We start from the raw sequence: 244,376 nt of genomic DNA, 5'->3' as shown, positions 1-244,376 counted from the left end.
ACACGCTTTGGGCTTTCACCCCAAGCCACCCTTAGTACCAGGAGTTAGTCTCTGGGACAAGCTCGAAACTTACTAAATATGGAATGACTTTAGATTGTGAATTTGGACACGGGACGAACACCATTGTGTTCAGGCTGACCTCTACATTTCGTAGACATGCCAAATGAGCAAACCTAGACACTTTTCATAAATAACATTTGGGACCGAAATGAGACTAAGCGTGATAGCGAGGGTGTTTGGCAGACACGGTAAGCTATCATCCAGCGATATTGAGGGACTAGTTTCAATACGCGAGGGTTTTTCCAAGCCAGTGCAAAACAGAGCAAAAGAGAACTAAAAAGCCGGGCCAAGTATGTCTGGCCAAATAGACACTTAGGAATTCCGTCCTTATGCTCATCTGGCCAAATGCAGATGCTAAGTCCAGTTTACTAACACTTGGACAAGAGGGGCCAATAAAGGGAACTAGCAGTACCGACCTCCTGCCGTCATGGCAGTAAAGAAAGAGTGTCCGTAAGGACTGGTTGACAAGTATCTTTCGATACCCGAAGTCACATTCGTGACAATTTCGATATTGCATTGCAAGATATGAGTGATTGTAAATTCCAAACCTTTGCATTTAATCCACTGCTCTTTGTATGTTTAGCACTACTCTGCACTCTTTTACCTATGATCTTCTTCAGATCAATCCCATGTTTCCGGATAAGATATTTTCAATCAAGGTAAGCAAGATTAGTTTACTCATAAGCTGACTCATGTCTTAAATCAGGTCCAACAAATGTGTTGTCAGTTTGTGCACACTTTCTTCAAGAAATCTCCTCAATTCATTGCTCTTTTGAAGGTAAGCCTTTCTTATCCATTTGAAGTTGTTATCCCAAAAGAAGTAAAAACATTGCAGATGCCCATCACCAGTCAACCTCAAACAAGTGACAGTAAAGTAAGATGGATTTCACAATGTTTGAGTGTTAAACTTCTATTACATTTACCAGACTGAGCTTCCTTTGGAACTATGCTGAGTGGTTGCAGACCATGGGGGTGGTGGTACTTGTTTCAAGGATGGTGTAAGAGAGCTCTTTGAAACTCTGGAGTTGGTTCTCTACAAAAACCTCTTCTTATGGTAATCGAAGTTTCTCACTGTTTATGTTGTGTCTAATCTTAACAAACATCCAGGCATAAAGCTTCTGCCATCCCGGGCCAGTCCCGGCTGCTATTTTTTGTCATAACCACCATAGCAAAGCTTGCAACGTGCCATCGAGAGCTCTTGCCTAGAGCTCGAGTGCTAAGGTTTGTTTTTTTTTTTGGTCTTCTCTAAGGAACTTTCTTGAGTTTAAGTTGCTGTTCTTGATGAAGGTGGCACAATCACATCAACTACTCAAAAAGACTGCCTGGAGAAGAATTGAAGATCACCATGGCTGCCTATGACTGAGTCCCTGGAGTGGAGAAGCTGGTAATGAATGCAAAGATGGACCTTGTCTTGCAGCTTATACAGCATGAGAAGCCCGAGAGCTTGCTACATTACTACAAGGCCATAGAGCTGTCCACAAAGTTCGATTTGTTTCGCACATATCCAAGAAGATTTGGCCCCCCATCGATCACAACATGGTCAGATGCTACCAGCATTTTGGACAAATATTCACAGGTTATACTTCCCACCAAAGGATCAACTACAAGGAAATAAGTTCAAGAAAAACAAAGAGAAAAATCACAAGGATCTGGGTCACCCAGCAATGTACAAATCGCAACAAAACTTTGGAAATTGTAAGAGCTGGACTTTAATTCTCCTTGAGAGTTTTCAAGAATGTCCACTAGGATGAATGTTGCAGTGATAGATTCACGTTTTAAACACCACCTACATTTTCCAACGAGAGATAAGATCTTTGAATTCTTCCTCCTTTCCACATTATCTTGAGAGGCTTTAATGGATAATTGCTGGGGAGGTTAATGTTGACCTTATAAAGGGATCCTATGAGATCAAGAAGAATTTTTTCAAAAGTTGAGAATTGAGCTAAGAAATTCCATACATGCAAGTAAACCCAAAAGAAAGAGAATGGTCAAGATGGCTTGTGAGCCAAGGAAATGGCAATCTCCCTAACCAAGGTTTAACCAAGTTTACATTGCCGAGTTCACACCCCATTGATCAAAGAAGTATATGTATGAATTTGTATATGATAAATGTATCTATAGTTGATTCCCCAGATAAATCCCTGCACCACGACCCAGTGATCATACAAAGATAGAAGCTGGCCAACTGTATATGCCTTTAGAGTTGGTAGCAGCATGCTCAAGGCTGGATGGTTGCTGGTAAATTCTTGCAGACTTTCACCTAGCATGCTAGGTAACTGTAGAGCAGCAAGGAAAGAACATTCAGGAACCTACTTTGTGAGGAGTCAAATAATCCGGAACACCTTCCACTTGAAGTTCCTCGAGGATCTGAAGAAAGAAACATTTAGACCATGAAAGAATAGAAGAGATTCCTTACTGACCCTGCCATCTTGCAAGTTATACATAAAAGATTTTGATTAGAATCCTTTCTATAATTTTAAATTTCTGTAATAACTTCCTATACAGTGATAATAATTGCAACAATATGGGATATGAGAGACCATCTGCTTATATTACTTTTGTTACCAATAAAAGAAAGGGTATATACAAAGACAATGTTCCATTGTCATAAAAAGTATTTGTGGATATTGATGATCTCCAAGGTATAACTATCAATCTCTACACTAAAATGACATTATGAATTTCAGACAAACGATTTGAAAAATATACATCATCACTACTGGATGATGAAAAAAAACAACTAATTCTTTAGGATTCATGTCACCTATGTAACAGATGTCCTATATATTCCAGCAGAGCTGGATTCCTTGCTAGTTATGGTTGTAAATCCAAGAAAAAAAACACTATAATTTACCGTCAGCATCCACAATGTCATTGGGGAGAAGGATGAGGCTCATTCAGTTGCCACAATGCCAAGAGTCGCTTTGGTACTTCACTCCAAACATAAGCAGCGCCAAACTCAAGAACTTCACGGGATTTTCTCACGTAAGGTCATGTAGCATCCACGTGAGAAGCAAGGAGAGCGCGAAGAGGCTGCAATACGCAATTCTTGCCGAACGGTGAGAGATGCTGCTCTCTAATCCCTCACAAGCCTGGCAAGCGCAGGCCGTGCAGCTGGACGCTAGACAAGATGTCGCCCACATCGCTGGGTGATAGTGGATCAAGAAGCAAAACATATTTGATTACACTGTCCCTCGCTTTAGTTATTATCAGTGTCTTCTCGCTTCTGGCGCTGAAGGAATGTAGCAGCACGCGGATCTCCAGCAAGAAAGGATCATCTATGGCAATGCGATCCAATCCAATGCCAGGTCTTCGACGCCATTTCCAGCCGGAATCTCACCTCCTGGAGCGCTCTCATCCTGGGATACGTGCAGAATGGGGAATCCGAGCTTGTGCTGGGACTGTTCCAGCAGCTCCAGCACTGCACCAGTTTGCTGGATCGGTCGACTATCCTCATGGTGCTTACGGCCTACAGGAATCTGGCAGGATTGTGAGAGCTTGAGAAAGAGCTGCTTAGAGAAGGGGACAGAAATCCATTACCTGGCTGCGAAGAATGGATTGGAAGAAGACATCTTCGTGGCAAGTTAGCTTGGTGGATATGTATGTCAAGTGTGGGAGCTTGGTGAATGCTTGTGGAGTCTTTGACAGGATTCCATGTTACAATGTGGTGTCTATGGCAATCATCCTAGAAGACGTCCAGGTCAAGAAACCAATGGTAGCTTTGGAACTCTTTGTGTTGATGCAGCAAGAAGGTTGTTTGGAGACTATTGCGGCCAAACTGGCTTGAAGTTGGCAAGGTAGGAGGGGACTAAGCTGATAGGATGTCCACGAACACAATCGTTGTCCAACTGCCTGTCCTATAGTTGCCTGTCTGGGACTCCTCGGCTCTTATGCTTGCAGCTGGAGGTGGCACTGGGGTTGGTTCCGAGGAATCCAGTGACTCTTCCAGACCTCCAACTTTGTCACAAAGCTTCTCTAGCAGGATTTTCTCGCAGGAGAACGAGGCCTTGACATACTCTGTCGAAGCCGACGAGTCTGCTATCTCGAGCAAAAAACGGAGCAAGAGGCTTCCACACAAGTTTGAAATCAAGCCACTCTTTTTGTATTGGGCGTATTGGGCGTATTGGGCGTAATTTATATTGGGGTATATCATTACTAAGATATAAATAGCTACAAAGCTTAATTCATAATGCATAGGTGGGACTGGTTCACTTAGGGAGATGCTGATTACTGTTATTTTAATTTTTTTCTGAATTTAGCAACACACAGACTTTTCAAAGAAATAAACAGTTAATTTCAATTGCACATGAATACTGAACATATTATATCCATTGTCTCACATATTGGACTGGAAAACTTGTAGATGCTACTGCTGCTTTTCAACATCCCTGCATTGGAGAAGACAACAACTTTTGCTAGCTCATATTAGCTAAATTTCAGAAGACAAAGAGAAAAAGACATTCTTGGCCTCAGTGTTGAGTTCTCCGTTTTGCTTGTACTAAGCTCCCTTAAGCATCAACCTGGTAGACTTTGGTGGACACAATGAAGGTTCTTTTTTAAATTCGGTTGCAACCTATGTAGTTTTCTCATTTCGAAAGTTTTTATTTCTATCACCTTGTGTTTCATATATAAAATCTGGAAAGCCATGGGTGGCCTTATCCTTGAAATCCATTACATCCATTAAATCCATTACATGTTGCTTTGTACTCCATCATGAGAAATAGTAGTTATGTGACTGGCAAATTTGCGTTCTCACTTTATGGCTAGCCTCTTAAAGTTTCTAATCAAATATCAAAGCTAGCTTCGATTAGCAATGCTGTTACTGTATTCTTCTCAGGCGGTTCTTGAGGTCATATAGACTGATGCATGACCTGTTGATGTGTCCTGGTTTGAGCCTTTAGTGTCCTATACAGTTTGCGAGGCATGATTCTTCACGTGACTGAAAGTGGCTGATAACACTTAATGTGAGTGCTCCACTAGCTCACACAAGGAGATAAAGTCATTTGACTATGCTGTTCTTCTTCTTTTTCAATTGTGGCATGTTACATGCAAATTGAGATCCCCAAGTAGAGAACTTGTTCAGCAGAGGCTCTGCTATAAACTTTGAATAGGCAAATAGTAAGCAGGCACCACTGTGATTCGAGTTTGTTATCCCGTTTTTAAGCAAATTGAAGTTTGTATATCAGCCCGTGAGAACTTGGAGCTTACTTAACGTTTTCCTTGCAGGTGACCATGCCACAATTGACAGAGGAAGAAAACCTATGAATGGCGTAGTCAAATGAGTGCAACTGCGGTCATCGCCTTCTGGAGCTCTGACGATAGTGGGCACATCACATTAAGTGTTATCAACGCATACAAAGGACTTGATGCAATCGAAGCTGTTATTACACATGCTGGCGTGGTAATGGTGCATGAGAATAGTTGTGTTCTTGCTATTTTAAAGTTTCTGAGCACAAGCATGGATATGCTAAATTAAATCACTTAAACATTTTAATCGAAAGCCAGATGCTTCATAAATCTCAAAGGAGATGGTGTGCATAGACAAGCAAATGTATGACACTAATTAAATCGACCTTTCCTTATTACATTATATCGTCTAGTTGATAAGCGATGTGATGGGATAAGGATCTTAATTCAATAATGTAAAAAATTATAATTTATGGACAATTGCTGTCCCCACTGATTCATATGGTTTTCACGTGAAAATATCTTCAAGTCTAATGATATGCATTTATGGGGACACCTTTTGTGCAGCTCATAAGCAGATAAGAATCAATGTTTGAGAAATTGTGGACATATATTGATTCGTCTTCTTAGAAGAAAAAAAAGAGAGATTGAGAAGAGGTTAAATCTTTTCGAAAATTTAAGTTATCAGTTTTCCCCAGCACGTTATGCTTCATTCAACATGAAGCTTTCATGGGCGACCAATAGTCACTCCTGAATGCCGCAGGCTAAGTCAACGACGAAGCTCCGAGGGAAGGCTGCCCCGAGGCACGAGAAATCAAAGATGGATACACAACTAGAAGAGGCTTATGCAACGTTTGTTATATGGCATGTACGAACTGCGCTATCTGGCAGTCAGGTCGGTCATATGCATCCAGAGTTCAATCTTTTTCATACGTGATAGGTTTCTCCAATCAGCTACTTACTACCTTACCGTGTTCTTGTTGGAGCAAATTTTATTAGCAACCATGCCATTTTGATCAACTTGAATGTCACATTTGGCACTGCACCAGAACGACGGAGATGTCAAGCCAAAGACGGTGCTCATTTTTGCCTTGAGCTCCATCTCAATCATGAATGTGAGTGCTTTGCGAAGTATATCCCTCTTAATGCTATAATTAGATGTCAGCGGCACCTGCAATCCATCGTCTGTGACAGTAATAAACACAAGCCTGCTGCTACTTCTGAGCTGCACAAAAGGTGGCGAATTTCCAGCCCCAAGTAGAAATCCAAAGTAGAATGGCTTAATCTCAAGCGATTGAATATAAAGATCCACTCTCTTGTTGGGATTGGACAAATAGAGAGTGTAGATGATGCTATAGTTATATACTGCCGCAAAGTACATGCCTTTACCTTCAGCCTGCTGTGCTATAATCTCGGAAGCGTCTACATCATTCATGTTAATATACGAAAATTTGGCGGTAACAACGTCTAGACGAGGGAAGCTGGGCTTGAGGTAGCAGTAAATGCCCATCATTACTAGACCCAAAACAAGAAAGAACAAGAGAAGTCCTACGAGAATCGATCCGAAGTGCCTGCTTCTCGACCATCTGACCCTGTCTCTTGCTTCTTTGGCCTCCATTCTAGCAAGATATTCTTCATCAAAGAATCTGCTGATATCTGTCCTGTTTAGTTCCCGGTTCCTCGGAACCAAACTCCTCACTCTCTCAGCAACAGCACTGATTGCTGCCATCAATGTAAAGAGCGACAGTGCCGGATTCAACATGAAATCCAGCATCGGTAAATGCCATTGCCACTGCTCAAGGAGCCATGCCTCCTCAAATGCGACCCCATGATTATCAAACTCGTTGCTTCGTGACAGCATATCGTCTGTGTCCCCGGCCATCTTGATCTCCAAGTCTGACAGTCTTTGTGCCGCTCTGCGTCCACCCCTACATGACGACGTGGCCACAGTAGATTTCTCAAACAGGCGGTTAAGTAGGCAAGTGGTTTAAAGCAGAAAGACTTCTCTCAAACACATGTGGTAGCTGGAATTGAGCCAGAGGCCCTAATGAAAGTGCATCAGCACGAGCAGCCCTCGTGGAACGCATTGTTTCGCCTCTTGACATGTCCTCCTCTTCCAAATTTCATGAGTCCTTCCCAGGGGCCTCACCATGCCACCGTTTCAGCGACATCAAAGTTCTTCCAACCCTTCCAGGAGCTCCAGGTTTCCATCGGCTTTCCTCTGAAAGGTCAGCAGCTTCTCTTCAGCAGCTTCCGTCAAATACACGCCCAGATCAGGCAGTTAAAATTTATAACGACCGGTGAGAATGTTCCGGACGTGGAGGACTTTCACCCGTCGGCTTTAGTTATAGCCAAGATTTTTGATGAATCTTATTTGACATCAAAGACTAGAGAGATCACTAGAGACTACAGGCGGAGAAAGGTCCTAATGTGGGGTGCCTGTCTTTGATTTTTTGTGGCGTACTTGCACCTTTGGCCGAAAAGTCCTACTTTCGAAGTGACGGCCGCACGCTCTGACTACTTAACGATGACGCCTGTTACTCCAGCACAGATAGCGTGGCAGCAGGCTGCAGGCGAAGGTAACTACTACGCTGCGTATTTCCAGTTTGGGACTACATACGAGGTGCAATATGACAACAGCAACAACAACAGGAAAGTGGATACATTCAACAATTCAACGAGTACTGCCCTACTACAATGGATTCAAACTGGGAACCGCGAGAACAGCCCCTTCGTGCAGGCCAGGCGTGGCTCAAGACTTATATTGTACGAATTCGTGAAAACAATCTGCCACTTCCCCTAGACGTGTACTATACGATTGTCAACGACATGAAGCTAGGCAAAGCAACTTATGTTCTCATGCTGACTGTAAAGGCCCGAATGTGGGTTGCATAAAGTCACCTAACTTCTTTCTGATGGTCAAGTGTCAGGTGACTGTGGTAGGAGACTTTGTTATTCCTCACAGGCTATGCACGTTTCAAAATTAACCGTTGGATGATATCCACGGCAGCTTCTGCGCGCGTTAAATTTCAAACGTAACCGCTTGTGATCCAAGGAAGGATGCGGTATCCGCGAGTGTGTGTCTGTGCGTGGACATGAAATGCCACGAGGAGTACGCTTTGGCGGTGATGCTGAAGGTGATGAAGAAGCTGGGAAAGTGGCCCAAGCTGGAGGCAAGTTTACCAGGATCAGTCTTGTCGTGGATGAAGACGAGGGAATCCCAAACTCGCAAAATCTCAGCAGGATTTTTAACAAAAGTCATTTTGATGCTGCCGAGAGAGAACTGCAGCGGGAGCAACAGCTCAAGGCACTTGGAGAAGAGCTCTTTGGTGGTCTGGTAGCCTTCTCTTGCGTAATTTTTATTCTGTGCCTGATCATGCTCGCAATGTACATACATCTCCAGCCAGTAGCACCGGATTTTGAAGTCACGGGAGCAGGATTTGTTTCCCTTGCCATTACCGCTCTCACCCCTGCACAGATTGCGGAACAAACAAGTTCAGGCTCCGGAAACTATTTTGCTGCTTATTTCACCTTTAATGCCTCGTACACAATTCTCTTTACCAATTCCAACAAGAAAGTGGACATGTTCGTAGAGAGCATTGAACTCACTGTCTTCTACAATGGCTTCAGGTTTGGAGCCACAAAAAGCATGCCCTTTACACAACCCAGAAGCAGCTCTCAGTCGTTCAAGCTGTTTGTCTCGCAGAAACTGCTACCCATTCCACTCAACGTGTACTACACCATGTTAAGCAGTTCCGGAAAACGGACCTTTTTTGGTGCAGACCTTGTTATGAAAGGCACTATGTCAACAATTGGGACGCTAAAATCTCCTCCGTTTAACTTCAGGGTTAGGTGCAACCTCGTTCTAAAAAATTACATTATCATTGAAAAGTACTGCAAGAGGCTCAACTGAGTTTAATAGACGTCCCTATAGTTGTTTCACTGTTCGTTAGCGTCCAATCAAGTGAAAAAATTTCCTGCTTCTGGAATCGCAGAGGACACATTTCGGATTCCATTCTCCAGCTTTTGGTTGCTTAAGGACTCCATTTGCTGATTGTTAGGCACGTTTTCACGAGATTCCCGAGAATGTCCTTCGTCAAATGTAGACAATTGCTCAAACTTCGTTTTCAGAATGTTGTATTGGTGCTCTAAGGAGCCCATTATCTGTACCATCTCTTCAGAATGCTTCTTGGTTTTTTCTATATCCTTGATCAACATGAAATTCTCGAATGCACCATCTATAGCAGACGACTGCACAGAAAAATATGGTAAATCACGCAGGCAACACACAGAGAGGGAGAGGGAGAGAGAGAGACCGTCTTTTGCATCTCATTCTCTGGCCACGATGCCCGATGTTGTACCTTTCTTATTGCTGAGGTGGATGTGGCATCCCGCTAGCAATAGCTCATTCACGTCAACAGCCATAATAACAAAAGAAACACTTACAAGCTTTTTCGTCACAGATAGATGCTCACTGAGAAAAGGCAGTAACTCGGTGCTAAACCTCGCAAAATGTGTTAGTGCACTCTCCATTCGATTGAGGATGTCAAGGAGTTCAGAATTGAGCTCAAATCCAGAGTCTAGTACTTCCAGATGTAATCGCTTGTCTCCAGCGCATTGTTTGAAAAGAGTGTTTTTCCGGTCCTCATCTAACAGTGCTTCTTTTGTGACCTTTACAAACGATTGGAACTTCTCTGACGTTGAGATTAGAAATGAAAGAATGTGTTCAAGCTGCGTGTATTAAACATCGTCATTACGAAATCTAGAAACTGACGCCAGTCGGTACCTGTGTGTTTTTCACTGCGCAGCAAGAAGTAATACTGTCGGAGAGTGACCGCTGTGGTTGTTGTTCTGAACGCTTAACTTCTTTCTCTCTAAGAGTTTCTGCCGCCTGTTCCACGTTACCCAGCTTCTTGTCTAGATTCTCAAGGCCATCTTCAATTTGCTGAAAGCCCAGCGCTGATACAAGCTTGGCAAGCTCAGTCTCCAGCAACTTAAGCCATGGATTACAAGCGGTTCTCGACTGGTGCATTTGAAACAGCGTCAAGTACTCCAGTGGACTTGATATGCCATTAGCCAACACGGCAGGCGAAGCATAAACATCACACCATCCTTGTTCCGACAGCCACACAGGCGCCTCTTCGGAAGGAATGGGCTTCCTCCCGGAGCGTGACGGCTCAGCACGATTTTTCGACAGTTCGTGGTTAGGATCTGCATGCGCACCAATTTCATCAACAGTGCAACCACTTACATCAAACGAGCCATGCGAAGGGGATTTCTCTTGTAGACTTGCCACAGAGGTGGACATTAGAGAAATCCCTGTAGAGTTGTCATTCTGGTTATTAAAAAGGTTCTGAATTCGTTCCAGTGCTTGCAACTCTTTCTGCTTCCTGAGAATCTCCTCTGGCACAAACTTTCGCGGATATTGTCTTACGCATGCCTTCACGAGTTCACGTAGCCTGTCTCTAGCCGCCTGAGGGTCGAGCACTGGTTAGTTGGTCAGTACGTTGAGAGCAGCTACAAAGCTTGCCTCGGCAGCCTGGAAACGTTCATTGAGTGTATGTTTCTTGTGCTGTTGTGAAGTATGAGGAGCATTTGGTTGCGTTTGGCAAAAGGTTTCTTTGGTGTCTGTCTGAAATCCCCTTGCAATCAGTGTTCCAAGGTCAGAGAGCTTCTTAATTCTCTCCTGCGCTGCTGCTTCGAGGCAGCGGACTTTAGACTTGGTGGTTGCGCATAAGTTAGCCTTGTCTACTCCCTGCGATGACTTGTTCCCAGGGAAGAGCCTCTTCAGCTTGTGAGGCCGCACTTGTTTAGTTGCAGTGCCCTTGTTATTGGCTTGAGCTCCTTCTGCAGGAGTCTGTTGCTCAAGCGTGGGAGACGTGATGTTAACTTTGCCGTAGCATGGCTTGTTTTTAGCCCATAGCATATCCAGGAGAGTGGTGTTGGCAAGCTCTTCGTACTCCTTCCGGGACGCGTCGTGCATTCGGGGGTTTTGGTCCACGTAGACGTGGTGGTGGTGGTGAACGTGCAGCTCCACGGAGTTTTGCTGGAGGGTTCCCTGAGCAGGCGTGAGGCGTCACGTGTATAGTTAGAGAGGCGGAGCGCTACTAGTACCTTGGCGAGCGCGTCCACGGGATCAACACCCAAGTGGGAGAGAACTGCTGCTCGAACGTGAGTGATAAGACTGGGGGAGCAGCAAGGTTGCCTGCAATACGAGACGTATGCATGTGCATATAAAGTGTCGTGACTCACCCCAGGACTTGACCTTGCACAGAGCTGGCCATGCCGACGACCTTGTCCCTAGTACTGGAGTCAGTTATGGGCCGCAAACAATAAACCGCGCCTGTTTCGGAGGGTAGTCGTTACTTACGTGTCGAGGAGGATCATAGTGGTGCCGGGCTCCATCTTCATCACTCCCCTGCGGCTCATGAGCCGTCTCAATGCCGTTGCTTCCTCCGTCCGGCCTGCCTCGGTGTAGACGCTGAGGAGTAGCACGTATGGCAGCGCACTGGCGGGGTCGAGGTCGAGGAGTTGTGCTGCGGCGGTGTCGGCCCGCTGCACATCGCCCTGGACACGACATGCAGACAGCATGGCCGTCCAGGTGACAGCGGTGGGAGGGACGGGCATGGCGGCGATGAGCTCCTCGGCGGCAGCCAGCTGCTTAGCACGGGCCAGCATGTCGACGCAGCACGAGTAGTGCTGCTCGTCCGCAACGGTGACACCGGCGGCGGCCAAGCATGCAGCGCCTTGCTCCAGCAACCCCGCCTGTGCACACGCGTGGAGAAGGACAGTGTAAGTGACGTAGTTGGGTTCCAGCCCGTCCAATGCCATGCCCCACGACTGCGCCACCGCACGGGCGCAGTCCCCGTGCGTGGCATACGCCGAGATGATGGCGGTCCACGCCGCAACGTCCCTGTGCTGCATGGCGGCAAACGCGCGGCCCGCGGCGTCCATGCCACCCAGGCTCCTGCCATAGGCCGCCACCATGAGCGTGCACGAGATCACGTCCCAAGCAGGCATCCGCCGCCAGAAGAGCTCGTCGGCGACCGGCAGCTCGCAGCTGGCGAGCATCGAGTTCCACGACGCGCTGTCGCGCTGGGGCATGGCATCGAAGCCGAGCTTGGTGGCGCCGGGTGTGTGGCAGCAGTAATGCAGCCAGCAGTTGGCGGACACAAGGTCCCGCTGCGGCATCAGCTCCAGCAGTCGGCGGGCGTGGCGGGGGCGGCCCAGCCGCGCGTAGCCCGCCGCCGCCGTGTTCCAGCTCACCACGTCCCTGCCAGGCATGGCCCAGAAGGTGGCCGCCCCCTCGTCCGCGTGAAGGCTGCTGCCCAAGCACGCCTGGATCCGCGCGTTGCACGACACCACGTCCCACCGCGGCATCCGATGCCACAGCCGCTGGTGCTGCTGCCAGCAGCTGGCGGCGGTGAGCATCGAGTTCCACGACACAAGGTCGCGATTGGGCATGGCAGAGAAGAGCAGCGCCGCGGCGTGCAGTGCGCCGGCAGACGCGTAGCCCTTGATCATAGTGTTGACGGAGATTGAGTTGCGAGCGGGCATGAGGTCGAGGACAAGGCGGGCGTCCCGCAGCTGGCGCTGGAAGGCGTAGGCGGAGACGAGGGTGTTCCACGACAGGACGCTGCGCTGGGGCATGGCGTCGAACGTCTGCCGCGCGTCGCGGCAGTGGCCACTGGCCGCGAACATATGCTCCACCGTGTTCCAGCTCACCGTGTCGTGCTGCGGCATCCAGTGGAAGAGCTGCCGCGCCTCATCTGGGCGGCCGCGGCGGGAGCAGGCGGACAGCAGCACATTCCACGAGACGACGTTGGGTGCGGGCATGCAGGCCAAGACGCGGCGCGCCTGCCACAGGTGCCCATTCTGGGCATATGCGGCCAGCAGCAGGTTCCACGAGTAGAGGTTGGGGGCGGGAATGGTGTCAAAGGCGCGCTGCGCATCAGCCACGCTGCCCCGCCTCGACGCCGCCTCGATCAACAGGTTGCCTGGAAGCTTCTTCATTCATTCAAGGGCGAAGCTAGGGTTTGGGGCCAGGGTGCGGCGCCATGACGGTCCTCTCGGATGTGGAGCTCTCGGATCTGTTTGTGGGCGTGGACGATGATTCATGGGGGAGGTTTGTGGACGAGGTGCTGTTGAGCTGCTCGGATCCGGATGACGAGCAGCAGCAGCAGCAGCAGCAGCAGCGGCAGCACGACGAGGAAGAGGTGAAGCGGCAGTCGAGGTAAGCACACACACACACACACACTGCTCACACTTTGGACGCCCTCCCTACAGGCTCCAACGCAACCGGCAGTCGGCCTGGCAGTCCCGGCAGAGAAAAAAGTGGTACGTGACAGGTCTCGAGGCAAAGTGCCGCCTTTTGGAGGGCCGCTGCACCCAATTGGAGCAGTCGGTGCGCTTTGTTTCTACGGAGAATGTGGTGCTTCGGCAGGAGGTGTCGAGGTTGAACAAGGCCGCCAAGAGTGGCGTGGCAGAGCCTGCCGTGCTCGTCAAGGGTAAGGTTTATCGTTCTGCTTGGCTCGTGACTGTGCGCTTCGTGGCTTCAGGTTCCCTGCCGTTGGAATTCCTGTCACGCGACTTGAGTTGCCTTGTCAACCTTGTGACGCTGCTGATACTGGTGTGGTGCCAAATCCCGATCACACTAGTAGGAAGAGATCAACACACGCCGCTGCATCATCCTCACCACAAGATGAAAGCAGCAACAACGAGACGAAGAAGAAGAGGCAGAAGCAGAAGAAGAAGCAGGCGGCTCATTGCTAATGGGTGTGGTCACCTGGACTGGATTCCTCCTTGATTTCATGGATTTTTAATCTTGTGTGTATAAAGAAGAACCGGTATTGTCACCTAGTTGTTAAGCTGGACACTACGATGGAACGCACAACGTGGTGGTTATTTCATCCCGTGTCGTAGAAGTGTGCCATGAACGACGTCAGCTGCGCTAGGCATCGCAGTGTAAACGCCGGGCCACACGAAAAGCTACCTGGGCAGCATATATCTACATGAATCATCGACTTCACTAGCACTCGCTCAATTCACAAAACACACGTCCACTACCCCCTGCGTTGGCATGCACAATAGGCACCACCATCAATAGGCTGTTGAGGCTATGGTGACCAAGAAAACAAATTTACTCGCCCGACCGCCTTTACAGGGGCATCGCTCATTGGCCTCTGCCAGGGCTGTAGTGGACGGGTAAGTAGGGGATTCTGTTATTGATTGGCGGTTTTCTGTGAACGGGAGTGTAGTCCATACTCATCAGCTCGTCCGAGTCGCTTGGAATGTGGCTTTTGCTAGTGAAAGAGGACGAGTATCCCAGTGGCCCCTGCGCAGGAGGAGGCGCTTGTTCGAAGTCGAGCGCTTTTAAAACTCTTCTTGCTTGGCCTCTCGCTCCTTCTGGACACGAGTCACGATCAGCATGCCAGCAATCTAGACCTTACCTGTCAACATTCGCCGCGAGGCTTGTTTCCTTGCTCCTACAGGAGGCCGTAGAGAATGCGGCTCTGTGTTAGAGGACCATTGCCGTCATAATCAGATAGCAAATTCTGCAAACCTTACCCGCTGTTGCCCGGGAGGCATCCGCGGAACATAAAAGACATGCGGCCGCCAAGAGGCAACAGCAACATCCAAGAGCAAGGGCTGTTGAAGCGGCATTAACCATCCTTCTCAGTCGCAGCTTAGATACTTCACAGTAATTCACTGAGGGAACTTAAAGACCGGCAGCTACAAGACAGTTGAAGCTGAGAAGCAGATGAATGCCAAAAGGCTGTGTGGGGAGGGGCTTGAGCGCAGACGGAGAAGATCTCAAGAACAGACTGCTGCTGCCTGCTCAGGACTCACAAGCCAATAAGTAGAGAGGGAGGTCCTTATACATGTTCATGCGCGCGCTGTATATACACAATATACCAACCGAGCTGTATATTACCCTGCTGCAGGGACTGCAGGCCAGGATGTCATGTTTGCTTGTGCAGCACTGGTAGCTGCTTGATTCTTCCGGAGGCGGTGGGGGTGGGCTTTACTCGTCCTCACTCTTGACATGTCATATGGTGTTTTGGAGCCTATACGATGGAATGGAAAAATGTATACATGGGCCGGGCCATGCAGGATGCGACGGACGGGTGGACAGGGCGCAGGATTGAATGCAATCTAACATATAAGGCACACACCATCGCATCGTGTACGGGGGCGACGTCAATCCCAAGAAAGACTTTGGTAGAGAAGTGTCGTAGAAAATCCGATACAAAAGAAAAAGGAAAAGACACTCGACTGTCAAGCAGCTGCTTGCAGCTTGACAGATGCCTTTTAATCTCGGAACAAAACGTCCACTCAGCCCCGTCGTCCAGCTTATAGGCTTGTCCGCTCGTAACACCTACGGAACGATGCTGGCCGTACCTCCTCGCCCTTGTTTCTCTTGCTCCGGATTTGCGTGTGCTGGCACGGCCATTGGCTGGCAATGCGCTCGAGTCCAACTGGTGCTCGTGCCCTCAACTACTAAAGTCGAACCAAGTAGTGGGGCGAGAGCCAGAGTGTGCTATGCTGCAGATAATATAAACAAACCACCGACTAGAGACCCGCGAGTCAAGCCAAAGGCTTGGATTTGCATTGTGTTTGCTTGGAGGTTGGGGCACATTTAAGCAAAGAGCAAACCACTTGTTCACATGCCCTTTGGCAAGCAGAGTGAGAGAGCACACGTGCACCGTTCCTGACACGGCTCCTGGAGGCCTTTCAAGGAATCTGACGTTTCATGGCATGGCATTCACACTCGCTCAAATCCCAATCTCTGAGCCGATGGCCGATCCTGGCGTTAGACAAGCAGGGTATTTGCGGGAAACAAGGGAGTCGGCGTCAGGCACGGCACCTCAGCTTGCTCTGACCTCTGCCACCGCTCGGAGATAACATGTCCCCTCCCTCCCTCCCTCCTCCTTTTTCTTTTATATCACCGAAAGGCCGGGCGCTCTACAGCTTGCAGCCTGAGGAGAGACGCCCTTGGAAGCCACGACGGTCTCCTTCCTACACTCGCGTATTCGTAAGCTGCGGGCACTGACGGCTTGGGAACACTAGCTGTAGCTCCAGCTGACGAAGGCGGTGGACGCCTGGGCCCCGTGCCCCGGGGCTTGTAGCCCACCCCCGTCTCCGGTCTCTTTGGAGGCTTGCTCCTATACCCCCTCTTTGTTACCACAATCTTGGCTTTCACCGCTGTGCCCGGGTCACCTTTTATGTAGCCATTCATTTGTCCCGAAGCGGCCTGTATAAAACCTGGACCCATCCAAGTGGAAGCACCATGAGCTGCACAGAATTTGTTTTGCGGGCACACAAGATTTTACTACCTATGAACAGAGGAGACGGTTTCCCAGGTCGAGATTTGAATTCTGGATGGAACTGAACTCCCACGTAAAACGGATGGCTTGGCAGCTCCATGATCTGCTACAATAGAGAGAGATACATTATACAAGGCCACAACGTAGAGCACCTCCATCCGTCTTCCAGTCTCATCCCTAGCAACGAAACACAATCCAGCGCCTTCCAACGCTTCAACCATTTGCGGATTCACCTGGAAGCCTGCCATCGTTTAGTGCTCATTGCACATAAAAACACCTCATATCTGTGCCTGTGCCGTTCGTAAATATGCGTCTCCTTCTGGTATCTGCACCCACGTCATTCGCACACGTCTTTATGGATAGATGGAGGCAGCTTACAGCTTTGCGGTTATGCAGTGTGGTGTCTGAATTAGAGTGGCGCGGGATCCTAGCCTCATCGTCCCACCCTTGTGCGTATCAGAAACCTATCGAAACAAAGAACGAGTGAAGCTCGCGTAACCACACGTGTTACCTCGGGCATAAAAACAACACAGGGATACGGCGTGGCCGGGTCAAACTCGGTACTATTTGCGTTCTCCAAATTGAGGACCTGCGTTTTGCGATGTATGCCACGGGAACCGGAACCATAAAGCACAAGCTTACCGATCGAGAAAACTCAATGACCGCGACTTGCATGCCAAGACAGAGGCCCAAAAAGGGAACATTGTTTTCACGAGCATATTTTGCAGCTAATATCATTCCTTGAACACCCCGAGCACCAAAGCCCCCGGGAATTAAAATACCGTCAGCATCCTGACACACACAACACAAGAGAAAGAGAAATACAAACACTAGTGCAGCACCACAATTACCAGTACCTTTAGCATACTCCAAGCTGATTCATATTCCTCAGCCATCTGCAAGACAACTTCCATTTACAAGCTAGCAAATGGAAGTGTAAGCATACATCGTGACGCTTAGCATCTTCTAAAGAGGATGATGCAACCCAGTCAACAAGTAGCCGTCTCGAGCATGCAATACACGCATGCTGTAAACCCTGCATTCCCAGAGGAAATATTACAGCCTAGCCACCAAAACGCTTACCTTTAAAACGGAGAGGTACGAATCTGCAAGACCAGTGTATTTTCCAACAACTGCTATCCGAACCTGGAACAGAACTAAATGGGGACAAGAAAACCAATTACGTAACACTAACCGGAACGGTTAAGTTCTCGCAAGACCGTGCCATGGCCGACCATTTCTCGACACAAGGTTCGGCAGGACTGTAGACAGCGCATTAGGTAGGAACAAACAGAAGCACAATACAGATCTACCTCAGGTTCAAACGGCTTAAGACTGCATAGTGCGCTTCTTGATCCTAAGTGAGAACCTGTTAAAACAGATTACATGATATAGGAGCTAGAGTACCCTCAATATCAAGGGCACGTGCCAAATATTTGAGACATCGTAAATGTTCAAAATGTCGGAAGTCTGAATGCAAGGAGAAATGGTCTTTGACACTGAAGCCCCAAAAACACATGCATACCAAGACATCGCAATACTGGGACAACTTCTCTTTGGTGTAGTCCTCGAGTTTCTAACAGGTAAGAGGTGAAAACCAAGGCAATAACAGCTTAGTCGCTTACTTGAGCGCTCCTGCAAACCAGTAAGTGCGGTACCAAACCGAAGGCGCGAACTTCACGAATGCTTTGCTGAGCAGGCTTTGTCTTCTGTAGTAAGAAGAGTGAGCTCAACCGCTACATGTGACAGAAAAACAATGCATACTAGCCTGTTCACCGACAACACCAAGAACTGGGACAAGGCTGACGTGAATGTGGCAAAAGTTTTCAGCACCTAATCCATATACACCACTTCCACTCTTGTTACATACATAGGTTAACTGGGCGCATAAAACTCACCAACGTAAAACTGGAGCTGTCGTAAAGCCTCAATAAATGGCATGGATTCAATGTCCCCTGAGGAGGAGGAGAACCCAAGGTGAGAAGAGCTTGAAATAAAGAATGCGAAAGAGTACCAACAACTCCTCCAAGCTCGATAACGCATACGTCTGGAGGGTTAGGAGTTCCGTCCACTGGAACCTTGGCCACCGATTGGATTCGATCTTGGATGACATCAGTCAAATGGGGAACAATCTGCGAGGGAAGACGTAAGAAAGGGAGGGCAATCCAAGCAATTCGAGAGTTGAACCTGCACAGTCTTTCCCAGATAGTCCCCTCTCCGCTCATTCTCCAGAACAGCCTGCGGGGACGAAGAATGAGACGAGAGACTTGGAGCAACGGGAGAAGGGATGGCACCTGGTATATTTTCCCAGACGTGATGTTATTCTCCCTTGTGAGAGTGACGTCCAGGAACCGCTCATAGTTGCCAAGATCCAGATCTACCTAGCCATAAAACGCTCCCAGCAGTGGTTAGCATGCATGCAGCGCGCGGCAGACGCTTACCTCCCCTCCGTCGTCAAGAACAAACACCTCCCCGTGCTCGAAGGGTGACATGGTTCCCGCGTCCATGTTGAGGTAGGGATCTGGAAAATGCGGGGCCGGGCCATTCCAGCACACGAGTAAGTAGCACGCACGTACCGATCTTGATGGAGGTGACGCGAAGGCCACATGACTTGAGCAGCAGGCCAATGCTGCTAGCTGTTACCCCCTTACCGAGGCCGCTCACCACGCCACCGGTAACGACAACATACTTCATCTCCGCCATCCTAGGGTGGTGCGACATCAAGGCCACGAAATGGAGGCGAGACACGAAGAGCTACTGTGGGCGAGCCGTCGGATAACGCGGCGATCCTGTGGCGCCCAGCTGGCTCCCATCAGTCAGCGCGGACAGCAACGCCACGAGCGTGTTCAACATGTGCAGCTGCTCCTCGTCGTGCTTGAGCCTCCTCTCCTCGACACAAATCCGGCGGGACTCGTTGGCCAGCCGCTGCCGCTCGTTGTCTGCCCTCACCACCTCCAGCTCAAGCCGCTGCTCTTGCAGCTGGACCTCCTTGTCCAGCAGGCGCAGCTTTGCGGCCCTGTACTCGTCCTCCTCGCGCGATTGCTGACAAGCCTCGCTCCGCCGCCTCTTGGCAGCGTGGTGGCGACGATCGCTGGCGTCGTCAGCATCGCTGCTCAGGAGCATGCGGGAGAAATCTTGCAGGGTGTGGCCTCCGTCAAAGAGAGCCTGGAATTCAGCCTCGGCCACAGGAACGCCGGCAAAGTAGTGGCGCATGTCATCCAAGAACTTAAACCGGTCGCAGTGCGCGGAGGCCACAGCTGCGTGGTAGTCCGCCTTGAGTGCCTTGAACTTGGTCTTGCATTGGACGCCATCCAAGGGGTGGCCGCGGAGCTGCAGCGCTCGAGCGACGCGCTTCCACACCTGTGTGCTCTTGCCGCCGCCGCCGCCGTCGTCTTGTGGATCGTCTTGGAGGGAGCGGGAGTACCTGAGGATGCGCATCACTAGCACCAGCATTCGCACCGCTGCGTCGCTCCACACCGCCACGTCCAGCCGCCGCCGCCGCCGCCTCGGCCACCCCTCCTCCTCCATCTCCATCGCGGTGGGCTAACCCTAAGCTGAATTGGACAATTCATTCATCTGGCCATGGAGGAGACGATGCGGGGGTGGCCGCTTGGATTGCAACCCGTCAACGTGCGGGTGCATCTGGCGGAGTCGTGGCTGGAGCACGCCGCCGCCAGCTCTGCCGCCGCCGCAGCCTCGTCCTTGTCACCCAGCTTGAGCTTCTCCTCGTCCTTGTCTTCGGATCTGGACACCCAGGTATGTTTTGTCACGCCAAGAGCGCACTGCAATGTGCATTGCTGTGCAGTCCACTGTGTCGCTTCTCCCGGAGACGGGAGTGGCGGGCATGACGCTGGGGAGCCTGATTGGAATCCGGTCGGCGGGGCGGAGGAGGGAGCAGGCACGCCACGGCAGGGGGGGCATGGTGTGGGCGCTGCTAGGCTGCCGCAGCAACGGCAACAGCAGCGACGAGACGGGGAGTAACGCGACGCTGCTGGCGGACAGTGTTGCTCCACCTTCCTTGGGTGAGATCCTGGCCTTGGAGAGATCGTCCCGAAGTGGAGGAGGCGGAGGAGAGGAGCGGCAAGTGTGCGTCAATGTCATGTACGAGGAACACGGGCAGGAACAGCAGCAGCAGCAGCAACAACAGGAGGGGGAAGGTGTGAAGGTGGACGCCTGTTTATACCAGCCGACAAGCAGCGCGCTCTCCACCATGTGTGGATGCCTCGTCGTCGTCACTGGGGAGTGACCATAGCTAGCTACCTCTTAGTGTGGGTGGGGGGCACAAATAAACACTCCATCAGCGTGTGGCCAGCGCCTCGATCTCCTTGACCAGCAGCTCCTTTTCTTCCTCAAACTGCTCGTCCTCTGGAGGTGAACATGCACACGTCCACATGCACGTATGGTGGAGCAGCAGCAAAGGTTTGTGAGAATATACGTACCCTTGTCAAGGTGGAACTTGTCCAGAAAGCGCAGCAGTCTGTCTCTGTTCTTTGCCAAGACGTGCACGATGGGGGCTGGCTTCTTCGGGTTTGCAACAAATACCTGCACAAGGACAAGAGAGCTCGCCATTTGCTGATCGACGAGGCGCACCTTGAATATATGGAACGCAGACGACTGGATGCTCTTGCTTGGGTCCTGGGCCAGAATAAGCTTTTACTTACATTGGCATACGTAGAAGCAAGCAACGGACCTTGAGAAGCGTCATGACTATCAGCAAATTGCGCTTGTCCGAAATGTACCGTAGCATGACTTGCGTGTTAGATCTGTCCAGGAGAAAATCCCCGAGCAACTGGAGAATAAAGAGGGAGAAGAGTATTAAAAAAAAAAAAAAAAAGGGCACACACGACGATATACACACACACACAGACACCCACCTTGAGAGATTGCCGTTTTGTGACATAGTTGCTGGAGCTTAGCAGCCTCTCGTACAGCTCAAAAAACTGATCACGACACCCAAGTGAAACATTTGAGCTGTGGCGACGCTTACCTGGTCATAGTGCGAGTTAAGGTAGTTATTTACAACGCTCCCATGCCTGGTGAGAAGCTCCTGCGCCAAACGTAAACGTAACAGAGAAAACAGCGCAGAGGGCTACCTTAAACGTGGTGAAGGCATCCGAGGCAATATCGAAGTTGGGAAGCTCCACGAGTTTGAAAAACAGCTCGAAGCTGGCCGACTCGAGCATGTATCTGGAAAGCGGGCGACAGCTAGTAATGCAACGAATGCGTTGCATGGGCGATTTCACTCACGCTGCTAGGCTTGCAAAGCGGGAGCACTCCCTTAGCATGACGCCACAGTTGAGAGCAGTGTCCTTGTTCTGATAGCTGCACCCTCAGCCAGGCTTTCATAATAGCGCGACAGCCCGTTGTTTGCCTACTTACCACGAGATGAGGAAATCTAGAAGCTCGGGGTGATTTTCCAGGCAGTGTACCGCGAGGCCACCCTTTTGGCGCAGAAGAATGCACCATACCTGGACTGTATCCTTCCTTGCCTGCCGATCAATCAATGAGCTGGCGAAATGCACACACACACGCTCGTTACCTCCCAGCCTAGATTAGGGAGCTTGTGGATGAGAATTTCCAGAAAGTCATCCTTGCACACCTCGGCTACAAGCTGCACAACCAGATCTGGGCTGGGCTCTGCCTCGCCATCGCCGAGGATCATGTGTTTCATGGCCAAGAGGTTCTTGTCCACTTCCTCGAGCGCCTGGAGGGGAGAGAGTGAGAGTGGCATGAGAACAGCTCTTTTTTGTTTACCTTGTCCAGCAGCCGCACATCCGCCACGGTCTTGTCATCCAGGGCAGCGAGCGCGTCCCGCGTCGACTTGACGAGCTCAGCTGCGCTCTTAGGTCTGAATGGCTTGAAAAAAATGAAGGACATAGCTCCCTAGGATCAGGTCAGGGTTTTGATTCATACTTATTTCTCAACAGGGGGAAACAAATGTACACAACATCACATAAGACCCCAGCCCACAAGCTTTGCATGGCAGACTGGACAGTGGCCCCGTGCCCGGACGCACGACGAACAAAACGATGCGTGGCCGCAATCCTGTCAAAACACACACATTTAAATCACTCGAGAGGGGGCGTGAGTTTGCTTACCGTGAGACGAGTAGCGCCACCACGCGCACGCGGCCTCTCAACACACAGCATGCAGAGCTCGTCTCCAAAGAGGTTGTGCTCTCCCCCCTGCTGCTGCTGCGGCAGCGCAGGCAAAATCTCCCGGAAGAAATCGTACTTTGGAAAGTCAAAAGGCGTGGTGGACACGTCCAGGGAGGAGGTCTTGAGGGAGGGAGCGCTTTCCTGCGCTATTGACAGTGGCAGTGGCAATCCCCCGTTGCCAAAGACACTAAACAAGCTGGATTCCACCTGAAGTGAATGCTGGCTGGCGTGGCTGGCGACTTGCTTCGCTCTGCCATGGCCATCAGGCTGTGCCTCCCTTCCATCCCTCGACGACGCTCCGGCAGCCTGGAGGTGACGGAGCCAGGCATGGTGCGGGGGAAAGGGGACGTCAGCCCGGCTGCCGCTGTTGCAGTTGCTGGTGCTGGTGGCCGCGGCAGCCACAGAAGCCGGTGAAGGGGAGGAGGAGGAAGACGGAGTCCTGGACGACGCGAGTTGGTCAGAGAATGCCTTTCGAGGTGGTGGCTGATAGTAAAACTCAACCCCGTTGATGACATGTTCACGCTGAACAAATTCACCCCTTCTCTTGCACTCGCACAGTTCCCTGTACTTGGCCACAGCCTGCTCTACCAGGGCCACCGCTGCCTGGACTACAGCCTTCTTGCCCTGAATCCTGAAGAGTCTCATTGGCACCCCCGTGGCGCTGTTGCTGTGCCGGCATGCAGACGATTCCGTCCACGACTGGATGATGGCACCTGTCACCTGACCGATGAGCCTCGCGGAGATGCCCCGAGCGCCAATGACAAAACCCGCTGCTAAAAGTGTGACCCGCATCAGAGCTTGCGTTCCCGCTGCTTGGTACTCTGTGCTCACAACCCGGTGATCTTCCAGCGCCAAGTCGGAGCTCTTAGAAGCAGCAAAGTTGGTTACTTGCGTCAATGCCAAGCCCACAGTCCCGTTTCCCGAGCGAGGGCCCCTCGCCAGTTTTCTCCGGTTGTCCACAAGAGCTCTCGCCTGTTGCACTTGCTGAGAGGTGGCTGGCTGCTCTGCTGCATCTTGTGCTGTAGCTTGTTGGTGGTCCTTATAAACAACGGGCCAAGAAGGCACTGCAGAGCTCGACGAGGACGACGACGACCTGCTCTCCCCTGTTCCACTCTGCTGTTGCTGCTGCCGCGCATCGCTGCTCCTCGTCTGCTGCGCGCCTCCCTGCGAGCAGCAGCTGTTGCTCAAACCCAGCCCTGATGCCTCTCGAGCGAGCTTCTCAGCGTCTTCTTTGCGACGGTGTCGTTCAAGGCGCTGCACCCTCTGTTGCTCCACCAGTGCATCAATCTCCTGCTCTCAGCACAAGCACCAGCATTTATTCTCACAAAACGGGAACTCAACAGGCACAAGAGAAGTGTACCAGGCGCTGCAAGCGTTCCTGTTCCTCGGCCCGAAGTTTGAGCGATCTAGCCTGCGCCTTGCGCCGCTGGGCCGCCTCCCGCTTAAGCTTTCTACTTGTTGTTGCTGCTCCCGCTGCAGTCGACTCCATGGCGCTCGCCACATATCTGCACATCCCCCTGTCCTGGAATCAGAATATTATGCCCCGTCCCGGCATTTGGCACGACCCTAAAAACGCCGTAACTAACTGCCTGTAAGAGATTCCACGAACAGCCATTTGAGCTCGTCCATGTCCTTCACGCTGTAATGCGCATTGAAATGGTTTCCTGGGCGAAGAACTGGCTCGGGAGATATCTGCTGGAAATCTGTGAGTTTCTTCCGGAACAATCTTGCGATTTCCTCAAGATTTCCCTCGGCAGCAGCAACATTTTTGGCGTCGGTCACGCGGCACTGGAAGATTCCGGCAGGATTCACGAGTTTTGCGATTAGATCCTATGAAACAGTGAATTTTGTAAACTCTAGCAGCGAAATGAGATGAAAATGCTTACCACCATGACTTGATTCGCAGGAAGACTCCACTTTGAGCAGAGAGAGAGGTCACCGCGTCCTCACTGCAACAAAGTTTTTTCATCGTTTTCTATCATCAAACCAAAAAAATCTAGTCCATCTTCGGTGTTCTTGACGCCTTGGTCGTTGCTCCAGGCTCTCGTGGCTCCAAATAATGGAAACCACAGCTGCTAAAAACCAAAAGAGCTCTTACTCGAGGCGAAGAAAAGAGAACAAAAAATTCTTGCCGAGAAATCGAAGATCGAACTCTTCACTCGTGATTTCTCACCTGCAAGTATCCCAGTAATGGCATCGCACAGCTTCAAACTTGTTGTCGGAAGATCTCGCTGGCACGGCAAAATTCTCATCGCCAGCTTCCACGCCAAATCGTCCCTGCTGCTCCCTTAACCCGCTGCTCCACTCCCTTACCCCAATCCCGATCCCGGGCGCTGCCACGGTCCCCGCCACTTCCGAGGTGCTCGATCTCGCGCTCACAGACGCGGACGAGCTGCAATCTTTGCCGCCGCCACCGGCCACGATCGATTTACCGGACGATGCCGGCTGGAGGAACGCTCGACTTTTGTCGGATCGCCATTTTGCCCTAGCATTGCACGCCTAATTAGCCCTAATCTTCCCACGTGGCGTTTACATTGTAACGATTAATAATGGACCGTAGACTCCTCAATCCAAGAATCTAACTTCAAGCCTTAGATCGAGTGTGAACACCCCGTGTGCGCAGAGCCCCTTAAGCCTGCCTCCACTCTATTCATCACGTCCCGCGCTCATCAAGAACCCCCTCCGGACGTCATCCCCATCCCGTTTAATCTAACCGGTCAAGTCCCGGGCCACCGTAATGTTTATTCCACGTCACGTGCTCTTGGCGCCAGGTCAGGGGGAGCTCGCAGCTATGGCGGAGAGGCGGCGCCAGCATCGACGTGATCCCGGACAGCATCGTCTCCTCCATTCTCGTCGAGGCGCGGCGCAATGCCCAGGCGGCAACCGTGTGCCGGCGGTGGCGCTACTCCACCACGCCGACTTCTTCGACGATTTCGAATGAGCAGGGCCTGTCAGGGTTTTCTTCCTGGGAGCGAGCGAGCGAGCAATGGAGTCCGATCGCCGCCAAGAATTGACGGAGAGCGCCGTAATCGCGGCTGTGTGGCGAGGTCCGCAGCGATTTCGGAGGAGCTTGGATTGGCGGCTCGCGCAGCTCAAGAGCATCGTGGGTTTGATCCAAAAGCACGAGGAGGACATCGCCCTCGGAGTGCCTCACCAGTGAGGTGAGAGGCGATGCTATGGCACCTTTTCTTTTGATTGCTTGCTTCCTCCCGGATCTTTTTTGGTTCTTGGATCGAAATCCCGCTGATTCTGTGTGGATCTTTTCCTCGCAGATCTTTCCCGTCAAGAGTGTGTGCCAGCTTGCCATCGAAAACCTCGCTCTCTCTGCTCATTTTCTTGGAAATCTTCTTTTCCAGCTTCCAGCTCTGCTTCGACGCTCCCGGCGTCGGCCGCCATGAAGCCCGAGCCTTTCGCTGTCGTGCTGATAATCTCCGCCTGGAATTTACCATTTCGTAAGTCTGTTGGTTCTAGCGCTCGTTCTTTTTTCGTGACGAGGTTCTCTCCTTGTGGTTCTTTAATGCAGTCCTTTCCCTGGACCCGATGGTTGGAGCCATTGCCGCGGGCAATGCCGTGGTGTTGAAGCCGTCGAGATGGCACCAGCGACATCGGCGTTGATCACACGGCTGCTCCCTTTGTACTTGGATAAATCTGCGATTCGCGTGGTCGAGGGAGGAATTTCGGAAACCACTGCTCTTCTCCATCAAAAGTGGGATAAGATTTTCTACACGGCAGTGTACGTTATCGATGAAACCTTCAGGTAATAAACGAGGCGGCCAAATTGTCATGGCTGAGGCCGCAAAGAATCTGACGCCAGTCACTCTGGAACTCGGTGCAGTTATTGTGGATTCCTCAAGGTAATGTTCTCAAAGTTAAGGTTTTGCTTGTGGATTTTGGCTGATGTTGGAAAATGGGGAAACAACAATGGTCAAAGTGAGATTATGTGTTTGTTGACTCTTTTTGCAATTTATATCTTGACTGCCAGCATTTTTTAGTCGTTTGTAATAGATTGAAGGCATGAAAAATACATTTAATAGCTTCTACAAAGAGAATCTTATAGACATTTTGTGGGTGGTTAACATCAATTATTTCAATTTATTGTTAAGCATGTTTGGCACTAAATATTGTGTCAAAGATTGAATCTAATGGTGAAAAAGAGGTGTCGAAAATTGAATATAGTGGTGAAAAAAAAAGTGAAAAGATAAGTATGTTTAAAGCTTTTAATTTTCGAAACCTTAAAGATTTCTAACTAAAACCCATTATTTATTGCCAGCTCCTCTCTGGATCGGGGCCTACTGCCCTCCAGATAGGCAATGTACCTATCTGGAAATCCATCTGTGGGGCGAAAATACTCTTAATTATTATTAAGAGTAGATAATAAAATTTATTAAAATTTTAATGGCTATTCATAGTTAATTTTATTTTTCATTTTCCTCACAACTACCTTTGGTAAGTTTCTTTATTAAAATTTTTAGTCATGTGAGTTTGAACTCGGTGAAATTTACAATATGGAATATGTTAATTGGAATTATACAACTTATAGTGAATATACAACTATTTTAGAATCATATTTTAATCATAAAAAAAAACATTAAAAGCATTGTGTGGAAAGGGAATATAAAAAATGTGCATATCAATTAGCCTAAAAACCTAGCTTATATACAAGAGCAAGTGGTCCGAATTGAAACCAATCTGACGACTACTAAAATTCTACTACACTAATATTAGTATATAGTATTGTAGCCATACATTTGGCCCTCACATCATCCCCTCCTCTTGGAATAATAAAAGACCATTAGGGTTCTTTTGTAAATGGGCCGGGATCTGAAGGAATGTTAGGAGAAGGCATTGGCGGATCTATAGGTGGTATTAATTGCTTTTGATCCTTTTGTATGAAGCATTTCAACCACTGCACATACACAATCTCTGGAGGATTAGCTTGTTGAATGTCATGCCAAACCTCATAAACTCATAAACTTGTGGTCCAACTTGCCGTAACACCTGATACGGTCCTTTCCACTGCGGAAGAAACCCCTTAGATAAACCATATACTGTAAGATGGGGAAAACGGACTAATACCAAATCATCCACTTTGTACTCCGCAGGTGAACGATGATGGGAGTTGTAGCGCCATTGTTGTCCCATTTGTATGTGACTTAAATGTTTTGCAAATTCTACTTAGACAAGTGGAAGAATGCTCATCAAATACTTATCCCATGACCTAGCATTAGCAGCTTGTGGCAATTGCGAAGGTAAACCTAGCTCTGTTAGTAATATTGGATTATGATCATATAGAAATTTATATAATGAAGCACTAATAAAACTCTGCACTTCTGTGACATATACATACCGACAAGATGGCAAATAACCATTTCAATCCGAATGCTGAAAGTTCACATACTTCGTAATCATCCCTTTGAATGTCTGAATGAGCCGTTCCACCAAAACGTCTGATTATGGATGATAAGCATTCATAAAAGTGTGGCGTATCCCCAACCGAGACATCAAAACATGAAATGCCTCAGCCATAAATGTGGGGCCATTATTCGAAAGAATCCGCTTTGGACAAGAATGCTGGAACACCACTTGATTAAGGAGGAAGTATCCAACAACAATTGCAGAGGTGTTAACAAAAGCACCAACTTCCACCCAACAAATCAAGTAGTCAGAAGGAATAATAACATACTCATTGCCAGCAGTCGACCGTGGAAAAGGTCCCATAAGATCAAACACCACCAACTCAAATGGACGGGAAACTATAATTGACTCCAACTGTCCTTCCGTGGTATGAAGGAGAGTATTATGAGCTTGGCACCAAACATAGCTATGCACAGATCAAATAACATCATGTCACATCTTTGGCCAATAGAAAGACCAGTGTAGCTTCTCAGTTACATGATGATGTCCCATATACCCACCTAAAACAAAAGAATCATGGTAGGTATGGAAAAACCGTAGAATAAAGACAGAAGGCACTATCAACCATAAATGATTATTAAGATTTGTCCCCACAAAATAAAGAAAGCCGTCTTCAAGGCGATATTGAAAATATAAATGCCGGAAAGGCAAGTCATCAGCAAGTGATGCAAGATTCTCAAACCCTTCTCGAAGCCTTTGAATCTACGGCTCAAGCTTATGAGCCTCGTAAACCTCATCAAGAGAAGGTAGATCTTACTCTGCGCCTTGTGGACATTAAACATCAAGTATAGCAACTGCCAATGGCAGAAAATTCTCATTTAGAAAATCCATAAAGGCTGGAACAATAGGCTCATCAGAAACATGAGAAGAGAGTGGAGAAGGAAGAGGAGCTCAAGAAAGGGAATTAGCATAAGCCATAGAACTTAGTGATGCCATTTGGTTTGAACAATGCTTCAACAACTTTCCAATGGATGATGGACGAAGTTCTTTGTGATATACCAGAGGTGACTATTGACTTCATTGATGATGTCTTGATCCACTCGAAGGGGACATGGGAGGAGTACGTTCGTGATGTTTGTAAAGTGTTGGATCGGCTACGCAACGTTGGTTTAAAGCTAAAGCGGTCGCAATGCGTGTTTAGGTCCAAAGACACAATTTATCTTAGGTACCATATTTCTCGTGGGGGTTTGCAAGTTGATCCTAACAAATTTGTGGCTATTCTAAAGTTCCTTACTTTAAAGTGTGTGAATGATGTGCAGCGCTTCCTTGGCAATGTGCAATATCTCGTTTGTTTTGTGGATCATCTTTCTGATCGCACTGCACCATTGTGAGTGTTGCTGAAGTCATCAATGTGATCTTTTATCTAGTCTAAAATTAAAAATTAAACTAAAAAAAATAGAAAACAAAAATTAAATAAAAAATATAATGTTTATGGGAGGGCCAAGTGTACGGCTACAATGCTGTATACTAATATTAGCATAGTGGGATTTTGGTAGGCATTAGATTGGTTTCAATCCGGACCACTCGCTTCTGTATATAAGCTAAGGTTTTTGGGCTAATTGATATGCACATTTTCTATATTCCCTTTCCATATTCTAAGCACTCACATTGGTGGAGGTGAGGGGCATTTTTTATTTTTCCTGAGGAGTGTTTGAATTTGGGATTTTGGTTTAGATCTAGCTTTTGCATTGTCTAAATTTAGCTTTTTCCATTCCCTTTCTTTTGTTCTTCCCTTTCAGGATTTTGGTTTACATTTAACTTTCTTGCATTGTTTAGATCTCCCATTTCCTTTTCGCTTTTTGTTGTTTCTCTTCTTTTGCTCTTTCTTTGTCTGTCTTCATGGCAGATAAACAATCTCCTCCTTTGACTCTGGAGCAGCAGTTGGTACAATTGCTTGATACTATGCGCTTGCAATTGAACAACCAAACTCAGTTGATGGTGGCATTCGTAGCACGTGGCACAACTCCTCCTGCTCTTGGTGCTAATCCTCGCGTTCGGCCGGAGTTCTTTTGCGGGAATCCTTTGGATGATATGTACCATTGGTTCGATCACTTCACGGTGATTGCCACATATCATTCTTAGGATGATGCTCGACGTTTGCGTGAGTTTCCCACATGTCTCCAAGGGACGCCATTGCAATGGTACAATGGTCTGAGCACAGCCACTCGTGGGGATTGGAGTATTCTCCCGGACATCTTCAAACGCGCCTTTGAACATGCCGACGATTATGATGATGCTTTTTAACAATTACATCGTCTTCGCCAAGGGCCATCTGAGTCAGTGATGCAATTTGGTGTTTGTTGTCGAAGCTTTTTGCTTCGTGCGGAGCCAAATATGTCCGAGCGGTCAAGCTAGGAATGTTGTGGCCAGCACTTCGTCAAGATCTTGTCGGACTTGTGCATGCACTTGCTCCTGCCACCCTTGATGATGCTCTTTGCTTGACACAACGTTATGAGACGTCGCCTCTTCCACTTCTTGCTACTCATCCTTTAGCTCCCCTTCCTATGGGTGATGGTCTGTAAGTGACTAATTTTTCCATTTTACTTTAGTCACTTAACCACACCTCCGACCACTTGAAGGAGTCTCATTCACAATCTCCATAAGTCCCATTCAAAACTTGGGGCTTGCTAGCACGGAGAATGGCATCCATGCCACTCAACCTTTGCACTTGGTCCAAGTGCTCCACGTGTCCAATCCCATGACCAACACCCCAAGGTACCACCAACATATGAGTCCGTTACGATAGGCCACGCTCATTCACCTTGGTCACATCGTTAGTTTAACACCACCTGCATTGCAATCTCATCTCTCCAAGACTGGGCCATTCGTCCATGAGTGGTCATCCTAAATCCACTCCTTAGCATCCTTAGGATGCCCACAAACATGGGGAATAGCCTTCCCCAATATCTCCGTTCTAGTCCCCACCAAATCCCTTTTTGTCCTTGGCTGTGTTTGCCAACACCGCCATTGGATAGAGGCCCACAGGCCCAACCACTAAGTCCTATTGTCCTCTAGGACTTCTTCACTGTGTGACTGTGTCTTTGGTCACCACACCAGAGGGCTACTCCCCTTCCTTTCCATAGTCTGGGACTTTTGGGACAACATTTTGAAATACCGTGGCCCTACGCAGGCCTCATGGGTACTCTCCCCGCCTTCCGCCTTTAGGTGCTCTAGCCAGAGGCTTAGAGCGAGGTTCCATTGAGCCACGCCAGGTATCCAAGTAGGTAGTGCCATCCACACTTGGACTAGGAGCATTGGCCAGTCGATCTCCCAAGGGAACTAGAGCCGGCTTTTGAACACTTCACTAAGCTACCCCACTTGTCAATCCGTGTTCACTCTAGTCTTGGACTTCCTAGTGGGAAGCTCATCACCCAACACTGGGTACAGCTTTCCTAGGCCAAACTAGCCTTTCTTGGCCAAACTGGCTCCATTGCAATCCTCCCCCTCACTATACTTTTGGAGCTCACCAAACCCCCAAGGGTTTAGGAGACGAATGCTTTGGGCTTTCACCCTCTCAGACTCAAACTCGGACTCGGACTCGGACTCGGACTCGGACTCGGACTCGGACTTGGACTCGGCCTCGGGCTCGGTCTCGGCCTCGGCCTCAGTCTCGGTCTCGGTCCCGGTCCTGGTCTCGGTCTCGGTCCCGGTCTTGGTCTTGACCTCGGACTCCATCTCGGGTCCTTCTCGGACTCCATCTCGGATTCCATCTCGGACTCCATCTCGGGTCCATCTCGGACTCCATCTCGGATTCCATCTCGGACTCCATCTCGGGTCCATCTCGGACTCCATATTGGGTCCACCTCAGACTCTAACTCGGATCCATCTCGGACTCCATCTTGGACTCCACCTCGGACTCCAACTTGGGTCCATCTCGGACTCCATCTCGGACTCCAACTCGGGTCCATCTCGGACTCCATCTCAGACTCCAACTCGGGTCCATCTTGGACTCCAACTTAGACTCCAACTCGGGTCCATCTCAGACTCCATCTCGGACTCCAACTCAGTTCCATCTCGGACTCCAGCTCGGGTCCATCTCGGACTCCATCTCGGACTCCACCTCAGGTCCATCTCAGACTCCATCTCGGACTCCATCTCAGACACTTCCACATGTCATGTGTTGGTCCTTTTGGGTCCCTTTTTGGAGCCTCACTTATCATTCACTTCGTGCTCATTCCTTGAGCACTTTGTTGGGAGTTCCACTCCCGGTCTTGACTTTTCAAGTTGGAGCTTTTAGTCCAAACGTGTTATACTCATTTAGCTTTTGTTTTGGCCACTACCACGTGGCACCCTTTCGGCTCCACTTTGGGGCCTAGGGATTTTGTGTCTCACAACTCCACCACCCATATGCGAAGTTCGATGTCCTCATTGAACAGTAAACCCTTTTTATAAAGTAACACCCACATGAGTTACCATTTCCATCCTTGGCACCTAGCCAATATTTGTCTATAGTTTGGCACTAAAGGCTCACCATGCCTTGTCCATCTTCTAAGGAGCATAGTCTCTCCAACATAGAGACTCATTCAGCCACCTAGGGTGGTTTGCTCCCTTTTATTAGTTCAGTTCTTGCTAAACTTGTTAGAGACACCTTCTCTAACTCAATTCCACTACTCATTCTCGAGAAGTCTCAGATTCCATTAACATAACCTTTGCACTTTGGAACTTTTAATTTTGACTTCTCAGAGTCAATTTTCTAGATGTCTCCGACACCTTACGTTGCACATGGTGCAACTCCACTTCCCCATCCTAGGAAGTTCTTTACTTGAAGGCACTATCATCCTCTCTTCGATATCGTGCCATCTTTGGCACTAGGTTTCAGTTATCATAATTTGTGCTAGGGCTGCCCACGGCCCTATTATTTGGCTACTTTACTGCTCCCCCCCTTGGAGTTTCCACTTTTGCCAAATCGGAGAGGTTGGGACTCCATCCTTGGGAAAACATTGTCTTTCCCATAATCCGTTAGCACCCAATACATTAATGTTCTCGGCTTAATTTTGCCATTTGGATTCTTTCCCCTGATTCCCATGGCTCTTTCTTAGCCATTAGTCTTTTGCTCCTATCCTTGATTGTTGCACCTAGCAATATAGGATCGCTACCTCCATTCTTGAGGTATCCTTTTAGTTCTATAGCAAACACTTTGCTTTGCCAAGTCCAAAGGGTGTTCACCTCTAGTACGTCTCTTTAACATTTTTTGTTGTAGGCTTTATCCACGGCTTAATTTTGAGACCTTCCCATAGATCTGTTATAGAGACTACTTTCCTTGGACTTACTATGCTATTGCATTGGCATAGCTCATTTCCCTTAGGTGTTCTTCCCACTTGGTCACCTTGACCAAGCCACATGATTATCAATTGTTCAAATTAACACTTTGAACTATAATTTGAACTAAGAACCTTATTTCTTACCTAAATAAGGACCTTATCCCTATTTAGCCACAAGATCACCGAGTGATCTCATTTTGGCACCTTGATAGGTTTGCCAATAGGTACTAAGTCTTCTCAACCTTTAAATTGTTCACCATGACCCCGGGGGCATCCCCCACACTTGGCGGTGCACCCAAGCTAACCCTTTTAGCTAAGGGCCTATAGCAATTGAGATTGGGTGTCCCCATTTCATTCACCACATCTTTGGTGCCACTCGCACCAAGCGTTCAAGTTAGATATGCCGAGCCACACTAAGCAATCTAACTGTGCATCATGACTCCGAGGCATCCCTTGCTTGGTGGTGTGCCTAAACTAATCTCCTCACTGAGAGTCCATGACCACCGAAAATTGAGTGTCCTCATTTTCCAAACTATTATCACGCCCTAGTGATTTAGGATTCAAACCCAAGCACTAAAGGGTCGGGACTCGAACCCAACCTCCGTATATGTATCTACGGATGGCACCGCACAAGATGCTTGGCGTGACTTCCCACGCCGGTGCACCAACATGTATTTAAAGCGCGTTACAAATCACAGCTTAGGAACCTAGTTCCTCCGCACTACCAAGTCCTCTCCCTTGACATGTCTGTGATCATGCATGGACTCCTTCATGCTCGGCCTCATGAGCCACCCCTTTGGAGTTGGCTCCTTCAACTAGGGTATTCGTTCCCCCGACTTGCTAATCTTACTTAGCAAGTCATCCGGCCACCGTCATGTATAAGCGTGAAAGTCCTTAACCATCGACTTTCTTTCAAAGCCCTCTTCTTTGAACACTCGGGAATTACTTTCCCAACCTTAATAACTTCACCTCATGGCAAGCTTCAAGGCCACACTTTTGCTACGCCATTCTGATTTCTCGCATTCTATGAACCATTTACATTTGGCTAACTAGGTACTTATCTACCTAGGAAAACTTTCAAGAAACTTTGTTCCTTAGCTTACTAAGGTTTCTCCTTTGGCAAGCTTTCCAATTACCATATAGTCTAACATGGATAATCCCATGCTTTAGACTCTCCATGGCATCCCGGTCGCCCCATTTGATTCTCCACTCCCAACTTGCATAACCACCTTTGGTCATGCCTGTCAATTTCTATGGTTTGGTTCTATCCCTTTACTACTTGCCTTTTGGCCTCATACATGTCCTTCGGTTATTCTCCTCCAAATTAGGAAAATAGCTTTGCACTTTTTACGATGCCTTAGCAAATATTCATAAGGATGAACCTACATGACAGTTTAGGGAGTGGTTCCTCAATCCGGGTTTGCTCACCTTGTAATCCCACACACTAGGATTACTATTGCTACTTATGGGCCTTCATATACCCATCACTAGCCTTGCCAAAATCCCCTTTTTGGCTTTGTCTGATTTAGGTAGACGGACTTTTCCCATCTCCGCAACTTTGGATATTTGGATAACACCTTCTATTTATCATTCGTTAAGGACTTTGTCCCTTGGGCATTATTCATTACCCTCATGACACCAAACACCACCTTTTGGTGTTCTAGAGTGTTTGGGTGTCGCAATGATGACCTTTTTGACAATGAGCATTCCCTTTTCGACATTGACTTACTATGTCGCAACATAAGCAATTTATCCCCCATAAGGGTATATCTAACTTCCTTATCCCAATAACAAGTCTTAGGTAGTTGCCTCCTACTAATTTAACGAATTATTATGCACCTTTTGCTTTAGTTGTCTCATAATTGTCAAGTCCTACAACTCATTGCTGGTGATTCCACACCTCCATCATTATCTGGGTCACCACACTCTAACTGCATGCCTTTTAACTTAGGTTATGCCATTCCCATTTCTATTGGGATTCCTTTGGAAGGGGTTCTCACGAACCCACCAACTTGACCTCAAGGTAGCATGCCTTGGCACATTCGGTGTCTCCACACCATTGGCTCCATGAACCTACCTTTATGACACTTTTTACTTGTGTCTAAGTCTTTTTGCCAAGACCAATATGGTTGTCTCTTATGCCAATTATCCATTAGCACTACACCATAGAGTTCACGCACAACTTTGCGTCAAAGTTGTTTTCTTCTGGGAAACTCTTTCCCACGACTTTAGCATGGCACCTTCTGCCATTAATGAGATACACACTGTTCTCATGCTTGGATCTCAAGATCCTCCCCATCCTTCGTGGGGTACCACACACCTTAATCCAAATTCTTCCATCAATCCCTTAGGATTATTTCTTGACTCTATTAGAGTCATCAGACTTTTTCGACTTTGTTAATCCGACGACCTATGAGGTCCTACTTTTGAGGTGCTAGCTCACTAGAATATAACTCCTTGTATTCATGTCCTACTCACAAGGACCATCTTTGCAAGTGTTACTCCAACACTCGATTTGTTCTCTAGGGGCAACCTTTTGCCCCTTATGGCCACTTGTCTGTGTGATGAGAATACACCCTCATCCTCTAAGTACACCCCCAACTCCTTGGGTTGTTCTAGCATTTATTAAAGGTAGCCTTGGTTACTATTTCAAGGACTTGTGTCCTTTTCCGTATTTGACCTCCCATGGTCATAAATTTTGGTCTCAAATTCATGAGCACTAGCCTCAACTATATGAGGGTAATCTTGTGACTCCTTTATCACTTTAGAGTCTCTATTTTTCCCGTGATCCCAACTATAGTTGTTTACCACGATCAAATGCTCATTTGAATCACATCCTCAACTCTATGAGGAAACCCTTATACTGTTCCCAAGATCCCAAAGTTGTTCCCTTATTGGCCCTTTTCTATCCACCACATCACGCCTAAGTTCACGCATGAATTTGATGTGAGACACAAAATCCCTAGGCCCCAAAGTGGAGCCGGAAGGGCGCCACATGGTAGTGGCCAAAGTGAGAGCCAAACGAGCGTAACACGTTTGGACCAAAAGCTCCGACTTGAAAAGTCAAGAGCGGGAGTGGAACTCCCAACGAAGTGCTCGAGGAACGAGCACGAAGCGAGCACAAGGTGAGGCTCCAAAAAGGGACCCAAAAGGACCAACACATGACACGTGGGAGTGTCCGAGATGGACTCGAGTTGGAGTCCGAAGTGGAGTCCGAGATGGACCCGAGATGGAGTCCGAGATGGAGTCCGAAGTGGAGTCCGAGGTGGACCCGAGATGGACCCGAGTTGGAGTCCGAAGTGGAGTCTAAGATGGACCCGAGATGGAGTCCGAGATGGAGTCCAAGATGGAGTCTGAGGTGGACCCGAGATGGACCCGAAATGGAGTCCGAGATGGAGTCCGAGATGGACCCGAGATGGAGTCCGAGATGGAGTCCGAGATGGACCCGAGATGGACCCGAGATGGAGTCCGAGATGGAGTCCGAGATGGAGTCCGAGATGGAGTTCGAGGTGGACCCGAGATGGACCCAAAATGGAGTCCGAGATGGAGTCCGAGATGGACCCGAGATGGAGTCCGAGATGGAGTCCGAGATGGACCCGAGATGGACCCGAGATGGAGTCCGAGATGGAGTCCGAGATGGAGTCCGAGATTGTAGCGCATGTGGTTTTGACCTTTTATCCTATGGTGATTTACCATAGGATAACACCACGAAGCGGAACCTAAACCCTCTTTGTGCCACGTGACAGATGCCACGTGTCACATGCCACGTGTCCATGCCACGTGTCCACAGGACCCGAGGTTCAAGGCCTTGGGCCACTGAACGAAGGAACGGTGCCAAACTCCCAAGCATGGAGCCGAGGAGTGACAGAACCGAACCACGGAGCAACTCCCGAGCATGAAGCCCAAGGAGCGAAGGGACAGGAGCCCGGAGCGACTTGGAACAGTCCTAGAGTAACCAGCATCCCAATGCCAGGACCAGCACGCAAAACGGAGCCAAACGGAGTCTGGCGCTATTTCAGCATACCGGTGGCCTAACGCGAGGATATGGGTACTCCACCAACTAGCATGGAATGGAACTTGGGCTTAGACCCAAGCCGGACGCAGAACAAGGACAGGCACGCAAGCGGGAGCTAGACTATGCCTCAGGTTGGTCGGCCATGCCCGACCTACCCACTATCCCTACTATACATTTGGAACCCCCCACAGCCCCCCCCCCCTTGAGGAACACACGCTTTGGGCTTTCACCCCAAGCCTCCCTTAGTATTAGGAGTTAGTCTCTGGGACAAGCTCGAAACTTACTAAATATGGAATGTCCTTAGATTGCGAATTTGGACATGGGACGAACACCATTGTGTTCAGGACGATCTCTACATTCCGTAGATATGCCAAATGAGCAAATCTGGACACTTTCCATAAATAGCATTTGGGACCGAAATGAGACTAACACAAAGGGCATGATAGCGAGGGTGTTTGGCAGACACGGTAAGCTATCATCTTGCGATATTGAGGGACCAAGCTCAATATCACGGGGGTTCCCAACACTAGCAAGTGCAAGTCAAACGAATGAGTTTCTCTAACCAGGTCAAGTATGCTTGACTAAATAGACACTTAGGAATTCCTTCCTTATGCTCATCTGGTCAAGTGCACACGCGAAGACCAGTTTCTCAACTAGCTTAGGCGGAGACTGATAACGGGTCCAGCAATACCGACCTCCTGCCATCGTGGCAGTAAGGTAAGAGTGTCCGTAAGGACAGGTCGACAGGTAACTTTCGATACCCGAAGTCACATGCGCGACACTCTCCCCCCCTTGGGAAGATCGACGTCCTCGTCGATGCATACTCGAGTCTAGAATACCGCCAAGGAAACAACTCCAGAAAAAGTTCACGGTACTCACACTATGTGAGAAATGCACCAACTTAAATGAGTTAGGGGGCAACCTCTTTGTCTAACGCGGATGCGCTACCAGCTCAGACACCTTCCGGCCGTCGCCGACAAGGAAATAACCAACGGAGTCAGCCACCCCTGCTGCTCTGGGAGTCACCCAGCTTACAAAAGTGTGATATGCCCTGCCCGCAGAGACATAGAGAGAGAAGCTAGAGGCCCCAACCCTCCTGAGCAAAGAAACCAAACCCGTCGGTAAGGTTTAGATAGACTACTGTAAACAGGCAGTTAGAGTTGTTTACACGGTCACGCCCTTTCAACGAAATAAGGAACATCGACAGAGAGGCGGGTTATGTGACCAGTCGACAGTAGCTACCCCATGACTAGAGATTTCAACATGCACACGAAGTGCCGAAGCCAGTCTGCCTATTACTGGCCCAAACTCAAAGATCAATAGATGGACAATATCAAAGTCATAGACAATGATATCTAAACCCAATGATAGAGTAGAACACAAAAGTATTCTAAGCAAGTTATCATCCGATAAACTAGTATTATAGTGCAGGAACCACCAAGATCATCATAATTGGTAAACATAGGATTCACCATCAAACAAAGGTCAATAGCAAGGATATCATCAAATAAACTCAATGATAAAGTTTAACTATTAAAGATTGTAGACAGAATGCCAAACAACTTACGAAAGATAACTCAAAGAACACAAAGTATCATTGACTGACAAGCAAAATGCTCGCGAATGTATCACCCAAAGGAAATAACATCCGAATCTATCAAAACTAACTCGAGCAACAATCAACAGAAGAGAATGAATGTGGTAAGACCAACAAACACTCATTCTTGCTAATTATCACAAAAGCCAATCTGAATAGATCCCAACCAACAATACCAAGGAACTCAAGTTGCCTAAACAAGTGTCAGCAACATCCTACTGATGTCTCAAACCCAAGAGACCAATTCAGAGCAAACCACAAAGAATATGTGGTATTGCGAAAAGCCAAAAGCCATCAAAGAGAACAACTAACCATCATAAAAGATCATCAATCATCCTATCAATAAAGAAATGCATAATCATCATTGAAGAAAGAATCTACCATCCCGAAGAATAGCAAATCATTCTATACCAACAATAATCAAGCAAAACCCTTGACAAGGATAATCAACTATCTTAGATGATAGTCAATCATCGCCAATGATTGCTAGACGCAAATACTAACATCAATATCGAAGCTAACAAGCCAAAATGTCTTCCCCAACAACTTCTAACAAATGGAACAATGAGCATAAAACTCAAAGAACCAAAAGCTCGAAGAAGTCTATAGCCAAGTCTTGCCTAATAATGATCACGAGTCTCGCATGGACTAACGTCAATGCTAAAGAAGAAATCATGGTACAACCCACAATATCCTCCTCAACACATCTATAAGCTAAACTTCATAATGCAAAGCTAATGAAGAGCATGTCTGCATCAATCCAAAAGCTAAACATAACGAAGCTATGCTTGACAAGTGATCATCAAGCGATCCTCCATGAATCCATCTATAGCAAGACGTAACTCACATCATAACAAGCACAAGAAGAATCATCAATGATCGATATATTCCAACTCAAATCCAATAAGGATTCAAATATTCCAATATCAATCACTAACTCTTCATCTCGTAAAGTTAGTGTTATCCACAACTAAATCACTTTTCAAGGAAAAGCCAAAGCTCAACCCCTACTAAATAATCTCGTCTAGAACACAACTAACTCAAACTTGCCACTCAGCTTGTTTGAATGCTAACATAGTTGCTAACTAGCAAATGTACGAATGCCAATAACACAAAGCCATAGCCAAATCATCAACACTATCTTCATTGAGACTAATGACACTCAATATCAATCCTATGGAGAGATATCTCATTTCACTTGAATATCAACTTCAACAATGTCAATGAAAAGGCATCGCTTCAATGCCATCAACACTAGAACAAAGCTAAAAGAAAGCACAAGTGTATCACCACTCAAAACTCTCTAACAACCAAGCTAACCAAGGTCGAAGATACTTTACTCAGTATCCGAGACCAATCTCTCAACAATACTCAGTCACAGATAACACTTCCTCAAGGAGTGAATCACCACATCCAAGACTCCATGAAATCCAACACCACGAACTAAACGCAACCAAATGATATTAACAGAGGTAGAGTCGACATGCTAACATGGAAAACCCATGTAAGTTTAATGACACGATCCTCCGCAACACCATCCGGCAAAGCAAGCCCGTCACTACTAAATCATCATCGAGTGAAGCAAGTGTCATAGTCTTTCGACAAAGTTTACAAGTAATCACTAGTCACAAAGCAACTAACAATCACCCCTCAACTTGCCTTCACAAGACTCAAACACTAAACTCATGCCATTGAGTCATATACTTGTCCAACATGAACGTGATACCCCAGGTTGAGATAAATGTTCATGGACAAGCACAAACTAAATGACCACTCGAATCCAACTCAACTGCGATAAGCTCACCAATGCATTTAGCCACTAGCTCTGAGTATGCCTTGAAGAGGCTAGCTATGCATGATCAACACTCAGTCGAAACTAAAGTGAAGACCATGAGATGGATCATTTCGGTACACAACCTCCTCATAGACAAAGCTACAGTACGGGTGCCAACATTTCAACTTGCAAACAACTAAGTTGGACATCACCATCCTCAGCCAAAGCGCAAAGCCACCAAGACCAAATCAAGATCAGTGAGAGCTCACTACTCTCATAGAGTCTAACGAAATGCAAAGTGCAACCTGCTACCAAGCATAACGCTACAAAAGAAAGGCACAAGAGTCACCTTTCTAGAAAAGTGCAACGGCCACTTTTCTACACTAACTCCAGACTCTATCCAACTCAATTGCCTTAGCCCCAAAAGTTAGCATCCCTTTCGGGCCGCATCATACAAACTATCTACTAAGGTTTAAGCTAACCGAAGTCAACTCCAACCCCTTCACTAGTTTGTATTGGCTTACGAAAACGGAATGGTTTTCGGATAAAGTGATAACAGATCAGCCATTGGAAAAGTCTAAGAAAAAATTTTCCATCCTAGAGAAAGAATGACTCTCAGTCCAGGAATTCAAACTTTCAAGACTCAACCAACTTCCTCCTACCAACAACTTCACATAGGTTCACCTTAACACAAATTCTCATGACCCATAGTATGCTTAAGCCTCGAACATCTTTCTGCCCATTTTTCCAATATCCAACACCGACATCCGTAAAATGCAAAGTGAACATCCAAGGCTTGATCACGAAGACCACATCTTCGGATATCCACATTGCACTAACACTCTTCTTCAACCACCTTCAAGATCCAATGTGAAGCTAAAACACTAACAAGAAAAATGACATAGAAAATCAAGCTCTAAGGAAAATCCTTATCACTTGAAATAACAATGCCACTTCCACTAACACAAGTGTTAGCGATGTCAATGCCTCAACTACACACCTTCTCCATCCAACAATCTACTCCAAGTGTTAACGAATCAACTTATGAGCTATAGCAAATGAATGCTACAACCCTTTTCCAACACCTTATGGGCCAACTCTCAAAGGAACAACATACCAACTTAAGCTTAGCATAATGGACCACTATCGAGAATCCCGTCAAAGCTACTACAATGCTACTTCGTGCAAGTAGACCAGCTTCACTATCAACCACTTTGGGGTTGATCATCATTTAACCAAGCAACTTCATAAACACATTGCTCATTATCACATGGATATGATATAGAAATTACAATGACTTGATCATCAATTGAGCAACACCACTAGCAATGCCAATGTCATTACTTCAAAGGTTTATGTGAATATCAAGTGCCAACTCAATTCGACAAAATGCAACATAAATGCCACACTCCACCGATAAAGACTTATAACACTCAACATCACTAACTTTTGTTCACAACATGGACAAACTCATGCCACTCTCTTTCCGACCAAACTCAAAACTAATTTAACACCAAGCTACTCAAGGAGCAATAGCAAGGTTCTCCGGAAAAGAATTGAGCATTGCAATTCAAGTCTTCCAATAGCAAGCCTAGACAAAATGGTATAGCGCTTCACTGCTATCCATCCCATAACTGACCATTTGTAAGACCATCATCTCCAAGATGCATCAAGGTAGGGACTCTTGATTGCATGATGTGAACACGAGCAATGAGTCACCCCTCGTTGCAAATCATCCCTCCAAGAAGAGAAGATGATTTACGTGTTTGATCCTTCGTCCCCGACGACTCTCTTTCCGGTCTCATCTTTGACTAAACCTCAAGCTTGCTTTCGCACTGCTTTCAGTCTAATCCAAGAGAAGTTTATGAGAGAGCACGGCAATGATTATTTGAACCAATAGACTAATCCCTACAGTCTTGACTGATCCACTTGTAACCATGCCTAGGAAGGATCCACTAGTGCCGTGCTAAACAGCTACGGACCAGCCTATTTGCCACTCATAGCAAACTCAGGGAAGGTTTACTTTCACTCACGGTACATGGAACAACTCATGGAACCACCGATAGGGTAACATTAATCCTGCCAACTCAAAGTTTAATCTCGAGTTGCTAATGTGCCTCACTCACGAGCCCAAGCGTAAACTCGTGCTAACGGAGCATCTCAAATCCATCCTATGAGCCCAAGAGCAAGCTCACATCATAAGGTACAACAAGGTAACAAAAACCATACCCAAGGAACGAACGTGAACCCTTTGCACCAAACGTGTACCCACTCGGATCATCGTTTTCATCTCTGCGTATGCAACGAGACTAGTTGCCCAATCTCATTGTACAGTACTCGCTGAGACTCATCCTCTGATACCAAATGTAGCGCACGTGGTTTTGACCTTTTATCCTATGGTGATTTACCATAGGATAACACCACGAAGCGGAACCTAAACCCTCTTTGTGCCACGTGACAGATGCCACGTGTCACATGCCACGTGTCCATGCCACGTGTCCACAGGACCCGAGGTTCAAGGCCTTGGGCCACTGAACGAAGGAACGGTGCCAAACTCCCAAGCATGGAGCCGAGGAGTGACAGAACCGAACCACGGAGCAACTCCCGAGCATGAAGCCCAAGGACCGAGGGGACAGGAGCCCGGAGCGACTTGGAACAGTCCTAGAGTAACCAGCATCCCAATGCCAGGACCAGCACGCAAAACGGAGCCAAACGGAGTCTGGCGCTATTTCAGCATACCGGTGGCCTAACGCGAGGATATGGGTACTCCACCAACTAGCATGGAATGGAACTTGGGCTTAGACCCAAGCCGGACGCAGAACAAGGACAGGCACGCAAGCGGGAGCTAGACTATGCCTCAGGTTGGTCGGCCATGCCCGACCTACCCACTATCCCTACTATACATTTGGAACCCCCCACAGCCCCCCCCCCTTGAGGAACACACGCTTTGGGCTTTCACCCCAAGCCTCCCTTAGTATTAGGAGTTAGTCTCTGGGACAAGCTCGAAACTTACTAAATATGGAATGTCCTTAGATTGCGAATTTGGACATGGGACGAACACCATTGTGTTCAGGACGATCTCTACATTCCGTAGATATGCCAAATGAGCAAATCTGGACACTTTCCATAAATAGCATTTGGGACCGAAATGAGACTAACACAAAGGGCATGATAGCGAGGGTGTTTGGCAGACACGGTAAGCTATCATCTTGCGATATTGAGGGACCAAGCTCAATATCACGGGGGTTCCCAACACTAGCAAGTGCAAGTCAAACGAATGAGTTTCTCTAACCAGGTCAAGTATGCTTGACTAAATAGACACTTAGGAATTCCTTCCTTATGCTCATCTGGTCAAGTGCACATGCGAAGACCAGTTTCTCAACTAGCTTAGGCGGAGACTGATAACGGGTCCAGCAATACCGACCTCCTGCCATCGTGGCAGTAAGGTAAGAGTGTCCGTAAGGACAGGTCGACAGGTAACTTTCGATACCCGAAGTCACATGCGCGACAGAGATGGAGTCCGAAGTTGAGACCGAGACTGGGACCGAGACCGAGACCGAGACCGAGACCGAGACCGAGATCAGAACCGAGACCGAGACCGAGGCCGAGGCCAAGACCGAGCCCGAGCCCGAGTCCGAGTCCGAGTCCGAATCCGAGTCCGAGTCCGAGTCCGAGTCCGAGTCCGAGTCCGAGTCCGAGTCCGAGTCTGGAGCCTGAGAGGGTGAAAGCCCAAAGCGTTCGTCTCCCAGACCCTGGGGGGTTTGGTGAGCTCCAAAAGTATAGTAGGGGGAGGACTGTAGTGGAGCCAGTTTGGCCAGGAAAGGCCAGTTTGGCCCAGGAAGGCCGGACCCAGTGTTGGGTGATGAGCTGCCCACTGGGAAGTCCAAGACTAGAGTGAACACAGACCGACAAGCGGGGTAGCTTGGTGAAGTGTATAAGAGCCGGCTCTAGTTCCCCCGGGAGATCGACTGGCCGATGCTCCCAGTCCAAGTGTGGGTGGCACTAACTACTTGGATACCTGGTGTGGCTCAACGGAACCTGCTCTAAGCCCATGGCTAGAGCACCCAAGGGCAGAAGGCGAGGAGAGTACCCAGGTGGCTCGCGTAAGGCCACGGTGTTCCGAAATGTTGTCCCAAAGGCCCAGATTGTGGAAAGGAAGAGGAGCAGTCCTCTGGGGTAGTGACCAAGGACACAGTCGTATGGTGAGGAAGTTCCAGAGGACCGTGGGACTTAGTGATCGGGCCTGTGGGTCTCGATCTAGTGGCAGTGTTGGCAAACACGGCCAGGGGCAGAAAGGGACTTAGTGGGGACTGACAGAGGGATATTGGGGAAGGCTATTCCCCTTGTCGGTGGGCATCCTAAGGATGCTAAGGAGTGGATCTGAGATGACCACTCACGGATGGTTTGCCTAGTCTTGGAGAGCCAAGACGGTGATGCAAGTGGTATTGGACTACCAGTGTGGCAAAGGTGATTGGGCATGGCCTTAGCGTAACGGGCTGCTATGTCGGTGGTACCTTTGAGTGTCGGTCATGGGATCGGACACGTGGAGCACTTGGACCAAGTGCAAATGTTGAGTGGCATGGATGCCATTCTCGGGGTTAGCAAGTCCCAAGTCCTGGATTGGACTTATGGAGGTTGTGAATAAGACTCCTCCAAGTGGTCAGAGGTGTGGTTAAGTGACTAAAGTAGAATGGAAAATTTAGTCGCTTACATTTGAGTGGAGAGCCATGTCCTCTCGACATGGTACTCCTCAAGGATAGGTCCACTCCTAGGACTTTTCGATGCCAATATTAATGGTGATATACTTGAGCACCAATAAAAGTTGGACTAAGGAACAGCTCCAATATCAAGTTGTAAGCGACTAATTTTTCCATTCTACTTTAGTCACTTAACCACAACTCTAACCACTTGGAGGAGTCTCATTCACAACCTCCATAAGTCCCATTCAGGACTTGGGGCTTGCTAGCTCAGAGAATGGCATCCATGCCACTCAACCTGGTCCAAGTGCTCCACGTGTCCAATCCCATGACCAACACCCCAAGGTATCACCGACATATGAGCCCGTTACGCTAGGCCACGCTCATTTACCTTGGTTACATCAGTGGTTTAACACCACTTGCATTGCAATCCCGTCTCTCCAAGACTGGGCCATTCATCCATGAGTGGTCATCCTAAATCCACTCCTTAGCATCCTTAGGATGCCCACAGACATGGGGAATACCCTTCCCCAATATCTCCGTTCCGGTCCCCACCAAATCCCTTTTTGTCCTTGGCCGTGTTTGCCAACACCGCCATTGGATCAAGGCCCACGGGCCCGACCACTAAGTCCCATTGTCCTCTAAGACTTCTTCACTGTGTGATTGTGTCCTTGGTCACCACACCAGAGGGCTATTCCCCTTCCTTTCCACATTCTAGGACTTTTGGGACAACATTTCGAAATACCGTGGCCCTATACGGGCCTCATGGGTACTCTCCCTGCCTTCCGCCTTTAGGTGCTCTAGCCAGGGGCTTAGAGTGAGGTTCCATTGAACCATGCCAAGTATCCAAGTAGGTAGTGCCATCCACACTTGGACTGGGAGCATCAGCCAGTCGATCTCTTGGGGGAACTAGAGCCAGCTCTTGAACACTTCACCAAATTACCCCACTTGTCGGTCTGTGTTCACTCTAGTCTTGGACTTCCCAGTGGGCAGCTCATCACCCAACAGTGGGTACAGCCTTCCTGGGCCAAACTGGCCTTTCCTGGCCAAACTGGCTCCACTGCAATCCTCCCCCTCATTATACTTTTGGAGCTCACCAAACCCCGTAGGGTCTAGGAGACGAACACTTTGGGCTTTCACCCTCTCAGATTTGAACTCGGACTCGGATTCAGACTCGGACTCGGACTTGGACTCAGATTCGGGCTCAGGCTCGGGCTCGGTCTCGGCCTCGGCCTCGGCCTCGGTTTTGGTCCCGATCTCGGTCTCGGTCCCGGTTTCAGTCTCGGTTCCGGTCTCGGTCTCGACCTTGGACTCCATCTCGGCTCCTTCTTGGACTCCATCTCAGATTCCATTTCGGACTCCATCTCGAGTCCATCTCGGACTCCATCTCGGGTCCATCTCGGACTCCATCTCGGGTCCACCTCGGACTCCAACCCGGGTCCACCTCGGACTCCAACTCGGGTCCATCTCGGACTCCAACTCGGACTCCAACTCGGGTCCATCTCAGACTCCATTTCGGACTCCAACTCAGGTCCATCTCGGACTCTAGCTCGGGTCCATCTCAAACTCCAACTCGAGTCCATCTCAGACTCCATCTCGGAAACTTCCACATGTCATGTGTTGGTCCTTTTGGGTCCTTTTTTGGAGCCTTGCTTATCACTCGCTTCATGCTCGTTCCTTGAGCACTTTGTTAGGAGTTCCACTCTCGCTCTTGACTTTTCAAGTTGGAGCTTTTAGTCCAAACGTGTTATGCTTGTTTGGCTTTCGTTTTGGCCACTACCACATGGCACCCTTTCGGCTCCACTTTGGATCCTAGGGATTTTGTGTCTCACATGGTCCTGTTCCAATGGAGGTTGATGCTACTGCTACTGCTCAAGTCCAAGGACAAGGGCGAAGACGTGGTCGTGGCCGTGATGTTCGCTGTTGGGCATGTGATGAAGTTGGTCATACTTATCGGCGGTATCGGCATTTTCCGGATTGGCGACCTGCATTTTCTGAGTGGAGACCTTCGCATCAGCAACGTCCTGTTGGTGCTGCCGTAGTGGAAGGTTTAGACACTGAGATGCATCTGGGAAACGAGGAGTCGCACGAGTAACGAAGGGACCTTGCGCGAATAAGTCAGTGACGCCTCCATCTTTCTTTCGGGAGTATCATCAAGGGGTTCACTCAGCACTGGTTCATCTAGTGTTTACTTTCCAAGTTCGTTTTTATAACAAGAGGTCTCCTATTATTTTCTCCATGTTGGTTATACAGGTTCGAGTTTATCTTCTATTGCTTGACCTATTGCCACATGTTGTTGTTTACACTTGTGTCGTGCGGTGGAATCTGTTTTCATTCTTTATGGCAATGGCCGTACACATGCATGTGCACGGGATGAGGCGGACCTGGTTGTGCGTGTGGGCAATCTCGAGCTTGAGTTGCAGTCATTGCGGGTGGTGCCGAGTCAAGCTTTTGACCTCATTCTTTGTATGGATTAGTTGTAGCGCAATCATGCTAAGTGTGACTTTAAAGCTTTTCCCCCTTTTCTCATACTTTCTTATGTTTCATCCATTCCTCTCACTTCTGTATCTTTTCGTCCCTCTATTTTTACCTCTGCTTTCATTACTTTTGTTCCCCCACTATTTCCTCCTATGTTTCTATCTTGTTCTTCTCTTCCCTTTTCCAATCCCTCTGACAGTCTTTGTGTTGTAGCGGTTGACTGGCTCATGAAGGAGTATTCTGATCTCTTTGAATTTGAGTTATCGTTTGGGGCCAAGATTGCGACACATCATCTGATTCCAACCAGGGATGCTCGTCCAATCAAGGTTCCTGTTCATCGCTGGTCACCCAAGGAGATCAAGATTTTACGTGCAAAAGTCAAAGAGATGTTGAAGAAGGGTGCTATTCGGAAGTCGCGGAGTCCTTGGGCATGTGAACCTCATCTTGTGATGAAGCCTGATGGGAGTATTCGTTTTTGCATTGACTATCGTCCGTTAAACGATGTGACAATCCCAGATGTGTACCTTCTTTCTCACATTGCTAATCTCTTGGATCGTCTGGGGCGAAGTCGTTAATTCACCAAGCTAGATCTTGCTTCTGGGTATTGGCAAGTACCAATGGCTGAAGAAAATATTCCTAAAACAACTTTTCATACACCATTTGGTTTATACAAGTTTTTGGTGATGCCATTTGGTTTGAACAATGCTCCAGCAACATTCCAGCGAATGATGGACAAGGTTCTTTGTGATATGCCAGAGGTGACTGCTGACTTCATTGATGATGTCTTGATTCACTCGGAGGGGATGTGGGAGGAGCACATTCGTGATGTGTGTAAAGTGTTGGATCGGCTACGGGACGTTAGTTTAAAGCTGAAGCGGTTAAAATGCATGTTTGGGTCTAAGGACACAACTTATCTTGGGTACTGTATTTCTCGTGAGGGCTTGCAAGTTGATCCTAATAAACTTGTGACTATTCTAAAGTTCCCTACTCCGAAATGTGTGAATGATGTGTAGCGCTTCCTGGGCAAGGTGCAGTATCTCGGTCGTTTTATGGATCATCTTTCTGATCACACTACATTGTTGCAAGCATTGCTGAAGTCATCAACATCATCTTTTATTTGGTCTTCAGATTGTGAGTGGGCATTTGTAGATCTCAAAGAGTTGTTGATGACTCCTCCGGTTTTGGCATATCCTGACTACACTCAACCTTTTATTTTGCGCGTAGATGCTTTTGATATCAGTCTTGGAGGTGTGTTGATGCAAGAAAGCCTGAGTGTGCATGGTCAACATCATCCTATTGCATATATAAGCCATACATTACAACCAGCAGAGATGAACTACTCCACAACATAGAAGAAGTGTTTAGCATCAGTTTGGGATTTCGAGAACCTTCATGCATATCTACATGGTTCTTGGATGTTACTTGAAGGTGACCATGCTATCGTTACTTCATTATTGAAACAGAAGAACCTGGTTGGTCCTATTGCTTAGTGGGTTTTGAAGCTTTAGATATATGATTTTGATGTTGTTCATCGCCCAGGGAGTTCTATGGCTGATGCTAATTCCCTTTCTCGAGCTCCTCTTCCTTCTCCACTCTCTTCTCATGTTTCTGACGAGCTTGTTGTTCCAGCCTCTATGGATTTTCTAGACAAAGATTCTGTGCCATCGGCGGTTGCTGTACTTGATGTTTAGTGTCCACAAGGTGCAGAGCAAGATCTACCTTCTCTTGATGAAGTTCGTGAGGCTCAAAAGATTGAGCCGTGGATTCGAAGGCTTCGAGATAGGTTTGAGAATCCTACATCATTTGCTGATGACTTGCCTTTCTAGCATTTACATTCTCAATTTTGCCTTGAAGATGGCCTTCTTTATTTTGTGGGGATGGATTTTGATGATCATTTATGGCTGGTGGTGCCTTCTATCTTTATTCCGCGGTTTCTCCATGCCTACCATGATTCTCTTGTTTTAGGTGGGCATATGGGACATTGCGTGTAACCGAGAAGCTACGTAGGTCTTTTTATTGGCTGAAGATGCGATGTGATATTATCCGGTATGTATGTAGCTGCATTTGATGCTAAGCTCGTAATACTCCCCCTCGGGCTGTGGAAGGACGGTTGGAGTCAATTTTAGTTTCCCATCCATTTGAGTTGTGGTGTTTGATCTTATGGGACCTTTTCCACAGTTGACTGTTGGCAAAGAGTATGTTATTATTGCTTGTGACTACTTGATTCATTGGGTAGAAGTTGGTGCTCTTGCTAGCGCCTCTGCAATTGCTGTTGGATACTTCCTCCTCAATCAAGTGGTGTTCCCGCATTCTTGTCTAGAGCGGATTCTTTCAGATAATGGTCCCACATTTATGGCCGAGGCATTTCATGTTTTGACATCTCGGTTGGGGATACGCCACACTTTCATGAGTGTTTATCATTCACAATCAGACGGTCTAGTGGAACAGCTTGTTCAGACATTCAAAGGGATGATTGCAAAGTATGTGAACTTTCAGCATTCGGATTGGGATGGTTATTTGCCGTCTTTTCGGTATGCATATGTCACAGGGGTGCAAAGTTCTATTGGTGCTTCACCATATAAACTCCTATATAGTCATGATCCAATATTACCAACGGAGCTGAGTTTACCTTTGCAATTGCCACGAGCTGCGGATGCTAGGTCATGGGATCAGTATTTGACGAGCATTCTTCCACTTGTGCAAACGGAGTCTGCCGAACACTTAGGCCGGGTACAAGTGGGACGACAACGGCGGTACAACTCCCATCATCGTCCACTTGCGGAGTACAAAGTGGATGATTTGGTGTTAGTCAGTTTTCCCATCTTACGGTGCATGGTTTATCTAAGGGGCTCCTTGTGCAGTGGAAAGGACCGTATCGGGTGTTGCAGCAAGTTGGACCACAAGTTTATGAGGTTTGGCATGACATTTAGCAGACCGATCCTCCAGAGATTGTGCATGTGTAACGATTGAAATGCTTTATACAAAGGGATCAAGAGCAGTTAATACCACCTACAGATCTGCCAATGCCTCCTCCTGACATTCCTCTCGATCCTGGCCCATCTACAAGAGAACCCTGATGGTCTTCCATTATTCCGAGAGGAGGGGATGATGTGAGAGCCAAGTGTACAGCTATGATGCCGTATACTAATATTAGCGTAGTGAGATTTTGGTAACTATCAGATTAGTTTCAATCTGGACCACTCGCTCTTGTATATAAGTTAGGGTTTTTAGGCTAATTGATATGCTAATTGATATTTTTTGTATTCCCCTTCTATATTCCAAGCACTCACAATATATATACATAGATATATATATATATACACACACACACACACACACACATATATATATATATATATATATATATATATATATATATACACACACACACACACGGAACAGAAATAAATAAAAAATTAAATAAAAAAATTTAAATTTTTTTTGTTGAAGTGTACATCACCAAGAACCCTACTTTAAAAGTACCACCAAAGCGAGTTATTAAGTTGTGTAATCAGCATTGATCTTCACATAGTCGTAACTCAAGTCGCAGCCCCACGCAGTGGACCGTCCTGTTCCGCCACCTGAAACATGGCACCACCTCCGTTGGTCACTTGTCACACAACAGCATCCAGACCGATTGAGATTGTGATGGCAACGACGCCGTGAACTTCTCCAGCCGCACGTAAGTAGTCTTTCGCTGCTGCGCTGCATTGCGTCCCTCGGATCAGGTCTGGATAGATACATACAACTGATGACTCACCGGTCAAACTCCAATGGCTGCCCCTTCTGCATCAGCACAAAACTCCCGAGCCGGATTTCCAGCTCCTGAGGGTCGAAGTCAACGCCCGAGTAACCTGCTGCGCATGCTACACGCCCCCAATTCGGATCCCTTCCATAGACAGCAGCCTAGTTCACACCAACGCTCAAGTGAAAGATAAAAAGAGAAAGTAACACGCAACCTTGACCAGGGACGATCGAGCAACTGAACGAGCGACAACAGCTGCAGCATCGTCGGAGTGAGCGCCTGTGACTTCCACCTACATCAAAGCAGACTGTGAGAAAGGTGCATGCAGCGGAGCCTACAAACCTCGACAAGACATGTAGCACCTTCCCCATCGGATGCAATAGACATTGCCAGGCCTTGGAACACCTGTATAGCCAAGATACAATGAATAGCTTGTCAACACGAACACAAGGCAGTAACATGCTCACTGCATCCAGTGCGGCTTGGAGTTGCTGTGCATCACGGTCTTGCATATTGTCGAGCAGACGTCCACGAGAGGCACCGCTGGCTAGTGCTAGGACGGTATCGTTGGTGCTCGTGTCTCCATCCACCTGAGAGTTTACCCTCCTTATCTCACTGTTGAAAAGAATGGCATACCGTGATCTGGTTGAAGCTCCGGCCAACAGCGGTTTTGACCAGATCTTGCCACACATCCGATGAAACGTGAGCATCGCATGTTACAACCTGCGAATAAACTCAAGATTTGGAGACATTCTTGATAATCAAATAAGGATTACACTAAGCATCGTCGCCATGTTTGGATGGATCATCCCAGATCCTTTCGCCATGCCACCGATCTTAACGGTCGTTCCTCCCACCTACAGCACTAGCTTTTGTAAGGCACTCATGCATCTGAAGCCTCACCTCAGTCTCGATGGCAACACTCTTGGTAACAAGATCGGTGGTGGTGATCGCAGTTGCAGCAGCATCACCACTTCCATGGTCCGATGAGAAAAGAAAACAAAAGAGAAAAACGTGCACACCTGTCAGCAGTGTAAGAAAGTGCTCCCACCAGCCGAGGAAGAGACGCTAATAGAGCATCCTAGAAATAATCGGTTAATGATTATGAATTTCCAAAGCAGACAATGCGGCCTTACCTTCTTGATGCGTTTGCCAATTACACCGGTGGACTGGAGAAGAACACGTTCCGGTTGAGTGCCGAGGAGCTACAGAAACAAATAACTGAAGTCCCGCGCAGGAGCAAGCGACGTCTACCTTTGCAACAGCAGTTGCGCAGTCGAGGGCGTCTTGGTAACCTGCATCACCCTGATCAAAGCCGTCAGTGACGCGTGCATGCATGGAGAAACGTGCTCACAGTTGCAGCATTCGCTTGACCCGCATTGATAAGAACTGCACGCGCCTGGATACACACCAAAACTTTACCAGTAACAAAGCGGAGAATCGTGCCAACCTTGGTAGAGGCCGCGAGAATGCGCTTGCAGTACAAGACGGGCGCAGCAGCCACGACGTTTGTTGTGAAGGTTCCTGCGTGTGCCATGTAAGAAGAAGACACACAGGGCAAGGAGGAAAAGAAGCGACCCACCGGCACAGACGGCGTCCACATCCGAGACAACCAGGGCGAGGTCTGGTTTGGTGCCAAGTGCTCTCAGTCCGCCATACAAGCCAGCAGCCCGAAAGCCGCAAGGTCCAGCGACACCGCCTGGAATCTAGAGACTCCCAAGTGCGAGTAAGCAGTGATGTGAAGGTAAACAAGAATAACTTACCTGCGTCCAAGGGCCTCGGGGGAGCCGAATGTGAGCTGCAGGAAGCGCGATCGTCTCCCCGCTGGTAACAACCTCGTTGTGTAACGACGACGCCTTGGCACCCATTGTCAGCATTGCTCCCCCCGCCATTGCTGGCGCTCTGGGATCAGGACGGGGACAAGCACCCTAATCGACAATAGGGAGAACAAGTAAATTATGTAGCTTGAAAATTTCCTTGTTACAACATGCATGAAGGGGTGGTCTTTCGCGCGCGACTTCGGAGCTCCTCAAATGCTTGCATGGTCTTGTCGTCGAAACCACCGGCGAACTGTATGGGCAAGAAGATGATATGCTCAAATAAGACGAAAGAAGTACCTGGTGAACACGAAACGCAAAGCGTACTCCTTGCAGCAGCAGAAACTCCTCCACAAGCTCATCGCTGCCTGCGCCATCTAGCCCGAGTACCACTCGCTTCATAAACTTCTCCGCCAGCTTTACCGATGACTCCTTCATCTGATCGAAACATTCATGGACTTGAGGTGCAGCAAAGCGCTTTACCTTTCCAACGAGTCCACCATCCAGCATCCAGTTCGTAGGAATGCCAGACTCTTTGTAGCGAATAGCAGCTTTGTCTCGCGTACGTAGAAAACAATAGATGCTGTGCTCTGTCCTGCCAAGTCAGAGAGAGGGCTTACTTCAGACTCTTCCTCGCCTTGAAATGTACCTCTCCATCACGGTTTGCATTCGGTTTAAAGCGGGATCGCGTTTCATCCCGTAGTCATCCTCAAAGGAAGCCAGGTCGCGCTCCAGCTTCCTCAAGTCTCGGTACTGAAATGCAGATTCGCGCAGAGCATCCGCTTTCGCTTCTGGCCAGTTAAAGTGCTTGAGAACGGCACGCTCGTCCACCTGCACAATGAAGCTTATAATAGCCAGCATGCATGGCTCCTGGCTAGCAACCACGTACCAGCAAAGCGAGCTCTCCATCCAACCAGGTCACAAATGCAAGCACGTCTTCCATCTCAGTGTAGTCTGCGGCACGGACTTCCGCCGCCAGGGACACGACAAGTTCACGCTGGTTCTCTACGTCCGCTTTAATCTGTTCGCCATGATATAAGTTTCCCAGTAGTTAAATTACGTACCGCCAGCAGATGAGACGACCTGTTTTCGATTTCCCCGATAATGCTGCTCCGTGCTTCATCGACACTGACTCGTGCTGCTGCGGTCGCAGTTGATGGTACATCTTTCTTGATGTCACGCTTCGTCATTGCATGGTAGAGCTCAATCACCTGTGGCGCTCTCTGGAACCGGAGCTTGTTATCACTTGAGCTTGCCAGAGGGGACGACGACGACACAACAGCTGGACGAGGCGTTGGTAGTGGCGGTGGAGGAGGCGGAGGACGCGCTGAAAGACTTGCTGTTGCTGCCGCCGCCACCGCCGACGATGAGGACGAGGACGCATCAGGTGCACTGTCCACAGCCAGCTTGTGCCTGTCCTTGAAAGCTGGATACTTGTCTGCCACCATGGAGCGGGACATAATCTGGAAAGACTCTGCTATGCTGGTGCTGTTGTACGTATCGCGCCTATCGTCGGCTGGCGGTCTGGCAACATATCCGAAGGAGTTGTTTCTTTTCCTCGACCACGTCCGGCTCAGCTTCCTGATGAAGCTCGGCTTGTTGCCATTCTGTCGCTGTTCAAGCGCCGGGAAGCCACAGCTAGACTCTGATGACTTGGAGGTTGTGTCGCCATCGCCGTCGTCGTTGCTATCAGTGCGAGACGTAGCAAGCTCGGCCCCCGCATATTCGAGCACAAGTCGCTTGGCTCTCTGGCCAGAGTTTGGGCTCAAGACCTTGCTGAGCTGCATGGCCTGGCAGTTGACGGTGCTGTCCATCATGATATTGCGTAGCTCGTAGCGCAGGCAAGCATTGACCCAGCGCAGGTAGACCAACTCCTCCACCTCGCTGAAGCGCTGGTTCTGCAGCCCCTCTACCTGCCTGCGCAATTCTTGGTTTGCTGGCCTCAGTAACGCTGCTTCCGCCTCCGCCATGTCCTTCTAAGGCAGCCAAAGCCATGACCGGTGTTAAGTACGTACATACATGTATACCTTGGCGAGGAGGGTGGAAATGTGGGCTTGGGCCGCCGCCAACTTGACGTTAAGGTCACGCTTTTGAAGCTGCAGCTCCTTGTTGGTCCGGCGTAGCTCTAGAGCGTCACCCTGTAGCCTCTTCACCTGCTGCAATATGGCTGTGTTGCAGTAGTCAGCGAGGGGGATCTTGGAGTAGTCCTCGTCATGGTTTGTGGTTTCTGTCAGGGGAAGGGTGACCCGTTCTTCACCACTGCCCTTGCACCCGTGGCTCCGGCAGCGCCAATTATCGTTTTCTTGGTCTTCCAAGAAGTCCAAGATTTCCATCGCCTGCGAAAGCTACGCTAGACGAAGCAAAAAGAATGGCGAGCATTTACTTACCACCAGTTGGAGGCTGCGCTGCTGCTGCTGCTGGTGGCGTCGGGGTTGTTTTCCAGCTAGTAGGGCAAGGGGATGGAGGAGGGAAATTTGGATGGACACATGGCTTGACGGGTTACAAAACTGTGCAAGATTTTCAAAAAGCAAAGCACTACAAGACGGCTTTCTTCTTGGGGACAAGTATCGGCGGCTCGATATCTATGCCCATGTTGGCAGCGGTCCCCGCAATGATTCGCATAGCCGAGTCGATGGACGTGCAGTTGAGGTCGGGGAGCTTTTCCTTGGCTATGTCTCTCACTTGATCCGCCGTCACCTTGCCCACTTTGACCCGCTTGGGCTCGTTGGAACCCTTCTCGGCGCCTGGAGCGAATTGTCACACATAATAAGCATATGGCCGCGCAGGGGAAGAGGGATGACCAAACCTGCGGCTTTAAGGAGTAGCACTGACGCCGGAGGTGTCTTGAGGATGAAGGTGAAGCTCTTATCCTGCATTTGGCGACATTTCAGTCACTCGACTAGGAGGAGAGAGGTAGCTCACGTCGAAGACTGTAATCTCCACGGGGATAATGTAGCCGGCCTTGTCGGCCGTCCTGGCGTTGTATTCCTTGCAGAAGGCCATGATGTTAACGCCCTTGGAACCCAGAGCAGGGCCGACCGGAGGAGCCGGCGTCGCCTTGCCCGCTTGCAATGCCAGCTTCACCATGCCCGTCACTGCACTAGCTAGTTATAACGCACATCACTCGTTCAAGCTGCCATACCCTTTTTGGCCTTGCCGGATGGCTTGGGAGGCGCCATGGCAAACACCTGGACTCCAACCCCGCCGCCCAGCCGTCCCCGGCCGCCGCCACCATGGGCCCTGCTCGGCGCCCTCCACGGTGCCAAGCACCTGTCACTCCCGGTGCCTCTCAGGAATGTGGAAGCTGCTGCGCCTCCCCACACAGCCGCCATGGCCGGACCAAAGTGCAGTGTATATTTACACGCCGTCGGATAAAACAATGTTTAGGTCCAACAATCTTAACGTAAGAGTGTTGGCTGGCTGACTAGAGGAGCTGCACGGCGGCGATCATGGGGATCTTCTCCCGCAGCTTCTGCGTCACGGCCACACGAACAGTCATGACCCCGGCTGCAGGACCCTCGATGCGTATCTTCACCACCGGCCCATCGATCTTGACAAGCGTCAGCTCCCCTCCGCCAGTTCCCACCAAGTAAGGCCGTATCTCCGACAGTATCTGCGCACGAGGGTGTGTGACACCAAAGCATGGAGAGCCCCCGGAAGCTTACCTTGTCAACGTTTTCCTCTGTCAGCTCAAGCCCCGTCTCCGTGTCTTGCACCTGCTCCACGCCGATTATCTCCGGGATCTTCTCCTTGAGCCGGGCTTCGATCCCCATCTTCATGGTCATGAGCGAGCTGGGACAGGATCCGCACGCCCCTTGCAGCTTCAACTTGACCACCAACCCGTCAATCTCCTCCAGCGCCACGTTTCCCCCGTCGGACATCAAGTACGGCCGGACTTCGTCCAGCACCATCTCCACATTCTCCTCCGTCAGTGCCAGGCCATCGTCCGTGGCCGCCGTCTCTTGCGTTGCCACAGCAGCTCGCACCTCTGCCAAGATAGATACATGTATATGTATATGACACGGGCCGCTCATTCGTCAATTACCTGATCTTGTCCGACCGCCTCTTTGAGCGAACGCGGTTGCTACTGCTGTAATGGTGACGGGATGATGAAATTTACTTACACGAGAATTGGACCGTCTGGGCAGGCGTCCGCTGGCTTGCAAACCCGCGCGGCACAAGGAGGAGGAGGAGGAGGAGGAGGGGGGAGAGGAGGAGGAGGAGGCGGAGGAGGAGGGAAAGGAGGGGCGGAGCGGTGCGCAATTGTGATGAGGATGATAGCGCACCTGAAACTGGGCGGCTGCGGCAGCCATGAAATCGAAATTGGATGCTCTGCAACAACCCTAGGTAGGGCACCTAAATAAAAAGACCACGTGGCAGCCGCAAATAGAGCAAGGGTTTTGTTGTTTTCTCGTGTCAAGCCACAAGCAACGCAGCGCTTCTAAGCTAGATCGACTCCATGACGACACTGGTTGGAGCTCCCAAGCCGCTCAAGGAAGCAAACAGCTTGGAGGCTGAAGAGCACGCCAAGTTTGCTGTGGAGGAGCACAATCGCCAGGTACTTTTTTTTGTGTCCGGTTGGGGGATAATCTCATTCATTGTGTGGCTTTGCAGAACCCAGAGGCGAATCTGTGCTTCAAGAGGGTGGTGTCTGCTCAGACACAAGTGGTGTCTGGGACCATGTTCCACTTGAGCATCGAAGCTCACTCTGAGCAGCATGGTACCGGCGTCTACGACGCCAAGGTGTGGACAAAACCATGGGAGAGCTTCAAGAAGCTCGAGGAGTTCAAGCCTTCCAAACAAGGTTCGGACTTGTTCTTCCTTGCGTGTGTGTGTCGAGCTGCTTCTCTTGTTGCTCTCCAGAGACTGCCGGTGCTGCCATTGCCCTCGATGATCCCGTGGTGATCAACGAGGCAGCCGAGCATGCTTTGAAGGGTCTTCAGCAGAGATCCAACTCTCTCATCCCCTACGAGCTTGACCATGTCGTCAAAGCTCAGGCGGAGGAGGTTGAAATTGACACACACCGACCATCCGATAAGGTTCTAATGTGCTTTCACTGTTTCTCTCGCCGCTGCAGGGAACGAATGCTCTGGATCTCGTGCTTAAGGTGAAGCGAGGTTCTCGGGAGGAGCACGTCAACGCGAAACTCCACCGTGGCGACACCGGTTGGACCCTTACAAGCGCTCATGTTTTATAATTACCTTTGTTTATACCCACCACTACCACCACCCTCTCTACACTACAGAATTTACAAATAAAGACGTGTGCTTCCTCTTTTTCCTCCCAGCGTAGTCGCGTCGCATGTCGATGCACGATCACTTCCACCCGACGATTTAAGTAGCCGTCTCCCGAAGGCACTGAGAGCAAGATCTCTTTGCAACATGAAGGCGCTAGTATGTTCTCTTGTTCTTGCCCTCCTTGTGCAGCAGCTGGGAGCACAGCAGCAGCAGGCATCCCAGCCCCTCTACATAAGCTACGCATCTCTGGTGGCCGACAGTGTCCCCTGCCCGCCACAGAGCGGCCTTTCCTACTACAACAACAACTGCAGCAGCATCAGCATCAACAGCAGCAACCAGACGGCTGTGGTACCTTCGGCCCGGGGCTGCTCCGTCATCACCAGGTGCGCCAGGGACACAAGTTGATCACGCCACTAGTGTGTAATATACGATGAATAAATTGTAGAGCGAGTGAATTCCCAGGCAAGCACCCAAGTCTCCAGTCTTTGCATACACGGTTCCCAGAATGCAGCCGAAAACAAACAGCACTAGCGTCTCTTCAGGTGCCTTGAAGTGAACCAGAGAGAAAATCAACGAGCTGGTGATAATGGCCCACGGAGGAGATGCATACGCAGCCAGAGACGTGAGGACAAATCCCCGGTATACGAATTCCTCGAGCAAAGGGGTGATGCCACAACAGACAGCGACGGTGGCACATAGAGAGACGCCACCACTGGCCAGAAGCTCCTTCAGTGCCGGATCGTAGTGGTTATTTTCGAGATATACCTGCTCCATGATTCCATGGTGTGTGTGAGAAGGAAATCAATCACATGCTAGACTCACCGACGTGCCAGGCTTAGCTAGAGCCGAAAGGATGACGCTAGAGAGAGCAATCACGGCTGCAAGGAGACAGCCTCTACGTCCGCTTAGCATCTGATCAAAGCTCATACACGTCAGTCTAGTATCAAACTGCCTGATGCTCGACTCAATAAGCCAGACCGCCCCGCACAATTCAGCACTCTGCAACACGACCAAGGAAATTGCCTGTACAAAACAAAACAGAAGAGAGCACGCGCTATGAAAGTTGGAAACACAGCAGTTCATGTTTACCTTCACCTGGGGATCAAGCCCACAGTCGCTGCTTAGCATAGTTGAGACGATAGAAAGGCCACTGTAGCTGAGCGGAACGTGTAATCCACCCAAGTAGATTATCATCGTGCTACCCACCACGCCACAACTCCATGGAGCAGCCCGCAGTTTCACCTACATCTCAAAAACTTCTTATCAGCCCAATTGCAGAGGTTCAGCCAGTTACCTTGGCATCCCTGTTTGCCGCTCCGTTAGAGCAGCAGTAAAGCTTGCGCCTTGCCGCCAACACTGAGCGCCATGAGCTATGGCTTAAAGTCAGCGCCTGAATCATCCCTACTCAGTTCTATATGATACAGAAAAACCTGAACTCTGTCCATTGATCGAGGCAGTAACAAATATATTGTAAGAAAACCGTGCGAAAAAAAATTAACAACCTGCGATCAAAAGCGAGCGTGATACCAATTTCGCTCGAAACTCATTGGCTATGCTTACCGCACTGGGGTGAAGTCGGCAGCTTACACTTTGCCCGGTGTTCGAGCTGCACCATCAAAGTTTATTGCGACGGCTATTTTACACGATGCAGCAGCTTCTCTTGTTCCGGCTGTGTCATACAGATGTTGCAATCACGTCATTTGGTCAGTACATAAAAACTGCTCCATTGTTGTTTTTACGCGATCCTGGATTGGAAAAACTCAAAGTCAGCCGAGAAAGGAAAACAAAAAAAAAAAAAAAAACGATTACCTTCACATCTGTGCATGGATCGTCAAACATTTTCTGCAGTTGCAGCTGAATGCCAGCATCCCGAAGCCTTGCCACTCGAGTGCCAACCCCAGGACTCTCGGGGAAGCTCAAGTTTGATATACACCAGACTGCGGCAACACGAAGTTGCGGGTTGCTCATGTCCAGCAAAAATTTGATAAGGATCGATACACTGCGGTCGCCAGTCAAAGCTGGAGCAACAAAGTCCATAACAGCATCCTTGTGGTATTCGTTGCCTGCAGCAACGTTACTCAGGACATATAGTGCCTGTCAACACCCATGGAAATCTTAGCACAGAGAAGTCAAGCAAGTATGAACAGGACCTGTGTGCATATTTCGGGTCGAGTTGCAACACAAAGCTGTCTCTCCACGGCATGCAATATAGCAGCGTCAGCCGCAAATATCTGTTGCACGGAGGCGACACTGCCATACACTAAGTTCCGAACGAAGGCCAGTGCTTGCTCTTGTACCATCTCCTCGGAATCTGTAAGCAGAAAAGGCAAGTAATCAGTATGACAGCTTCAATACGGGTACGACGGCGTGTGGAGTACCACAAACCAGGTCGACTAGTGTTGACACGGTCAATTCCCTCATTACTTTCTCCTTGACGCTCATGTCTGCCAAGTAAAGAAGGTTCCTCAGAGCCCAAACTGCATTCAGCCTGAGCATCGGCTCCATGGATAACGCTAGCTGGATAAGTTGGCTAACACCACCGCATTGAAAAAACACTGCTTTATGTGGTGTGAAGTCGAGCACAACGTTGCTCACGGCACTTAGAGCAGATGCCTGGACTGCCGGGGACGGATCATTGAGCAGCCTGAAGAGAGGCCACACCAATCGCTCATCGGTCAAAGTTGTACGTAAATTCTGCGAGTGAATTTAGTTCAGTACAATTACCATAAACAAGAGAGCAAAAAGGAGAGGAAAGGATGAGTACCTTGACAGACCGAGAGATGCTCTTGATGCAAGCGCAGGCAGCTATTCGAACTCCTTCTGATTCATGTCCCAAAGCCATTGCAATGGAGCACTGTGCCTGCCAGGAAAGGTAAGTTAGATACATTGTTCACTGGAAAGTAAAAAACAGCATGCCTGGAGCTCGAGGAGCTTTCTCCGACTATCCTCCAGCCGAGAGCACAACTCGGCGAGTGCCATGAGAACTCCTTCCAGCTGTTTCTCTGGAACACAGCTTCTTTGAAGAACCTCGGCAAGTCTTTCGATGATGTTAAAATCGAAGGCTGTCTTCTGAAGCTCCTCGTTGTTCGCAACCAAATCTGCCAAAACTCCCGGTGCTTCTTCACCTACTTGGCCGTTCTCGTCAATAAGTTTGCCAACCGTCGAGAGAATACTCTTTCGAATGTCCCACTCTTGCTGATAGTTGTTATGGCAAGCTCTGCCGATATTCGAAAGACACATGCAGGCTAGCAGGCGTGCCCTGGGTGACTTGTCCTTCATCGTCCTGATGATGGTGGAGACGGCACCAGTGGCGGCCAATGCAGCAGAAGTGTCCGGGTTACCTCTTGTAAGTGCTGCCAATGCATCCAGAGCGGCCTCTTTTCTCTTGGGACTCCCGGACAAAAGGAAAACCAGGCTCTGCAGGCAGCCGGCGTCGGCCAGTGCTTTCTGGTGCTCGCTGGTCTCGCAGCATCGGGCTAACACACTGGCAGCAACCTCGGACACGTTCTCGTTGCCACTGTTCAAGAGTGCTAGAATGAGGTCGATCCTCCGGCCTTGGAACATGTCATTTTTGGGGGCGAGCGTGGATTGGAATATCATCTTGAGAGACCGGGCGCTGGCCTCGACGACCTGGAACGTAAGCAAAGAGAAAGAGAGTTAGTTTTAGAGGACAGTGGCAGGCGACGGTGGAGTGGCACTGCTACCTTGTTGTTGCCATTGGAGAGCATCCTGAGCAAGTGGGGGAGTACTCCACTGTCGAGCACAGCCTTGACGCCAGCGTCAGTTCCACATGCGAAGCTCCCAACCGCGGCAGCCGACTGGACCAGGAGTGGAATGTCGGTGTCACTGGCAAGGATCTCCACAACTCTTGGAACAGCTCCCAGCTTTATGTAGGACAGCTTCTTGGTCTTGTTGCCAATTATCTGGTTCTTCACGTCCCGGAGCGCCTTGAGCCGCGCGCTGGTGTCGAGCGAGCTGAGGCTCTCCACCAGATCTTCGGGCTTGGTGCACACCGCGGACGCCGGCATTTTGGTCTTGGAGGGGAGAGAATCAGGCGGAGGCTTCATCTAGCATGAGAGGGCAGCAGCAGTGTCACTATTGCTTTGCCCCAACAATTGACCATTCCCAGCTGACATTCCATCATTCCTGCTCGACTCATTGACGAACTAGCTACCACAATCTTACCCGCGCACGCTGCTGCTCTACAGAGCTTCTACTGACTTATTAGCTAGCCCACGCACAAGCACTTGATTCCTACAGTCATGTTGTCGCCAGTCGCCATGGGGATGGATCCAACCCAATTCCGAGAAGCGAGTCGCGAGAGAAGAAAGGAAAGAATGGCGCGGGCGCGGCCCTTGAGCGCTCAAGGGACAGACGCGACGCTCTCCTCCGTGTGCCCTAATTTTATAATTTTATGGAGAAATTAAGAAGAAAAAAGAATGGTGGCCATGGGACTCATGGCCGATATTCACAAGTGGCCACACCACTCTATCCACTACTTCGCGTACGGTTCTAGGGTTTATCGCAAAAGCCCGCAGTGGTTGCTTTGTGGTGGAGGAATGGCGAACGCTGCGGATGGCGATGGCCTCGTGGATCTGGAGCTCATCATGGACGCCAATCTCTCCTCCAGCTCCATTGCTCATGCCACATTGGGTGCCGCGCCCCCACCGGAGGAGCTGGAGGTGGAGCTGCACAGCGAGGTAGTAGACAGGCCGGCGCAGCGGCATTTCATTCCTTGCGGCAACCTAGCCTCGCTGTCCCTGGCGCTCAACACGCTGATGCCGCTCTCCTCCAAAGTTGGGGTTTTACCTCGCAAGCTGCTCGCTAAGCCTCCTGCCAATCTCCCTTCGCAGAAGAAGGCCAACTCGCCAATTCCCGTGGTGCCATCTTCGAAGCTCAAGTTTGGGTTGGATGTGGAGCCGCAGCAGCAGCAGCAGAGCAGCGCCAGCAAGATTTGCAGCTCCGCCACCGCGTTTCCGGATTACCAGATGCTGCCGAGGTCGGGCAGGAGGTATGGCAACCCGGCAGCTGGTGCCGGCATGAGACGTGCGTCCATTGTGTGGTTTAGGAACGACCTTCGCGTCCACGACAATGAAGCTCTGGCCGCCGCAAACAAGGAGTCACTGTCTGTCATCCCCGTCTACTGCTTCGACCCCAAGGACTATGGCAAGTCCGCGTCCGGTTTCGATAAGACGGGGCCATACAGGGCCAAGTTTCTCGTCGAGTGCGTTGCCAACTTGCGGGACAACCTGAGGGAGCGGGGCTCGGAACTGGTGGTGAGGATTGGCAACCCGGTGGAGGTCTTGTCCACCATCGCCAAAGCTGTGGGAGCCGACGGGCTGTACGCACATCAGGAGGTGTCGAGCGAGGAGCTGGGCATGGAAGACAAAGTTACGTCTGCACTCAAGGACCAGAATGTAGACGTCAAGTTCTTCTGGGGAAGCACGCTCTTTCACGTCGATGACCTGCCCTTCAAGGTGGAGGACATGCCTTCCAACTATGGAGGCTTCCGCGACAAGGTCAAGGACGTCCAGGTTCGAGCGGCGACTGAGGCTCCCAAGCAGCTCAAGGGACTTCCATCGCAGGGTGACGTGAAAGCAGGAGACATTCCCAGCCTGCAAGAGCTTGGGCTCAGCCCCGTTTCTGCTGCAGGGCAGGTATGACACCGTGTTTGATTGATTGTGTGCCAAAACTTTGTGGTGAAAGCAGGAGAAGCACAAGCGAAATCGAATGATCGGCGGTGAGGTGGAGGCACTCAAGAGATTAAAGAGTTTCTCCTTGGTTTCACCGCCACCATCCAAGGGCGGTAAGGAGAACAGCATTTACGGGGCCAACTTCTCCTCTAAGATATCGCCATGGTTGGCAATGGGCTGCCTCTCCCCCCGGAAGATGTTTGAGGACTTGAAAAAGACAACTAGCAGGTTCGTCCTTGATAGCCTGGTTGCAAGTAGTGCGAGCGACTTATCACTTGGAAATGTGCAGATTGGTACCAAAGCCAACACCAACATCTATAGCGCCATCTTCAGCAGCTAGCGGTGACTCCGGAATGCAGTGGCTTGTCTTTGAATTGCTCTGGAGGGATTTCTTCAGGTAAGCCTGTTCCTTTTTGAGTCGCGAGTAGTCTAGACTGTCATTAATCTGCTTGTGTTTCAGGTTTGTCACCAAGAAACACGGCGCTGCCAAGAAGACTCAAACGGAAGCTGTGCCAGCTATGGCGTGCGCCTAGAAAATTTCCATTTTGATGGCAATTTTTCTTTTTTTTTTTTTCCTTCTTATTTTATTCCGCTGTTTTTTACAGTCCCGGTTTCGTTTCAGAGTGTTCTAGCTTTGATCCCTACTCGACGAACTTCCAACTTGAAGGGCCTCTCCTCCTCACTCCATGGCAATTCCCGTGGGAACTCGAGGGCCGCCGCCACGCGCATCTTCGTGAATCTGCCCAGCTCTATGACGTTGTCCTCGAACAAGAGACCTTGGCAAAGTTCAGAGGAAACAGGGAAGCAAACAGGTTGGTCGAGCAGGAAATGGAGAGGCATGTCGTAAACGTACCCCCTGGAGTGAAGTGAATGCCAGTGCCGCCGATGTTGTAGACGTTCACCATGAGGCGAGGGCCGGAGGCCGGGTCCAGCATTTTGTCGGGGCTAGCGAGGGGTATTCTGCGCTCCAGAGGGGAGTTAGATGTGCATGCGATGCGACAACACACACCTGCAGCGAACATCGATCCCGAGGTGTGTGTAGGAGGAGGGTGGCAGAGGCCATTTGCGGCGCAGCTCAATCGCGGGCAGCGGGAGGAGGTGTAGCGATGCATGCTTGGCTCGCAGCCTGAGCTTGGGCTTCACCTCTCCCTTGTCCACCTCAAACTCCCCGCCGATCCCCAGGTTGAGCCGCCAGGGATCCGGAGTCTCTTTACGCGTGCTCAGCTCCCACACCTGGTGAATCCACGACCGCAGTAAAACAAAATGTGGTGGCATCTTCATCCAAATCCTACCTGCATCACCTTGAGACGAGCTTGAGCCCTGGTTGCCTCCACCCCGTCAGCCCATCCGCCGCTGCTCTCTGCGTCTCGTTCGTTGACGAGGTAGCCATGCCCGGACGACACCAGGCGGCGGTGAGACGGTGGCGGCGACGAGCTCCTGCTTCGTGTTACTTGGCGGCGGCGCCTCCTGAGGAGAGGGGGGCCGTCGTAGGTGATGGAGGCCCTCCTGAGATCCACGGTAAGCACCGTGTAGGACGACGTCCACAGCCGCCTCGCAAAGCCTGCCATGGTGTCCACCAGCCGCATCCCCAGCGTCTCGTCGCCGCCATAGTCACCACCGGCATAGTAGGCAGGAGGAGGTGATGGTTCCTCCATTTCCATTTGTTTAGGGCAATGTTGTGGGCGATCTTGTCACTGCTGCTGCTGGTGGCGGCGGAGCACGACGAGGGGCGGCTGTGCCGGCGGGGAGCAGTGGTGGAGCTGGACGGATCCAACTTCGATGCAGCCATCTCCGAGTGCCGCAACATCCTCGTCGATTTCTACGCACCCTGGTGCTCGCATTGCAATGCACTCTCTCCCCAGGTACCCCTGCCTTGCTCCTTTTGCCTCTCACACAATGCTACCATCAGCTGGACGAGGCGGCCTCGCAGCTGGCGAGTGAGCCCGAGGAGCTGACGCTCGCCAAGATCAACGTCGACAAGTTCACGGCCATCGCATCCAGATACAAGATCAAGTAATTGTGCGAGCGAGCTTCCTTCTTCTACTTACTAGGAGTGTGTGGTGGACGCAGTGAGTATCCAACTCTGAAGCTCTTCGTGGATGGAATTCACACGGACTACCGAGGCCCACACAAAGCCGAGCTCATGGTGGCGCACCTGAGAAGGATGCTGGCACCTCCTCTCTCGACTCTACAGTCTCCATCAGCTGTCAAGCAGTTTTTGGAGCGGGCGGGCGATAAGCTCCCTGTCTTCGTCGGCTTTGGAGTGGAGGTTCCTACACTGGCTGAGCTAGCACAAGAACACAGACTGAGAGCATGGTTTGCTACAGTTGATCAAGAAAGCTCGGCATCAGAGTTGGATTTGCTTTCAAGTGACTACGGGCTGACGGTGCTTCCAGCTTTGCTTGTTCAGCACGCCTCCATGAACGAACAAGCTGTGTTCCACGGGCCTTTCCAAGGTACGAGCCTTCTGTTTCTGCGACCTTTGACCCTCCCTGGACGCTCTTTTCTAGCAGGGGAGGGCTTGGCCTCGTTCGTGAGGCATAACCTCTTGCCTCCGGTGACAACCTTGACGTATGACAACTTGGAGCTTGTTAAGGCGGATGGGAGGCCAGTTGTCTTGGCCATTGTTACAGGTGCTGGAGTTTTCAACCACATGAAAGAACTGGCTCGGGAGCACCCCGAGATGCTTTTTGCACTGCTCAACTCTTCCTCTCCTCTCGCTGACATCTTTTACGCATCAAAAGTGCTTGTTTGGGACGGCAAGACGTATTTCTACACGGTATGTTATTTGCGTACGCTGTTTCAAAAACTTAGCCAATGTCCTTTAAGCAGCGCTTGCATGCGGAGGTATCGGAGAATGAAGTGGAAATGGGTGGGCAGATATCGGCTTTGGTGGAGGATTTCAAAAACAACAAAGTCAAGAGAAGTATCATTAAACAGCCTTCATTCATGGAACAACTGATGGGCTTCATTGGACAGAACGTCTTGTACATTGTCTTGTTCTTTGTAACCATTGTGGTGTTTCTACAGAGCATGGACTGGGCTCAACCTGGAGCTGCCCGTCATTGATAGCTATGCAGTGTGTTTTGATTGGGACTACTCTACTCTATATATGAAGTGTTGAAATGGGAAGCCAGGACCTTTCCGTGCATTTGATTTTTTCCAAACTTCGTGTTGACTTGAGCGAAGTAGAACAGAAAGTGCTGAACTTTGTCCGGCTGGCAAGGCGTGTTCTTGAGGTGAGCTACTTTCCTCATTATATCCATCAACTTGGGAGCGCTCAGAGATACAACAATGCTGTCTCTGCAGGAGGTTCAAAAAAGAAACTGGCTCGAGGCTCAGAATGTTCAATTCAGCCTCGATCTGGTTTCCGAGGCTGAGTATCACTTAGGATTCGTAGCCAAGGTACACTCCAATCCTTGGCTATTCAGTACACAGATTCTGAGGCGAGCAATCGAAAGGTAGACTTCCTTCATCTCTTGTCTAGCTACCTTTCTGTCTGTACAGGTACGAGTATTGTTGGCTTCCATTGGCAAATTCTTCGTCAGAGCTGATCCCGCCTCTCGATTGTGCGTTAATCTGGCATTGCCATCGACTGAAACCTGTAAGCATCATCCCTGTCACCAGCTTGTTGTTTTTAAAAGTTTCTAGTGAACAGGTTCAGTATGCTAGCGACTGCAGAAAGCTGTTTGGAAAAGTTATCGATGCACGTCTTAAACGTAAAAACTCTATGGAGCACTATCGTAAAAGCAGGGATGCTTGGACATCATTATATCCGGATGAACCTTATAATTTTCGTGAACTCATGTCCACAGGCAGCTCAAGCTACTCATCCGGGAAATCAATGATTTCGTACAACCTTGTGGATGCAGTTAAAAGACAGAAATCATTTATTTACCAGGTTTTGATGTTTTATCACTTTTTCTATCCAGGCAAACACCTTTCTTCGTTTCAGGTCTCTGCACCACATTATCAGGACAGAGGATTCTTGCGCGACGCAGAGAAGCGTTATAAAGGGTTTCTGCATCTGAAAAGAACTCAGGGAGAGGATAAGTTTTTCGTTCCTACTTATGACATCGACTTGATGTGGCACACGCATCAACTTTGTTCCGTCAAGTATGAGTGCGACATGGTGAGAGTGCTGGGAAGAGATTTGGAACACGACGATTCTGTCAACAACAGAGAAGTTGGAGGAAAGCTCGACGTGGGATATACACAAACTCGTTCTCTGTGGGAAGAGACGTATGGACTTACGTATGAGAAAGCAGGTTGCATGTACAGAGGTGAACCACCGTTACCCCTAACGCTCATAAGTACCACCTCCGTCCGTGTCTTAGGATCAAGCCTTGCCGAGTGCTCGAGGTCCTGGGCTCATCTTCAAGCAACGCTGGCCAAGAGAAAGATTTTTCAGGTGACATTTCTCTTCTCTTTTTCTTCCTCTGGTAAAATGTATATTGACTGCAGGTGCACATGTCTGTCCGGGAAGTTGAGAGTTACGCAGAACCCAGAGAGTTCAACCATTTGCTTGCCATTTCACCACTAAATTCTCTATTAGCATCATCGTTCAAATTTCACGATTTCAACTCTTCAAAGAAAATCTGGGACTTTGAAACTGATTTATCAACCCAAGGTGTTATCCTGGAGCTCAAGCCTTACAGCGGCTCCTATACGGTGCTGGGACATCTGAGAATAACTTGGCAACAGGTTATGATGTCGGAGATGCACTCGATCAGTGGTTGGTTTCCTCTACAAAACACAAGGAAGCCAACATCTCTGCAACTCGTGGCTTCTATGACTCCCCCTGTGACTGGCCAATTTTTCCTGAGAAGTGTGAAAACCAGAGATACCAAAGATGACAGAGGAGACATATGGTTGACAAAGTGTATCCTTGATCATACAAACTGTGAGTCGTATGTTGTCCGCTACAAGTAAGGATTTTTTAAATGAAGTTGCGTCCCTGATCCTGACCAGTTTGCTGCTCGTGTCCCAGGCACGGTCAAGCGTCGTCTCTGATAAAGAGAAAACCACCCAGAGCACAGAGGTTTGTTCACGTTCATCATGGTGTCCGGAAGTTTGTGCACGTCCATGATCGAAACAGTCTTTATGTTCCAGACGTTTCTGGTAAGAAGCAACTTACAGCTGCAAGCTTTCATGTTGTATGCTGTCAATCGTAAGGTGAGGTCATCGGATCAGCGTTTCCGCTTGAGAAAACAGCAAACTCCAGGAGCTGGTCTCTGCTAGATGGTGCAGTAACTCTGACCATCTCCAGATATCGAAAGGAATCGAAGTGGTGGCCGCAGTTTGATGTGAGGACAAGATTAGATTGTCCGGTAAGTGAGTGTACCAAACAGAGTCTGATTCGAGTGGAAGAGTGTCTTGTCGCGAACAGGACTTTGTTCTAGTACCAGGTCGTAAGCCTCAACTTGGTTTTTTGTATGATCCGGGCTTTATGACGATGGTGAGATATACACGAGACGAGCCCGAAGGCATTGCAACCGCTCTTTTCGACTTGGACGTGGGTCACATGCAGGCGAGTGCTTATTATGCAACCTGACTTATCGATCTCAGTATTTGGGTTGTTGCATGGTGCAGATTGATCGTACGAGAATGTGCTCCTGGTGTTGCTTCTGTCGACGACTGTATCCATCTCACTCAAAGAGCTAGGACTCAAGTTGAAGCACAAGACCACATATTATGACAATGGTACACATGATCGATCTAAGGCAGAGCAACTAATGCATGATTTTTTTTGCCAGGCTTCCAGCGTACTCGGGCCTCAAACGTGCACTACACAGGCTTAGGAGTGTGGGATACGTCTAGCAGCTATGGTGACGGGGATGGTGGGGGTGGTGGTGATGGTGGCGATGGAGGGGGTTGCGGTGGCTGCGGTGGCTGTGGCGGCTGTGGTGGCTAGTTAAATTCTACAAATAAGCTTGAGGTTCGAGCCACGAAAATAAAAATAAAAATATCGTGTAAGATAGGTTGTGCTGGGAGGCCATGCCGCTAGTGTTTAGAATTTACGGGAATGAGAGCTCCTGCATTCCCATTTTCAATCCCGTTCGGACCATGCCAAACAGGAGCAGCGTCACGTGGCGGCGGCGATGGAGGTCAGTTGATGAAACTCGCAGGAGGGTGTGGTGCATGGCAAAGAAATCCAAGCGAAGTAGCAGCAGCGGCACAAAGGGCAATGACGCCAAATCGTCACCACAGTCGCCATCCTCGTCTGCGTATGCCAAAGAGACGCGACGAGTGGTTTTCAGCCTCCAGAACGTGGGCAAGGTACGCTTGCTTTCTCTTATTTGTTCTTGCCAAATGGTATGTTGAATCCGTCCAGGTGACGCCAATGGGAAAACAAATACTGAAAAACATCAACCTGGGAATGTACATGGGTGCTAAGATTGGTATCCTGGGCTCCAATGGCTCAGGCAAGAGCTCGCTACTCAAGCTCTTAGCGGGAGTCGATAAAAATTACGACGGTGATGTCTCTGTCGATCGCAACCTCAAACTCGGCTACTTGCCTCAGGTGCGCGCACACTCATTTTCTGTTTTCCCAGTTGTCTCCTCTTGCATGTGATGAGCGCAGGAACCATTGCTAGACGATGGAGCAACAGTGATGGAAAACATAGAGGTTCGCTGTCTTTTCTCTGCGACTTTGCGTGAACTTCGTCTTGATGTTTTTTATTTTCTAGCCTGCTCTCTCCGAAACTAGGAAACTACTTTCGGACTTCGAGCAGGTAAAATCCGTGGTGTCTTCGAAGCTTTCTTGTTTTTACCATCATACTGAATGCCAGGTGAGTGCAGATATGGCAACCGGCACTGGTGGTATGGAAAAGCTCATGTCAAGGATGGAAAAACTGCAAGATGCACTGGATGCATGCAACGGATGGGAACTCGATCGTCGGCTGGAGGTACTGGTCTGTTTTTGCAGCTCTTTTGGTGACAAATGTGGTTTGGTTTCTCGCAGCGGGCACTTAGTGCTCTCAAGTGTCCGCCTCCAGATGCTTTTGTCGCCAACTTGAGCGGTGGAGAGCTACGTCGTGTGGCTTTATGTCGTCTCCTTCTCCAGGTAGAAGTATGGTGTTTGATATCATATCACAAACTCAAAAAAGGCTATGTTCTTCTCTAGAGTCCGGATATTTTACTTCTGGACGAACCAACAAACCATCTCGACGCAGAGGCAGTTGCTTGGCTTGAACAATATCTTGCAGACTTTAAAGGGACGGTTGTTGCAGTCACACATGATCGATACTTCCTGGATAATGTCTCTTTTCTTCTCTCGTCTTCCAATGAACAGATTTTAATGTAATGTATTGGCACAGGTTGCTGGCTGGATACTAGAGCTGGACAGGGGACAAGGCATTCCCTTCGAAGGTAATTACTCGGCATGGCTAGAAGCAAAGGTAAATACAATCTAATCTTTCATCCGAGCCTGTTGTGATTGCTATTGTATTGTTAAGGAAAAACGTATGTCGGTGGAAGAGAAAGAGCAAACCGCACTCAAGCGTACTATAGCTCGGGAACTTGAGTGGATCAGACAGAAGGCCAAAGGACAACAGAAGAAGGGACGGGTGAGTGAGTTCAGCAGCACTTTGCTTTATTTGAAATCTCCTGACGGGCATTTCTTTCCCTGGCAACAGGCACGCGAGCGCTCCTATGAGGAACTCCTGCAGAAGGCGAAAGAACATGAAAAAGCCGAAAAGCTGCAGTCAATATATTTACCTCCGGGGCCTCGCCTGGGAAATCTGGTGGTGGAAGCAGAGAATCTACGTAAAGATCTTGGAGGCCGCACTTTGATTGAAAATCTCACTTTCTCGCTCCCCCCTGCAGGTGAGAACTTCTCCTTCTCAGAGTTTGCCGACGAACAAGGTTTGTGTTCCATTCAGGTGTGGTTGGGGTTATAGGGGCAAATGGAACTGGCAAATCCACCTTGTTCCGTATGTTGATTGGTCAGGTAACTTGATAACATAACCGTCCGTCATGTGTATTTACTGCATCCTGTGCTTGGTAGGAGTCCCCGGACAGTGGCCGCCTGAGGATTGGGGAGACGGTTGTCCCTCTGTACGTAGACCAGTCGCGAGAAAGCCTGACTCCGGGAAGGACGGTGTTTCAGGAGATCAGTGATGGAGATGACGAGGTTACTCTCGGTAAGAGGACGCACACGTCTTTTCCTCCACTGCGCCTTCCTTGTTTTTGCACCAGGGGAGAGGAAAGTGAGTGCTCGAGCCTACTTATCGTGGTTCAACTTCAAAGGCGCGGACCAGCAGAAACTTGTTGGAAGTTTGTCAGGCGGGGAAAGGAACAGGTGCACTTTGCGTTTTTCGTGTTCATCACTGCTTCATCTTTTTTACGCAGACTCCATCTGGCCAAGGTGCTCAAATGTGGTGGTAACTTCCTCTTGCTGGACGAGCCTACCAACGACCTGGACGTGGATACTCTCCGAACTCTCGAGGAGGCCATCCACAACTTCGCTGGTGAGCTTGCTTGGTAGACACATTGCCTCTGGGTGTCTGACACCAACGCTGGCAGGCTCCGTCATCGTTATATCCCACGACCGCTGGTTTCTGGACCGCATTGCAACGCACATCCTAGCATTTGAAGGAGGCTCCACAGTAAGATTTTGCCTCTTGGCACCATGGTCGGTTTGCATAACAGCCGGTACGAACACAGGTTACGTATTTTCAAGGCTCCTACACGGAATACGAGGCGGATAACAAGAAGCGCGAGGTTGGAAACACGAAGATCAAGTACCATGCAGTTGTATAGTCGCCGAGCGCATGCATGGAAAGTGACAACTTTGAGTGTTACCTTAACCAGGCAAGGGAATGACGACGCAAGGGGAGTTCGCAAGCTCGGTTTGTGTGGGGATTTTAGGAGGACTAGTGATTGCCAGCCTTCACGCACTGCTAGAGCATGCATGGTTCTATCTTCTCAAGACGCTGGAATCAAAGGCGCTGGATCACACCATACGGACCCGGCCCCGTGATGCTAACCTTCACATCCTCTTCACCTGGACTGTCATGGTTCTTCACGACGCACACTGTTGGCTGGTGCACACGCTCCTCCACCGCTCCAAGAGCGCATACCGGAGGATCCACAGGCGGCACCACGACAACAGTGGCGAACTCACCGCTTTGGCACCACCTACGGCGACGCCCTGGACATCGCATGCTGCATCACCACCTTCTACTCCCTCGTCACCCTCTGGCTCTACCGCTCGCCACAGTGGAATCCCCTCGCAATATTGTTCCTCATGTGATCCATGAACAATGTAGACCTGATGGGACACTGTGGCTACCGCTTGCCTGCCTGGGTCTACGTCCCCGCGTCCCTGGGTGTGCTACTCACGCCTCTGACTCAGCGGCCACGGCACCACCACCTCGACCCCCGCTTCAATCGCTTCCTCTACTTCACCTGGTAGGACAGAATGTCCGCCACCTTTCGGGACCAGCACCCCAAAGCTCACTTGCTACTAGTATGCGACCTGGCTCACGAGAGTTATGCGCTCTATAGGCGTCCTGCAGAAGGGGCAGCCTGGCGGCGGAGAGAATGGTATGGCGGGGTTGGGCTTGTTGTGGCAGCAGAGCGTGAGGATGCAACTCGCGCACATTTGGTGGCCACACTTGTGAAGCTCGATGTTGCACCGGTGCTCGAAACAGATGCAGCAGCAGCTGTCTGTGCTGCCCTTCTTGTCCTAAGATAATGGAAATGGATGAGTCTTCTTATAGCTATGGACGGCCACTAGAGTTACTCACTTGCTCCAATTGTTGGTCGTCATCAGTCATGATGGCATTGACGATCTCACTCTCAGTAGCACTCTTTCTGTGAGCCCGCCCCCTCGCCTGGTTGGCCTGCTCCAGCACCTTTTCGAGTAAGCTCCGGGTGTTGGTATCCAAAGCATTCATGAACTTGCACGGCGATGGCCACACCAAAGGCTCTGCAACGCTCGGATCCAAGAGCGCTGCGCAGGACGCGTTGTTGTGCTTTCTGGCAATCCCGTAAGCAGTGTATCTGCAAAAGAGAAACATGTCACAAGGCAGTGAAGCGGAAACCCACAACATACCCGGTAACATCTCTCTGGCTGCGATCGGCTCCCCAGGCGAGTAGCTCTTGCACAGTCTCTAGAGAGCCCCCACGAGCAGCAAAATGCAGCGGAGTGCTTCCGTGGCCGGACCTGAGCAATTCAAGTTATGTTGGCCAGTTCGTGAGTTGCGATGATAATTCAAAGGATAGTTCACCCATTGCCAGTGTTGCTGGTGGTGGCAGAAACCAGAGCTCCACTGTCGAGCAGCAGCTGAAGCGCCCTCACAGAGCCTCCTCTGGCGGCCAGGTGTAGTGCCGTGACACCTTTGGAGTCCCTCGTGTTCACAAACCTGACGAATTTCCTGCATCCATGTCAATCAAGATTCTATTCTCTAGCTGCGGACAAGACAGACCACGACTCGGCAACTGGAGCACATTTCGCTGCCAACAGAATCCTGTGGATGCAGTCGACGTGACCGGCTTTAGCAGCGTAGTGAAGGCAGGTTCTGGAATGAGATGTGTCAAACAAGAGCACCTGAAGATGAAGCAAGTCAGGGAGACGGGCACTGAAGGAAAGAAACGAGGAAGACGCTTGTTACATACATTCGCGCCATGCTGTATGAGATAATCGACGCAGTCGTGCTTTCCCGACTTGGAGGCGAGCATGAGTGGAGTCTGCAAGCAGGCAAGGCAAAGCATATTGGTTTTCCTGGTAAGAGAGAGCGTCAGAGACACAAAGTACCTGTCCTCCATTGCAGCTGCTACAGTTGACGCTGGCTCCCTTGTGGATGAGCAGTGCAGCTACGTCGACTTGGCCCGCCATGGCCGCGACGTGCAGCGGAGTGAGGCGGCTGTGAAAGAAGAGCGCCTTGGTCACAAGCTTTGGCGACATGCTTGCGCTCTGCTCCACGGCCACGCAGTCGCCTTCCACGATGGCCGTGTACAGACGCCACCTCTGCCCATTGTCCTTGAGCATTGCGCATAGCTGCCAACTTGAGAGCCCACACCCGTGGCTCTGGCCCATACTTGGTGACACACACACAGACACACACAAAACACACACACTCACTCACTCAAGCGCCGGTGGTGAGGCCATGGTTTCCCCTTCACATGAACACATGAACACATGAGCAATCTAGTTTTAACTAAACCAACTGTCTGGAACGAGTGACAGTTACGATACCCTCCGGCATTCATTCCCTGTAGCCGCACACACTGCCTGCCTATCTGTATGGAGGACGACGCTACCTATAAAAGATGCTGGATAGAGGTGCATCCAGTACAAGGCGAGGAGGATGAGTTCCAGGTCCAGGTAACTTCTCGTGCTCTAACGTTCTATCCTCCTTGCATCTCCTCCATTCTAACTAGATATACAGCACTCCTATACCACGACAAGCTTCAAACCAAGCAGCCACGCACGCACCTGCATTTAGATGATTTTTAGTCGTCACTACGAGCAGCTGAAAAGAAAAGCCCTGCACAAAAGCAAAGAGGTTATAAGCCTGGAAACAATCGCATTTGCTTACCTGCGTGATGGAGCTACTCCGCGCGCTGCTGCTCGTCCCCGCCAACGCTGCCTTGCTCCGCTGCTGCCGAAGTTGAAGCCGATGCCGGAGACGCCTCCGCGATCTCGTGGAGAGGCAGCGCCGGCGTGTGGCCCTGGAACAAGCTGATATGCCCCAGCAGCTTGTCCTTCCGGGAGAAGGTGGTGCCACACGAGCACTGCCACTTATCCCGGCCGCAGTGCTTCTCGTGCGTCTTAAGGTCCGCCACCACCGAGAACTTTTTGCTCTTGCACTTGCTGCAGGTGAGAGACTTTGGACAGTGGCTCCGCCGGTAGTGATTCTTGACGCACAGCACCGTCTTGAGCGGCTGGAACTTGCGGTGCTTCTTGTTCCTCTTGCATCCGGCGTACGGGCACGAGTAGCGCCTGGGCCGGAGCAGCGATGGATCCGTGGCAACCTTATCCGGCCTCGCCAGAGCAGCGGGCGACTTGTACTGCTCGCCGTGCCCGCGCATGTGCATTCTCAGGTTGGCGTCCCGCTTGAAACCTTTGCCACACTTGTCACAAAAGTGCGTGTGCTCCGCGAGGATCTCCACTGCGTTCATTTCCACGAGATCGTAGGAGCCAGGCACAAGGTCCTCCGCGTCGTCGCCGTCGTCGTCGTCCCTGGACCCCGCCCCTGAGTCGCCGCAATCTTCCATCGCCGCCGGCGGGGGTGGTGGAGGTGGAGGTGGTGCTGCGGCTGCTGGGGGCGCCGCTGCCTCACTTTCTCTCTCCGCCACCACCACGGCCTTGCTCGCAAGTGGTGGCTGATGGATGGCTTCCAGGTTGAAAGCGTGGGGCTGACAGGGCGAATCTTGTTGCTGCGGCGCCTGGGGCTGCTGCGGTTGCGGCTGCTGCTGGCGATGCTCCACCACCGGAAGTGGATTCCGGACGGCCGCGGCGGGAGTGGGAGCGGCCAGGGTGTTGAAGCCGAGTGGAGCACCCAATTGCATGTCGGGCAGCAGGCACGGCGAGGGCTGCGCGTTGGGAAGGACCCCAATGACGGCGAGAGCAAGCTGCGATATGTTGGAAGCGATCCGCGCGGCAGTCATGGCTGCATGGGCCTGGACGACGCCGCCGTTGTGCTGGCTGGCCTGCGATAGCGAGTGAACCAGCGCCTGGAGCTGATCGGTCTTTTGCTCCAGCAGGGAGACGAGGGTGTAGTGCTGCTGCTGCTGCTGCTGCTGCTGGGGGTGGATGCCGCCACCACCACGGCCTTCTATTGGCGGGCTCCCGGGGGGACTGAGCTTGATCAGGTCTTCCATGAGGCCCTGGAGGACCTGCTGAGGGGCGGCGAGCTGGAGATTGTAGCCCTGCTGGCCGGCGGTGAGAAGGAAGCCCTGGTGGAGGAGATTCTGGAAGGCGTTTTGGGGAGCGGGCATCTGGTGGTGGAAATGCGGTTGATGCTGCGGCAGCGGCGGGGGCGGAGGCTGCTGGTGGTGGTGGTGGTGGTGATGGTGAGCCGGCGGCGGAGGGGCCTGGGGTTCTAGAGCTCCCAGAATGGAGAATCCATGGCAGGTTGCCGCCGCCGCGGGGGATGCGTAGTGGCCAACAAGGGAGAGCTTTGGTGTCATACCTCCTCCTCCTCCTCTCGGGCTTTGCTGCTGCTGCTGCTGCTGATGGACATCGCTCGGCGGCGGCTGGTGGCTGGATTGCATCATCCCTTGCGCGCGATCGCCTCTGCCAAATCCCTTGCAACCCTAATGGAATGGCATTCCCCCTCTCGCCAAGCTACAGTAGCGGGGGAAAGTGTATCTATCAGGTGAAGTGAAAAGAAATTAAAAGCAGATGGGGCCTGGCCGAGCAACACCAGCGCACGGGGCAGGCCGTACGGGGGAGGGGTGGTAGTGGTACCAGTTGGGCAGGCAGGCAACACTTGTATCTCACTACTGGTGTGTATGGCGCCATTGCATTTACCAGCACCACCAGTGTCCAGGCTCTAGCTAGGTACTCCCCCATTTCGTACTACCTCCGGGCATATTCCGCATCTTTCGGGAATAATTATGCTAAAGTCCAAGCTGAGCACCTTTTAGCATTGACCGCCGTTAGGGCATCCGCGGACGGCGGCATGACGGAGCTTGACGGCGCCGGCAGGGATCTGGGCCGTTGCAGTGCCGATCGGACGGGCGCTGCCCGCATGCTCTCTCTGCTCTTGTTGTTATTGTGTTTGTCGCTCGCCCACGGAAGAGGCGGAGAGGCGAGAGGAGGAAGAAAAGAGAGGCGCGACATGGCCGCCGTGTGGAGAATTGGTTCCACATTTCTTGGGTGGTTCTTCCTTGGATAGATAGGCGCTACTAGAGCTAGGCCGTGGCCGCGCGAGCTAGCTAGCAAGGCAAAGGGGAAAACTGGACAGAGATATGGCGACGGAGAGCCCTGTCAGGGTGCTGGCAGGGGGGCTGGGCGGGGACGGCGGCGGCATTAGGGCTCCATCCTCGAGTAGCAGCCGCGAGTGCGAGGAGCTCAATCTGCTGCTCCGGGAGCGATCGTCGGCGTCGCGGCTGGGGAATGCGCGGGGCGAGGTCCAGCTCCACCGCAGCGAGAGCGCCCCGCCCACCGTGGAGGGATCGCTGGGCGGCCTGCTGAGCCAATTGGGTCGGCTGGAGCTCCACGCTCACGCCCAGGATGGCGATCAGCTGCTGGATGTGGTGGAGACGGAGCAGGAGCTCAGGTCAGACCCTGCTTATCTTGCTTACTATCACTCGCATGTCAATCTGAATCCCCGTCTCCCACCGCCAGTAAAGTCGTGGGAGAATTGGCGCCTCGCCCAGCGCCTCAACCTTCGAAGCAAGCTTGTGTTTGACGACTCGAGCAGCTCCTCGCTCTTCTCCGCCAATCCGCACCCGCTGCATTCTTCGCTCCCCACGCACAGGGAAGACGACGATCTGCTGGACGAGGGAGAGGTCTCCTCGTCCTCCTTGGGACAGCAACACCACCATGTCATCCGCCACCTCCCCGCCACCACCACCGCCGCAGCCGCCACCTTCACCGATGCCGATGGACTCCCGGGCTTTGACATGGGACTTGGGCGGCCCAAGAGCCTCGTCGATCTCATCCAGGTATTTGGGGGCCACCTTCTAGTTTGCAAAGCTGACGGACTTGCTGATCACGCAGGAGGACTTCCCGAGGACGCCCTCTCCTGTTTACAACTTGTCCCGACCCTCGAGCCGGGCAGCAAACGATGACGCGGGGGATACCTCCCTGGACCTGCAACTCTTACGTGAGCTTGGCTCTGGCATCGGCTCCCGCTCCGCCACCCCAATGCAGGTGCCCGTTCACGACGTTTATGCTTCTCCCTCCACCACCACCCTCAACCGGACACCTCCACCGGATGCAAGCGTGACAGTGGGAGAGGCAGCCGAGTCTAGTACCTCGTCGGAGCTTGCAGCTGCTCTTGCGGGATGCGTAACCATGAAATCCGACAACGCGGACGTTGTCGAGGAGGAGCAGCATCTGGAATTTCCCGAGCAGCAATTACGTGTGAAGCAGCAGCACCAGCAGCCGCAAGCGCAGCATCATGGATCGCAGGCTTATTCGCAGCAACAGCACCACCAAGCATACGGCAACGTCAAGTTTGGTGCCATTCCTCCTGGTGTCAATCAGCAGCAACAGCCAGGAGGAGGAGCTGCTGCAACGTCCAACATGTATGCGGCGGCCGCCGCTGCCGCCGCCATGTCCTACATCGCCGCGGGGAATCCATACTATCACAACCTTCACTCGGCATCAGTCTATGCACCATACTACGGCCTCGGTGGCTACCCGCTCAACGGTGCTATGTTGCCACCTCCATTGCTACCGGGATATCCCGCCCCTCCGGTGGCGTTTGAGTCCGCAGTGGCCGCCGCCCGAGGAGGTGTCCCCGACTTACACCAGTTTTACAAGCTTGCGGCGGCGGGACAGGCTCCCTCATCGACCACTGCGCTTCACGACGCTCTCTATCTACAATACCTCCGTGCGTCCGAGGACGCTCGCGCCGCAGCGGCACTGTCAGCGGACATGCGGAGCTATGCTGCTCACTCGGACGCACTCGTGGACCAGCTGAGCGGGCTGGGTGGTTTATCCAAGCCTCAGTTCTCGAGGGCCATGTCCATTCCGAACAAGAGTGTTCCGCCGGCCACTTCTTTTTACGGCAGTCCTCCTGGGCTGGGATTCGGCGTGCCATTTCCCAACTCTCCATTGGCAAGTCCTGGACTTCCCAGCTCGCCGGTTGGCGCAACTTCTCGGATCGTCAACGATCGAAACTTGCGCTTGTCTCCGAGCACCGGAAGAGCTGCTACCGCTTATACTGCTGCGGGTTGGCCATCGGCGGGAGGCAGCGACCCCGCTGACGAGTCACGTGGGTCTTTCCTGCTCGAGGAGTTCAAAAACAGCAAAAACAGAAGATTTGAGCTCTCTGACATTGCTGGTCACGTGGTGGAGTTCAGGTACAAGCTCTGGTCTTTAGCTTCTTTACATTTGGAAAATGTGTGTCCATTGCAGTGCTGACCAGCATGGAAGCCGCTTTATCCAGCAGAAGCTAGAGACTGCCACCGCCGAGGACAAAGCTATGGTTTTTCAGGAGGTCTTCCCCCAAGCCGTGGCGCTAATGACGGATGTCTTTGGAAACTACGTTATTCAGAAGGTATCGGTGAAGGCTTGGCACGCATTTTGTTTGTACGTCGTGTCGTAACTTCGTAGAGCCTGGCAGTTTTTTGAGCATGGAACGGCACAGCAAAGAAAGGAGCTTGCCCAGCAGTTACCCAGCCGTGTACTGACGTTGAGCTTGCAAATGTACGGCTGCCGTGTCATTCAGAAGGTATCTTTCATTTTTATTTTGGTCAAACGCTGAAGAAACTCGCAGGCACTCGAAGTTGTGGACGTGGATCAGCAAACACAACTGGTTTCCGAGCTGGATGGTCACGTGATGCGGTGCGTCCGTGATCAAAATGGAAACCACGTCATTCAAAAGTGTATAGAATGTGTTCCTGCCGATCGCATCCAATTTATAATCTGTGCGTTTTATGGTCAAGTATTGGCTCTCTCAACACATCCGTATGGATGCCGGGTTATACAGGTGAGGCATGTTTTGAGTCGTTTCAAGTTACTTGAGACGATTGTTTTGTTTTTTTTTTTTTGGTTTTTGTTTTACGTTTTCTTCCCAGAGAGTTCTTGAGCATTGTACAGACGAACAGAAGCAGCAAGGAATAATGCAAGAGATACTGCGGTCAACTTGCAGTCTTGCTCAGGACCAGTATGGGAACTATGTTGTGCAGGTTGGTTGTGTTTCTTTTTCTTTTCTTCCTTTTTAATTTCCTTTCTTTCTCTGGTGTGCTGTAAGCTAAGTCTTTCTTTGTGTCTCTTTAGCATGTGTTGGAGCATGGAACCCAGCCGGAGAGAAGCGAAATCATCACTAAGCTAGCAGGACAAATTGTACAAATGAGCCAGCATAAATTTGCATCAAATGTTATCGAGAAGTGTCTTCAGTTTGGGGGCCCGGCAGAAAGACAAATTCTGATCAACGAGATGCTGGGATCAACGGACGAGAACGAGGCCTTGCAGGTAGGAAAGAAAGATTTGTGACCCCCTCCATTCATATACATCCTTTTTTCAGGCTATGATGAAGGACCAATTTGCCAACTACGTGGTGCAGAAAGTACTGGAGATTTGTGACGACCGCCAGAGGGAAATTCTTTTGACTCGTATCAAAGTTCATTTACACGCGCTTAAGAAGTATACGTATGGGAAGCACATTGTGGCGAGAGTAGAGAAGCTCGTGGCCGCGGGAGGTACGTCCGTCTATCATTTCTCGTTGTTGGTCGATCAATTCCTGATTCATATCACTGCAGAGAGGCGGAGTGCCGCAGCCGCTCATATGTCGCCCCCTATGTAAACGGCTGCAGCCACAACTAAGCACAAGTAAGTATAAGGTGTACATTTGCAAAGAAGAGACTGGTAAATATTTAGTATTTCCAAGTGTACAAAGTTTTTAAAATCCAAGCAGGGTTGGATTTTGTTTGACAAGCATAAAATCACCTATTATATGATTCCTGCAATCTGTACCTCGATGTCGTCCTTTTTACATGATGAGGAGATCAACTTGGGAGAACGTAACTGGATTCTATCTCGCACCCGAGAGCTCAATCGCTTCCAAGTTGGAGGAATCTCCCTGAATCATCATCCACTCGTCCAGCTGCTTGTGGCCAACATCCACCTCTTCTCTTCTCAGCACCTGAACCTTTTGCCACTCTTCCCACCTCTCGGCGAGGCCGTCCCCTTCCAGCATCGACACGACCTCCACCATCTTTGGACGGTCGCTGGGAGACGCTTGGGTGCAGAGCAGAGCAATCTGGGTGAGTTTCTCAACTTCGTTTGGCTGGTACGAGTGCCTCAGCTTGGGATCCACGAGCTCACTCAGTCTACCTTCCTGCTGGAATCTCTTCACCTGCAAGCACCAAAGCGAAAGTTTGGTCCGAGGCCAAGCACCATAAATCTTACCCAGTCGAGAAGCATCACGTCGTCATCGTCAAACAGCCTGGCTAGATCGAAAGCCCGCTTCCCCGTTATAAGCTCCAGCATCAAAACTCCATATCCAAACACGTCCGTCTTCTCCGACGACTTGCCTGTGGACAGATACTCCGGAGCAATGTGGCCGGGAGTCCCTCGGACGTTGGTGGTGATGTGTGTGTTCTTGGTGTCAATGAGCTTTGCAAGACCGAAATCGCCCACCACCGCCAGGAAATCTTTGTCCAGTAGAACGTTCGCAGCTTTCACGTCACGGTGAATGATCCGGGGGCTGCAGTGTACGTGAAGGTAACGGAGACCGTGAGCAGCACCCAGAGCGATTTGCTTCCTCGTTTCCCAGTCCAACGTTTTGCTCCCCGTGGTGTCATCTGTGGACGCAAAGATTAGCTTCTGCACAGATGGTTGATTTTTAGCTTACGCAAGCGGGAAGCAACGCTCCCGTTGGGCATAAACGGGTAGACTAAGATCCGCTCCGAAGGAGTGATGCAAAATCCGTCAAGGCGAAGTAGGTTGCGGTGGACTGCCAAGCCAATGATCTCAACTTCAGTCTGAAATGCGTGTTCTCCTCCAGCTGAAATATTCTGGTCTGTTCTTAGGCGCTTAACGGCAACGAGTTTGCCGTTTTCCAAGCTGCCTTTGTACACTTTCCCAAATCCTCCCTGTCCCAGGACGTTCTTGTCGCTGAAATTGTCTGTTGCAATTTGGAGTTCCCTGAGAGTAAACTTCCTAAGTTGTCCAAAGGTGGCATGAGGATCATTTTCCGCTGCACAAAAGATAGCCGCGCATCAGATAGCTTACAAAAAAGCAAACAGGCGCACCAGCAACGTCAAAAAACACCTCTTTTGGCCCACGGTGCTTTCTCCACACAATGACAGCCAGCAAGGGACAGAGCAGTAAAAACAGAGCCCCCGCAGCAATGCCACCAATGACAGCTCCAATGTTAAGCCCTGCAACGCGTCCAGGTATTGAAATAGGCAGAAGTTATCCCAAGAACAGACTTGCTTACCACGTCTTCTAGAGCTCGGAAGAATCGACTCCGGGCAAGGCGTTCCTACCTTAGCACCACAGAGATCTGGATTCCCTAGCAAGCTGTTGAAAGACATTAGCCGTCATGGAATGACTTCAGAAACGGCATACATCAGACAGGCAAGCATTGTTTGCTCACTTGAACTCACTGATCGTCCCTTTGGGTGGGAGTGGTCCACTCAAGTTGTTATACGAGACGTCTCTGCATGAATTCGAATGATCAGGATAACGAACACGAGAAAATGACATACAGAAACTGCAAGCTGGATATGAGAGTGAGCGTAGAAGGGATGCTTCCGGTCAGGCTGTTGTTGTTCAGAAGCCTGCAAAGCCAAGTTGCTGTGATTAACAGGAAAAAGAAGAAGAAGAAAGTTCCCAAGGCTTACAAGGTTCTTAAGCTCGTAAGATTGGTGAGCGTTGACGGAATGCTTCCAGTGAAGTTGTTCGCAGACAAGTCAAGATTCAGTAAACCTTGCAGTGTTCCCAGTTGTGGCGGAAGAGAACCCGAGATCAAATTCCCTTTCATCCTTCTGAGGAAAAGAGAGCCATTAAAAACAAAACCATGTGATCCAAAAGCCAAGTACAGGTTTTGCAGATTGGGCAAATCCGCAAGTGCTGGCGAGAGAGTCCCCGAGAGGCCTTGCTTCTCCAACATTCTGGACAGGCAAGAAAAAAAGATTATCATCAAAGTCAAAGACACGAGCTAGCACCCACACATAGAAAGAAAAAAGAAGAGTTAAAAAGAGGCACACACACACACACACACACACACACACACACACACGACAATGTTCTATTCTACCAAGAAACCAAGGATAGAGAGAATGTCTCCAGCGAGCGACGAGCAACCAATGCAAATCTCATACACTGTGATGACACGCTGCTGGCTATCGCAGTCGACATAGAGCCAGCTGCAAGGATTGACGAGGTTTGCATCCCAAGATCTCAACGCATTCTTGGGATCCCACAGCTTGCTCTTGAGCTCCGCGAGCGCATTTCCTGACAAAACGTTTAGCCTGATTGCTCCCCAAGGAAGAGAAATCGCGGGGCCACGCAAGCGTACCTTCGGCATTGGAGGCCAGAGCTTGGTGGATCCAGAGGAGAGGCAGCGGCAGCAGCAGTGGCAGTAGATGCTCCAATCCAAAGCGCATGGCGCACAGAAGCCCCGCTACGAGCAACAAAATAAAACCATGTTACGTCTAGTTTTATCTTTAGGGCACGCGGGTCGTCAAGTAGAGCGCCATGGCGGCGGCGATCTATCGCCTTCTTCCTCTAGTCGGGATCCTGCTCGTTCTTCCAATGCTGATCGAAGCTATCCATCACAAATGCGCCGCTTGCAAAGCCGTCGCGGTAAGATTTTACCAGATCTACGCGTGGTTTTGCGTGATTGATGCTCTCTCGTTCCCGCAGGTGGAGCTGGAGCTGGCTCTTGCAAACGTTAGTGAGTAAAAATTTTCCGTATGATCTTGCGATTGCTGACAGAACTTCTCCAGGAAAGGCCGAGGAACGATATCGACTTGCGGCACAGACTGGATTCGAAGGGGCAGCGACAGGGACGAGTAATCCAATACAAGTAAGAGTGTTATGAAACGAAGCATTGCTTGCTCTGTCTCGGCCTTGTATGTGATGATATCTGGATGAATTCTCTCAGGCTTAGCGAGCTTAGAGTGTTGGAGCTCCTGGAAGGCGTTTGCTCTAGAGTGAAAGACTACACCCTTGACAAGGTGGGCTTAGCTTACACAAGAGCTGGATTCGTCTTTGGGCTGAATTTTCGATGCAATGCAGGCGACTGGCGAGTGGATCAAACTTAGCAACAGTGGCAACAGGAACGAGGATGGTATGCGTGAAGTTCTGCTTGAGAAAGTGATGCTCACTCTGTTCATTCTCTAGAAAAGCGAGAAGCTGAAGTACACTCCAAGGAGATTGCGGTTTATTGTGGCAGGTAAGGTCCATACATATCGTGACTACGTCGCTCTCAGGACTAAAGAAGTCGTTCGTGTGAAAAAACAGGCTGCTTGAAAAGCATGAAGACGAGGTTTGGAGCTACGCTTTCCTGCTCATCCACACTTACACTTTTCTTTCGTTTTGCAGCTAGCCTCGACGATAAGGAGTGGCGAAATGGTGGCGGGTTCTGTTAACACAGTTTTGTGCAACAACATCTCCAGAGATTGCAAGTAAGCTAACCAGTTTCCGTGTTTGTTTCTTATACTTTTTGCTACTGAAGCACGGAACGAGAAGAGCTCTAACATCTTCATAAAAGAATTGCAACATTGTAGACAATTGCTGACTGCTGAGAATAACAGAAGGAAAAACCGATGCTTACACTAGTTTACAATAAGAGTGTCTCCTTGGTGCAGGCTGCTGCAGCAATCAGCTTCTCCAGAAAGTGCAAGCACTCAAAAAAACGGGGCCCGTTGCCAAAGTCGTTCGTTCATGATGAAGGCAGCAAAGACACCAGGCGAAGCTTGAAAAGCTCTCCCAGCGCTTTTCTCACATCCATCTAAAGGATAGTATCATGAGTAAGGTAGACTGCCACTTAAAAAATAAGACTTACTTGATTACTGCAGATAAGCTTTGTGAAGTATGGGTAGAACTCCGAGAGATGTCTCTTGAACATTTCGCCTTCCATCTCGGACAACGAGTTGAGCACCTGTAAGATTTTGACGAAACGTTTAGTATGCGACTAGCGTTGCGATCCTGCGAACCTTGACGACCACTGAAGAGCGCAAGCTGAGAGAGTAGTGAGCCTCAGCTTGGATAGGCTCCCCGGGAGCCGGGATCAAAGCCACCGCTTCTTTCAGTATATGGGAATAAAAGGTTACGAGACGCCGCTCTGCCTCCTCTTTAAGATTTCCATCCGCTGGAGACAACACAGCTTGGTTGAGCAGCGTCAGGTATATCCGTGTTCCTTCAACTTCCTGTCGGAGAAGCGTTGGAGGCGGCCTGTAATCAACCCAAGTTTCCACGTCAAGCCTTTCATGATAAGATGAAGGCTTACATTTCGCCGGAAAACTGCTGGATACGAATGCGAAGGTTAGCATCTGAGTTGTAAGTCGCCGCAAAGTCCACCACTGACAACAATGTATCCATAATCTGGATTTTGTTCGACGTGCTTAGTAGACTCCAGTGCTTTGCCTGTGTTAGATAGATACTTGGTTTACACGGGGCCAAAAACTCCCAAGATGAAGCTTACCTGCATGCTTTCAAGAGCTCTCAGCAATAGCAACTGCGTCAAGCACTTGCTTCTAACGATCGGAAGCTGTAGCGCCGCGTCCTCGATACTAGCGAGACTAGTTTCCTCCGCGTCACTCGGCTGCAACGAGAAAGTAGAGTCACACCACAAACGGGATAACCACATACCTGGACACGAGGAGGACTTGGACTATCAGTCGATCGGGATCTGCCTTTGAAAGTTAAGTTCTTCTTCAAAAATGCGTCCACCATATTGCCAACCAGTCTTCGGCCTAACGTATGGCCCCCGAAGAGGCCTCCTTTTCCTTCCTCAGAAGCTGGCGGCGTAGGAGTAAATCCTGCAATAATACCGCAGATTAGTTCAGCACGCGCATTGTACGCAGGTTCCACCTTCCGCCTCTGCATGAGACGGTGTTTCATGAGGATCACCGTCAGCTCTGCTATCGAAACTCGACCTTCCACTTTGTTTCACTGGCTCACCATTGCTATCACCAGAGACCTGACCACTCTGGTGGCTATCCTGGCTTTCTACGTCCCACTCAGCTGGAGCTCCCAGGGGCAAGTTGTCTGTCCTCTGACCTGTCAAACTCCCCGACCTTCGAACATCAAGACCGTCTGGACTCAGGAGCTCCACCGGCTGAGTAGTATAGCACGCGTCTCTACACAAACCGACATATAAACCGATGGTATATGGAATAGCTGACCTACCTTATACTGTCTAGAAGAGTTGCCCAGTCTTTTTCAGCGAATTGATGACCTCCAATCTCCGTGAGACGGACTAGAGCACCAACAGCAATGCCGGCAAGAGCTTGATCTGGCCGTGTGACGCAATCCAGAAGCAATGCCAACAACGACGGCAAAAGAAACGAGACTTCCTGCAAGACCAGCAGTCAATATAATTCTCTCGAGCAGATAGAAGCCTATAGCTATACCTTGTAGAAGCTACTGAATAGATCGCAAAGGAGCTGGAGAGAATGGATGCATGTCTCTCGAAGCCACTGCTCTGCTGATGCCTGCCGGTCGCCGTCTTTTCCAGCATGACGCACATAATCAAATATTGGAAACAGCACACGGTGAAATACGCTGTCCCAGAACGACGTTGAAAACTGATGTCCACGTTCCTTTAAAAGATCGAACAGGACTTCTAAAGCGCAGTTTCTGACTTCAATCCGTGGGTCGGAAGTGAGGTCGGAAAGCCCAGCTAGCATAGGAAACCAATAGTATTCAGAGACGTCCACATCGGCTCCCTTGCCAACTGTTTCAACAGCCTTCGAATTGATTCCTGGTAGCCGTCCCTGTAGATCAAGCACATTAGTCACAACATCCAGGAAGGTCAGAAAGTTTACCTCGGCAAGGCGATCTTCGCATATACGTAAAAGTGCTATTGCTTTCAAGCTTATTCGAGAGCTAGTTTTGTTGTTCGCAAAAGCCATAAGACAGTTGACGCAATCCATAAAGCAGTCTCCTGCGACTTGATCAAAATTCTCAAGCACAACTGCGGAACAAACCGGCTAGAGGTGGTGAGAAAATGTGAAGAACCCGCCTACCTTGCTCGACATTCTCAAATGCTAAATCAGCGATTGCTTCCGTATCGTCATATGCAGCTGTTGTGAATACCATAAACACGCTTTTCCAGCCGGACTTTATGCTTCCAACTTTAGATTTGATTATCTGGAAGAGCATGAAGCTAGATGTAAACCGATCTCCAGTGAGAAAGAAACATTACCTGCACAATGCAGTCCACAATAAGACCCCGCACCACGGTACTTTTGTTAGTGCGCATAAGAACGACAAATGGCTTCAATATGTCGTTCTGAAAGGAAAAGTTGGCCAGCTCTTTCCGTTCAAAGTATTTCATTCCCAACTGACGTAGTGAATCAATCGCATACATGGCGATTTTTTCATCGTGGTGACTGCCAGCAGCTACAAAATGCTGTGATAATACGGACCATATTTTGGCCCAAACCTGAGAGACGGTCATGAGCTTCTGATAAAGATAAAAGTTCAACTTACCATTCTGATACGGGCCATATTGTAGTAGCTGATTTCCACAAGCTTTTGAAGGCTGTAAACCCGGGGAGGTACCTGCTTCATTTCTTCGACGGAAACTCCGCATAAGGCTGTGAAAAATTCCACAACCACGTCGCTGGGGAGCTTCACGCTGTTAACAAAGACCTGCTCAGTCGGTTTTCCAGTAAGGTCTATGAGCGCCTGAGCGAGAGCGTCTTTCGAGATCTGGTTTGCCCCGTGCATCAGGGTCGGCAAGATTGAAGGCGACGACGTTATGTGCTCGAGCCTCGACACACATTCTAAAACGGCGTTCCATGTATCTTGTAGACAATTCGGTTCGGTCTCAGCTATTCCAAGCAACGTCTTCAATGCCTCCACATTTTTCATTCGCATATCTTTTGGAGCATGAAGAAACGTAAAGCTGCATGGAAAACAATTAGTAAACACCCTCGAAGCTCATAAGCGTACCGTATTAAAGATGTTAGGAAAGCGTATCTGAGAGTGTCCATCCCAAGAAGCTTCGTCAGATGAATACCAGAACGGAATCCTTCCATGCAAGGTTGGACCCGAGGCTTATTCTCGTTATCTTCCATCGTGACCGAGAAAGCTGCAAGTAGAGGCCATCCGACAGCTTCAAGCATAGGCCGGGCAAGCTCCCCGTGAGTTGCCTTGTGAAATGTTCCCTTCTTCGTGTCAGCCCGCTTAAACAATGCCTGAGTTCTTCGAATAATTTCCTCACTTTCACGCTTGGCTTCTGCAGCAGTTTTCTTTTTCGAAACTCCAAGGTTCAAGACACTAACAAGACGCCCTTTTTCTTCCGCGTTGTCTTTCTTCGTTGGATCGGCATCTTTCATTTTGATCTCCTCTTTCACAATAGAATCGTATAGCTCCTGGAGAAGGTCGACAGGTGGGTGCTCCTCGGCATCACTCTCTGTGTTGAGGCGAACAAAATCGTCTTTGGACATTTTTGGCCAGACCATAGGATTATGGGCATCCGTGTTGAGCATAATAACTGCGTATGCCAGAACATAAGCTGTGTCGGCAGATTTGAAGAGCCCCGGGTTGCAACGGCAGTACCTGGAACACTCTAGTTTGAAGCATGCACACGGGCATTGACAAATCGTACCTTTCGGCAAATTTCTCCATTATACGATCAATCTTTTGAGCTTCGCCAGGCAATCGAAAACTCCTCAAAAACTCCCGAATGGCTTGGTCAAACTTCATGTTCTGTAGTTGTGTGCTATCAACATACGCATGCATGACAGACACCTGGAATTCCTCGTGCTGACCCAAATAATCGCCAATCATAGTCTGAAAGAAACGAGTTGAGACATGCCAGATTAGTTTCAAAATGTACCTTGTCTAGACCCGACATCGTTTTTAAAAACTGTGCGATTGCACCTGGATCGCGTTGAACAAGCTTGTTTGTGACAAGGTACTCAATGCCTTTGGCCGCATTACGATTAAACTGTAAATAAAAAGCGTAAAGTTCATTCCATGATCGAACAACCAACCTCTGCTATGGCAGCTTCCATTGTCGATTTTTGAGCCTTAGCCTTTTTAATATCAGCCGCTTGTGTTGATGCGTGCAATCCTTCTTTTCCAGACTGATGATCAGATAGATATCTTTTCTTGGCATCATCATGCGATTTAGTCCAATTCACTAATGACTTAACCACATTGACCAAGCACTGCAAAATGCGACAATATATCAGCTTTGATGAGTGGAAACTATAGAAATTACCTGTAGCGATGATCCTTTCAAAGCTGTATTTTGCGCAAGGGCAGGATCTGCACTAACTGTACCTTGTGCCATTTTTGAAAGCGAGCTCACCTAAGGAACAATTACGATAGGGGAGAAAACATCAAATGAGGCTTACCATGCGTTCAAAAAGATTTGTGGCTTCTAGATCGCAATCGTAATTAACAAATGTATCGGCTAGCATTTGTGAATCGGTACACACCTTCTCCAACATTCTACACACCAGCATCAGTTAGGCTGAACAGAGGTATGACCCGCCTTACTTCAAAACGGACAATCTTTGTTGAAGTGGCGTGTCAACGCTGTCTAGAGGCCGCAACACTATTAACGAGAAAAACACCCCGACTTCCGCCTGTCATACGATGTAAATACCCGCTTGATATTACCACCAGTCTTTTACCTTCAGGCTTTCTCTAAAACGCAAAAGCAAGACCATAAAGATCCCGCAAGAATTCTGCAGCCGAGCGAATGTTGGCAGGCATCTATTTAAATAAAGAATGCTCACCTGAAAAATTGTTGTGTTGGAGGAGACACAAGCTCGAAGAAGTGCATAGGACAGGTAAGCCTTGATAGAATCTATAAAGGCAAAATTCACTGTGAATGAAGGGCTAACGCTCTCCAGGAGGCCCTGCTCAATTAAGTAAGAAGTTATTCGTTCTCATTTGAAAAAGCACCTGTATTAATTCGAGAGACAATATCTTCGTTCTTGTCACCATGTCATCTGCCCCGTCTTTCATTGACATCTATAAAAAAAAACTTCAAATTAAAAAAAAAAGTGCTTATCAGACTGCCTACCTTGCAAAGAGTTCTGAAAACCATAAGGGCCTCCCGTTGGCCTACATTTAGGCTATTCAAATCGATACCCCTGGCAAAACAAATTTTAAGTACCAGATAAAGATAATGCGACACATACTCATTGGAAACCGCTCCACCTTCAGACAGAATTGCCTTGTCTAGCGCCGCTTCAAGGCCCTAAGCATCATATAAAAATCTTATATGAGAGAAAAGAGAGAAAATACGGAACAAAAAAAAAAACCTTTATATCGGCATCCCCAGCCAAGTGCTGAAGTTCCTCCACACTCACAGAAGCCTGTGAGCTTGTAGGACTTGAATTTTCAGCCTCGTGTCTGCGATAGTGCTCAGTAGCCTGTCTGACATCAGGAATGTTTTTCTGTTGAGATAAAACATGTTCCGCCGGCTGCTTATAATGTGTGTGTAAGTCAAGAACATAAACAAGAACACGAACCCCATTCTCTAATTCCATTCTCTTAAAGACAATGTTGATCATTTGCGTCAGCGTGGCCTTGGCTGTAGCCTGGTTCACGGAGCTTTTACTGAACATATTTCAGACAAGAGTAAGTTAGGTGAAAATTAGCTAAAACAGATACCTGTTCAGCACGATAGAGTAGCACGTCCGGATAGAGCTCAGCAGGCACTCTCCGTGAACTGCATAAAAGGAACCTTTTCAGGTAACGCAAGAAAATTAAAAGAATCTTACCTTGAAATTTCGACGAGGCAACAGCTGTTAACAGTACTTTTATCACTTGCAAAACGGTGCTAGTGTAGAAGCAAAAGTCAGGTACACTCACTTGGCAGCACAAAAGAGAAATGGTCACCTATCCGTCGCTGAATTGTCGATGCATGAACAGACTTTGTTCAAGACTTCCGTCAGCATAGCACCATTTTTGCCACCCTCGGTTCCAGCCTCACCTTCGAGATGCCCAAAGGAGATAAGTTTCTGCGCAAAACATGAGACTTAGTAGAAAGACAGGAAGATCTCACACTGCGGCACGTACATGAAGGCAATCCAAGGCCGTTTCCACCAGCTTGGGCTGCTTGGTTTCGATTGCCAGGCGCAGAGGGAGTAGAATGAGGTCGGCCTCGGAAACTTCCAACGTACCGCCAGCCTCCGCCATGGTTGCCGCGGCCACCTGACTGCTGGTTCGTCTTTTAGGAGAAGTAACACTGCTAGCAGCAGTAGGACTCTCCGTGGACTTGGGTGTGCCAGGCTCACTCTCGGCATCCTGCTGAGGAGGAGGACTATCCAACGCAAATGCGGGAAGAGTTTCCTAGGAGATGAAAGAAATGGAAGGCTTACGCTTTTGGTCCATCTGTGGATCCTGAGAACTGGCCTCTATCTGAAAGCACCAGAAACTCGCTGTTGGATCGAAATTCATGCAATGCTGACTGACCTAGATATTCTTTGAGGGCATTCTGGAGCGCTGTATACTTTTTGCCTTGAGATTCCTTCGCCAAGCGCTCGAATGCGCGTGTCACAAACGCCCCAGCTGCATCTGCCATGGCTAAGCTCCAACTCGCCAATCACAAGATCGATCAATTGCTGGAGGGAGATCACCATCGCCTGCTTCAGATCGCGTGAGCGCGCCCCGGTGCCAGATCTAGACAACCTAATCACTTACACGCCAGGCGCCAGGGATGAATCGCTCGCACAGATCTCCATCCAGGCCAGGCGGATCGCTGCGCGTGGTAGCTGAGCCTCCTACCGGAAGAAAACCCAGGTACGGAAGTGGCCCTTATATTTATATATGTATATGGCCGTAAAGTACACATTGGGACCACATTTTTCCCCTGTGAGCCAAAATGCGGCTTTGGTCTACCTAGGCGGCCCAGAGAAGCTCTCTCCTCCTTCATTTTCTATAACGTCGCTCTAGGTTTAGGTGCCGGCATTGCGAGGAGGCGATGGTATCTGGAGCAAGATCCTTGTAGCGTCCCAGCATTGGCGATGGAGCAAGCGATGCGGCCGTGGCTCTTGTTGTTCGTCGCCGCTGGGATCTTCGTCTCGTCAGCCACGGGCAACTCGGAGGGTAAGCAAGGCTCCCCAGCTCCAGATTATCGGTCAGCGTGGTGTCAGGCTCTGTCTGGATTGTCAGATGGAACTCGAATCGCATGTCATTGCAATCGTGAGAGCGCGGGCACTGACTTGTGTGGTGTTTTGGCTGGCTAGGCGATGCCCTTCATGTATTTCGGCAGGCGCTGGATGATCCTAGCAACGTCTTGCAAAGCTGGGATCCCACACTGGTCAATCCTTGTACCTGGTTTCACGTAACTTGCAACACCCAAGACAACGTTATAAGAGTGTAAGCCGCTCGCTTTCCTTCTTTGTATGCTTCTTCTTTACCTCTACACTCCTTTGGCAGAGACTTGGGAAATGCATTTCTCTCAGGGCGTTTGGTAGCAGCTCTTGGCAATCTCGAAAATTTACAGTACTTGTAAGTAAATCTAATTCCTCCTATTCTCTATGGTGGAGCTAACTAGGACCCCCCCTTTTCCATTGTTTCCTTTAACAGGGAGTTGTACAGCAACAACATCACTGGGCCAATCCCAAAGGAGCTGGGCAACTTGACTGAGCTCGTCAGCCTTGATTTGTACCAAAACAGCTTCACTGGCGATATACCTGACTCACTCGGTAAACTTCATAATCTGAGGTTCCTGTAAGTAATCTATCGTTTCCCTTCGTTTCGCTTCAACCCTTCTTTACCTCTTTCCAGCCGACTAAATAATAATACGCTCGACGGCAAGATCCCCAACTCACTCACCACAATCCCGGGGCTTCAAGTGCTGTAAGTTGTTCTCTGAGTTGTCTGGGGGGAGGTGTGTCACTTCTCCCTCTTGTCCTTGCAGGGATCTCTCGAATAACAATTTGTCAGGTCCAGTTCCAACTAATGGCTCCTTTTCGCTGTTCACGCCGATAAGGTACTTTTGGCGGACATTCTTTTTGGCTGTCTCTCCTCATAACTCGTTATCGTACAGTTTTGGAGGTAATCCGGCATTGTGTGGTGCTGTTGTCAGCCGTCAATGTCCAGGAGGGCCCCCATTGCCACCTCCGACTCCCTACCAGCCACCCTCACCTTTTGTTGGCAATCAAAATGGTAAGGTGTTAATTGGCTGGAGAGTCGGGTGTTTCAAACAGTCTGAATGGCTTCAGGAAATAATGGGGGATCCTCGAGCACCGGTGCCATTGCTGGAGGTGTGGCTGCCAGCGCTGCCTTGCTTTTTGCAACTCCAGCTATCGCTTTTGCGTGGTGGAAACGTCGCAGACCGCACGAGGCCTACTTCGATGTCCCAGGTAAGAGCTGGCCATACTCGTGCTGAACCTGCTAACGACTTCTGTGACAGCTGAAGAGGATCCCGAAGTTCACCTTGGTCAGTTGAAGAGATTCTCACTCCGAGAACTTCAGGTCGCGACAGATAACTTCAACAACCGGAACATCCTTGGTCGGGGTGGGTTTGGAAAAGTGTACAAAGGCAGGCTGGCAGATGGATCTCTGGTAGCTGTTAAAAGATTGAAGGAAGAACGAAGTCCAGGTGGTGAGTTGCAGTTCCAGACTGAAGTCGAGATGATAAGTATGGCTGTACACAGAAATCTTCTCCGTTTGCGTGGTTTTTGCATGACACCAACGGAAAGACTTCTTGTTTATCCATACATGCCCAACGGAAGCGTTGCTTCCCGGTTACGAGGTATGCAAATGGTGGTCATTCTTGTGTCATGGACTATAACGCTGAAAGCGTTGCAGAGAGACTTCCGGGAGATACACCACTGGACTGGCCAACGAGAAAATGCATAGCTCTAGGTGCGGCGCGTGGTTTGTCATATCTTCACGACCACTGTGATCCCAAAATTATCCATCGCGACGTCAAAGCAGCAAACATCTTGCTGGATGAGGAATACGAAGCTGTGGTGGGGGACTTTGGCCTGGCCAAGCTCATGGACTACAAAGACACGCACGTCACAACAGCAGTCCGAGGCACGATCGGCCATATCGCTCCCGAGTACTTATCCACGGGGAAGTCGTCAGAGAAAACGGACGTGTTTGGTTTCGGGATCATGTTACTGGAACTCATCACTGGACAACGAGCGTTTGATCTCGCTCGCCTCGCCAACGATGACGACGTGATGCTTCTCGACTGGGTACGTATCTCACCAGTGTGTCTTTCTTGCGATTAAGTCATGCTTTGGTCTCAACTCGCTTCAGGTGAAAGGACTGCTAAGAGAGCGAAAGGTGGACCTTTTAGTGGATCCCGACTTGAAAAACGAGTACGATCCCATGGAAGTCGAGCAGCTCATTCAGGTGGCACTTCTATGCACACAAGGCTCTCCAATGGACAGGCCCAAGATGGCCGAGGTCGTAAGAATGCTCGAAGGCGACGGCCTGGCGGAGAGATGGGAAGAATGGCAAAAGGTGGAAGTTGTCCGAAGCCAGGAAGTCGAGCTCGTGTCGCATGGAAACTCCGAGTGGATTGTCGACTCCACGGATAATCTACACGCGGTGGAACTCTCGGGTCCAAGATAGTAGAGTAGCTAAGGCTATTAATTAGTTGTAATTGTGGCTTTAATCTCCCGCCCCCCGCAACAACTGTTTTTATTTTGCGAAACTGGGGGCGTGTGCGAAAGCCGTCTCGTTTGCTAGCTGTCAGACGAAAGCAAGGAAACGCTTAACGGAGAAGAGCACAAACAGGGTTACCATGTAACAGAGCGCCATCGCGCACTCTCGCGGCGATGTCACCAGGCACTGGCGGATCTGGTAAGCAATGCGGCTCGCGCGATCGCGCGGGCTTCCACGGCTTTTGAAATCTTTCCGAAAATCTGGCAGCAAAAGCGAAGAACATCGAGGTTTTCGTCCGGGTCCGGCCGCCGTCCAAAGCTGAGGATGGGAGGAGGGATAAGATTGTCGCTGAGGTCGTGGAGGATAGACAGATCAGAGTAGGATCGAATGAAACGTTTTGTACTTGGTGTCTCATACTCCTACTCAACATAGGTTGTGGATCAAGGCTATGGCAACACGACGACAATAAGAACCTTCCAGGCAAGAACTATTCTCGTTGTTTTGTGCCCCGCCTCAAGAATCCTCTTTGTCTATTAGTTCGATGGCTGCCTTGGGCCCGAGGTGTTGCAAGACCAAGTTATGGAGCGTTGTGGACTGCAAAGAATGCTCGAGTCCGTCATGGAAGGCTACACGTCCACTGTCATGGCTTGCGGCCAAACCGGATCCGGCAAGACGTACACAATGTGCGGTCGACAAGAGGTCAGGAAACCACCACCTTGACATTGAGTTTGATCACTTTGCAGCGAGGTAAGAGCTCTCGTCTCTTCTTGTTGCGTATTTTATACGTGCACAGGGTGGAGTAGAAGTAGGCTGCGATGATGGCTTGATTGCCCGATCAGTCAAGTATCTCTTCAGTGCGATCAAGCTGGAGGCCGACCGGGATGCTTCCAAGTCGTATACGATGCGCGCTTCTTACTACGAGATTTACAACGAGCAGGTTCTTTGCTTAAACACGCATGTCGCTGAGGCATTCTCTTGTTGAGCCACAGGTGAATGATCTGCTTCGACTTGAATCAGCACCGCGAGAGATCAAGTGGAACGTAAAAAGTGGATACTACGTAGAGAGCTTGCTGCTTGTCGAGTGTGAATCCGTGGACGACGTGTTTTCGGTGCTTAACGAAGGAGCCAAGAACCGAAAGGTGGCTTTCCAGTTTCTTTGTTTCTTTCAACTGTCTAACGTTAGATTGCTGTTTGCAGATGGGAACGCACAATCTAAACAAGGACAGCAGCAGAAGTCACTGTATCATGACGCTTCATGTCGATTCTCTGTGCCATATGGACGATGGCCCGCCTGTTACGAAACTGGGGAGGATATTGTTTGTGGATTTGGCCGGGAACGAACGCCTGAAAAAGAGCAAGAGCTCTGGAGAGATGCTCAAGGAAACCGGGAGCATAAACAGGTCTCTTTTCACTCTGGGGAAGGTAAACGATATCTATCCCCACATTCGTTCAAACTCCTGAACAACATTGCCAGGTGATTTCTTGCTTGGCGGAGGGTAAGAAAGGCGATGTCGTTCCTTACAGGTCTCTCCTCGCGTTTTCCAGCAGTGTGTGCTTGTTGTCAAAGTTAAGAGACTGACATGACAATGCTCGTTGTGCTCGCCAGGGAGAGCATGCTGACCAAGCTGCTCATGGAGAGCTTGGGAGGCAACAGCTTAGCTCTCATGATCGCTTGCATCTCTCCGGCAGTGACTGCGGTCGACGAGACGCTAAGCACGCTACATTACGCAACGTGCACGAAGAAGATCATCAACATACCCACTGTGAATATGGACGAGAAAGACAAGGTACCGAGCTTTAGCCAGGCCCAGAAAACAAATGGATCATTCATTCTTCTTTTCCAGGTGATATTGCAACTTCAAAAGGATATATCCAGCCTCAAGCAAGAGAACAAGCTCCTGCGGACAATTTTGGGTGTTTCCGCCGAGGAGGAGGTGCCCGCGGACGTGCTAGCCTCTCTCAAGTCGGACGAGGCAATGCTCCTCAACCAAATGGTGCTAGCCAAGGCCGGGCTGGCGCATCAAGGCGACCTCCAAAAGATACGATTGCCGCCAATCAAATCCATCAACGCGCAGAGTGACATGCTGCTGCCCACCGACGTCCTCGGCAAATAAAACAGACTTTCGGCGCCCCAGAAAACAAGTTACTCTCGTCCCGCGCCCAGCACAAGCTGTTGCTGACTTTTTGTAAATTAAACATCCCATACGCAAAACCCAATGTGACACGATCTGCCAGGCAAAAAAAGAATGATAACTCTTGCGGGCCTTGGGGAACGCCTCCAAACAGGGAGCAAGGCCACGAGTCAACGGCCAAAGCGAGACCCAAAGACGAAAGCGGGGCCGTTGACCAGCTGCTTCAAACTGGCAAGGGTCGTGTTTTACACCCCAAAGTCAACAGTCTCGACTCCACTCCCTTGTGAAGAGGCGAGGGGGCGGAGATACGGACTACCCCTTGTCCGCTGCCAAGCGGGCTGGAGCAGAGAGAGGGACAGGAGATCTTTTCCAAATCGTGGCAGCTTTATAAGGCCTAGATTCTCAGTAATCTGGCAGCAGGGGATTAGCGTCCGAGTTCCAAGTTCCAATCAAGCGCAGAAGAAAGAAGTTCTTCCAAAAGGGAGGAGCAGCAGGAGAGGAGCCATGGCGGAGCAGAGCACGTCGGGGATTGGCGTGGACGCAGCCGGCGATCCGGGCGTGTCGATGCACGGGGTGACGGGCAAGGAGCAGGCCTTCGCCTTCTCGGTGGAGGCGCCATCGCCGATAGCCGACCCCGCCGCCAAGAAATTCGCGCTGCCCGTCGACTCGGAGCACAAATCCAAGGTGTTCAACATCTTCTCGCTGGCCAACCCACACATGAGAACCTTCCACCTCTCGTGGATCGCCTTCTTCACTTGCTTCACCTCCACCTTCGCGGCGCCGCCGCTCCTCCCGATCATCCGCGACAACCTGGGGCTCACCAAGCTGGACGTGGGCAGGGCCGGAATCGCGTCCGTGACGGGCGCCATCGTCTCCAGGTTCGCCATGGGGCCGGTGTGCGATCTCGTCGGCCCGCGTTATGGCTGCGCCTTCGTGATTATGATGACCGCCCCCGCCGTCTTCTCCATGAGCCTCGTCTCGTCGGCCACCGGATTCATCCTCGCGCGCTTCTTCATCGGCTTCGGCCTCGCCACCTTCGTGTCGTGCCAGTTTTGGATGAGCTCCATGTTCAACAGCAAGATCGTGGGATCCGCAAACGGCACCGCTGCCGGGTGGGGCAATCTGGGCGGCGGAGCCACGCAGCTCATCATGCCGCTCGTCTTCAGGGCCATCCAATCCATGGGGTCGGACAAGTTCATCGCCTGGAGGATCGCCTTCTTCGTCCCGGGCTTCTTCCACATCTTCATGGGCCTGATGGTGCTCACCCTCGGCCAGGACCTCCCGGATGGCAACTACGCGCTGCTCAAGGAGACGGGCAAGAAGAACAAGGATGCATTCTCCAAGGTATGGAGTTGGATCTTCTCTGATCGATCGGCTTGGAAGCTCACTTGAGTGTATCAACCTATCCAGGTGTTTGTCAACGCGATCAGGAACTACCGGACGTGGATCTTCGCGCTGCTCTACGGCTACAGCTTCGGCGTGGAGCTGACGGTGGACAACATCATCGCCGAGTACTTCTACGATCGCTTCGGCCTCGACCTCCACACCGCGGGCATTGTCGCCTCCACCTTCGGCATGGCCAACCTCTTCGCGCGGCCGCTGGGCGGGATCCTGTCCGACGTCGTCGCCCGCCGCTTTGGAATGCGGGGGAGGCTGTGGGCGCTGTGGTTGATGCAATCCACGGGAGCAGTGCTGTGCATCGTCCTCGGCCTGGTTGGAAGCCTAGGCCCCTCAATCGGCGTCATGATCCTCTTCTCGCTCTTCCTCCAGGGTGCCTGTGGCTGCACCTTCGGCATCATCCCTTTCGTGTCGCACCGATCGCTGGGCGTCATCTCCGGCCTCACCGGCGCCGGCGGCAACGTTGGCGCGGTGCTCACGCAGCTCATCTTCTTCACCAGCAACCAGTACTCCACGCAAAAGGGGATCTCGCTCATGGGTGTGATGAGCTTGGCGTGCACGATGCCAGTGCTGCTCGTCTACTTCCCGCAGTGGGGCGGCGCGCTCTTCCCGGCATCCGGCGAGGTCACCGAAGAGCACTACTACACATCCGAGTGGACCAAAGCCGAGAAGGAGCAGGGCATGCACAATGCGAGCGTCAAATTCGCGGAGAATGCTCGATCCGAGCGCGGGCGCCGGGTCGCGTCGGCTCCCACGCCCCCGCATCCCTCTTCCATGGCTTGAGAACCCTAAAAAGTTTCAACTGCTTTGTTGAATACTTTTTTATACATAGAAATGAAAGGCACCCATTTTTATACGCGTACCATACGGCCGGGAAAAAGGGACCCGTTGCCGCGCTTGGCAAATTTTGAAAGCGCCGCACAGTAGAGGGTGCGGGGAATATGCCAGGCGTCTAGGGTATCGCGGGGAGAGGAAGGGGAAGAAGCGCGGGCGCCATGGGCGAGCAGTCGACAAGCCCCCGCGCCATCCGATGGCGCAAGGGCGAGCTCATCGGCGTCGGCGCCTACGGCCGCGTCTACATGGGGATGAACCTCGACTCCGGCGAGCTCATCGCGGTCAAGCAGGTGCGTTTCCCTCGCAGGTTTTGAGCTGCATTTCGAGCTCCCGATGCATTGCCTTGTCTAGGTCTTGATCGCGGCCAGCAACTTCGCCAAGGGCAAGGCCCAGCTCAGTGCTCACATCCGGGAGCTGGAAGAGGAGGTGAAGCTGCTCCAAAACTTGTCACACCCCAACATAGTTGTAAGTGTCTCCGGTGGCGGTTGAATTTGATGATCAAGATGTGTGGCAGAGGTACTTAGGAACCGCCAGGGAGGAGGAGGCGCTCAACATCTTTCTTGAATTTGTTCCCGGTGGATCTATTTCGTCGCTTCTTGGGAAGTTTGGTTCCTTCACAGAACCCGTGATTCGTATGTATACTAGGCAGTTGCTCTTGGGGCTTGAATACCTTCATCAGAATAAAATAATGCACCGAGATATCAAGGTAAAGTGAGTGATTTAGATGAAGGGTATTTTTCTTACTTTCATTCATGCAGGGAGCAAATATATTGGTAGACAACCAGGGCCACATAAAGGTAGCAGATTTTGGAGCATCGAAAAAAGTTCTTGAGCTGGTAGGCGTTGAATACCTTTTTGATTTGGCCCTTTCATGATTACGTTTCGACGCAGGCAACCATTTCGGAAGCAAAGTCCATGAAAGGGACCCCGTACTGGATGGCCCCCGAAGTTGTCAGGCAGACTGGTCACAATTGGTAGGCCTCTGCTTTTTCTCGTCTGGGCTTTTCAAGTTTTTTTCGTATGTATCGTCTTATCAGGCAAGCAGACATATGGAGTGTGGGTTGCACTGTCATTGAGATGGCAACAGGCAAGCCGCCGTGGAGTGATCAGTTTCAAGAGGTATGCTCTCGTCATTTGTTTCAAAGAGAGAACTCGTCTATCTGGATTTTATATTAGGTGGCTGCCTTGTTCCACATCGGTACAACCAAGTCGCATCCTCCTATTCCAGAACATCTATCCCCTGATGCAAAAAGTTTTCTTTTAAAATGTCTTCAAAGGTACTACCCATCTGAAAATGCATGCTCATTGCTGTTCTTTTTGGTGCAGGGAGCCACGACTGAGACCAACAGCTGCAGAGCTTCTTAAGGTGTGTGTGCTTTGATTATGCCATGTTCTCATATGTTCTTGCCAGCACCCTTTTGTTTCAGAAACGTACGACAGTAATGCCATGGCGCCCAAATTTATACCAACGGTTGATGATTGTCAGTTAAGAAAATCATTCGTAGATGATCTCAATTGTTCAGTGAGGCTAGACTCTCCCTGTGCGAGCTTATCAAACGACGAGGTTTGCCACGACGTAGAATGTTTCGTTAATGACTTTGTGTTTCGACTTGAAGATATGTCCAAGCTTCAACCCGGTGTCGGAGCCTTCATACGTGGAAGGCGCCTGTTGGACACTTGGTCGCAGCAATTCTGCGGATCCAGTCGGTCCTTCGAGCCATACTGACGACGATGACGTTACAGAGTCAAAAATCAAAGCTTTTTTGGAGGCGAAGGTAGAGCAAAAGGTTGATTCCATGTTCTGAAGGCTTTCTTGGCGCAGGCATCGGAACTGGCAAAGTTGCAAACTCCACTCTACGAAGAATACAGCCTCTACAAAGGTAGCAGTGAGGAGCCAAACTCGAGTTTCGTTGCACCGTTGAGTCCCGCAAGGCTGAGGCCACCTACAGCTAGTAGGTCCCCAAGCAAAGGGAGCAGTTTCAGTGAGAGGTCTACGTACGTGAGAAACAGTTGTGAAAGTGATGCAAGTGTCAGCTCAGACAGTGCTGCTCCCGCACCTGGTCCCGCGGCGAATTTCAATCCACTGCTCGAGGTCAGACTAAACGGACAGGATTTTCCACCATCCATTCGCAACTCCAGGTACGTTTCACCCCTTCGTTTTTAGTATGTTTGACCCTGACACTGAAATACCCTTGCAGTAGCTTCTGCGACAGGCAAAGGCAGTGGAAGGAGGAGCTCCAGCAAGAGCTCGAAATGAAGAGGGGTAATATGACACGTGTTTAAAGTCATTGGCATTAAGTGTTGATTTGTGTCTGCAGAAGAGAAGCGCAAGCTTGCGCGGCATGCAAGTGGAGCAACATCTCCGTTGTTTCAGCGGCAAAGCAGTCGGCTGGGCTTCTCTCCCGTCAGATAAGACTGTGAATTTCCTATTCCTGTAACTTTTTTACTCCAATAAATTGCCTATGTACGAGTTGACCTGCTAGGTTAGGGTCACAGAGATCGGTATTTGGATGAGGGACACAGATGGGTGACAGGCAGCATGGCACTATCCAGCGAATTGCAGTGCGAAGCTGTTGTCAATCAGGTGGTCGGCCGTGTCAGAGCCTCGGGATACAGTGATGGAGTTTGCAACGAGCTCAGGGAGCACTTTGCGCGTCTTCCATCACGGTAAATCACCAGCTTGTTGCCAAATCGAATGTGACTTTGGTGTGTTTTCTTGTTGCAGATACACGCTCAACATTGATGTGGAGCGGCATGAGGATGTCCTGCTTCATATGAAGCTCATCCAGCAAGCACGGGATGAAGAAATCAGCTCTCGAGTTAATTCCGTGGAAGCACCTTCTCTTCCGGTCGTAAATGCTCGCAAAGTTCAGCTGGGGGGCGGCTTGGACACCGATGCTGCTTGCAATCATGTGGGTTCTAGCTACAGTTGGCTTGCTGCCATGTCGAAGTTACCCAAGCCAGCGTTTGGTTCCAGCACTAATCTTGCGGGGATTATCGCTGGAAGCCCGGCTAAAGTTCATCCGTCGTTTGGAATCGGCAGTACACCTCCGGCGGCGATTCCTCGTCCCATGTTTGCTTCTTTGGAAACAGAAGAGCGGAGTGGTGGCTGCAGGTCGTGCTATGGATACGAACTGACTCTGGCTTCTTCGGACAGGCATGGATTGCTGAAGTTCTTCACGTCAGCTTTGAGTAACTCCTCGCTCGAGCTGAATATCAAGGTTGGCTGTTCATCTTTCAAATGCGTAAAACTGTCTCGTAAGACTGTCTCGTTTCCAGGAAGCACATGTTTTCAGCACGACTGATGGAATGGCACTCGAAGTTTTTGTTGTTGACGGCTGGATAGGGGATGATGTGAGTTTTGTTTTGTGCCTTTCCTATATCTCTTGTTGTTTTGTGTGTGGCAGCCAGAAGAACTAAAGCAAGCCGTTTTGACGGCATTGAGCTCCAACTTCACTGAAAGGGCACGACTTAGAGAAGTTGTCGAAAGCTTAGCTTATGAGGACTGGGCTGTGGACTACAACAATGTGAGGTTCAGTAGATTGTTTTTGCTCATAACATCTATCTTGATTATCCGTTCGCAATGTTTAGCTGCATATTGGCGCTAGGCTAGGAGGTGGCTCTTCTGGAAGACTATATCGTGGGAAGTACCGTGGCCAAGACGTGGCCATCAAAGTGATCATGCTCGACGAAGCGGATGGTCATTCGGACTCTGGCACACTGCGTGGTGCTCCAGCTGCCGAGCTTCTTCAAGTTTTTAAGCAAGAGGTTTCAATAATGAGGTACTTGATGGTCGTGTAATGGTTAACGTAATGCCTCTAGATTCCCCACAGAATGGTTCGGCACAAGAATCTTGTTCAGTTTATTGGAGCCTGTGCGAACTGGCCAAGACTGTGCATTGTGACTGAGCTAATGGCCGGTGGCAGGTGAGGAGCTTTCTTTGGCCTCAGAGGTTAATCACGATTCTTTAGTGTGCGAGATGTTCTTGAAAGTCGGGAGGGCGGCCTTGAGGTTCCTGCCGCACTTAAGGTGCTTCGAGATGCGGCAAAGGGAATGGATTTCTTGCATAGGTTTGTCTTTTCTATCACTGCGCTCAAATGACACTTGTTCATGCAGAAGAGGAATCGTGCATCGGGATTTGAAGTCTGCAAACTTGCTTATTGACGAGCACGATGTAAGCCAGTTGATTTGTTTGAGTCTTGGTCCTGATTTGATTTATTTATGTAGGTGGTCAAAGTTTGCGATTTTGGTGTTGCCCGACTGAAGCCTTCGAATGTAAATCGTTCTGGCTCTGGGAACTGGCCTGCCGAAATGACTGCTGAAACTGGCACATATCGCTGGATGTCACCTGAGGTCCGTTCGCTCGCAGTTTTCGATTGCTTAAAATCAGTTACAGGTGCTGGAACACAAAGCGTACGATCACAAGACCGATGTCTACTCTTTCGGCATCATGATCTGGTAACAAGGCACTTTGTACAGAACACTGCGCAAACATCTGTTTTTCAGGGAACTTCTTACAGGTGATATACCTTATTCCGATTTAACACCACTTCAAGCGGCTATAGGCGTGGTGCAAAGGTGGCCGGATTTTCTATGATTGAGATTCGGCAACCCATGCTTTTTCGTTTCAGGGAGCTGCGGCCATCAATGCCTGCGTTCGTCCCTGATAAGCTCGTTAATCTCGCTGAGAGGTGTTGGAATCAAGATCCACAGCTACGACCCGAGTTTAGTGAAGTACGATGTTTCAGTTCTCGTTGTCATGTTGAAACTGCTTTTGTATATTCAGGTGTTGACCATCATTGAGGAGCTGCAGAAACCACCGGCTAACAACTGGAGGAAAAGTTTCTTTAGAAAAAAGAAGCCGTAGCTTGTTGGGAAAAACATATTCGAGACGGGAGTGCTTGTAGAGGTTTGATATCAAACACGTCTGATTTGAGCCATCCTTGTGGCAGCCAGCATGCCAATGGTGCTAGTAGGTGACAAAGAGCGTGATGTGTTTCTTGGCGCCAAGCAGCCGGCAAACTCGTTGGAAAAGAAAGGGTCATCTTGGAGCTTGACACTTTCAAAACCGGTGTTTTGTAAGTGATTTCATTTCTAGAAGGGAAGCCGCCTAGGTGTGAGACACTTTGTTTTACTAATTGGATTAGAAAAAACCAATGCAGATGGTATGCTTGCAGGGGTAATATATAAAGGTGTAACCAACCGAGCAATGGGAACGAAGCTCGCTGCTGCCTGGCCATGGTATCTCTCAGGCTTGCTATCGTAGCTTTGGTTCTTCTTGCTGCGCACAATGCACTCGGAGTTGCAAATCCTAGAGGCCTGGGGGTTTGCACCAGTTTCGTCTTGCCAGAGGCTTACCAGTGCACCGAGTACATCGTAAGGAACTCTCCACGCTTTTGCGCGTACTTACCTTGGAATGCAGGTTGAAACTGCCGATGGCTATAAGCTGGCGCTCGAGAGAGTCGCGAAGAACTGTACCACGCCGACGCTGGGTCCTGTGTTCCTCTACCACGGGATTATGGAGGTTCTTGTATCCTTGGTCTCCACGCATTCGTTAATTCGTCCATTTCTTGCAGGGTGGCGACATCTGGGTGCTCAACCCGCCTGATGAATCGCTAGCTTTTATCATGGCGGACGCGGGCTACGATGTTTTCATTGGCAATGGACGTGCCTCCATGTTCAGCTCTCACAACTTGTTCTCGCGAGCGGATACGGTAGAACTCGTGCTTAGATAATGATATCACGATGACGATCGATTGTATGCGTGCAGAGGTTCTGGGATTGGAGCATGGACGAACTCGTCGTCCACGACTTACCAGCGTTGCTAACTTACGTGAACACTCTGACCGACAAAAGGATCTTCTTTGTTGGCTACTCACAGGGGACACAAGTCGCATTCGCCGCCTTGTCTCAGTCTGGGAACAAAGCAGCGAGCCTTATCGAAAGGGCCGCAATGCTAGCTCCCATTGCGTACCTCAACCATGTCCGAGCACCGATGATCGGAGAGGCTGCTCGACGCCGATTGGATCAAGTGAGTCTTGAGTTTAGAGTTTTGTTTGGACAAAGAAGTTCTTGTTTCGCAGGTATTGCTTCGATCGGGGATCAGCGAATTCAGCCTGTCAAAGTAAGCGTTGGGCTTCTAATGTGAGCTGACTTATTTTGTTTTTCTCCTTGCCTAGTGCTGCTGGACGACAAGTTCTTAACATCATCTGTAGACAATCAAACCTTGATTGCATCGACGATCTGCTTACTCTTTTCACAGGTACTTTGGCTCTTCGCATAAACTTTCGATTGTTCTCCTGGTTTTCAAGGTCCAAACTGCTGCGTCAACGTGAGTAGAATGAGCTACTACAACATGTACGAGATGCAGTCAACCTCCATGAGAAACCTCGCACACCTTGCTCAGCGTAAGCTTTCGTGCTTCCCAATTCAATCCTAAACATCTATCCGTCTTTCCACCAGTTGTTCGATCGGGACGGTTCGCGAAGTTCGACTTCCAGGTCCCGGGAAACATCGACCACTACGGGGTGCTCATACCTCCCTCGTACTCTCTGTCGACGATCCCAGTGAGCATTCCCATGCTCCTTGTCTATGGCGGGCGAGACGAGCTAGCGGACCAAGCCGACGTGCAGCACCTCATCCGCGACCTCCACAGGACCAGCGTCGAAGTTCTCTTCCTCCCGCGCTACGCACACGCCGACTTTGTCCTCGGCATCAATGCCAACGTCGACGTCTATCCCCACGTCCTGGAATTTTTCCAGTCCACCATCGGGAACAACTCGAGCATGGCCCCTCCTCGCGGCTAAACTCTCTTTACTTATATAACTATCTTAATGACTGGTAATCTGTGTCGGGTCAGATCGACGGTCAGATTTTGCCCACTTGTTCTGTTAAAAATCTCTAGGGTTTCTAGAATGTTCCACGTAAGTCGGCTAAGGGTTTAGGGTTTTAAACCATTTAGGGTCTTCTCTCCGGCGGGTTTTCTAGGGTATAGGCGCTTGCAAGGCTATGTCGATGTTGGCGAGAATTGCCAAGCGAGCCGTGCAGGCCTCGGGCTCCAGCCAGGTATTCTATTCGGTGCTTGGATCATCGGCCGCGATTCTTGTTTCTTGACTCCATTTTTCCTATTTTTTTCTTTGCATAGGCGGCTCACAGGCTCACAACGTCTCCACTGCTTTCGAGATGGTCTAGAAACTACAGGTGAGGCTCTCGAATTGATCTTGTCTTGCTTTTTGGTTTGGGCTAAAATCGAGAATGGCTGCTTGGTGTTGTTGTAGCAAAGCTGCTGGAGGGGATGTCATCGGTATCGATTTGGGCACAACGAATTCTTGCGTTTCTGTGATGGAGGGCAAGGTAACTATCACATTTCTCTTTTTTCGTGCTTGTTATGACGATTTTTTTTCTCTTCACTTCTAGACTCCTCGGGTGATAGAAAATTCTGAGGGCGCTCGAACTACACCCTCGGTTGTGGCCTTCACGCCCAAAGGCGAGCGTCTGGTCGGCACTCCTGCGAAGCGTCAAGCGGTCACCAACCCGACAAATACCATCTTCGGTTCGAAGAGGCTCATCGGTCGCCAGTTTGATGACCCTCAAACTCAGAAGGAGATGAAAATGGTTCCTTACAAGATCGTAAAGGCTCCAAACGGCGATGCCTGGGTGGAAGCTGGCGGACAGAAGTACTCGCCCAGTCAGATTGGTGCTTTCGTGTTGATGAAGATGAAGGAAACTGCTGAGGCCTTCCTTGGTCGCCCCGTGACCAAGGCTGTCATCACTGTGCCAGCTTATTTCAATGACGCCCAAAGGCAGGCAACTAAGGATGCTGGAAGGATTGCTGGCTTGGAGGTTGCCAGGATTATCAACGAGCCTACAGCAGCTTCTCTGTCTTACGGCATGGACAAGAAGGAGGGCCTCATCGCGGTCTTCGACCTTGGTGGTGGAACTTTCGACATTTCGATCCTTGAGATCTCTGGCGGTGTGTTCGAGGTAAAACTTTCTTTCTCTTTGTTTTCTCCGTGTATGACGACGCTCTTTCAGGTTAAAGCTACAAACGGGGACACCTTCTTGGGAGGGGAGGACTTCGACAACACTCTCGTGGAGCACTTACTGGCTGAGTTCAAGAAGGACCAGGGGATTGATCTCTCCAGTGACAGGTTAGCCCTTCAACGGCTTCGCGAGGCAGCAGAGAAGGCGAAAGTGGAGCTTTCTTCTACGACACAGACAGAGATCAACCTGCCTTTCATCACAGCCGATGCTTCGGGCGCTAAGCATTTGAACCTCACCTTGACTCGCTCTAAGTTCGAGGCGCTCGTGAGCAACCTGATCGAGAAGACGAAGCAGCCGTGCAAGGACTGCCTGAAGGATGCCGGTATCACTGCCAAGCAGGTGGACGAGGTTTTGCTCGTGGGAGGCATGACCCGGATGCCCAAGGTTCAGGAAGTTGTGCTCAACATCTTCGGCAAGGATCCGTGCAAGGGCGTCAACCCCGACGAGGTGGTGGCAATGGGAGCCGCCATTCAGGGTGGAGTTTTGCGAGGCGATGTGAAGGACATCCTTCTCCTGGATGTTACGCCACTGTCCCTGGGTATCGAGACTTTGGGAGGAGTGTTCACGAGGCTCATTCCGAGGAACACCACCATTCCAACCAAGAAGAGCCAGGTTTTCTCGACAGCAGCCGATGGTCAGACGCAGGTCGGTGTCAAGGTTCTCCAGGGAGAACGGGAGATGGCAACGGACAACAAGATGCTGGGGCAGTTTGACCTCGTTGGTATTCCTCCGGCACCGCGTGGGGTGCCTCAGATCGAAGTCACCTTTGACATTGACGCCAACGGCATTGTGAACGTATCAGCGAGGGATAAGTCTACCGGCAAGGAGCAGGCAATCACCATTCAGTCGTCTGGAGGCCTGACCGAGTCCGACATCGAGAAGATGGTGAAGGAGGCGGAGATCTACTCGCAGAAAGACAAGGAGCGGAAGGAGCTCATCGACGCCAAGAACGATGCCGACTCTGCGATCTACTCGACCGAGAAGAGCCTCAACGAGCACAAAGACAAGCTGCCTTCGGACGTTGTGACCGCCATCCAGAGCGCTGTGGCGGATCTCAAAAAGGCTGTGGAGAGCGAAAAGGTGGACCAGATCAGGCAAAAGATCAGTGCTACCCAGACTGCTGCGATGAAGATCGGCGAGACGCTGTCAAAGCAAGCACCGCCGAGCGGAGGTGGATCAGCGCCAGGTGGGGAGACTGCCGAGGCCGAGTACGACGATGTGAAGCAAGGTAAGTAAAGAGCAGAGACGAAGCAAGAGAAACGCCTGACATTTTTCTTAGCGAAGAACTGTATCTTGTTAGCTAGATGGTATTTTTTTCCCTTTTTTCTTTTTGGTTTCTTTCTACGTAGGAGACCAAGAGCCATCAGATCGAGAGTTTGTAGTAGTAATAAGGGAGCAAGCAAGCTTTGGACTCTCTCTCTCTCTCTCTTCGTGATTTGTGTGGTACCCAACATGGGTATATGTTCTTCCTTCGCAAAAGGAAGAATTTGCCCGTTCTTGGCAAATGATGCTTACATCCATTCTATTTCCTAGCTTTGTACATTTCGTGTCGAATCGCGATTCGATCAGTAGTAGGATGCAGTGGTGTACCGTGCTGGCGAGGCGCCAGCGGATCGAGGGACGTGCGCTCGCCAGTCGTGCTGATCCAGGTCTGTGCTCATCCGCGGCGGCGGCGGCGTCATATCTCTCCTCCGGGCAGCTTGGTGGTGGCTGAAAGTGGCGCTCCGCCCCAAGAACTGCTGGTGCTGGTGCACGGGATTTGCAGCCGAGGAAGGTGAGCCGGACGAAGAAGTGGACGAGGCCGTCCGCGCGGTCATCTTGCTCGACTGCTGCATATCCCGCATGGTGATGAGCGACTGGAGGAGCGACACGGCCTGCGGCATCCGGGGCCGGAGGCGGGGATCGTCGTGGAGGCAGCTGAGCGCGAAGTTGGCGAGATCTCTGGCCGCCGACAGTGGATTGCAATGCAGCAGCCTGGGATCCAGGATGCTGCCCAGCTTGCTGCTGTCATTCACCACGCCCCTCGCCCACTTGACGAACAGGCCCTGCTGGGATCCGCCACGCCCGCCGCCCAGGATGAGCCTCGCCATGTTGGTCTTGCCGCTCACAAGCTCCAGGAGCAAGATCCCGTAGGCGGTCACGTTGCCGGCCTTGGAGGCGTCGCAGCTCTCCTCGCTGAGTAGGAGCTGGAGCTTGACCTCGTGCTTGTTCTTGCCGATCTTGTCCACCAGGACATTCGAGGGGCCAAATCGCGACGCCTGAGCAAGAGATAAGAAGAAAGCTCTTAGATCTGTGTGTCTGGTCGGCGTCTGGACGAAATCCAGATCGAGAGAGAGAGAGAGAGAGAGAGAGAGATCATGACTACCACTAACCTGGAAGGGGGAGGATTGATGGAGAAACGCCAGGCCCTGCGCGGCTGCCAGGGCGATCTTGAGCCTGGCGTCCCAATTGAAATCCATCCTCTGGACGCGCCCTCCTCGATTGTGATCCGACGCTGATGGTAGCAGCAGCAGCTCGTCCAAGCCCGCGCTCGTCTCGGACGCCTCGAACACCACCAGCCGCCGCGAATTGGCCAGCGAGAAGCCGATGATCCGGCACACATTGCGATGCTCCAGCTGGGCCACGCGATGCAGCTGCTCGATCCATTCCTCCTGCGATACCCGGCGGCGGCGCGATCAGAAACCCTCTCCCCAAGACTTGGAAATCGGAGCTTACCTCGCTCGACCCGCAGGAATGGAGAACAAGAACGTCCACCGCTATCTCTTCCTGCTCGAGGAAGCACCGGTGCACGGATTCCCGCAGCTGGGATCGAGGCGCGAAGTGATTGCACAGCCGAGCCAGGCGCTCGAACTCGAATCGGCGGAGCCGGCTGTCGCGCGCGCTCCAAGAGCTGGAGATCGATGGCACCGGCGGCAATGGCTGGGGAGGCGAGCGGCCACGGGCGGAGAAATCCGTCGGCGCTGGCAATGGGTGCGGCCGCCGGACGCTGCTGCTGCGACGGGCATGATTCGGGGATCGATCTGGTGGTGGAGCCGCCGCTGGCATTGGCCACACGCTCGCATCTTCGTCGCCTCGCTTGATCTTCTTGTTCTTCCTGTTCTTGGCGCTGCCTCTGGAGAATCCCAGGCAGCCCATTGCTTTTGCTGCGCTGCGTGCCCTGGAATGGCGCGGTGGACCGTGCGCCGTGGTTGCGCGGTCTAACTTGGAGCCAAGGGTTATAAAGTCAACAATTGCATTGCATTACCCATGCATGGACATTGGTAATGTTTGAAGCCTCCAATTATGGACTTGGACGATTCAATTCAAATCCATCCATTCAACCATCAACTCCGAGGAACCAAACAAAAGAAAGAAGCTCTCCTGCAAACTCGGGGCTGACCTAGAACGTGAGATCCTGGCCTCTTGGTCATCTCCAGACGCCGTGCTTGATCCGGTGGGTGAGGCTGCACAGGGTCAATCGTACTTCCGCCTTCCAAATTACGCGTTGGTTTGGATCTAGACTAGAGATTTTCTCCAACTCTTGTCAAAACCCTAGGAATGTGGGTAGTAGGGTAGCGGGGGAATGAAGGCGCTCTCGCTGCTGGCGCTGGCCCTGGCGCTGGCGTCGCTTCTCCAGATCCGCCCAGCTGCCGTCGCCAATCTGTGCGATGCCCTCGACGATCGCCAACTCCGGATCACGGGTAATGTGTCGAGCGAGCTGATTGTCAGGTTCCGGGAGTACAGGCATGCGTCGATCCACAAGCGAGCGCTGCTGGAGGCGCTCCACGGCGTGTCCGGATGGGAATGGATCGATCGGAACAACCCCGCGGCCGCATTCCCCACGGATTTCGGTCTTGTTCGGGTCGAGGATGGGTTTGCTCCCGGATTGGAGCAGCATCTCCGGCGAGTGAGCTTCGTCTTGGATGTCTCTCCTCAGATGCGTTTCACGCGCTCTCCTCTGGCCGAAGGGAAGCCTCCTGGACGACTTCGCACTGGTTTCAGCCACGATGAGCAAGAAGAGGAACCACTTCTTGGTAATGTGACGCTCAGCAAGCGTCACCTTCTCATCCAGGTAGGGGAGTTCTCCATCTCTCTTTTCTGCCGGTCGCTCATTTGGATTTTGATGGGGCAGAGGTCTCAAATAACATCCATGTTTGGAGCTGAGAAGCTCTGGGCGAAGGGATTTACCGGAGCCAAAGTCAAGATGGCAGTTTTTGATACCGGTGTGAGGTCGGATCATCCACATTTTCGAGACATTAAGGTACGCATCTCTTTTTGTTTTACACCTGTTTATATAGCGTACAACAGGAAAGAACAAACTGGACAAACGAGGACACTCTGAATGACAATCTCGGCCATGGAACGTTTGTTGCCGGTGTCATCTCCAGCCAAGATCCGCAATGCCTCGGCTTTGCACCCGATGCTGAAATATACGCTTTTCGTGTCTTCACTGACGCGCAGGTTGGATTTTCCTCTAAAACTTCAAAGGTGACGCAGTGCCCGCAGTGTGCTTCCAGGTCTCTTACACCTCATGGTTCTTGGATGCCTTCAACTACGCCATTGCTACAAGGATGAATATTCTCAACCTCAGTATTGGTGGCCCCGACTATCTGGATCGTCCATTCGTTGAAAAGGTCTTCGAGAAACTTTAGAAATATCTTCTGCTTGTTTACTGACACTGTCAACAGGTATGGGAACTCACAGCCAACAACATTATTATGGTATCAGCCATTGGAAACGATGGGCCCCTCTACGGAACTCTGAACAATCCTGCTGATCAAAACGACGTGATTGGTGTTGGAGGGATCGATCACAACGACCATATTTCGTCCTTCTCATCTCGCGGAATGAGCACCTGGGAAATTCCTCATGGGTATGTGGTCACTAATCCATATGAACAATATAACTTCAAGTTTTTCGGTTCCAGGTACGGGCGCATCAAGCCCGATATCGTGGCCTACGGACGCGATGTTTTTGGATCCAAAATAACTAGCGGCTGTAAGAGCCTGTCCGGAACAAGTGTCGCGAGTCCCGTTGTTGCGGGTGCCGTATGCCTTTTGGCTAGCGTTGTTCCTGAGAGCGTCCGGTGGAGTATCTTGAATCCGGCAAGCATGAAACAAGCGCTTGTGGAGGGTGCAACTCGTTTAAATGGTCCCAACATGTATGAACAAGGTGCTGGCCGTTTGAACTTGTAAGGTGTCTTTCTTGCGCTCCCGAGTTTTCATGTACTAACGTGAGAATGCACAGGCTGGACTCTTACGAAATTCTTGTCAATTACCGTCCCCGTGCCAGTGTGATGCCGGCCATCCTCGACTTTACAAGCTGCAATTACGCATGGCCGTTCTGTAGGCAACCGCTTTACGCTGACGCAATGCCAACGATGTTCAATGCGACCATTCTAAACGGCATGGGTGTGATAGGCTACCTGGAGTCGCTTCCTATATGGATCCCCGGACAGAACGGGCAACTGCTCAACGTTCGGGTGACGCACTCGACGGTGATTTGGCCGTGGACAGGATACTTGGGCATCTACTTAGAGGTGACAGAAGATGGTGCCAGTTTTACTGGTGTAGCGGAAGGAAACATCACTTTCACGGTCGTCTCTCCGCCAGCGAAAGGCGAGAACCAGTCGAGAAGAAGCTCCGTTGTGCTACCCGTTAGAGTTCCAGTGATTCCCACTCCACCAAGGGCCAGAAGGATCCTCTGGGATCAGTTTCACAGTATACGCTATCCGCCAGGTTATATACCGCGAGATTCATTGGACGTCCGGAATGACATTCTTGACTGGCACGCGGACCATCTTCATACAAACTTCCATGCCATGTTCGACGCATTGAGAGATGCCGGCTACTATCTCGAGACATTGGGATCTCCATTAACTTGCTTCGAGGCCAGGAACTATGGAACTTTGTTGATGGTCGACCTGGAGGACGAGTTTTACCCGGAAGAGATTGACAAGCTTCAAGATGACGTGGAGAGGCATGGCCTGGGGGTGATAGTCTTTGCGGACTGGTATCACGTGGATACCATTGTCAAAATGAAGTTCTTTGACGACAACACTCGAAGCTGGTGGACTCCTGCCACCGGTGGTGCAAATGTTCCTGCCTTGAACGACCTGCTTGCACCATTTGGTATAGCTTTCGGGGATAGCATCTTGAACGGAGCCTTTTCCTTAGCAGGGGAGCGGTCTCACTACGCTTCGGGTACAGATATTCGCAAGTTTCCTGCTGGGGGGTTTATACACAGGTTCACTTTGCAAGACAATTCTGCTGCAAACAAAGCCGTCAGTACAGCTACATCGAGGTCTTCTATCCGAACGCAGGTAAGGGAGCATCTTCTTTCCATTACAAGCATTGATCACGTGCTTGATTTTGCAGGTAGAGTCACCAGTGCTTGGAGCTGTGACGGCTGGGAATGGACGCCTAGCTGTTTATGGCGATTCAAACTGTTTAGACAGCAGTCACATGGTAACAAACTGCTACTGGCTCCTGAGAAAGCTCCTGGACTTTACCAGCGACAACGTCTATGATCCGGCACTATTCTCCTCTTCCAACGAGCTTTCCTCGCCCCTCGGCGGGCCGGACACTCATCTGCCGTTACGCAGACCCGACGTAAATCTCACGGGTTATTCACTGGTGCTCGGCCACAAGATGCAGTGTGGCAGTGACGCTCCGACTAGCATCCGGCAAGCAGTGTACGATGGTAACAGGGACAGACGCTTACACAGGTCGCTGCCACAACGCCAGCCAATGGACAACAGTATCAACTTGAGCTCGGAAGGTACCAGGCCTGCAAACTTGTCCTTGGCCAAAAAGCAGAGTACCATGCTGGATGATCGACATCAGAGGCATTACGCGATCGGTAAGACTGCGCGGAATCAAACCGGTCATGTGGCGATCTTACCAGTTTTCTGGACGCGTGATGAGGTTAGAGCTCCACTATCTCTCTCTTTTTGCTCGGCCTTCTAACAAGTTTATGCTGCAGTTGGAGTCCCCAGTGCTTGTCGCAGTTCACTGGTTCGTCCCTCTGCTTTTGTGTATAACAGGTAAGGAGATGAGAAAAATCCCGTGAATGGTTTTGATGTGTTCTTCTCCGCGTAGGATTCATTCTGACACTGAGCTTGTGGCGGGTACGTCAGAGGAGGAGAAGAAAAGCTCGGAAAAACACGGGTACGCGCTTGTTGATTTTTTGAGCTACGTTTTAATTATTGAAGAAGAACAGTATGCTTTCAACTAAACTAGTTGATATATGTTTGAGACTAACACGTATGGAGCTGGATCACCCGATCCCAGCGTCACAGACTGGTTTGCTGCTTTGGCTCCCATCTCCTCGTCACTGTGTGTGCTGCATGCACCGAGCAGTGTTCTCCAGGCAATCTCATCGGGTGAGAAAGGCATCTGTGTTACCACGTCTTGCGCGTCACCCAGCAGTCCAGCCCTGCTCAGAAGATCGACGACGCAAACGTAGTGGTCTCTCGACGCTACCACGCCAAAGTCCGCCTCCATCGACAGAAAATAGCCGAGGCCTTGGCGGACTAACCCTCCATGGCTGCAGGAGCTGAGAACGCTCAAGAAGACCACCTCGCTGGCTTGGACGCCATGGAGATTCATCGAGTGAAAGAGCTCCAGAGCATCCTGGACCAGCCCACTGTGGCAGTAAGCCGCGATGATGGCTCCCCAGCAAACGGTGTCAGCGTCGGGGATCCTCTCGAACAAGCTCCGGCTTTCTTGGAGGAGTCCACAGCGAGCGTATCCCACGATCACCGCCGTCCAAGTCACGCGGTCTCGAGTTTCCATGCCGTCGAAGATGCTCCTGGCCTCGCTCATCATCCTGCTGCTGGCGAAGGCTTCGATCATCACGTTCAGCACGACTGTGTCCCACTGAGGCATGGCGTGGAAGAACTCCTGAGCGTCTGCGACACGACCGCAGCGAGCGTAGGCCGAGACAAGGATCGTGAAGGCTGCTAAGTTTTGCTGTGGCATTGAGTCGAAGCTCCTCTTTACCTCGTCGAGATTTCCAGATTGAGCATAAGCTTCGAGCATGAGCGTGAACACGACCAAGGTCCGTTGTGGGATTTTCTGGAACAAGGACGCGGCTTCTATCGCAAGAGCTTTCCGAGCGTAGCTTTGCAGCATCGAAGCCCAAGACAAGGAGCTCCTCTCGGGCATTTCCTCGAAGACCATCTTGGCTTTCTCCATCTGTCCGGTTTGGGCATAAGCTGAAAGCATTGCATTCCAAGTGACTGAGTTCTTCTCTGGCATCTCCTCAAAGAGTTCTTGGGATGTTTGTAGCTTACCGCTTTGTGCAAACGAAGAAGCCATCGTCGTCCACGAGATCACATCAGTGACAGGGATGAGATAGAAGATTCTTTTCGCTTCTTCAAGTTGTCCTTTCGCGGCATACGCTTGCAGTATCAAGTTCCACGACACCACCGAGCGCTCTGGAAAGATATCAAAAAGGTATTTTGCCTCCGACGCTTGTCCAGCATCTGCCAAGACACTCAACATTGCGTTCCACGATATGAGATCAAATTGTGGCATCTTATCAAACAAGAGCCTTGCCTCGTGAGTATGCCCATTGTGGGCATACGCCTGGAAGACGGTGGTCCAGGTGACGACATCTCTTGAGCTACAACGGTGAAAGGCTTCTTTCGCTTCATCAAAGAGCCCATTATCGACACAGCACCGGATATAAATGTTCCACGAGAAGACATTTGGGTGTCTTATCTGCAAGAAAACCTCCTTGGCTTCGTCCAAGGCACCCAGCTTCCCAAGGGCATGGATTAAAAGGTTACATAAAAACCTGCACTGTGCATGATCCCTCTCATGGCTGCTCGTCGTGACACTGGCATATGCACTCTTGACTGCTTCGAGGTTAAGTGATCTGACTAAACTGTAGAAGGCATTCCTCGTTTCTATGCAACTTTTCATGAATTACGTTACTTGGAGTCAGGGATCATCTCTAGACAGAACACAAGGACCAGCATTTGACTCGGAGATACCAGCTTCTCGAACACCATTGCTTTGCTCTCAGACACAAATGGAACTCTGGCACCACCATGTAGGCTCTGATATGGGGTTGTTCCGCATGCGGTGAAACACCGAAAGCTTCCACATCTGATTTCTTGCAAGATTCAGCAGCATCCGGATGATTAATCACGAAGGACATCCACTCCTTTGTGCACTCGCCAAGCGATGCAGGAATGGTAACCTGGTAGGGAGTGCGCATCAGACAGCAAGTTTCGTACTTTCTTTGTGCTACAGCTGCTTCCCAAAGCAAAGCGTCCATGCTTGCCATGTCAGGCAAATGTAAGCAGCTGAAATGAGCTCAGTCATCAGTCATTGTGGCTCGCCTACCATAAACACCAAGTCCTGCAGCAGCTTCTGTCTTTTGAATATCAGGGCACCAACTGACTTCACACAATTGAACGCTTTTATTATTCTTCCTTCCTATAGATAGTAAATCGTAGAAGTAGAAGCAGCAGCCATCTTGTTGAACATTCCTAGTACTGATGTTGCAGTGATATAGAAATTAAAAGAACATAACCACCCCGAAACCTAAAGTTCTTCTTAAGTCATTGGAGTCATGTGGGAATCAAGCGACTATCAGAGAGTGAGTTTGGAGTGAATATTTGTGACAAAACCATAAATTCACTCACAGTAATCTTATGTATTTAAATATAGGTAGTATATTACCATATGAAATATCCATATATATGACAAATTCATTACATATAATTTATGTGTCATTGTGCGTACATAAATTGAGAGGATTTTGTAAAAAGTGTGCACCAATCAATGCATTATGCTATAAGGTTTTGCACACAGAAGCATTTTTGTCAAATAGTGAGAAAGGAGTGATGATTAGAGCATTTGATCCCAATTTGTTAGAGGTAGTGATCTTGTGTTGATAATTTTGTGATTAAACATAATGTAATACAGGTTTTCACCATTATGATAAATTATTATAAAATAACTATGGAGTGGAAGGGGAAAAAAATGAAATTTGAGTTTCAAAGCCTTGGGCCATTGAAAAAAAAGGCAAAATTAAATTCTTAATTATACAGCTAAAGAGCGAAAAAAAACAACGTTAAAACTTAAAATAGAATCAAATAGAATCTGGTATTATTTTCAATATACTAATGGTTAAACTCAAGGATATAAATACTCAGGCTAAAGGAAGACAAAATGCAACTCCCATTTGCTTAGGTGCTCCTCCGGTATCCAATTTATGATGCTGTTGAAAGACATAAATTCCTCTGCGCTGGCCTGGTGCTTCTCGTCATTGACAGTCACTTGGATGGCAAGAAGATGCAAATTTCCGGAAGCATCTTGCCACACCGTCGATAGCCAAATACAAAACAAGAACTATGTGTTAAATAATGTCTTAGATTAACATAACCTACCCATTATTATACATTTGAAACCTTTTATAGTAACCCCATAGATAACTTTCACATATTCATAATAAACTTCACCTCTTAAAAAGATTGACATCTTTGTCAATGCATACTTTAATTTAACCTTGACTAAAGAAATAACTCTTGAAAAACTCATACTTTGTAAGAAATGCACAACTTAAATGAGTTATGTGAGCAAACAAACTAAATTCATTAGTAAAATTTAGATAAATTACTATAAACAGGCAGTTGGAGAAGCAGCAACTTGCTGCCAAAAATGAGTTGCCATAGCTAGAAAAACTTAAAATTGCTTAAAGGTATTTGTGGATGAATTCCAAGAAAGATTATGATTTACTTTAGAAGCCATTTTAGCCATAACAAGACTGGTATTATAAAATTCTTGAAAGATAATGTATATATGAAAACAAAAAAGAAAGTGTTATTTCTAAATTTTATAAATTGATGTATATAATATTTTGGAGAGAATCAAGCTTTTAATTGCTGTCCGAAATATCATATTCATGCAGCAAGCTTTCGTATAATAATGAGTTGCCATAGCAAGTAGTTAGTATATTAGTTGCTAGTAATAATAACTTAAACAACTCATTATTCGAAAATAACATAAATACAGAGAAGCATATTAATATTATCTTATATCTTAGATGAATGTGTGAGAAATGCCACCATATAAATAATAATAAAATGGTAGGCTTTTCGTGTCCAAGAACAATCTTGTGCATTCCCAACACCCAAGCCACCCGGCACCCTACAAGGCCTCATAAAGGCACATTTGGCTGGACAAGTGTCTCCTTGGAGGGCCTTCAAGCTTAAAGGCAGCTTGCAAGGAGCATAGGAACATGGTGGGAGTAGAATGGAGTCTATCAAGACTAGTTATTTGTCCCTTGTGAATAACAGTGCTTCTAAAGCTTGCAAATCATATAACAATGTTAATCATACAAACCTTCTAAGCTGAAAAAATTGGTGAACCAAACGAATATTTTTTCCAAAGTGATTCATTTGGAATGTCCCAGAGCTTGAGCATGACCAGGCAAGAGAGTGTGGATAACACTCTGTCATAGAGTTACAAATGATGATCATCACCCCATGACCTCCGGGAACTCGGGAAGAGAGCAGTGTCGTAAGCTGAAGGACTGAATTCCCCCTTGCCACTCGCGGCCGTGCGTTGTGTTATGGGCCGTGGTAGCGGGAGGCTAAGGCAGATTATTTTATGCTCTCTCATCTTCGTTCTCCGTTCTCTCTCCCTCAGCTCGGCTATGGCCGATTCTCTCTTCTCTTGGTCCTATTCTTGTGGTCTCAACATAATTGGCAGCCGTCCATCTCTCTGACAGTGTAAACGACCTTTTCCATTTTGGCTTCGCTGTCCTTTAATCTTATCATATGAACTGAGTCGGCGGGGCCTTTGCAGCGAGCTTCATTACTTGGGGGGCGCTCCGAGACTTTGTAAACAGTATAGAATGAATTATGGAGCAAGCTTACGACATTGCATACAGAAGATTTTTGTCCACTGCTCCACAAGTAAGAGCAACAGCGGCTGTGCGGGCACGACTGTTGGGTAGTTTAGGCCAACGTTGCATTCTGGAGTATAGCGCAGCCAGGTAAGCCAAGAAACCACCCAGGCTGATTATGCGTTCTTTCTTAGTGGTTTTTTCTTTGGATCTGGTAGAGGTGGACAGGTCCGAGCTCGAAGCATTCTGGTGATGCTCAGTGACGAGAGTTCTACTATACTGTGGATGGCCAGCTGACGAACAGTGCCAGGACGAGATTAGGAAAGCAACTACTTACTGGAAATCAAAACAGGCAGAAGCTGTTGGTTCATCTTTGTTGTCTTGATCATCATCCTCATTTTCAAAGTCTTCATCGTCTCCAACGTCTTCATCATCGTCAACACCTTCATCGTCTCCAACATCTTCATCATCTTCAACACCTTCATCATCTTCATAAACCCCGTAAAGGTCTTCAACTGGCGGGAACCAGAAGGGAACCAAAGCCTCACCATCTTTTGTGGCCCTGGGAAAAACAACGGGATACACCTCCTTGTGGCTAGTATCACAAGTTAATCCAATACTATCCCGTGTGAAGACAGTAGGCAGACTTGAAAACGGACCACGGTCCTCATTGATATGTGTCTTGTCATAATCGTGATGCAAGTCATAAAGGATGCCGAGTCCTTCATACCTGCCCCTGGCTTTGCACACAAACATACATGCCCCGTCCATCCAAGCAAAGTGCCACTCTTCCTTCAGGTCTGTAATCACCATCCATGGCTTGAGTGTATGGTTCTTGATGTTCAAGGCTAGCAACGAAACCAGAGCCTTCCACACGCCATTATCGTTGATCTCCTGCTCCACCCACAGGGCCACCGCGACAAGATCGCCAAGGTAGTAGTACCTGAGCTCTAGAGGAAGCTGAAATGTGAGCTTGTACGGGAAAGGAGAGGAGCTTGATATCTTCTCGACTTTGCCACGTTGGTAGCCCATCATCGACCATTGATATAGAACATTCACGTTATCTAGGTACTCAAATATTCTGTCGATCATCGCCTTTCTCGTCCCCGGTTTCCAGCTAAAGGCCTCCGCCTGTATAGTCGTGGAAGGCTCTAACCATCCCTGTCCACTAATCACCTTGATCTTCATCTGGGAAAGGAATTTCTCGCACTCCTTGACATTCATGGACTGTAGATTAAGATCAAGCTGACCACTGCCGAGGATGCTTGGAGCACAAAAGATTAGTTCCTCCCCCGGATACAAAAGATCGCTACCGGTGACGCCAACTTTCGTGATAGCTCTCATCAAACCGCCAGTCTGACCTGTTTGCCAGTGGAGAGCTTGGATAATCTCCACTGCCGGCTTTCCCACATCGGGAGCACTGAACACGCCAAGGACTGACCCATCTGCTTCCCTGACATGGATCAATCCAGTGCCTGCTTTCAGTGGCACACGGTAGGACGACATAGTCTTCATCATGAAAACACCGAACTGCAGAGGGAAAAAAACTCAAGAAGTCAGGCTATATGGGCATATACGTACCTCCGCACCCCACAAGGCTATCAGAGTGTCTTGACTATTCATTCTTGCGTGCACTAGAGTCAGGCCCTGCACTACGACTCGCACACTAGAACAACACCAAAGTGACAAAGCTTACCTCGGTAGCGAGACGTGGTTCCACAGCCACGAGTGTCCAGTTAAGTGTTTTCATGTTGAAGAGAAACGTTTCTTGTTTGCCTGATACAAACACCAGTGAATAGAGCCACAGATAGAAAGAAAATACACACCGCCTACGAAGTAGCATTCGTCTCCAACCACAGCATTTCCAAAACATGCCACCGGTTTAAGCATATGAGAACACGGGGACCAGTGCCGCTGCAAGAGTTCTACGTTAATTCTCCTCGTCCTAAGATAAGCATGACTTACGTCTTTAGGGTCCAGAACATAAACGTCCTGGCAGAAACCGGACGCTATACGGCCACCAAAGAGGTACACAAGACCGCCATTACTCACAGCAACCCCGTGAAATGAACGGGGACATGGAACACACCCGCTGAGGGAATACATCAATAAAAACAATGCAAAGACAATAGAGGCTCCGAACCTTGAATTAACCGCCTCCCACTTGTTGCTGTTCAAATCGAGGATGTGCATTCCATTGCATAAGTCACCGCGAAAATTTTCGCCACCGAACACCCATATTTTGTTATCAATCATGCTAGCAGAGTGACCGCGTGTTGCAACCTTTAATAGTCCCTCAGTAACAAAACGAAAAGAAAGGAAAATCGTCCTACCGGAGCTTCTCCTGACGTGGCTAAAAGTGACCAGCCAGTTGCGAGGGTGGTGTCCATTTTATAAACTGCCAAAAACTAGTAAAGCCAAGAGTAAAAAAGCAAATAAACCAAACATACCACGCAACTTCACATCTGATGGGATCCCAACGAGAGCGATGAGTGTCTTGTCGGATACAATCTGGAAAGTCCATGTATGAGGCACAAAATAGTGTAAAGAAGAAACCCACCAAGCTATGCCCCGCGCACGAAACCGGTAAAGGCGGAGCACTGGACCATTCCAGTTGTCCCAAATCCAAAACCTTCAAAAACCGAGCATCAGCAAAACAGGCAGGCAAGCCCAAAACGCTACCTGCACATCGTTTGTATAACGACCCCACAATCCCTCGCCTAGCAGCTCGCCTCCAACAACATACAATCTAGTGTCCACAACGGCTGCTCCATGCTGCAAGATAGCTCTTTATAATGTGAACAACAAAAAGCGGAAACCTTACCAGCTTTCGAGCTTCTGCCGGGCCTCTCGCATCAACGAGTTCCCACTGGGCGAACCGGCTGCCCCCGAACCAGTTGAACACTGCCCCAATCATCGCTTCCACCACCCAAAAAACCCTATGTTTGTTTTGCCACCAATTTATTTTGGTTTTCCATTCAAATTACTAATAGATCATGTTTTTTCAATTATTTATTTTCACATTTTTCTTTGCATTTTCAAATATACTTTATTGACATTTAGTTTAAAGACATTTAATTCTGAAATTATGTGACTTTCTTGGGCTGTGTAAATTAGCGTATAAAATCAATGATGGCAAATCTTTTTTTGTGATATCATGCAAAGCATAAACATGCTTGCATACTAAAACTCAAATATCTTTACAGTTCTATATACCCAACTTTATTGTTGATTTAATTTTGAAAATTATGTGAAGTGGATTTGTAGATTCAATTGTTGTTAAATCTTCATGTAACCATGCTACTATCTCCTTTATAATTTTCATTCTTCTTATTTGTGATGGCACACTCTAGAAATGACTTTTAGTTTTTTCTTTTGATAGTGATCACAAAATGTTTTCTCCAAGTGGGATAATTTATAAGGATTTTTAATATGCCACTACTACTTCTACTTCCCTTATATAGATAAATAATATTTAATATATATATTCTTTTGGTGGTGCTATATGCCTCTTCACATGTCTACCCACATATATCAAGTGCTCAATATAACTTGAATTATTCCTCTAAGATAATTTTGTGATACATTGATATTTTATCAGAAAGAAATAAAACTTAATGTAAATACACAAATAAACTTAATATTATTTATAAATACAAACTCATGAATGAGAAATAAAGCTTTATCTTGTAGAATATGCCTAGTGTCCATCATAACAAACACTTTTTAACCTTATCATAGCATTTAAGAATGTTTTTCTTTTTGTTGTAAGAGTAGCATTTAGCATATAACACATTTATATTCTTTCTCTGCTTAAATAATGTTAGATAATGCTTTGAAACATGACCTCTTTTGGAAACATAAATATTAAACAATTTTGTTATGAATTTTTACATGAAGTATAATGGCTAAGGCTTAAGTGGTATTTAATAGGGGAATTTGAAAAAGAAGTTCCTTGGCAAATATTATGTTATTTTAATATTCATAAATAGCCTACAACACCTCAAGGAACTGATTCTTTACAATAACATAACAAAATCATTATAGCAATATGTAACATTTTATTTTTCTAGTAAATCTTCCTAAATAATCCTTGAAACCATGACTGTAGCACATGTGGTTTTTACCCTTTATTTTGTGGTGATTTACCATAGGATAATCACGAAGCAGAACCTAAACCCCTCATGTGCCACATGTCACATGCCACGTGTCCAAAGGACAGTGGTGTGGAACCTGAGTTTCAAAGCCTTGGGCCATTGAACAAAGGTACAAAGCTAAACTTCTAAGCATGGAGCCAAGGAGTGACAAAACTAAACAATGGAACAACTCCTAAGTATACAACTCAAGAAGAGAAGGGATAAAAACATGAAGTGACTTGGAACAATTTTAGAACATCCAACATCCCAATGTTAAGACCAGCACGTAAAACAGAGCCAAACGAAATTTGTGGCTATTTCAACATATCAGTGGCTTAATACAAAGACATGGGTACTTCACCAACTAACATGGTATGGAACTTGGGTTTAAACTCAAGTCGGATGCAGAACAAAAACAAGCATGCAAACAAAAGCTGAACTATATCTTAGATTGGTTAACTATGCCTAACTTACCTACTATTTCTACTATACATTTTGAACCCTTTATAGCCCCCTCTGTGAGGAATACATGCTTTGGGTTTTCACCCCAAGCCTCCCTTAGTACTAAGAGTTAGTCTTTGGGACAAACTCAAAACTTATTAAATATGGAATGTTTTTAGATTGCAAATTTGGACATGGGATGAATACCTTTATATTCAAAACAATCTCTACATTCTGCAGATATGCTAAATGAGCAAATTTAGACACTTTCCATAAATAGTATGGGATTGAAATGAGACTAACACAAAAGGCATGATAGAGAGGGTGTTTGGTAGATACGGTAAGCTATCATCCAGCAATACTGAGGGATTAATCTCAATACGTGAGGGTTCTTATCACTAGCTAGTGCAAGATATAACAAGATAGGAACTCTTTACCAGGCTAAATATACTTAGCTAATAGCATGTAGGAATTCCGTCCTTATGCTCGTCCGATTTAAGTACATTTGAAATGCCCAATTAACTCCATTAGCACAAGAGGGACTGATAAAGGATCCAACAATACTAACCTCCTACCGTCATGGCAGTAAAGAAAGAGTGTCCGTAAGGACCAGCCGATCAGTAGTTTTTGATATCTGAAGTCACATTCGCGACAATGACTGGAATAATAAATAGGTCATCGGATGAGACTAAGTTTGAGATTGAGTCTGAGATTAACTTTGAGACTGAGTCCAAGATCCAAGATCAAGTTTAAGATAGAGACCAAGATCGAGTATGAGACTAAGTCCAAAATTTAATCCAAAATTGAGTCCAAGACCAAGCATGAATACTAATATAAGTCATGGGGTGAAAGCCCAGAGCGATCAAAAATGGGAATGGGGGTGGGGGGGGTGCTGCAAAGGGTTCCAAAAGTATAGTAGGGCTAGTGAGGTTTAGGAATTAATTTTGAAGGAATTCTCAAATAGTGCTTTCAAACTGATTTGAGGTTAGAACTAGGGGTTAGGAGTTTTAGGTGGGAGTGAGCATGGACTTAGATAATGTTAAAGAGGCCACATAAGGAAGTGCTCAAAAGCAATTCCCACTCTTATGAGGGAAATCAACTACAATGTTCCTAACTCACATGGAGTAATTGTGAGACACAAAATCCCTAGGCCCCAAAGTAGAGCCAGAAGGGTGCCATGTGGTGGTGGCCGAAGCGAAAACCAAACGAGCGTAACACGTTTGGACTAAAAAGCTCCGACTTGAAAAGGTCGAGAGTGGGAATGGAACTCCTAACGAAGTGCTTGAGGAACGAGCACGAAACGAGCAACAAGCAAGGCTCCAAAAAAGGACCCAAAAAGGACCAACATATGACACATAGAAGAGTTCGAGATGGACCCGAGATGGAGTCTGAGATGGACCCGAGATGGAGTCTGAGATGGATTCCGAGATGGAGTCCAAGATGGACCCGCGATGGAGTCCGAGAGGGATCTGAGATGGAGTCCGAGAGGGCCCCGAGATAGAGTCCAAGATGGAGTCCGAGATGGACCCGAGATGGAGTCCGAGATGGACCCGAGATGGAGTCCGAGATGGACCCGAGATGGAGTCTGAGATGGAGTCCGAGATGGACCCGAGATGGAGTCCGAGATGGAACCGAGACTGAGACCGAGACCGAGACCGAGACCGAGTCCGAGTCTGAATACTAATACAGGCAGTTGGGTGAAAGCCCAAAGCGATCATCCCCCGGGGGGGGGGGGGGGGGGGGGTTCCAAAAGTATAGTAGGGAGAGTGTGGGGGTTGGAGCCCAGTGGAGCCAGTTTGGCCCAGGAAAGGCCATACCCAGTGTTGGGTGATGAACTAACCACTGGGAAGTCCAAGACTAGAGTGAATATGGACCGACAAACGGGGTAGCTTGGTGAAGTGTTCAAGAGCCGGCTCTAGTTCCCCCGGGAAATCGAATGGTCGATGCTCCCAATCCAAGTGTGGGTGGCACTACTTACTTGGATACCTGATGTGGCTCAACGGAACCTCGCTATAAGCCTATGGCTAGAGCACCCAAAGGCGGAAGGCAGGGAGAGTACCCATGAGGCCCGCGTAGGGCCACGGTGTTTCGAAATGTTGTCCCAAAGGCCTAGACTGTGGAAAGGAAGAGGAGTAATCCTCTGGTGTAGTGACCAAAGATACAGTCGAGTGGTGAGGAAGTCCTAGAGGACCGTAGGACTTAGTCGTCAGGCCTGTGGGCCTTGATCCAGTGGCAGTGTTGGCGAACATGGCCATGGGCAGAAAGGGACTTGGTGAAGACCGGAAAAGGGTTTTTGGGGAAGGCTATTCCCCATGTTTGTGGGCATCCTAAGAATGCTAAGGAGTGGATCTGGAATGATCACTCATGGACGAATGGCCCAGTCCTTGAGAGATGGGATTGTGATGTATGTGGTGTTAGACCACCGGTGTGGCCAAGGTAAAGGGGCATGGCTTTAGCGTAACGGGCTGATATGTCGGTGGTACTTTGGGGTGTCGGTCATGGGATCAGACACGTGGAGCACTTGGATCAAGTGCAAAGGTTGAGTGGTGGGGATGCTATTCTTGGGGCTAGCAAGCCCAAGTTTGAAATAGGACTTATGGAGGTTGTGAGTGAGACTCCTCCAAATGGTTGGAGGTATGGTTAAGTAACTAAAGTAGAATGGAAAATTTAGTCGCTTATAGTAATGTTCTACATGAGTATTATGCAACTCATTGATCCTCACCCCATATTAAAAGTTTAGGCATTCCCTTTGGGATAGAAGTGGGGGAGTAAGAGTATTCATACCGGGCTGTTGGGCCATAATATTTCCTCTTAGGGTCCTGAAGCAAATGATGTATAATGCATTTAAGGTTTGAAATTTAAAAAGTCCCATGATTAAGCTTTGTTGTACCAAAGGAAGTTAGAAATTTGGAGGTTTAGTATGCATGGCTATTTATGCTTGTGGGGAGTGTAGTTGAACTTTATATTCAATCTAAGCTAGAGTGGGGGATTGGGAAAAAATTTAGGAATTTATGGATGGATAGTTAACACTCTATTGTTCGTATAGTGAGTAGGTAAAACTAAGTAAGACCAGATAGAAGTTAATACTATAGGTGGGAACTTTAGCAAAGGAAACTTAACTAAGGCCAAGGTAATAGTGGTTGGATAAACAAGGCAAGATCACAAATTGGAAAAGAAAAATTTATAATATATAATTAAGTGCATCCATCTGTAACTTCTTTATCCATTATTTTCTTTCATTTAAGATCTATTAATAATTAAATATTATCCTAAATTGACACAATATTTAGCAATACAAACATCTATGAAGCTTGTCTAAGATCCATCAATAACTAAATATCACCTTTTTTTTTGTTTTATGAGTAATATAAGCATCTATGAATTTAATATATTACTATTTCTGAATTTGGAAAGTCACCCAAAAAACACTTACCCCAAAACCTTTAACAATAAGGTGATCAAGGATTTTTGAGAGGTTGGAAAATATAGACAATCCAGCCATCCTTGTGGTCTATCTTACATTGAGGTCTCCACAAGTTTAAGTGTTAAAGGTATGTCTTTGCATGGGCCTAATGCCAGCTCATCTCTGAAAAGGTTAATGATCCAGCTTCCATGGGAGAACTCTGCTTGGCCATAGCAAATGTGGATGATGCTCTGGTTGTAGTTTTAGCTATTTCCAAGAGCCAAGAGATTTGCAAGTTTGCAAGTGGTGCTCTGTTAATCTGAAAAATCTATTCCATCTCAAATCTTCCTCCCTTGATCTTGGGAGAATGGAATTGCTATGGATGTCTGGAAGTAGAATTGTCAAGAAACGTCCTGCCTTCAGCAGTTTGGAGGTAGTGATTAAATTCCTCAATTAGATATCCATGGAAGGTATTGCTCTTGCAATTTAACAAGCCATCTCTCCCCATTTAGTGATTGTTGAACATTGAATGTTGCTCGATTTTTGTCCTCTCCTCCAAGCATAGTATCTTCACATGGTTTCCATGTTTGATCAAGGAGGGAGGCATCACAAGTAGCCGGTGAAGGGTTGATCCAAGAGATATGGTAATGCTAAGGAGTCGGACCATTTTGATGAGCTAAGTTTTTTTAGTGACTTTTAGCTTAGTATAGCAGCTATATACAACATATTCTGTTCGCTGACGGCATGTGCCGTCATTCCATCGGCCATTAAATTCCACCGCGAGGTCTTCCACCGTCAAATTAGAACCTTCAATCTTCGCCGTCTAAAGTGGCTTAAGGCAAAGTCATCAACCAACTATCATTACTGCGGCGCGACTCGAAGAAATCGCATAAATGTCGACAGAAGAGAAGTGATCAGGAAAGAAAGAAAGAATTTGCCATGCGCAGCAGAGGTTTATGCTATCTTTCGGCCACAATGTTTGACCCCGTTTGAAGAAAAATAGATTTCTAGTCGTGGGTCTTGGGACTATATAAGTAAATTCCAACACTCTGTTGTTGTGTATCAGAGCCCCCACCTAGATCTTTGCTCCTCTCTCTCCGAGCCAAGCTCCAAGCTAAGATCCCATGGCACGATTCCTCGTCTCTGGCTTCGCGATCGCCTTGCTCCTGGCCGCAGTGGCCAATGTGTGTAGCGCCAAATCGGTGATGGTGGGAGGACGCAACCAGTGGTCATTGGGGACCAACTATGCCTCTTGGGCTGCCGGCGCTGGGCCATTCCGTATTGGCGACACACTGGGTGAGTACTTCTCGCTAGATCCCGTTGAGATCTGGATCAAGTTCTTTATAAGTTCTCCCGAAGCTCTTCTCTGACACGATCATTCAATCGTTGTACAACTTGTCAGTTTTCTCCTACGGCGGTGGAAGGGCCGGCAAGGCAGCGGCGCCCCACAATGTGTTTCTCATGAAGGATCAAGCCCACTACCAGAACTGCGACTTCAGCGGCGCTGTTCTCCTGGCGGATCCCAGCAAGGGAACGCCGGGTTACAAGTTCACGTTGAAGCAGAAGAAGGCTCACTACTTCGCGTGCGGCGTGGGCAACGGATTCCACTGCCAAAGCGGTATGAAATTCGCCGTGAGCCCGCGCTGAAAGGATCTGTTTTTGATCCAGCGAGGGAAGATGCAATGCCATCTCTAACAATCTCACCCATATATCAATACAAGTTGTAGAAGCTCTTTCATCCCTTTTCATAGCTTTGTTTTTTGCTTCCAGTAGTGTGTCGGTAATATAGCTCGTAGGCATGTGCTTGGCGGAGCATCTTTCAGAGAATATCCTGCCATGTTATAAACGAAAAGCCTTTTGCCCTAGAAACGATTTTTACCGTTGGGATGTGCCAGCAAAGAATACAACGTTACGAAATTCGCTGATGTGGACACGCCACGTCAAACATTCCCGCCACGCTGGCGTTGCTACCCCTGGAATTAGGGGAGCAATGCTGCAAAGGCTGGAGAGGAGACCGCGCGAGGGCGCCAGGGGCCTCCCTCTTGTGCCATCGATCGCGTCTCCCATTCACGCCGATCCTTCCTCTAGGTGATTGATCCTCTCTCCGATGGATGCCAGGCAATAACGGGAGGAAAGAACCATCGTCGCGAGCGTTCCCGGTAGCTATCTAGGGGTTGATTGATTCGCGCGGCCATGGAGAGCGTCGAGAATGCCGCAGTGCAGCCGGATAGGTCGAGATCGCGAACGAGGCTCAATCTTCCGGCGGGCATGGCCGCGGAGAGGCTGCGAGTAGAAATTTCCAGGGCAGTCTCGGTGCTTAATCCGGCTGTAGCAGGAGGAGGAGGAGGAGGATCGACGCCCTCACCGACGCGAATGAGCTATAGTGACCGTTTCATTCCAAGCAGGTCCAGCTCTAACCTTGCCGGGTTTGCTCTGTTAGATAATTCGCCATCTCTGGGAAGTGATGCCTCCAAGGAAGAAGGGGTGGCAGTGTATTCAATGCTCTTGCGCTCTGAGCTTCTAGGAGGCGATGCAGGGCCCCTCTCCCCTGGAACTCCCGACAAGAACAGCTTGGTCAGTGCGGGCGTGAGGGACTCGACGAAGTCTCCTCTCAGTCCCAGCAGGAACTTGCTGAGATTCAAGAGCGATAGCCGGGCTGCCGGGGCTCCATGCCACAAATCGGAGTCACTCTCTCCTGGTGCTCTGGACTTTGGGACGACTGGAGCTTCGTCCAGTCCCGTCAAGCTTCAAAGAAAAGTTTCCAGAGTCCCGTTCAAGGTACCATTCTCATGAAGCTTTGCTTCGTTCCAACTCTTTACAATCACTTTGTTGGTGGCAGGTTTTGGATGCGCCAGCCTTGCAAGACGATTTCTACTTGAACCTGGTGGATTGGTCCGCACATAACGTTTTGGCTGTGGGACTCGGGAACTGTGTTTATCTGTGGAGTGCTTCGACTAGCAAGGTCGATTAGTGTTACATTTTGTTGTTTCTTTGCACGATCCAAGTAACCGAAGCTTTCCTGTTCTTGCAGGTCACGAAACTGTGCGACTTGGGACATGATGACTCTGTGTGCTCAGTTGCGTGGACTCACCGTGGAACTTATCTCGCGGTTGGAAGCAATGCGGGAGAAGTACAGGTAAATGTAATATGATCTCACATTCTTTTATTATCTCCTCTTCCAGATTTGGGATGCAATACGCTGTAAAAAAGTGCGAACTATGGAGGGACACCGGACACGAGTTGGAACTCTGGCATGGAACTCGGTGACTCTATCTTCCGGAAGCAGGGACCGCAACATTCTCAACCATGATGTCAGAGTGCCTGAGGATTATACGAGCAAGCTTTGTGGTCACAAATCTGAGGCAAGCTCTGTGATGTTCTTCTTGTTGTATTCTGTCTTACGTATCGACTGCAGGTCTGTGGCTTGAAATGGTCCTTCGACGACAGAGAACTAGCTTCCGGTGGCAACGACAATCAGGTATTTTGAGCTTCATCCGATCTTTAGCTAATGTTTCTCTTGGTTTCCATGGTAGCTTTTTGTCTGGAACCAATTGTCAACACAGCCGGTTTGCAAGTTTAGCGAGCACACAGCCGCAGTGAAGGCTATCGCGTGGTCACCACATCAACACGGGCTTTTAACCTCTGGTGGTGGAACAGCCGACCGATGCATAAGATTCTGGAACACGTCGACGAACTCGCACATCAATTGTGTAGACACGGGTGGACAGGTACAGTTGCTGAAATTCTTGAGCGTCTACTAAGCCGAAGGAAACAAGGTCTGCAATCTCATGTGGTCGAAGAACGTGAACGAGCTCGTGAGCACCCATGGCTACTCTCAGAACCAGATTATTGTGTGGAGATATCCGACCATGACAAAAGTAAGTGTCACTTGCCTCAGACGAAGAGGGATGACATCTGTTCTTGCTCTTTTAGCTTACAACACTCACGGGGCACACATACAGAGTTTTATACCTTTCCATGTCTCCTGATGGTCAAGTAAGCTCTCTCCCTTGAAGAGTCTTCTTTTTTAGTTCCTGACAATCTGCTTGCTCTTCCAGACAATCGTCACAGGTGCCGGAGATGAAACGCTACGATTTTGGAACGTGTTTCCATCACCAAAATCTCAGGTGTGAAGCTACCAATGGTTATGGTTTTCTCTAATTTTTCCGGTTTTTTGTTCTAGAATGCTGTCCGGGATAGTGGGATGTGGTCGCTTGGTAGAACGCACATAAGATGAGAAGAGTAAACAAATAGAGGGCGCGTCAAACTTTTTACTGGGCAAGCTCAACGCGTTGCTCTTTCTTTGTACATCTCCAAGCGTCTGTAACACTAAAATACAACGTTCTTGAGTCTCTAGAGGTGTTAGGGTTCTTGAGAGAGAGCTATGTTTGGAGTGCCATGGCCGGAGATGAACGATGGCGTACGATACGCCGAGATCGCCAGGCTTCCATCGTCTCAGCAAGGTAAGCTAGCAGAGTAAAGCGCATTTGTTCCCATTTACAACACAGGTGAAAGCGTTTTGGATTACTACGCGTCGAGATACCAGAGCTCCGCTTCTAGAGAAGGGTAAAAGTTAGAATGTTCTTATGTGATTTGGACTTATTGAGCTCTTGGCTTGCAGCTGGCTGAGAAGAATTCTTAAGGGACAGGTAACTTTCACGAGTAGTATTGGATTCCAGTCGTTTGTTTCTTAGAATTTTGTTGTAGATTGAAATCAATGGAGAAGTTGTCACTTCCCCGGACGCCTTGATCAGGTAGAAGTTTCATAGCTCCGGTTTTCTTATAGTTTCCTTCTCCGATCTCTCTTTTAGGAACAACGCGTCGCTGGTGTACCACAGGTTCCCTTGGGAAGAACCAAACGCACCATTCATGCTTGAAATACTATACGAAGACGAGCATCTGGTAGGAATGTGGTATTTGGTTTTCTCATTGATCTGGATCTGAGTGCTTCTAAATGGTAGCTTGCGATTAATAAACCATCGGGCTTGCAAGTTCTACCGGGTGGTCTCTTTCAGCAAAGAACTGTGCTGTCGCAGTTGCAGTGGCGAGTGACAGACCAAGTAGAAAGAAATCATCCAACACCTGTTCATCGGCTCGGAAGGGGAACATCAGGTGTGTATGTGTGTGCTACTTCTCTAACTAAAACATTTGTATTTTTTAAATACCTGCATTTCTCAGGAGTTTTACTATGCGCTAAGTCCGATCAGGCCAGATGTGTCCTAGGAATGAAGCTAGCTTCCGCCACTTTGCGTTCAGGTGTAGAAGGTAAGCTAGCTTCATTCAACCATTTCAATATTGCAAATGACAAGCGACCTTTCATGAAGACAGGTTTGAGATGTTGTCGAAGGTGTACAGGGCTCTGGTCTGCGGTATTGTCCAAGATGATAAGGTGACAGTAGTATTAAAAGAAGGAAACTATTACTTATTCCTCTTTTTCCCGTGTAGATTTCTATTGACCAAGCTATAGGGAGAGCTCATTATCCTGGGGTTAGAGGAGGACTTTACATGGCCGTTGCCAAAGGTATGAAACTAAGAAAGGGCCGTTGCCAAATAAGAACAGATCTTCATTTACCGATGCAAGCAGGGAAACTTTCTCACAGCAAGGTGACAACACTGAAGCGGAACACGGAAGAAAACAGCACAGTTGTAGAGGTGATTATATCCATCCTGCGCTTTGTCTCAGTGAGTCTTCATTCGCAGGTAGAGATATTCTCTGGACGTGCTCACCAGATACGGATTCATTTGGCAAGCATCGGTCACCCTTTGGTCGGTAAGTTACGAAAAAATCTCCTTTGCTGATGCTGTCGCTAACGGATTGGAATCTCAAAACGCAGGCGATCCTCTTTACGTGCGCGGTGGACAACCTTCAACGCAGGTTGTGAGCACCCTGGAACAAGCGAGTGTCGCAGAGGACGGGTATGATCTCCTTCGCTCGTTGCTCTTGCCGATCTCACTCATGTTTTCTAACAGAGGCTATGAAAGACCAGAAAATCCATTGCCTGGAGACTGTGGTTATCACTTGCATGCTCATCGGCTCACGTTCCATCACCCTGTGACGAACCAGGTAGAAACAAGACGGTTTAAGTTCATATAGTTGACCACAGATCTCAAAATCTTATATATATTTTTTCGCTTGCAGCGTTTAGAGATCGTAGCACCTTTACCACCCGAGCTGGAAACGGAAAGTCCGTTCTGAGAGAGAGCAGTTTCTTCGACGCGTGGGGCAAGCTCTCGCTCGCAACTTGTCACGCCGGGCGTCCGCCACGTGGACAGCCTTTGCATGCTTGCGGGCTCTCAAACAATCGGTTACAAATATCAGGCACTCTCAGACCCTCGTTTAGCTTGATCTCTCTCTCTCTCTTCTCGTGGTATGGTGGTTGTCGCCGCTGTGTTTCGCTCACCGCTTTTTTTGCCATCGTCAGGATCTTGTCCGGTTTTGAGCAGCGGCAGCCGTCACAGAATGTGGAAGCTGGGTGGATTCGCGCTCTCCGGCGTCAAGCTCGCCACTCCCGCCACTCAAAGGCGATCTTCCTACGTTGCCTCGTCGAACATCCCCCGGGCAAGGAGAGTCTACGCTGTTCCTCCGGAAGAAGTAAGCTTTTCTTTGGTTTTTTCCTCCAGATCCTAGAGCAATGTAGGTCCTTATTGATCGATCGCCTCTGCAACCAACAGGATCCCAGCCAGTCTTACCGCACGCGAGGATACGCAAGCGAGGCACAGACCAAGGTTAACGATGCCGAGCAAAAGGCCGAGGAAGCAAAGCAGGGAATGAAGCAAAAAACCGACGAGGTTAGTGAGGAGGCCAAGGCGAAGAAGGAGGAGGCAAAGTCCGCCGCTAGCAAAGCAGCCGAGGAAGCCAAGCGCAAAGCCGAGGCCACCAAGTCCAAGGTCGGCGAAGCCACGGACAAGGCCACGAGCAAGGCCAAGGAAACTGTGAGTTCGGGCTCGCAGAAGGCCACGGAAGTGAAGGAGTCTGCCAAGGAGAAGAGCGAGGAAGCCAAGGAGCGCGTCAAGAGCAAGGCGGGAGAAGCTGCCGAGCGAACTGGGGAGGTGAAGGAGACTGCCAAGGTGAAAGCTGAACAGACCAAGGAGAAAGCTAGCGAGATGGGATCCAAGGCGAAGGAGACTACCGAGGGGACGGCCGAGAGTATGAAGCACAAGCTGAGCGAGACGACGCAGGCCGTCAAGGAGAAGTTGCATGAGACGATCGAAGGTGCCAAGGAGCCTTTCCGCCGGATGAAAGAAACTCTGGCCGGGAAGAGCGAGGAAGCGAAGCAATCCGCCGAAGAGACTGCCGACAAGGCAAAGAAACAGGCTCGTGAGAGCACGTAAATATCTTTGCTTGCCTCTTTCGTTTTGTTTTGATCTTCCAAGCAAAAGATTTACCAGAAAGTCCAGAATTTCGATTCATGAACTCGAGAGATCTGTGGCGGACAAGGAGTCAGCTAGCACACCAGATCAAGCCAAATGGCCATAAGAGGGAAAATTTAGAGACCTCGATTCACGTTTACTTTCTTTGTTGCTATGCTGCCGTGTAGTACTTCCTATGAGACGAAACTGAGTACTGCCGTACCATTGGAGGAGCGATGGCGGCCTTCGTGAAGCCACTGCTGCTCTGTTCCTTGACGTAGTTCCACTTGTCTTGCAAGAGGTAGATGACGGCCATTACGGCAATCTGGATCGAAAACAGGATGTTGAGAGTTCTCTGGCTCTTCTGAGTTATCATCTCGTAGATTCTCAAACCGTTGTACACGTTGTAAAAGCCCAGGATGATGGTGGTGGTTCCCAGTAGCCAATGAAGAACGAACCACACCGGTCGAGCAGTCTGACCACTGTTAAGCAAAACAGATAAATCACGGAGAGTAGACGTGGATCAAGCTTACGTCCGGGGACGGATAATCCCGATAAATGGCTGTACCCAAGCCACAGCCCACAGTGCCAAGCCAAGTCTCTGATGAGTGTGCATGAACTGGTTGGAAAATTTCCTGAACGACAAGACAGCACCACCGGCCGAGACAAGAAGCGCGATCGACTACAAAACGATACAAACTACATTTTCGAGAACGCACTAATTAAAGAGATGAGAAACAAACCTGGATAATCAAATGAGCGTAGAAGACAATCGCAATTTTGTCGCTGGCAGCTTCTCGGCTGTGACGAGCACAGCGAGAGAAACGAACCACCAAAGTACCGAGTGGTATCAACAATCCAAACGATCCCCACATCAACCATCCATGGAGCTTAATCCATTTGTAAGGATCCTGTAAACAAGAAGATCACTCAAGTATCAACTTGAGAAAACTAGAATTCAAAGAAAAGTACCTCAACTCTCTGGAACGCGCTGGGCTCCGCTGCAAAAGCCACAGACAGAAGCTGCAAAATGATGAAACACAGACTAAGGGTGGCCATGCTTAGCCCCTCCTCCTTGTGTGATGGTTTCCAGGAAACGTCAATCAACAATCACCAGAACAGCTTCGAATCAAGCGAGGACTTTATAAACAGAAGAAAGAGACACAGGCAAACCGAGAAGAGGAGCAGCACTGCACCCTCAAACCCAGGCATATGACACTACTGCACAAACTCAAGCACATATATTCCAAGACAAGGCAAGCAGATAATAGAAAATGGTGGCCATCTCTTTTACGGTCGTGCAGTCACGATCGCGCGTCGCACGACTACAGAAACACGTCCATAGGCGAGTTAGTTGCGAAACTGGTCATGGCCACCTCTCAACAACTATGTCCCGTTGCTATACTTTTTCAGGGACACTGAGCTCTTGTTTAATCCACTCGCAAAGGTCGTCTAGCTCCTCTGGTGTCGTCGAGTGATCAAGCCTGACGTAATGCAGAGGGATCGATCAAACTCCTGGACTAAAAGAAACAACAAAGGGCCTTACCCTCTGTAAGACTTAAACGTGACGTTCTTGAACCCGCACTCCTTCAGTGCCCGCGCCGACATTTCGCCGAAGTTGTGATAGACGATGAAGTCATCTGCAGTGCCCCATAAGCCCAGGAAAAAGGTCCAACTCCAAACTTTTCTTACTTTTCCCATGAGCCATGAAAATTGGAAGCTCCGCGGCCAATTTCAAGCAGTCTGGAGTTTCAGCAACTTGCTTTGGCAACAACCTAGCAGCACGTGTTATACAACTCATAAACTGGCCTTGTGAGAGTGAAAAAAAACTTACTTGCCAGCAGGAAGCCATCCACTGAGAGACATGACTGCGTCTATCTTTCTAGTAAATGGCTTTCCATCCGTGTATTTCCCAAGAACCGAATGAGCAGCAGTGTACAAAGATGTTGCGCCGCCCATGCTAAACCCGCCAACCGCAACCTTCACTGCAAAGTTCTGACGGCTGTTAACCATTTGAGATGCTGAAGCCTTACCATCAGCAGGCTCCTTCGAAAGAAAGCTAGCAACATATGCAGCAGAAGAATCTAGGCCAAGAATATCATCTGGTCCTTCGTCCGAGAGCGATCCCACATCAAACCCTGAGAGACCAGAAAAATGAAAACGATCTTCAGCGATACAGAAACACTAAAGGACGATCATTCTTACATGCGGTGCATGGATATCCATTATTAATGGTTACGGGCCGGACAGGCGCGGTCGGGACGATCCATCTGATCTGCAGCGCAAAATCAGCTTGCAAGAAAGAGTTTCTAGAGCTCACATTGTTTAGAGAAAGAGTCTTCAGAATGGAAGCCCAGCTGCACAGAAATGGAGCTTTAAAACTTCCACGAAACGAGAGAACTATGAATTTACCCGTGGCCAGTATCGCCAAGACCATGCAGCCAAACTACCGTGACGAGATGCTTGCCCTCCGGCTCGATTGTTATCGTCTTCCCCCATTCTGCCCAGGATTCAAGCCAAACTAACGCATCGGTACTGCGCATTACGCCTAGATCACTACTTACTTCCTTGGCTCGGCTCCACTGCACTAGATCCAGCAGCGTCCATGCCCGAAATCCCGCAAATGCGCAGCCCCCGCAGCACCGGGAACTCACGCCTGGACCTCAGGAGCCGGGCGCGATGCCGTGTCGAGATGATCGATGGCAGCAGCACGACGTCCCCCTGCGCGCAAATGGAATAGGGTTTTGTTGCGAGAGCGCACTTGAAGTATGCCATGGCTCAACGCGATGTGAGCCGCTGGATTAAATTACAAAACGGACGGCTAGGAAGCCGCCCGGATGAACCCTAATTGAGAATTTTCCTCTGGAGGCGGTCGAAGGCCGCGACGGTGCCTTCGATCGAGGAATGCTGGTGGCTGACGTGATGATCGTGATCGTGGAAGAAATAGGTGAGAATCCCCACCAGGCACAGCACGGCGCCGACGAGCGCCTTGTCGTAGCGCTCAAACCAGTGGAATTTGAACTGACTGGCGCCATAGAAGGAGAGGGCGACGAGTGTGAGCATCACGGCCAGAGTGCTGAAGAGGAGCACGGCCATGGCGAGGACGATGAATCCCCGCGACGCATTGCCCACTGCTAGGAACACCGGCAGGGTCGTGGCGCACGGCGACAGCGTTGGCACCAGGATCAATCCCGCCACCGCCATTTTCTCCATGGAGTGATTGTGTGAGTGATTGTGGCCGCCCTTACCGAGCAGGAAGAGGATCACGTAGCCAGCGCCCAGGAAGATCAGGAGGAACGACGCCAGCGTGTGGACAGTCTCCTCGCCGGCGATGGTGTTGGCCATGGTAATCGCTGTGAAACCCAGGAGCCCCGTGGAGATTACGTGACACACTGCTCCCAGCGCCGCTGCGATCGAGCAACGAATTCAATACGCTCGGATCCAGAAATTTCTACTTACTGACGAGCAGCGTTCGCGAAATCGTCCACTTCTGTGCGCGCCCGACGATTGAGAAGGGCAGCCAGTGCGTGGGGATGAAAGAATGGAGCAGCGACACTGTCGCGATGCCGCCGACTGTGGAGAGCTCCGTGGCCGTGAGGCCCGACGCCATGATTCTGGATCTAATGTCTGCTGCCACAGATCTATCCAACCTAGAGCTCTTCCAGCACAAATCCCTCTAGAGCCCTAGCAAGGAACTACATGAGCCGTTGGATCACGACTCATTCAAGAAGCATGCGAGCTTAGAGACGGTCGGATTTAATTTGCTCGTCTCCAGTCCTCCCAGCGTCTTCCTATCCGGAAAATAGGGCATCGAATCCACGAGCTCTCTCGCAGCTCCAGCCTCGCAGGAGCGACCGAGAGCTTCCGCCATGACGCTGTAATGCTCGATCCAGGGAACCAGCCGATGGTCCGCCGCCATGGAAGCAAAGATCCGCCCCGCATTCTCGACGAGGCCCAGGTGATTGCATCCGATGAGCGCGTGGAGCACCGATATCTCGTCCGCGCGCATCCCTTCCAGTAGCATCGAATGGAAGCTCTCCAGCGCGTCACCGCCACGACCAAATTGGCTGAATCCCGCGGCCATTGTGTTCCAGGCCGCGAGATCTCTAGAGGGCGAGCGATCGAAGATCTTCTTGGCATCTTCCAGATCCCCACTGCGGGCAAATGCAACTAGCAGCGCATTCCAAAAGACGGCACTTCTTTGAGGAAGATCTTTGAAGATTTCACTCGCTCCAGTGAGATTTCCAGTGTGTATGAAGGCTCCCATCAAACTACTCCACGACGCAACATCCCATTCTGGCATTGAATCAAACAAGTTCTTGGCAAGCTCGAGATGCCCATTAGTGGCATATGACTCGAGCATAACATTCCACGCAACCAGGTCCCTTTCGGGCATAGATGTAAACACTTCTCGAGAATTGTCCAATCTTCCACAGCAGGAGTTTGCTACTATTATGCTACAAAATGATGCCAATGACCACAAAGGCATTTTCCAAAAGAGTTTGTTGACTTCTTCTAAGTTTCCAGCTGCGGCATTTGCCTGCAACAGGGTGTTCCAAGACTTAACACTGTGTTCAGGCATTTTCTCATAGAAATACCTCATCCCTTCGCTTAACTCTCCCGACCTGGTGTAGAGCGTGAGGATTGCAGCCCACGAGTTTGCGTCTCTCAGCTCCATTCTCGAGAAGAGATCCATTGCTTTCTGAAACTGGTCTTTGCTCGTCGTGAGTGCTGTCAGCATTACATTAGAGGAGATGATATCAAACGCGGGAATTTGATCAAAAATTGCCACTGCTCGATCCATGTCCCCCTTTGAGCAGTGCAATTGGAGCATACAAGTCCATGAAACAAGATCGTGTAGAGGCATGTTTTGGAACAGGTTGTCGCTCTCAAAAGCATGGCCAGAAGTTGCGTACGAGGATAGCATTGCGTTCCAGGAAACTAGAGTCCGAACTGGCATACTATCAAAGACTATCTTAGCGTCCTCTACATGCCAGTTCTGGGTATATGCGGAAAGCAAAGCAGTCCATGCTACCACATTTTTTATAGGCATTCCATCGAAAACCCATTTAGCACGATCTACACGGCCACATCTTGCATAGCCTTGGACCATCACTGTCCATGTCACAACGTTTGGATTTGGCAACTTTTGAAAGAACGATTCAAGCTCGTTTACATTACCAACCTGGGCATATGCAGTAAGCATGGCATTCCAAGAAACTTGGTTTCTATTAGGAATCCTGTCAAAAAATTGTTTTGCTTCTTCGTAATGGCCCTCTTGTACCAGAGCTGTTAACATCGCATTCCAAGTTACCGTGTCAGGAAACTTAAAAGAGTCGAACAGAGCCTTTGCTTGAGCCACATGCCCGCTCTGGGCATATGCTGAAATCATAATGTTCAACGAGAACACGTTTGGATGAGTGAGACTGTCAAAGATCCTCTTCGCGCGGTCGATGCGCCCGCATTTGCCATGCATTTGGATGGCACGGTTGGCAAGAAAGGTGTCTTGTTCAAGTTTCGCCCTCTGGCGGCTAAGAAAATCTGGTCGATTACATACGTTTGTCTCAAGCATTGTTTGATTTTGTAAGATATGCCGTACACAATGTCAATCTGCCGTACAACATGTGCATGAGGACGAAATATGGCGGCCGGCCGGATACTGGTGGCGGCGGCGGCGGCGGCGGCTGGCCCGACCACTTAAATTTCAGGTGTTTCTCTTCCCAAACTCAGTTAAAGTTGAGTCTTCGATAGATCGTTCTTGGATCCCAGCATGAGTCCATCTGAGAAGCTAATTGGATCTCAAACGCCAGCAGCTCCATCACCTACATTGACAAAGAAGTCACTGAGAACAAGTAAGAAGAGAGATGAAATTGTCTCGTGGTTTTATATGTTTCCGATGCAGTTGTGAGGGAGATCGCAGAGAGGCTGTCGCAACCCACAGCTGAATCACAGCATCCATTGCCCCAGCAACACTCCACTAGCAACTGGTAAGTCTCATTGAAATAAGAGTTTCAATCTCAAAATCACCCTCTTTTCTTCGTTTGCTGCCAGGATCCTCATCATGAGTGCTCTAGACAAGTAGACAATTTTGTTTCGAGCTAGGATCCAGCAAGAACAAAACCATAGTGTTCTTCCTGGATCCTTCAAAGCAGCATAAATAGTGTGTACTCCCTTTCCTCATACAGACTTGGAATTGAGAAGGCTCTTGTCGCTATTGATTTTCTAGTTCATTATAATCTCGCTTTTTCGTTCTCATCGCTCTATACATCCCGCGGCAGCTGGAGCTCTATAATATCTTTCCGAGGTAACGGTTGAAGCTCACTCGATGGGCCGTGGCCCAGTTCTTCCAAGTTAATCGGGTCCATGTTACTTGGCTCGTCGGAAACAATCAGATAAGTGATCTCCCTGTCCACTCTAAATGCCAAGTATCCCACGGCAATCAAATAAACAAGGATCATCCCAAAAACCAGGATACCAATCATCACTTGAGCTCCCATTGCCAGGGAGCTCTTGATGAGCCACTTCACAAACAAGGAGGTAAGATAGTACACATTGATAGACATAACAGCACCACCAATTAACCATGTTGTGCACATCACCTGTACCACAGTTTGATGCTCGTAAAGTGCGGATACAGTTCTCAGTTCTTCCACTTACCGGCCAAGAGTTAGCATAAGGTCCCATTTTCACTTTGCTACTAGTGAATTTCAGCAGCGGAATAAGAACAAAGGGAAGAACAAAAGATAAAACCATCTAGAAAACCAGAATGTCAGTTAGAAGCATCGAAAACTTGAGAAGACGAGCACTCACAGAGACAATGATGATTAGTTGTCCAGCAGCGCTAGAACCACCAATAAGCGCAACAATTAGACTTGGAACAATTGCTACCGCTCGGGTTAGTAAGTTTCGAATCCAAGGTTTAAACCTCAAGTTTAAAAATCCCTGCATCACGTACTGGCCGGCATATGTGCCTGTAATCGTTGAGCTTTGCCCGGAGGCAAGCAATGCAACGCCGAAGAGGATCTTACTCCAACGTCCCAACACATTCTGCCGTTAAAAAGAAAAAAAAAGAAGAAGAAAAACTTAGAAAGTTCCAAATGACCATGAAGAAGTACGCACCTGCAGGAGGAATGAGGCCCGGTTTAGATCCAAGTCATTACAGTTTGCTCTATTCTCGGCTGATAAATCTGGTTGCGAACACACCGAGCCGCTAACAGCAATAACACATACGTTGATTAGAAAGGCGAAGAAAAGTGCGAATCCACTCTCAAACATATAGTACTTGCATCCTTGCTACATGAGAAATAAAAGAAAAACGAAAGTTCATGCTAGAAGCTTTGAAGACTTTGAATTACCTTGATTCCCTTATCAGAGCGAGGAATTCTTCGAGTTAGAACCAATGCCGAGTGAAGAAACAGGTTGTGTGGCATAATCATAGCCCCCAAGAGAGAAATAGCCAGCCCAGTGGCACCGTCGCCTTTGAGTTGAGGCACAAAGAGCCCTTTCAAAACTAGTGCAGCATTTGGTTTCGCGTAACCAAGCTCGGCAAAAAAACATCCAGTCATTATCATCACCAGTGCAGCGATAATAAGCTCCAGCTTGCGCACCTAGAATCGAAAAGCTGTTAAACAAAATCACCGGGAGAGAAGCCGCGCAAATTGAAAATACTCACTCCATACTGTTGCAAAGCCAGGAGGAGAAGTGTGCTGAGTCCAGTTAACAGGACGCCGATCCAAATAGGTACACTAAACAGAATGTTAAGTGCAAATGCCGTGCCTATGACTGGCAGAAAAAACGAAGGGAACAAACATTGACTTTGCAACGCAGACAAAATGCCTAAACGAACCTTCGGGAATATCAGCTGATATGACGGCAACTTCGGCCAATATCCACAGCAAAATCGACACAACCTTGGGATATTCGGTCCTACAGTGCTCGGCGAGATGCTTCCCTGGAAGGTGAAATATAAAGAAATAGTCACTTTGCGTGCTTGAGCAAGACTGTGTGCATTTTACCAGTGACCACACCCAAATTCGCGGCCAGGGACTGGATGATCAAAGCTGACACGGAAGCCACCAAGATAATCCAGAGCAGCTGCAAGGATTTCAGGTCACATAACTCACGAAACAAGATTTAGCAATGCCTACCTCATACTGATATTCCGCGCCGGATTGGAGATCGCTCTCGACTGCAACGTTGTCAGGAAACGAAGAAAAAAAACGAAGAAACGAAGAAAGGAAAGAACGAAGGAACCAAGCTCACAATTTCCAGGATCAATGTAAGCGATGCAAACCAAAAACCCCGGCCCCAAAAACGCTAGCAGCTTCCTCCATCCTTCTTTCTGATCAATTAGTGTTCATCCAGAGATGAGAAGAGAGGGAGAAAAGATCAGAGGAACAAAATAAGAACCAAGGAAAGAGAGAACAGCTGCATTGCTCACCTCCACTACATCCACTTGATTCTTCATCGGCTCATCGATGTCAGTGGGATCCATTCGCTGCTGTTGCTGCTGCTGCTGCTGCTGCTGGTGCCGCCTCGCCTCGTCATGGAGCGGATTGGACGCTCTCATCAGAAAATCGATGGAATTCCCAATCCAATCGCCGAGGCAGCGCTGCTAAAAAGAAACAGAGAGAGCTCTATTAGGACCCTAAAAAGGGCTTAACACAGCATATATTTCCCAAGCATCTCCTAATTGCGTAACATCATTAGCCCTTTTTCTTTTCTACTAAAGTACCTCATTCTCAATGGTAGAGCGCGTGTTGAAAATTGGGAGAGTGACACCACCGATGACTTCGAATCCTTCTTTTTAATCTAGAAGTGAGTGAAAGGAGCTCGATCCATTGATGCATCTTAAAAGATCATACCTTTGATCATGGCGTCCGGTTCTTTAAATGAGACGACACCACGGAAGTGCGTCTTCACTGCCGGACAGGCGTCTCCCGCATTGCGTAAAATTCTACATACCGGAAGATCGGCTTTCACTGTCCTCTCCTCTTCGTTTCCAGGAGTTTGTTCTCGGATACAATTGCGTTGAGATCGTCCTTTACTTTGTCAATGTCCGCGATTTCCTGCTCACATCCTTCCAGCTTTGCTTCAAGGTCCGCTATTTCCCGGTCCAACTTGTCCATCTCAAGGACTTTCTCCACAAGGCCACCAAAGCTCTCGTGCATGCCGCTCAGGATCCTGTAAGCCAGCCTGCACTGCGGCTCAATCTTGGCGTCCCTGGACGAAGTCATACATGAGTTTATGAAAAACACTAGCATTACAGAGACTTTAGCGCACCTGAAGATGAGCTCGTCAACCAGGAGGTGGATTCTCCCAAGCCGCTCTTGTGTCGCATTGTAATCTCTCTGAAGAATGCGTGTCTCGTGAATGATCTTTGTCACATCCGTCTCTTGCTTTTTGCTGTTCTTCACTAGCTCTGTGATGCGACGGACGTAGCTGCCTTTCGGCGCCTGCTTGGGACAATTAGCAAGCCTTGTCGTCAACGATGCCAGCTCTTCTTTCCTGTCGTTGAGTTTTTGCTTACACGGCTACAATAAGAAAACGGTGGTACCTTGCGGCGACCTTTAAGGAGATATCCTCTATCTCTTTCAACATTTTCTCCTCCAGAATCGTCGTCGATTGATTTGACAATATTTCCAGCGAGCGTTGAGAATCACTTATTTCTTTCTCGTAATGCTCCTTCCCCATTTCCCTGAATGGAAAACAAATCTGAAATGGCTTAACAAAATATTGAGCACGTACCAATGCTTTTGTGCAAGATCAAAAGATTTCTGGCTCGTCTCTATATCAGACTCGAGCTTCTCCAGAGCCGAGTGCGGACTTGAGCAGCTTTTTATCAGCTTAACAGCCTGTTGCAAAACCAGTAAATCATCCTCAGCGAGCCGAGCTTTCTTCTCTTCCTCGGCAACCGATACGTAGCCTTCGGAGTTATCTTTCTCGTATTTTGCAATCTACCAGAGCGGTAAGGCACAAGCTTAAAAGCAGTTACAGCACAAAGTTCGTTTGGCTACCTTTCCTTGAGTTTCTTTCAACTCGCTCAGCAGTTCGATATAGAGCTTCTCCTTGTCTGGGGTCATCTCCAAAAACTTTCCTCCGGTGATGATTCGGGGCTGGCCGTCATACTCTTTGCTTGTACGACCATCTCCCCCTGGATCTTCTGAACTGAAAGTCGACGAAACATTCTCAGCGTCATCATCCGAGTCGTTGCCCAACGTACGATAAGGAAGAACTTTCTCTTCTGTGTCAGACCACCCCAGCAAGGCTTGTCTAACCACAGCATCAATGTTAGAAGTGCCAGTTTCTTTTCTCGACGTCATACTCTTCCGTCTACGATTTGTTCGACCATGACTCGAGCTTGGCGTTGTTTTGGAAATCTTTTCGAGTAGAAACCGGAGGAGGCGGTGCACATCAGTTTCGTTTGGGTAAAGGAACTGCGACCAGCTCCTGCCAAAAGTGAAATCAACTTCTTGCAAAGAAAAAGAAAAAACCAGCCATGCAATTCTATCTTCTGATGTTGTCTAACACGAAGGAAAGAAGAACGAGATCTCATGAATTGTGCTACGTCCAAGCAAAACAAACTGAACACGATGTGCTTACCTGATGGAAGTTAAGATTCTCGCGGTAACCGAGCTGCGTCACTCCCTCAGCCAGCTGCATACACACTCTAAATCGTACCGACACCGATTGTGGCACAGATCCAGGCATGTAGACCTCCTCCCTGTATCCGTCGCCGCCGATGATCCGCAGCGCCTGCGAGCACATCGAAATGAGCGCAGCAGGGCCAATGTCGTGCACAGACGCCACTCCCGGCGGCATCACGATCCCAGCCAGCTCCAGCGCCTCGAGCAAAATCCTCTGCGCATCCTCCATCGGACAGTAACCCTAAAAATGTAGGCCCCAAAACAAAGAGACAGAGCCCTAAAAGCAGGGCCCCTGTTCTGACCTAAAAGTTGCTTTGCTATTTGCAGAAAATATCTCTAGCCACAGAGACACCACATTTGGAGGTTAAAGCCTTTGCCAACGTCGACAGTCCACCAAACGATGCAATGCAAGGCTTTTTGTAGAATTTTCAATGCATACGAACTCATGATAGTTTTTATAATCATTTTAGGCTGGGCAAGTCAATGATTGAGTGAGTACCCATGGCTTCTTTGTTTTGACTCCTCGGTACGCTCAATTTTAACCCCCCGGACGACCAGCAACGAATCTTGACTAACAAGGCCATGAAAATAGTAATGAATTCTAGAGTATTGTTCTTCATGCAATGTATAGATAGCATTAGAATTCATGGCTCACCAGGAATTGATGATATAGCACATGGTCTCAGTTTTGTTCGTTTGACAACATGTAGTTTACAAGCTCTCTCTTGCGTGTTGATCTCATCCCGTAAGTTCCTTGGTTGATCCATCACAATCTCTCGACCCAAAGGCCAATTGGCCTGGGCTCCAAACTAGCCGTCAGTCGGGTGTGGGGACTGAGAGTAAATTCGATTTGTCACTGTCCATGCGAGCGATTGAGCTTTAAAGGGAAGTTCGGGTCCACCACCTTTTATTTTGCTCATCTTTTCCGGGGAATAAAATAGCTATTCTCTAGATTTTTTTGGGAGGAATAATAGATGGAACATCCAAGTTTTCATGATGGAAAGCTCAAGAAATTCACTCCATGCGAAGTACTGTAAATCATAGGAAACGCAGTTTGTCAAATGCCAAGACATGGACAATAACTTTGGATTGATTTCTCCAACGCAATACATGGTTAGCACCAAAAGAACACAAAAAATGATCTCGAGAGGAACGCGAGAAATAGACAAGAACAGATACTAAATATTATAGATCATAAGCTCTGGCTCCAAATTCTCTAGGTTCTATAAGCTTTGATATTTACAAAAGAGCTGATTTTAGAGAGAGGAGAGAGAGAAGCAAAAAAAAAAAAAAGGAACCGAACTTTTTGTTGCCATATGTTCACGAAGTCCGATCATCGATCGATTCGGAGCAAGCAGCCCATCGCTAAAAACTGTCGGCTCGATCGTTCCAAAAGAACGCGATCAATTCCTCGCAACGCTTTGTCTCTGCTGGTGGTGGTAGTGGTGGTGGTGGTGGCTATGGCTATGGCTACCAGAACCAATCTGATCTCCACCACCACCATGCGCATTGTGACTCTCGGAGATGCTCTCCAGCGCAGGCCTCCAAATGCCCGATCTTCCGGAAGACGAGCCGGAGGAAGAACCACAAGAAGAAGAAGACCTGCTAGATCTCCGCGAGTGCTTGGCGGCGCCACCGCCGCCACCAACCTTACGCGGAAGATAGTTGTGATCTTGGAGAATATCCGCCGCCGCCACCGCGTCCGCCGCTTTCATCTCCTTCTCCACCAAGAGCTGCTCCAAGTAGCGCTTGGAAACCACCAGCGTCGTCACCCCGCCTTCCTTCTTCACCCGGAATGGCGGGTGATTGGCGGCGCCGCGAGTGGATTGCTCCGCCGCTGGTTTGGGCGGGGGTGGCGGAGCTTGAGCGTCACTCTTGGAACGGCTCCGCTGCTGCTTGGAGCTCTTGGCCTCCTGATGGGCGGCGGGGGCGACGCTCACATTCTCCTGCGAGTGGCACTGGAACTTGTAGGCACGGCACCCCACCTCGGCGCTGGAGCTCCTGGTGGTGGCGGCGGAGGGATCCAGCGGCAGCAGCAGGAATTTGGGATTGGAATCCTCGGCGCTGAGGCACTTGGCAAGCTTGAGCTTGTCCTCCTCTGTTGACGATGAGCGAGGAGGAGACGAGGACGAGGACGAAGAAGGAAGAATGGAGAGGGATGGATTGGGAATGGAGTTTAGACCTGCTGCCAGCGCCGCCGCTCTGTACTTCTCCTGCGCCCAGATGAGCTCCGCCGCTCGAATCGGGCGGATTAGCCGCTCTACTCTGCCATTCGTGTTCACCACCTGGACAACCTCCATCGCTCCACAGATTAAAACGCAAGACATCAAATTCCCCATTGCTTCCTTCTTCTTCTCCCCTGTTTGTGTGGTCTTCCCTCTTTAAGGCGAGAGAGTCTCGCAACAAATGCCCGCGCAGGGCATCGGCGCACGGATTCGCGCGAGCGACTGGATTGCAGCAGCGACACGATTCGATTCAATTAAATCCTCTACGATGGACCGAAACCTGGGAGTGATTCAAGGAGGTGAGAGATCTCCAGCGAAAGGGAAGGGAAAAGAAAAAATGCCCTGCTCTTTCCGTGCGGATTCTTGATGGAAATCAATGCCAGGAGAGGAGAAAAGCGAGAAGAGCAATTCAATCCCGAGCAGCATCCATCCACCAGCTATATGCTTTTACGTCACACCGCCCGCCCTCTTTCCTTGCTCGCTCTGGGATAAATTCAATGAAGAACAACGCGAGCCAATCAACCCATCCGCAATAATATACAGCCTCAACCAGAATATGCCCGTGATGCGTACATACAGTACCAGGAAAGTATTGACACACATCCGACCGTACAGGATGTAACGGCCTAGATGCCGCCACGACTATGACATGTACGGGAAAGTGTTTTCCACCGTTCTTTCCGCTTGTTTTCTCTCGATCCAGTTCTTCGACTCGGCAGTGAGTCTTCGAACTTAATGGCTGTCAAGTGAAAGCCATCTCTCCTGATTCCTAGCGGCCGAAAGATTGGAACAGCACCAAAAGGAAACACTTACTTTAATGCGATCGAGGAGCTCCTCGGCATAGCAGCAGTAGACCCCGTGGTCTCGAGTTGCGAGACTCGTTCCTCTCCTACACAGGACCAGAGCTTTCAAACCGTGCTTTAGCCTTTCAAAGTGCGAGTGAGAAAGCCTTATAACAAGGGGAAAATAAAGAAAGCTCAAAAGAAAAGTCTAGCCAGGCCGGTGCTGCGCGCGAGAGAGTAAAATACCTATGCTTTTGCAGGCGGCTGTCTACTGCCCGGCGTGACTCTTTTCTCTTCTTGTGCGCTCCTGCAAAGCTGGGACGGCTATTTACATGTACAGGCCCTCCGGGACGCCTTCTTTCTTCTTGTACATGACCTTCTCTTTCGCCTTCTTGAAATCAGCTTGAGTTACCTGGAGAAGAAGAAAATCGTTACAAGAAAGTTGTGAAAAGCATCGAGAAACTACCTTCATCCGCCGTTCTCTTAGTGCCAGAAGCCCAGCTTCAGTGCACATTGCCTTGATGTCAGCTCCAGAAAATTCGTCCTTCGTCATCACAAACTCTTCAAAGTTCACATCGTCAGAGAGTGTCATTCTCGATGTATGGATCTGCAAGAACCAAAGTGGTTAGGAAAAACAAACGCGCACAAAGAAAAAAAACACGTCACCTGAAAAATGCGTCGTCGGGTTTTGATATCCGGCAAAGGAAACTCGATTTTCCGGTCAATTCTACCGGGTCGAAGCAACGCAGGGTCCAAGCTTTCGATGCGGTTCGTCGCTAGGATAACTTTCACGTCACCCCGAGCATCGAAACCATCGAGCTGGTTCAGCAGCTCAAGCATGGTCCGCTGAATTTCGCGCTCTCCACCAGAGTGTGCATCATACCTTGAGAAGGTTGTTCCCAATTAGTTTCTGCAACAACCATGCAACGAAATCACCTTTTCGTTCCAACAGCATCAATCTCGTCAATGAACACAATGGACGGAGAAAGATCGTCCGCAACGCGAAAGAGCTCCCTAACAAGCTTAGGACCGTCTCCCAAATACTTTTGAATAAGCTCGCTGCCAACAACACGCAAGAACGTTGCAGATGTGGAGTTTGCAACAGCCTGTAGAACCAAAGCTAGTTAGTTACGAAGCAGCACCTTAAAAGATGTCACACTTACCTTTGCCAGGAGCGTTTTGCCAGTTCCAGGTTCGCCATAAAGTATCACTCCCTTGGGAGGTTTGATTCCAATGTCCTCGTACAGCTCTGGATGCGTAAGTGGCAGCTCGACGGCTTCCTTGATCTCTTGTACCTGGGCATCCAAGCCCCCGATGTCGGCATAAGACTCTAGCGGAGCTTTTTCGACTTTCATCACCGACACCATAGGATCGACTTCGTCTTGCAACAATCCAACAACGGAGAGAACCTGCCGAAGAGAAACAAAGTAGAAACAAACGCTAGCAAGCAGGAAACAGTACCTTATTGTGCATGAGGATCGCACACCCGGGCTCAAGCTGGTCCTTGTCCACGAACGAAAGAATGTTGACATAGTACTCTGGCCCGACCGACGACGAAACAATAGCGTGGTTCTCATCAATGATCTCCTCCAAGCTCCCCACGCTCATGGGCGATCCTCGGAGATCATCGACCTTAGATCTGTCCTCCTCATTCTTATCCTCCTGCGGCTTCAAGCGCTCTTGATTCGTCACGTACTCTTCCTCCATGAGCAAGTAATCCTTGACCCTCTCGAGCTTGAGAAGCCGGAGCTTGCATTTGGTGGCCGGCGTGACGAAAGGAAGGCGTGCCGCTGCCTCGGGGCCCTTCTGCTTGCGCTGCTTCCGCCCAACCCTAGTCGGCGGAGCTGCTGGCTCATACTTCTTCTCCTTCTTGTCCTCCTGCCTGCGATCTCCGGGCGGCCCGCCCTGCCTGGGAAATCCCGATTGACCCTGCCCCATAGATCGATCTCTTGGCGCACACCAAAAACCTACCCGAGTGAAAATGAAGAACCCTAAAAGATGCCGCCTCCTGGTCTATGAAATTTCCAGAGCTCGATGGCCTCAAATCGGAATGGAGCCGACTCCTCAGGCACTTTGGCGATGCGCGCGACCTCTGCCAGGGCCGGATCATCCATGAGAGGATCGTCGAGAGAGGACACCACTGCGACATCTACCTCGCCAATCTCCTCGTCCAGATGTATGGGAAATGCGGCAGCGTCGAGGACGCCTTGGCAGTCTTCGATGCGTCGTGGGGGAAGAACACATTCTCCTGGAGCATTCTCGTCGCGGCGCTCGTCCACAACGGGCGGATCGAGGCCGCCAGGCGCGCATTGGCGGCGATGCCGCAGTGGAACGCCGTGTCTTGCACCACGCTCGTCGCTGGATATTTCCACGAGGGAGATCCTGACGAGGCGCAGAGGATTTTCGACCTGATCCAAGAGCCTAGCATCGTCTCCTGGAACGCGCTTCTCGCCGGCTATGGCGAGCGCGGCGATCTCCGGGCGGCTCGAAGAATCTTCGATTCGATGAGCGAGCGCAGCACCGCGACCTACAATGCGATGATCCAGGCGTGCGTCCAGCACGGAGAATTCGAGCAAGCGAAGATCGTCTTCGAGAGCATGGCGAAGATCGTCGAGAAATCCAGGGCCATAGCCAAGGACAACTCCCACCACAGAGACGTGGTGACGTGGACGACGATGATCGAGGCATATGCCCAGAACGGGCATCTCGCGGAGGCAAAGGCACTGTTTGATGGAATATCCGGCCGGAACGTAGTGACGTGGACGGTGATGCTGGCGGCCAGCACCGCGGCCGGAAATCTCCACGTGGCGAGGGGGATATTTAACCGCCTTCCACAGCACAACGTCGTAGCCTGGAACGCGATCGTCCAGGCGGTTGCCCAGTTTGGAGATTTTGACGAGGCCAAGAAACTCTTTGACCGTACGCCATGCTGGAGCATTGTCTCCTGGAACGCGATGATCACCGCGTACGGCCAGAGGGGTTACGTCGGCGAAGCCCAAGAAATGCTCCACAGAATGTCCCAGTGGAATGTGGTGTCTCTCACGGCACTGGTAGCGGCTTACGGCCAAAACGGGCACCTAGATCTCGCCAAAGAACTCTTCCACTGGATGCCCGAGAGGAACATCATCACCTGGAACTCGATGCTAGCTTTTCTCCCGGGAGATGGAAGCCATCGTCCGGAAGAAGTGTTTTCGCTCATGCCCTCCTGGGACCTGGCATCGTATAACTCTCTCGTCCAGGCACACGCGGAGCGAGGTAGCTTGGCGCGAGCTCGAGAGATCTTCGAAACAATGTCCAAGCGCGATTGGATCTCCTGGCTCATCATAATCACGGCTTTCTCTAGAGCAGGAAACGTTGACGAGGCTCGGAAACTCTTCGACGCTTCACCGGAGCCGCGGAACGCTGCCCTGTGGAGCTGTATGATAAGTTGCTACACCGACAACGGCCGCTTGGATGGAGCCAAGTTGATGTTTGACACCATGCCCGCCCCGAGGCTGATTTCCTGGACCACCATGCTCTCGGCTTATGCCACCGGAGGACGAGCTCGGGAAGCACTGCAGCTGTTCAGCTCGATGATTCTTCATGGCCTGGAGTGTAAGGAGGTGAGCTTCGTCACCGTCTTGAATGCCTGCAGCCATATGGGATGGGTCGAAACTGGCCGAGAATACTTCCTCTCCATGGTCTCCGACCATGGAATTCATCCTGTTCCTGACCACTACACTTGTCTTGTTGACGCCTTTGGCCGCGCAGGGCAGTTGAATAGAGCTCGGGATCTTCTTCTCAGTGTACCTTTCATGCCGGACTGTGCTGCATGGGGAGCTTTGCTGGGTGCTTCTATGGCTTATGACGATGTTCAAGTTGGCGAGCTCGCAGCGGAGCAACTAATGGAGCTTGAGCCTGACCAAGCCACCACTTACGTGAAACTGGCTAATGCTTACGCGGCTGGTGCTCGGTTGACGTAGTTAATGATAAATGGTGCTAGAAAATTGTTCTTTAGATGTAGGAGTAAGCACAATCTTAAAGGAGCGATACTTCTAGCGATCAATCCGTCAGTCGTCGAAATCGCCACGGTCGTGGTACCCACGGGGCGTACGTGAAGATTCCAGAAATGGGAAGATTACATACCACCCATTTTTCACCGCAAAATTTGAGACACCACTACAGATTCGCTTTTTGACACGATCATGCCACCTGGACGTCCCACCAGCTGCCAGTTAAGCCTGAAGTCCTTATAAATTCACCACCATTGTTCAGCACAGCTTCAAACATAGCAAGCTAGAACAGCAAGCGCTCCCCAATAAGCTCTAGATTCTTCCAGGCTCATCCCAATTCATTCTTGAGCAATTATCTGATTTCTGTAGAATTCATAATGGCTAGCACTGTTGCAGCGAGAGGCATCCCTCTGCCTACGGCACTGTCTTCGCTCACCCCTTCTTCTGATTCCAGGCTCCGAGGAAGTCACAATGCCTCGAGCCGGCTCTCACGCTGCATTGTAGTCCGAGCATCACAGCAGCAGCAGAATGCTGGCGACTTGCTGGAAAAGACCAAGAAGAAGATCACCCGAGAAAGTGTGGAGAAGCATCAGGAAGGGACCAAGTCGGAGCGCCCAGAAAACATCCCACTCTCGATTCCCCAATCCCAGGCTCAGAGTCCCGACTGGAGCTACCCGCGACCCGAGGTAGAGCGCAGGCCCGAAACTGGTGCCAGAGACTTCGGAAGCTTGATGGCATTTGATGGCCCTGGACCGGAGACGATCAATGGCCGACTGGTAAGTATCTATAATGCTCAGCTTCCTAGAATTTGGATTTCTTAATCCAACTTGAACACCTTGAACAGGCAATGCTAGGTCTCGTCTGGGCATTCGTCGCTGAGAAGTTGACGGGGGAGACAGTCGCACAGCTGCTGTACGCACCCGGGAACAACGGATTGTTCTACTACTTTGCAATGGTGCAGCTCTTCATGTACGCGTCATTGGTGACCATGTTCAACGGCGAGAGTCCGGACAGCAGAGCGATTGGACCTTTCACAGCCAAAGCCGAGCGGTGGAATGGCCGGCTCGCCATGATGGGCTTCCTAAGCCTGGTTGTCACCGAGGCCTTTATCAACACCCCGGTCTTCAACCTCCACATGTAAATTTACTGTGTACATAGTAGTACCTTGTTTGAAGAGACCAAATTGATTATCTTTTTTACCCTTCCATGCTTTCAAAATAGTCGAAAGTGCGTAAAGTTTTCTTCCTTAGAAATGGATGCTGGCTTGTGAGAACTTCGGGTCCCTCGTGGTTATTGTCAGAACCGGTTGAACTCTATAATCCCTACCTTCCTCATTTCTTATCCTCTACCAAAATGTGCCCCGATCCTACAAAGAAATCTTGATCTTTGCTTTCCAAGGCATATGCCTTTGCCTGAATTCGTTGTCCACGATCGTCGTTCCAGAGCGAAAAAGCAGTAGGTCACGGGCAGAAACTTATCTGAAGTGTATGATTCGCAAGGGAGCTTGCGTTGCCGGCTCCCAGAAGGGGTCATCTTCTCCTTGTTGTCTCTGCGTAGGACGGCACATCCTGTTTGTGCCGCGTACTCAGCGGCTCGATCAGCCATTGCTCTTGGAGATCATCGGAATTGGGAAGAAGCGTTTTTCGGCCATCATGCTAGTTATCTGCTCTCTAGACTCGATCGATACTTTGCAGCGATCATCCAGAGCAGTGACTGAATCATTCACGGTGTGCAGCCTGCGCCACTCTGGTTCGTGCTTTACTGTTCATTCATGCGTACCCGATATCCGCCGAGGTCCGCTCTGTCTGCCTTCGTGTTTTGAGGGCTTGGCGACAGACGTCATAGTCATGGCCCATCTGATAGCTTGCATTGCTGCGTCCATCTGTTGAATAGTGTGAGCAACAGATGTTGCCAGAAATCAACCAGTCAATGGTGACGGCCACAGCGCAGACAAGAGGAATTATATTTGTACAATTTAGGGCTTTCAATATATTGCCGGCAACACTTTGAATGCTGGTAACTTTGCAACGATGCAACGCGCCATGTTCATCAGCAAGTGTCCGGACAGCAGAGCGATTGGACCTATCACAGCCCAAGCTGAGCGGTGGCATGCCCTGGTCGCCATGATGGATGGGCTTCCTAAGCCTGGTTGTCACCGAGGCGTTTATCAATGGCTGTCACTGTATAAATCAAATTCAAAATAACAGAAGACAATTAAGAACTCAAATGAAGTCAATCAAATATAAGCAAACAAATAAAGACAAACTAGTTCATCTAGTGGCTTGCAATTGGCTAGAAAAAATCAGATTTCTTGGTTGTAAAATATTCATTGGCATCTCCCAATATAATGGTATTAAAAAAGTAATTTCCAAAACCCATAAAAGGGTCAGGAAATTTCTATTGTAGTAAGTGTTGGCAAAATTTATTGAGGGGTAATTTAGCAAAGCAAAGTCTTTACTTTGAAATAAAAAATACCCTAAAGATGGAGGTACTGATTTTATGATACAGTTATATTTAAATATTTTTTTAGCCCATTTTTAGTATTTTGTTTTTATCATTTAATCATTGCACCAAACATGAGGGAGCAGATCTTCAAGGCTTGCATGATCCACTAATAAAAGGAAGTGGAACAAAAAGTCATCTAGTTATTCCTGCTTTAGCTTGTATGGATATCTAGTATTGAATTTCTTGTTTAACTTTGTTTACAATGCTTCTTTCATGACCACTACCACTAGAATGGAGAAAAACTTATGGAGGAAAGCTTGGATTAATTACCATTACAAATTGCTATTGAAGAGAAAAAGTCTTGCATCATGATATACACAAGGAAAAAAATTGAGAGAACACAAATCACTAGAAAGTCAATAGTGAAATTTATGAGTTGGAAATGATTGGAGCTTATATATCTTTAATTAGATCCCAAGCAACAGTTCATTATCACAAAGTATAATAGAGAAAAACTTTAGAAAAAAAATATAATTGATTAATCTCCAAATCTTGATTTCACACATGTTTGGAAGGGGTAACTTTTTTGCTTTTTTCCCTTTGGTTTTGCATTTAGTTTAAATGTAAAAATTCCAAGCACAATAATCTAGAAAATTTAAAGGGATCAGAGCAAATAAAGTGTAGCGCATTTTATCTCTTTCCCCTTAAGTCAATTAAAAAAGGGGTAATTGTTTGATGAGAGAGCTCTTAATGGCTGTTTTATCCCCATTTATCCCCCAAGATTCCAAAGATCCATGGTGACAGTATATCCAAATCTCATCCCATGATCACATGCACTACATGAAGTGTGGATTCACTTGAATGTTCTTGGCTAGAATATTTTTCAGTCTCTATTTATAAATAAAATATATATTTATATATTTTATTACCATGAATATGAAGTTATTTATATAAAACTTTAACTATAGAATATAAGTTTTTGAATTTGATTGTTTATAAAACATATAAACTGTTATAATAAGTATATGACCAAGAGTACAGTATATATAATATATATTTATAATTTATTTAATAACTATATGCTTGTTAAAACATGTTATAGCATGTATGTTTGCTTATACCCTAAACCCTATTAAAGGTATAGTGAGCCTTCAATGTTGGCTTTGTATAGAAAATAAAATTTTAATTTATGATAGGATTACTTCAAAAATTATATTATCATCTAATAAAGATATTAAACTTCATCTATGGGTGGTAGAGTTGTAATACATAAATCTTTAACTTCCAAAATGGAGTTAAAAATATCACATTGCTATGGTTGAAGTAGAAATGTAACAGTATAACATGTTACTTTGACATGAAAAATTAAAAGTGGGAGAGAAACTCCCAAAAAAGTGCTTAAAGAATAAACATGAAACAATTGATAAATAAGTTTTTAGAAAGGGACAAAAAAAAATCAATATATGGTAAGTGTTATGAAATGTTGAAGATTAAAGTGAGTTTGAGATCAAATTTGAGACCAAATTTAAGGGGTAAAACCCAAAACAACCATCTCCTAAACTTTAAATGGTTTAATAAGTCTTTATGGGATAATAGATGAAGGATTCTAAAGGAATTAATATAAGCTTTGTGTAACTTATGAAATGGTTAGATATGTTATTTAAATAAGAAACAAAAACTTTTTTATATCACTCTAAACTTCCTCTTATAACTACTAGTGATTTTAACATTTTAATTTGGTGTTGTAAGAGCCTTAGCCAATAGTTGTGAAGGCTTAAATAAAAAAAAAATCACACAAATAATAATTATCATCTTGTTTTGCTTTAAAAGATTGAAAATTAAGATGAGATAAATAAACTCTTTAAACAATAGTTTCAATGCAAGCAATAGTTCTAAACTGATATATTGAAATGTGAAACTTATTAAATGAAACTTTCTCACACTACTAGCATCCATTGCAATATGTGCTTCTAAAGTTTAGAGTAAATAATAGCTTCCTTATAATAGGGTATTATTAAAAAATGAATGAAAGAGAAAGAAAATAGGGTACTGCATAAACCTCATTTGTATGCTTCTATTGGAGGTGTAACTTAGATGATCTTTATAACCTCTGGTATGATTATAACCTGAATGAGAGAAGTTTTTTCCTCTTATTTATGACTAAGCTCATCCCACGAAACCTTTCATTCATAATTAAGCTTATGAAACAAAAATAATTTGTGTTCTAAGAGCACTATGCACTCATTTACACTTCTTCATTATATATTAGAAGAAATCTATGGCATTAGAAATTTTAATGAAGGTGTTCATAACCTATTTGATTTATGATTGGGGCTGTAGTGAACTACTAAAGACAGGAAAGATCATGCTTTGATACACCATGTATAAAAAACAAACTGTTTAAAGTATCATTATAGAAAAAAATCATGAAATCATGATTGAAACAATAAAGAATTTAAAATCAAATTAAGACTAAATATATTTTGAAAGAACTCCAAATGATGGGTGACCTCCTAAAAAATCCAAATCTAAGAGATTACAAAGTTTGAGTTCGAGACTATTAAGTTAATGATAGTCTTAGGGCATAATATAAAGGTAATAGCCTTAGCATGGACTTTAGGGATGTCAAGGAAGTATAAATAACTAAAATTTCAATTTTATTTTACTTTGTTATATTTTTTACTATTTGGAGAAGTCTCACTCATAACCTCTATGAGTCTTTATCTTAACTTAGGGTATTTGTTAAAATGTTAAAGATGGCTATAAGCAACTAAAATGAACATTTTGAAATACAATTTATAAGGGTTTAAATATAGAGGAAAAGGGCCCATAACACCCTCTTTTTCAATCAGTTAAGGGTTTTAGGATATTTAGGGTTAAATGTCCTTGGGTTTGAATAATATTTAGCTGAGTGACCTCCCGGGAAGTCCAAACTCAAGAATTTACAATAACATTTAAGCTATATTACCTTTGAGTTCCATTACAAACATTCAAAGCTCTCAAAGATTTTCACTATCTCAATAGTAATCCTTAAAGCTCTCAAAGATTCTTATTGTGTCAATAGTAATCCTAGACTATAAACCCATCTCTCTCAAAAAATAGTAATCCTCAAAGCTTTCAAAGATTTTCATTGTCTCAATAGAATCCTAAAATACAAACCCATCTCTCTCAAAGATTCTCATTGTCTCAATAGTAATCTTAAACTATAAACCCATCTCTCAAAGATTAAGTCATTTATCCCAAGTGTGGTCATATCTTATGACCACTCTTTAGCACCATTAAAATGCCCTAAGATGTAGGATCCTCTAATATCCTTTCTTTGATCTCTATCAAATATTTATTTATTTATGGCAATACTCACCAATATTGTTATTGGGTCAAGGTGCAAAACCTCATCTACTAAGTATTATTATCCCCCAAAGTTTCAATGATTCATAGTGATAGTATATCTAAATTTCATCCCATGATCACATGTGTTACAATACTCTCCCCACCTCTAAAGTGAGATTCTGATAAATCATGTAAGGTATCCATATATGTAATAACACTCACATTTGAATTGGGAGCATTAATCATTTGATCTCTTGAATGAGTTAGAAATGGCTTTTAAACACTTCACCCCACTTATTTATCATACTATTGTGTTTAAGATAAATTTTACATTTGATAAATATACTCACTAGTAGTACTGTCCATAATAGTCAATAAAATTAAACTAGACTAACATATAGGGCATGATAGTAAAGGTGTTTAATAAACATGGTAAGTTATTACATACTGCTATTGACAGACTAATGCTTAATACAAGTTAGTGCAAAACAAAGTCAATTATGTTTGGTTAAATAGAAAACTAAAAATTCCTTCTCTATGTTCATTTGGCTAAGTAAATATGCTAAGTTAAATTTATTAACACTTGAACAAGAGAAATTATCAAAGCGAACTAACAATATCAATCTTTTTACCATTGTGTTAGTAAAAGAAAAATATCCAAAAAGACTCATCCATGGATAACTTTCAATATCTGCAATCATATTCACAATATTAATGTTACCAATGCAAAGTTGTAAAGCAACCAACTCATGGCCCATCATGCAATTTAGGCTGTGGTGAGTTGGCCAACACCACCAGTGCAAAGTTATATGGCAGGATTATACCTTTGGATGAATTTTTTGGCTAGCCGTATAGACTAGTAGGTCTTTGTTTGTCAATTGTCTTCAATTGACTTCCATTATCCTCAGTGTCACCAATTGTATTTTGTAGTTTTTGGTTATAGTTTTACATGCCATAATCTAATAGTTATTATATATAAAGATTAATCTTGTGTTTATAATTATATATCAATAAATAATATAATTTGGTGATACTTTTTCTATGCCCGCCCAAACTATGCCAAAGGAGGTTGATACAAGCAAGTTTGCCATGCCCACCTCCTTGCGAGTGGAGGGCGCTGGAGATCTCGCCCTGCCTCTCTCCGGCGATGGCTTTCTCAAGCTCAAGGGGCGAGCACACCCTGCTCGACACCGACGTCCGCTGCACATGGCAAGTGGAGGCGTCCGAGGTGAGTTGCCCACTTATTCTCAAAGGGCTGTTCCTGCGATGGAAAAGCTGGGGATCGACGCTGCTGCGCTTGGCTTGGATGTGCGTCTGTATAAGCTCCTGCTCTATGAGCAGGGTGGCGACGGCATGTGATCTTGCAGCTACCAACAGAGTCCGGGCATGAGGGTGGCCAACTGGAGATGCGTCACGGGAAGAAGAGTGTCACTTTTGATTTCTCTGGTGCTGATTCGAAGACGAGGTATTTTCAGACGGTCTTCTGCGATTGTGAACACAAGCTGACCGAAGTGACGAGCGGGACAAGGCTCTGCCTTGTGTTTAGCCTTGTTAGGAGCAACGCACAATTTATAGATGTGACTTGTCAGCTCTCAGGGGCGTTCAAAGACAGCTGAAAGAATGGGCCGAGGAAATGAAAGACGTGTCATCACCGATTCTTGCGATTCCGCGGAGCCATAAGTACTCGAACAACAGCTTGAGCTTTGTGGGGCTCAAGGGACACGACAGGGTTGTGGCAGCGCTTGTGCTGAGCTGCATTGGCTTTCTGGACGTCCTTCTCTGCATGCTTGTGAAGCACACCACCTCGAACCGTGTGTTTAACACATTCGAGACTGACTACAGTGTGGGGAACTGGACAACAATAGACGATAAAAAACTGGAGCACTTCACAAGAGAAACAGGTTATGAGGGACGAGAACAGTGAGGTTGATCCTTTTGGCAGGTCACCAGACGAGAAGGAGAATGAGCCATACAATGGCAACTATGGCGGCGATACAAACTCGTTCTATCACACCGCTGCTCTGGTTGTGTGGCTCAAGGATTGCAGAATCGAGGTGCTGTGTGCCACACAGTCAGTCAGAGGTGTAGTGAACTGGCTCGAGGAGCAGCACAAGCGCGAGCCGGGCCGGACGAGTGGGGATTTAGAGCGATACGTGGATGCTTTGTCAGACTCCAAGGAGACAAGTATTCTGCTAGAGTTTTGCGTCAAACACAACTAGCCTTTTCGGTCATGAAGAAGTGGGCGCTCATGAATACAGGAGCGCAGGCTATGGTTGCCATGGTACCAAAAGTATGGATGGCAGCGGGGTGATTGAGGGACTATTGCAAAAGGAAGATAAGGGCCATGGGATTGTAAGCTTTGCCAAGCATCTGTGTGAGAGTGGCTTGCAGGAGGCGGCTATAGTTTTTGCACAGAACTTCTGTGCAAGAGCTTCTGTGACAGAAGCTCTTGGCGGAGGAGAAAGTCTGCAAGAACTACTTGTTCTTGATAGATTTGCTGAGCGTGTTTGTCGAGACTGGACGTGAAGATGAAGCATGGAAGATTCTGGGTATCGCACCCACACTTGAGTTCTTTCCCAATAGCTGCTTGGTGCAGGTAGTCAAAAAGTGGGGAGAGCGCAGCTTTCCTCGCATCGAAGAGTTCTGGGAGACTCTGACAATCAAAGAGGATATAGGTCCATTTACTATCCAACTTCCCGCAGCGAAACAGTGATAAACAAGAAGGAAAAGCTGGCTGAGCTCCAGCAGAAAGGAAGGAAACAATTTCTGGGAATGGTTGTTTTGGAGCTCGAGTATGGAGGGTGTCACAATGCTGCAATGGTCTTCGCAAAGAAGAGATTCATCAAGGATGTTGACTTCGAAGAAATCTATGGAGGGCTTAGTGAGATTGAGAATGATGATGCGCATGTGCTGATCTTGGCTTTCGACGAGAAGTTCCATGATGCTGTGAAGAAAGTGACAGATATGAGGTTAGAGTATACAGTGGTGACAATGAAACGAGCAGAAGGGCTATTCGGCTTGAAGCTCTTCTCGGAACTTTTGTCACGAGCACTCGTACATAATAGTCATATGGCTGAAGTTGCAATTTGGCTGGGCAATAAGGAAATAGTGGAAAGTATAGTAAAGCGTGTGAGAAGTGGTCGTTCTAAACTTTTGGAGGATGAAAAAGACTATAATCGCAAGTCATGGGACGACGTTGCTAGAGATGGGTTGAAGAAGGTGATCAATGCTAAAATTTGCTATTTATCACGTAATGAAGATGACGAGGTGAGTAGCAGCAATGAAACGGATGATGAAATGGATGAAGACGAAGACGAAGAAGACGAGAAAGAAAACAAACGCCGAAGACTAAACCCAAGGCTTGAGCGTCTGAGGATAGAGAACTCAGGTGCCAAGATCGAGAGGCTGCGGAAGCTCTTGAACTATCTAGCTTGATTTGAACTGTGACGCCTTTTAAAGAAAATTCACTTATTTTGAGGAATTATTGCTCCAACTAATTAACAATTATGGTTTCTTGCTTTCACCGGAGCCCCGGAGCGTTTCCGGACAACACCCCGTCCCACAGGACAAGCACCAGTTGCTGCTTCACTATGGGTCTTAGCTCGAGTTTACACCCTATATGTGTAGTGGTGTAATTATAGGTGATCGATGACAGTGTTCAAATTAGAGAACTAGCGGCATATCAGCTTGAATCTGACAAAGCCATGCTGCCGCAGCTTGGGTTGAGACATGGTTCTTTTATAAGTTTTCGAACTGAAAGCTGCCAGCCTCTATGTGAATCTCTTTAGCCAAGCTCCAATGTTGACAAAACTCTCGAAATCTGATTGCGGCCTGCAGGTAATATATGTTATAGAAACTTTAAAAGAATATCGATATCATACCGATCGATAGCATGAATGTCATCTGGAAAGACAATAACCTTAACTTCCAGTCCTCGAGCTCTTAGTGCTTGTGCATACTGAAGCGTTTAGTATGAGCACGTTACTTCATAGAACATATTGTAGTGTACCTGGAGACCGTTTGACACTGGCACTCTCCGATCCTGTGCACCAAGTAGAAACATTGTTGGTACTTGAACCTGTTATGCAATGGTTACTGTAAGGAAAAAATCGATACCAAAAAGTCACCTTGTCAACGTGTGCTATTGGAGACGCTTGATAAAAAGCTCCCAAGTGCTTCACCGAAGGTGCTTCATCGTACAAGTCCAAACCAGCTTTTCCATAAGATTCCATATAACACCAATCGGGTATGTCGGTTATTCCCACCATCGAGGAAATGTTGCACACGGGATTCCGTACTATTCCAGTAACGAATCGACCTGGCGCCTAAACAAGAAAAGCTCAAATCAAATGAAATCGAATGAGATGAAAACCTTACCTGTCCAATTAAATGGGACGTCAAAAACCCACCATGCGAACCACCCACAACGGCGACTTTGTCTGGCTTGGCAAGCCCTTCCGCAAGAACCACATCCAGTGCCGTGAGTACGTCGTTGACATCCTGATAAGAAAAAAGTTGGCAAGTGTCAGATATAGCAAGAGAGTCATACCCGCCGACCAATGTTGCCTAACAAGCACTGAAGTGCTTCCTCACCAAAGCCCAAAGATCCCCTGCCATAGCGCTCAGGTTTATAGCAAACAAAACTTTAAAGCCTACCTGTAGTTTACATGAAGTAAACTGAACCCCAGTCCTACGAGAAACGCATAATTTCTTGAGAACCCGGTCAGTGATACAGAATGAGGTCCTCCGTGAAGAACTAAAACAAGTGGTGGGGGTTCTGAGCCTTCTTTAACTTCTCCTGGACTAACAAAAACAGCTTCGAACGGATCCTTAGCCCCTTCATGCCACAATGGCGTGTAAGAGTCTTCTAGACAAAACGGTAATGCGAACCTTGTGGAAGAATTTCGTTTCCGTCTGAACTGGGAACAGGGATCTGTAAAATCCTCGACGAGATTGACGATAAGATAGATTGTACCTGTACATCTAGAAGCTAGTTATGCATTTTATAAATAGTAACTACTCCACCTCTTCCGTGTGTTCTACGGGTGTAGGAATATCGGACCACTGAAAAGCAGCGTCCGAAATCTTTTCCATACTAGAGCAGTACGCAATTTTTAAATCCGGAGGAGACCCTGGATTGCTCGCTACTGCTCACACTACTAAGCTTTGTGAATACAGCATTCATCAGAGTGAGTCTCACGTACCGGCCAGAAGATTATTTTTAAAAACAGACAGAAGGCTCCAGGAGCTGATTGAATCCTCAGGCGTTAACCTTAAAACCTCCCCGCTACAGATGGCGAAAGCTGATGAGCTAATATATCGATTGAAACCAGCATACCTTTCGAGGTTCACAGAGACTATAACTTGTGTACTTCGCCATGCTGACGTTAAAAGCAGAGTACGGTTGTCATACAGCCATGGATGCGAAAGAAAAGTCGAGCAGTATAGGCCAGGGAAGCCTTTGGCGTCGGGTCGAGAAATAACAGGTACCTATTAAAGAAGAGAGTTCATCAATCAATCGAAAAGACCAATATGACTTACAACATCTCTCGCCGGTGGAAGAGTGCCAAGACTATCACCTCCTGACCATTTTACGCAATGCAGAGAGTTTGTAGCACAGTGGGCGCCACTATCTACAGCAGCCTTTGCAGACAAGAAAACAAGAAATTCTCCATCTGGACTGTACATACGAAGGAAATAACACAAGCTGCAAATATCAATGAGCTACGAACCTGAAACGTGGTGAAAATGCACTACTGATTGTTGCTGTCAGCTTGAGTGGTGCTCCTGGGCTTCGATCCGAAGAATGACTGTGACTCACAAACCTTTAGCGGTTTAGAGTACAAATGAGCTTTCTGACCTGCCAAACATAGGAGCTGCAGTAGCATAGAGCGCGCATGGCCTGTTGTAGCAATACTTCATACCAAGCTTTCTAGGAGTTTTGAAATTGTCGGCGAAAGATGACCATGCTACAAACACCAAGTACTGAGTTCCTTCACTGCTTGAAGGAGCCCATACAACCTGTCCAGCACTCAAATCTTGCGGAATCCCCTCGACAGCCTGCACAGAGCCACTGAACACTCAACAGTCAAATCGCAAGCACTTGAACGTAATCTACCTGTTGGTGTCAGCGACGTATATCAAAGGCCGGCGTTTCCCAGCGTAACACTCCCCCCAGTCCTCCACCCAGTCACCTTGGCCTTTCCAAGTCCCGGCCTCGCCTTCCTGCTTTTGTCCATCCTTGCCCATAGCCTGACCAAATACTTGACGATCAACAGGTGGTTCCTCGGCAACATAAGCTATAAATCTCTCGTCGTGACTCCATGAAACACCTTCAAACCTGTCAAGCAATAGGAAATCTAAGATTGCAAGGAAAAGATGAAAGGAACTTACCATCCATCCGTGTAGACGGATCCGTGGAGCTTACTTGGGACGTGGACTTCCTTTAGAAGCTGCATTGGTCCCCATATCTGTAGCTTCACCGAGCAAGGACTATCCTTGCTTGCAGGCTCTGTGTTACATACTACCAAGACCTTGCTACCAGACGGGGATGGTACTACGAGAGAAGCCCCGGTCAGTTGAATCGGGAATGGCGACCAGTGGCAATTCGTAGCCGGATCCAGACCGTGCCCCGCCTCGGGAAGGTAGAGATGCGACATGAAATTCCGCTTCGCATTTCCTGGGAGGTCGATCTGGCTCATCGCCACCACCACATCCAAGCCATTCCCTGCGCATCTTTCCATGACAATCCAATCCTTGGCATTGAAGATGTCGAGAAGAATTTACCTCGCGGCGATGGACTCGCCCAGGCCTTGTCGATGCTTGGAATGCCGAAGAATGACTGGAGGAGCTCCGACTGCTTCGCGAGCTGGCGATCTTGCGGAGCCTGCGGTGCCGCGGAATTGGATCCCAGAATCGCCGGCGCGAGCTCCATGGAGATAAACCCTAGACAAGAATGAACCCGCTTTCTTTATAAACTTGGCGATCGATTGTTTGTTACACCAAAATCGAGAGAGAGAGAGAGAGAGAGAGAGAGAGAGAGAGTCTTATCGGCTGCTTGCGGAATTCCTTGGCAATTGCAATTCCACGATATCGTCTCGCGGAAGCGCGTGGCAAGTGTGGTTCTGTTGCTGCTCCGCCTGGGCTTGCTCGACGCTCTTAAACCCTAATTCCAGCGCGGTGGTGGTGTCCACGGGCTCCTTGTCGTCCTCGGCGCAGTACGTATTCTCCCTGTCGATCCGGAGCGTGAGGTACGCCACCAGCGCCATGTACAATAAGATCGTCGCGTAAACGCAAATGCCGAGCACCACCTTTCCTCCCATAACCATGGAGCCGTGAATGAGCCACTTGGTGAACGAGGAGCTCAGGTACCACACGTTGATGGCCATCACTCCGCCACCAATTCCCCACGTGATTACGGTAATCTGTAAAATTAGAGGAGATTAGACAAGATTTTCCGCGGGGATTTTGTAACTTACTATCCAAGAATTTGCATATGGGCCCATTTTCACTTTACTTCCCGTGAACTTGAGCATTGGGATGAGGACAAACGGCAGGACAAACGATAGAATCATCTGCATAATAAAGTTGGCATCCAAATGTTAAACAATGTTTGAAAGCTTTGAAAACGAGGTTCCTTACCGAGCACACAATGATCAGGTTTCCAGCCGCTCTTGATCCTCCAATCAGTGCAACAATCAAACTCGGGACGATCGCCACTGCTCGAGTCATGAGGTTGCGGATCCATGGCTTGAACCGGAGGTGCAAGAAACCCTAAATTGGAAGAAACGTAAGAAATCCTGGCAAGAACAAGTCACACCTGCATGACGTATTGTCCAGCGTAGGTTCCGGTGATCGTGGAGCTCTGACCGGAAGCAAGCAGAGCGATTCCAAAAAGAATCTTGGAGAATCTCCCAAGCACATTCTGGATTGAAAAGATCAACGAGTATTATAGCGAAGTTTTGTGGATGGGGATGGACGAATTCAATCACCTGGAGCAAGAAGGATGCCTCGTTGAGATCCAAGTTGTCACACTTGTCCTTGTTCTCCTGGGAGATGCCCGGGTTGGAGCAAATGGCGCCGCTCACGGAGATGACACAGACGTTGATAAGGAAGGCAAAAAAGAGCGCGAACCCGCTCTCAAACAAGCAGAACCGGCACGCCTCCTTCAATCCCCTGGGCGTGCGCGAGATCTTGCGGGTGAGCACGATGGCCGAGTGCAAGTAGAGATTGTGGGGCATGATCATCGCTCCCAGCAGAGAGATCGCCAGCGCGGTGGCGCCGTTGCCTCGCAGCTGCGGCACAAACATTCCCCTGAGCAGCTCCTTGGAATCCGGCTTTGCGTAGCCGAGCTCCGCGAAAAAGCACACCGTCATTGTCATCACCAGGCCCGTGATCACGAATTCCAGCTTCCTCACCTGGAAAGTCATCGTTTGTCATGAGCCATGCAAAGGGAAAAGATCCGACTGTAAGAGAAGAATCAATCGTCCCTACCCCGTAAGTCTGGAGGGCCAGCAGCAGCAGGGTACTGAATCCGGTGAGAATCACTCCAATCCAGATGGGGATTTTCACGAGAATGTTGAGCGCGAATGCAGTGCCAATGACTGGATCGGTTTTTCCGAGAGAGATGGTTAGAAATTTTCGTTGATCGAGAGCAATCAATCGATCGAGTGGCTATACCTTCGGGAATGTCGGCAGCGATCACGGAAACCTCCGCGAGCAGCCATAACACATAATTGACGGCCTTGGGGTACTCTGTTCTGCAGTGTTCCGCCAAATGTTTGCCTGTGACAACTCCCAGGTTTGCCGCCAGCGATTGAATGATAAGCGCCGACACGGATGCCACCAGGATGATCCAGAGCAGCTGACCACACAAACAAGAACAAGAAAAACTTCAGAGATCTTCTCAACAATCGTCTGGGTGGTACTTCATATTTGTACTCTGCCCCCGACTGTAGATCGCTCTCGACTGGAAAAACAAAACTCGCATGAGACATGCCACACAGATTTTCTCCAAGAGCTTACAGTTTCCGGGATCGATGTAGGCGATGCACACCAAGAACCCGGGGCCGAGAAACGCTAGCGCCTTTCGCCATCCTTTCTTCTGCGAGAGCGACCAAGCCAGGACGATTAAGATCGAAACTTGGGAAGCCAACTTAATTACCTCGCCCACTTCGATTTGGTACTTGGTTGGCTCGTCCAGATTTTTATCGCGTGAGTTGATCGCCCCATCCGGCTGAGGGCTGGGTGCACTCACCACTCGCGAAGTTGGGCCTTGCATAGCGTCCAAATCTTTGAAACACAAGAAGATTCGTATTTTAAGAAATTGGTCGACGGAACACACCTCTAAAATAGCTAAAGGGCAAATGGGGCAGCAAGAGGATGCTCTTGATAGAGAGAAAGGACGTTTGTTTGTACTAAAGAGAACAAAAAACCAAGCAAATGCCGTGCATGGGTAATGGGGATCATTTAAAGTGGGAAGGTTCGAAGCCGGTTGGAAAATTCAATGGCCACAATCAATTAATCATCTGCCAAGCGAGATTTCTCTCCACAAAGTTAAAGGGAATCACAAGATTATACCTTTGACTGTCGAGCCCCAAATTGATGCTTGAATTCAAGCCTTGAACAACAACGAAGATTTATAACGTGGGGCCGCCGCTCCAAATTGAAACAGTGATCTTCCTTTCTAGTGTTCTTCTGAGGGAGATGCACTCCACCTAGTTGCCTGGGAGAGGTTTTAATCAGGCAAGAGGAAACAAGGCACTAGAAAATAAGATGGGCGCACGCTACACTCAATCCAAGCTTTTTTATTCTCTCCTCTCAGGCTACTTCAGGTAGTGAGCTCAACTGGGGCAACTCCACTTCTTTGTTTCCAAGTCTTTGGACTGGCAACTCTTATTAATTCATGTTTCAACCTCTTTGCCATGATAGTGGCGGGATAAAAGAATAAAAATCCACAGGCCCAGAACTGGCGCATTCTGCATTGGGCTTGAGAGGCCACTGCTTTTGCCAGCCTTGAAATCGCGACCGTTGATCTTGAAAGCTTCCACGGTCAAACATGGTCAAGGTTGATGACTGGCCTTCATTGACTTCTAGAAGAACAACTATAGTAGATCACCACATTGGCTTCACAAGATATTCACCACCACCTAAAAATGATTCACATAGCTTTAAGGCAGGAAAAAAAAGAGAGTGAATCAAGCCTTCCACATCAAAAAGCAAGGGGACCCAAGGCCTGATCTTGCTGCGATTATTTGGGACACCTCATGTCCACAACTGGAATCTATCTCTTCGTTACCTTTTTGGATGACTATGCTTTTTAGGGTTCTATCTTACACATGCTCTGTTTTTTAGGGTTCTTGGGGATGGTGGGCTGCGATCGCGGCGGCAGCGGCGGCCGCCTCCGAGATGCTCTCTAACGCCGGGCGCCAGATCCCGGGCCTGCCGACTCGCGGAGGAGCGGCGCCGGGTAGAGCTGCCGGGGCGGTGGACGAGGACGATCCATTGGTCGGAGTGGCACGGGCAGCGCCGCCGCGATGATCGTGACGATCTTTCGAGGACGATGACGACGAGGATGATGATTTCTTCACGTTGCTCTCCGAGAGGAGCTGCTGCAAGTATTTCTTGGAGACGACGAGCTTGGTGACGCCGCCTTCTTGCCTCACCTTGAATGGCTGCTGCGACGAATCCTTGAGCAGCAGCTTGCGATCGTCGTGCTCGTCGCCGGGAGATCTCCGCGTCTTACCATTCTTCTCGCTGGGAGTTTGATTCTTATCCTTCGGCGCGGCAACCAGGGATTTGGATGAGGAGCTCGATTTGGGAGAGAGGAACGCGGATTTGTAGAACTGGAACGAGGAGAGGCGCTTGTACTGGAAAGCTCCGCTGGAATCATCGGCATTGGTGATCGGGAGGAGAAGATAAGAGCGGCCGGGCTCCGATTCCACGGCGGCGCCATCGCTGGAGCTCTTGCCGCCGAGATTGGAGAGGCATTTCAGGAGATCCGCCCGGGGGGGCGAGCAGCCGGAGAAGGAGGAGGAATTGAGGCGCTTGTGGCTGGAATTCTTGCGAACCTTGGAGGAATCCAGCGGCCGGATGAGCCGCTCCACATGACCGTCCGAGTGGACGACGTGGACGACCTCGACTGCTCCACAGATTAGGACGCAGGACATGAGATTCCCCATGGATCCGGGTCCGGCCGCGACGAATCGGTCGATCTTGCGCGATATTTCAGCGCAGCATTGATGGGAGGGGGGAAGATTTCGCTGCGAGTCAAGAGCTGGAGCGGATCTGGAACGAGAGAATGCGAGAGAGATCTAGATTCTACACCAGGAAGAAAGAACAAAAGAAAGAAATGCGAGTAAGAGGAGGAGGAGGAGGAGAAATCTCGCCAGCGGCCGCTAGTAAATCAAGCGCTCGTCGCGCGCGCGCGCTCGATGCTACTGCTCCGATCGCTACACAAGCTTTCCAGAGACTAGTTAATGGCGCTCGCTTGCGTGTCTTCTTCTTGCTTGTTGCCGTCTGTCCACATTGGTCGCAAAATCCAAAACCACAAAGAAATAAAACCCTCGCGCGATATCTTCTAAACCCCGTCCCGTCTCCACTGAAAAGGCTGACCTGCCATGCCACGTCCCAGACCTGGCCCTCCACGTGCGCGCCACGTCACACTGCCACGCCGGCGCTCGAGTGGGGTCCCGAGGGTTGAAACTTGAAGGTGATCCTACATTGTTTTCTTTTCTCTCTCTCTCTCTCTTTTTTGAGTTTTTCTTTTTTTTTCTTGTATGGATCGATCGGTGCTTCCCTGATTGATTGGGATTGCGAGCTGTTGCATCGGAAGAGGACGCCAACTTGTCGCTTGTAGCTTTCGTTGTCTAAAATTTTTCTGTGTGTAAAAGCTCTTTTCTTTTTGCCAACATATCTGATATAGTTCCACTCATTCGACTTTCTCTGCTTTGTGGCAAGGATTGAGGTTGAGGTTACGTAAGGCGCCTGGGAATTGGATCTACAATCTTACTGTTTCTCTACTTTACAACTAGAATACATTTTCCTATGTTATTCTACAAACCCCCTCTTTTGGACTTGGTCTTGTCCAGTCGTTTTCTAGTCTACATGGAGACCGAGTTCCAACAGAGAGCTGGCGAGACAATAAACATAAGGTATTCCATCTTTGAACTCCTCTGGAAAAAAAAGAAAGAAAGAGAGAACGTCCTTATCCTGGAGGCCTTTCGTCAATGGCTCCTCTTTTTTTTTGTTACACTTTTCGCGGCCAGATACGATGAAACCGCGAGGGTTTCCAGGATAAAAAGAGATACTACTGATTTATAAAAAAAAATATTACTACTTAGAAACTTTCGATTTGTACTGAAGGTTTGGCAGCCTTGGAGACGATTCCAAAATCTCTAGATCGAGTGTTGGTAGTCAAGACCAAAGAGCTCTACACAGTAGGGCCAGTTCTGCCATGCCAGGACAGGCATCCGTTAAGTGAGCACTTGAAGAAAAAGAAAGCGCATGCATCCAAGACACACCAACCAGATTTGAGGAGAAATGCGATCATTTCTCTCAACGAATCGAGGTGCTGGCGGATTCTTTCTGCAAGGCCGGCCTAGTCGCGAACGCAAGGACAATAAAACAAACCAAAAAGAAAGAAGAGCAACGAGCAAGTCAGCCAGAGCTTTGAATGAAGTTTATAACTAAAACCATCGAAATTCGAAGATTAATCGCAAAAGACTGAAGTTCTTGAACTTGGAAAAAATCAAAGTCTATTTGAAAGTGCAAACTCGGAAGTTTTATAAAATCTCTCACACAAAGAAGAGAAAGTTTAGACCTGTCGCTTTAAGAGTTTATCGATGGCGCCACCTTCATTGTACTTCTCTACCAGTTCCTTGGAGTAAGACGGAATGTGAGCTTCAGCTCTGAAAGTTAGCCAAGAACACAGTCATATCCGCAATGCTGAACAGCAAAACGAACCTGGATTTCCCCATGGCGCGCTGTACATAGAGGTAATTCCTGATAGTGTGGTAGTCAAGAGAGTATCGTCCAAATTCCAGGCCCTTCGGCCCGATCTGTCATGCATCAATTATAAGACAAGACGATAAGAAATAAAGAGCTCCAAACACCAACCAGATTCAGCAGAAACGCAATAATATTACCAACAAATCGAGGTGCCGGGGCACTCTTTTGCAAGCCTGGCAACGAAGGACAGCAACAAATAAAAGGTTCTCTTTCATGACAAAAATGTAAAGAAAAGGAAAGAAAACTTGCCTAGTTTCGCATTGTCATCTGCCTTGACCGTCTCCATTACAAATGGACGCCTGTCACCCTGGCCAGACAGGAATTGCGAAATAAACGTGTGGAGGCGATGAAACATTCCATACCGTGCTAACAGTGGGTGTAACTTCAAGGAGATGCTTGACTAGATCCAGCATTTCTCTACCCCTCTCATTTCTGCAAGCGTCCAATACTTTGCTCAGAAGAAAACGAGTAAAAATAAGTTCAAATCACTACCTAACGGTGACATATTGTGGGTGTTGAACCATACTGACACCAGGATATTTGGGAACTCCCATATAGCCCACCACGAGATCCTGTAATCACCATTCCACAGATCAAAACGTATGTTGAGAAAACAATTTGCAATTCTTACAGCCAATCCGTTGGTGTAATCGAAGCAGCTGCACAAAAACAAAAACAAACGACAAATCTTAGTTCCTTGGCATGATGAAAGTATTTGAAAATAAGCACCTGTAGCATGATGGAGCTATCACATCGGTTAGATCACTAGCTGGTAAACAAAAGTAAGGAACCTGGAAAACGTTCATGATAGTGAAATCAATCTCGAGAGATGAACAAGAACACCAACCTCTTCCATACGACCATCCAAGTGTTTCAGGTGAACCTAAGAGGCTAGACGTGTCAGTCTAATTAACTAGAAACGAGTTTACAACCTTGTAATCTTGCATGAACTCGTAGTGTAGAACAGTTTGAGGACTGTCACTCGCTGCTCGTAGAAACTTATCGAGCCCTTCTCTGGGGCCATTGTCCACTGCGGTTTCTTGCTTGTTAGCACATAATTGTGTGGGACTAGCAATAAAACTGACCATCTACTGACCGCAATTTGTACCAAGCACGTAGAGCTTTTCAAGACCAAGATACTTCTCCACCGCCCTCAAAGCTGCCCCAAAACATCAAGCAACGATCTATAGCTTGATTGAAATTACCTTGAACTTGGCACCCGACTCCACAGAACAGAAGCTTCTTGACACCAGCAGCCTACCAGGCGAAGTGTAAAAAGCAAATCATAAGTTTTGACAATACAATACCTCCACGAGCGCCAGCGTGTTTAGATTTGGTGACAAGGTCGGTTTCACTCCTCGAGCGGCGAGTATTTCTTCAGGAGTCCTGAGAAACCAGATAGATATACCAAGAATCTAGGTGGACAATATACCTTGCTAGCACGGGCCGGGGTGTGAAACGATCTTCTGGATCACTGAAGAAAGTCCTCTGTCAGGAAGTCCTATAAAGACCAGCAGCCTACCTCTGAACACATATAACAGCTTCCACGCGCTTTGTTTTGAGCATTTCTATTGCTATGGCAGTAACAATGCCTGTCCATTGGGCTCCTGAAAGTATGTGCACGATTGGAAAAACGTAAAACCTGAGCCTTCGTCACTGTACCTTTGACAGGCTCAATCTTTCGTGCATAAAGTAACTCTTCATGAACTCCAAAATATAACTCGTCCAAAGACTTTACATCTCGTGCTCTCCCATGCACTTCGGGCTCCATAGCCTGCGAATATAGATAGAATAAGGAAAACAGGAACACAAAACAAGACTAGAAAAGCTCACCTCGACTTTAGTCATACCATTCCCGAGAAATGCACAGGCTTTCTTCACATGAGCTATGTAATACGAGTCACACAAGCCGCAATGACTACGGCGAAAAGCTTAGTGAATTGAGCTCTTAGAAAAGATTGATAGCTTTACCTGCAAAATTCTTTCGCTGGATACGTGCTTCCAGGCTTGATGGGTTTCGACCTTTTCCTCCAATCTGTTTGAGGCTCCGTTGTTGTCTCGGCTGTAATCAAGCCGCTGAGACTCCAGGCAATACAAACAAAACGATTGGAGTACCTCGACACTGGCGCCGCGAACAGTTCCTCCTCGAGGAGGAGATCAACGTCAGGTGGGAGCTACCAAGGTTCTGCAGCAGCGCCATAGCTGCAACGAAGAGAGGGTACACGAAATGAGATTTATTACTGACAACTTAACTACATCTTCTGCTACATACGTTAATGTAGCTAGGAAAAAAAACCAATGGTGTCATTTAGGGCGTCTATAAACGCGTCCACCTCTCGTTTCGTGTTGTAAAAGTACAGGCTTGCTCGAGCACTGGCATTGATTCCCAAATGGCGATGCAGTGGCTGCGTGCAGTGGTGACCAGATCTTACAGCGACTCCGTGCTGCAAAAGAAAAAAAAAAAACAAAAAAAACAAAGGAGTGAGATATGCTCGTAGCGTCTTTGAAACAATCAAACCTGCTGATCAAGAAAGGTCGATAGATCCGTCGGATGTATACCCTCGACATTGAACGCGCATAGTGCCGCTCTTTCTGATCCTGACTTGGGACCATAAATACGAACGCCAGAGACACTTGAGAGCTTGCTGTAAAGATATTTTGACAATTCCACCTGAATGGCCAATTATTGCGGTGAGCAACAAAGATTCACAATCTATTGCACCCTGACAAGTCCGGATTCACAGAGTTCCTCAGCGAGACCAATCAAGGAAATGCAATGCAGTTTTCTGCCTCATACTGAAGACTGAAGATTACTGTATTCACCACAAGCTCCAAAGTGGAGTACGTATGGGAAGAAACTAATCATAGGCAGGTAAAGAAATGATATGCATAAGAAGTACCTCATAAGCATGAATGTTATCCATTCCAAGATTCGAAAGATAGTCAATTGCAGCTCCTAACCCAATCGCCTCTGCAATAGCAGGCGTGCCTGCTTCAAACCTGGTACACAGGGCTGTGCGATCAAAGTCATTGCGTAAAACAGTGACAAACCGTAATGGAGGATCTGCATACGTCGAGTGATTCAAAAACACGTCCGATATCATCTCGCCCCCTCCTGCATAATAAAATCTAGTCAAATCTCTGCATGTACAGCCGTGATACACACAAACCCAAAAATGGTGGCATCGCCATCAACATGTCGTGTTTGCCGTATAAAACTCCTATGCCTGTTGGACCGCACATCTGGAAGACGAGTAAGCTTAGCGATTCATTAGTGAGGGATTCATACCTTATGTGACGAAAAGACTAGAAAATCGGCATCAAGTCCTCGCACGTCCACGGTCATATGAGGAACACTCTGGCACGCGTCAACGAGAACCTTTGCACCATGATCATGCGCATAACGGATGATATCTTGCATTGGATTGATGGAACCTGCGTGCTAGAGGCTTTTTAGTATTAAGAATTACGGGTAGTCTTTGGACGAACTTACCGAGAGTGTTGGAAACGTGATGCAAGGATACCAGCTTTGTCTTCTTTGTAAAGAGGCCTTTCAACTCTTCAACATTCAAAGTTTCATCCTCGGTAAGAGTCACGTATTTCAGAGACGCTCCCGTCTTCTGAGCTACGATTTGCCATGGCACTATATTGCTGTGATGCTCTGCGACAGAAAGTATGACCTGTGGCACGAAAGAAATTAAGAACTAGCAGCACAACCCTGTTGCATACCTCGTCTCCTTCTCGCAAAGTGGATAATCCCCAAGTAAAGGCAACCAGGTTGATTGCTTCTGTTGCATTGCGCGTGAAAACAATCTCCCGGTATGTCTCGGCATTGATAAAGTTCGCAACCTTTTGTCTTGCAACTTCATACGCCTCGGTAGCTTTCGCACTGTAAAGACAATCAAAAGAAGGCCTTTTTGAGATACAAAGCTATTCTCTTTTATATCTCACCTCAGGGCATGAATTCCACGGTGCACGTTCGAATTATAAACGCTGTAGTAATCCTTGAGCTTGTCAAGCACAGCTACAGGCTTCTGGGACGTCGCAGCATTGTCCAGATAGACCAATTTGCATCCATTGACCGTCTGGAATCGAGAATATAAGCTCGCAGACGATCCAAAATCCCAAATCAAAGCTCGCAAACCTGATCGAGAATCGGAAAATGCGGCCTGGTGACATCGCCAAGCACCGGAGGAGCAGCGGCAGCCGCAGGAGCGCTAGACGCCGCCGCGCAAGCCCTGGGCCGCCCGTGGAGCGCGATAAACCCTAAACCTAGCGCGGCCATCTGGGGAATAACAGAGAATATTTCCAGAGCATATACCGTACACCGGGATCGGGGATTTCAAACGCCAAGATTCAACGGGTACGCAAGTGTGGGTTTCAAATCATAGCCGTACGATCTGGTAAGGTGGTTTAGTGGGCGGATGAGATTGAAACGGGTTCCTAGGGCACCATTAGCGAATCTACGGCTGTCGCGACCCGTCAACATCGCTCCAGCTCTATGGTCCGTGAAGTCCGGCCCCCGTCGCCGCCCTCATCAAGCCACTACACTCTCTTGTGTGTGTGTGTGTGTGTGTGATAGATCTATCGACACTGTAATGCGGTATGTATTTAAGCGGGCATTGATGTAGCTAGAGAGATCGCGAGCGACACCAACCTTGAAAGTCCCCTCTTCCAAATCCCCAAAAGAGAGATTTTTTCTCTTCTGGTCGCTTCTTCTGGGCTGTGAGAGCTACCAAAACCTTGAGAGTGGGAGCTCGAAATTCTTCTTGTTCTCTCCGTCCTGCATTTGGGTCTCTGGTCTGATCGGTTCTCGCAAGAGGGTTCTTGCGGAAGTGATTGGAAATGCCTAGTTCCAATCGGGATCACCATGGGCGGTAGGAAAACCAGCGGCAATTCCGATGTGGACGATGTTCTTCAGCTGCTCCAGAGAGAAGCTCCACTCAGCAAAGAACAGGTATGTTTCCATTTGGTTGTGTATTTCTTCTAGTTTATGTGCGAGTTGAGTGACTTTTGGTGGCAATGCAGGCCGAGTATTGCAACGAGGCGTGCGTCGCCAGATACTTGAGAGCTCGTTCCGGGAGTGTCAAAAAGGCTGCCAAGCAACTCCGAGCTTCCTTAAGTTGGCGTGAGAGCTTGGAAATCGGTATGATCTATATCAATCTCTAGCTGCATTCCATTCTGTCGCCATCTCTTTGTGCGAAATCAGTGAGCTTTTAAGTTTCTTGCAAAGTTTAAAGTTCTCTTTCCTTGTTTTTCCGTTTTTTTTTTTCTTTTTCGTGCAGGGTACTTGACTGCCGATGATTTTCCAGCGGAGCTCGCCGCGGGGATCGCTTTTGTGTCTGGACAAGACGACGACGGGAAGCCAGTTCTGGTATGTTTACCCCTAAATAAGATTTGCTTCCAAGCCGCAAAAGTGATGACTGGAAAAATCAATATGATCAGGTTCTCAGGACAAAACAGGAATTTCTTCCTCCTAGATCTCAGAAACGGTATGGTGCCAACAATCATTCTCTTACAAAAAAAGGTTTTTCTTACAAACTGACAGTGAATTCTTTTTCTGGAGGTTTATCCGTTTTTTAGTCTTTTCTTTTGAAGTGGCAGTCTCCTCCATGCCTCCCGGCGTTGATCAATTCGTCATGTTGATTGACTTCTCAGGTACTCCGAAGAATAAACTAAAACTCTAAACAATTCCTCGATCCAATTCTCTTACTCACAGGCTCGTCAAGGGGAAGCTCGTCACTCCTCAGCTTCATACTCAGCATCATGAAGCTCCTCTCAGATCACTATCCGGAAAGACTAGCTCCATCGTTCTTCGTCGATGCACCTTCGATGTTCTACTACCTCTGGAAGGTGAGAAAAAGGAAGAAGACAACGTTTTTTCCTTCGTTTTCCCCTCTTGATCACAGATGGATAGATCGTAACTGCGTGTGTGTTGCATTTCCTGGCAGGGAATGGCCCCGTTCATCGATCACGCAACGAAAGAGAAGTGGAGCTTCTCGTTCTCCAGGGATCACGACATGCAAATCTCAGGACCGTCGTGCGAGCCAGCAGAGCGTGCGCAGCCGCCACCCTCGTCGCTGCTCGCCGATTCCTCGTGCAGCTGCAGCAGCACCCCATCCTCCTTCCGCGCCACCTTGTGCTACGAGGAGCGCCTCAACGCCATGAGCTTCCTCACGCCGCTCAGCTCGCCCGGCGGCCAGAGCTTCTTCAAAAACAACAGCCTCGGCGCCGCGCTCGCCTCGGACGCGCAGCACAGGTCCCTCTCCTTCTCCTCGCCCGCCGCCACCGCCACCATCGCCACCGCCGCCAGCTTCAACTTCCGCACGCCCGACTCCAGCTGCAGCGACGGCGGCGGAGTCGGGGGCTACGGCTCGCCAGTGTTTGCGCGCAGCAGCCGCTCGCGCGGGAGGAGCTCCTCCCGCGAGATGGGAAGTGTAGCGTCATCGTCGGCGCTGTCATACCTGGTGAAGCACAAGAGGAGCTCCAGCTCCAGCTCCAGCGTGGTGGAGTCGTTCCGGCCTTACGTCCGGCACGCCAAGGCCGGATACAGCGAGAGCGCCTACAGGGCCACCTTGAAGCCGCCGCTGGGGGGGCTACTCTGTGTCATCAAGAGCGCCCTCAACCTCGGGCAGACGGATGACTATCCCGCCACCCCGAGCTGAGAAAGCTCGTCATTGTTTTTTTCCCCACTAACTCACTCATAACGGAATATACCGAGGCTGGCAGAATATGCTTACGTGGTGTGTGACAGAATGTGCTCTTAGGGTTCGGCTAGCAGAATATGCTTCCTGGAGGAAAATGTAGATAGACGGAATATACTTCTAGGGTTAGGGTTTTGGAGCGTGATGGCAGGGGTGCAGGTCGGGCGCGTCCGCGCGGATCCATCCAAGAAGGGCAAGGGGAAGAGGCTGCTGCCGCCGCCGCCAGGGGCCGGCGGGGGCGGCAGCGCGTCGGCGGAGGCGTCGGATGCGGCGCGCAAAGTGCTCAAGGAGTGGCCGACGTGGGCGATGAAGAAGCTCAAGACGGCGGTGCACTACGGCTTCATCCCGCTCATCATCGTCATCGGGATGAATGTGGAGCCCAAGCCGCATTGGACGCAGCTCTTCAGCCCAGTTTGAGCGAGTTTGAGCTGGTAACAAGAGAAAATGCTCTTTTTTCTTTTCTTGCTCCTCTCCTTGGTTTCAATCGCTGGCTAGATGGATCACAGCCTAGAGTTTGGTAGCAAATCAACTTATAGTCACTAGTGAGTGAGAGATCTCTTGCCTCTGCCTATATGGATGGATGGTTTTCACATCGATTTGCGTTTCTTATTTGCATGTGAAGAATAAGAATGAACTAAACACTATGGTTTTTTTCTGTGTTATTGGCCGGAGAGGTTGGTCTTGTTCTTGATCATGTTGGTGACACCAGCCTTGTGATGATCCTGATAATTACACGATGAAGAGAAAGGAAAAAAAAATCCCGACTAGAAGAGAAGAGCGAAAGCAAAGACGAAGAGAAACTAAGAAGAGGGAGGAGTAAAAACACCCAGAATGCGGGCAGCAAGCAAGCAAAAAAGAAATCGTGAGGTCTTTTTTTTTACAAATCGAGGGTGTTGTGTTCTCTCCGCCAAATGAATGCTTGCTTGCCTGCTTTGCTCGCTTGAATTGAGACTTTCTGCGTTGTCTTGATGTAGCCTAGCACCACCACCAGAGAATTGGAAAAAAAAAATGATGTGGAGCTCTGGAGCTTTCAAACGCCACCACACTGCTTCACAGCTTGCTCCAGCCCCTGTTGGCTGGGGCCGAGAAGCTCCTTCACGTTGACACCGTTTCTGAAAATCTTAAAGGTTGGCACCGAGCTTATGCTTTCCAACTGTGCCAAGTACGGGCTATCATCGACATCAACCTGGACGAAAAGAAACAAAATCGATTCACACCAATCCAAACAACAGCTCAATCGCAGCCAGCTTACCTTCGAGAAATTCACAGACGGATATCGTCTGCACAGCTCCTCGACAAAGGTGGAAAACTGGCGACATCTATCGCTCCACCGCGTCGTAAACTCCACCACCGACAAGCCTAGGAAAGAGAACAGAGAAAAGAGTGAACGCTTGCAAAACTGCCAAAGAAAGCGCACAACGACTTACCGGGACAGGAGATTGCTTCCCTGAATTGGTCGTTTCTAAACACTTCTTCTACACCTCCCCCAAAATGTGTTCTCGATATTTCTTCACCGCGTGATTTCTTGAGTGCCACTTGCACGTCGAAAAGAGCCTGCGCAACCTCCACATCTCCGGGATGCTCACGTCTTATCGCCTCGTAATCTCTTGCCGCGTCCTCCCACCGCTCAAGCTGGGAGAGGTAAAACCTTTGCTGTCAAGATCCCAAAGAAAAAAGCTGTCACGTACCTTGGCATACGAATGAGCCCGTCTCAGAAGCGCCTTCATGTACTTGGGCTGGACTTGCAAAGCTGCATTGCAATCCTCTAAAGTTTTCTCCCACTGTCCGAGCTTGGACCGACTAGCAGCACGGTTGCAGAGAAGGATTGCGTTCGCAGGATCAAGCTCCAGGCCTTCGGTATAAGCGGCACACGCTTCGAAGAACTTCGCAGCTTTGAAAAAATCATTACCCGCCGCCCGGGCTTTCGACACTGTACGTGCTTTCCTCAGTAAAGAGGAAACTTCGAAGTTTTGGGGATCGAGACGGGCAGCCCGCTCTGTAATAGCTACGGCTTCTTCAAACCTGTAGAAAAAAAGCCTGGCAAGTTAGTAAGCGGTACTATGGACTTTAATGTTGAGGAATAAAACCGGTATATCAACGCACCTGCCTTGGGCCATGTCAGCCTGCGCTAGCAACACAACAAGATTGTTGCTGAATTCTACTTTTGTAGATCTGGGAGACGCGTCTTCTACTCGTCGAGCGGCAGCCAGTGCTGCGTCTGCTTCGTCTAACCTTTGCAGCTTCAGCAGGGATTCCGCTTTTAAAACGTACACCTACATAACTCGAGAGGTCAAGGAATCTCAATTCTGGAAAGTTCCACCTTACCTGCAAGGAATAATCGGCCCCGGCAACAATTGCAGCATCACATTCTCGGAGAACAGCGTTCCAGTCTTTCAACTTCTTTGCTTCGAAACAGTTCGTCAGCCTCCTTTCTATCAAAGTGATCCTTTGACTATCTCCTGTTTCATTCTGCTGACCGGATCCTTTGAGATGCTTTCTAGCTTGTTCTGTTTGTCCAAGTCTATTCCATCACACGCAGTAGAATGAATAAAACTGTGACAAGATTGCAAAAAACGACAGCGTACCTTAAGAGTAGAGAAACAAGTCGCTGGTGCGCCCGACTAAAAGAGGAGTCCAGTTTCAGTGCCATCTCTGATTCTTGCACCGCTTCCCCAACACGATTGAGCCCAGCCAATGCGGCGGCTCGGTTGCATCTGTAGGCAGCCTGGTCGGGACACAAGGAAATGGCCCGGTCATATAGAGAGAGTGCCTTTGCAAAGTTTCCCTTCTTGTACTCAGCATTTCCCGAATTCTTGACATCTTCAGCTGAAACGTTGCTCCTGCTCTCGCCACCCGGAACAATGTTCCGTATACCTTGACTTTCTCCTGCCCTGCCTCCGTCAACATAAGAAACTTTCTTGTAAGCAGAAGTGTTCGTTGTCCCTGTGAGCTTGATCCCAGTTCTGAGCTCTGCCGGGGACGCTGCCCCGACCAAAAATCTACTCGACGTAGGTGCCGGATTCGCGTTCAACCTGGTTCCATTGGATTCTCCTCCATTTTGCGTCTTGAGGATGCCACCCGGCTTCTCCTTCTTTATGGATCCATTGTCCATGGCAGTAGTACTACCCCCACCATTAGCTACAGCATTAAAGGTTGAGAAGCTCCCACCAGTCACCATTCCAGTATTTAGAACCGGGCCACCTTTGCCACCCCAAAGGCTCTCGGCTGTAGGACTTCCACCATCGGAACTCCCTGCGCTTGAGTTGCTTCCATGAGCACCACCCTCTCCATTTTTCCTGCCCCTATTAAATATCTCCGGTGTTGGACTTCCACCGCTGGAGCTACCACCACTGGAATTCCCATGATAGATTTCTCCACTTTTCCTGTTGGCCGTCCCTCGATGACCCTCCACAGTCGGACTCTCTCCACTGGAGCTACCGCTGGAGTTACTTCCACGAGGGACCTCTCCAACTCTCCTCTGAGATCGAAAGCCGTCTGCGATCTCCCCAGAACTGGATAGACTCGCGCGAGGTATCTCGCCACTAAAGCTCGCACCACTGGAGATGCTTACTCGAGAGAGCTCGCCACTCTTCCTCGCAGGCCTCGACATGTCGAACATCGGACTGTCGCCGGAACTGGAGCTACTCCCGCGGGGAAGCTCCCCACTTCTCTTTTGCCGTGGCAAGCCTTCCACAACATTGCCAGTCGGAAAAGCTCCCCGTGATTTAAACGCATCCAAGCTTTCGGTGTCATGCTTAAAGGTGAAGCTATCCGAGGCGAGATTCAGCACCGCGGAGTCCTCCGACTTTGCTGCGTCCAAACTTCCATGCTTGGCAACTCCGCTTCTCCCCGGATTGTTACCAGCATTATTGCTGCTGGACAGCCTGGGTACTCCAAAGAAGAAGTTTGTCGACGCTGGCCTGGACGACGAATCTGGCACGGCCTCCCCGGAAAACGTGGCCCTCGTCGCTCCGTTCGCCTGGGGCTTCAACTTGGCGAATGGATCCAGCGCCTCGTACGATCCTCCCAGCTTCTTGCCATCCGCCTGTGCGTGAGACATGCTCGTACAGACAGTAGTTTGCGAGCTCGAGTGCTTGGGGACCACATAAATCTGTGACGAGCAACGCCCACCGGATCAAACTAGTGCCGAATCCTTCTGATCTACTACACCCACTACCGCTGCCGCCGCATCACCCCCCCGAGCCCCGACTTGTAAATTCCGCCACCAATTTGCCGAAAGGAGCCGGGAAGAGCCTGGCTCACATCTTACGTACTGCTGCTAAAAGCCTTTCCATGGCCTCCACGCCCCAACTTGTCCAATTTTCAATCCCATTGCCCCCAAATGTGGCCGTGACAGAGAAACCGATGATGGCACGTCTCATCCGAAAGAGCCGAGCGAGCGCCCCCCCGATTTGGACAGCCAACGGGAACAGCCAAACCAGCGAATGGAACTTCTAAACCACCCTCTCAAGAAGAACAAAAGAGAGAAAGAGAGAGAGCAGTGAAAATGTGGGATGGGATGGAAATACCTAGTACCACCACTACTACTACCGTGGTGAAAGAAGGGAAATCTATGCCAGTACCGCTAAACCAATCTCCATCAATCCACTGCTTGCCTACCTTGTTTGAGCTCAAGAACAGCGCCGTGCGGGACCCTGTGTGCCAGCTCCTCTCTGGATCGGGGCCTACTGCCCTCCAGATCGGGTCCAGGCAATGTACCTATCTGGAAATCCGTCCGCGGCGCGGCCGATTTGACTTGGAAATCCCGAGCTCGCAGCTATGGCGGCAGCATTGGCGGCCGCGCCGGCGGCGAGATCAATCGGAGACGCCGCCATGGCCGCGGGGCGCCACCCCCAGCCCTTGCCCACGCAATGCTCATCGCTGGCAATCCCTAAGCCCTCACAAAATAACCAGCGCTCGGGCTTGCTTTGCGCCTTCGTTTGCTCACACCCACACCATACCATCGCCTGGCGGAATATGCCGCGCGGCGAATATTCCGCCCGACCAACAGCTGTGGGCGGACGGGCCGGAACACGTGGCGGGCCCTTGCGGCTGACACGTCGGATGCCGCAGTGCCGCGAATTGTGGCAGCGGAGCAAATGATCTCGCCGCGGCGGCAGGCCCACCGCGCACGGTGCGGTAGAAAGGTGAAAGAACAGAGAAACTACTGGAGGTATATTTTCTTTCTTCACTTTGGAGTTTGACCAGGGGTTGATGAGTTGTGGAGGAAAATTTGGGCACACATTCTTCGCCCGCGTTGGTTGGCAACGCGTGAGCCCCAAGTCTTTCTTGGCACCTTTAAAATACTAGCGGTTAGCTCACCCCTTTAAAAAGGAAACTAACCCCCTACGTGGCAGCTGACTTGCCACGCACGTCATCACACGACCTTTGATTGATTCCTCCTTCCTCTTCATCTCCAGCTCGGAGTTCTATCCATCACGGTTGTGAATCGCTCGACGAAAGAACGTGAGATTGACGATGTATTGATCGATCATACATGGATGATTGATTCTGGAATCAAATCAAATCAATCTCACCAGAAACATTTGGCGGGTTTCACCCATAATTCTCTCGAATTGCGAGTGGATGGAATGTTTGCCCCGGAGAGAGCGCAGCGCTGTTCATCGACGCGACTGCCATCCAAACTCCTTCGTCCGCTTCCTTGTGATGTCACTCTTCCTACAATCAATCCATCCAACTCGCCGGCCAAGTGGACTTCCACGATTCTTGGAGCGTTTCACGAAGCTCTCCAGAGGTTTTTACTTTGGTACCTTGCTCCTTGGCTGACAGAGAACGAAAGGGATGATCCATACTGCCTTGATTGTTTTGCTCTCCAGCAAATTTTGGTGTCCTCGCACGGGCGAGCGATCGTAAGCTCTCATTATAACAGCTGCGTAGCAACGGCAGCCATAACGAGCGAGCTTACGTTCTTGGTGTCACACTTTGCTTGAGGACATTGTAGACGTCGACTCGAAACTTAGCCTTGAATGTAAAGTCAAAATGCCACTGTGATTGGAAAGGCAAGCGATCGTTTCCATGGTTTCCATGAGCTCTAATATATACAAACCAAAGGAAGAAAGAGCAAAAAAATACCTCGTTCCTTGATCCTAAGAAAGAACTTGCTGTTCTGCCAAACGTTGTCTTTCGCGTTGATTTAAACCGAGCTAGCCAACAAGGTTGTCCCGTCCTCTTGTCTGATCTCCACGGAGGAACTGCTGCCGCAGCTCGATTGCACCGCTGTTTGGTTTGTCGATAGCAGTGATGGCGATGAAGTGGAGGAGGAAGCGTTTGCTGTTCCAGAGCGAGACTTCCCGGCGCTTGGAGTTTTTTTCTTTGAAGCTGGTGCGAGAGAGGGATTTGCCGAATGATGACGCTGCTGCTGGCACAAGCGGACGTGATGGTGTTCATGATGGGTGTCCACGCTCGTTTTTCTCTCAAGTCGTCCCAATCTTGGAGAGATTGCTCGTGTTGCCGGTACCTTCGAATCAAAACAGCATTATACAAAAACCTGAAAACTTATCAGAAAATATTACCTTCTTACTCGCCTTTGTCTCAGCAGGCTGTTCATGATAGAAATCTGGCATTGGCTTGGCCTTGAAAGTCAGGCTTCGTCTCAGCTTACGAAGGTCAGCTTCTTTCTCCTCCTGAAACAAATGTCGGAACGGATGATCTGAAAAGTATTCTACAAAACCTGTGATTTAGCCTTGATCTGGTTCTTCTCTTGTTCCTTGGCAGCCAGCCTTTCCGCCAGCTTTGCATAGAACTGCATGACATGAACACGATCAAAATTCTGACTGAGCAGTGTGTTCACACCTCTTTTCTCTTTATCGCTCGCTCTCCAGACTTCAGCTGGAACTCTTGACTTCGACGGAGACCGGCATTTGGAGAAGACTTTTTCGACTCTTTTTTCTCTTCGAGGCTTTTCTCCGCCAATCTGCCAGCGTTTACCGAGACATTAGCCGCGAAAAAAAGCAGATAATACGATAGAGAAGCTGCGCATACCGATATTCTTTCGCATCTTGTTTTGTTGAACCTGTTGTCCCGACCTGCATAAATGTGACTTATGTCCTCAGACTCAAATGCAATGACAACTTACCTGTGCCTTCGTTGACGTCGGGATCTGTCTCTCAAGCCTCGGTCTGGAATCAGTGCCTTCAGTCGTCTTCTTCTTATCAGCTGGCAGAGCGAGCGACTGAAAACCAGTCGATTTTCGGACAGCATTCACACGCCGAGAAGGATTTTTCAGATCAGCCACCACGTCCGAGGGAATCGAGCCTCGGCGCTTATTTGCACACGCTCGTTGTGTCAGGTGGCCACAAACTCGTATAGGATGTACCATTTCTTTATGCGTTTTATTTCCCTTGCGCATGGAAGGCTTGGCATTATTTTTAGTCTGCTGCACGGCAGGAGCTTCCTGTAAAAGACCAGTGGGAAAAATCATTATATAATACGAGCAACATACAAAAGCATACCTGGCTTTGTCTGCCATCATCGTCCGGGTCCTTGTTTTCTTTGAGAGCCGAGCCAACACCACTCGAGATGGTTGTAGTGCTGCCAACTTTGCCAATATTGTCTCCGTCCACTAAACTCGTTCCATCCAGTTTAATTTCCTCCAAGACCGTATCAGAGTGCTCTTCGCAAGAACTGTCCTTGGATTCCTCGCACCCGGAAGAAAAATCCAGCGTCCGGACAGTGGCATCGCTCTGATCGATCACATCGTCGTCGCCAATCTTGCAAGCGCTGCTGGCTCTTCTACTTCTTCTGCTAGAAACCGAGCATCTCTCGCTGGAAGCCGACTGAATAGCCTCCTCGAAGAAAGCAGCCTTTTTTGAAACTAGTCCCGGGCTGGAAGCACCATCCAGCTCCTCGATATAGCGACTAGGCAAAAAAACACAGCTCCTTTGCCTTGGTCCTACCATCGTGGACCCATCCATGGATAGTCTCTCCTAGAAAACATCCAAAGATCATACATACCTCACTACGCAGAAAAAGAGATAGTCCTAGATAACATCCAAAGAAAATGTTATATCATACCTCACAACGCGGAAAGAGAGAGAGGGAGAGAGAGAAAGAATGCTTCCAGAAGAACTCGTAGATCCGCCACGAATTCCTCCTGGAAAGCACAATCAAATCGATTTAGAGATCGAAAATCCCACCGATAATTTCTACTCAAGCTGCAAACTAGACCGGATCGGATGGATCCTTGCTAGAACCCTTTCGAGATCATTGATCGCCCGGCGATCGTCATTCAATCAATCGATCGAGCATCACACTAGTTACTGTACCAGACAGCAAAAGAATCCACAGCACCGACCTGAGAATTCCACGAGCTCGCCCGATCGATCGCGGGCAAAGAAGCACGAAATCCGCCAAAATAAATCGCCCGGGCGCCCAATTCCCGCCGCCTCGGCTCCCTCGAGCTAAACGAGCTTCAAACTCACCTAAATTTCCAAAGTCAGTAGACGGAGCCGTTAGTAAGCGGCGGGATTTTCGCGTGCCGTGCTGTCCGGATCTCGTATATTCAAAAAGAAAAGTTTAATGGGTTAAAGATGAAGAGATAATGGGCTTAGAGGGTTTTATTAGGTTTGGTTAAAATGCCTCTTAGATTCTAGCTTTGGAGAGGGCCGCGCGTACGCGAGCCCTCAACTTCCACAAATTACGACGTCCACTCCTCCACTTTGGGAAGATGGTAGGCCGGCCAAGCCGTAGTGCAATGGGAAGGCCGAACCTAGGACATTGGCCTTCATGATTACCAATAGACCCCGTCCAGGTAAGTATGATACTTAACCTCGAACCCTGCTTTATATACTCTTCTGGGGGCTTCATGGTACGCCCCGGCATGTGGGATAAATTAGCAGACCTATTCTTGGTCTAGGGTAGTCAATACGGTCAGCCCTAATCAACTGGTTGTTCTTTTCAAAGCAAAAGTTCGAGGGAAACAACTATGACAGAAACTTTTCATATGGAGTGATGCTCAGTTCAACTCATATGCTCAGCAAGGCTGGGTGGAAGTGTGTGCCAAAGCCATTCTAGAGAAGAACGATCGAAGCCAAAGAGCTTTTGGCTGATTGATAGATATAAAAGATTCGAGGCTAGGCCCAATGGAACGTTTGAAACGGGAGTCAGGGAAACTCCAAACTCCCCACTTACAGTTTAATAATTTTTATTAATGTCATAAACTAGACTGTGACATCAAGGGCTTGAGGAGGGAGAGGATAACGCCATTGCACTGCGACTGGCGTTTCTGTCATAGAAGAATATGGATCAGTAGTAGCCATCGTGCATTTCACAGGATCATGACGGCTGGTCTGGAAGAAATACCTCAAAATCATGTGGGCCTAGAACAGAAGGAATCAGTGAGCGTGTTGAAGGATCGCTCAAAGTGGAAGTTTGCCAGCAGACTTCCACTCCTGGGGCGAAGTACGGTTTTCTCGACTTGCCTGACAAATTGGGGGTATGTGGTGGCGAGTAAGGCTGATATCCCTCGATCAAGATTCTCTCACGGAGCTGCTATGGTCCCATTTTCGACGAGATTTATCAGCACAACACCGAGGAAGCTGATATTGGAACACGGCTTCAATGGTGGGATAGTTTTGATAGGCAATGCAAGGGTCGGGAAAACAGGTTTTTTGTGGTATGCTCCAAAAGGGAGAAAAGTCAAGCATTACTACTCCTTCACCTGGAAAGGCAAGGAGGTCGTGATAGAAGTTGCAGAATCTGGTGAGAAAGCTGTGGTAAAAGCAGGCCCTCAGTCCTGGTATCTTAGTTCTTGTTGACGTGCTCCCCGCTGAAGTCCCACTACAGCGAATTTGCAAAGTCTGGTACTGTGGAGATGGTGTATGACCCAATGTGGTCCCTTGGCGAGCTGCTGGCCCTGAACGAGCACAACTTTGGGCATCCTGTGGAGGACGTAAAGGCTCGCTTCCGCAAGTGGGGTGGCATACCTCGGTATGTGCTCGAGAAGCTAGAAGAGGCGTCTCAAATGGAGATGGTGAAGGCTGCAGGGGTGGTTCGAAACGTGAACGAAAGCCTTCCCGAGAATCAAAGCTACAAGGCCTTCCACATGTCGATGGATGAGAGAACATATAGGAGCTACGGCCTGGATCTTGCTAGCCCTTACGTCAGTCTTTTCCAACTTACCCACAGGCTGCATCAGTTCATTTATCATGAGCAGCCAGAGTCTATCAGAGAGAGATTCATGACCAGGAGACAGATTGCCCGAGGAGGCAGGATATCGTACAGGCAGCTAGATGAAACCGGAGAAGCAAGGGAAGCTGCTCCCAGAGATGCCCAAGAGAATTGATCTCCTTCGTAATGGAAGCGGAGGCTGAATGGAAGCGGAGGCTGTATTCCCGGAGAAAATCCGAGAAGGCGACGAGAATGCTCTCTTGCTGCCCAGTTATCTGACTAATGCCGAGTGGGACTTCATCGTGCATGGATCAGTCTATCAGGTTACAGTGGAGCCTGAGCGTCCTCTTGTTCTTGGGGATGCGTTGGTGACATTCCTTTGAAAGCTAGACTTCTGCTTCATTGTTCCTCACTTTATGCTCTTCAAGTTCGGAATTGGGTGGGTTGATCTGGACAAGAAGGAAGGGGGGCAAGGAAGAAGAAAAGGAAGCAATGGCAAAGAGGAAGGCTGAAGCAGCACAGAGGATAAAAGACCTGAACATCAATGTTAAGGTAGTCTCGTGCCCGACGGGTTGGATTAGTTGACTAAGATGAATCTTAAGCCTTTAAACTTTTAACTTTTTTGAATATATGGCAAATTTTTTGGCAGATCTCATGCTTCTTTGCCCACGATTGATTGAGGACTTCTCAGGATGATGCTGGATTCTTTCGCTGTCTAATACTATGCTCGAGTGTTTGATTGATTGGATGACGATCACCGGGCGATCAATGATCTTGCTTGAGTAGAAATTTTCAGTAATGGTGATGGCATTTCTCTTGCGGCATAGCGAAAAGACACCTCTTTTTCTGCGGATGGGTCCAAAAATTAGAGGATAATAAGACATATCATTAGAGAACACCTGCGTCCGCCGCATGACTCAACTGTAGATCTGGGATCTACAGTTGAGTCTTGCGGTGTTCTCCTTACTTGGAACAAGAGGAGGACAGCTCAAGTTCCGAGAGCATGGGAGCGTTTGATTCTCTGGGCGCTGACCTTGACATTTTGAGCCAGATATTATCCTCAAAGCCGGGCGCGTCTGCAAGCAATGGCATCGCCTTGCACGCTTGCAAGAACTCAGGGAAGCTGTGGCTTCCCTGAGCTCACAACTGGCAGAGTCCATGAGTTGTACTACTAGACCATCGGTCCTTTTCAGTCAGTCACAGGTTTCGCCTCCTGGCGTGCTTGCTGGGGATTGTGTGTACGAGGCTGCTGGCGAGGCAACTACTCTAGCTGTTGGAAATCCACTCACGAATGTGTGGAGAATTCTTCCCAAGATTGATATCAAGGCTCAGGAGACATCCGAATTAAAAGGTCAGGGCATTACAATGTAACCGTCATGTTTGACAACCATGTCATGGATTATGATTCAGCGGCAAATGCTTGAGGAGCTCGTCCTTGTCGTCGGCTCTCACTTTGGGAAAGGACTACTCCCATCGTTTTGGGGATTGTGTAACACATGGCCTGGGGACAGGTTCGTGTTGTGGGTGGACAAAAGGTCATTGAGATGGAGGTTTTACTTGACAAAGTACCAACACATCCTGCTCTACCAGGATCAACACTTCTCACCTGAGAAAACTTTGGCCTGACACTCCCTGAGAAAAGGGAGTAAGCAATGTTACCATCTACTTTGGCCACACCTTGATACAGAGGACCCATAACTTTTATTTGAAGTGTCCCATAAAGGACATTCGAATGCTTTGCTTTGAGTTTCTATCTGTCTGTCTGTAACTAATTCACACCGATTTGTACTCAAATCCTTCTTGTTGAGGATCAATCTAAAACTTAAAATACTCATTCCGTCTTGTGTGTCAACACTTCAATTTGCAACACTCAGAAAAACTAAAACGATGTTGGACCACTTTGCCTTGAATCACTTCTAGAAAACATCCCAAGAAAATGTTATTAACATACCTCATTACAAAGAATCATACCTCACTCAAGAGAGAAAAAAACTCTTCCTTCACTGGACCAGACCGTTCACCATTGCTTATAATTGCTTTCTACTCAAGCCGCAAGCTCAGAGGGAGCCCTTTCAAGATCATTGATGGAAGAAGAGGATGACTATGATCACAGAGGGAGAAGCGCAGGGGGCGCTGCAGAGCATCTGTGATCGCCTGGCCCAAGACCTCCTCAATCATTCGCAGACGCCAGAATTGTGCGCCTGGCCATGGCCGGCCATGGTCATCCAATATCACGGAGTATACCTTTTATGTAAAGCATCCAACCAATCTATCGAACACTACACTAGTACTGCGAAAGATCGACCTCTGAAAATTCCTCGAGTCAATCACGGGCATGACTGTAAAGAAGGAATAGGAATATTCTCTAATTCTTTCTTTACAGAAATGAAATAGATAAAATAGAAGGCGAGAGTTATGTTTGATTTCTAGTCATTTCGTTTCTATGCATCTTAGAGACTTTAGCTTTGGAGAGGGCCGCGCGTACGCGAGCCCTCAACTTCCACAAATTACGACGTCCACTCCTCCACTTTGGGAAGATGGTAGGCCGGCCAAGCCGTAGTGCAATGGGAAGGCCGAACCTAGGCCATTGGCCTTCATGATCACCAATAGACCCCGTCCAGGTAAGTATGGTTCTCCGCCTAGAACCCTACTTTATATACTCCTTCGGGGGCTTTATTCTGCGCCCCGGCATGTGGGATAAGTTAGCAGACCTATTTTCGGCAGGCGGTCAGCCCTAGTCAATCAATCCGCGGTTCGAACCGCGTCCAGCACACATCGCTGTACGGACCCGTGGGCGACACAGGATCACGGGAGTGGCTGCGTGTGTCGTACTGTCCGGAGGAATGCAACACGGGGTTCTTTTCAATGCAAAAGGCAAAGATTGAAAAAAAGAATTCCAGGGAAAGAGAAAAGTTGGAGCAAGAACTATCACTTAGAGTGGATGCCAGCAGCAAGCAAAGGAAAAAGTTTGGATTTGGATGATTTGAAATCGCTGCGTGGTTTCTGTGGTGATTGTCCGGGAAGCGCGCGCGATTCATGGATCAATTTGGGGGTTTGGAGGGAAGAACTCTTTAAACACTTCCAGCCTCTAAACAAATCCATCGCTGCGAAAGGGATCGATGCATCGCCACCCTCGAGCTGGGCGATCCAACGGAGCACATGTGCGCGGTAATTAATTACGTGAGAGCTTCGTCTTCGTATTAGCTCCTCGGGGCCATCCACTTATAAAACCATTTATTTTATGTCCACAGTTTCGGTGACTCCCACAAAAGTTCTTCGGTTTCGATCGATCGTTCGTTTTCCCTTCGTGTTCTTCTTGGGGGCCTAGCCTCGAATCTTCTCCATCGATCAAGCAGCCAATCGCTCTTTGGCTATGGCCGCTTGGATCGTTCTCCTTGTAAGCACCTACATTCTTCTCTCTCGTCTCACGAGTGTCTCTAGCTCTTCGCAACACGCATTGTTCCAAAGTTTTGCGAGGAGCAACGCTAGCAGCAGCGGCCGCGTCGAATCCGGCAGGAGATTCTTGCTGGATTACATCAATCGTCCCTTCGTCAAGAGCTTCAATGTAGGTCGCCGCTAAAGTTCATGATCCTCTTTGCAGAATCCAATCCTTTTTCTTTTGTTTATTGTTCTTCGCGTTCTAGCTTTCGGATGGGAGCGTGGTGGATTGCGTGAGGATAGAAGACCAGCTTGGAATCCAGCATCCTCTCCTCAAGAACCACAAGATCCTGGTATGGAAATCTCTTTCTTTCTCATTCTTTTTTCTCTTTTTTCTTTCCATCCAAACTTTTGAGAAAAGCGCTGCTCTTGTTTGCTCCTGGCAGAGAAAGCCGACGATCTTGCAGCCACAGTCGAGCGATCGCTCCGCCAGCAGCAGGAGCGGTCGATTCAAACGCAATGCCACTTCTTCGTCGCCATGGCAGCTCTTCCACCACGAACACAACTCCTGCCCCGACGCCACCGTGCCCGTCCGCCGCCTCCTTCCCAAGGACCTGGATCGAATGCAAACCCCCGAGGTGTTCCTCCACAAGTACCCCCAGTCGATCCAGTCGGGCACGCACCGCATTCCCGCGTCGCCCAACTCGCGATCCTCGCGAAAGAAGCGAAGAAGGCGAAGAACAAGGAGAGACCATCATCTCACCCCTCCATCGGTTGATGGGCACCAGGTATAAAAGCGGTTTTCTTTCTCGCGATCGATCGAGCGAGCGAGCAAGCGATTGATGGGTTCCTCTCTCTCGCAGTATGCGATCGTCCAGGCAGTGGGCAGCTTCTCAGGATCGCAGGCCTACCTCAGCATCTGGGATCCGGCGGTGGCTACCTCGTCGGATTTTAGCCTCTCGCAGCTCTGGCTGGGCGGAGGATCTCACGAGAGCATCAACACGGTAGAAGCCGGATGGCAAGTAAGTGTGATCCGCGAAGCTCCAAGAAAAGCCCCGCTCATTTCTTCTCGATCGCAGGTCTACGAGCTCCTCAATGGCGACAGAAGCCCACACCTCTTCATCTTCTGGACGGTAAAGCTTTGTTTTGTTCTTCCAAAGTTCTTCCAAAGTTCTTGGAAGAACAGAGTGTGTGCCTCCTTCCATCCATTCTTTCGAGAAATTGACCGCGCGCTTGTCCTCTGGCAGGCCGATTCCTACAAGAACTCGGGCTGCTACAACCTCCGCTGCCCCGGATTCATCCAAACCAGCCCCAACGTCCTCCTTGGCGGCGCAATCTCCTCCATCTCCAGCCCCGACTCCAGCCTCTTCTTCAAGAAATTCCTGATCTTCAAGGTGGGCGCTCCCAATCCCTCGCCAAAAATCGATTCCTCACGACCTTTCCATGTCTCGCGCAGGATCCAGTCGCGTGGTGGCTCCAGATCGACGACGAGTGGGTGGGCTACTGGCCGGCGTCGCTCTTCACGACGCTGGGGCAGAGCTCGCAGTGGATGCAATGGGGCGGCGAGGTGTGCCTCTCGGGAGCCTCCGATGGGCCGGAGCTCTCCACGCAAATGGGGAGTGGCTTCTTCCCCGCCGAGGGCAACACGCGCGCGGCGTCCCAGTGCGAGCTCGCCTACCTGGACGATCAAATGCGCCAGTTTGACGCGGTGGATCTCGCCGAGTTCTCCACCGATCCCGAGTGCTACACCGCCAGGAAGTACTTCGATCGAAACTGGGGCTCGTATATCATCTTTGGCGGCCGGGGATGCTCCAAGAGCTAGTCGCCACTGGCGATCTCTTCTCTCTTCTTCTTCTTCTTCGTCTAGATCGTCTTGGGTTTTTGAGAGATTTTTCTCTATCATCTCAGCAGCAGCCTCACCATTTCGTGATGGCGTAACTTTCGATCATCCATTCCTTGTTCTCGCGATAGAGTCTTTGACACGGTCAACTTTCTTGTCTCCCTCGTTGGAACGAAAAAACAGTGAGACTGACTTCCATGGACTTCCATGGATTCCTGGTTGTGTTCTTCCTGACCGAGATCATCGAGCAAGCACCACGTCGTGATCATCCTTGAAAGGAGTTCTCGGCATTGAATGCGAGTCGCGATTGGAAGAATTTGAGCGGGACCAATAGAACAAGGATCAAGGGGGCATCTTTGCCAAACCAGCAGGGAAGAAGACAACAAAAGCACGCAGAGATCTGCCAAGCAAAACCGACGAACCAAGTTTTCTAGTTTATACATTTTTTTCTCCTCCGTCTTCGCTTTCCTTGCTTTTCTCCCGAGTCCCCTGTTTGTTCTTCGATTTGGGGCATTTGGCATTAAATGCGATCGACATGACCCCCCTGCCTGACCAGCCTCTGCCAGCGTCCAGTCCATTGCCCTAGCACTGCTCGATCGCCAGGCTCCAGATGGTCAGATCAGATCATATCCTTTTCTTCTTTTTAGCTGTGCGTAGTATTCTTCTTTTCTGGTTTCTTTAGCTTTCTTTGCTCTCTTTGCTCGCAGGATTGGATTGAATGATTGAGAGCGTGTATGATTTGCTGGATGATCAGGTGGGGGCTTTCCACTTCGGCAATTAAAACCCACGAGCAACCATCACCGACGAACGACCGCAAAAGAGGAAGTGAAAAACCTTGCTTCTTCTTTTCTTCGCCTTTTTTCCTTTGCTGGTGTTCCGCGAGAAGCGAGGAATCTGTGCCATGCGAGTTGTTTGTGATGGATGCATTGTGCATCTCACAAGAGTCGCATCTGGCTCATCAATCCATCCTTGCTGCGACGAATTGAATCCAAAGCCGGGGAGCATTTGATGCACAGCAGCGATTGCAAATCAAAGCGCCCAACCTCCATTCTAGGTCGCAACTCAAACGTTTGACTCCCATTGACCTGTTTGAATTCCATGGACCAAGTTTACTCGGTGACGTGGCGCTTGAAGAATTTCGTTGACTTGAGCACGTAGATTATTATGGCTTCAAACTATACAATTAAACGTTTCGATTCTAGAAAACCAAGAAAAGAACAACAAATTTCGTCACAGAGGGAGAGAAAAAATTAGAGAGAAAAGACAACCGGTGAAGAAGGATCAGCCCTTGAGGCCGAGAAGGCAGAGGATGACCCCCACAAAGTCGGCCTCGAGCAGGCACCGGATGAAGGTCTTCTTGTGCGCGCTGTAGGGAGGATACCGGGCCATGATGTCCATCCAGAACGGCCTCGTCAGGATTGCCTTGTGGTGGCTGAAGGCGTCGAACGAGAACTTGCCGTGGTAGGATCCCATGCCGCTCTCTCCGACTCCACCGAATGGGAGTGTGGTTGTCAAGAACTGCAAGAACCAAAACGAGAGAGAGTGAGACTGGGAGTCCAATCAAACCAGAGGGTGGCTGTCAAGAACTGGAAGAATCAAAACGAGAGTGTCCAATCAAACTAGAGGGTGGTTGTCAAGAACTGGAAGAATCATAGAGAGTGGGAGTCTAATCAAACTCGTGAGAAACGAACGAGAATTTCCACCAGTGAATGGAGTCAACCAAGGAGCGTTGGAGAAATAAAGGCTTGACGGACGAGTGTGACGCGAAGTAGGAGTGGAAAACGGGAACTTAAGACATGACACTCGCGACGGGAATCAAACATAAAGAGGGGGTGAGGAGGTGACACTTACGTGCAAGCAGCAGTCGTTTACAACCATGCCTCCGGCCGACGTCTCTGCGATGACCTTCTCTTTCACTTTGTCCTTCTTGGTGAAGAGGTAGAGCGCCAGAGGTTTTGGCCGGCTGTTCACGATGTCAATAGCCTCGTCGATGGATCGCACCTGCAAAGAGAGACTTCAATCAGTACAATGCGATCACAGAGAGATCTCAACTATACCGAGATGATTGGAAGAATCGGGCCGAATATTTCCTCGCTCATCACCTTCGAGTCCAACGGGACGTCCTCGAGAAGAGTTGGAGCAATGTACCTGGAAGTTCAAAACGGACCGCCAGTGAAACTCTACGAAATTTAGAAAGGCACCCACAGCTTCGTCTCGTCTTTTTCACCACCGTGTGCAATTTTTGATGCGATGTTTGGATCGTCCAACAGGCCCACCAGGCGATTGAAATGGTTAATATTAACCACCCGCGAAATGTCCATCGACTCTCTAGGATTCTCTCCGTAGAAGCTCTTGAGCGTATCTTTCATGGCTTCTATCTGTTACAAAGACATGTCCGTTAGCTGTCAGGATGTAGTAGGTTGCTTACGAATTTAGTCGAGCAAGACGAGTCGACAAGCACATAGTCTGGGCTGACGCAGGCTTGACCATTGTTGTTTCCCCATTTTCCAACAGCGATCCTTCTGGTAGCGACCTGGAAGAGAAAAGTCAGCCAAAATCCACCAAGGCAAAACCGAAAAAGACTTGAGAACTTTACTTTGAGATCGCTTGAAGAATCAACAATAACTGGTGACTTTCCCCCGAGTTCCAAAGTGACTGGCGTCAGATTCTTTGCGGCCTCAGCCATGACAATTCGTCCGACTCTTGGACTGCCTGAAAGAAAGAAAAAAACGGCCAGCCAAGTGTCATCAGTAAAGTACACTGAAAAACACTATACATTACCCGTGTAGAAAATCTTATCCCACTTTTGTTGGAGAAGAGCAGTGGTTTCCGGAATTCCACCCTCGACCACGCGAATTGCAGATTTATCCAAGTACAAAGGGAGCAGCCGTGCGATCAACGCCGATGTCGCTGGTGCCATCTCCGACGGCTTCAACACCACGGCATTACCCGCGGCAATAGCTCCAACCATCGGGTCCAGGGAAAGGACTGCATTAAAGAACCACAAGTAGAGAACCTCGTCACGAAAAAAGAACGAGCGCTACAACCGACAGACTTACGAAACGGGAAATTCCAGGCGGAGATTATCAGCACGACACCGAAAGGCTCCGGCTTCATGGAGGCCGACGCCGGGAGCGTCGCCAGCAGCGGTGGAACCTGGAAAAGAAGATTTCCAAGAAAATGAGCAGAGAGAATGGGAAATTTGGGCAAAGAAATCGCGGCTTACATTCACGGCGGCCGTCCAATTCTTGAGGTTTTTGATCGCGAGCTGGCACGCGCTCTTGACGGGAAAGATCTGCGAGCAAGAAAGATCCACTCGCAATCAGCGGCATTTCGATCCGGAAATCTTCCAAGAACCCTGGTGAACGCAAGAAAGATCCAAATCGGGAGGGGGAGAGGGGAGCAAGTACGCAATCACAGGCAAGGCGCCATAGCAGCGCCGCTCACCTCGCTGGCGAAGCACTCATACGACGGCTTCCCCATGTCGACGGCCACGGCCTCCGTGATGTCTTCCTCGTGCTTTTTGATCAAATCCACGATGCTCTTGAGCTGCGCGAGCCGCCAATCCAAGCTCCTAGTCCTACCAGATTTGAAATCGCCGCGGACCTCGCCACACACCGCCGCGATTACGGCGCTCTCCATCGATTCTTGGCGCCGATCGTCCATTGCTCGCTCCCAGGAAGAAAACCGTGAAACACAGCCAAGGCCCTGGCTTTTATAAATACGCCACGTCGGCGAACTATGGTTGGGTCACGTCTACCGTGCGGCACACCGTGGCGTGCCACCGCGGCAGCCGCGGCGGCACAGCGTGCGGCACAGCGTGCGGCATTTATAGCTAGATCTGTCCCAGCGAATGGTAGCACGGCCGTGGCAGTGTTCTAGGTGTGTGTCGTTGTCACGCGGGAAATTTTTTTTCACAGGCGTATCATCCATTCAGCCAAGAACACAAGCGAGAGGAAGAAGAAGAGGGAATTTTACAGGATTCTCAAGTACCTCGAAGATTTCGACTTCGAATGGCGACTTGCCAGTGTCTTGTGCGACGGCGCTGTAGATCTGCGCGTCGCACTCGTCGATCATCCGGGCGATCGCATGGAGCTGCTGGGATCGCCAGGCAGAGCTCCTCGTCCGCCCCGATCGAAAGCCCTCGCGGAGGCGCGGATTGATGTCCAATGTGGTGGCCTCCTCGTCCTCCATAGCTGCCAAGAAATACACGCTAGACACGAAGAACCTCCTCCTTTATCCTTTCTTCCACCGCTCGCTCATCCCGCGCACTCACACAATACGCCAAATTCTTTCATTTAAATTGCCGCGAGTTCACTGAATTGTTTGTTGAGCGCTCAGAGCATCTACCAGAATTTTCAAATCTCTCTGTTTTGCCCTAACTTATGATCTTGCCCTAAAAGGTTTTGCCCAATGGCATTGTTGGCGCTTTCCTCTTCTTGCGTCCTGGCGCGCACTTCCTTGCGAGCGCCTAGGGCAAGAGCGATCGATGTAGAGTCTGTTCTTGCGATCGATGTGGGAACGGGAGGGACCAAGGCGTGCATTGTCTCGTCGGATGGGGATATTCTCGCCTCCGGCTTCGCGGCGCATCCAGCTCCCGCTCAATCGGCTATGTGAGTGATAATCTGCGATATTTCGGCTGTAGAAGTGATCGATCGGGGTCAGGGGAGGTTCTTGCAGCATGGAACAAGATCCGGAGCTCTGGTGGCTCGCTACGATACAGGCCGTCCAGTCCTGCGTGAAAAAATCTCGGGATGACGGTGCCGATTCTAGCTGCATTCAAGGAATCTCTGTCACCGGGCAAATGCAGGACATTGTGATCCTTCCAAAGGTAACAGTATGGATCGAAGTTCTCTATAAATTTCTTCTCTAAGTTCTTCCCTCAGGCTGGTTGTGCTAATAAGCAAAGAGCGATACTTTACTCCGACACTAGGGCCGCTAAAGAAGTGATCGAGGTTTGTGGTTTTTACATGCTTTTGTCTTTTACATCTATTGATTTGATTTCGTGACTTTGTTTTAGATTGCCGAGCTAGTTGGTGGACCATCTCTTTTGGCTGCAATGACTGGAAATTTTCAAGGTGCGTCCAGGTGAGCCGCGGGGCCTTTTCGATCTTTCGATTTTTCTTTCTTGGCGCCGACAAGCAATGAATTGCCACAGTGTTCTGGCAAAGCTTCGTTGGATTGATAAGCACATGGAAGGCAGCGCTTCTTTTTGCGATCATCTTCTACTGGGAGGGTGAGTGATTTACACTTCTCATTGATTTTCTTTTCCTCAACGCCTATCAGGCACGACTTTGTTACCTGGAAGCTGTGTGGTTCTCTTGTCACTGACGTAACTACGGCTTCAACAACAGGACTAATCGACCCTTCACTGCAGGTATATTTCTCGTGTTTATTGCTGTTTGCTCACGTGTTTTTATCTTGTAGTATGCTGACAAACTGATTGAAACGGCAGGCCTTCACCACTGGATAGAAAAGTTTCCAAAAATCTTCCCTCCGGACGTTCCATGTGGTGTGTATATTTCTTTCCAGCCGTCTTTAGTTCATAGTTCCAGATCAACCAGGGAAGGTGACGACGAAAGCATCAGACGAACTTGGTTTTCCAGAACTACGAGCTCTTCCGGTGCTACACTCTTGTGGAGACGCTGGAGCGTGCACACTGGGGTACATCGTTGCGTACCTGTTTAACGAGAATTGATGTGTGGTGATACTTCGACAGAGCTGGAGCATCAAGTCCAGGTTCGTCTTATGTGTACCTTGGGACGTCGGGGTATGTTCTTCTGTTCTCCTTGTTTTTTCACTTCTACAAGTGCAATACGTACTAGGTGGGTCGCAGGATCTTTTCCAGTTGAAGAAAATGATGGAGTAAGCTGTCTTCAACCAGAATCGCATGCTAACAGGCTCCAGTTTTGTTAGAAATTCGTCCCGGGGGTATTTACTTTGGGCCATCCCGATTCTTCACTGGTGTTCAAAACAGGTAAGGTTACATTCAGTCAAACTCGAGAACTTTCACACTCCTTATCAGGATCCATCATGACTGCTGGGGGAAATCTAGCTTGGGCAGCAGAAAAATTAACGGAAGGCAACTCATACGACGAAATCAACAAGCTAGTTGCAACAGCGTCGGTGGGATGCGGTGGATTACTGTACCTTCCTTTCCTAAATGGTGTGGTTTTCTCTGTCTCTGGTTTTGCTCAAGCTGACACAAGTGTCTTACATCATGTAGGAGAGCGGTGTCCTATGGACAGTCCGACTTACAGAGCCGCATTTCTTGGAATCTCGGAAACTACTAGTCGTGCCGATATGCTTCGTGCGGTATGGGATGTGTTTGTAATAATCTAACTCGTGTGCTGGTTGTTTGCCTTTATTCGCGCAGGTGATGGAAGGGGTCGCGTTCGCTCTTCTTTCTGCTAAGAAAGCTATGACCGACAAAACATCAAATGGTACTTAAAAGTTTTGAAACCTTTATCTCATTTATGCTTTACAGAATCAGCAGCACCATTACGTCTAGTTGGTGGGGGCGCCAGGTTCGATTTTTGGCTGTTTTATAGCAAAGAAGTAACGTATGAATGGTCGGTCAGGTCTGCTACGTGGCCAGGAATCATCGCTGGAGTTTTCGGTCAGACTGTAGAAGTTCTCAGCGATCCACAGGTTCTACTGCAAGAAATAAAATTTCTTACACAAAATTTCTATGTCGTTTTCTTTCCTGTGTAGGATGTTGGTGTTAAAGGGGCAGCTACTTTGGCTGGCAAATATTTTGGTTGGCATTCCTGCCTTTCCCCTCCCGGTATGTTGTAGTTTTTGTTTTCAACAACTTTCAGAACTCTATTGTGAATGTAGGAAATTGGCTGAAATATGAGGATTTATATGAACCTTCATGGTCTGATGTTGAAGCATATCAAGAACTGTATCTAACATATTGTAAAACATGTAATTGTTTGGAGGGTGTTTTTAACAGATTATCCCACTTTAGGGATTGACTCTCAAAGTATTTTGGTATATGCTACAATAAAGTTTTTTAATAAGTTTTTTTTAGGGCCAATTTAGTGGATATATTCAGAATATGCATACCTAACAGATTTAGATTAATTTTATGCTTATAAATCTCTAATAACTTACCAAACTTTTTAGGCCATCAGATCTAGCTAGTGACAAGTGTTAGATAGAGTAAGTGTCAAAAAGTTATTTCTTTAACCATGAAATATTTTGATAAAGTTTTTTCCTTGGTCAATAATTGTCCAGTACACATTACGCATTGTGAGAGATGAAAGAAATTTAACACATGTGGCATGCATGTTTGGGCAAGAATCAAAATAGCACCACTCCCTTAATTGTGGATAAGATAATATATGGATCAAGAACACTTTACCAAACTAGGCAACTTATTCTAAGCAATGTTTAGTTATAAATATGTTTATAATCTATAAAATGTCTTAAACACCTTGCCATTTAATGATATATCCAATTAGATTAATTTTCCAGATTGAAACCAATATGAAAGCTATCAAAATCCCACTATACTAATAATAATATACAACATCATAGTTATACATTTGTATCTCATCAAAATTCCACTATGCTAATAATGATGTATGTATATATGTATATATTGTATATTATAATATTATATTAAAATCTTGAGTTAACTGAATATGTACATTTCTATATTCATATTAATAGAGGTGAGAGACAACTTTATTTGTCCTTGAAAAGTGCTTGTATTTATTTATTTTTATTATTTAGTTTTTGTATTGTCTAGATCTCTATTATTCCTAAAAATTTTCCATTTCTTCTCTCTCTTTTTTTCTCTTTTTTTTCTCATTCATTTTCATGGTAGAGTAGTATACCCCTCCTTTGAAGCAGTCTCTTCCTTATTTTAAATCTAGAGTAGCAATTAGTGCAATTGCTCAATACTATGCAACTAGTGGATGATGGCATTTACACTATGTGGTGTAGTTACTCTTACTCTTGCTACCAACTGAAATTTTTTTTGTAGGAATGTTGGGGATAATGAATATCATTTGTTTGATCACTATATAATGATTGCCACCCATCATTTTTAGGATGATGCCTAGTGTCTATATCAATTTCCCAAGGGATTGCATTGCAGTGGTACAGTAGTTTAAACAAAAATAACTTGTATGGATTAGAGCCTTCTCCCAAATATCTTCAAATATACATTTGAAAATGCTAACAACTATAATAATGTCTTTTAGTAATTGCATCATTTTCATCAAGTGCTATTTAGGTCAGCTATGCAATTCGGTGTCCACTTTTAGATCATTTTACTTTATGCTAAGCTAAATATATCCAAGTGTAAACAACCAAAGAGAACGATTCAAAAGACAATTTATAAAATTCAAATATAGAGAGAAAGAGCCCAGAACAAGAATGCACCCTATTTTTTAATTGATTAAGGGATTTAGGATATTTAGGGTTAAATATTATTGGGTTTGAATAGTATTAGGTTATGTGACATCTCTGTAAGTGACTAAATTTTCTATTCTACTTTAGTCTCTTAACCACATCTCCAACCATTTGGAGGAGTCTCACTCACAACCTCCACGAGTTCTATTCCGGACTTGAGGCTTGCTAGCCCCGAGAATGGCATCCATGCCACTCATACTTTGCACTTGGTCCAAGTGCTCCATATGTCCGATCCCCTAACTGACACCCAAAGGTACCACCAACATATTAACCCGTTACGCTATGGCTATGCTTATTCACCTTTATCACATTGGTGATCCAACACTACTTGCATTATAGTCCTATCTCTCAAAGACTGGGCCATCCATCCACAAGTGGTCATCCCTTGACCACACCCTAGCACCCTTAGGATGCCCAGAGGCATGGGGAACACCTTTCCCCAATGTCCCTTCTCCTGTCCTTACCAAGTCCTTCTTCATCCATGACCATACTTGCTAACATTGCCACTGTGTTAAAGCCCAAAGGCCTGACCACTAAGTCCCACTGTCCTCTAGGACTTCCTCACCATGTGATTGTATCCTTGGTCACTATATTAGAGGATTGCTCCTCTTCTTTTTTACAGTTTGGGGCTTTGGGATGACATTTCGAAACACCGTGGCCCTACGCAAGCCTTATGAGTACTCTCCCCACCTTCTGTCTTTAGCTGCTTTACCCATGGGTTTAGAGCGAGGTTCCGTTGAGCCATGCCAGGTATCTAAGTAGGTAGTGCCACCCACACTTGGATTGGGAGCATCGACCATTCGATCTCCCAAGGGAGTTAAAGCCAGCTCTTGAACACTTCACCAAGTTACCTCACTTGTTGACCATGACTCCCAGACCATCACTTACACTTGGTGGTGCGCCCAAGCCAACCCTTATGGCTAAGGGTCCATAACAACTAAGATTGGGTGTTCTCATCTCATTTCACCACGTCCTTAGTGCCACTTGCACCAAAGTGTTCAAGTTAGATATGCTGAGCTTTCACACTAAGCAATCTAACTGTGCATCATGACTTTAGAGCATCCCCTGTTTGGTAGTGTGCCCAAGCCAGCCTCTATACTGAGAGTTCATAACCACTGAAAAATGAGTGTCCTTATATTCCAAACAATCACCATGATCTAGTGAGTTAGGACTCAAACCTAGCACTAAAGGGTTGGAACTTGAACCCAACCTCCATATATGCATCTATTAATAGCATCACCTAGAATGCTTGGCATGACTCTATATGCCGGTGCACCAACTTATATGAAAGTATGCTATGGATCACAACTTAGGAACCTAGTTCCTTTGAACTTCCAAATCATTTCACTTGATAAGTCTATGATCATGTATTAACTCTTCTATGCTTGGCCCCATGGGTTACCCCTTTTGAAGTCAACACCTTCAACTAAGGCCTTGAACCCAATCTTTGTATATGCATTTATGGACGGCATCACCTAGGATGTCTAGCGTGACTCTTCACGCCGGTGCACCAATTTATACTTAAAATGTGCTATGGATCATAGCTTACGAACCTAATTCCTCCAAACTGCTAAGTCCTTTCATTTGATAAGTCTATGATCATGCATGGACTCCTCCATACTTGGCCCTATGGGCCACCCTTTTTGAAATCAACACCTTCAATTAAGGTCTTTATTCCCCTTAATTTACCAATCTAGCTTAACATGTCACCCGACTAATGTAACATAGTTTCATACATAAGTGTGAATGTCTTTAACCATCAACTTTTATTCAAAGCCATCTCTTTGAACACTCAGGGACTACTTTCCCACTTTGATAGCTATGAGACATAAATCCCAAAGTCCCAAAAGTGGAGCCGATAGGGTGCCACATAGCAATGGCTGAAGCGAAAGCTAAACGGGAGTAACACGTTTAGACTAAAAGCTCCAACTGGAAAAGTTGAGAGTAGGAGTGGAACTCCTAACGAAGTGTTCGAGGAACAAGCACGAAGCGAGCAATAAGTGAGTTTCTAGAAAAGGGACACAAGAGGACCAACACATGACATGTGAAAGTGTCCAAGATGGAGTCCGAGATGGACCCGAGATGGAGTCCGAGATGGAGTTCGAGATGGACCCGAGATGGAGTCTGAGATGGACCCGAGATGGAGTCCGAGATGGACCTGAGATGGAGTCCAAGATGGAGTCTAAGATAGACTTGAGATGGAGTTTGGGATGGGGTCCGAAATGGAGTTCGAGATGGACCCGAGATGAAGTTCGAGATGGACCCGAGATAGAGTCCAAGATGGAACCGAGACCGAGTTTAAGTCCGACGTTGAGACCGAGACCGAGTCCGAGTTTGAATACTAATACAAGTTGTTGGGTGAAAGCCCAAAGCAATTGTCCCCCCAGGGGGGGGGGCTGCATTGGGTTCCAAAAGTATAGTAGGGAGAGTGTGGGCATTGGACCCTAATGGAGCCAGTTTGGTCAAGAAAGGCTAGTTTGGTCAGGAAAGGCCAGTTTGGCCCAGGAAGGCCATACCCAATTGTTGAGTGATGAAATAACCACTGGGAAGTCTAAGGTTAGAGTGAATACGGACTGACAAGCAGGGTAGCTTGGTGAAGTGTTCAAGAGCCGACTTTAGTTCTCCTAGGAGATCGAATGGTCGATGCTCCCAATCTAAGTGTGGGTGGCACTACCTAATTGGATACTTAGCGTGGCTCAATGGAACTTTGCTCTAAGCCCATGGCTAAAGCACCCAAAGGTGGAAGGCAGAGAGAGTATCCATGAGGCTCGCATAGGGCCATAGTGTTTTGAAATGTTGTCCCAAAGTCCCGGACTGTGGAAAGGAAAAGGAATAGTCCTCTAGTGTGGCAACCAAGGATACGATCACACGGTGAGGAAGTCCCAGAGGACAATGGAACTTGGTGGTCGGGCTTGTGGGCCTTGATCTAGTGGCAATGTTGGCAAACATGGCCATAGATAGAAAGGGACTTAGTGGGGATCGAAAAAGGGATATTGGGGAAGGTTGTTCCCCATGTTTACGGGCATCCTAAGGATGCTAAGAAGTGGATCTAGGATGATCACTCATGGACGAATAGCCCAGTCTTTTAGAGATGGGACTGTGATATAGGTGGTGTTGGACCATTGGTGTGACCAAGGTGAATGGGTATAGCCTTAGCGTAACAGACTAATATGTCAGTGGTACCTTGGGGTGTCGGTCATGGGATCAGACACGTGGAGCACTTGGACTAAATGCAAAGGTTGAGTGGCATAGATGTCATTTTTGAGGTTAGTAAGCCCCAAGTCCTGAATTGGACTTATGGAAGTTGTGAATGAGACTCCTTCAAGTGGTCGGAGATGTGGTTAAGTGATTAAAGTTGAATGGAAAAATTAGTCGCTTCCAATAACCTTGCTTCATGCCAAACTTCAAAACCATGCTTCTGCTGCACCACTTTGATTTTTCACATTCTATGAACCATTTATGTTTATCTTTCTAGTTACTAAGCTCTTTAAAGTTGTCTTTGGGAACCTCGAAGGGATTTTGTCCTTTAGCTTGCTAAGGCTTCTCCTTTTGCAAGATTTGTAATTGTTATATGGTTTAATATGGATAATTCCATGCTTTAGACTCTCCATGGCACTACAGTTGGTAATAGCAACACATTCGAGCACCATTTAATTCTCTACTTCTAACTTGCATAACCACCCTTAGTTATACTCTTTGATTCCTATGGTTTGGTTTTATCCCTTTATTACTTTACGTTTTTGCTTTTCATGTTCCTTCTAGTTATTCTCTTCCTAACTAAGAGGCTAGTTTTGCACTTTCTACCATGCTTTAGCAAGTATTTTTAGGGATAAACCTACTCAACAATTTAAAGAGTGGTTTTTCAATCTGGATATGCTCACTGTGTAATCCCATATACCAGGATTAATGTCGTTATATATGGGCCTCTTTATACCCATTGCTAGCTATGCTAAAATCCCTTTTTGGCTTTGTCCAATTCGGATAGACGAACTTCTCCCATCTTTGCAACCTTGGATATTGGATAACACATTCTATCCATTATTTAATAGAAATTTAGTCCCTTGGGCCTTATCTAATGCCCTTATGATACCAAACACCACTTCTTGGTATTTTAGAGTGTTTATGTGTCCCAATAATGACCTTTTTTAATACCTTTTATAACATTAACTTACTATATCTCAACCTAAGCAATTAGTATCTTGGAGGGTATATCTAATCTTCTTAGCACAATAAAAAGTCTTGGGTAGTTAATTTTTATCTTACCTTACCTCAATTATTTTTGCACCTTTTGCTTAGTTGCCTCATAGTTATCAGGTCTTACAATTTATTGTTAGTGTTTCCACACCTCCCTCATTATTTAAGTCACCACATTATAACCATATGCCTTCTAACTTAGGCTATGCCATTCCCATTTTCATTGGGATTTCTTTGGCAAAAGGTTCCTATGAACCCACTGACTTAATCTCAAGGCATCACACCTTGACATATTTGGTGTCTCCACACCATCGGCTTTATGAGTTTACCCTTACGGCACTTTTCACTTGTGTCTAAGTCTTTGCCAAGACTAAAGTAGTTGTTTCTCATACCAACTATTAGTTAGCACTACATTATGGTGTTCACATACAACTCTGTGCCAAAGTTACTTTCTTCTAGGAACACCTTTCCCATGACTTTATATAGCACATTTTGCCATCAATGAGATACTCTCTATTCTCACACTTGGATCTTATAATCCTCCCCATCCTTCATAGGATATAACACACCTCAGTCCAAATGCTTTCATTAGTTCTCTAAGACCATTCCTTGCCTTCACTTGAGTCATCTAGCTTTTTGGACTTTGCTAATTCAAAGTCCTACCCTCCTGGCTATTTTGAGGTGCCAGTTCACTAGAATACATTTTTTTGTATCCATGTCCTACTCACAACGACCATCTTTGGAAATGTTACTCTAACACTTGATCATTTTCTATTTCTTATGGGCTACCTTTGTGTAAGCAACTAAAGAGAACGACTTGAGAGACAATCCATGGGATTCAAATATAGAGGGAAAGGGCCCATGAATAAAAATGCACTTCCTTTTCCAATTGGTTAAAGGTCTTGGGATACTTAGAGTTAAGCGTCCTTGGGTTTGAATAGTACTGGGCTGGGTGACATCCCAGGAAGTCCAAATTCAGGAGCTTACACTTTGCCCCTTAGGATTATCCGTCCATATAATAAAAATACTAATTCATCCTTTCAATACGCCCCCAACACCTTGGGTTTGTTCCAGCATTTATAAAAGGTATCCCTAGCTACCATTTCAAGGACTTATATTCTCATCTATATTTAACCTCCTATGGTCATTAATTTTGGTTTTAAATTCATGACCACCAACCTCAACTATATAAGGATAATCTTGTGACTCCTTTATTATTTTAGAATCTCTACTCTGATACCAAATGTAGCACACATGGTTTTTACCCTTTATCCTATGGTGATTACCATAGGATAACACCACAAAGCGGAACCTAAACCCTCTTTGTGCCACGTGACAGATGCCACGTGTCTAAAGGACAGTGGTGTGGAATCTGAGTTTCAGGACCTTGGGACACTGAATGAAGGAACGGTGCCAAACTCCCAAGCATGGAGCCAAGGAGGGATAGAACCGGACCATGGAGCAACTCTCGAGTATACAGCCCAAGGAGCGAAGGGATAGGAGCCCAGAGTGACTTGGAACAATCCTAGAGCAACTAGCATTCCAATGCCAGGACCAGCACGCAAAATGGAGCCAAATGGAGTCTGGTGCTATTTCGGCATACCGGTGGCTTAACGCAAGGACATGGGTACTCCACCAGCTAACATGGAATGGAACTTGGGTTTAGACCCAAGCCGGACGCAAAACAAGGATAGGCATGCAAGCGGGAGCTAGACTATGCCTTAGGTTGGTTGGCCATGCCTGACCTACTCACTATCCCTACTATACATTTGGAACCCCCTACAGCGCCCCCCCCGCCCCCCCCCCCCCTCTTGAGGAACAAACGCTTTGGGCTTTCACCCCAAGCCTCCTTTAGTATCAGGAGTTAGTCTCTGGGACAAGTTCAAAACTTACTAAATATGCAATAGTGCTAGACTGCGAATTTAGATACAAGACGAACACCATTGTGTTCAGGCCAATATCTACATTCCGTAAATATGCCAAATGAGCAAATTCAGACATTTTCCATAAATAGCATTTGGGACTGAAATGAGACTAACGCAAAGGGTATGATAGCGAGGGTGTTTGGCAAACACGGTAAGCTATCATTCAGCGATATTGAGGGACTAATCTCAATACGCGAGGGTTCTTGTCAAGCCAGTGCAAGATAGAGCAAAAGTGTCGCGAATGTGACTTCGGCTGGACACAATCTGGAGAAAGCTACATAACGCAGGCTTCCGAACTCTCAAGCAGCTGGTGCAGGTTCTAGACAAGGACAGGAGGAAGACTACGAGGCATATGCAGGTCTTTAACCCGGGACGGTGGAGGAAAGTCCACCTTGATCTTCTTCGCATTATCAGAGCAGTGAGTGAGGCGAAGCAGGGGCAGCTCTGGCCTAGGCGTTATCTCAAATCTGGAGACTTTGTGGCTCTGCAACGGGACGTGGAGCCAGACAGGGAACGAGTTAGCTTGGGGGCCTGGACACGGGCGTTTACGGCCCCAACACCAGCTTGGGAGGACAAGGATGTGGAGGTATGGTTCGTTGTGTCTCCAGACCAAAATGTTGGGCGTCCTTTTCGAGTCTTGAGAGGCGACATGCTGTTGCCAGCAGGGGACGAACAGGTCATGCCGATGGTGACGGATGACGAGGTCAAGGGTAGGATTCGTGTAATACGACAGGCTCCGAAGCAATCGGTGGTGGTTCAATCGTTGGCTGCACTAGAGGGGGAAGGCATTCTTAGATGGTGGCGACAGCAGCTCATCGAGGATCTGGACTGGGACCCCGCAGCATGGAAACGAGGAGCGAGGAGCTTCTTCTCCTTCGGCGTCAAGGAAGCAAGGGATGGTCTCTTGACCAGCAGGGAGGAGGCCCGAGGGGAGATCCCCAAGCTCTGGAAGAAATGGATCGAGCAAGGAGTTGAAGCAAATCAGGTGGTGGGCAACATGCTTGCGTTCTGGAAACTACCGGTACAGGAGAAAGTCAAGGCCACCTCTTGGTTGGTGGCAAATAACGGGCTGCCGGTAGGACAGCGGTTCCAGGAAGAAGCATGCCGACGGTGCAAGGAGTGTGGCAAGCTGGAGACAGCGCGACATGTCCTATGGGAATGCGACGTGGCGAGAGAAGTTTGGCGACAGATCTTCAAGGCGACGCAGGAACTCGGAGACATTCCAGAGTTTGAGGCTCGGAGTGGGGATATCCTCCACTGGTTTGAGGGAGCTAGAGGCCCAGCCATTGGTCCAGCTTGGAGGCGTATTCGCTGCTACGGACGGCACCGATGGAACATGCGAGTCCGGTGGGACGTGACAGGGGCTGAAGTTGGGATGTCCATCTGGGAGGCGTTGGGCCAAGAGCGCTGGTCCATTTGGAGGGCAACAGGACTGCAGGCACTTTGGGAGGCGCGGAACCACTGTCGCTTTGATGGGCAACAAGCGAGAATATCGGCAGTGGTGGTATCATGGTGGAGACTCACTCTTGCAGCGGTGCGTCTTCACTACACCATCCTGAAAGAGCGGGCGAAACCGAGGCAGCTCGAGGAGTGGAGATCTAGGTGGCTCCCATGCTTCGGCAAATTGGGAGGTGGCGAGATTCGCTGGCAATGGCGCCCCCCAGACTCTGTTCTAAGGTCAGCTCGTGGGGGAGACTTGGACATCGACATGATTCGCTCGAGACGACCACGTCCACTTCTACTCCAGGACTAGGTCTAGCTGCGGCATATCAGGATCACGTAGAGTAGCTCATTGAGAGGGCGGCACGCCCATTTTTTGTATTAGTCCCATTGGGACATGGGGAATGTACATACACGTTCAGCGAATGTGACTTCGGGTATCGAAAGATACTTGTCGGCTAGTCCTTACGGGCACTCTTTCCTTACTGCCATGACGGCAGGAGGTCGGTACTGCTAGTTCCCTTCAATAGCCCCTCTTGTCCAAGTGTTAGTAAATTGGACTTAGCATCTGTACTTGGCCGGATGAGCATAAGGAAGGAATTCCTAAGTGTCTATTTAGCCAAGCATATTTGGCCCGGCTTGTTAGTTCTCTTTTGCTCTGTCTTGCACTGGCTTGGCAAGAACCCTCGCGTATTGAGACTAGTCCCTCAATATCGCCGGATGATAGCTTACCGTGTCTACCAAACACTCTTGCTGTCACGCCCTTTGTGTTGGTCTCATTTCGGTCCCAAATGCTATTTATGGAAAGTGTCTAGATTAGCTCATTTGGCATATCTATGGAATGTAGAGATCGGCCTGAACACAATGGTGTTCATCCCGTGTCCAAATTCGCAATTTAAAGACATTCCATAATTAGTAAGTTTCGAGCTTGTCCCAGAGACTAACTCCTGGTACTAAGGGAGGCTTGGGGTGAAAGCCCAAAGCGTGTGTTCCTCAAGGGGGGGGGGAGGGGCTTATGGGGGGTTCCAAATGTATAGTAGGGATAGTGGTTGAAATGCATGTCCGACCACTTGAGACATTAGTTTGGCTTTCGCTGGGCTGTGTCGCTCCTTGTTCTGCATCCGGCTTGGGTCTAAGCCCAAGATCCACGCTGCTCTAGTCGGTGGAGTACCCTCCTCCTCGCGTTAAGCCACCGGCATGCCAAAATTGTGCCAGACTCCGTCTGACACCATTTTGCATGCAGGTGCTAGATACGGGGAGCTGGTGCTTGTGGGATTGTACCGGACCCTCATTCATAGTGCAACGGGCTTGGAGTTCGGCTCCAAATTCAGGTGCGCTACAAAAAGAGAACTAAAAAGCCAGGCCAAGTATGCTTGGCTGAATAGACACTTAGGAATTCCGTCTTTATGCTCATCCGGCCAAGTACAGATGCAAAGTCCAATTTATTAACATTTGAACAAGAGGGGCTGATAAAAGGTCTAGTAATACCGACCTCCTGCCATCGTGGCAGTAAGGAAAGAGTGTCCGTAAGGATTGGCTGACAGGTAACTTTTGATACCCGAAGTCACATTCGCGACACTCTCCCCCCCAGGGAAGATCGACATCCTCGTCGATGTATACTCGAGTCTAGAATACCGCCAAGGAAACAACTCTAGAAAAAGTTCACGGTATTCACACTATATGAGAAATGCACCAACTTAAATGAGTTAGGAGGCAACCCCTTTGTCTAACACGGATGCGCTACTAGCTCAGACACCTTTCAACCATTGCCGACAAGGAAATGACCAACGGAGTCAGCCACCCTTGCTGCTCTGGGTGTCACCCAGCTTGCAAAAGTGTGATACGCCCCTGCCCGTAGGGACATAGAGAGAGAAGCTAGAGGCCCCAACCCTCTTGAGCAAAGAAACCAAACCTATCGGTAAAGTTTAGATAGACTACTGTAAACAGGTAGTTAGAGTTGTTTACATGGTCACGCCCTTTCAACGGAATAAGGAACATTGACAGAGAGGCGGGTGATGTGACCAGTCGACAGTAGCTACCCCATGACTAAAGATTTCACCAAGCACACGAAGTGTCGAAGCCAGTCTGCCTATACTGGCCCAAACTCAAAGATCAATAGATGGACAATATCAAAGTCATAAACAATGATATCTTAGAGTCTTAATTATCAGTGAATAAAGCATATATTAGAACACAATAGTATTCCAAGTAAGTTATCATCCGATAAACCAATAGTATAGTATAGGAACCACCAAGATCACTAGCAGGGAAACACATAGGAGCCACCATCCACAAAATTCAATAGCTAGTGTATCATTAAGGAAACTCAATGATGAAACTTAATTATTGAAGATGGCAGACAGTATGCCAAACAACTTACTAAACATAACTTAAATAACACAAAGTATCATTGACTGACAAGCACAATGCTCGTAAATGTATCACCCAAAGGAAATAATATTCTAGTCTATCGAAGCTAACTCGAGTAATAATCAATAGAACAGAATGAATACGGTAAGACTAACAAACACTTGTTCATGCCAACTATTGCACTAGCCAATTTAAATAGATTCTAGTCAATAATACCAAGGAACCAAAGGTGTCTAAGCAAGTGCCATCAACATCCTATCGAAGTCTCAAACCCAAGAGACCAATCCAAGGCAAACCACAAATAACATGTGGTATTGCAAAAGCCATAAGCCATCAAAGAAAACAATTAACTATCATGAAAGATCATCGATCATCTTATTAAAAAAAGAGATGCATAATCATTGTCAAAGAAGGAATTCACCATCCCGAAGAACAACGAATCATTCTATACCAACAATAATCAAGCAAAACCTTTTGACAAGGATAATCAACTACCCTAGATGATAGTCAATCATCACCAATGATTGGCATATGCAAATACTAACTTCAACACTGAAGCTAATGAGCCAAAATGCCTTCCCCAACAACTTCTAACAAATGGACCATAAGCATAAAAGCTCAAGAAATCAAAAGGTCGAAGAAGCCTATAGCTAAATCTTGCCTAATAATGATTACAAATATCGCATGAACCAACTTCAATGCTAAAAAAGAAATCATGATGCAACCCACAATATCCTCCTTAACATATCTATAACCAAACTTCATAATGTAAAGCTAATGAAGAGTATATCTGCATCAATCCAAAAGCCAAACATAATGGAGCTATGCTCAACAAGTGATCACTAAATGATCCTCTATGAATCCATCTATAGCACAACATAACTCACTTCATAACAAGCACAAGAAGAATCATCAATGATCGATATATTCCAACTCAAACCCAATAAGGATTCAAACATTCCAATATCAATTACTAACTCTTTCGCTTGTAGAGTTAGTATAGTCAACGATTAAATCACTTTTCAAGGAAAAGCTAAAGCTCAACCTCTACTAAATAATCTCGTCTAGAACACAACTAACTCAAACTTGCCACTTAATTCATTTGAATGTCAACATAGTTGCTAACTAGCAATGCACGAATGCCAATAACACAAAGCTATAACCAAATCATCAATACTATTTTCATCAAGATTAATGAAACTCAATATCAATCCTATGGGAAAACATCTCATTTCACTTGAATTTCAATATCAATTTTGTCAACAACAAGGCATTACTACAATGCCATCAACACTAGAACAAAGCTAGAAAAAAGTAAGAATGAATCACCATTCAAAACTCTTTAGCAACTAAGCTAACCAAAGTTGAAGATACTCTAGTCAGTATCCGAGACCGATTCTTCATCAATACTCACTTTCAGATAACACATCACCAAGGAGTGAATCACCACGTCCAAGACTCAATGAAATCCAACACTATGGACTAAACACAACCAAATGATATCAATAGAGGTAGAGTCCACATGCCAACATGGAAAACCCATATAAGTTTAATGATACGATCCTCCAGAACACCATCCAGTAAAGCAAGCCCATCACTATTAACTTATCATCGAGTGAAACAAGTGTTAAACAGTACTTGACAAAGTCTACAAGTAATCATTAGTTGCAAAGCAACCAACAATCACTTTTCAACTTGCCTTCACAAGACCCAAACACTAAACTCATGTAATCGAATTATACACTTGTCCAACATGAACATAATACCCCAGGTACAAGATAAAGGTTCATGGACAAGCATGAACTAAATGACCACTCAAATCCAACTCAACCGCGATAATAGCCAATGGCTCTTAGCATGCCTTGAAGAGGCTAGCTATGCATAATCAACATTCAGTCGAAACTAAAGTGAAAACCATGAGATGAACTCATATCAGTACACAACTTCCTTATAGACAAAGCTATAGTACAGGTACCAACATCTTAACCTTAAACAACTAAGTTGGATATAACCATTCTCAGCCAAGGCACAGGGTTACCAAGACTAAGTCAAGATCAGTGAGAGCTCATTACTCTCATAGAGTCTAACAAAATGCAATGTGCAATCTGCCACCAAGCATAATGTTATAGAAAAAAGGCACAAGGGTCACCTTTCTTAGAAAAGCACAACGGCCACTTTTCTATACCAACTCAAAACTCTATCCAACTCAATTGCCTTAGCCCCAAAAGTTAGCATCCCTTTCAAGCTGCATTATACAAACTACTTACTAAGGTGTAAGTTAACCTAAGTCAACTTCAACCCCTTCACTAGTTTGTATTGGCTTACGAAAACGAAATGGTTTTCGAGCAAAGTGATCAATAGATCAGCCATTGGAAAAGCCTAAGAAAATTTGTGGAAAATTTTCCATCCTAGAGAAAGAATAACTCTCAGTCTAGGAATGCAAACTTTCAAGACTCAACCAACTTCCTCTTACCACCAACTTTATATAGGTTTACTTCAACACAAATTCCCATGATTCAACAATATACTTAAGCATCAAACATCTTTGCCCATTTATCTGACATCCAACATCGACATCCGCAAAATGCAAAATGAACATCTAAGGCTTGATCACAAAAATCACATCTTTGGATATCCACATTGCACTAACACTCTTCGTCAACCACTTTCAAGATCCAATGCAAAGCCAAAACACTAACAAGAAAAATGACATGGAAAATCAAGTTCTAAGGAAAATTCCTTATCATTCGAATCAACAATGCCACTTCCACTAACACAAGTGCTAGTGATGTCAATGCCTCAACTACACATCTTCTCTATCCAACAATCTACTTTAAGTGCTAACAGATAAACCAACAATGCATAACAAGTGAATACTATAACCCTGTAAGTGACTAAATTTTCCATTCTACTTTAGTCACTTAACCACACCTCCGACCACTTGGAGGAGTCTCATTCACAACCTCCATAAGTCCAATTCAGGACTTGGGACTTGCTAGCCCCGAGAATGGCATCCATGCCACTTGACATTTGCACTTGGTCCAAGTGCTCCACGTGTCCAATCCTATGACCGACACTCAAAGGTACCACCGACATGGCAGCTTGTTACACTAAGGCCATCACCTTTGCCACATTGGTAGTCCAATACCACTTGCATCACAGTCTTGGCGCTCCAAGACTAGGCAAACCATCCGTGAGTGGTCATCTCAGATCCACTCCTTAGCATCCTTAGGATGCCCACCGACAAGGGGAATAGCCTTCCCTAATATCCCTCTGTCAGTCGCCACTAAGTCCCTTTCTACCCCTGGCCGTGTTTGCCAACACTGCCACTGGATCGAGGCCCACAGGCCCGATCACTAAGTCCCACGGTCCTCTAGGACTTCCTCACCACACGACTGTGTCCTTGGTCACTACCCCAAAGGATTGCTCCTCTTCCTTTCCACAGTCTGGGCCTTTGGGACAACATTTCGGAACACCGTGGCCTTACACAAGCCACCTGGGTACTCTCCCCGCCTTCCGCCCTTGGGTGCTCTAGCCATGGGCTTAGAGCGAGGTTCCGTTGAGCCACGCCTGGTATCCAAGTAGGTAGTGCCACCCACACTTGGATTGGGAGCATCGGCCAGTCGATCTCCCGGGGGAACTAGAGCCGGCTCTTGAACACTTCACCAAGCTACCCCGCTTGTCGGTCCGTGTTCACTCTAGTTTTGGACTTCCCAGTGGTCAGCTCATCACCCAACACTGGGTCTGGCCTTCCTGGGCCAAACTGGCCTTTCCTGGCCAAATTGGCTCCACTGGGCTCCAACCCCCACACTCTCCCTACTATACTTTTGGAACCCCCTGCAGCCCCCCGCCCCCTAGGGGACGATCGCTTTGGGCTTTCACCCAACTGCCTGTATTAGTATTCGGACTCGGACTCGGACTCGGACTCGGACTCGGACTCGGACTCGGACTCGGTCTCGGTCCTAGATTTGGACTCGGACTCGGTCTCGGTCTCGGTCTCGGTCTCAGTCCCGGTCTCGGTTCCATCTCGGACTCCATCTCGGGTCTATCTCGGACTCCATCTCGGGTCCATCTCAGACTCCATCTCGAACTCCATATCGGACTCCACTTCGGGTCTATCTCGGACTCGATCTTGGACTCCATATCGGACTCCACTTCGGGTCCATCTCGGACTCCATCTCGGACTCCATATCGGACTCCACTTCGAGTCCATCTCGGACTCCATATCGGACTCCACTTCGGGTCCATCTCGGACTCCATATCGGACTCCACTTCGGGTCCATCTCGGACTCCATATCGGACTCCACTTCGGGTCCATCTCGGACTCCATATCGGACTCCATATCGGACTCCATATCGGACTCCACTTCGGGTCCATCTCGGACTCCATATCGGACTCCATCTCGGACTCCACTTTGGACTCCACTTCGGGTCTATCTCGGACTCCATATCGGACTCCATCTCGGACTCCACTTCGGACTCCACTTCGGGTCCATCTCGGACACTTCCACGTGTCATGTGTTGGTCCTTTTTGGGTCCCTTTTTGGAGCCTTGCTTATTGGTTGCCTCGTGCTTGCTCCTCGAGCACTTTGTTGGGAGTTCCACTCCCGCTCTCGACCTTCCAAGTCGGAGCTTTTAGTCCAAACGTGTTATGCTCGTTTGGCTTTCGCTTCGGCCACTACCACGTGGCACCCTTTCTAGCTCCACTTTGGGGGCCTAGGAATTTTGTGTCTCACAACTCCACCACCCATAGATGAAGTTCAATGTCCTCATCGAACGGTAAACCATTTTATAAAGTAACACTCGCATGTGTTACCATTTCCATCCTTGGCACCTAGCCAATATTTGTCAATGGTCTGACATTGAAGGCTCACCATGCCTTCTCCGTATTCATCAATGGTTTAACATTGAAGGGTTTAGGTTAAACGGTTTAGGCTTTAGGTTAAACCTAAACCCTAAACCCTAAAGCCTTCTGCATATTCGTCAATGGTTTGACACTAAAGGTTCACCATGCCTTGCCCATCCTCTAAGGAGTATAGTCTTTCCAACATAGAGACTTATTCGTCCACCTGGGGTGGTTTGCTCCCTTTTATTGGTTCAGTTCTCACTAAACCTGTTAGAGACATCTTCTCTAACTCAATTCCCACTACTCATTCTCGAGTGGTCTCAGTTCCCATCGATATAACCTTTGCACTTTGGAACTTTGAATTTTGACTCCTTGGAGTCAATTTCCTAGGTGTCTCCGACACCTTGCCTTGCACCTTTTGTGCAACTCCACTTCCCATCTTAGGAAGTTCTCTACTCGAGGGCACCATCATCCTCTCTTCTATTTCATGCCACCCTGGGGCACTAAGTTCCAGTTATCATACTTTGTGCTAGGGCTGTTCATGGCCCTATCATTTGGCTACCTTACCGCTCCCTCCCTTGGAGCTTCCACTTTTGCCAAATCGGAGCAATTCGGAATCCATCCTTGGAAACACACTTCCTTTCCCGCAATTTGTTAGCGTCCAACACATTAATGTTCCTTGCCTAACTTTGTCACTTGGATTCCTTCTAAAGGATTCCACAGCCCTATCTTGGCCACTCATCTTTTGCTCCTATCCGTTGATTGTCGTACCAAGCAACATCGAATCTCTACCTCCCTCCTTGAGGTATTCTTTTAATTCCATAACAAAAGGCTCTGCTTTGCCAAGACTAGGGTATTCACCCCTAGTAAGTCTCTTTAGCATCTTCTGCTGTGGGCTCTATCCACGGCCCAACTTGTGACCCTCCCATGGGTCTCTTTAGAGACTATTTTCCTTGGACACACTATGCCATCGCAATAACATAGCTCATTTCCCTAAGGTGCTTTTCCCACTTGGTCACTTTGACCAAGCCACACCATCATCAATAGTTCAAATCAACACTTTGAACTAGGAACCTTATTCCTTAGCCCAAACAAGGACCTTGTCCTTATTTAGCCACAAGATCACCTAGTGATCTCACCTCGGCACCTTAATAGGTTTGCCAATAGGTACTAGGTCTTCCAGACCTTTAACTTGTTAACTACGACCCCGGGGGCATCCCCCACATTTGGCGGTGCGCCCAAGCCAGCCCTTCCGGCCAAGGGTCCATAGCAACTGAGACTGGGTGTCCCCATCTCATTCACCACGTCCTTGGTGCCACTTGCACCAAAGTGTTCAAGTTAGATATGCTGAGCCACACTAAACAATCTAACCGTGCATCACGACTCCGAGGCATCCCTCGCTTGGCGGTGTGCCCAAACCAGTCTCCACACTGAGAGTCCATGACCACCGAAAAATGAGTGTCCTCATATTTCAAACCATCACCACGCCCTAGTGAGTTGGGACTCGAACCCAAGCACTAGAGGGTCGGGACTCGAACCCAACCTCCGTATATGCATCTACGGATGGCATCACCCTAGATGCCTGGCGTGACTCCCCACGCCGGTGCACCAACTTATACTTAAAGCGCGCTATAGATCACAACTTAGGAACTTAGTTCCCCCGCACTGCCAAGTCCTCTCACTTGACAAGTTTGTGATCATGCATGGACTCCTCCATGCTTGGCCCCACGGCCCACCCTTTTTGAAGTTATCACCTTCAACTAGGGTATTTGTTCCCCTGACTTGCCAATCTCACTTGGCAAGTCCTCTGACCACTGTAACATGGTTCTTGCACAAGCGTGAAAGTCCTTGACCATCGACTTTCGTTCAAAGCCCTCTCTTTGAACACTCGGGAACTACTTCCCTAACCTTGACAGCCTTGCCTCATGGCAAGCTTCAAGACCACGCTTCTGCTGCGTGTAAGCGACTAAATTTTCCATTCTACTTTAGTCACTTAACCACACCTCTGACCACTTGGAGGAGTCTCATTCACAACCTCCATAAGTCCAATCCAGGACTTGGGACTTGCTAGCCCCGAGAATGGCATCCATGCCACTCAACATTTGCACTTGGTCCAAGTGCTCCACGTGTCCGATCCCATGACCGACACTCAAAGGTACCACCGACATAGCAGCCCGTTACGCTAAGGCCATGCCCAATCACCTTTGCCACACTGGTAGTCCAATACCACTTGCATTACCGTCTTGGCTCTCCAAGACTAGGCAAACCATCCGTGAGTGGTCATCTCAGATCCACTCCTTAGCATCCTTAGGATGCCCACCGACAAGGGGAATAGCCTTCCCCAATATCCCTCTGTTAGTCCCCACTAAGTCCCTTTCTGCCCCTGGCCGTGTTTGCCAACACTGCCACTGGATCGAGACCCACAGGCCCGACCACTAAGTCCCACGGTCCTCTGGGACTTCCTCACCACACGATTGTGTCCTTGGTCACTACCCCAGAGGACTGCTCCTCTTCCTTTCCACAGTCTGGGCCTTTGGGACAACATTTCGGAACACCGTGGCCTTACGCGAGCCACCTGGGTACTCTCCTCGCCTTCTGCCCTTGGGTGCTCTAGCCATGGGCTTAGAGCGGGTTCCGTTGAGCCACACCAGGTATCCAAGTAGGTAGTGCCACCCACACTTGGACTGGGAGCATCGGCCAGTCGATCTCCCGGGGGAACTAGAGCCGGCTCTTGAACACTTCACCCAGCTACCCCGCTTATCGGTCTGTGTTCACTCTAGTCTTGGACTTCCCAGTGGGCAGCTCATCACCCAACACTGGGTCCAGCCTTCCTGGGCCAAACTGGCCTTTCCTGGCCAAACTGGCTCCACTGCAGTCCTCCCCCTATTATACTTTTGGAGCTCACCAAACCCCCCAGGGTCTGGGAGACGAACGCTTTGGGCTTTCACCCTCTCAGGCTCCGGACTCGGACTCGGACTCGGACTCGGACTCGAACTCGGATTCGGACTCGGACTCGGGCTCGGGCTCGGTCTCGGCCTCGGCCTCGGCCTCGGTCTCGGTCCCGATCGCGGTCTCGGTCTCGGTCTCGGTCTCGGTCTCGGTCTCGGTCCCGGTCTCGGTCCCGGTCTCGGTCTCGACTTCGGACTCCATCTCGGACTCCATCTCGGACTCCATCTCGGGTCCATCTCAGGTCCATCTCGGACTCCATCTCGGACTCCATCTCGGGTCTATCTCGGACTCCATCTCGGACTCCATTTCGGGTCCATCTCGGGTCCACCTCGGACTCCATCTCGGACTCCATCTCGGACTCCATCTCGGGTCCATCTCAGACTCCACTTCGGACTCCAACTCGGGTCCATCTCGGGTCCACCTCGGACTCCATCTCGGACTCCATCTCGGACTCCATCTCGGGTCCATCTCGGACTCCACTTCGGACTCCAACTCGGGTCCATCTCGGACTCCACTTCGGACTCCAACTCGAGTCCATCTCGGACACTCCCACGTGTCATGTGTTGGTCCTTTTGGGTCCCTTTTTGGAGCCTCGCCTTTTGCTCGCTTCGTGCTCGTTCCTCGAGCACTTCGTTGGGAGTTCCACTCCCGCTCTTGACTTTTCAAGTCGGAGCTTTTGGTCCAAACGTGTTACGCTCGTTTGGCTCTCGCTTCGGCCACTACTATGTGGCACCCTTCTGGCTCCACTTTGGGGCCTAGGGATTTTGTGTCTCACAACTCCACCACCCATAGACGAAGTTTGATGTCCTCATCGAACGGTAAACCATTTTTTAAAGTAACACTCGCATGTGTTACCATTTCCATCCTTGGCACCTAGCCAATATTTGTCAATGGTTTGACATTGAAGGCTCACCATGCCTTCTCCATATTCGTCAATGGTTTGACATTGAAGGCTCACCATGCCTTTTGCATATGCCTCAATGGTTTGACACCAAAGGCTCACCATGCCTTGCCTATCCTCTAAGGAGGGTAGTCTCTCCAACTTAGAGACTGATTGGACCACATATAGTGGTTCTCTCCTTTTATTGGTTTAGTTCTCGCTAAACTTCTTAGAGACCCTTCTCTAAGTCAATCCCGCTACTCCTTCTCGAGTAGTCTCAATTTCCATCTATTGAACGTTTGCACCTTGGAACTTTTACTCTTTTGACTTTTGGAAGTCAATTTCCTAGGTGTCTCCAACACCTTGCATTGCACAGATTGTGCAACTCCACTTCCCCATCCTAGGAAGCTCATTACTTGAGGGCACCATCATCCTCTCTTCTATTTCGTGCCACCTTGGGCACTAAGTTCCATTTATCATACTTTGTGCTAGGGCTGTCCATGGCCCTATCATTTGGCTACCTTACCGCTCCCTCCCTTGGAGCTTTCACTTTCGCCAAATCAGAGCAATTCGGAATTCATCCTTGGAAACACACTTCCTTTTCCGGAATTTGTTAGCGTTCAACACATTAGTGTTCCTCGCCTAACTTTGTCACTTGGATTCCTTCCAAGGGATTCCACGGCCCTATCTTGGCCACTCATCTTTTGCTCCTATCCGTTGATTGTTGCACCAAGCAACATCGAATCTCTACCTCCCTCCTTGAGGTATTCTTGTGATTCCATAGCAAAGGCTCTGCTTTGCCAAGACTAGGGTGTTCGCCCCTAGTAAGTCTCTTTAGCATCTTCTGCTGTGGGCTCTATCCACGGCCCAACTTTGTGACCCTCCCATGGGTCTCTTTAGAGACTACTTTCCTTGGACACAGTATGCCATCGCAATGACATAGCTCATTTCCCTAGAGTGCTTTTCCCACTTGGTCACCTTGACCAAGCCACACCATCATCAATAGTTCAAATCAACACTTTGAACTAAGAACCTTATTCCTTAACCCAAACAAGGACCTTGTCCTTATTTAGCCACAAGATCACCTAGTGATCTCACCTCGGCACCTTAACAGGTTTGCCAATAGGTACTAGGTCTTCCAGACCTTTAATTTGTTAACTACGACCCCGGGGGCATCCCCCACACTTGGCGGTGCGCCCAAGCCAGCCCTTCCGGCCAAGGGTCCATAACAACTGAGATTAGGTGTCCCCATCTCACTCACCACGTCCTTGGTGCCACTCGCACCAAAGCGTTCAAGTTAGATATGCCGAGCTTTCACACTAAGCAATCTAACCGTGCATCACGACTCCGAGGCATCCCTCGCTTGGCGGTGTGCCCAAACCAGTCTCCCCACTGAGAGTCCATGACCACCGAAATATGAGTGTCCTCATATTCCAAACCATCACCACGCCCTAGTGATTTGGGACTCGAACCCAAGCACTAGAGGGTCGGGACTCGAACCCAACCTCCGTATATGCATCTACGGACGGCATCACACAAGATGCCTGGCGTGACTCCCCACGCCGGTGCACCAACCTATTTTTAAAGCGCGCTACAGATCACAGCTTAGGAACCTAGTTCCTCCACACTGCCAAGTCCTCTCACTTGACATGTCTGTGATCATGCATGGACTCCTCCATGCTCGGCCCCATGGCCCACCCTTTTTGAAGTTATCACCTTCAACTAGGGTCTTTGTTCCCCCGACGTGCCAATCTCACTTGGCAAGTCCTCCGACCATTGTAACATGGTTCCTGCATAAGCGTGAAAGTCCTTGACCATCGACTTTCGTTCAAAGCCCTCTCTTTGAACACTCGGGAACTACTTCCCTAACCTTGATAACCTTGCCTCATGGCAAGCTTCAAGACCATGCTTCTGTTGCGCCACTCTCATTTCGCGCGTTCCATAAACCATTTACACTTGGCCTTTCTAGGTACTATGCTACCTAGAATCGTCTTTGGGAACCTTGAAGGAACTCTGTCCCTCAGCTTGCTAAGGCCTCCCCTTTCGCAAGCTTTATAGTTGCCATATAGTCTAACATGGACAATTCCATATTTTAGACTCTCCATGGCATCACAGTTGCTAGCAACAACATCCTCGAGCACCCTCTTGATTCTCCACTCCCAACTTTCATAACCACTGTTGGATATGCCCTTTGATTTCTATGGTTCAGTTCCATCCCAATACTACTTGCCTTTGGCTTCACACCTTTCCTTCGGTCATTCTCCTCCAGATCAGGAGGATAGCTTTGCACTTTCTATCATGCCTTAGCAAGTATTCTTAGGGATGAACCTACCCAATAGCCCAGGGAGTGGTTCCTCAATCCGGGTATGCTCACCTTATAATCCCACACACTGGGATTACATTGTTGCTTATGGGACTTTACATGCCCATCACTAGCCTTGTCAAAAATTCCATTTTTGGCTTTGTCCAACTTGGGTAGACAGTGCTCTCCTGTCTCCGCAACCTTGGACATTTGGATAGCACCTTCTATCCATCATTTGCTAGGGACTTAGTCCCTTGGGCTTTATCCATTGCCCTCGCGACATCAAACACCACCTTCTGGTGTTCTAGAGTGTTCGGGTGTCCCAATGATGGCTTTCTTGACAATGAGTATTTCCTTTTATGACATTGACTTACTATATCGCAACATAAGCAACTTATCCCCCACAAGGGTATATCCGACTTCCCTATGCTATTAAAAAGTCTTGGGTAGCTACCTTTTACCCGTTTAACCAATTATTTTGCACCTCTTGCTTAGTTGCCTCATAGTTGTCAAGTCTTACAACTCATTGCTTGGTGCTTCCACACCTCCATCATTATCTGGGTCACCACACTCCAACTGCATGCTCTGCAGCTTAGGCTATGCCATTCCCATTTCCATTGGGATTCCTTTGGCAAGGAGTTCTCATGAACCCACCAACATAGCCTCAAGGTATCACACCTTGGCACATTTGGTGTCTCCACACCATCGGCTCCACGAGCCTACCTCTAGGACACTTCCCCTTCGTGTTTAAGTCTTTGCCAAGACCAACACCGCTCTTTCTCATGCCAACCATCCGTTAGCACTGCACCATAGAGGTCACACACAACTTTGTGTCAAAGTTGTTTTCTTCTGGGAACACCTTTCCCATAACTTTAGCATGGCACATTTTGCCATCGATGAGATACCCTCTGTTCTCATCCTTGGATCCTATGATCCCCCCCCCATCCTTTGTGGGGTACAACACACCTCAGTCCAAATGCTTCAATCAGTCCTTTTAGGACCTTTCCTTGACTCTACTTGAGTCACCCAGCAGTTTTGGACTTGGTTCATCCACAGACCCGTAAGGTCCCACTTGTGAGGCACTAGCTCACTGGAATACACTTCTTGCATTCCTGTCCTACTCAGAAGGACTATTTTCACAAGTGTTACTCTGACACTTGTTTTTGTTCTCTGGGGCAACCTCTGCCCCTTAGGACTATTTGTCCATGTGATGAGAATACCAACTCATCTCTAAGTACACCCCCCAACTCCTTGGGTTGTTCCAGCATTTATTAAAGGTAGCCCTAGCTACCATTTCAAGGACTTGAGTCCTCTTCCGTACTTGACCTCTCACGGTCATCCATTCTGGTCTCACCTTCATGAGCACCATCCTCAACCATGTGAGGATAAACTTGTGACTCCTTTATTGTTTTGGAGTCTACATCTTTCCCGTGATCCCAACTTTAGTTGTTTACCACAACAACCTTAGCCAATTTGCTGAGACAAATGCTCATCCGGATCACATCCTCAACTCAATGAGGAAAACCTTGCACTGTTCCTAAGATCCCAAAGTCGTTCCATTATTCGCCCTTTTCTATCCACCACCTCGTCTACAAGTTCACACATGAACTGTAATGGAGAGCCATGTCTTCCCGACTTGCTACTCCTCAAGGATAGGCCCACTCCTCGGACCTTCCGATGCCAACACTAGTGGTGATATACTTGAGCACCAATAAAAGTCAGACTAAGGAACAGCTTCGATACCAAGTTGTAAGCGACTAAATTTTCCATTCTACTTTAGTCACTTAACCACACCTCTGACCACTTGGAGGAGTCTCATTCACAACCTCCATAAGTCCAATCCAGGACTTGGGACTTGCTAGCCCCGAGAATGGCATCCATGCCACTCAACATTTGCACTTGGTCCAAGTGCTCCACGTGTCCGATCCCATGACCGACACTCAAAGGTACCACCGACATAGCAGCCCGTTACGCTAAGGCCATGCCCAATCACCTTTGCCACACTGGTAGTCCAATACCACTTGCATTACCGTCTTGGCTCTCCAAGACTAGGCAAACCATCCGTGAGTGGTCATCTCAGATCCACTCCTTAGCATCCTTAGGATGCCCACCGACAAGGGGAATAGCCTTCCCCAATATCCCTCTGTTAGTCCCCACTAAGTCCCTTTCTGCCCCTGGCCGTGTTTGCCAACACTGCCACTGGATCGAGACCCACAGGCCCGACCACTAAGTCCCACGGTCCTCTAGGACTTCCTCACCACACGACTGTGTCCTTGGTCACTACCCCAGAGGACTGCTCCTCTTCCTTTCCACAGTCTGGGCCTTTGGGACAACATTTCGGAACACCGTGGCCTTACGCGAGCCACCTGGGTACTCTCCTCGCCTTCTGCCCTTGGGTGCTCTAGCCATGGGCTTAGAGCGGGTTCCGTTGAGCCACACCAGGTATCCAAGTAGGTAGTGCCACCCACACTTGGACTGGGAGCATCGGCCAGTCGATCTCCCGGGGGAACTAGAGCCGGCTCTTGAACACTTCACCAAGCTACCCCGCTTATCGGTCTGTGTTCACTCTAGTCTTGGACTTCCCAGTGGGCAGCTCATCACCCAACACTGGGTCCAGCCTTCCTGGGCCAAACTGGCCTTTCCTGGCCAAACTGGCTCCACTGCAGTCCTCCCCCTACTATACTTTTGGAGCTCACCAAACCCCCCAGGGTCTGGGAGACGAACGCTTTGGGCTTTCACCCTCTCAGGCTCCGGACTCGGACTCGGACTCGGACTCGGACTCGAACTCGGATTCGGACTCGGACTCGGGCTCGGGCTCGGTCTCGGCCTCGGCCTCAGCCTCGGTCTCGGTCCCGATCGCGGTCTCGGTCTCGGTCTCGGTCTCGGTCTCGGTCTCGGTCCCGGTCTCGGTCCCGGTCTCGGTCTCGACTTCGGACTCCATCTCGGACTCCATCTCGGACTCCATCTCGGGTCCATCTCAGGTCCATCTCGGACTCCATCTCGGACTCCATCTCGGACTCCATCTCGGGTCTATCTCGGACTCCATCTCGGACTCCATTTCGGGTCCATCTCGGGTCCACCTCGGACTCCATCTCGGACTCCATCTCGGACTCCATCTCGGGTCCATCTCAGACTCCACTTCGGACTCCAACTCGGGTCCATCTCGGGTCCACCTCGGACTCCATCTCGGACTCCATCTCGGACTCCATCTCGGGTCCATCTCGGACTCCACTTCGGACTCCAACTCGGGTCCATCTCGGACTCCACTTCGGACTCCAACTTGAGTCCATCTCGGACACTCCCACGTGTCATGTGTTGGTCCTTTTGGGTCCCTTTTTGGAGCCTCGCCTTTTGCTCGCTTCGTGCTCGTTCCTCGAGCACTTCGTTGGGAGTTCCACTCCCGCTCTTGACTTTTCAAGTCGGAGCTTTTGGTCCAAACGTGTTACGCTCGTTTGGCTCTCGCTTCGGCCACTACTATGTGGCACCCTTCTGGCTCCACTTTGGGGCCTAGGGATTTTGTGTCTCACACTGCGCCACTCTGATTTCGCGCATTTTATGAACCATTTACACTTGGCCTTTCTAAGTACTAAGCTACCTAGAATCGTCTTTGGGAACCTTGAAGGAACTCTGTCCCTTAGCTTGCTAAGGCCTCCCTTTTTGCAAGCTTTCCAATTGCCACATAGTCTAACATAGACAATTCCATATTTTAGACTCTCCATGGCATCACAGTTGCTAGTGGCAACACCCTTGAGCCCCCACTTGATTCTCCACTCCCAGCTGCCATAACCAATCTTGGTTTATGCCCTTCAATTCCTATGGTTCGGTTCTATCCCCTTACTTCTTGCTTTTGGCTTCACACCTTTCCTTCGGTCATTCTCCTCTAGACCAGGAGGATAGCTTTGCACTTTCTATCAAGCCTTAGCAAGTATTCTTAGGGATGAACCTACCCAACAGCCCAGGGAGTGGTTCCTCAATCCGGGTATGCTCACCTTATAATCCCACACACTGGGATTACATTGTTGCTTATGGGCCTTTACATGCCCATCACTAGCCTTGCCAAAATTCCATTTTTGGCTTTGTCCAACTCGGGTAGACAGTCCTTTCCTGTCTCCGCAACCTTGGACATTTGGATAGCACCTTCTATCCATCATTCGCTAGGGACTTAATCCCTTGGGCGTTATCCATTGCCCTTACGACATCAAACACCAACTTCTGGTGTTCTAGGGTGTTCGAGTGTCCCAATGATGGCTTTCTTGACAATGAGTATTTCCTTTTATGACATTGACTTACTATATCGCAACACAAGCAACTTATCCCCCGTAAGGGTATATCCAACTTCCCTATGCTATTAAAAAGTCTTGGGTAGCTACCTTCTACCCGTTTAACCAGTTATTTTGCACCTCTTGCTTAATTGCCTCATAGTTGTCAAGTCCTGCAACTCATTGCTTGGTGCTTTCACACCTCCATCATTATCTGGGTCACCACACTCCAACTGCATGCTCTGCAGCTTAGGCTATGCCATTCCCATTTCCATTGGGATTTTTTTGGCAAGGGGTTCTCATGAACCCACCAACATAGCCTCAAGGTATCACACCTTGGCACATTTGGTGTCTCCACACCATCGGCTCCACGAGCCTACCTCTATGACACTTCCCCTTCGTGTCTAAGTCTTTGCCAAGACCAACACCACTCTTTCTCATGCCAACCATCCATTAGCACTGCACCATAGAGGTCACACACAACTTTGTGTCAAAGTTGTTTTCTTCTGGGAACACTTTTCCCATAACTTTAGCATGGCACATTTTGCCGTCGATGAGATACCTGTGAGACACAAAATCCCTAGGCCCCAAAGTGGAGCCGGAAGGGCGCCACATGGTAGTGGCCGAAGCGAGAGCCAAACGAGCGTAACACGTTTGGACCAAAAGCTCCGACTTGAAAAGTCAAGAGCGGGAGTGGAACTCCCAACGAAGTGCTCGAGGAATGAGCACGAAGCGAGCAAAAGGCGAGGCTCCAAAAAGGGACCCAAAAGGACCAACACATGACACGTGGGAGTGTCCGAGATGGACTCGAGTTGGAGCCCGAAGTGGAGTCCGAGATGGACCCGAGTTGGAGTCCAAAGTGGAGTCCGAGATGGACCCGAGTTGGAGTCCGAAGTGGAGTCCAAGATGGACCCGAGTTGGAGTCTGAAGTGGAGTCCGAGATGGACCCGAGATGGAGTCCGAGATGGAGTCCGAAGTGGAGTCCGAGATGGAGTCCGAAGTGGAGTCCGAGGTGGACCCGAGATGGACCCGAGTTGGAGTCCGAAGTGGAGTCCGAGATGGACCCGAAATGGAGTTCGAGATGGAGTCCGAGATGGAGTCCGAGATGGACCCGAGATGGAGTCTGAGATGGAGTCCGAGATGGAGTCCGAGATGGAGTCCGAAGTCGAGACCGAGATTGGGACCGAGACCGAGACTGAGACTGAGACCGAGATCGGGACCGAGACCGAGACCGAGGCTGAGGCTGAGACCGAGCCCGAGCCCGAGTCCGAGTCCGAATCCGAGTCCGAGTCCGAGTCCGAGTCCGAGTCCGAGTCCAAGTTCGGAGCCTGAGAGGGTGAAAGCCCAAAGCGTTCGTCTCCCAGACCCTGGGGGGTTTGGTGAGCTCCAAAAGTATAGTAGGGGGAGGACTGCAGTGGAGCCAATTTGGCCAGGAAAGGCCAGTTTGGCCCAGGAAGGCCGGACCCAGTGTTGGGTGATGAGCTGCCCACTGGGAAGTCCAAGACTAGAGTGAACACGGACCGGCAAGCGGGGTAGCTTGGTGAAGTGTTCAAGAGCCGGCTCTAGTTCCCCCGGGAGATCGACTAGCCGATGCTCCCAGTCCAAGTGTGGGTGGCACTACCTACTTGGATACCTGGTGTGGCTCAACGGAACCTCGCTCTAAGCCCATGGCTAGAGCACCTAAAGACGAAAGGCGGGGAGAGTACCCATGAGGCTTGCGTAAGGCCACAGTGTTCCGAAATGGTGTCCCAAAGTCCCAGACTGTGGAAAGGAAGAGGGGTAGCCCTCCGGTGTGGTGACCAAGGACACAGTCACACAGTGAGGAAGTCCTAGAGGATAGTGGGACTTAGTGGTTGGGCCGGTGGGCCTCGATCCAGTGGCAGTGTTGGCGAACACAGCCAAGGACAGAAAGGGACTTGGTGGGGACCGGAACAGAGATATTGGGGAAGGCTATTCCCCATGTCTGTAGGCATCCTAAGGATGTTAAGGAGTGGATCTGGGATGACCACTCATGGATGGATGACCCAGTCTCTGAGAGACGGGATTGGAATGTAGGTGGTGTTGGACCACCAGTGTGACCAAGGTAAATGGGCATGGCCTTAGCGTAACGGGCCGATATGTCGGTGGTACCTTGGGGTGTCGATCATGGGATCGGACACGTGGAGCACTTGGACCAAGTGCTAAGGTTGAGTGGCATAGATGCCATTCTCGGGGCTAGCAAGGCCCAAGTCCTGAGTTGGGCTTATGGAGGTTGTGAATGAGACTCCTCTAAGTGGTCGGAGGTGTGGTTAAGTGACTAAAGTAGAATGGAAAAATTAGTCGCTTACAATACCCTCTGTTCTCATCCTTGGATCCTATGATCCCCCCCCATCCTTTGTGGGGTACAACACACCTCAGTCCAAATGCTTCCATCAGTCCTTTTAGGACCATCCCTTGACTCTACTTGAGTCATCCGGCAGTTTTGGACTTGGTTAATCCACAGACCCGTAAGGTCCTACTTGTGAGGCACTAGCTCACTGGAATACACTTCTTGCAATCCTGTCCTACTCAAAAGGACTATTTTCACAAGTGTTACTCTGACACTTGATTTTGTTCTCTAGGGGCAACCCTTGCCCCTTAGGACTACTTGTCCATGTGATGAGAATACCACTCATCTCTAAATACACCCCCCAACTCCTTGGGTTGTTCCAGCATTTATTAAAGGTAGCCCCAGCTACCATTTCAAGGACTTGAGTCCTCTTCCGTATTTGACCTCCCACGGTCATTACTTCTGGTCTCACATTCATGAGCACCAATCTCAACTATATAAGGAAAATCTTGTGACTCCTTTATTGCTTTGGAGTCTTTATCTTTCCCGTGATCCCAATTGTAGTTGTTTACCACAATTACATTAGCCAGTTTGCTAAGTCAAACGCTCATCTAGATCACATCCTCAACTCTCTGAGGAAAACCATATACTGTTCCCAAGATCCTAAAGTCGTTCCATTATTGGCCCTTTTCTATCCACCACTTTGTCTACAAGTTCCCACATGAACTATAATGGAGAGCCATGTCTTCCCGACTTGCTACTCCTCAAGGATAGGCCCACTCCTCGGACCTTCCAATGCCAACACCAGTGGTGATATACTTGAGCACCAATAAAAGTCGGACTAAGGAACAGCTCCGATACCAAGTTGTAAACGACTAAGTTTTCCATTCTACTTTAGTCACTTAACCACACCTCTAACCACTTGGAGGAGTCTCATTCACAACCTCCATAAGTCCAATTCAAGACTTGGGACTTGCTAGCCCCGAGAATGGTATCCATGCCACTCGACATTTGCACTTGGTCCAAGTGCTCCACGTGTCCGATCCCATGACCGACACTCAAAGGTACCACCGACATGGTAGCTTGTTACGCTAAGGCCATGCCCCATCACCTTTGCCACACTGATAGTCCAATACCACTTGCATCACAGTCTTGGCTCTCCAAGACTAGGCAAACCATCCGTGAGTGGTCATCTCAGATCCACTCCTTAACATCCTTAGGATGCCCACCGACAAGGGGAATAGCCTTCCCTAATATCCCTCTAAGCTCTATTTCGTTAAAGTGGGAATTGTCATTATCCCACTTGTAAAATAAGGTTTCCAAACCTTTATATAGTATATAAATATAACAAAATTCAACTGCATTGAGGCACATGCCATTTTATTTTAAACAAGGAAATGTCTACTCAATCACTTCTCCTCCCCTTGCCACTGCTTCACCTCTCTCTTCTCCTTGTCATTGTCGTCCAATTTCTTTCCATCCTTTTAATATTGGCTTAGTTGCTCCGAGTCTAGGTGGAGCCCAAGTCCCCATTCAATCTTTACTTTCCCCTTATTAATAAAACAACTTCGTAGACTTCCAATAACATGCTGTAACACTTCTAGTATAATGCAAATCCTCTCAAAGAATTGTCTTTTAATATTAATATAATGGCATGGAACCCCATGCCATAATAAGTTACATTTTTAAATAAATACATGCCATCTCAGACTGTTATTTTTTGCCTCCAACGCCTATACAATAATCTTGGAATTTCATCACTCTCCACACTATCAGGATTTAAACCCAATAGTAATGCCATCTCTTCTCTAATACGTCCACGCTCATGTTTAGTGGTCGAAGAACCCATTCGGTTGAGCAGATTATGGAGATGCGGATAGTGCTTGGCTAGACAATATACATGCCATAAATGATGACTAGTGTCTGTCCGATCAAATGGCTTCTGATATACCGTTCCATCTGCCATTTGGTTGATTTCTGCAGCCACCTCCTGGACTGGCCGGTTCTCTATCACCATCGCTTCAAGCCGTTTTGCAAGGTCCCCCAGAACATACGGTTTCTTCTCCCTAGTTTCCATACTGCAAGAGATGGGGTGCACTGCATATGTATGCATGTTCGCTGCAGTTTTAATCGGCGAGTCATCGATGATGAGGATTTCACTTGACCTAGCAGTCCGGTTCATCATTACAGCCTCTGGCTTGACGAAGATGGGCTTGCTACCCCTCACATGGACCATAGTCAAGCAATCCTCCTACGTTAGGAGAAAGTCAAATGGTAATATTACTCGCGTCTGATCGTGCATCATCTGTAGCAACGTTAATGCATTGTGGCGCATCATGGATGTCCAAACTCCCAATTGCAAATTGAACCCGGCCCTTTGTTTTAAGTGTCGCATGGTTATTATTAGATCCCGCAGTTTCTCCCGTGTGATTAATGTGAATCTGTCTCTTTTGACCAACTTGCGACCGCAGGCTTTGGAGGGTGCAGTGACATTCGAGGACGAGCCACGCTCATGGGAGAAAAGGACACCGTTCAGATCAAAAACGATACAGTACTTTCGCTGTGACTCTGAAATGAAATGCGTCAGCATAAAAAATGGTACAAGTCAATTTTACCATCTACAATATTAGCGAATGGTGCTCCCGATGGTCGTTCAGAGGGTTTTGGTCGAGGAAACGTGAAGGGCGGAAATACTCTCCTCTGCAATGTGGGGTCAATCGCATCCGATGGCGTGTGGGCACATGCCATTTCAGCTATAGACTCTGGTACAACTGGCTCAACAGTGGCATGGGGTGGTTCTGATGGCGTGTGATCACACGCCATTTCAGCTGGTGCCTCCGTTGGCAAAGTGGACATGACCGAACAGGCAGCAGGGGCGGTGTAAGGAGGTTCCAACGGCGCGTAGTCAGACGATTGGGCACACGTTGAGTCCGTTGGAAATGAGGATACGACCGGCTCGGCGGCTGGGGCGGCCTTATGCGGGTCCAATGGCGCCTGGTCACCGTCAGTTGGATACGTGGACAAGATTGACTCAGTGGTATGGGCAGCATCAAGTGGAGCGTGGTCAGCTTGCTTGGCGTTGATATGGATAATAGCCTCCACCAGCTCTGATGACTCTTGCAGGCAAGTAGAGTCCACTGGCGGATCCATATGCATGTCCAAATATCTCCCTTCGATTGAGATGGTATCCTCCCTACTGGCTACTAAAAACAAACTCATTAGCACATTGAATCGACTATATTGTATTTACCATCAACTGCTATTGGGCGCACTGCTGATTCTGAAGGATTGGACATACGTTTCGACCCTTGCTTGGCACTATCCTTCCTCGACACTAAAGGCTAGAGTTTGTATCTTAATTCAACTGAATAATCTCTACTTACCATTTCTTCTGCGACCTACATGGACAATGTTAGAAATGGTAAAAGGTTAGGAATGGATGTACTATTATTTACCTGATGGTTTGTCTTGTATGACCTTCCTCCGCTGCTCTTTGGCCACCTCAGGCTGGCCATCGTCGTCATCATCGTCATCGTCATTATTGTGATCGTCACCATTGTGAGGACCATCCAAGTCCTCTTCGTCCTCCTCTTCTTTGTCCTCCTCTTCGTCCTTCTGCTCTTCCTGCTCATTATCTTTCTCTGGCTCCTCATCCCCCTCCTGCATTTCTTCCATAGGCTGCTCAGGCTGGATGGCTTGTTTTTCCAGGACCATCTTGGGAAAATCATCTGGCCGAGTCTCCATCTCAAAATACAAGACATCCATAGCTTGTTTCAGTGCTTGACCTAGGACCGTATCCTCACCCGACTGTCTTAACATGGTTTCTGCACGTTCTTGCACCCTTCGAAGACGACGAGATGAGAAAAACGTGGCCCTGACTTGAAAAGCATCCCTCATCCATTGTACCTCTCCATTGAGATTGGGGAAGGGGAGTCCGCCATAGGAATCTGAGTCAGGAGGTGGTGACTGGCTCCTTTCACTCAGCCCTTGATCTGCAATGAATGGCATGAGCACACACGTCATAACCGCGAGGCATTACCTATCATCTTTTCGTTGCCCTTCTTCCTTTTCGAATCAAACGCCTCTGATCCCGACGACTGTCCAACGTGCTTTCGCTTTTTATGACCACTGTCAGTTTGAGCTTGGCTGGTGCTTGCCTGTTTTGCCTTTGAAGAAGTGTCTCCTGCAAGGAATGGCATGAGACCACACGCCATTGCAAATATAATTTGTACCTCCTTTTTTCCTATTACTTGTCTGTTTGTCCTTCTTCGACGCGCCACCAGTGCGTTTTTCAGTCCTCGTGTCTGAATATTCACAACGATCTATAATCAAAATGGCATGAGGCCTCACGTGACCTTACCTTGTGCAGGTTGTGAGCTCGGCCTAACATCAGTAGCTGTTAACGCCGTTTCAGCATCTGGGGGTGGCCACGCTCCTGCATACAGAGCTTGTGAGATAACATTTAAACTTAAAGTGCGTACTCACCAGGTTCGCAGAGAAGATACTGTTTTTCTTTGGCAACTGTAATTATATGCTCCATTGAAGTCACCTCTTCAATGGAGTTTGTCACCGCAACACACGGGACACCCTTGAGTAGTGCGGCTCGAAAGAATAGTCCGCCGCAGTTGTACTCGACAACGCATTTGCCCTTGGTGTCACCCGCTATTGCGTTGAAGACCCAGCTGAGCATTTCCCATGCTGCACCTGGAGCTTTCTTTGGATTTGAAAGCTCCATAGCCGTCTTCAGTTCCTCAGGCACGGGTAAATTGACCTCCCTCAGATCAATTTGATCAGCCTTGTCGAACGAAGCTGGGAAGTCACTCCAGTCCCACTCTGCTGCAGGACCAATAACAAGGGCGAGTGTGAAGATGCGGACATTCGTTGGTATCTTCTTCTTAGCCATTATCCCATGGATCTCCCGCATCTCCTTGCCTTTCAACCGAGCCTTCACCTCATTCAAGGCCTTCCAGAACTTGTGATAGGATTCGGAGTCGTAGATCATATAGTGGACTGAAGATTCCACCTCCGCAAGTCCCACCATTAAGTCAATGATGGAGTTGACTTCGTCTGCATGAGTGATCTCTTCGTTTGTGAAGTCCATCACACAAAAGATGCTCTTGACCTGCTCATCTCCACGGGAAACAATGCTCCTCCACCTTTGATCCTCATCCGAATTCACGTATACCCGGTAAGGTTCTCGATAGGCCTCTGCTACGGGGTCGAGCTGTTTCTGAAGCCGGCGGTCGACATCCCTCTTAATGAAATTTGGATACTGATCCAACTTCTCAGCTTTACTTTTCGTGGCATCCCGCAGCAGATCGATGAACTTGGGGGCCCCCTTCACGTACTCGTCGATGTCTTCATTTGACAAGTCCAGCTCTTCCATCATCTCTTGCGTGGTGTCGATGCTCACCCTCTCCACGGCCACTTGCTTGAAGATCCAATCCTTCAATAGCGCACGAGCTCTCAGAGTCGTGCACAAGTCCTCGTATGTCACAATATGGCCGGGAGTCATTTTGGTCTTGTTGAAGACTACCTCACCACGTAGAAGAGCATTAGCCACTGTCAGAAGGTCGTCGTCGTCTAGAGACCGCGAGAAACGCAAGGCGTTGAGCTTCAAATCATTGGGCTTCCGGCCGTCCTCCACACCCATTGAGTTTAACAACTCCCCGTCATGGTACCTCCTCAGCACATCTACCCATTTGTCAAAAACAACTTTTGTCGCGAGTAGAATGTTATGGATGCTGAGTGTGTCATTGACCCCCAGTGTTTTCGAGAGAAGACTCGAGAATTCCTGCAATGGAAATGGCGTGAGGCCACATGCTATGCCACATGCAACGAGGCTTACCTGCCAGGCACTAGTTGCTAGTGCACGTCCTTGTCCTGGTTTTTGTGGCTTCTTCAGTTGAACCCAGAGCTTCCGTGTTCGTGCCAATGTCTTGTGCAGACCCAATTTGTAGCACGTTTTTTGCTTGACATTCTGCGCGTGGGAGATGGATATGATAGATCGGAGGGGCGAGTTGCCTTTTATCAGGCGGACAACTCTTGTCTTGAAGACTTTCTTCACCTCCTCGCCCACCATAATATCCAGAACTATCTCTTGCATCGCCAAGCTAGAATGCTACCCGGAGACGGCATAGAACCGGATGTTCTGATCGTCCAACACCTTCCTATTGATCAAGTTTGGAAACCTCGTCTCGCCCTTCATTGTTTGGTAGTAGGGGATCACGTCTGCGATGTCGGGTGTTACTGGACTTGCTAGCATCTTCTGCTTCAGTTTCTCCACCCACTCATCAGATACTAGCCTGTGGTTGTATTTGCTTTGGATGTCGATACGGCTCACGTCGATTGTATATACTTTGTTGGAATAGTAACAAGTACTATTATCTGCGACGATTTTTGCTGCCTCTTCTTGCTCTTTCTGCTCTTTGCGGCTCTTCTTTTTGGTGGGTGTAGTGTTCGAACCCGAGGCAATGGCATCACCGAGTAGCTTCTTTTTTGGAGCAGCAGAGTCGGACGTCGGCTTGAGCTTGACCACCCTTTTCAGCTTCGGGGTAGTTTCCAGATCGACCCCCTTCCCCTTCGCTTCGCGAACTGGAGGCACTCTCAACGGCTCAATGTTAGAATATAGTTTTTGAACATCGCCGTAGGTGAGGTCCGTGGATTCCATGTGATCTTCATAGACCCGCAGCGTCTTTGAAATTGTGGGCCTCCTAGACAACCTCTCCCTAGCTCCCTCTAGGAATTCCTCATAGCCGCTGCCCCCCTCCGGGAAGCCGCTAGGATGTGCAAGGTGGATCTTGAAGGCGGATGCTGTCTCTACCACAAGTGCCAGTCCATATTCTTGCATGGAACTGCATGGAGTGTCTGTCACTTGGATGAGGATCCCCATGCATTCTTTTCTCCCACCATCTGTGTTGTACAGCATCAGATCCTCGCCTTCCATCCCGAAAGTCCAACTGGTGAGCTCCTCCCCCTTCTCTGCATCCACATTGACAGTGGCTGGAAGAAGAACGCAATTCCTCGCCTGTTCAGAAATGCACAACAATTAGAGCTGACAGATGAAAAGCTAGCAGCTGGAAATAACGTGAGGCCACACGCCATTCACCACTGCATCAGATGTCTTGAGGCTGCATCCTAAGATGGCGTGAGGCTACACGCCATCTGTAACCGGACTGCACTCGAGAGCCCAATCGGTGCATGCCAATGTTGCTACTGAATGGCATGTGGCCTCATGCCATTTTCTACTTGGCCTAAAAGACTTACCATTTGAAGCCGAATGGAGGCCGTGACAATCGAGGCCGGACTCGCTGGCGAATGTGCACTGTGTGTGCAGCGGATCGTAGCAGCAAGGCTACTCGTCCACTTACAGTTGGAGAGTGGCGCTGAAATCTCCCGGGACGCCAAGTGGGCTGCGTGTGGGTGGCGGAGTGGGCGGCGGAGTTGGCGGCGAAGTTACAAACTAGGTGTGTCTTGAAGTGGACGCCGATGCACACGAGCGCGATGCGAGCGCGAGTGTGATGCAAGCGTGAGTGTGATGCAAGCGCGAGTGGACGCCGATGCACACGAGAAACTTGTAGAGAAGTGAGCGTGATCGCGAGTGGGAGCGCGATGCGAGTGCGAGCGCGAGTGTGATGCGAGCGCGAGCGCGAGTGCGAGTATGAAGCAAAATGCAAAACCTAACCTCACACGCGCGAAATGTCACAACGGTTGGTAATCCCGCCACGTCATCATTCCTCGGACTTGGGCGCCACCATTAATTTCTGGATTGCCGTGCGCATGCAAGCACGCAAAATCCAAAAGAAATCCGCAACGTCATCATTCCTCGGACTGCATGCACGCGAAATCCAAAAGAAAGATCATGATTGGGATATCATTTAATACCCTCGCTATATTTATACCATGCATGATTGGATATTCCAAAGCATCTTGTATTTCCAAAAATGGCAGATGTTCAGCTAAATAAAGAAATTCTATCTGTTTCTATTTTTCTCTCAAATCAATATTATAGCGTGTGGGCTCATGCAATTTTGAACCAAAGAACGTTGGACCCAAAATATTTTGAAAAAACCCAAAAAACCCTAAACATTTTAAACCCAAAAATCCAGGCATCCTGTGGCGTTATTCCTTGAATGGCGTGTGGGCGCATACCATTTTCAGAGCCAAATGCTGAATGGAGAAAAATTCCCTTTCAGTGCAAATGCTGCAAGAGGCAGATGCCGAGCACAAAGGACTGTAACTACCTCACATGACACAGATAAACTTTTCTTTATTTGGGAAAGATAAACTTTATAGCGTGTGGGCTCATGCAATTTTGAACCCAAAAAATGCACTAAAAAATTCTCGGCGTCATCTGGCGTTATCTCTTGAATGGCGTGGGGCCGCATGCCATTTTCAGGGGCACATAGGAGTATATTCCTAGGATATTCTAACACGCGCGAGATTTTTTTGAGTTTTCTGGAGATCCAACCGTTAGATCGCAACTAGATTTTACAGAATGGTATACAATGTCTTTCTTGATGACCCTGCAAAGAAGCATCTCGATTGGACACCACATGAGACCACACGAGCCTTACAATGTTTCAGGGGCATTTGCCATAGATCCGACCGTTATTTTGCTCCAAGATTTTACAGTTTGGTGTGCATTGACCTTTCCATCGACACTACAAAGGGACATCACAATCAGATGCGGGATCACAAGAAACTAACTTCACTAACTCTGGTTTCACCAAGATTTACGTAAGGAGCTATGAAATGAAATGACCCTCTCTATTGAAATGTGTTTATGTTTCTAGGGGCATTGTGACATATCAAAGGATTTTGCATCAAGTTTTGTATTTGCATGTTTATCAAGCTACTGAATTGCTAAACCCTAAACCCTAAACCCTAAACCCTAAACATGTGGCAAATGCTGCGTGAAGAAAGATGCCCTTTCTGGGCAAATGCTGTAAGAGGCAGATGCCGAGCAGATGTATTTCAGGCTAGCGAAGGGGACAAATGAAAGCTAGCTATAAACATGACGGGATGCAAATAGATTACTAGGCTGGTCCTGCGAAAATCAAAAACCATAATTGAAAACATTGAAAATGCAAAAAGAAAGGTTTATAATATTTTTGAATTTTAAGCAACCAAAGGAATGTAAGTAGGGCATGTGTTTGTAAGTTTAAAAATGCCTCAACCACTTAAATTCCCAAGTAAATAAAGCTGTTTCTATTTTTGGTACAGGTAAACTTTATAGCGTGTGGGCTCATGCAATTTTGAACCCAAAAATGCACCAAAAAATGCTCGACTAGCATTATTCTTTGAATGGCGTGTGGCCTTATATTGCCATAAATGGACGTACACACAGAGCATAATTATTCCTTTACACGGCGAATAATCTTGGCGCGGATCGCTGACATGGCATGGCAAAGTTCGAATCACTGACATAGCACAGCTGGATCGAGGCAAGGACATGATGTGACAAAGTTCAACCTCCGACAGCAAAGTCTAGAAGCTACTCAGTTTGAAATTTGTCAGAGGAATCATAAGATCTGGTTTGTCAGAGGATTTGATGTGACATTCAAGCGTGTGTTATTTTTGAATTCTCGAACTCATTCCTAGGTCTATCATTTTTGTGCGCCGTGTCCTTGGTTTCGCTGAGCGCAGTGAGCGCTGCTTGTGTAAGCGGCGTTGTGGGCTGTGGTTTATGCGTCTACGAGCGGTTGCGGCATTGCGAGCGGCAGTTTATGCGAGTGGCAGTTTGTGCGAGCGGCGCTACGAGCAGTTGCGGTGTTGCGAGCGGCGCTACGAGTAGTTGCGGTGTTGCAAGCGGCACTGTCTTTGGTGTGGCTACCGCTTCCTCTTGATATTCGGCACTTGTGCTTCCTGGTATGTTCACCATGGAATGGCTTAGGACCACATTTAGAAATGGCATGAGGCCACATGCCATCTTGGGCCCTTGCAATTTCATGGCTAGCGTATTGTCATGTATGTTTTTACTTGCCTGCAGCTGTGTGTATATCAAGATGGCATGAGGCCTCATGCCAATTTTGTGAATGCAAAATTTCACGTGGGTGTCAATAGCATGTTTGAATAATGGCATGTGGCCTCATGCTATTGAGGTTGTTTGGTATGTTATGATTTAGGCCATTCTCCAATCATTTTTTGTATGGTCTTAACTTCTTTTCTGCACTTTCAGAATGGCCTTCAGGGTTGGGGAAAAGGTTTACATTTTGAATGGTGGGAAGAGAGTTGCAAAAGGGACCCTTGTGTCTATGGATTGGAACTTTGTTATACACTGTCAAAGGCTTGGGGAAGGCAATGCTACTGTATCAGTAGAGATTGTCTTCGATGGGAATGTGGTCGCTATTGAACGAGGAGAGATGGTCGTCGGGGTAAATGTTGTTGTTGCCTTGAAAAATCTTCAGAAGAAAGCAGATGTTGGGGACAGCGCAAGTGCGACGCATGTTCCCTCCGTGGATCTTAAGAACCGTGCTACATGGATTCAGGCGAAGGTGTTTCTAAACAACCCCGAGGGGGAGGTGGTAGCTGAGGGCTTAGCCACAGTTGTCGATCCAAGAGATGCGGTTGCTAATCAAGAATTGGGCTGGGATGATATTGGAGTTGCGATTTTAGAGGTTGTTGACACAGAAGAAAACAGTCTGACTATTGGAAGCATTGTGCGGTGGAAATTGAGGCACTTAGTGTTTGAGAATGTGAAGGATTCACAATCAAACACCACTACAACTGATGACAGAACATCTCTTCATGGGAAAAGAAAGTACACCTTCCTAAAGCGCAGCCAAAGGGATCTGAGCAACGAACCGAAAAGGCAGAAAATGGCGATGGAGGTTTGAATGGTCTCGACAGTTGCTTGTTGCAAAAGGAGCTGCTGTCAACATGTTGATTGGGATGCTATTGAAGAGGAGAGAGCAAGATATAAGACATTGTCCTGGAAGGCAGCTTGCAATTTTGTGTATGAGGCATTACGGTCATCTGTTGATGCTTCAGAACATCAGGTGGGGGGCATGGTCTTCCAGAGGGGTTTGGTCTGCATGAAGGCATGGAGAATCATTTATGGAGTCCCTCGAACCACATTCTACAGAATCAAAACTGAGTTCGAGGAACAAAGGGTTCAACAGGCAGTCCATGGGAACGACGGTACGCACAAAACCAGGGGTCATGTTGTATATGGAGAGGCAATCTTCAAGAGGTTTGTCGAGACATGTAGCGAGCAGCAACCACATAAAACCCACCTCTTGGAAGATGGAACACGAGACACCCAACGAGTTCTCCCTTCCATGTATACCAAGGGGGCCATATTGGAAGATGTGAATCGGGAACTCCAGAGTAATGGCTACAGGAAGCTGAGCCAATCTAGATTTAGTAGATTGTGGAGCAACAGGTTCAGGGATGTGAGTATAGGAAAGTACTCCAGCTTTTCAAAGTGTGACGAGTGCACTGCTATCAAAATGGCTTTGTCGAAGAATTCTTGCAGCGCTCAAGAGCGAGAGACGTTGGTTAGAAGGCGGCTCGACCACAACATCGAGCAGAGAAGCTGCAGGACTGCATATTATCATAACAGGATTCTCTCCATGGAGAGACCTGACTCTTACCTCTGCATCATCCACGACAAAATGGACCAGAAAAAGACGTGCTTACCTCGACTCAATCCTGCCCCCAAGGCAATCTCTTCATCCATGCAGCTGCCTGTGTCTCTGTTTGGCATAATCGCTCATGGGCATGGTGCCCAGAACTATGGGAACTTCTTTGTACCTCTATGGGGTGGCGGGGGTGCAAACATGATGATTGCGTCCCTAGCAAAACACTTAAGGTCTCTGCAAAGTGCGCAGACTGAGCTGAATGGCCAACCCTTGCATAAGGCCCTTGTCGATCGAACCCCATATAGGGTTCAGCTAGAGGAGGAGCAAAGGCTTGCAGTATCGCGTGGGGCCCCATGCCATCCCAGTGAATATGTTGGCCGTCAGATTGTAGGGTTATCACGTGAGGCCTCATGCCATTCTGACGAGGCTGGTCGCCCGGTGAATGCACAGCCTCATCCAAACGAAGCAGAATCTCAAGGAAGTTCTTGCGGCCGATGTGGCCTTCCACCCCATCTTCTACTCCAAACAGACAATGCTGGTAGTGAGAACAAAAACATGTACGTCTTCGCGTACTTGGCGATGCTTGTTGCCAAAGGCATATTTGAAACGGTTACACTTGGCTTTCTCATGGTTGGGCACACTCATGAAGACGTCGATGCCATGTTCAGTCACCTGGCAGAATCCCTCCGGCGATCCAATGTCCTCACCCTCCCACAACTCTACGATGAATTCCAAAATTGCATCAAAGGCACTGTTGAAGTTGCACTTCTGACAGAGGTTCCAGACTTTAAGGGGTTTGTAAGAGGCTACATCAGGGACGCATCCGAAACGCTGATTGGCCACTCCAAGCCTCTTCAGTTTCATTTCAGCATGTGTGACGGTGCTCCAGTGATGAGGTACAAGATGAGAGAATGGGACACAGTGTGGCTGCCAGTGGACGGCATTGAACTCTTCAAGAGAGATCCCATAACTGGGGAACCTATGATTCCTCAGGGTTCCCCACGGCCGATGCACCCGGATGGACTCAAAGACCAGGAAAGTATAGTGGCCGAGATTAGACAGCATATTGCCTTCTGGAAGAGGGGGTTGGTGTTTGGTGGAGAATCCTATTTTCAGAGGTGCAAGCCTTTGCTCGAATACTGGGAGAAGATTATATCTGCTATCCAAAATGGGCCGGTTGTATATGAAGAATTGGAAGAGTCCTTTTGGCCAGAACCCAGAGCACCAGATAGTAGCGGAACAATGTCGTCTAGAAATGCAGTGACAGATAACGATGTTGAGGATCACTATTGTGGGCCGAGGAACAAGAAGCCGGATTCAGCATTCAATCCAGTACAGGTCTGCAAAGGAATGGTCGTGCTTGTCAGACCCAGTAATAAAAAACAAATGATATGGGTGGGGCGCTGCATCACTGATGCAGAGGAGGACACGGAAACTAACTCCTTCAATGTAACTGTGGAGTGGTTCAAGCCAAGTTCCGAATATACGAAGGATTGCCTAGAAAAGAGATGGGTGCTGAATCCAAGGGATCCCAGCATGAGCATATCGGTGGATAATGTTGTGCATGGTTGGATGCGGAAGCAGAGTACCACCATCACCTTGCCAGACCATGCAAGAGATGCAGCAAGAGCATTCATAACCCGGGTTCAAGGTGAGATTCATTAATATTCCTTTACTAAGTTTCTAATGTATTTTATTTCAAGGTGAACAATCCGAATCTGAATCAGAGGAGGCCTGATATAGTGTGTGAGGTAAAACAAAGATGATGTGACATATGCATTTACCAATCACACGTGCATAAATCTAATAATATGGCGTGTGGCCCATATTAATGGCACATAAACCCATATTGTGGGCTTACGTACTTTATGTACCATCATTCCCTTGCAGCGTGTGTGTTGGTTTCCTTTTATAACACAACGAACTCCATATTTTAGGGTGAAGAGCGTTCTCATGGCAAGCACAAAATCTGTAAGTGAGGCAGAAAAGGAAACGGAGAAGGAGATAGGTGAAGATGTAGAATATATAAGTCTTCCAAACTCCCCGTACTATACTCCAGGTGATCATTTTTCTGAACAAACGGCAACATTAACAACTATCGAGAACGCCCCAGTAACGTCAGAGACAACAATCCAAAGCAAAACAACTGACCCGGAGAAGGATGATAGTACCGCTAAGAGTACCAAAAAGGAGGTGTCCACTAGCGCTTAGGCTTATAATAGCGTGTGCCCTCATGCCATTTACTTGATCACCAAATACCTTTTTCCCTTTGCACTAGTATATCTTAATACCGGTCTGAGAAATAGAATGGCATGTGCCCTCAGGCCTTTTACTAAATCACCTTTGAAAGAAATGCAAGCCTCTATGTCGTAAAAAAAAGGTACTAGAGAAATTCCTTAATAATATGAATGTTATTTAGTTTCATGAAAATACACTAAGGGTGGTCAAATGAGTTAAATGACTTCTCCAGACTAGCAATGCCTCTTGCTACACCTTCACAATTAGATTCGTTAGAAAAAGATAACATTGAATAATATCTAAATGTTCTCACCATTAAGTGATATGTCTGGCTAATAGGAATGACGTTCATCTTGGAAAGCTCACCACACGCTCAATGAACAAACAAATAGTGTGTGCGCGCATGCCATCACTCTTCTTTAGCTTCAGATTCAGCTTGTTCACCTTGACAATGAGATTTATTATACAACCAGATGGACTCAGTCTGGACATAAAGTCACCGCGCTAGTCACCATGCCCCAGATATGTTTAGCCCCTGGACAAAAAACATATAATTTCACGTCATTTTCAAATACTTGAAAATTTGTACCTAGTCCCATTTTACTGAATAAATCCCACTTTAACGAAATAGAGCTTCTCTGTCAGTCGCCACTAAGTCCCTTTCTACCCCTGGCCATGTTTGCCAACACTGCCACTGGATCGAGGCCCACAGGCCCGATCACTAAGTCCCACAGT

The 244,376-nt window shown here is 48.6% G+C and overlaps 63 protein-coding genes, 1 long non-coding RNA gene and 2 other non-coding genes across 95 annotated transcripts; 28 read left to right on the top strand and 38 right to left on the bottom strand.

The window, feature by feature from the left end:
- Nucleotides 1-9,207: 9,207 nt before the first annotated feature.
- On the bottom strand, nt 9,208-10,737 carry LOC112349174. The gene is made up of 3 exons (XM_024683067.1): nt 10,034-10,737; nt 9,694-9,978; nt 9,208-9,498 (listed from the first exon to the last, which is right to left on the bottom strand). Exons 1-3 carry the CDS (start codon nt 10,553-10,555, stop codon nt 9,208-9,210), a joined length of 1,098 nt encoding a protein of 365 aa, XP_024538835.1. The 5' UTR covers nt 10,556-10,737.
- On the bottom strand, nt 10,449-11,944 carry LOC112349188. The gene is made up of 3 exons (XM_024683125.1): nt 11,618-11,944; nt 11,362-11,547; nt 10,449-11,305 (listed from the first exon to the last, which is right to left on the bottom strand). The coding sequence occupies exons 1-3, from the start codon at nt 11,825-11,827 to the stop codon at nt 10,739-10,741; spliced, it is 963 nt and encodes a 320-aa protein (XP_024538893.1). The 5' UTR covers nt 11,828-11,944; the 3' UTR covers nt 10,449-10,738.
- LOC9653407 (pentatricopeptide repeat-containing protein At4g02750) lies at nt 11,909-13,260 on the bottom strand. Its single transcript, XM_024683066.1, has 2 exons — nt 12,102-13,260; nt 11,909-12,012 (listed from the first exon to the last, which is right to left on the bottom strand). Exons 1-2 carry the CDS (start codon nt 13,258-13,260, stop codon nt 11,909-11,911), a joined length of 1,263 nt encoding a protein of 420 aa, XP_024538834.1.
- Nucleotides 13,261-13,283: 23 nt separating this feature from the next.
- LOC9653107 (bZIP transcription factor 50) lies at nt 13,284-14,102 on the top strand. Its single transcript, XM_002978270.2, has 3 exons — nt 13,284-13,480; nt 13,534-13,754; nt 13,806-14,102. The coding sequence occupies exons 1-3, from the start codon at nt 13,305-13,307 to the stop codon at nt 14,051-14,053; spliced, it is 645 nt and encodes a 214-aa protein (XP_002978316.1). The 5' UTR covers nt 13,284-13,304; the 3' UTR covers nt 14,054-14,102.
- Nucleotides 14,103-14,130: 28 nt separating this feature from the next.
- Nucleotides 14,131-15,118, bottom strand: LOC9653106. 2 transcript variants are annotated; one of them, XM_002978084.2, is made up of 3 exons: nt 14,815-15,118; nt 14,697-14,759; nt 14,131-14,652 (listed from the first exon to the last, which is right to left on the bottom strand). In XM_002978084.2, the coding sequence occupies exons 1-3, from the start codon at nt 14,915-14,917 to the stop codon at nt 14,420-14,422; spliced, it is 399 nt and encodes a 132-aa protein (XP_002978130.1). In that variant the 5' UTR covers nt 14,918-15,118; the 3' UTR covers nt 14,131-14,419. The 2 variants fall into 2 exon arrangements, with proteins under 2 accessions (XP_002978130.1, XP_024539016.1); XM_024683248.1 differs by having other exon boundaries at nt 14,131-14,649.
- Nucleotides 15,119-15,975: 857 nt separating this feature from the next.
- LOC9653105 (CTP synthase) lies at nt 15,976-19,294 on the bottom strand. Of its 2 annotated transcripts, XM_024683002.1 has the most exons (22): nt 19,151-19,294; nt 19,016-19,095; nt 18,869-18,955; nt 18,762-18,812; nt 18,589-18,706; nt 18,473-18,529; nt 18,343-18,407; nt 18,200-18,283; nt 18,100-18,150; nt 17,982-18,044; nt 17,888-17,931; nt 17,770-17,836; nt 17,658-17,720; nt 17,521-17,610; nt 17,432-17,470; nt 17,217-17,366; nt 17,086-17,163; nt 16,953-17,038; nt 16,852-16,900; nt 16,727-16,807; nt 16,584-16,677; nt 15,976-16,512 (listed from the first exon to the last, which is right to left on the bottom strand). In XM_024683002.1, exons 1-22 carry the CDS (start codon nt 19,275-19,277, stop codon nt 16,193-16,195), a joined length of 1,944 nt encoding a protein of 647 aa, XP_024538770.1. In that variant the 5' UTR covers nt 19,278-19,294; the 3' UTR covers nt 15,976-16,192. The 2 variants fall into 2 exon arrangements, with proteins under 2 accessions (XP_024538770.1, XP_024538769.1); XM_024683001.1 differs by having other exon boundaries at nt 17,982-18,150; nt 18,473-18,706.
- Nucleotides 19,295-20,076: 782 nt separating this feature from the next.
- Nucleotides 20,077-21,022, top strand: LOC112349160. The gene is made up of 2 exons (XM_024683009.1): nt 20,077-20,330; nt 20,380-21,022. Exons 1-2 carry the CDS (start codon nt 20,157-20,159, stop codon nt 20,818-20,820), a joined length of 615 nt encoding a protein of 204 aa, XP_024538777.1. The 5' UTR covers nt 20,077-20,156; the 3' UTR covers nt 20,821-21,022.
- LOC9653332 (calcium-binding protein 39) lies at nt 20,728-22,536 on the bottom strand. 4 transcript variants are annotated; one of them, XM_002978082.2, is made up of 11 exons: nt 22,329-22,536; nt 22,114-22,278; nt 21,954-22,063; nt 21,822-21,896; nt 21,668-21,761; nt 21,562-21,621; nt 21,449-21,514; nt 21,265-21,363; nt 21,165-21,209; nt 21,014-21,116; nt 20,728-20,939 (listed from the first exon to the last, which is right to left on the bottom strand). In XM_002978082.2, exons 1-11 carry the CDS (start codon nt 22,449-22,451, stop codon nt 20,872-20,874), a joined length of 1,008 nt encoding a protein of 335 aa, XP_002978128.1. In that variant the 5' UTR covers nt 22,452-22,536; the 3' UTR covers nt 20,728-20,871. The 4 variants fall into 4 exon arrangements, with proteins under 4 accessions (XP_002978128.1, XP_024538776.1, XP_024538775.1 ...); XM_024683008.1 differs by having other exon boundaries at nt 21,014-21,209; XM_024683007.1 differs by having other exon boundaries at nt 20,728-21,116.
- On the bottom strand, nt 22,510-25,336 carry LOC112349159. Of its 3 annotated transcripts, none has more exons than XM_024683005.1 (5): nt 24,906-25,336; nt 24,619-24,807; nt 24,093-24,562; nt 22,673-24,022; nt 22,510-22,619 (listed from the first exon to the last, which is right to left on the bottom strand). In XM_024683005.1, the coding sequence occupies exons 3-5, from the start codon at nt 24,243-24,245 to the stop codon at nt 22,524-22,526; spliced, it is 1,599 nt and encodes a 532-aa protein (XP_024538773.1). In that variant the 5' UTR covers nt 24,246-24,562; nt 24,619-24,807; nt 24,906-25,336; the 3' UTR covers nt 22,510-22,523. The 3 variants fall into 3 exon arrangements, with proteins under 3 accessions (XP_024538773.1, XP_024538771.1, XP_024538772.1); XM_024683003.1 differs by having other exon boundaries at nt 24,619-24,804; XM_024683004.1 differs by having other exon boundaries at nt 24,619-25,336.
- Nucleotides 25,337-25,492: 156 nt separating this feature from the next.
- On the top strand, nt 25,493-26,713 carry LOC9653104. 2 transcript variants are annotated; one of them, XM_024683129.1, is made up of 3 exons: nt 25,493-25,893; nt 26,089-26,184; nt 26,256-26,713. In XM_024683129.1, the coding sequence occupies exons 1-3, from the start codon at nt 25,601-25,603 to the stop codon at nt 26,491-26,493; spliced, it is 627 nt and encodes a 208-aa protein (XP_024538897.1). In that variant the 5' UTR covers nt 25,493-25,600; the 3' UTR covers nt 26,494-26,713. The 2 variants fall into 2 exon arrangements, with proteins under 2 accessions (XP_024538897.1, XP_024538896.1); XM_024683128.1 differs by having other exon boundaries at nt 26,005-26,184.
- A 24,661-nt stretch (nt 26,714-51,374) lies between these two features.
- LOC9653103 (arginine biosynthesis bifunctional protein ArgJ, chloroplastic) lies at nt 51,375-53,671 on the bottom strand. 3 transcript variants are annotated; one of them, XM_024682969.1, is made up of 16 exons: nt 53,478-53,671; nt 53,297-53,420; nt 53,165-53,238; nt 53,069-53,113; nt 52,969-53,019; nt 52,851-52,919; nt 52,737-52,795; nt 52,618-52,687; nt 52,491-52,571; nt 52,351-52,437; nt 52,182-52,304; nt 52,057-52,119; nt 51,929-52,006; nt 51,730-51,875; nt 51,604-51,669; nt 51,375-51,550 (listed from the first exon to the last, which is right to left on the bottom strand). In XM_024682969.1, the coding sequence occupies exons 1-16, from the start codon at nt 53,604-53,606 to the stop codon at nt 51,481-51,483; spliced, it is 1,335 nt and encodes a 444-aa protein (XP_024538737.1). In that variant the 5' UTR covers nt 53,607-53,671; the 3' UTR covers nt 51,375-51,480. The 3 variants fall into 3 exon arrangements, with proteins under 3 accessions (XP_024538737.1, XP_002978127.2, XP_024538736.1); XM_002978081.2 differs by having other exon boundaries at nt 51,604-51,674; nt 53,478-53,670; XM_024682968.1 differs by having other exon boundaries at nt 51,375-51,669.
- On the bottom strand, nt 53,644-55,926 carry LOC9653102 (protein CHUP1, chloroplastic). Of its 2 annotated transcripts, XM_002978080.2 has the most exons (7): nt 55,559-55,926; nt 54,596-55,507; nt 54,421-54,552; nt 54,181-54,362; nt 54,015-54,126; nt 53,832-53,969; nt 53,644-53,784 (listed from the first exon to the last, which is right to left on the bottom strand). In XM_002978080.2, the coding sequence occupies exons 1-7, from the start codon at nt 55,862-55,864 to the stop codon at nt 53,695-53,697; spliced, it is 1,872 nt and encodes a 623-aa protein (XP_002978126.2). In that variant the 5' UTR covers nt 55,865-55,926; the 3' UTR covers nt 53,644-53,694. The 2 variants fall into 2 exon arrangements, with proteins under 2 accessions (XP_002978126.2, XP_024538735.1); XM_024682967.1 differs by having other exon boundaries at nt 53,832-54,126.
- Nucleotides 55,927-56,022: 96 nt separating this feature from the next.
- Nucleotides 56,023-56,890, bottom strand: LOC9653101 (50S ribosomal protein L11, chloroplastic). Its single transcript, XM_002978079.2, has 4 exons — nt 56,674-56,890; nt 56,454-56,626; nt 56,338-56,401; nt 56,023-56,275 (listed from the first exon to the last, which is right to left on the bottom strand). Exons 1-4 carry the CDS (start codon nt 56,861-56,863, stop codon nt 56,067-56,069), a joined length of 636 nt encoding a protein of 211 aa, XP_002978125.2. The 5' UTR covers nt 56,864-56,890; the 3' UTR covers nt 56,023-56,066.
- Nucleotides 56,865-57,873, bottom strand: LOC9653331 (nifU-like protein 2, chloroplastic). Its single transcript, XM_002978078.2, has 3 exons — nt 57,577-57,873; nt 57,197-57,519; nt 56,865-57,144 (listed from the first exon to the last, which is right to left on the bottom strand). The coding sequence occupies exons 1-3, from the start codon at nt 57,842-57,844 to the stop codon at nt 56,956-56,958; spliced, it is 780 nt and encodes a 259-aa protein (XP_002978124.2). The 5' UTR covers nt 57,845-57,873; the 3' UTR covers nt 56,865-56,955.
- Nucleotides 57,874-57,913: 40 nt separating this feature from the next.
- On the top strand, nt 57,914-58,809 carry LOC9653100 (cysteine proteinase inhibitor 12). The gene is made up of 4 exons (XM_024682971.1): nt 57,914-58,089; nt 58,146-58,335; nt 58,395-58,537; nt 58,609-58,809. Exons 1-4 carry the CDS (start codon nt 57,991-57,993, stop codon nt 58,726-58,728), a joined length of 552 nt encoding a protein of 183 aa, XP_024538739.1. The 5' UTR covers nt 57,914-57,990; the 3' UTR covers nt 58,729-58,809.
- On the bottom strand, nt 58,711-59,580 carry LOC112349154. Its single transcript, XM_024682972.1, has one exon. It carries the CDS (start codon nt 59,540-59,542, stop codon nt 59,174-59,176), a length of 369 nt encoding a protein of 122 aa, XP_024538740.1. The 5' UTR covers nt 59,543-59,580; the 3' UTR covers nt 58,711-59,173.
- A 607-nt stretch (nt 59,581-60,187) lies between these two features.
- LOC9653330 (armadillo repeat-containing protein 8) lies at nt 60,188-63,156 on the bottom strand. Of its 2 annotated transcripts, none has more exons than XM_024682964.1 (8): nt 62,470-63,156; nt 61,685-62,398; nt 61,533-61,628; nt 61,147-61,462; nt 60,919-61,079; nt 60,578-60,862; nt 60,329-60,513; nt 60,188-60,270 (listed from the first exon to the last, which is right to left on the bottom strand). In XM_024682964.1, exons 1-7 carry the CDS (start codon nt 62,833-62,835, stop codon nt 60,460-60,462), a joined length of 1,992 nt encoding a protein of 663 aa, XP_024538732.1. In that variant the 5' UTR covers nt 62,836-63,156; the 3' UTR covers nt 60,188-60,270; nt 60,329-60,459. The 2 variants fall into 2 exon arrangements, with proteins under 2 accessions (XP_024538732.1, XP_024538734.1); XM_024682966.1 differs by having other exon boundaries at nt 62,473-63,156.
- A 116-nt stretch (nt 63,157-63,272) lies between these two features.
- LOC9653099 (blue-light photoreceptor PHR2) lies at nt 63,273-65,079 on the top strand. 2 transcript variants are annotated; one of them, XM_024682960.1, is made up of 4 exons: nt 63,273-64,425; nt 64,478-64,689; nt 64,751-64,858; nt 64,922-65,079. In XM_024682960.1, the coding sequence occupies exons 1-4, from the start codon at nt 63,328-63,330 to the stop codon at nt 64,992-64,994; spliced, it is 1,491 nt and encodes a 496-aa protein (XP_024538728.1). In that variant the 5' UTR covers nt 63,273-63,327; the 3' UTR covers nt 64,995-65,079. The 2 variants fall into 2 exon arrangements, with proteins under 2 accessions (XP_024538728.1, XP_024538727.1); XM_024682959.1 differs by having other exon boundaries at nt 64,475-64,689; nt 64,922-65,065.
- On the bottom strand, nt 64,916-66,146 carry LOC9653329. The gene is made up of 4 exons (XM_002978076.2): nt 65,754-66,146; nt 65,471-65,694; nt 65,315-65,421; nt 64,916-65,237 (listed from the first exon to the last, which is right to left on the bottom strand). The coding sequence occupies exons 1-4, from the start codon at nt 66,120-66,122 to the stop codon at nt 65,080-65,082; spliced, it is 858 nt and encodes a 285-aa protein (XP_002978122.2). The 5' UTR covers nt 66,123-66,146; the 3' UTR covers nt 64,916-65,079.
- Nucleotides 66,135-67,530, top strand: LOC9653328 (protein disulfide-isomerase 5-2). The gene is made up of 4 exons (XM_024683065.1): nt 66,135-66,323; nt 66,371-66,441; nt 66,532-67,240; nt 67,342-67,530. The coding sequence occupies exons 1-4, from the start codon at nt 66,135-66,137 to the stop codon at nt 67,528-67,530; spliced, it is 1,158 nt and encodes a 385-aa protein (XP_024538833.1).
- On the top strand, nt 66,810-70,434 carry LOC112349147. Of its 2 annotated transcripts, XM_024682956.1 has the most exons (13): nt 66,810-66,917; nt 66,972-67,240; nt 67,294-67,700; nt 67,771-67,922; nt 67,969-68,065; nt 68,120-68,362; nt 68,417-68,872; nt 68,926-69,389; nt 69,452-69,582; nt 69,637-69,791; nt 69,851-69,991; nt 70,054-70,164; nt 70,218-70,434. In XM_024682956.1, the coding sequence occupies exons 3-12, from the start codon at nt 67,587-67,589 to the stop codon at nt 70,123-70,125; spliced, it is 2,025 nt and encodes a 674-aa protein (XP_024538724.1). In that variant the 5' UTR covers nt 66,810-66,917; nt 66,972-67,240; nt 67,294-67,586; the 3' UTR covers nt 70,126-70,164; nt 70,218-70,434. The 2 variants fall into 2 exon arrangements, with proteins under 2 accessions (XP_024538724.1, XP_024538723.1); XM_024682955.1 differs by having other exon boundaries at nt 68,120-68,872.
- A 7-nt stretch (nt 70,435-70,441) lies between these two features.
- On the top strand, nt 70,442-73,308 carry LOC9653098 (energy-dependent translational throttle protein EttA). Its single transcript, XM_024682957.1, has 16 exons — nt 70,442-70,740; nt 70,796-70,984; nt 71,045-71,089; nt 71,151-71,195; nt 71,253-71,369; nt 71,426-71,527; nt 71,588-71,722; nt 71,781-71,861; nt 71,919-72,029; nt 72,099-72,288; nt 72,345-72,412; nt 72,470-72,605; nt 72,661-72,763; nt 72,814-72,932; nt 72,988-73,070; nt 73,129-73,308. Exons 1-16 carry the CDS (start codon nt 70,459-70,461, stop codon nt 73,222-73,224), a joined length of 1,902 nt encoding a protein of 633 aa, XP_024538725.1. The 5' UTR covers nt 70,442-70,458; the 3' UTR covers nt 73,225-73,308.
- On the bottom strand, nt 73,302-75,513 carry LOC9653097 (E3 ubiquitin-protein ligase XB3). Of its 2 annotated transcripts, none has more exons than XM_024682961.1 (7): nt 75,224-75,513; nt 75,085-75,156; nt 74,895-75,016; nt 74,697-74,843; nt 74,522-74,632; nt 74,214-74,469; nt 73,302-74,152 (listed from the first exon to the last, which is right to left on the bottom strand). In XM_024682961.1, the coding sequence occupies exons 1-7, from the start codon at nt 75,503-75,505 to the stop codon at nt 73,931-73,933; spliced, it is 1,212 nt and encodes a 403-aa protein (XP_024538729.1). In that variant the 5' UTR covers nt 75,506-75,513; the 3' UTR covers nt 73,302-73,930. The 2 variants fall into 2 exon arrangements, with proteins under 2 accessions (XP_024538729.1, XP_024538730.1); XM_024682962.1 differs by having other exon boundaries at nt 74,697-74,831.
- Nucleotides 75,514-75,608: 95 nt separating this feature from the next.
- On the bottom strand, nt 75,609-78,031 carry LOC112349148 (protein SENSITIVE TO PROTON RHIZOTOXICITY 1-like). The gene is made up of 2 exons (XM_024682958.1): nt 76,008-78,031; nt 75,609-75,956 (listed from the first exon to the last, which is right to left on the bottom strand). The coding sequence occupies exon 1, from the start codon at nt 77,686-77,688 to the stop codon at nt 76,021-76,023; it is 1,668 nt and encodes a 555-aa protein (XP_024538726.1). The 5' UTR covers nt 77,689-78,031; the 3' UTR covers nt 75,609-75,956; nt 76,008-76,020.
- Nucleotides 78,032-78,081: 50 nt separating this feature from the next.
- Nucleotides 78,082-82,047, top strand: LOC9653096 (pumilio homolog 1). 2 transcript variants are annotated; one of them, XM_024683260.1, is made up of 10 exons: nt 78,534-78,695; nt 78,764-79,083; nt 79,139-80,448; nt 80,504-80,645; nt 80,712-80,819; nt 80,865-81,077; nt 81,166-81,276; nt 81,368-81,562; nt 81,615-81,789; nt 81,850-82,047. In XM_024683260.1, exons 1-10 carry the CDS (start codon nt 78,650-78,652, stop codon nt 81,891-81,893), a joined length of 2,664 nt encoding a protein of 887 aa, XP_024539028.1. In that variant the 5' UTR covers nt 78,534-78,649; the 3' UTR covers nt 81,894-82,047. The 2 variants fall into 2 exon arrangements, with proteins under 2 accessions (XP_024539027.1, XP_024539028.1); XM_024683259.1 differs by having other exon boundaries at nt 78,082-79,083.
- Nucleotides 81,951-84,762, bottom strand: LOC9653095 (LRR receptor kinase BAK1). Of its 2 annotated transcripts, XM_024683262.1 has the most exons (11): nt 84,615-84,762; nt 84,418-84,550; nt 84,136-84,207; nt 83,938-84,081; nt 83,803-83,874; nt 83,691-83,753; nt 83,532-83,614; nt 83,344-83,472; nt 82,944-83,288; nt 82,499-82,893; nt 81,951-82,445 (listed from the first exon to the last, which is right to left on the bottom strand). In XM_024683262.1, exons 1-11 carry the CDS (start codon nt 84,700-84,702, stop codon nt 82,122-82,124), a joined length of 1,848 nt encoding a protein of 615 aa, XP_024539030.1. In that variant the 5' UTR covers nt 84,703-84,762; the 3' UTR covers nt 81,951-82,121. The 2 variants fall into 2 exon arrangements, with proteins under 2 accessions (XP_024539030.1, XP_024539029.1); XM_024683261.1 differs by having other exon boundaries at nt 83,938-84,207.
- A 7-nt stretch (nt 84,763-84,769) lies between these two features.
- Nucleotides 84,770-85,873, top strand: LOC112349217 (protein seele-like). The gene is made up of 9 exons (XM_024683266.1): nt 84,770-84,901; nt 84,962-84,988; nt 85,045-85,124; nt 85,203-85,275; nt 85,337-85,388; nt 85,442-85,493; nt 85,562-85,586; nt 85,643-85,725; nt 85,776-85,873. Exons 1-9 carry the CDS (start codon nt 84,794-84,796, stop codon nt 85,795-85,797), a joined length of 522 nt encoding a protein of 173 aa, XP_024539034.1. The 5' UTR covers nt 84,770-84,793; the 3' UTR covers nt 85,798-85,873.
- LOC9653326 (brefeldin A-inhibited guanine nucleotide-exchange protein 5) lies at nt 85,790-93,032 on the bottom strand. Of its 3 annotated transcripts, none has more exons than XM_024683256.1 (33): nt 92,936-93,032; nt 92,708-92,877; nt 92,614-92,653; nt 92,312-92,555; nt 92,132-92,253; nt 92,014-92,072; nt 91,904-91,961; nt 91,552-91,849; nt 91,429-91,487; nt 91,311-91,380; nt 91,190-91,258; nt 91,021-91,143; nt 90,916-90,969; nt 90,779-90,867; nt 90,634-90,730; nt 90,498-90,587; nt 90,268-90,444; nt 90,111-90,221; nt 89,880-90,064; nt 89,222-89,830; nt 88,757-89,174; nt 88,470-88,709; nt 88,291-88,414; nt 88,090-88,238; nt 87,676-88,038; nt 87,452-87,618; nt 87,134-87,402; nt 86,912-87,081; nt 86,745-86,864; nt 86,550-86,686; nt 86,257-86,494; nt 86,106-86,201; nt 85,790-86,051 (listed from the first exon to the last, which is right to left on the bottom strand). In XM_024683256.1, the coding sequence occupies exons 2-33, from the start codon at nt 92,814-92,816 to the stop codon at nt 85,983-85,985; spliced, it is 5,223 nt and encodes a 1,740-aa protein (XP_024539024.1). In that variant the 5' UTR covers nt 92,817-92,877; nt 92,936-93,032; the 3' UTR covers nt 85,790-85,982. The 3 variants fall into 3 exon arrangements, with proteins under 3 accessions (XP_024539024.1, XP_024539026.1, XP_024539025.1); XM_024683258.1 differs by having other exon boundaries at nt 91,311-91,487; nt 91,552-91,713; nt 91,762-91,849; XM_024683257.1 differs by having other exon boundaries at nt 92,708-92,880; nt 92,936-93,029.
- An 88-nt stretch (nt 93,033-93,120) lies between these two features.
- On the top strand, nt 93,121-95,909 carry LOC9653325 (LRR receptor kinase BAK1). Its single transcript, XM_024683263.1, has 11 exons — nt 93,121-93,340; nt 93,481-93,613; nt 93,674-93,745; nt 93,824-93,967; nt 94,025-94,096; nt 94,158-94,229; nt 94,287-94,405; nt 94,462-94,602; nt 94,653-94,994; nt 95,051-95,445; nt 95,510-95,909. The coding sequence occupies exons 1-11, from the start codon at nt 93,259-93,261 to the stop codon at nt 95,825-95,827; spliced, it is 1,890 nt and encodes a 629-aa protein (XP_024539031.1). The 5' UTR covers nt 93,121-93,258; the 3' UTR covers nt 95,828-95,909.
- A 50-nt stretch (nt 95,910-95,959) lies between these two features.
- Nucleotides 95,960-98,084, top strand: LOC9653324 (kinesin-like protein KIF3A). 2 transcript variants are annotated; one of them, XM_024683265.1, is made up of 9 exons: nt 95,960-96,058; nt 96,128-96,340; nt 96,398-96,607; nt 96,664-96,797; nt 96,850-96,999; nt 97,058-97,282; nt 97,335-97,384; nt 97,467-97,647; nt 97,705-98,084. In XM_024683265.1, exons 1-9 carry the CDS (start codon nt 96,034-96,036, stop codon nt 97,972-97,974), a joined length of 1,458 nt encoding a protein of 485 aa, XP_024539033.1. In that variant the 5' UTR covers nt 95,960-96,033; the 3' UTR covers nt 97,975-98,084. The 2 variants fall into 2 exon arrangements, with proteins under 2 accessions (XP_024539033.1, XP_024539032.1); XM_024683264.1 differs by having other exon boundaries at nt 96,128-96,607.
- A 157-nt stretch (nt 98,085-98,241) lies between these two features.
- LOC9653323 (high affinity nitrate transporter 2.4) lies at nt 98,242-100,236 on the top strand. The gene is made up of 2 exons (XM_002978261.2): nt 98,242-99,336; nt 99,403-100,236. Exons 1-2 carry the CDS (start codon nt 98,497-98,499, stop codon nt 100,171-100,173), a joined length of 1,611 nt encoding a protein of 536 aa, XP_002978307.1. The 5' UTR covers nt 98,242-98,496; the 3' UTR covers nt 100,174-100,236.
- A 94-nt stretch (nt 100,237-100,330) lies between these two features.
- LOC9653322 (mitogen-activated protein kinase kinase kinase 2) lies at nt 100,331-102,691 on the top strand. Its single transcript, XM_002978260.2, has 13 exons — nt 100,331-100,514; nt 100,576-100,689; nt 100,739-100,930; nt 100,983-101,060; nt 101,116-101,198; nt 101,262-101,343; nt 101,401-101,501; nt 101,551-101,590; nt 101,636-101,788; nt 101,841-101,999; nt 102,047-102,363; nt 102,423-102,487; nt 102,543-102,691. Exons 1-13 carry the CDS (start codon nt 100,386-100,388, stop codon nt 102,635-102,637), a joined length of 1,608 nt encoding a protein of 535 aa, XP_002978306.2. The 5' UTR covers nt 100,331-100,385; the 3' UTR covers nt 102,638-102,691.
- A 19-nt stretch (nt 102,692-102,710) lies between these two features.
- On the top strand, nt 102,711-105,164 carry LOC9653321 (serine/threonine-protein kinase STY8). Its single transcript, XM_024683253.1, has 13 exons — nt 102,711-102,891; nt 102,950-103,445; nt 103,504-103,578; nt 103,632-103,751; nt 103,816-104,006; nt 104,058-104,150; nt 104,196-104,294; nt 104,341-104,398; nt 104,452-104,577; nt 104,621-104,682; nt 104,731-104,802; nt 104,856-104,958; nt 105,011-105,164. Exons 1-13 carry the CDS (start codon nt 102,764-102,766, stop codon nt 105,089-105,091), a joined length of 1,704 nt encoding a protein of 567 aa, XP_024539021.1. The 5' UTR covers nt 102,711-102,763; the 3' UTR covers nt 105,092-105,164.
- A 98-nt stretch (nt 105,165-105,262) lies between these two features.
- LOC112340406 (triacylglycerol lipase 1-like) lies at nt 105,263-107,105 on the top strand. Its single transcript, XM_024683255.1, has 8 exons — nt 105,263-105,600; nt 105,647-105,748; nt 105,801-105,938; nt 105,995-106,255; nt 106,308-106,348; nt 106,404-106,486; nt 106,536-106,631; nt 106,687-107,105. The coding sequence occupies exons 1-8, from the start codon at nt 105,463-105,465 to the stop codon at nt 107,028-107,030; spliced, it is 1,203 nt and encodes a 400-aa protein (XP_024539023.1). The 5' UTR covers nt 105,263-105,462; the 3' UTR covers nt 107,031-107,105.
- A 50-nt stretch (nt 107,106-107,155) lies between these two features.
- Nucleotides 107,156-109,678, top strand: LOC9653094 (heat shock 70 kDa protein, mitochondrial). The gene is made up of 5 exons (XM_002978258.2): nt 107,156-107,289; nt 107,369-107,424; nt 107,502-107,577; nt 107,641-108,207; nt 108,259-109,678. The coding sequence occupies exons 1-5, from the start codon at nt 107,233-107,235 to the stop codon at nt 109,501-109,503; spliced, it is 2,001 nt and encodes a 666-aa protein (XP_002978304.2). The 5' UTR covers nt 107,156-107,232; the 3' UTR covers nt 109,504-109,678.
- On the bottom strand, nt 109,585-111,424 carry LOC9653320 (probable serine/threonine-protein kinase PBL12). Its single transcript, XM_002978071.2, has 3 exons — nt 110,983-111,424; nt 110,640-110,918; nt 109,585-110,525 (listed from the first exon to the last, which is right to left on the bottom strand). The coding sequence occupies exons 1-3, from the start codon at nt 111,400-111,402 to the stop codon at nt 109,833-109,835; spliced, it is 1,392 nt and encodes a 463-aa protein (XP_002978117.2). The 5' UTR covers nt 111,403-111,424; the 3' UTR covers nt 109,585-109,832.
- A 379-nt stretch (nt 111,425-111,803) lies between these two features.
- On the top strand, nt 111,804-115,483 carry LOC9653093 (subtilisin-like protease SBT6.1). 2 transcript variants are annotated; one of them, XM_024683252.1, is made up of 10 exons: nt 111,804-112,318; nt 112,379-112,507; nt 112,555-112,707; nt 112,764-112,880; nt 112,935-113,119; nt 113,174-113,437; nt 113,494-114,568; nt 114,624-115,172; nt 115,231-115,291; nt 115,347-115,483. In XM_024683252.1, the coding sequence occupies exons 1-10, from the start codon at nt 111,830-111,832 to the stop codon at nt 115,436-115,438; spliced, it is 3,114 nt and encodes a 1,037-aa protein (XP_024539020.1). In that variant the 5' UTR covers nt 111,804-111,829; the 3' UTR covers nt 115,439-115,483. The 2 variants fall into 2 exon arrangements, with proteins under 2 accessions (XP_024539020.1, XP_024539019.1); XM_024683251.1 differs by having other exon boundaries at nt 112,935-113,437.
- LOC112349216 (pentatricopeptide repeat-containing protein At4g02750-like) lies at nt 115,399-117,365 on the bottom strand. Its single transcript, XM_024683254.1, has 2 exons — nt 116,543-117,365; nt 115,399-116,464 (listed from the first exon to the last, which is right to left on the bottom strand). The coding sequence occupies exons 1-2, from the start codon at nt 117,174-117,176 to the stop codon at nt 115,479-115,481; spliced, it is 1,620 nt and encodes a 539-aa protein (XP_024539022.1). The 5' UTR covers nt 117,177-117,365; the 3' UTR covers nt 115,399-115,478.
- Nucleotides 117,366-122,352: 4,987 nt separating this feature from the next.
- LOC9653319 lies at nt 122,353-122,728 on the bottom strand. Its single transcript, XR_002993325.1, has 4 exons — nt 122,672-122,728; nt 122,562-122,622; nt 122,445-122,509; nt 122,353-122,394 (listed from the first exon to the last, which is right to left on the bottom strand). It is a non-coding gene; the product is annotated as an uncharacterized LOC9653319 (long non-coding RNA).
- A 6,328-nt stretch (nt 122,729-129,056) lies between these two features.
- LOC9653318 (blue copper protein) lies at nt 129,057-129,839 on the top strand. The gene is made up of 2 exons (XM_002978256.2): nt 129,057-129,387; nt 129,494-129,839. Exons 1-2 carry the CDS (start codon nt 129,216-129,218, stop codon nt 129,736-129,738), a joined length of 417 nt encoding a protein of 138 aa, XP_002978302.1. The 5' UTR covers nt 129,057-129,215; the 3' UTR covers nt 129,739-129,839.
- A 231-nt stretch (nt 129,840-130,070) lies between these two features.
- On the top strand, nt 130,071-132,443 carry LOC9653317 (protein FIZZY-RELATED 1). The gene is made up of 10 exons (XM_024683226.1): nt 130,071-130,869; nt 130,931-131,053; nt 131,123-131,227; nt 131,274-131,453; nt 131,507-131,569; nt 131,625-131,819; nt 131,868-131,969; nt 132,025-132,087; nt 132,150-132,218; nt 132,275-132,443. The coding sequence occupies exons 1-10, from the start codon at nt 130,285-130,287 to the stop codon at nt 132,326-132,328; spliced, it is 1,539 nt and encodes a 512-aa protein (XP_024538994.1). The 5' UTR covers nt 130,071-130,284; the 3' UTR covers nt 132,329-132,443.
- Nucleotides 132,444-132,468: 25 nt separating this feature from the next.
- On the top strand, nt 132,469-134,437 carry LOC112349214 (RNA pseudouridine synthase 5-like). The gene is made up of 14 exons (XM_024683228.1): nt 132,469-132,554; nt 132,600-132,657; nt 132,713-132,740; nt 132,799-132,845; nt 132,903-132,993; nt 133,053-133,203; nt 133,270-133,356; nt 133,416-133,480; nt 133,537-133,611; nt 133,642-133,743; nt 133,792-133,861; nt 133,926-134,007; nt 134,062-134,155; nt 134,231-134,437. The coding sequence occupies exons 1-14, from the start codon at nt 132,476-132,478 to the stop codon at nt 134,285-134,287; spliced, it is 1,086 nt and encodes a 361-aa protein (XP_024538996.1). The 5' UTR covers nt 132,469-132,475; the 3' UTR covers nt 134,288-134,437.
- On the top strand, nt 134,287-135,495 carry LOC9653092 (late embryogenesis abundant protein, group 3). The gene is made up of 3 exons (XM_002978254.2): nt 134,287-134,410; nt 134,514-134,683; nt 134,764-135,495. Exons 2-3 carry the CDS (start codon nt 134,552-134,554, stop codon nt 135,421-135,423), a joined length of 792 nt encoding a protein of 263 aa, XP_002978300.2. The 5' UTR covers nt 134,287-134,410; nt 134,514-134,551; the 3' UTR covers nt 135,424-135,495.
- On the bottom strand, nt 135,473-136,578 carry LOC9653091 (cytochrome b561 domain-containing protein At4g18260). Of its 2 annotated transcripts, XM_024683229.1 has the most exons (5): nt 136,414-136,578; nt 136,185-136,352; nt 135,975-136,123; nt 135,587-135,923; nt 135,473-135,515 (listed from the first exon to the last, which is right to left on the bottom strand). In XM_024683229.1, exons 1-4 carry the CDS (start codon nt 136,498-136,500, stop codon nt 135,614-135,616), a joined length of 714 nt encoding a protein of 237 aa, XP_024538997.1. In that variant the 5' UTR covers nt 136,501-136,578; the 3' UTR covers nt 135,473-135,515; nt 135,587-135,613. The 2 variants fall into 2 exon arrangements, with proteins under 2 accessions (XP_024538997.1, XP_002978115.2); XM_002978069.2 differs by having other exon boundaries at nt 135,473-135,923.
- A 91-nt stretch (nt 136,579-136,669) lies between these two features.
- LOC9653090 (acyl-protein thioesterase 1) lies at nt 136,670-138,331 on the bottom strand. Its single transcript, XM_002978068.2, has 9 exons — nt 138,006-138,331; nt 137,854-137,941; nt 137,762-137,798; nt 137,647-137,716; nt 137,475-137,579; nt 137,276-137,426; nt 137,134-137,216; nt 136,988-137,081; nt 136,670-136,925 (listed from the first exon to the last, which is right to left on the bottom strand). The coding sequence occupies exons 1-9, from the start codon at nt 138,214-138,216 to the stop codon at nt 136,841-136,843; spliced, it is 924 nt and encodes a 307-aa protein (XP_002978114.2). The 5' UTR covers nt 138,217-138,331; the 3' UTR covers nt 136,670-136,840.
- Nucleotides 138,203-139,137, bottom strand: LOC9653089. The gene is made up of 2 exons (XM_002978067.2): nt 138,901-139,137; nt 138,203-138,848 (listed from the first exon to the last, which is right to left on the bottom strand). The coding sequence occupies exons 1-2, from the start codon at nt 139,049-139,051 to the stop codon at nt 138,286-138,288; spliced, it is 714 nt and encodes a 237-aa protein (XP_002978113.2). The 5' UTR covers nt 139,052-139,137; the 3' UTR covers nt 138,203-138,285.
- Nucleotides 139,138-139,153: 16 nt separating this feature from the next.
- Nucleotides 139,154-141,013, bottom strand: LOC112349173 (pentatricopeptide repeat-containing protein At4g02750-like). Its single transcript, XM_024683064.1, has one exon. It carries the CDS (start codon nt 141,011-141,013, stop codon nt 139,154-139,156), a length of 1,860 nt encoding a protein of 619 aa, XP_024538832.1.
- Nucleotides 141,014-141,507: 494 nt separating this feature from the next.
- LOC9653087 (metal transporter Nramp6) lies at nt 141,508-144,417 on the bottom strand. Of its 4 annotated transcripts, none has more exons than XM_024683225.1 (13): nt 144,306-144,417; nt 144,176-144,252; nt 143,882-144,055; nt 143,704-143,782; nt 143,589-143,629; nt 143,457-143,535; nt 143,288-143,392; nt 143,114-143,223; nt 142,797-143,048; nt 142,561-142,734; nt 142,252-142,488; nt 142,099-142,194; nt 141,508-142,040 (listed from the first exon to the last, which is right to left on the bottom strand). In XM_024683225.1, exons 3-13 carry the CDS (start codon nt 144,008-144,010, stop codon nt 141,702-141,704), a joined length of 1,641 nt encoding a protein of 546 aa, XP_024538993.1. In that variant the 5' UTR covers nt 144,011-144,055; nt 144,176-144,252; nt 144,306-144,417; the 3' UTR covers nt 141,508-141,701. The 4 variants fall into 4 exon arrangements, with proteins under 4 accessions (XP_024538993.1, XP_024538990.1, XP_024538991.1 ...); XM_024683222.1 differs by having other exon boundaries at nt 144,176-144,243; nt 144,306-144,367; XM_024683223.1 differs by having other exon boundaries at nt 143,882-144,052; nt 144,176-144,243; nt 144,306-144,367.
- LOC112349213 (coiled-coil domain-containing protein 22-like) lies at nt 144,260-146,363 on the bottom strand. Its single transcript, XM_024683227.1, has 6 exons — nt 146,044-146,363; nt 145,458-145,877; nt 145,189-145,397; nt 144,998-145,138; nt 144,724-144,948; nt 144,260-144,663 (listed from the first exon to the last, which is right to left on the bottom strand). The coding sequence occupies exons 1-6, from the start codon at nt 146,314-146,316 to the stop codon at nt 144,420-144,422; spliced, it is 1,512 nt and encodes a 503-aa protein (XP_024538995.1). The 5' UTR covers nt 146,317-146,363; the 3' UTR covers nt 144,260-144,419.
- Nucleotides 146,364-149,215: 2,852 nt separating this feature from the next.
- Nucleotides 149,216-151,071, bottom strand: LOC9653316 (26S proteasome regulatory subunit 4 homolog A). The gene is made up of 6 exons (XM_002978064.2): nt 150,556-151,071; nt 150,258-150,503; nt 150,031-150,200; nt 149,761-149,977; nt 149,561-149,701; nt 149,216-149,506 (listed from the first exon to the last, which is right to left on the bottom strand). The coding sequence occupies exons 1-6, from the start codon at nt 151,030-151,032 to the stop codon at nt 149,423-149,425; spliced, it is 1,335 nt and encodes a 444-aa protein (XP_002978110.1). The 5' UTR covers nt 151,033-151,071; the 3' UTR covers nt 149,216-149,422.
- Nucleotides 151,072-151,109: 38 nt separating this feature from the next.
- On the top strand, nt 151,110-153,056 carry LOC112349172 (pentatricopeptide repeat-containing protein At4g02750-like). Its single transcript, XM_024683063.1, has one exon. The coding sequence runs from the start codon at nt 151,110-151,112 to the stop codon at nt 153,054-153,056; it is 1,947 nt and encodes a 648-aa protein (XP_024538831.1).
- A 29-nt stretch (nt 153,057-153,085) lies between these two features.
- On the top strand, nt 153,086-154,283 carry LOC9653314 (early light-induced protein 1, chloroplastic). The gene is made up of 2 exons (XM_002978252.2): nt 153,086-153,862; nt 153,931-154,283. Exons 1-2 carry the CDS (start codon nt 153,464-153,466, stop codon nt 154,225-154,227), a joined length of 696 nt encoding a protein of 231 aa, XP_002978298.1. The 5' UTR covers nt 153,086-153,463; the 3' UTR covers nt 154,228-154,283.
- An 8,036-nt stretch (nt 154,284-162,319) lies between these two features.
- LOC9653085 (acylamino-acid-releasing enzyme 1) lies at nt 162,320-165,880 on the bottom strand. Its single transcript, XM_024683124.1, has 17 exons — nt 165,648-165,880; nt 165,255-165,588; nt 164,980-165,201; nt 164,722-164,934; nt 164,594-164,671; nt 164,403-164,541; nt 164,200-164,351; nt 164,066-164,148; nt 163,887-164,008; nt 163,752-163,836; nt 163,518-163,698; nt 163,411-163,471; nt 163,239-163,361; nt 162,989-163,186; nt 162,871-162,939; nt 162,743-162,819; nt 162,320-162,692 (listed from the first exon to the last, which is right to left on the bottom strand). Exons 1-17 carry the CDS (start codon nt 165,793-165,795, stop codon nt 162,632-162,634), a joined length of 2,346 nt encoding a protein of 781 aa, XP_024538892.1. The 5' UTR covers nt 165,796-165,880; the 3' UTR covers nt 162,320-162,631.
- LOC9653084 (metal transporter Nramp6) lies at nt 165,872-168,725 on the bottom strand. Its single transcript, XM_002978062.2, has 11 exons — nt 168,441-168,725; nt 168,025-168,152; nt 167,886-167,964; nt 167,789-167,829; nt 167,541-167,724; nt 167,355-167,464; nt 166,853-167,278; nt 166,681-166,785; nt 166,503-166,634; nt 166,340-166,435; nt 165,872-166,285 (listed from the first exon to the last, which is right to left on the bottom strand). Exons 2-11 carry the CDS (start codon nt 168,139-168,141, stop codon nt 165,908-165,910), a joined length of 1,668 nt encoding a protein of 555 aa, XP_002978108.1. The 5' UTR covers nt 168,142-168,152; nt 168,441-168,725; the 3' UTR covers nt 165,872-165,907.
- Nucleotides 168,726-169,210: 485 nt separating this feature from the next.
- Nucleotides 169,211-170,041, bottom strand: LOC9653083 (putative protein TPRXL). Its single transcript, XM_002978061.2, has one exon. It carries the CDS (start codon nt 170,039-170,041, stop codon nt 169,211-169,213), a length of 831 nt encoding a protein of 276 aa, XP_002978107.1.
- A 1,552-nt stretch (nt 170,042-171,593) lies between these two features.
- LOC112349191 (7-hydroxymethyl chlorophyll a reductase, chloroplastic-like) lies at nt 171,594-174,095 on the bottom strand. The gene is made up of 19 exons (XM_024683142.1): nt 173,985-174,095; nt 173,841-173,931; nt 173,703-173,787; nt 173,532-173,643; nt 173,392-173,476; nt 173,302-173,343; nt 173,177-173,255; nt 173,075-173,126; nt 172,966-173,028; nt 172,802-172,899; nt 172,717-172,752; nt 172,599-172,660; nt 172,501-172,528; nt 172,362-172,441; nt 172,232-172,301; nt 172,119-172,176; nt 171,978-172,042; nt 171,825-171,919; nt 171,594-171,769 (listed from the first exon to the last, which is right to left on the bottom strand). The coding sequence occupies exons 1-19, from the start codon at nt 174,067-174,069 to the stop codon at nt 171,676-171,678; spliced, it is 1,380 nt and encodes a 459-aa protein (XP_024538910.1). The 5' UTR covers nt 174,070-174,095; the 3' UTR covers nt 171,594-171,675.
- LOC9653313 (cysteine desulfurase 1, chloroplastic) lies at nt 174,089-176,159 on the bottom strand. Its single transcript, XM_002978060.2, has 10 exons — nt 176,014-176,159; nt 175,821-175,954; nt 175,599-175,758; nt 175,363-175,549; nt 175,159-175,304; nt 175,040-175,112; nt 174,921-174,984; nt 174,770-174,869; nt 174,388-174,540; nt 174,089-174,313 (listed from the first exon to the last, which is right to left on the bottom strand). Exons 1-10 carry the CDS (start codon nt 176,152-176,154, stop codon nt 174,152-174,154), a joined length of 1,320 nt encoding a protein of 439 aa, XP_002978106.1. The 5' UTR covers nt 176,155-176,159; the 3' UTR covers nt 174,089-174,151.
- A 172-nt stretch (nt 176,160-176,331) lies between these two features.
- LOC9653312 lies at nt 176,332-178,615 on the top strand. 2 transcript variants are annotated; one of them, XM_024683247.1, is made up of 7 exons: nt 176,332-176,826; nt 176,898-177,015; nt 177,155-177,243; nt 177,315-177,361; nt 177,436-177,527; nt 177,589-177,722; nt 177,821-178,615. In XM_024683247.1, exons 1-7 carry the CDS (start codon nt 176,740-176,742, stop codon nt 178,532-178,534), a joined length of 1,281 nt encoding a protein of 426 aa, XP_024539015.1. In that variant the 5' UTR covers nt 176,332-176,739; the 3' UTR covers nt 178,535-178,615. The 2 variants fall into 2 exon arrangements, with proteins under 2 accessions (XP_024539015.1, XP_024539014.1); XM_024683246.1 differs by having other exon boundaries at nt 177,418-177,527.
- Nucleotides 178,616-178,710: 95 nt separating this feature from the next.
- Nucleotides 178,711-179,224, top strand: LOC9653082 (mitochondrial import receptor subunit TOM7-2). The gene has a single exon (XM_002978249.3). It carries the CDS (start codon nt 178,718-178,720, stop codon nt 178,988-178,990), a length of 273 nt encoding a protein of 90 aa, XP_002978295.2. The 5' UTR covers nt 178,711-178,717; the 3' UTR covers nt 178,991-179,224.
- On the bottom strand, nt 179,206-183,461 carry LOC9653311 (TPR repeat-containing thioredoxin TTL1). The gene is made up of 7 exons (XM_002978059.2): nt 181,159-183,461; nt 180,899-181,094; nt 180,677-180,846; nt 180,262-180,595; nt 180,001-180,205; nt 179,826-179,932; nt 179,206-179,759 (listed from the first exon to the last, which is right to left on the bottom strand). Exons 1-7 carry the CDS (start codon nt 182,631-182,633, stop codon nt 179,604-179,606), a joined length of 2,643 nt encoding a protein of 880 aa, XP_002978105.2. The 5' UTR covers nt 182,634-183,461; the 3' UTR covers nt 179,206-179,603.
- A 1,124-nt stretch (nt 183,462-184,585) lies between these two features.
- On the bottom strand, nt 184,586-187,414 carry LOC112349171 (protein WVD2-like 7). The gene is made up of 10 exons (XM_024683061.1): nt 187,208-187,414; nt 186,888-187,075; nt 186,608-186,686; nt 186,046-186,519; nt 185,670-185,987; nt 185,576-185,619; nt 185,387-185,507; nt 185,265-185,336; nt 185,107-185,217; nt 184,586-185,051 (listed from the first exon to the last, which is right to left on the bottom strand). The coding sequence occupies exons 1-10, from the start codon at nt 187,412-187,414 to the stop codon at nt 184,728-184,730; spliced, it is 1,938 nt and encodes a 645-aa protein (XP_024538829.1). The 3' UTR covers nt 184,586-184,727.
- LOC112349222 lies at nt 187,191-187,351 on the bottom strand. Its single transcript, XR_002993327.1, has one exon. It is a non-coding gene; the product is annotated as a U1 spliceosomal RNA (small nuclear RNA).
- Nucleotides 187,415-191,169: 3,755 nt separating the features above from the next.
- Nucleotides 191,170-191,330, bottom strand: LOC112349221. Its single transcript, XR_002993326.1, has one exon. It is a non-coding gene; the product is annotated as a U1 spliceosomal RNA (small nuclear RNA).
- Nucleotides 191,331-191,953: 623 nt separating this feature from the next.
- On the top strand, nt 191,954-194,040 carry LOC9653081. The gene is made up of 7 exons (XM_024683249.1): nt 191,954-192,266; nt 192,346-192,432; nt 192,526-192,867; nt 192,943-193,101; nt 193,159-193,212; nt 193,327-193,473; nt 193,536-194,040. The coding sequence occupies exons 1-7, from the start codon at nt 192,075-192,077 to the stop codon at nt 193,899-193,901; spliced, it is 1,347 nt and encodes a 448-aa protein (XP_024539017.1). The 5' UTR covers nt 191,954-192,074; the 3' UTR covers nt 193,902-194,040.
- Nucleotides 194,041-195,055: 1,015 nt separating this feature from the next.
- LOC9653309 (aldehyde dehydrogenase family 3 member H1) lies at nt 195,056-198,201 on the bottom strand. 4 transcript variants are annotated; one of them, XM_002978058.2, is made up of 10 exons: nt 197,367-197,899; nt 197,146-197,214; nt 196,979-197,075; nt 196,701-196,907; nt 196,516-196,631; nt 196,348-196,452; nt 196,125-196,297; nt 195,977-196,067; nt 195,771-195,920; nt 195,056-195,437 (listed from the first exon to the last, which is right to left on the bottom strand). In XM_002978058.2, exons 1-10 carry the CDS (start codon nt 197,583-197,585, stop codon nt 195,201-195,203), a joined length of 1,464 nt encoding a protein of 487 aa, XP_002978104.2. In that variant the 5' UTR covers nt 197,586-197,899; the 3' UTR covers nt 195,056-195,200. The 4 variants fall into 4 exon arrangements, with proteins under 4 accessions (XP_002978104.2, XP_024538901.1, XP_024538900.1 ...); XM_024683134.1 differs by lacking the exon at nt 195,056-195,437 and adding an exon at nt 195,524-195,559 and having other exon boundaries at nt 197,367-197,902; XM_024683133.1 differs by lacking the exon at nt 197,367-197,899 and adding an exon at nt 197,913-198,201 and having other exon boundaries at nt 196,348-196,631.
- A 108-nt stretch (nt 198,202-198,309) lies between these two features.
- On the top strand, nt 198,310-200,907 carry LOC9653308 (xylulose kinase). Its single transcript, XM_024683131.1, has 18 exons — nt 198,310-198,532; nt 198,585-198,750; nt 198,806-198,874; nt 198,940-199,007; nt 199,078-199,155; nt 199,206-199,296; nt 199,347-199,431; nt 199,475-199,583; nt 199,639-199,689; nt 199,745-199,784; nt 199,836-199,896; nt 199,945-200,085; nt 200,146-200,234; nt 200,296-200,362; nt 200,407-200,446; nt 200,501-200,570; nt 200,634-200,706; nt 200,760-200,907. Exons 1-18 carry the CDS (start codon nt 198,333-198,335, stop codon nt 200,897-200,899), a joined length of 1,638 nt encoding a protein of 545 aa, XP_024538899.1. The 5' UTR covers nt 198,310-198,332; the 3' UTR covers nt 200,900-200,907.
- Nucleotides 200,908-244,376: the final 43,469 nt, after the last annotated feature.

Source organism: Selaginella moellendorffii, unplaced genomic scaffold (genome assembly GCF_000143415.4).
Source record: "Selaginella moellendorffii unplaced genomic scaffold, v1.0 SELMOscaffold_36, whole genome shotgun sequence".
In the NCBI taxonomy this organism is placed as follows: Eukaryota; Viridiplantae; Streptophyta; class Lycopodiopsida; order Selaginellales; family Selaginellaceae; genus Selaginella; species Selaginella moellendorffii.
This window is presented reverse-complemented; position numbering and strand designations above follow the sequence as displayed.

Excerpts from the sequence above, each read along its gene's own strand:
- LOC112349174 (XM_024683067.1), bottom strand. The coding sequence starts at position 10,555 with ATGTCCACCTCTGTGGCAAGTCTACAAGAGAAATCCCCTTCGCATGGC. Across the intron at positions 9,979-10,033 it reads GCGCAGTGAAAAACACACAG|CTTGAACACATTCTTTCATT; the intron begins GTACCGACTGGC and ends TAATACACGCAG. Across the intron at positions 9,499-9,693 it reads TATCTGTGACGAAAAAGCTT|TCGTCTGCTATAGATGGTGC; the intron begins GTAAGTGTTTCT and ends TTTTCTGTGCAG.
- LOC112349188 (XM_024683125.1), bottom strand. The coding sequence starts at position 11,827 with ATGTCGTGTCCAGGGCGATGTGCAGCGGGCCGACACCGCCGCAGCACA. Across the intron at positions 11,548-11,617 it reads ACTATGATCCTCCTCGACAC|GGACAAGGTCGTCGGCATGG; the intron begins GTAAGTAACGAC and ends CTCCAGTACTAG. Across the intron at positions 11,306-11,361 it reads CCGTGGACGCGCTCGCCAAG|GGAACCCTCCAGCAAAACTC; the intron begins GTACTAGTAGCG and ends ACGCCTGCTCAG.
- LOC9653407 (XM_024683066.1), bottom strand. The coding sequence starts at position 13,260 with ATGAAGAAGCTTCCAGGCAACCTGTTGATCGAGGCGGCGTCGAGGCGG. Across the intron at positions 12,013-12,101 it reads CACGCACGGGGACTGCGCCC|GCGGGGTTGCTGGAGCAAGG; the intron begins GTGCGGTGGCGC and ends GCGTGTGCACAG.
- LOC9653107 (XM_002978270.2), top strand. The coding sequence starts at position 13,305 with ATGACGGTCCTCTCGGATGTGGAGCTCTCGGATCTGTTTGTGGGCGTG. Across the intron at positions 13,481-13,533 it reads GAGGTGAAGCGGCAGTCGAG|GCTCCAACGCAACCGGCAGT; the intron begins GTAAGCACACAC and ends CCCTCCCTACAG. Across the intron at positions 13,755-13,805 it reads GCCTGCCGTGCTCGTCAAGG|GTTCCCTGCCGTTGGAATTC; the intron begins GTAAGGTTTATC and ends TCGTGGCTTCAG.
- LOC9653106 (XM_002978084.2), bottom strand. The coding sequence starts at position 14,917 with ATGGTTAATGCCGCTTCAACAGCCCTTGCTCTTGGATGTTGCTGTTGC. Across the intron at positions 14,760-14,814 it reads TGCCTCCCGGGCAACAGCGG|AGCCGCATTCTCTACGGCCT; the intron begins GTAAGGTTTGCA and ends CCTCTAACACAG. Across the intron at positions 14,653-14,696 it reads CTCGCGGCGAATGTTGACAG|AAGGAGCGAGAGGCCAAGCA; the intron begins GTAAGGTCTAGA and ends ACTCGTGTCCAG.
- LOC9653105 (XM_024683001.1), bottom strand. The coding sequence starts at position 19,277 with ATGGCGGAGATGAAGTATGTTGTCGTTACCGGTGGCGTGGTGAGCGGC. Across the intron at positions 18,284-18,342 it reads TTGGTGTTGTCGGTGAACAG|AAGACAAAGCCTGCTCAGCA; the intron begins GCTAGTATGCAT and ends TTCTTACTACAG. Across the intron at positions 17,367-17,431 it reads CAGCTTGGAGTATGCTAAAG|GATGCTGACGGTATTTTAAT; the intron begins GTACTGGTAATT and ends TGTGTGTGTCAG.
- LOC112349160 (XM_024683009.1), top strand. The coding sequence starts at position 20,157 with ATGGAGGAGACGATGCGGGGGTGGCCGCTTGGATTGCAACCCGTCAAC. Across the intron at positions 20,331-20,379 it reads CTTCGGATCTGGACACCCAG|TCCACTGTGTCGCTTCTCCC; the intron begins GTATGTTTTGTC and ends ATTGCTGTGCAG.
- LOC9653332 (XM_024683006.1), bottom strand. The coding sequence starts at position 22,451 with ATGTCCTTCATTTTTTTCAAGCCATTCAGACCTAAGAGCGCAGCTGAG. Across the intron at positions 22,279-22,328 it reads ATGTGCGGCTGCTGGACAAG|GCGCTCGAGGAAGTGGACAA; the intron begins GTAAACAAAAAA and ends TCTCCCCTCCAG. Across the intron at positions 21,897-21,953 it reads CTAGATTTCCTCATCTCGTG|CTATCAGAACAAGGACACTG; the intron begins GTAAGTAGGCAA and ends CTGAGGGTGCAG.
- LOC112349159 (XM_024683004.1), bottom strand. The coding sequence starts at position 24,245 with ATGTGCAGATATGTGGCGAGCGCCATGGAGTCGACTGCAGCGGGAGCA. Across the intron at positions 24,023-24,092 it reads AGGAACGCTTGCAGCGCCTG|GAGATTGATGCACTGGTGGA; the intron begins GTACACTTCTCT and ends TGCTGAGAGCAG. Across the intron at positions 22,620-22,672 it reads GTGGCGCTACTCGTCTCACG|GATTGCGGCCACGCATCGTT; the intron begins GTAAGCAAACTC and ends GTGTTTTGACAG.
- LOC9653104 (XM_024683128.1), top strand. The coding sequence starts at position 25,601 with ATGCCCAGGCGGCAACCGTGTGCCGGCGGTGGCGCTACTCCACCACGC. Across the intron at positions 25,894-26,004 it reads CGGAGTGCCTCACCAGTGAG|ATCTTTCCCGTCAAGAGTGT; the intron begins GTGAGAGGCGAT and ends TTTTCCTCGCAG. Across the intron at positions 26,185-26,255 it reads CGCCTGGAATTTACCATTTC|TCCTTTCCCTGGACCCGATG; the intron begins GTAAGTCTGTTG and ends TCTTTAATGCAG.
- LOC9653103 (XM_024682968.1), bottom strand. The coding sequence starts at position 53,606 with ATGGCGGGGGGAGCAATGCTGACAATGGGTGCCAAGGCGTCGTCGTTA. Across the intron at positions 53,020-53,068 it reads GTCAAGCGAATGCTGCAACT|GGTGATGCAGGTTACCAAGA; the intron begins GTGAGCACGTTT and ends GGCTTTGATCAG. Across the intron at positions 52,438-52,490 it reads ACATGGCGACGATGCTTAGT|GTTGTAACATGCGATGCTCA; the intron begins GTAATCCTTATT and ends GTTTATTCGCAG.
- LOC9653102 (XM_024682967.1), bottom strand. The coding sequence starts at position 55,864 with ATGGAAATCTTGGACTTCTTGGAAGACCAAGAAAACGATAATTGGCGC. Across the intron at positions 54,363-54,420 it reads ATGGAGAGCTCGCTTTGCTG|GTGGACGAGCGTGCCGTTCT; the intron begins GTACGTGGTTGC and ends TTCATTGTGCAG. Across the intron at positions 53,785-53,831 it reads TTGCGTTTCGTGTTCACCAG|TTCGCCGGTGGTTTCGACGA; the intron begins GTACTTCTTTCG and ends TTGCCCATACAG.
- LOC9653101 (XM_002978079.2), bottom strand. The coding sequence starts at position 56,863 with ATGGCGGCTGTGTGGGGAGGCGCAGCAGCTTCCACATTCCTGAGAGGC. Across the intron at positions 56,402-56,453 it reads TGGAGATTACAGTCTTCGAC|GATAAGAGCTTCACCTTCAT; the intron begins GTGAGCTACCTC and ends CGCCAAATGCAG. Across the intron at positions 56,276-56,337 it reads GCTACTCCTTAAAGCCGCAG|GCGCCGAGAAGGGTTCCAAC; the intron begins GTTTGGTCATCC and ends AATTCGCTCCAG.
- LOC9653331 (XM_002978078.2), bottom strand. The coding sequence starts at position 57,844 with ATGGCTGCCGCAGCCGCCCAGTTTCAGGTGCGCTATCATCCTCATCAC. Across the intron at positions 57,520-57,576 it reads AGGCGGTCGGACAAGATCAG|AGGTGCGAGCTGCTGTGGCA; the intron begins GTAATTGACGAA and ends CTATCTTGGCAG. Across the intron at positions 57,145-57,196 it reads CAGAGGAAAACGTTGACAAG|ATACTGTCGGAGATACGGCC; the intron begins GTAAGCTTCCGG and ends CCTCGTGCGCAG.
- LOC9653100 (XM_024682971.1), top strand. The coding sequence starts at position 57,991 with ATGACGACACTGGTTGGAGCTCCCAAGCCGCTCAAGGAAGCAAACAGC. Across the intron at positions 58,090-58,145 it reads TGGAGGAGCACAATCGCCAG|AACCCAGAGGCGAATCTGTG; the intron begins GTACTTTTTTTT and ends GTGGCTTTGCAG. Across the intron at positions 58,336-58,394 it reads GTTCAAGCCTTCCAAACAAG|AGACTGCCGGTGCTGCCATT; the intron begins GTTCGGACTTGT and ends GTTGCTCTCCAG.
- LOC112349154 (XM_024682972.1), bottom strand. The coding sequence starts at position 59,542 with ATGGAGCAGGTATATCTCGAAAATAACCACTACGATCCGGCACTGAAG.
- LOC9653330 (XM_024682964.1), bottom strand. The coding sequence starts at position 62,835 with ATGAAGCCTCCGCCTGATTCTCTCCCCTCCAAGACCAAAATGCCGGCG. Across the intron at positions 61,463-61,532 it reads GCATCTCTCGGTCTGTCAAG|AATTTACGTACAACTTTGAC; the intron begins GTACTCATCCTT and ends ATTCACTCGCAG. Across the intron at positions 60,514-60,577 it reads ATCCATGCACAGATGTGAAG|GATCGCGTAAAAACAACAAT; the intron begins GTAATCGTTTTT and ends TTTCCAATCCAG.
- LOC9653099 (XM_024682959.1), top strand. The coding sequence starts at position 63,328 with ATGGCGAACGCTGCGGATGGCGATGGCCTCGTGGATCTGGAGCTCATC. Across the intron at positions 64,690-64,750 it reads TTGAAAAAGACAACTAGCAG|ATTGGTACCAAAGCCAACAC; the intron begins GTTCGTCCTTGA and ends GGAAATGTGCAG. Across the intron at positions 64,859-64,921 it reads CTCTGGAGGGATTTCTTCAG|GTTTGTCACCAAGAAACACG; the intron begins GTAAGCCTGTTC and ends CTTGTGTTTCAG.
- LOC9653329 (XM_002978076.2), bottom strand. The coding sequence starts at position 66,122 with ATGGAAATGGAGGAACCATCACCTCCTCCTGCCTACTATGCCGGTGGT. Across the intron at positions 65,695-65,753 it reads CTCGTCTCAAGGTGATGCAG|GTGTGGGAGCTGAGCACGCG; the intron begins GTAGGATTTGGA and ends TGGATTCACCAG. Across the intron at positions 65,238-65,314 it reads CATTCACTTCACTCCAGGGG|GTCTCTTGTTCGAGGACAAC; the intron begins GTACGTTTACGA and ends AACTTTGCCAAG.
- LOC9653328 (XM_024683065.1), top strand. The coding sequence starts at position 66,135 with ATGTTGTGGGCGATCTTGTCACTGCTGCTGCTGGTGGCGGCGGAGCAC. Across the intron at positions 66,324-66,370 it reads GCAATGCACTCTCTCCCCAG|CTGGACGAGGCGGCCTCGCA; the intron begins GTACCCCTGCCT and ends TGCTACCATCAG. Across the intron at positions 67,241-67,341 it reads GCAAGACGTATTTCTACACG|ATATCGGCTTTGGTGGAGGA; the intron begins GTATGTTATTTG and ends ATGGGTGGGCAG.
- LOC112349147 (XM_024682955.1), top strand. The coding sequence starts at position 67,587 with ATGGGAAGCCAGGACCTTTCCGTGCATTTGATTTTTTCCAAACTTCGT. Across the intron at positions 67,923-67,968 it reads CTGAGGCGAGCAATCGAAAG|GTACGAGTATTGTTGGCTTC; the intron begins GTAGACTTCCTT and ends CTGTCTGTACAG. Across the intron at positions 69,992-70,053 it reads TGGACGTGGGTCACATGCAG|ATTGATCGTACGAGAATGTG; the intron begins GCGAGTGCTTAT and ends TGCATGGTGCAG.
- LOC9653098 (XM_024682957.1), top strand. The coding sequence starts at position 70,459 with ATGCCGCTAGTGTTTAGAATTTACGGGAATGAGAGCTCCTGCATTCCC. Across the intron at positions 70,741-70,795 it reads GCCTCCAGAACGTGGGCAAG|GTGACGCCAATGGGAAAACA; the intron begins GTACGCTTGCTT and ends GAATCCGTCCAG. Across the intron at positions 71,528-71,587 it reads TATGTCGTCTCCTTCTCCAG|AGTCCGGATATTTTACTTCT; the intron begins GTAGAAGTATGG and ends GTTCTTCTCTAG.
- LOC9653097 (XM_024682961.1), bottom strand. The coding sequence starts at position 75,505 with ATGGGCCAGAGCCACGGGTGTGGGCTCTCAAGTTGGCAGCTATGCGCA. Across the intron at positions 74,633-74,696 it reads ACCAGCAACACTGGCAATGG|GTCCGGCCACGGAAGCACTC; the intron begins GTGAACTATCCT and ends TGAATTGCTCAG. Across the intron at positions 74,470-74,521 it reads AGCCAGAGAGATGTTACCGG|ATACACTGCTTACGGGATTG; the intron begins GTATGTTGTGGG and ends TCTCTTTTGCAG.
- LOC112349148 (XM_024682958.1), bottom strand. The coding sequence starts at position 77,688 with ATGATGCAATCCAGCCACCAGCCGCCGCCGAGCGATGTCCATCAGCAG.
- LOC9653096 (XM_024683259.1), top strand. The coding sequence starts at position 78,385 with ATGGCGACGGAGAGCCCTGTCAGGGTGCTGGCAGGGGGGCTGGGCGGG. Across the intron at positions 81,277-81,367 it reads ATGGGAACTATGTTGTGCAG|CATGTGTTGGAGCATGGAAC; the intron begins GTTGGTTGTGTT and ends GTGTCTCTTTAG. Across the intron at positions 81,563-81,614 it reads ACGAGAACGAGGCCTTGCAG|GCTATGATGAAGGACCAATT; the intron begins GTAGGAAAGAAA and ends TCCTTTTTTCAG.
- LOC9653095 (XM_024683261.1), bottom strand. The coding sequence starts at position 84,702 with ATGCGCTTTGGATTGGAGCATCTACTGCCACTGCTGCTGCCGCTGCCT. Across the intron at positions 83,875-83,937 it reads CTTACGAGCTTAAGAACCTT|GCTTCTGAACAACAACAGCC; the intron begins GTAAGCCTTGGG and ends TTGGCTTTGCAG. Across the intron at positions 82,446-82,498 it reads ACGTGATGCTTCTCGACTGG|GTGAAGAGATTCCAGCAGGA; the intron begins GTAAGATTTATG and ends TGGTGCTTGCAG.
- LOC112349217 (XM_024683266.1), top strand. The coding sequence starts at position 84,794 with ATGGCGGCGGCGATCTATCGCCTTCTTCCTCTAGTCGGGATCCTGCTC. Across the intron at positions 85,389-85,441 it reads TGGCAACAGGAACGAGGATG|AAAAGCGAGAAGCTGAAGTA; the intron begins GTATGCGTGAAG and ends TTCATTCTCTAG. Across the intron at positions 85,494-85,561 it reads ATTGCGGTTTATTGTGGCAG|GCTGCTTGAAAAGCATGAAG; the intron begins GTAAGGTCCATA and ends GTGAAAAAACAG.
- LOC9653326 (XM_024683256.1), bottom strand. The coding sequence starts at position 92,816 with ATGGCAGATGCAGCTGGGGCGTTTGTGACACGCGCATTCGAGCGCTTG. Across the intron at positions 91,850-91,903 it reads TACTCTATCGTGCTGAACAG|TAAAAGCTCCGTGAACCAGG; the intron begins GTATCTGTTTTA and ends AAATATGTTCAG. Across the intron at positions 86,495-86,549 it reads CAGCAGTTTTCCGGCGAAAT|GCCGCCTCCAACGCTTCTCC; the intron begins GTAAGCCTTCAT and ends GGTTGATTACAG.
- LOC9653325 (XM_024683263.1), top strand. The coding sequence starts at position 93,259 with ATGGAGCAAGCGATGCGGCCGTGGCTCTTGTTGTTCGTCGCCGCTGGG. Across the intron at positions 94,097-94,157 it reads ATCCCGGGGCTTCAAGTGCT|GGATCTCTCGAATAACAATT; the intron begins GTAAGTTGTTCT and ends TTGTCCTTGCAG. Across the intron at positions 95,446-95,509 it reads ACGTGATGCTTCTCGACTGG|GTGAAAGGACTGCTAAGAGA; the intron begins GTACGTATCTCA and ends AACTCGCTTCAG.
- LOC9653324 (XM_024683264.1), top strand. The coding sequence starts at position 96,034 with ATGTCACCAGGCACTGGCGGATCTG. Across the intron at positions 97,000-97,057 it reads AAGGAGCCAAGAACCGAAAG|ATGGGAACGCACAATCTAAA; the intron begins GTGGCTTTCCAG and ends TGCTGTTTGCAG. Across the intron at positions 97,385-97,466 it reads GGCGATGTCGTTCCTTACAG|GGAGAGCATGCTGACCAAGC; the intron begins GTCTCTCCTCGC and ends TGTGCTCGCCAG.
- LOC9653323 (XM_002978261.2), top strand. The coding sequence starts at position 98,497 with ATGGCGGAGCAGAGCACGTCGGGGATTGGCGTGGACGCAGCCGGCGAT. Across the intron at positions 99,337-99,402 it reads ACAAGGATGCATTCTCCAAG|GTGTTTGTCAACGCGATCAG; the intron begins GTATGGAGTTGG and ends CAACCTATCCAG.
- LOC9653322 (XM_002978260.2), top strand. The coding sequence starts at position 100,386 with ATGGGCGAGCAGTCGACAAGCCCCCGCGCCATCCGATGGCGCAAGGGC. Across the intron at positions 101,789-101,840 it reads CGAGCTTATCAAACGACGAG|ATATGTCCAAGCTTCAACCC; the intron begins GTTTGCCACGAC and ends TTCGACTTGAAG. Across the intron at positions 102,364-102,422 it reads CCATCCATTCGCAACTCCAG|TAGCTTCTGCGACAGGCAAA; the intron begins GTACGTTTCACC and ends ATACCCTTGCAG.
- LOC9653321 (XM_024683253.1), top strand. The coding sequence starts at position 102,764 with ATGGCACTATCCAGCGAATTGCAGTGCGAAGCTGTTGTCAATCAGGTG. Across the intron at positions 103,446-103,503 it reads CGCTCGAGCTGAATATCAAG|GAAGCACATGTTTTCAGCAC; the intron begins GTTGGCTGTTCA and ends TCTCGTTTCCAG. Across the intron at positions 103,752-103,815 it reads GGGCTGTGGACTACAACAAT|CTGCATATTGGCGCTAGGCT; the intron begins GTGAGGTTCAGT and ends CGCAATGTTTAG.
- LOC112340406 (XM_024683255.1), top strand. The coding sequence starts at position 105,463 with ATGGTATCTCTCAGGCTTGCTATCGTAGCTTTGGTTCTTCTTGCTGCG. Across the intron at positions 106,256-106,307 it reads CTCGACGCCGATTGGATCAA|GTATTGCTTCGATCGGGGAT; the intron begins GTGAGTCTTGAG and ends CTTGTTTCGCAG. Across the intron at positions 106,632-106,686 it reads CCTCGCACACCTTGCTCAGC|TTGTTCGATCGGGACGGTTC; the intron begins GTAAGCTTTCGT and ends TCTTTCCACCAG.
- LOC9653094 (XM_002978258.2), top strand. The coding sequence starts at position 107,233 with ATGTCGATGTTGGCGAGAATTGCCAAGCGAGCCGTGCAGGCCTCGGGC. Across the intron at positions 107,290-107,368 it reads AGGCCTCGGGCTCCAGCCAG|GCGGCTCACAGGCTCACAAC; the intron begins GTATTCTATTCG and ends TTCTTTGCATAG. Across the intron at positions 108,208-108,258 it reads TCTCTGGCGGTGTGTTCGAG|GTTAAAGCTACAAACGGGGA; the intron begins GTAAAACTTTCT and ends ACGCTCTTTCAG.
- LOC9653320 (XM_002978071.2), bottom strand. The coding sequence starts at position 111,402 with ATGGGCTGCCTGGGATTCTCCAGAGGCAGCGCCAAGAACAGGAAGAAC. Across the intron at positions 110,919-110,982 it reads ATTCCTGCGGGTCGAGCGAG|GAGGAATGGATCGAGCAGCT; the intron begins GTAAGCTCCGAT and ends CGGGTATCGCAG. Across the intron at positions 110,526-110,639 it reads ATCAATCCTCCCCCTTCCAG|GCGTCGCGATTTGGCCCCTC; the intron begins GTTAGTGGTAGT and ends TCTCTTGCTCAG.
- LOC9653093 (XM_024683251.1), top strand. The coding sequence starts at position 111,830 with ATGAAGGCGCTCTCGCTGCTGGCGCTGGCCCTGGCGCTGGCGTCGCTT. Across the intron at positions 112,708-112,763 it reads GTGTCTTCACTGACGCGCAG|GTCTCTTACACCTCATGGTT; the intron begins GTTGGATTTTCC and ends GTGTGCTTCCAG. Across the intron at positions 113,438-113,493 it reads GGTGCTGGCCGTTTGAACTT|GCTGGACTCTTACGAAATTC; the intron begins GTAAGGTGTCTT and ends GAGAATGCACAG.
- LOC112349216 (XM_024683254.1), bottom strand. The coding sequence starts at position 117,176 with ATGAAAAGTTGCATAGAAACGAGGAATGCCTTCTACAGTTTAGTCAGA. Across the intron at positions 116,465-116,542 it reads TTCTTCGTTTGCACAAAGCG|CTTATGCCCAAACCGGACAG; the intron begins GTAAGCTACAAA and ends CAATGCTTTCAG.
- LOC9653318 (XM_002978256.2), top strand. The coding sequence starts at position 129,216 with ATGGCACGATTCCTCGTCTCTGGCTTCGCGATCGCCTTGCTCCTGGCC. Across the intron at positions 129,388-129,493 it reads CCGTATTGGCGACACACTGG|TTTTCTCCTACGGCGGTGGA; the intron begins GTGAGTACTTCT and ends ACAACTTGTCAG.
- LOC9653317 (XM_024683226.1), top strand. The coding sequence starts at position 130,285 with ATGGAGAGCGTCGAGAATGCCGCAGTGCAGCCGGATAGGTCGAGATCG. Across the intron at positions 131,570-131,624 it reads CCGGTGGCAACGACAATCAG|CTTTTTGTCTGGAACCAATT; the intron begins GTATTTTGAGCT and ends TTTCCATGGTAG. Across the intron at positions 132,088-132,149 it reads CCATGTCTCCTGATGGTCAA|ACAATCGTCACAGGTGCCGG; the intron begins GTAAGCTCTCTC and ends TTGCTCTTCCAG.
- LOC112349214 (XM_024683228.1), top strand. The coding sequence starts at position 132,476 with ATGTTTGGAGTGCCATGGCCGGAGATGAACGATGGCGTACGATACGCC. Across the intron at positions 133,357-133,415 it reads TTTGCGTTCAGGTGTAGAAG|ACAGGTTTGAGATGTTGTCG; the intron begins GTAAGCTAGCTT and ends CCTTTCATGAAG. Across the intron at positions 133,862-133,925 it reads CATCGGTCACCCTTTGGTCG|GCGATCCTCTTTACGTGCGC; the intron begins GTAAGTTACGAA and ends CTCAAAACGCAG.
- LOC9653092 (XM_002978254.2), top strand. The coding sequence starts at position 134,552 with ATGTGGAAGCTGGGTGGATTCGCGCTCTCCGGCGTCAAGCTCGCCACT. Across the intron at positions 134,684-134,763 it reads ACGCTGTTCCTCCGGAAGAA|GATCCCAGCCAGTCTTACCG; the intron begins GTAAGCTTTTCT and ends TGCAACCAACAG.
- LOC9653091 (XM_002978069.2), bottom strand. The coding sequence starts at position 136,500 with ATGGCCACCCTTAGTCTGTGTTTCATCATTTTGCAGCTTCTGTCTGTG. Across the intron at positions 136,353-136,413 it reads GCGCGTTCCAGAGAGTTGAG|GATCCTTACAAATGGATTAA; the intron begins GTACTTTTCTTT and ends TCTTGTTTACAG. Across the intron at positions 136,124-136,184 it reads ACGCTCATTTGATTATCCAG|TCGATCGCGCTTCTTGTCTC; the intron begins GTTTGTTTCTCA and ends ATCGTTTTGTAG.
- LOC9653090 (XM_002978068.2), bottom strand. The coding sequence starts at position 138,216 with ATGGCATACTTCAAGTGCGCTCTCGCAACAAAACCCTATTCCATTTGC. Across the intron at positions 137,942-138,005 it reads AGTGGAGCCGAGCCAAGGAA|AATGGGGGAAGACGATAACA; the intron begins GTAAGTAGTGAT and ends AATCCTGGGCAG. Across the intron at positions 137,799-137,853 it reads CTTGGCGATACTGGCCACGG|CTGGGCTTCCATTCTGAAGA; the intron begins GTAAATTCATAG and ends ATTTCTGTGCAG.
- LOC9653089 (XM_002978067.2), bottom strand. The coding sequence starts at position 139,051 with ATGGCGTCGGGCCTCACGGCCACGGAGCTCTCCACAGTCGGCGGCATC. Across the intron at positions 138,849-138,900 it reads TTCGCGAACGCTGCTCGTCA|CGGCGCTGGGAGCAGTGTGT; the intron begins GTAAGTAGAAAT and ends GCTCGATCGCAG.
- LOC112349173 (XM_024683064.1), bottom strand. The coding sequence starts at position 141,013 with ATGCTTGAGACAAACGTATGTAATCGACCAGATTTTCTTAGCCGCCAG.
- LOC9653087 (XM_024683222.1), bottom strand. Across the intron at positions 142,735-142,796 it reads GCTCTGATAAGGGAATCAAG|CAAGGATGCAAGTACTATAT; the intron begins GTAATTCAAAGT and ends TTTCTCATGTAG. Across the intron at positions 142,195-142,251 it reads AACTAATCATCATTGTCTCT|ATGGTTTTATCTTTTGTTCT; the intron begins GTGAGTGCTCGT and ends CTGGTTTTCTAG.
- LOC112349213 (XM_024683227.1), bottom strand. The coding sequence starts at position 146,316 with ATGGAGGATGCGCAGAGGATTTTGCTCGAGGCGCTGGAGCTGGCTGGG. Across the intron at positions 145,878-146,043 it reads AGAATCTTAACTTCCATCAG|TTCCTTTACCCAAACGAAAC; the intron begins GTAAGCACATCG and ends AGCTGGTCGCAG. Across the intron at positions 144,949-144,997 it reads TCCTTAAAGGTCGCCGCAAG|GAAAGAAGAGCTGGCATCGT; the intron begins GTACCACCGTTT and ends ACTCAACGACAG.
- LOC9653316 (XM_002978064.2), bottom strand. The coding sequence starts at position 151,032 with ATGGGGCAGGGTCAATCGGGATTTCCCAGGCAGGGCGGGCCGCCCGGA. Across the intron at positions 150,201-150,257 it reads GCAAAACGCTCCTGGCAAAG|GCTGTTGCAAACTCCACATC; the intron begins GTAAGTGTGACA and ends TTGGTTCTACAG. Across the intron at positions 149,702-149,760 it reads CCCGACGACGCATTTTTCAG|ATCCATACATCGAGAATGAC; the intron begins GTGACGTGTTTT and ends TGGTTCTTGCAG.
- LOC112349172 (XM_024683063.1), top strand. The coding sequence starts at position 151,110 with ATGAAATTTCCAGAGCTCGATGGCCTCAAATCGGAATGGAGCCGACTC.
- LOC9653314 (XM_002978252.2), top strand. The coding sequence starts at position 153,464 with ATGGCTAGCACTGTTGCAGCGAGAGGCATCCCTCTGCCTACGGCACTG. Across the intron at positions 153,863-153,930 it reads AGACGATCAATGGCCGACTG|GCAATGCTAGGTCTCGTCTG; the intron begins GTAAGTATCTAT and ends CACCTTGAACAG.
- LOC9653085 (XM_024683124.1), bottom strand. The coding sequence starts at position 165,795 with ATGGAGCTCGCGCCGGCGATTCTGGGATCCAATTCCGCGGCACCGCAG. Across the intron at positions 164,149-164,199 it reads GTCTCTGTGAACCTCGAAAG|CGGGGAGGTTTTAAGGTTAA; the intron begins GTATGCTGGTTT and ends CGCCATCTGTAG. Across the intron at positions 163,187-163,238 it reads CGTCCCATTTAATTGGACAG|GCGCCAGGTCGATTCGTTAC; the intron begins GTAAGGTTTTCA and ends TTTCTTGTTTAG.
- LOC9653084 (XM_002978062.2), bottom strand. The coding sequence starts at position 168,141 with ATGCAAGGCCCAACTTCGCGAGTGGTGAGTGCACCCAGCCCTCAGCCG. Across the intron at positions 166,786-166,852 it reads AGGCATCCTTCTTGCTCCAG|AATGTGCTTGGGAGATTCTC; the intron begins GTGATTGAATTC and ends TTTTCAATCCAG. Across the intron at positions 166,635-166,680 it reads CTGGACAATACGTCATGCAG|GGTTTCTTGCACCTCCGGTT; the intron begins GTGTGACTTGTT and ends CTTCCAATTTAG.
- LOC9653083 (XM_002978061.2), bottom strand. The coding sequence starts at position 170,041 with ATGGGGAATCTCATGTCCTGCGTCCTAATCTGTGGAGCAGTCGAGGTC.
- LOC112349191 (XM_024683142.1), bottom strand. The coding sequence starts at position 174,069 with ATGGCGCTGCTGCAGAACCTTGGTAGCTCCCACCTGACGTTGATCTCC. Across the intron at positions 173,932-173,984 it reads TTCGCGGCGCCAGTGTCGAG|CCGAGACAACAACGGAGCCT; the intron begins GTACTCCAATCG and ends GCTTGATTACAG. Across the intron at positions 172,900-172,965 it reads CGTGCTTGGTACAAATTGCG|TGGACAATGGCCCCAGAGAA; the intron begins GTCAGTAGATGG and ends AAGAAACCGCAG.
- LOC9653313 (XM_002978060.2), bottom strand. The coding sequence starts at position 176,154 with ATGGCCGCGCTAGGTTTAGGGTTTATCGCGCTCCACGGGCGGCCCAGG. Across the intron at positions 174,541-174,769 it reads ATAACATTCATGCTTATGAG|GTGGAATTGTCAAAATATCT; the intron begins GTACTTCTTATG and ends TTGGCCATTCAG. Across the intron at positions 174,314-174,387 it reads CGACCTTTCTTGATCAGCAG|CACGGAGTCGCTGTAAGATC; the intron begins GTTTGATTGTTT and ends TTTCTTTTGCAG.
- LOC9653312 (XM_024683246.1), top strand. The coding sequence starts at position 176,740 with ATGGGCGGTAGGAAAACCAGCGGCAATTCCGATGTGGACGATGTTCTT. Across the intron at positions 177,244-177,314 it reads ACGACGGGAAGCCAGTTCTG|GTTCTCAGGACAAAACAGGA; the intron begins GTATGTTTACCC and ends CAATATGATCAG. Across the intron at positions 177,528-177,588 it reads CATGTTGATTGACTTCTCAG|GCTCGTCAAGGGGAAGCTCG; the intron begins GTACTCCGAAGA and ends TCTTACTCACAG.
- LOC9653082 (XM_002978249.3), top strand. The coding sequence starts at position 178,718 with ATGGCAGGGGTGCAGGTCGGGCGCGTCCGCGCGGATCCATCCAAGAAG.
- LOC9653311 (XM_002978059.2), bottom strand. The coding sequence starts at position 182,633 with ATGTCTCACGCACAGGCGGATGGCAAGAAGCTGGGAGGATCGTACGAG. Across the intron at positions 181,095-181,158 it reads CTTGTTTCTCTACTCTTAAG|ACTTGGACAAACAGAACAAG; the intron begins GTACGCTGTCGT and ends GTGATGGAATAG. Across the intron at positions 179,933-180,000 it reads GGAAGCAATCTCCTGTCCCG|GCTTGTCGGTGGTGGAGTTT; the intron begins GTAAGTCGTTGT and ends TCTCTTTCCTAG.
- LOC112349171 (XM_024683061.1), bottom strand. The coding sequence starts at position 187,414 with ATGCCGGGGCGTACCATGAAGCCCCCAGAAGAGTATATAAAGCAGGGT. Across the intron at positions 186,520-186,607 it reads CTCTCTTTCCGCGTTGTGAG|GAGAGACTATCCATGGATGG; the intron begins GTATGATATAAC and ends GATGTTTTCTAG. Across the intron at positions 185,218-185,264 it reads AGATCAAGGCTAAATCACAG|GAGGAGAAAGAAGCTGACCT; the intron begins GTTTTGTAGAAT and ends CATTTGTTTCAG.
- LOC9653081 (XM_024683249.1), top strand. The coding sequence starts at position 192,075 with ATGGCCGCTTGGATCGTTCTCCTTGTAAGCACCTACATTCTTCTCTCT. Across the intron at positions 192,267-192,345 it reads CCTTCGTCAAGAGCTTCAAT|CTTTCGGATGGGAGCGTGGT; the intron begins GTAGGTCGCCGC and ends TTCGCGTTCTAG. Across the intron at positions 193,474-193,535 it reads AGAAATTCCTGATCTTCAAG|GATCCAGTCGCGTGGTGGCT; the intron begins GTGGGCGCTCCC and ends TGTCTCGCGCAG.
- LOC9653309 (XM_024683132.1), bottom strand. The coding sequence starts at position 197,585 with ATGGACGATCGGCGCCAAGAATCGATGGAGAGCGCCGTAATCGCGGCG. Across the intron at positions 196,908-196,978 it reads CGCCTGGAATTTCCCGTTTC|TCCTTTCCCTGGACCCGATG; the intron begins GTAAGTCTGTCG and ends TCTTTAATGCAG. Across the intron at positions 196,068-196,124 it reads GAAAAAGACGAGACGAAGCT|GTACATTGCTCCAACTCTTC; the intron begins GTGGGTGCCTTT and ends TTGAACTTCCAG.
- LOC9653308 (XM_024683131.1), top strand. The coding sequence starts at position 198,333 with ATGGCATTGTTGGCGCTTTCCTCTTCTTGCGTCCTGGCGCGCACTTCC. Across the intron at positions 199,432-199,474 it reads CCCTCCGGACGTTCCATGTG|ATCAACCAGGGAAGGTGACG; the intron begins GTGTGTATATTT and ends TCATAGTTCCAG. Across the intron at positions 200,086-200,145 it reads GTACCTTCCTTTCCTAAATG|GAGAGCGGTGTCCTATGGAC; the intron begins GTGTGGTTTTCT and ends TACATCATGTAG.